Source organism: Bos javanicus, chromosome 22, assembly GCF_032452875.1.
Source record: "Bos javanicus breed banteng chromosome 22, ARS-OSU_banteng_1.0, whole genome shotgun sequence".
NCBI classification, from domain to species: domain Eukaryota; kingdom Metazoa; phylum Chordata; class Mammalia; order Artiodactyla; family Bovidae; genus Bos; species Bos javanicus.
Genome location: NC_083889.1, coordinates 57,246,482 through 57,476,369, shown reverse-complemented (window position 1 = coordinate 57,476,369; position 229,888 = coordinate 57,246,482). Strand labels below are relative to the sequence as shown.

General features: G+C 46.8%; 3 protein-coding genes, 1 long non-coding RNA gene and 1 pseudogene across 20 annotated transcripts; 3 read left to right on the top strand and 2 right to left on the bottom strand.

The window, feature by feature from the left end:
• The first annotated feature begins 10,898 nt into the window (after window positions 1-10,898).
• NR2C2 (nuclear receptor subfamily 2 group C member 2) lies at window positions 10,899-124,521 on the top strand. 10 transcript variants are annotated; one of them, XM_061397217.1, is made up of 15 exons: window positions 10,899-10,986; window positions 26,856-26,939; window positions 84,396-84,506; window positions 99,296-99,496; window positions 105,249-105,351; window positions 107,316-107,495; window positions 108,256-108,403; window positions 109,079-109,172; window positions 111,840-111,973; window positions 112,987-113,164; window positions 114,032-114,153; window positions 114,723-114,862; window positions 115,930-116,067; window positions 117,494-117,599; window positions 118,965-124,521. In XM_061397217.1, the coding sequence occupies exons 2-15, from the start codon at window positions 26,880-26,882 to the stop codon at window positions 119,137-119,139; spliced, it is 1,890 nt and encodes a 629-aa protein (XP_061253201.1). In that variant the 5' UTR covers window positions 10,899-10,986; window positions 26,856-26,879; the 3' UTR covers window positions 119,140-124,521. The 10 variants fall into 10 exon arrangements, 9 of the variants coding, with proteins under 9 accessions (XP_061253201.1, XP_061253208.1, XP_061253205.1 ...); XM_061397221.1 differs by lacking the exon at window positions 26,856-26,939 and adding an exon at window positions 54,596-54,647 and having other exon boundaries at window positions 10,970-10,986; XM_061397218.1 differs by lacking the exon at window positions 10,899-10,986 and adding an exon at window positions 11,753-12,136.
• Window positions 124,522-126,155: 1,634 nt separating this feature from the next.
• On the bottom strand, window positions 126,156-171,359 carry MRPS25 (mitochondrial ribosomal protein S25). Its single transcript, XM_061397226.1, has 4 exons — window positions 171,089-171,359; window positions 138,012-138,118; window positions 126,852-126,939; window positions 126,156-126,419 (listed from the first exon to the last, which is right to left on the bottom strand). The coding sequence occupies exons 1-4, from the start codon at window positions 171,220-171,222 to the stop codon at window positions 126,227-126,229; spliced, it is 522 nt and encodes a 173-aa protein (XP_061253210.1). The 5' UTR covers window positions 171,223-171,359; the 3' UTR covers window positions 126,156-126,226.
• Window positions 132,107-137,956, top strand: LOC133235560 (large ribosomal subunit protein eL32-like; annotated as a pseudogene).
• Window positions 144,966-146,809, top strand: LOC133235554 (uncharacterized). Its single transcript, XR_009732591.1, has 2 exons — window positions 144,966-145,493; window positions 146,575-146,809. It is a non-coding gene; the product is annotated as an uncharacterized LOC133235554 (long non-coding RNA).
• A 5,192-nt stretch (window positions 171,360-176,551) lies between the features above and the next one.
• RBSN (rabenosyn, RAB effector) lies at window positions 176,552-221,240 on the bottom strand. 8 transcript variants are annotated; one of them, XM_061397203.1, is made up of 13 exons: window positions 220,295-221,240; window positions 212,121-212,266; window positions 197,022-197,346; window positions 192,683-192,823; window positions 190,106-190,206; window positions 189,148-189,193; window positions 188,867-189,028; window positions 187,351-187,592; window positions 186,037-186,107; window positions 183,656-183,742; window positions 182,336-182,438; window positions 181,239-181,343; window positions 176,552-180,600 (listed from the first exon to the last, which is right to left on the bottom strand). In XM_061397203.1, exons 3-13 carry the CDS (start codon window positions 197,167-197,169, stop codon window positions 179,455-179,457), a joined length of 2,352 nt encoding a protein of 783 aa, XP_061253187.1. In that variant the 5' UTR covers window positions 197,170-197,346; window positions 212,121-212,266; window positions 220,295-221,240; the 3' UTR covers window positions 176,552-179,454. The 8 variants fall into 8 exon arrangements, with proteins under 8 accessions (XP_061253187.1, XP_061253188.1, XP_061253186.1 ...); XM_061397204.1 differs by lacking the exon at window positions 212,121-212,266; XM_061397202.1 differs by lacking the exons at window positions 212,121-212,266; window positions 220,295-221,240 and adding an exon at window positions 199,106-199,973.
• Window positions 221,241-229,888: the final 8,648 nt, after the last annotated feature.

Here is a 229,888-nt window from a genome sequence, read left to right as displayed (position 1 = left end):
CGTTATCAGTTTCTGAGCTCCAGGGAGAATTATGTGTCCGGAAGTCCCTTGAAGGTTTCTTCCCCCGAGTGACATCCTATTTCTGATCCTCTAAAGGAGCTGTGACAGGACTTTTTATTCTCGGTGAATAGTTGCCCCTGATAGAAGCCCGGGTTGTAGATAGAACACACTGGATGGGTCTTGTAGGAGGGAGCCACAGAGGTCTTCCACAGCTCCTGTGTGACGGGGCCCTGACCCGCCTGGTTACCTGGGCGCCTTGTTTTCTCCTGTGTTCCCCCTAATTCTCAGTGGACTCATCTCATCGGATTTCTACTGGCCCACTTTTTTGTTGTCCCTCGCCCGCCCCTTTCTCTGTCCGACTTGCCTTACGTGTTCATGTCACTGTCTGTCCGCTGGGTGAGCCTGGAGTAACTCAGGGGAAGCCTTCCACTTGGCTGATGGCACTTCTCCCTGGGCCGGGAGGCTGGAGGAACAGCTGCCCACGGCCCCCCAATTCACTGCTTCTCCGCCTGCCTGCCGGGGGTGCCAGGCAGCCCCTCCAACATGTCCCCAGCAGAGTGCATTTCTAGGGAGGACGCTGTGCTGTGGCTCAGGAACCAGTGGCTCGGAGCCCCCAGGCCTTCACCTATCACCCGGAGACCCTCCCGGCCCACCAGAGCGTTCAGCGCACACCAGCTGTCTGTCAAAGCGGACTGCAGTCCCCGGCCCTGGAAGGCAGGTAGCACTCTCTTTAACCGCAGCGGTTTCACAGCTTTCCTGAGACTGGGTGCGTCTCTGCAGCCTGGATGGGGCCTCATCAGCAGGAAGAAGTGATTGTGGTCACCGACACAGCGCGCACGGGCACACGGGAGCGTCCGGGGACAGTGACTGAGGTCCTGGGTCCCTTAATGGAACTTCTGGGTGTCAGAAATCCACTCTGAGCTGTTCTACTCAGGCTGACAGACTGCCCTGGACGCGGCCTGGGCCGGGGAGGCGTGGGGGCTGACGCCCAGGGGGTGTCGGGGCGTGCACCATGCTCCGGGGCTGAGGTGTGCAGCTTGGAGTCCTTTCTGCGTCTAGTCCAACCTCTCGTTTGATTGACAGTGGAGATGGCGTCGCTGAACACTGAGGCTGTAAATCGTGACGAGGCCACCTGGGCTGGGAGTGCTAGGAGCAGATGGAGCCCAGCTTTCTCTCTGCCTTGAGACAAAGTCAACAACATTCTGGAAGATTCTTCCATTCATGGCTTCAGCCTGGGGTGTGCAGCCTCTGTGAGCAGGGAGGCTTCCGTGTTAACTGTCAGTTGAGGGGACAGTTGTGTCCACACTAAGATGTCTGTTTTTCAATAGGAAGGAAAAGGAAGCCAACCTCACACTGCGTTAGACAGCTAGGAGATCAGCTCGCCCAGAGGAGGCGGGAGAGCAGGATGGGTTCAGGGCTGGACAGTGTCTCCCAAGCGCCAGACTTTTTGGGTTTCTCTGACCTACTGTCCATTGTCAGCTTGATTTCAAGGCTGGTTCCCAAGAGGCTGACCGCCGACCACCCCCAGTGGTGGGGGCTATAGCTTTTTCTTAGAAGCACTGAGCGGGCCCTGCACACGGCTGCCGGACCACACTTAGTGAGCTGGTCACTGTGAAGGGCACCAAGGTGACCCACATAGACCTGTCAGCTGGGGGAAAAGGAGTGGGGTGGGCTGGCTGCTGGGGACTCAGCCCCAGTGGCCACTCTCTGGAGCCACATTTTCTGAAAAGAAGACTGTGGTTTGGATTAGTGTAGTGCAAGGGCTGTGCCTTGCTGTGAATTTGGGTATGTTTTATGGGAGAGTAACTTACATAAGCATTTTGGGGGCATCTGTTGCATATATTGCTATTACTTTCAGGGACTTTGGGGAAGCTGGTTTGATGTTACCTGTATTTTAAGCCCCTAATCAAACAGTTACTGAATCAGCAGCCAACAGCACTGGCCTCTCACAAGCTCCTAGGAGACCTTTGTGTGATTCTTAACAACAAATAATAAATAGCGAGCATCTCGGCATGAAGGACTCTAAGCACCTTAACCCCGCTCCTCCATTTAATCGTCCCAAGGACCCGTTGAGGTGCGTTCTTATTATCTCTGTTTTGCAGATGAGGAAACGGGGGAATAGAGACCTTGTGTCACTAGCCTGGGGTCACACACTCACGATCCAGAAACCTATGCTTATAACTGCTGATACTCTGAGTTATTAATATTTTCTGAGACTTGCAACGTGAAGTCCCTCCTAAAATCAACAGAAAACTCTGACTGCCGTGGACTAATCCGTAGGACCTTTTCCCCAAAGTCATAACACACACAATGCATTTCTTTATCCAGCCATGTACGTAATCCAGTGTTATTTCAGTGTCTAATTGCAACGGTGAATACAGTTCTGTTTTTCTGCAATGATATGGCACAAGGTTGGCTTCAACTTAAGATGGGGTATTTAAAATCCAACTTAATATTTAAAATCCAAAGTACACATGCTTTAAAAAGTTTTAACATTTCATGCTTCTAGTGTGATTCAGTTGACATGTTAGGAGGAACACTCACATATAAAGGATTTTTAAGGCAAGTGATCTTGGGGATTCATCACATGTTTCTCACATAATGGAATAGGTTAGAATTTCTAAGATGTATTTATAAATAATAATCTAAAAATTGATCAATTACTTGCTATTCTCGAACCCTTTGTGAATTTATATCTTGTGGTGAAGTCATGCCTGAAGGTTGCAGTTAATATGTGTCCTGTAAGAACGGATAGGTCTTATTTTGGGGTCGAAGCCATCATACCCTTGCCACTCCAGTTCCTAGGGAGAGAGAACACCTCTGTGTCCCGGGGGGTGGTCATGTCCCCAAGGGACAGGGCTGTTTCCAGAAGTGAAACCAAGCAGGGCACAGTCGGGGGCCTGTCGGTCATGTGAAGCCAGACCAGTATTGTCGGGGTGACTACCCATGTACCACATGTTGCAAACAGAGGCTGGACCACTTTACCAAGGCTGCCCTCCTTGGGGCACGGCAGGTAACATTGGAGGGGGAGCCAGCCCAGGGGACAGCTGTGTAGGTTCTGTGGCCTGAGATGACCAGCATGAAGTGGAGTTCATCCCCACCTTGCCTGCGTGGCCTTGGGCTCCTCTGTGGCTCACCCCTCTCTTCTGGGGTTCCCTTCTCTAGGTTTACAAGTGCCCTCGGGACATTGTGGATGTGCAGGCTGGGGATCTGGGCTTGGGAGGGTCTGGGAAGGTTTTCAGAGTCAAAGCTTGGTCTGTGGGCAGTGACCCCAGCTTGTGGCCAGGCTTGGAGTCGTCAGTGGATAATCAGATTCTGAGCCGAAGAGGAGACCCAAGGGCATCTGGAACGATGTGTTAGGAATGAGGGCTGTCACTGGTACCATGACAAGACTTCAAGGCACCTTTTAGAATTCGACACTGTGCCAGACGATCTCAGGAGGAATACATAGCTGAGGCGGTGGACATCGGAGGGGAAACCAGCCTGACTCTGTCAGACCCGGGACTGCAGAGCCGCTGCCTGGCATGGCAACATCCCCTTCCATAGAACTCTCAGGAGAAGCTTAACGCCCTGTGGCCACCCTCACAGTGTCCTGGTGATCATGGAGCAATTTTGCAGACACGCTGTGTATGTGGCCCAGGTCTCTTCTGTGGACAGGTGGTTGATGATGTCTTACAGTAAAGGGCGTTCTGTGTTGGCAGAGCAGAGTGACAGGTCTCTTCTCTATGCTGATCACCTTTCAAGGGTGATGTTGTAACAGTGTGGGGAGCGAAAGAGAAGCTTGGACAAGAGAAAATCTGTATTCAGAAAGCACAAAGCAAAAAAGGGGAAAAAAAGCATCATAAATGAAATTTCTTTTTCCTTGTTTTTCAAACTCTGGAAGTAAGTTACGAAATCAGTGTCATGGATCACAACCAGGACCCCGCCCTGCCTCGCACAACAGAGAGCAAAGTAGAAGGCAGCAGAATACTCCATCATCGCCAGGGACCAGGTTCATGACATTTTTGTTTTAATCATATGTATATACATATATACTATGTATATGTGCAGCCTCTCAGGTGGCGCTAGTGCTACAGAACCCGCCTGTCAATACAAAAGATGTAAGAGACGGGTTCAATCCTTGGGTTGGGAAGATCCCCTGGAGGAGGGCATGGCAGCCCGCTGCAGTATTCTTGCCTGGAGAATCCCATGGACAGAGGAGCCTGGCAGGTTCACAGTCTACAGGGTGCAGAATCAGACATGACTGAAGCGGCTAAGCACACATGCGTGCATACTATATATGATGTGCTGCTTGTTGATATAAAATATACTTAATAGATCATGGTCAAAAAATTTTTTTGAACCACTGGCTTAAAAGTATCAGGTAAGGGGGGAAAATAAAGAGCACAAAGTTTCAATTAGACAAATTAAACCAAAACAGAAGAATTAAAGTCATGTATTCAAAAGTAAAGACACTTAGTTTTCTTTTCCTTTTTTTTTTTTTTTTTGGTTTTATTTTCTAAAAGCTTCAAAATACTACAAAGAGGAAAATGTATGAAATTCATGGCAAATCTACAAAAATTCTTTGTTTTTCTGGAAACTGACTTTGCTGATCGAAACTCTGATCCACTCATAAATCTTGACTTTCCTAGCACAAAGAAATGCTGATTTACCTGTCATTCCCGAAATGTCTTTGAACAAATCAAATTTCATGTTGAAACCTGGAGCCTCAAGAAGCAGCTAGATAACCAGGAAACATGCATTTCTTGGCTCCCTCCCAAACCTACAGAAAGGACAGTAAATGAATAAAAAGATGTAACCTGAAGGACAGAGAAAATCCAAGAGGCATAGGCTGTGGAAACTGTCATTTTTGGAAGATACAACATGCAGGGACAGTGATGGCTACCTTGGCACAGAATTTGAACACTGAAGTGCCCCCAGGGGGAGATGCCAGCCAGACACATTGGCCCCTGCTTCCCAAACAGGCTCAGAAGCCGAAGGCACAGGGTCTGGGAAGGCCACGATGGGGGTAAAGACAGGAGTGCCAGGTGAGTGTCTATAAGGAACCCTGAGACCCTCATCCCCTGACCCCACGCTATACAGACAAGTGACTGCTCTCCTCCTGCCCTGGCAGGAGACATGAAGTTTATTAAAAATACAAGAACTAGAAGAGGAACGGGCCCCCATCTGCAGCATACACACACACACACACACACACACTTTGGATTCAACTTTTAAATGGGGGGCTCGTTTCTGCCTGCCACGTTCCCTTCCTTGAGATGAGTTCTGTATGCTCAATAGAATCACAGTTCTGAGTTCCCCAGTGTTTTTGTGGAGAGATCACCACTGCCATCTGAAGGTGGCAGAAAGGACCCCTGGGAAGGACTTTCGATCACCCTGGCTCAGGAGTTTGGATTTTATCTGCTTACTCAAAGGTCCCAAACTAGTTCTGAGGCCCAGAACCACGGTTAAAAGATGCTGCTTGGCCTGCAGACTTTAGAAACCGGTTGCAAACTGCCAGTACTTTAAAGGTAAGAGATTTCACATTTACACATCTGGACTCCTGGCTTCTCTTGAGAAATCTGAGATGAGGTGTCTCTGGGCCGCATTCCAGGTGCCAATGAGGGGCTGGGTCACTAACACCATTTAACATACGAATGGTGTTTCTGAACCTCCCTTAGACTGCCTGCTAGACTCCTACCCTCGGCTCCTACCCTCACTCAAGGTCCTCCCCTTAGGCATCTGAGTTTTCCCTTCAGCCCTAAGCAATGCAGAACCATTAGAACTTCTTAAACAGAAGAGGGCAAGGAGTGGCTGTTTCAGCAGCAGCAAGGAAGGATGGATGAATGAATGGATACAGAGGGAAGCTACCTGGATTAGTTAGGAAGGCTAGGAAACCACAGCAGTTAGGACAGAGCTAAGACCTAAACGTGGGACCAGAGGAGGAGGGGCCAAATGCAAGGGTAAAACCAAGGGGGTCTGTGTTGTCTAGACCCTCAGTCTTGGCCGTGCACCCAGAGCTCCCTGGAAGCCGGAGGCCTCTAGCAGCGTCCCCTCTCTCCCCGAGGCTGAGGGCAGAATCCAAAGCAAAGCACTTGAGAGAGAGGCTTTCCCAAGGCATCTCTGCTTTGAGGTGCATTTCCTGGGCTATAGTGAACAGGTTGTGGGGTGGAACTCATCTCTTAGGAACCTCAAGGAATGCTGTTTTAGACGGCTGACAGCCCCAAGTGGCTTAGCTCTTGAAGTGGTGCTGGGTTAGTAAAGAACTCCAGGCCTCACGACTCAAAGAGGCCCAATTAGATGACATTTAAAAACACATGGCTCCCAACCATATTCTAAAACAGGGACAAGGGCAGGCAGATTTTTTTTTTAAAGTAGGTTTATTTATTTGCCATGCCTCGTGGGATGCAGGATCTTAGTTTCCCGTCCAGGGATCAAACCTGTGCCCTCTGCCGTGGAAGCGTGGAATCTTAACCACCGGACCACCAGGGAAGTCCCAGCAGGTGCCCTATTCTGAGAAGACAATCTGATTTTCCCTTATGTTTTCAAGATAATGTGAACCAAGTACAACTTACTAAGGCATGGGAGCCAGGGGGCAGAAACCAGAGTTGGCACTTCCCCGACCAGGGATTTAACATCCCTGGTCATGCTGCTCAGCGTGGCCAAAAACCAAACAGAAACAACAAAAACCCCTTAGAGTCATGACTCAGTAAAAGCCATTCCGGAGCGGTCTGGGACCCACTCTTACAGTGTTCCTGTGTTCCAGAACCATCCATCCACTGCAGCACCAGGCTTCCTCTACCTGGGAAGAACATGGGTCACAAATACAGAAGCTGAGACTTCCCCAAGTAAACTTCTACTGTGACAAAGCTCGACTGTGACAGAATCGCAGAGGTGGGTAGAAGAGAAAGGTTTTCTTCTTTTCTAAGTCCTCAAGGACAGAAGAGACTAAGCAGAAGGAATTCCCTGGCGGTCCTAACCATTCCCAGTGGTTAGGCTTTCATTGCCCAGCGCATGGGCTCAATCCTGGTTTGGAAACTAAGATCCCTCAAGCTGGGCAGCATGACCAAAATATATAAATATATATAAAACTTAGCAGAAATCACTATTGATAAATGTCCCAGCATATGCTATCCAGGTGACTTTGCAGATGTTATTCTCCCTCTGTTAAAGGTTTCCTGCCTCTTCAGTTGTGAAAAAAAAGAAAAGATAATACCATCTACTTCACAGGGTTATTGTGAAGATTAAACAGGATAATGCATAAGTATAAGGAATGTGCAATCTGGTATTCAGTGATTACATCTATTCATATTCCAAGTTTTTTTTTTTAAAGGCTAGTAACAATTATATGAGGTTTAAAAGTTTATTTTATAAACATGTCATAATTATATAAATGACAGAAGTGTCACAAATACTATATACAATAACGGGCTATTACAGAAAAATGATACAAAGATGTACATAAGTACTTATGAAGGTAATCATTAAGTCTTCCTAGTCTATGAAAATAAAAAGGAAAAACCATTATTTACGCTATCACAAAAGCCATACCTTTTAGGTAAAAAGAAACTCTACTGATAATAGTAATTTGAAAAATTTAGCACATCTACAACTATTGTTTAATTAAAACTTGATTTTCATTAACATTTATCATTTAAACACAGATAAGCTTGGATGGCAAAAAACATCTACTCAGGTACAAAATGAAAACTGCATGATGATCTTCCTGCTCTCAGTTAATGACTGCAGAACAGACCTGTTTAAGTGTTGTGGGGAAAAAAACCTGTCCAGAGGACCACAGAGGCCGAGGAGGGAATGCCTGGATCCCATTCACAAGCTCTGTGCAGGGAGCTAGGAGGCCCGGGCTCACAGGCCAGTCCAGGAAGTCCAACTAAACCATGTTTTCACTTGAGTTCATCCGTAAAAACAAGCTGACGATACCAACACTGCTCATCATACGCTGCTGCTGGGAAAAGCATGCACTAGGTGCCCACTTCATACCCACTGTGTACTAGGAACTGTGTTACGGGCTGAGATGAGGACAAGGCACGTTTCAGCACAGGCTCAGTGTGGGCAGGTGCTGAGGCAAGGCACGTACAAGCACTGGGCACTGCCGGACAGGTCACTCCCAACGGCTCTGTGAATGAGCACTCTTCAGGCAGTCAAGTTAAAAAAATTTTTTGAACAAGAAGTTTTCTTTTTGCCACGTTTTTGGAGTTCACGCAGTGATTTGAGCCTGTGGCGTGCATCAGAATGACCCGGGATGCCCAGCAGACATGCTCATGCCAGGCCCCACCCAGAGCTTTCAGACCCAGCATGCACCTGGCAGTTCTATAGTACACTCCCCAAGAATCCTTAAAAGGTTGATAAAACAACTTTCAAAGCAACTGTGAATGCAAATGTGGATACTTCCTATTACTAGTCAAAAAAAGTATAGCTAGTTTAACACAATGTGTGTATTTTTGTTATTATAAAATCCATCAAGTGTTACAAAGTCACTTAAGAGTTACCACTAAAAACTTCTGCCCAACACACAGTGGAGCAAAAAACCGGCACTCTGGCAGTGCCCACCTCCGTTTGCAGAGGCCTGTCATACTCTAACAGCAGTCTGCCAGTGCATGTCCATGTACTTGTTTTCTGAGGCAGAAAAGTGCTCAGGATTATGAAGGCTTGCTATTAAAATTTTTTTTAAATCTTTATTGAATTTATTACAATATTGCTTCTGTTTTTTTGCCCACAAGGCATGTGGGATCTTAGCTCCTGGACCAGGCCTCCTCTTCCTTGCATTGGAAAGCCAAGTCTTAACCACTGGACCGCCAGGAAGGTCCTGCTATTACTGGTAGTATCAACATTAACCAAGGTTTTAACCGGCAATTCGTTGACTACTACTACAAACAGAGCAAACCGATATGGCATGGCAAAAGGACTAGATCAGAGATCTGGCTTCACTTTCTGCACCCGGAGCACCAGAAAGGTCACTTATCTGGGCATCAGTTCTTTCACCTCAGTAAAATGAAATAACACTGCCTTGTTCACAGAACTGTGAGTATTAAAAGGAGAAAATCATAAGCCATCAGAGAAACATTGTTTAGTGTTCATTTCAAAATCTAGTACAGTTTTGTTTGCCCCCCCCCCAAAAAAAAACCCCACAAAAAACCTCAATGTATGTATTTTAAAGCTATAGCTAGAAGTGGTATACAACGTTGAAAACGGGGTGCCGGGAAGTACACAATTACAAAGCAGTACATGTTTACAAGGATTTATCATTAAAATACTGTGTTCCCTTAGGCATATCATTTGACCTTTCTGGTTCTCATCTTCCTCTTCCTTGAGAGATGAAAACAAGCAATATGGGTGTGTTAAAGCATTTCCTATCAAATAAAAATATTACAAGATTATGGAGAAAATACTCAAAGTTGAGGTCACACTGATAAAAGCTAAATGGCTACTGGTTAAAAAAAAAAAAAACAAATGGTTAAATCATCCATTTTCGAGTCAGAATTTATTAATAATAAACAAGAAAAGTTCAGGAAAAAAATCAATTAGCAGCGGATCTTAGGCCTATCAGAAGCACGGTCATCAAGCGGTCTGGCCTATGCAATTCAGGGCGTCTCAAATAAAACGGCAGTCCGCACCATGCAAAGCAAGTCAAATCATCACTAAGAGAAATATCTAGTGAATACCTACAACCCAAGATTCATAGGATCCAGAGAATCAACTATTTGTATACGTAAGCAACTCTACAAGGAGTTTCTTTGTATACACTTAAGCATTGTTGCACTTCATTGGTAGGACTGATTGATGCTGAAGCTGAAGCTCCAATCCTTTGGCCACCTGATGAGAACTGACTCACTGGGAAAGACCCCGATGATGGGAAAGACTGAAGGCAGGAGGAGAAGGGGACGTCAGAGGATGAGACGGTTGGATGGCATCACCGACTCGATGGACATGAGTGTGAGCAAGCTCCGGGAGTTGGTGATGTACAGGGAGGCCTGGCGTGCTGCAGTCCATGGGGTCGCCAAGAGTCGGACACTACTGAGCGACTGAACTGAACGGAAGCACTGTTGTTCAGTTTCAAATCGCGAGGAGACTCTGGACTTGGGGCATATATTCCAGAAAAGACAGTGACAGGCTTGGGAGGGCTTCAACACGTTACCTGATACTCCCAGAAGGTGGTGCATCCTCGGATCATCCGGACCGAGGGCACGAACAGGTCAACGCCCACCCGACAAACCACCCACTTCCGCCCTCCGGGCGCTCCGCCGCCATCACTTCTTCAGTCCACAAGCACAGAGGCTTCGGCTGGGCTCGGCGGAGGCCCGGGTGGGGGACGTTACGGCGAGAACACGGTCCCCACCCGGCCTCGAGGAGCTCGCGGGCGAGCCACCCCGAATAACGGGGAGGCCGGCGCTCCCGGCTTTTGACAACGACCAGCCAACCCCTCGCCCCGAGGACCTCGGCGTTTAAGCTCCGTGGTGGCCGTATGGCGGCGCGGCCGAGCCCGGACCGAGACCCCGGCGGAGACCGGAGGCGCCGCCCGGGCCGCGGCCACGGAGGGGCCTGCCGGAGCGGCGCGGACGGCGCGTTCCGGCGCGCGCGCGCGCCTCAGCCAATCGCGTGCTCGCCCGCCCCCCGCGGCCGCGGCGAGGCTGGCGCTGGGAAGAGGAAGAAGAACATTCGCCCTCCTCCTCCCAGCGCGCGGGCGGCGGCGGCGGCGGCGGCGGCACCGGGGTCACGAACTCTGACCTTTCACTGACAAAAACAATAACAAACCCCTCCTTCCCCGCGACCCCGGCGGCGCCTCCGGGCCCGCCCCCGCCGTCCAGCTCCCACCCCGGCGTCCCGTCTCTCGCCAGCTGCCCCGCGAGCCTAAGCGGCCCGGGGGCTCCCGCCAAACGCCGACGTCGGGAAGCCGGCCTCCCCCCCGCGCCCTGCCCTCCGCGCCGGGGGCCGACCCGCCGCAGACACGGGACCTGCTTCGAGGTCGCTTTGGCGCCAAATCCTGAGGTAAAAATTGAAGGGGGAAAAAAAAAAGGGCCGGGGCGGGCTCGGGCCGGCGGCGGAGGGGGCGGGCCTGGCGCGCGGACATGGAGGCGCCGCGGCTGCGGCGGCGGCTGAACCCGACCCTTTTACCTTTGCCACGGGGCGGTGGCGCCGGCCGCTTTGCATAGTGGGCCGGGCCGCTCCCCTCCCCTCCCCGCCCGCGGCCGGCGAGGCGAGCGGGCTCCCCCTGACCGGCCCGGCCGGCGCGAGGGTGGGGGCGGAGGGGGGACACCGCGGCCCCGCCTCACAGTTGGCCCTCCGCCAGCGCCGCCATTTTGTCCTCGGCGGCGACGGCTCCGGCTGGGCCGGGCTCCCCTCCTCCTCCTCCATCGCCTGCTCCTCCCAGAGCCCTCCTTCCCTCGCTCCCCAGCTCCTCTCCCCTCCGCTTCCCGTCCGCCGTTGGCGACCGCCGTGGCCCAACCGCCGTTTCTGTTTTTTTTCCCCCCCTGAAGGGGAGGGTTGGAGGAAAGGGAGGAAGGCGGGTGTGCGAGTGCGACCTTATGAGTGACAGCTGAGGGGGTCAATTGGCGCCCAGATAGGAGGGACGGGGCCTCGCGGCCCCGCCCCCTGGGCCTTTGCTGATTGGGCTCTGCTGGCAGGGGGTGGTCCCCGCGTGGCGCGGGAGCCCTTGGCGGGGTGGGAGCAGAGACCCGGGCGCGGCAAGGGGGCCTGGGGGCGGGGCCTGAGGCCTGGGGGCGGGGCGCGGCCGGGGGCGCGTGGGACGCGCGGGGACGCGGCGAGGGTCGGGGCGCGTCCTCCGCCTGGAGCGCGTCCGGAATGAGTGCTGCTGAACAATAGGAATAAAAGTGATGAAGCATCCTGAACCCAGGGCCGTCGGCTCGTGGGATAGGGCGTTGTGGAAGCGACACCTCTTAGGGCTCCTGCCCGTGTTGTCGGCGCGGCTGCGGGCGAATCCCCTTCCTGAGGCTCAATTTCATCGACCCTAAAATGGGAGGATGGGCGTTCTTACCAGGCCGGACCTCCCTTCTCAGTTCGTGTGAGGTGCTCAACTCAGAAAATGGAGTCCAGGCTACTTTGCAAACCTCGAGTCCTGCAGAAGTGTTGTTATGGTTGAAAATGGAGTGTGGAGCCACCTGGAGTGGAAAGCTTACGGGTATGGAGGGCTTCAGAGAACAGAGGGGAATCCGGAGTATTGTCTTTTCATTCGTTGGTTAAATATGTATTCGATCAGCCCAGGGTCCTGGAATACATTCAGAGAACCAGGTAGACCAGGCCCCTGCTCTTCTAGAATTGGGCGTGGGAGTGAAGTGTTGCAGGCCTGAGAAAACTGCCATTGAGTGGTCAGGGAAGGCCTCTGTGAGAAGGTGATTGAATAGAAGAAACCAAGGAAGGAGTAGCGTGAGAGAGGGAAAAGTGCAGAGCCCCAGGAGGGAGGGCGTTTGGTGTGCAGTGAGGCTGGCCGCTAGTTCATTGCTCCATCGGTTCCCCCCTCTACCTCCGAGCTGCAGTCTGTGAAATATGATAAAGGTAATGGAGAAGAGTCATCAGCGAGAGTCAAGGAAAATAAAGCCATGTAATGCATAGCTGTTGAATACATGACTTGGTGGGAAAGCATCAGAAAATCACTTTACTTCCACATTAAAATCCTTTGTCATCCCTTCAATTCCTCAGATACTTGCTGAGCCCCACTATTACCCAGGTGCTAGATGAGTTAGACATTGGTGGGTGGCAAGTATATGATTGTAATTCCAGACACCTGCGTTCTGTCCTCTCCCTCCTCAGTGTATCTCTACGTACATACTTACCCACAGATGTAGGCAGAAGCTAGGATTGGGGTTAACAGTGCCAGGATTTACGAGCCCTGTGACTTTGGCTAAGTTCTTTAACTGTTTTGAGCCTCAGTGTCTTCATCTGAACAGTGAATGGAACTTTCCTTCTAGAATTCAGGATTAAATGAGTTAAATGTAAATAAGGAGCTTAGAAAAGTGTGTAGTAAGTGCTCACAGTTGGAGTTATTGTCATGAAGAACTAGCTGTCTGGAAAAGACATTAGATGGTTAAGTGAGGCAAACAGTGAAATTTTTAGACAATGTGGTGTAGGGCAAAACACTGGACTAGAACTCTGGGGAACTAATTTTGGCTCTTATGCTTTCAGCTGGTCGCTTGGCATCCAGGCCAAAAGTGTATTTAGAAAGAGAAGTAGTGGGACTCATACTATTAACAAAACTGTGCAGTGCTTTACAATTTATAAAATTCTCTTACAGGCATCATGGTGCTCAAGCCCTACCAGGACATAATGCTAGAGGTCCTTTTCCTCCTCCCTATTTTCAAACATTTCTAAGACTTTTCATCATTTTCTTATGCCTGTATTCCAAGCTCATGCACGAAACACACCGGCCTGCTTTCAGCTTCCTTGAAGGGTTGGCTTACCTTTACCCCAGGCCCTTTCAGATGCTCTTCCCTCTTGCTTAAAACCCACATTTGCTGTTGCTCGCCGTGCCGGCCCCCTCACCCCCGACCCAAGTCCTGCAGATGTCAGCATAAGCCTCACTTCCTTAGGGAGTCCCACTCTGATCCCCCATACCAGTCTAGATCAACTCCTTTTTCTTTACACTGTGTTCTTTTCCTTTATAACATTTCTCTCTGCATAATTACATTCCGTAAATGTGATCGTTTGATGGATACCGTTACCATCAGTAAGATTCCCTTTACCTTATGTGAGCAGGAATAATTTTGCACATCATTGTATTTCCAGCACTTAGCATAGTGGCTCAGTGACTGCTTGTTGAGTGATTGAATTGTTGATACTTTTGATATCTCTGATAAGCTGCTGCTCATTACTGGTGTCTTTTTATGTGGATTTGTTTAGCGGTTAAGAAGCAGTGTCAGCAGTAAAATAAGTATCTGTTACAGTATTTGGGTGAGTTAGGAAGTGGTTTCTCAGAGTGTGGCATTGTCTGCAGACATGGTGTGCATGCATCAGTCGTGTCCAACTTTTTGCGACCCTGTGGACTGTAGCCCACCAAGCTCCTCTGTCTGTGGAATTTTCCAGGCAGGAATACTGGAGTGGGTTGTGGTTTTCTATTCCAGGGGTTCTTCCCTATCCAGGGATTGAACCCATGTCTCTTGTCTCCTGAATTGGCAGGCAGATTCTTTACCCCTGTGCCACCTGGGAAGTCCATAATATGTGTAAGGAACCTGAGGGGAATCCTTTTTTACCCACCTAATGTGTTTGTTTATGGTTTTTTATTTTTTTGAGATAAATAGATAATTGTATCATAAGTAAACTGCATGTAAGTTAGTGCGAATGGAACTCTGCTGCTGCTGCTAAGTCGCTTCAGTCGTGTCCGACTTTGTGCAACTCCATAGACAGCAGCCCACCAGGCTCCCTCGTCCTTGGGATTCTCCAGGCAAGAACACTGGAGTGGGTTGCCATTTCCTCCTCCAATGCATGAAAGTGAAAAGTGAAAGTGAAGTCGCTCAGTCGTGTCCGACTCTAGCGACCCCATGGACTGCAGTCTACCAGGCTCCTCCGTCCATGGGATTTTCCAGGCAAGAGTACTGGAGTGGGGTGCCATTGCCTTCTCCGAATGGAACTCTAGTAAACAGCGTATGTATTCTTGCCATTTACTTTAACTGGAGGATTAGAGCACAGTGTGATTTTTCTTGAAATAAAAAATGCTGGTCTTACTCTTATCACAGAGGATCAAAGGACAAAGAAGAAGACTTAGTGAGCTTGCAGAGAGTTGGCAATTCAGTCTTTGTAGCCATTAATTTAAAATAGTTACCTTTTCAAAGATGAATCATGCAATAGAGTTATTGAAAATCACCTTGTAATTGCTTTACCAACGTCACAAGCGCATTTGTCAGGTATATATCAAGCTTCTGCTTAAGAGTCTGGTAAGTGGAACATTTCTGTTGACTTATTTTATATAATACAGATATTGCAAATGTTACAATATTTTTAGAACAGTCACCCTTTTATTCACTTATTTTTGGATTTTTTTTTTCTGTCCTGTTTAAGAATTTTTTGGTATTATTTTTCAATCCAGCACTTTTGATTCCTTGAACTCCTTAGGGTAACCAAAGAACTCAAAGTTTAGTGGAAAAACTAAATATATCTCTGTGTGTGTGTGTGTATATATATATATGTATTATTAAATTATTTGTTGCTTTTGGCAGTTTTATTTACGGTGACCTTTAAGTTTTGTTGTCATAAACATGCCTTTCAGAAAGAGGAAAAACTTTGTGATAACCCCAGTTTATGAGGGCTTCTGGGAAGTTTTAGTGATTGTCTCCAAGAAGTCAAGTTACTCCTGTCTCTGGAACTTTAAGTGGGGAGATTCCCCGCTTGTAAGATGGGGAGGCGGGGAGCCAGCACTGAGACTGGGGTCGGGACAGGGGCCTCTTGCTCCCTGGGCGGCACAGGGAGCACGGCGGTTGTGCCTGTGGCTCCTGAAGCCGTGGCACTGAGTGCTGGCCCGCATGTCTTGCTCCCTGAATGTCTCTGCATTTCCAGGACTCTCTCGGAATTTTTACCCTTGAGTCCTCTTTCTTTTGTGCCGTGTGCTCCTTTAGTCCCAGAGCATCCGTGGAGCAGATGCTAGTCCCCCTTAAACAGAACTGCATGGGAAAAACCTGGGAAGGATCCGTGCTACAGCTCATCAAGGCTAGCCTCCCACCTGCTGCAGAAGTCCTCTGTCGGAGGTTAGTTTCCTCTTCTCACTTTGTTGCTCGTTATAGGGAACTTACTGTAGACTTTTATTCCTCCGGGTATGATTACCACCTTTAACCGAATCTGTCACGCATTGAGAAGATAGGCTCTTCCTTACCTGTTGGAGTTTCTTTTGCCTCAGCATACTCGGCCTGGGGGCTGAGGTTCTCTGTGTGACCCAACCCTGCCATTCTCTCCCCATAGCCCTTGTCAGGGACAGCTGCTTCCTGCTTTCCATCCTTTCTTCAGGTATCCTGAGTGCTTGAGTGTAAGCAGCAGGGACTCTGTACCCAAAGCCAAGTCTCCCTGGGAACACTCAGCTAGTAAGTCACAGTGATGGTGGGGGAGTGGATAGAGGACTTGAAAGCCCAGATTAGGTCATTGGCTTAGGACACTCTTAGGGGACAGAAAGAGCAGCTTTCTATCCCAGCATCTGGGGTCTGGGAGCAGAGGGGTGGGAGGGAATTAGGATGGGAAAGGAAGAGACTGGTTCAGATACTCAAGTATCTTTCTGATTACCCACGGGCTCCAAGGAGCCTGTAATCATGACAGCCAGCCTGAGGCAAAGTGTGCTTTTTAGGGACAATAAAAATTACCTGCTTCACTGTAATAAGAGGCCTTGAAGTCCATAGTAGGAGGGCTTCCCTCATGGCTGTCAGTGGTAAAAAACTCGTCTGCCAGGCCAAGAAATGTGGGTTCAGTCCCTGAAGGAGGAATTGGCAAGCCACTCCATTTATTCTTGCCTGGGAAATCCCATGGACAGAGAAGCCTGGCAGACTACAGTCCATGGGTTGCAGAAGAGTTGAACGTGACTGAGTGACTAAATGACAACAAAAGTCCATAAAAGGAGGTGAAACCTTTTATCCTAATATTATGGACAAATAATGCTGAAGATTCTAATTCCTTGAAGTGTTAGTGAAGTCAGTAGGGAGGAATTTCATGCCAACGATAGAAGAGGCTATCATTCTCTCCTGCTTGGATTAGCGGAACGTGTGAGACAAGGTGTTGAGGCTTGGAAAACGGAGTGAGTGGTATCCGAAGAGTGGGGAGAGAAGTGAGAGGCTGCTGGGCCGGAGAGCAGATCTGAGGCGGCATGGTTTTCCTGGGCGACACCTGACGTTTTTTGTCATGTTCTCCAGTAACCGCCTGCCTCTGTGTGCCAGGTAGGTCTCCACTGAGAAAGATAGCCGGCTGAGATTGGATGGCTCTTAGGAAGTTAATTCCATGAGGTTTCAGGATGTGTCTCCCCTGGTGGTGGTTATTATATAGTGTATCTGATTGTGTAGTATTTGTCGAACATTTTAGAAATGTCATTTGTAGTGCCCTCATTGCCTCTCATCCCCTGCTCCATCACTTTTGGAATAATGCATACTTCTACTAGGTTGATTAGGTGAATAAGCCTAGAATTATTGAAAAATCACCTTTTACCAAGGTTAAAAGCAGATGTCTCAAAGTGCATGTCAGCCTTTTGCTGAAAAGAATATGTTTATCAGTTCAGTCGCTCAGTCGTGTCTGACTCTTTGTAACCCCATGGACTGCAGCACACCAGGCCTCCCTGTCCATCACCAACTCCCAGAGCCCAGTCAAACTCATTCCATTGAGTCAGTGATGCCATGCAACCATCTCATCCTCTGTCATCCCCTTCTCCTCCCGCCCCCAATCTTTCCCAGCTTCAGGGTCTTTTCCAGTGAGTCAGCTCTTCACATCAGGTGGCTGAAGTATTGGAGTTTCAGCTTCAACATCAGTCCTTCCAGTGAATACTCAAGACTCATCTCCTTTAGGATGGACTGGTTTGATCTCCTTGCTGTCCAAGGGACTCTCAAGAGTCTTCTCCAACACCACAGTTCAAAAGCATCAATTTTCAGCATTCAGCTTTCTTTAGGGTCCAACTCTTATATCCATACACGACTACTGGAAAAACCATAGCTTTGACTAGATGGACCTTGGTCAGCAAAGTAATGTCTCTGCTTTTGAATGTGCTGTCTAGGTTGGTCATAACTTTTCTTCCAAGGAGTAAGCGTCTTTTAATTTCACGGCTGCAGTCACCATCTGCAGTGATTTTGGAGCCCCCCAAAACAGTCTGACACTGTTTCCACTGTTTGCCCATCTATTTGCCGTGAGGTGATGGGACCAGATGCCGTGATCTTCGTTTTCTGAATGTTGAGCTTGAAGCCAACATTTTCACTCTCCTCTTTGACTTTCATCAAGAGGCTCTTTAGTTCCTCTTTGCTTTCTGCTGTAAGGGTGGTGTCATCTGCATATCTGAGGTTATTGATATTTCTCCCGGCAATCTTGATTCCAGCTTGTGCTTCATCCCGCCCAGCGTTTCTCATGATGTGCTCTGCATATAAGTTAAATAAGCAGGGTGACAATATACAGCCTTGACGTACCCCCTTTCCTGACTTGGAACCAGTCTGTTGTTCTGTGTCCAGTTCTAATGGTTGCTTCTTGACCTGCATACAGATGTCTCAGGAGGCAGGTCAGGTGGTCTGGTATTCCCATCTCTTTCAGAATTTTCCACAGTTTGTTGTGATCCACACAGTCAAAGGCTTTACAGTACAGATTTTTTAAAACTTAACTTTTTTAAGAATGTATTATTTTTGGCTGCACTGAGTCTTTGTTCCTGTGCGTGGGCTTTCTCTAATCCCAGCGAGGTGAGGCCACTCTCTGGGTGTGTGGCCTTGTCCTCCCAACGGCTTCTCTGGCTAGGGAGCTCGGGCTCCAGGCGCACAGGCTTCAGCAGTCGCAGCTACCAGGCCCTGGAGTGCCGGCTCAGTAGTTGGGGCACTTGGCTCAGTTGCCGCGCAGCATGTGGGGTCTTCCCGTGCTCAGGATCAAACCCATGTCCGCTGCACTGGCAGACAGATTCTCAACAGTGGCCGTCAGGGAAGTTCTAAATGTATAACATGTCTCTTTTCTGAAGAGATAAAAGATAGTTTTTTAAAGTAGGAAAATTTTCAAGTGAAGAAAAGATAGCATTGCATCAGAAGGCACATATGGATCTTCCTTGATTTATGATGGGGTTATTCATAAGTTGAAAATATACATAAAAGTGCGCTGCTCCTAAGTCGCTTCAGTCGTGTCCGACTCTGTGTGACCCCATAGACGGCAGCCCACCAGGCTCCTCTGTCCATGGGATTTTCCAGGCAAGAACACTGGAGTGGGGTGCCATTAAAAATGCGCGTGATACACCTAACCTACCAAAGACCGAAGCTTACCTTGTTTACCTTAAATATGCTCAGAACACTGACATTAGCCTGCAGTTGGGCAAAATCATGTAATGGAAGTCTATTTTATAATTATTGAATATGTCCAGTAATTCATTGACTACTATATTGAAAGTGAGAAACAGAATAATTTTAGCAGTTTAATTGTTTAACTGTAACAGTAATGATGGTAACAGTAGATCATGTGACTGACTGGGAGGTAGCCAGATGCCACTGCCCGGCATCATGAGAGGATCATAAATGTATACTGCTAGCCTGGGAAGAGTTCAGAATTCACAAACAGAAGTGCAGTTTCTACTGAATGCATATCCCTTTCACACCATAGTAAAGTTGGAAAATCATAAGTTATACCACCTTAAGCTCTGGGCAGGAATGCTCAGAGGAACGCCAGTCATTAGCACTCCAAACTAGAAATAATCTAAATGCTCATCGGCTGTAGAATGGATAAGTAAGTAGTGCCACAGTCATGTGCTGGAACACTGCACAGGAGTGAAAATGCACTCGCTGCTCATGGTTATCACAACTGTGAGCAGAGAAGCCAGAGCCAGGAAAACTATACTAACATACAGCTGAGAAACAAGCAGAAGGAATCCCTGAGCGTGGAAGGCAGGGCAGCAGGGGAGAGGCGGCCCTGAGGGGCGTCGGGGGGCTTCCAGGTGCCGGTGGCGCTCTGAGGGGGTGCGGTTTGTGTGTGTGTGTTCACTGAGTGAAAATGCATGGAGCTGCTTCATTATGATTTGTGTGCAGTTTTGTATCTGCATGTTAGGCTTCAGTAGAAAAATTTTTACGTTAAAGATTGTAAAATTATCCTTGTTATTTTTAATCAGTATGATTATTAAGTTGGTAAAATTTATAAGGCGAAAGTGTGTTCAAGTTCCAAAGGAACTGTCGTGTTCCTGTCTGGGTGGAGCTAGGTCAGAAATTTCTGTAATACTGAAACATCAATCACATGTTTAGGAATCAGTGTTAGCGTTAGTTGCTCAGTCATGCCCGACTCTTTGCGACCCATGGACTGCAGCCCAGCAGGCTCCTCTGTCCATGAGGTTTTCCAGGCAAGGATACTGGAGTGGGTTGCCATTTCCTTCTCCTGGGGATCTTCCCAACCCAGGGATCGAACCTGGGTCTCCTGCACTGCAGGCAGATTCTTTACTGACTGAGCTACAAGGGAAGCCCTGTTTCAGAATTAGTGGTTTTATACGTAAGTTACTAAAGATCCAGCATGCTGATGTAAGCCGTTTGTTCCTTTGGATGACTAGCTGGTCTCCTGTCACTCTTTATAATTCTCTTCTGTTGACTTTGTCTTTCAGGAAACTATTTTGAAGGGCAGTCTGGTGCAGAAGGAAGGCTGTGGTTTTAGAGTCAGAGAAGCCTGAGTTAGAACCCCAGGTACATTTTTTCCAACTAGGTGGCTTGGAACAAGTTGAGTAAACTGAGGCTCCTTTTTTTCCCCCCCTGTCTGCATTGGTGGAGCTAATAATGTTGCACCTACTCAGAAGGAATGGATTTAAGGATTAAATGCTGCCTACTGTGACTTCACTTTCACTTTCATGCATTGGAGAAGGAAGTGGCACCCCACTCCAGCATTCTTGCCTGGAGAATCCCAGGGACGGGGGAGCCTGGTGGGCTGCCGTCTGTGGGGTCACACAGAGTCGGACACGACTGAAGCAACTTAGTAGCAGCAGCAGTGATATCAGGCACGTTGTAGGTGCTCCGAAAAGCTGTCGTGCTTTCCTCCCGTCTCTCGCTGGGCCACACTCATAGAAACAGGGAGCGTGCGTTTCGTCCTTGCCGTTGGGCCCTTGGTAAACTGAGGAGAGCCCCCGCAGTGAGCAGTGGCGTCTCAGGACAGGTCTCCACATGGAGACCCGCAGCGTTGCTCTGGTCGCTGGGACTCCACAGAGATGAGAGCCGCTCCTCTTCCCCGCTAGTCTCTGCTCACCCACCTCCCCAGCTCCCACGCACCTCCACTGTCCTTTCCTGGACCCCAGACTTGTTACAGGGAAGAAGCAAGTTTCCTGTGGGCACAGGAAATCACCTGGCCCCAAAGCTAAGTCATCTTTGAGTCTCTCTCTGACGACAGGCTGTGTACCTCAGCTTGGCCCGATGGTGTTCTCGTAGCATCTTCCGTGCCGATGCGCACTCACCGAATCTGTCACCTGATCTGTTTCTTGCCTTCAGGTCGATCTGTGGTTTCAAGTCTTGAGCTGTGTATTTCTCATTTTTTAAGTTCTCAGGTGTTTTATATTAATATTTTCGTTTTTATTTTCTCAGTACAAAGAGACTTCTGACAGTCATAGCATAATAATACTTACACTGAATACCTTGTTGCCTGTCTAGAAGTCCTGTTGTTGTTGAGTCAGTCAGTCGTGTCCGACTCTTGCGACCCCATGGACTGTAGCCCATCAGGCTCCTCTGCCCCTGGGATTTCCCAGGCAAGAAGTTCTATACGCGGTAGTATTTTGCGAATAGTTGTTGGTGTTGGTTTATTTTCAAATGTTTTTGAGATTTATCCTAATTCAGCCCTTTCATTTCTCAGATGTGCAGTTTAATAGAGTGAATTATAAATATTGTATGAGCACATAATACATATACATATGTAGTTAAATTTCATGTGGCTCTTATGTCAAAATAAGGGGCTTATCCCTGATTATAATATGCGTTTGGATACAGTTTGTCGCTGCTTTCTCTCGGCTTTGGGATTGGTGCTGGCAGTAGCGCCATGCACCGCACGCCTGCTGTGTGCCTGGCACAGTGCCAGGCCCTTTATATATGTGTTAAGACCTCTTCTTCATGATAATCTCATGCGGTCCAGTATCAGAGAGACCAGCTTAGAAGCCTGCCAGGGCCTCTGAACCCAGTATATTTGTTTAGATGAGGAAATATCAAGGCAGTAAATCTTTAATGTTATGTAATTTGGGGCCACATACTGTATAAATAAGGATGATGTGAATCGGTTCTTTGTGAAGGGGAAGGCAGGCTGACCCATTCCTGTGAGTGAAGACAGAGTTTCCTTGTCCCACGACGTGTTTATTGTCATTTGAGACATCGGCCTCTCAGCCTGCTCCTGGGGAGAGCACGGCCGGGCTGTTCTCCAGCTCCCTGGGGTTCGGGTGTTCCCAGGCTGAGCCCCGCTCTCGCTGCAGTGGGCTCTGCAGCCCCCCGCTGAAAGCACAGACACCCTGGTTGCAAAGTTTGGTCAGCTGGATGCTTTCTGTAAATCTGGAAGAGTTGGTTAAAGTCACTGCTGTGTCCTCATTGTTGTTGTTAAGAGTGATACCGATCTACTTGTATTTGAAGGAATTTGTGTTCTAAAACCTCCTGCCACAGAAGGCCAAGCAATGGTAATTTTACTTCTGCCCTTCTGTGGTCTCTATGATGGTCTTATGTGCTGCGCCCTGTTGCCGTTTGTGTGCTGAAAAGACGTGCTAATTCAGGTTAAGACTGTATCCCTAGTCTTTGTTGCCACCACTTTCTAACTGGCCTTCCGTAGACCGTTTTCTGTCACCTCCTCACTGTCCCCCGAAGGATTTTTTTTTTTCTGGAAGAGCCAGATATGACCACTTTGTTTCTCTGCCACACCGCTGGCAGCTCTTGTTGTCTTCAGGGTCTGCCCCTCTCCTTGGCCGCTCCAGCCGTCTCCCCCAGGTTGCCTGCTGGCCCTCGACCCTGCTGTCCTCCTCTGGTCTGCCGGTCTGTCTGAGCTCTGCTTAGAACTCTCTCCCACCCGCCCTGTGTTGGTTTGCTCCATTCCACTTCCCTTCAAGACCAGTCCACAGGCTTCTCTCCTGTGAAACTGTCATCTCTTCTTCCTTTGAACTGTAGCATTTACCTTGCTCAGCTCTTACTGGTTTCCTTCATAAGTTCTTCAAGGACAAGGACTTTCTCCTTTATTTCTTCTTGTTACTCATGCTCAGCAGTCAACTTGTTGCCTAGTTATTTTAAAAGGATGGATGGTAGTTGAACTTGGTTAGTTTAAAACCACCATAGGAAAGTATTCCATAGTAGGTAGGTTTTATTGTTGTTTAACTTAGGGTACGTGGTTTTCTGCTCTTTGGTTAATTAGGAAAGGGGGGGTGCGGTGCTCCAGGGTTAGAAGCCGAGCGGGTGAGCGCCAGCCTTTGAAGCCCTGTGCTTCTGAACCGAGAGCTGCGTTAGTGTCCTGCCCACGGTGCTGGTAAGTGCAGGGCCTGGGCTGCAGTGACCACGCGGCGAGTGTCAGTTACTTCAGCATGGCGCTGCTTCGCTCTGCCAGCAAGGCTGTTGTCAAGGGCTTTGTCTAGTTTGTAGTATCTAAACAGTAGTGTTTTCTATTTTGTTTTTCAGATTTCAAATGCAGAATTATGTTGTACTAGTGATTATGGCTTTTCAAACTACATGTGGACATAACCCACTGTTGCCCAGAGCCGCTGTTTCTTGAAAGACACCCCCTAATTGATAACCATCTCCCAATACCCTTTGCAAGGCTTTGCCCTTCCCTGTGTCCCAGGGGCCACCTGTGGCTGGGGTAGCCAGGAAAACAAGCCCTGAGGGGAGCCTGACCCCCTGACATTGTCTTTTTTTTCTAGGGCATTTAAGTCAGAGGTTCCTCCTCACTTCCTGATGTCACTAGAGGATGCTGCTTTACTTATTTCTCACTACACTGTGATGCCTGCAAGAAGCAGCCTCTGTCTTCTTTGGTTTATACCTGAGAATAAGATGCGGTTTGCAGCTTAACATGTTTTTTCAAATATGATGAAATGGAATATGTTTTTAAAAATTTCTCTCTCTCCTACCTGGTCTCACTGGATTTAAATCAGTGTTGGAAGCACTTTTCATAGTTTTAGTCTCTCTCATATTCTGTTAGTCTCTGCTTGCTTTTCCGGAGGTGCACATTCATCCTTGTTCATTTGTAAGCATTTCCTAAGCTGCCTTTGGTGATGCCTGTAGCTTCTTTGGTGGCAGAAAACTAACAGATCAAGAATTAAAAGACATAGAGTATTGGGGTGGCCAGAAAGTTTATTCCGGTTTTCCCACAGCACCTTATGGGAAAAACTCAAACGAACTTTTTGGTCAATCCAATATATTAAGGAAGGTTGTTGCTCTGGGTATTGAGTGTTTGCTTTTGACCAAGAGGTTGGCATGGAAGGGAGAGCTAGGGGGAGGGGTGCCTGCCCCAACAGAGAGCAAGCCTGAGCTGTAAAGGGTAGTGTCAGATGATGAAATAGACAGAGGAAGGCAGGACAGGTGTGCGGTAGAGCAGAGAACCGCGAATCACATCCTCAGGGAAGCTCGAGCTGTCATTGCAGACAAGTGAGGAAAGCTTAGACTGTTCCATGAATGGGGGTGAAAATTGATCATCCGTATTTGAAGAAAATTCATTGGGCCTTTTGTCTACCTCTGACTCAAGAGTTAATTTGCAGATGGATTGAGAACTTAAATGTGAGAGTCGTAAACATATTAAAAGTAGGCTTCTGATTTTGGGGTAGGACAGAATTTTCATAAATAAAGGTACAAACTGTAAAGAAAAAAAAAAATTCAGCCTTATGAAACTTAAGAACTTCCTTTCGTCGAAAGACACCATGAAGAAAGCAAGCAGATGAGCTGAAGAGTAGAAGATATTTATCATTTATATAATCAACAGAGGATTAATATGCAGAATGATTGGCTTTTCTGAACTTAACAGCTAACTGCTACTTCTCTGAGACCTAATGTCTGTAATCACCAGTCATTAGCAGGATCTTGGGACCCCTAAGCCTAATCTGAGGTTGGTTGAGTCCTGCAGACTTAGTGTTAAAGTGAGTCACTGCAGAAAGGTTTCTGAGTTACTATCAGACAGTCACCTGTAAAATCCTTTTCACTTCATATGTCGGAGGGTCAGGCACCTCTTGTAGGGACACCTGGTAGAAAGGTATGCCTTTCTAATACTTTATTATTTCTCTACTCTAATACTCAATGGTATTTCCCTAACACTGTTTTTTAATACTCAAGTTCATGGACTTCTTGTATCAAAACGCACTTGACAGCAACACAAACACTAGTAACACCTCAGAGCGCTGCAGTCACCGCTGCGTGTTTGGACATTATTTCTTAATGTAGTATGTCTGTTTAGATTTTATTTCTTATTGTAGTGTATCTGTTTGCTATCTTTATCCATCTGATTCCTTAGCTCTTATTTATGGTTTTGAGGAAAAAAGATTAGAGCTCTAGACTTTCCACATATAGTAGTGGGCTTCTTATCAAGTTGATTTCTGGTACGTGTGAAGTCTTTTTTCTTTTTTCCTCTGTCTCTTACTAGTTGGAACCAGACTGTAATAGGGGAAGAGACAAGAGTGTTTCTCAAAGCTTTTTCTTGTAGAAACAAAGAGGAGTAAACAAATGTTAAAATCCTTGGCTAGTTATTAAACGAATAAACAATCAGAAACACTTCCTCCCTCATCTTGGACCTGATCTTGTTCTATGAAGACAATCCACTGAGACTGGTGACCTGGGGTCATTGTCAAGGTCGGTGTAATACCTGCTCTTAGAGGACAGTGATCCTTGAAGTCAGGGGCCATTCTTCTCTTTGTCTGTCATGGTTTCATTCTCCATTTCTCTCTCATTTTGGTAAGAAAATAATCTGAAGGGGAATTAGTGATAATAGAAATGGTGGCTGTCTAATAGTGGATAGAATAATATAGGTTACCAGAGTGAAAAAGTTCTATAGACATCAGTGCTTAAAGTAACACTTTAGGTGAGAACTATGGAAAGTGTTCTGTAAAATTGCATTGCAGAATATTCAGTGCCTGAGGAGTGGCCAGGCACACGGACTGTATGTGCATTTTGTGTACTACACACTCGATTGGACCATATAGATTTTATGTGTGAATGCTGAGAGTAAGTCACACAGGAGCTTTAAATTCCTGTTAACCATGGGTCTGTGCAGTCAGTAATGAAGTCTGCCTTGTCCAGAAAGTGGGTCCAAAGTGGAGTCCCTTTATCCTAGGTTCACTGTGGCAGAGTTATTGGAAAGGGTTTAGGGACTACTCAGGGTTTCCTTGATGGCCCAGAGGGTAATGAATCCACCCGCAGAGCAGGAGGTCCCCTGGAGAAGGGAATGGCTACTTATTCCAGTATTCTGGCCTGGAGAATCCCATGGATAGAGGAGCCTGGCGGGCTACAGTCCGAGGGGTCGCAAAGAGTCGGACACGACTGGGTAGCTGACACGTAGAGACCCCTCGGGAGCGTTGCTGCATGACCGGAAGAGACCAGGGGTCAAGTGTCATCAAGGTGCCTGCACTCCAGTGCTCCTGACCCAGGAGACCAGCACCGTGTCGGCTCTTTAGACGATCTTCCTCAATTTTGAGGCAAATGGTGGCATAATTTTTCTAGTAACACAAAGCTGAATTATTTGTGTTTCTAATTTAATGAGGACTTAAAAGTAATGGGTACCATGTTCTTAGCCCCCTTCAGTAATGTCGTCTCCTTACTGCTTTTGTTACTGTTTGCTTTTTAACTCCTGAGTAAAGTGTGTTAGCACCCGGCAGGGCTTTGCTCCTTGCTTGGTCACTAGTAATGGAAGCGTAGTTGCCGACAGCAGTCTAGTGCTCTGTCTGGAAGTCGACCTTAACAGCTTTCTCAGAGAGCCACCTTCGCATTCAGCACGCTGTGACACAGGCCATCCACAGAGATGGCGGTGCTTCCCACCTGCCTGAGAGGTGAACCAGGCTGTTACAACCCGAGAGACCTGGTAAAGTTCCAAATTGATTTTCGTGTTTACCAGGGGGAAGTCTTGTCCCCAAACTGAAGTGTTTCTACTAATCAGTATTGGTACCTGTGATTGAAGAAGCTGCTTAGCTTGTGGTCTGAGGACAAAATCTGTGCCAGACAGTACCAAAGGAGAATTTTATTACTGATGTTTTTCAAGGAGGCTGGTTTCTGCCCACCTGATGGAAGTCGCTGCCTCTTTCCAAACAGGTTCTCTAATGGTCTTGCTTCACCATGGCTACAAGTGCGGAGGGGCTGGTGCAGCACAGAGTGGGGGCCCGGCAGGTGGCTGAGGTGAGTGACGGCGGCCGGCTCGCCAGTTGGCACTCCTGCTCTTCCAGCAGAGGTACACCAGTGTGCGCCGCCCCATAAAACGGTCCCGATGAAGGCAGCGTGCGGGCCAAATCCAGAGCAGGGTGCTGCCTTTGAAGACAGTTAAAACCACAGAAACGTTGACTCTTCAAGTTCCTTGGCATGAATAGGGTGGCCTAGCTGCATACAATATGGTGACTTTAAAGATTTTGCCTTGAACAAAAGCTCAAAAAGTTTGATGCTTGTCAGGCTTGTGAAAGTATAATTTCAAGTCCCAGGCTCTTAGTTTCTTGCACATTTAATACTCTTAATACCGTGTGTGGTGGGGAGTGGATTCTGTGCAGTCCACAGTCATTGTTGACCTTCTTCCCTGTCCTGGGAGTTTTGCTAAAGTTGCTCAGTGGTAATGAATCCGCCTGCCAGTGCAGGAGACTCCTGAGTCGGGAAGATCCCTGGGGAAGGAAATGACAACCCACTCCAGTATTCTTGCCTGGGAAATGCCATGGACAGAGGAGCCTGGTGAGGTACAGGCCATGGGGTCGCAAAGAGTCGGACACGACTTAGCAACTAAACAAGAAATATGGAGGTGAATAAGCCATTAGTCGTACCTTTAGTGTTCTTGGGGTCTGGTTAAGGAGTAATTACAAAGTGGTGAGACGTAGAACTCCATGCGTGGAGGGTAGTCCTGGAGGCTGTCTTGCACTGCGAGTCATCGTTTGTTAGGCCCCAGGAGGCAGGGCTGGAACCTGGCAGGTGCTGACGGGGCTTCTTAAGTCAGAAACCTGTGCAAAGACAGGGCAGAGACCGAAGTCCCTCGGTCTAGGCAGGCAGCCCGAGGTGTCCAGGAGGGAAGTAAGGCCAGGTCGTCTCCCTCTGTGCTAGCCCTCCACAAGGGCTTCAGTCCTCAGCAACCTTCTGAGCTTGATACGATCACTGAACATGAAGGTGAGGAAACCAAGGCTCAAAGAAGTGATCGGCCAAGGGCACGCTGGCCCTGTTGTGTTTCACTTCTTCCAAAGCTCCTCATCTAAACCGTGCTTCGTGCTGCAAAGAGGAGCCATTAGAAGGAGTCACAGTTGTGTTTTGAGCCACTAATCATATTCCTAGAGTGAAGAAACAGGTTTACCGAAGAGTGGACATTTAAAGGAAGGATTTTTTAAAATAAAAAATAAGTACACACATGCCAGCTTAAATCAGTAAAAATGGTGAGCAGATTTTTCAGATTTTCGATAAACCATTCATTTTAAGGCGACAGTATAATCATCCCTCTCACCCAGCAAATCATCAGTTCAGTGCAGTCGCTCAGTCATGTCCGACTCTTGGTGACCCCGTGGACTGCAGCACACCAGGCTTCCCTGCCCATCACCCACTCTCAGAGCTTGCTCAAACTCATGTCCATCAAGTCCGTGATGTCATCCAACCATCTCATCCTCTGTCACCTGCTTCTCCTCCTGCCTTCAACCTTTCCCAGCATCGGGTTCTTTTCTAATGAGGTGGCTTTTACATCAGGTGGCCAAAGTATTGGAGCTTCAGCAAATCATGATTAAGTCATGTCTTTAACCATCAACAGATCATGGTTAGTGTTAACTGAAGATGAAAGCAGATAAATTTCACAGATTTTTCAATATTACATTTTTTAAAGAGCTACAGAGCTTTGAAAACATCAGGGTTAAAATGCTTGTGTTTATTTGTTGCATTAGTTTGTGATAGGAACAGTTATCTTGAAAATCATTGTTGGCTTTTCAAATATTTAGGGTTATTTTGCATTTAATACAGTTTCCAGCTGACACAGACTTGGAGCCTAGTATATGGATCACTGCCTTAAGAAGTCATCATTACGTCTTATGGGTTTATTTAGTTACATATAGTACTGACCTATAGTAACTTAAAGGATAATATAAGTTTTCTGTATGTATTCAGAAAATTTACTAGCTGAAATTTTCTGTCAGATGCCTTATTTCCATGAGGAAATGGAATTTCATGTATAATAGTGCAACTATTGATTCCCATGGCAAAAAGTACATTTTGTGGAGACTTCCACAACAATAGGCATTGTTAATTTGAAGAACAAAAGCAATCTTCCTATTTAAACTATTCCCTATATTTCCATGATTATTTTGAAATTTTAAGCTTAATGACTTAAACTATTAACATACAGTAACTGTATTACATTAGGTTAGCCAAATGTAAGAGAAGCTGCAGGTCATCATTTTGTTGCTAAACAGTAATTGAGTGGGAATAAATTTTTTCAGTTCGGGGTTAATTGCAGTCAGCTTGGGATAGTTGTTCATTCATTCAGCAGACGGTGAAGGACCCCTTCCCTGCCTGTTTGCCAGAAGCCCACGCCAGTGAGTAACAGGCCTGGGGATCTGCTCCCCAGAGCTCTATTGTAGGGATGCGGCATGAGACAGGCTGCCCTGGAGGGTGGGCTCTCCCGGGATCAGAAAGATGCGGGTTCAAACCCAGGCCCTGCCCCTTGCCGTCTGTGGCTGCGTGTGCCTCGGTTCCTTATCTAGAAAACGGAAGGAGGAGCAGTGCCTGTCATCTTGTGGGCTTGTTGTGAGAGGTCATTGAAATAAAAACATGTAGGAAACTTTAACAGGTCCCTCCCTAGTGGCTCAGATGGTAAAGAAGCAGCCTAAAATGTGGGAGACCTGGGTTCGATCCCTTTGTTGAGAAGATCCCCTGGAGAAGGGAATGGCAACCCACTCTAGTATTGTTGCCTGGAGAATTTCAGTTTCATGGACAGAAGAACCTGGTGGGCTATGGTCTGTGGGATTGCAAAGAATTGGACACAACTGAGCAACTAACAATTTCTTCTTTCTTTTTTGCTTTTGCCATATGAATGAGATATAGCAACATCGTCACTTGTGTAAATGATTTTTTTCCCAAGTACTCAGAGCAATCTTTTTTTGCTATAGACCAGAGAAATCACATTACCAAAATAAACTGGGAAAAATGGATCATACAAAATAACAACTTGATGTACTATAATGTATTCAGATCTTTTCAGTTATTCAGAGAGTTTAATACAGTGGTCAGGAGTATAGACTCTGGAAAAATTGCCTGGTTAAAATCCTGGCCCTGCTGCTTACAAACTGTGTGACCTATTTTTTGGAATTGTTTATAAAGAATTGCTAATTCTTTAAATGTCTGGTAGAATTCGGTATTGAAGCCATGTGGGCTTGGGGGTTTTTTTTTGCAGGTAGTTTTTTAGTTCCTCATTTAGTCTCGTCACTAGGTATAGTTCTATTCGTATTGTCTTTTTTTCTTGAGTCAGTTTCAGGAGTTTGTGTCTTTTTTGAGGAAAAAAAGGTTGGTTAATAGGTATTGGAGAGGGCGTGGAGAGGTTGGAAACCTGTGTTGTTGGTCATAATGTCAAATAGTGCAGCCACTTTGGAAAACAGCTTGGCGGCCCTTCAGAAGGTGAGCATGATGTTACCATATGGCCCAGCAGCTCCACTCCAAGCTGCACACCCAGAAGAGATGGAGCAAAAACTGGCTCACCAGTGTGTACAGTAGTGTTCAAAATAGGCAAAAGGCAGAAGCAGCTACATGTTCAACAACTGATAATGAATAACAAAAAGTGGTATATCTAGACCATAGAGTATTACTGAACTATAAAGAGGAATGAGTTACTGATAACATGCCATAGCATGGATGGACCTTGACAACATTATACTAAGTGAAAGAAACTAGTCACAAAAGAGCATATTCTTCATTCATATGAAATGTTCAGAACAGGGAACTCTGTAGAGATAGAAAGTAGATTATAGCGGTTGCCTCGGTCTGGATAGTGGAACTGATACCTTTTGAGGTGTTGAGATTTTTCTGAAATTTACTGTGGTAAAAGGTTGCACATATCTGTGTATATACTAAAAACCTTTGACTTGTACTCTTAAAATAGAGTGTATGGTAGGTGAATTATATCTCAATAAAAACTGTTTTTAAAAAATAACCCATAACAGCAACTAGATGCCACTACCAAAATCAGGGGGTATTTTCCAAAATAAAAAAAAAAAAAAAAGAAAAAAACCTAAAAACCAAAAGGATTTGTGACTTCTGCTTTTTAATTAGAAGTATATACTTTCCAAAATAGTGAAACTTGATGACATAAGCATTAAAAACAATAGTGTATACAGTTGGATTCCAGTTTTTTAAGGTATTTGTAGTTAACATGTACCTCTCTATATAATATAGTGTGCCTGGTATTATGCTTTAGCTCATCACCTCATTTAATACTTCGGTTAATGCTAAAGGGAAACATTACTTTCCCCACTTTAAATAAGAGAAAACTAAGAGGTGGGAGATCGCTTTGCTGTATCTGAGTAACTTCAGAGCCCAGACTTTTATATGGCACAGTAGGTTCATATTTTATTCTATGAAAAACATCTTTTTCTCAGTTTTATTGAGATATAGTTTACATATAGTACTATATAAGCTGTATATTTAAAAGCAGAAACATTACTTTGCCAACAAAGGTCCATCTAGTCAAAGCAATGGTATTTCCAGTCGTCATATATGGATGGGAGAGCTGAACTATAAAGAAAGCTGAGTGCCGAAGAATTGATGCTTTTGAACTGTGGTGTTGGAGAAGACTCTTGAGAGTCCCTTGGACTGCAAGGAGATCAAACCAGTCAATCTTAAAGGAGATCAGTCCTGAATATTCACTGGAAGGACTGAGGCTGAAGCTGAAACTCCAGTACTTTGGCCACCTGACACGAAGAACTGACTCACTAGAGAAGACCCTGATGCTGGGAAAGATTGAAGGCGGGAGAAGGGGACAACAGAGGATGAGATGGTTGGATGGCGTCACTGACTGAATGGACATGAGTTTGAACAAGCTCCAGGAGTTGGTGATGGACAGGGAGGCCTGGCGTGCTGCAGTCCATGGGGTCATAGAGAGTTGGACACGCCTGAGTGACTAAAGTGACCTGAAGCTGTAAGGTGTGCAGCATAATGATCTGACACATGCATATCATGAAATGATTAGCACAGTAAGTTTAGTGATCATCCATCATCTTACATAGATGCAAACTAAAAGAAAAAGAAAATAGTTTTCCCCATCATGGGAACTCTTAGGTTTTATTTAGTCTTGTTCACAACTGTCATATGTAACATTAAGCAGTGTTAATTATGTTGATCATGTTCTGAGTGACATTCTTAGCATGCATTTATCATATAACCGGAAGTTTGTACCTTGTGACCACCTTCCTCCAGTTCCCTCTCCTCCACCTCTGATAACCACAGATTTGAACTCTGTGTGTGTGTGTATGTGTTTTGAGGTATAGATGACCCACAACACCATGCTCCTAGTGCACAGCATCATGATTCAATATTTCTGTATATACATTGCAAGTGACCCCCACAGTGGCTTCTTTTTTTTAAATACCCTAAATGCTAAAAATGTTTTTAGTTTTCTTGAATTTGGGCAATTTTCTTTATACCTTCATTTTCCAAATTTTAATTGTAACATTTTGTAAAGTCAGTAACTCTTATTTAAAGAAATTAAAATTATTCTTTTGTGGTCACACAGTGTCCGAGGCATGGCTAGATCCAGGCTTCTACTAAATGTGTGTGCTATAGAATTGACTATGACATTTGATAAAGAACATGCGTTAATTTTTTTTAAAGGGGCTAGTTGGTAGTTGAGAGTTTGTAGCTGAAACAGTGGAAGGCTGAATCATATGTAACAGTAGCATTAGTTTTACTTGTCACATCTTTGAAATGATCTTTGAAATGGAAGACCCTGTCACCACTGAGAAAATACCCCAATTCTTATGACCCTATTCCTTGATTTATCATCAGGACTTGCATCACTGTTGCAGAAAACGCCACACTTCTAAGGGAATGTTTAAAAACCTAGGGCACTCCCTGTACTTGGAAAAAACTCATTATTGGCAAGAGTACATCCTGTAGTGGAAGAAAGCAAACTCATTGCTCCAGTTTCAGGTTTTCAGTGTCCTGAAAAGACATAACTCGTTACATTTTATTATTCTGCCCTCTTACAAGCTGGCATTTAAGTTTTCATTTTCTTGTAGTATGTATATATCCATTTTCTTGTAATAAGAATACATTGATTTAAATGTTGGCCAATATTATGTTTGGCTTGAGACAGAACAGGAAGCTTCTGAACCACCCCCACCCTTTCCTTAACCTCGTCTCTAAATTTGGTTTCTTCTGGTATTTAACTCCTTATTCTAAAAGTATCTTTACCTTGCCTTTTTTTTTTTTTTTTTTTTTAAATCAGTGTTAGACATTGCCCTTTTTTGGGAGAGAGGATTTTTTTTTTAATTGTGGTAAAATATAAAATTTAAAATTAGAACCGTTTTAAGGGTACCGTTCTGTGACATTGACTACATTATTTTATAACCATTACCACTGCCTATCTTCAGAACTTTTCATCTCTCCAAACTGAAACTCTCCACCCCCCCCCTTTTTTAAATTCTGTATCCTTTAAACACTTAGTAACTATTGACTCCTCCCCTCTACCCTGGCAGTATTTTATTCTTTTTGATGCTGTTTTAAATGGAATTACATACTTAATTTTTTTTTTTGAGCATCATTGTTAATTGTGTAGAAGTGCAGCTGATGTTTTGTGTTGATTCTATATCCCATAACTTAGCTGAATTTGTTTATTTTACCAGATGTGTGTGAATGCGAGAGAGAGATTGAGGTTTCTCTGTATGGAAGATCATGTCATCTGTGTGCTTATTCCCTCAGTCATGTCCAACTCTTTGCGACCGCATGGACCGTAGCCTGCAAGGCTCCCCTGTCCATGGGGATTCTCCAGGCAAGAATACTGGAGTGGGTTGCTATTCCCTCCTCCAGGGGATCTTCCCGACCCAAGTCTCCTGCATCGCAGGCAGATTCTTTACCAGCTGAGCTGCCAGGGAAGCCCCGTGTCATCTGTGAATAAAGAAAGTTTTACTTCTCCTTTTCCATCTGGACGCCTTGTGTTTATTTTTCTTGCCTAATCATTCCGGCTGGAACTTCAGCATGTGGCCTGAAAGAGGTGAGAGCAGTCGTCCTTGGCTTTCTGGCCTCAGAGAAAGGTTTTTCAAGTTTTCATCACAAAATGTGATGTTAGCTGTCACATGACATTTATTATGTTGAGATAGTTTCCTGCTATTAGTGGTTTGTTGGCTGTTGTTGTTATAAACAGGTGTTGAGTTTTGTCAGGAATGAACCCCCTTGGGCTTCCTAGATGGTGCTAGTGGTAAAGAGTCTGCCTGCAAATGCAGGAGACACATTGGAGGTGAGGGTTCAGTCCTGGGGTTGGGAAGATCCCCTGGAGGAAGAAATTGCACCCGACTCCAGTATTCTTGCCTGGAAAATTCCATAGGCAGTGCAGCCTGGCAGCCACAGTCCATGGGGCTGCAAAGAGCTGGACATGGCAGAGCACACAAACCGCAGTTAGTCATGGCGTGTAATCTTTTTAACATGCTGCTGTTAGCACTTGGCTGGAATATTGTTGAGGCATTTTACATTGGTATTCATAAGGGATATTGATCTATAGTATTCTTTTCTTCAGTCTTTGCCTAACTGGTATCAGGGCAGTGTTGGCTTCATAGAATCAGTTTGGGAGTGTTCCCTCCTCTTCAGTTTTTTATAAGAGTTTGAGAGGAACGGTGTTAATTCTTCTTCAGATGTTCAGTAGAATTCAGTAGGACAGGGCCAGGGTTTTTTGAGGAGTGAGGAGGCTTGATTACTGATTCAATCTTACTAGTTATAGGTCTACTCAGATTTTCTGTTTCTTCATGATTCAATCTTGGTATGTTAAATGTTTCTAAGGATTTGTCCATTTCATCTAGGTTATCCAGTGTGTTGGTATACAGTTGCGCACAGTACTTGCTTATAATCCTCTTTATTTCTGCAAAATCAGTAATAAGTTTTTAACAACTTCTCTACCATGTTGGAGATACTAGGGATTATGACATTATCACAGATACTTCCTAGTATCTCCAATAGAGTTGTAGAACTCTCTGAAAACTATTTTTCATACAAATACATCAGAGGAATTTTCAGTTTCCTTTATTTTCCTGTGAAAACATTCCTCTCAAGTCCTCTGACCTCCTGCTCCAGTGCTTACTGATGGCTTTTTAAGCCAGCTGCACAGCTGTCATCCTTTATTTCTCTCTTGTTTGGGATTCTTTCCTTGAGTTCATGTCTTTTTCCTTTTTAAAAAAATAAAATAACATGCTCAAATAACTTCCTAAGAAACAGTGCATCAGAAGTGAATTGTTTTTAGATCTTAAATATCTAGATATGTCTTTATTTATATCCACATGCTTGAGTAATAGTTTGATGGAGATAGAAATCTAAGTTGAAAATATTTTACTTCAGAATTTCGCAGCATCATTTTATTGTCTTCCAGCTTTGGGAAGCCATTTACGTTCTCAATCTTTGTGCGAGTCTCTCTCCCTCTTTCCTTCTTGCCTTTTCTGTTCCCTGCCTCCATTGTTAAGATCCTTTCTTCGTCCCTGTTGTTCTGAAATTTCACGGTAATGTCTCTTAGTGTAGTTATTTTTTCATACATTGTTCTGGGCACTCAGAGGGTCCTTTCAGTCTAGAAACTCATGACCCCCCTGTTGAAATTGTTTGACACTAGTTCTCTGATCATTTCTTTCCTCAGTACTTTTCCAATCTCTTTCCAGAACTCCTCATTAAGTAGATACTGGAGCTCTCGAACTAATCCGCTCATTTCCTCATCTTTTATCTCCTATTTCCAGCTTCCTAATGCTTCTACTTTTGGAGAGATTTCCTGACTTAGATCTGTCTTCAGCTCTCACCAGTTGCTTGAACATACTAGTTAACTTTGCTGTTCCAACTATCAAATGGGGTTAATGATGGTACTTACTGTGGAGGGTTATCGTTCAGAGTTGGTGTGTCTAGAGCATGACATACAGTAACACTACATTGCAGCAGTCAGTGCCCAGCTCCTATTGCTGCTACAATTTTGTTTTCTTCTTTGCTGTCTTATTTTTCATTTTAAGAATTTTTTTTCTGGTTTTCTTTTATAGCAACCTTTTTCTTTTATTTTCCTTTCTTGATTGAAATTTTGTTGGTTGTTTTTGAGGATCAGTACACAAATATTTCAGTTTGTTCACAATTTGTAACATGTGTACCAAGCATCTGAAAAACCATGTAGTTGGGAGTTATATTTAGAGGATGTCAAATGCCAATATCTTCAAATGTTGATAAACTGTTAAATTGTAAGTCCCACTGATTCACAATTTAGCATCATGTACTTATTCAGATTTTCAGTCTTTCACAGCATATTAGCAGTTACTAGGAGAATGGACTGCCACGACCAGAGGAGTTACAGAGAGCAGGCAGTTCTGACAGGCAGAGCCAAGATCAAGAAGTTGTTTTCTTGAGGAAACGATTTTACTGAAAACAAAATGAGAACAGAAATAATTTTAAATGTTAAAGGCATATTAAGTGCACACCTGGGGCTCCCAAGTTGTCATTTAGTATGCTGTATATAATAGGAAATGAAAAGGACCCCCCTCCGTGGCACGTTGAGCTGGCACCCAAGACAGTCAATGTGTCCGGCACTCAATATTCTGCTATTTCAGGTTGTATCGAAAAATAAGCAACAGCAGATGATTCACCACTCAAAAAAAAAAAAAAAATTGACCCTTGAAGGATTGTATATCGTGGGATTCCCGCCTTAAAAATGTTTCTAGAACTGCTTTTTTTTTTTTAACCCTGTGTTTACAAAATAGCTGGTAACTATTCCTCCGCATTTCTCACGAAGTGAGACAGGGACCTCTAAGACTTGGTGTGTAACGCCCCGCAGCGGTGGCCTCCTTCTCTCCCGCTTCATCAGAGGCTGGACTCTCCTCTCTCAGTTCTCCATTTTCTGCAGGTAAACCTTTAGTTTCTTGCTTCTGATGAGCCACTGTGGCCTGTTTTCCTTTGCTCCCCTGTTCTTTTTTCTTTTTTTTTTTTTGTCTGAAGAGTTACCTTTTCCTGTTTTGTCTTTTGTTTCCACTTTCGCAGGAGCAGGTTTAGCTGAACAGGATGGAGCTGCACGGCAAATTTTACTTGTCTCATGGATGTGGTAGTTTGTCCTTTTTTAGTGAGGGTGATAAGTCCAGTTTCTTGCTCTTTAGTTTTCTTTTGCTACTTCCATAGATGCTGTTTTATCCAAATTCCTTTTTGCCTCTTTTAGTTCCTTTATTCCATAAGGAGTATTTTTCTCAAATGGCTAATGATCCTTATTGTTGGCTCACATTTTTAAAATGAAGCACTTAAAACTGAAAGCAAAAACGAACATGTTTTGTACAGGAGTAAGTCTTGTCAGCGTCCAGTTTGATCTTGCTTTGGGGTGATTAGATGGGCACCTACATACTTTGTTTGGAGAGTGCCCCAGATGGCAGTATTCACAGGTTTCTTTTCTGGGACCGTTCAGGGTTTCTAAGCAAGAATTCTTCAGTGTAGTGGTGGGGGTACTTCATGCCTTGTCTGCAGTATTTTCAAAGCTGTGGTACAAGGTGAGGGTTGGGGTTCAATACTTCATGTCCCTCATTGCACTCTGAAGAATGGGGGCTCCCTCCTCACTGTGAAGCTGTTCTGTGTCTGGTCTGGGGCTTGGTGGCCACCCTTTCCCCACAGGGGCATAACGTGGTGGTGGTCCTGGGTGAGTCACATGGCCTCATGACAGGTGCTCAGCCAGCCCCTGGCTTTCGCGTGTTTCTCAGCCCGGCCTCCGCAGGACTGCGGGATCTAGCACTGAGCCCTTCCAGGCTCCGGGGTGGCAGCGAGCGTATTTCTCAGTAGTGTCCCCTCCACAGTCATTCGGAGCTTGGCTTTGTTCTTTATGTTGAGTCAGTTTCCTCTCCACCATCTGCTTTCCATCTTCCTAGAGTTTGTTAGGATTTGGGATCCGCTGTCATCTCCTTGACTACTATTTTTCCCTTGTGGATTTGTACTTTTTTTTTAATCCTTTACTCACACTTAAATGTGATTTGTTGAAGAAATAGAGATAATAAATGCCTGTACTTGCTGTATTTAACTGGAAGTCAGGTACAGTATTACTAGTAAATCAAATTACAGTTGTTCACTGATAGATTGAAGATACTTCGTAAATATCCATTCATCCATATAACAAGTATTTAATGAGTGCCTACTGTGTGCTAGGCCTCATTCTGGTTTTTAAGATACTTTCCTTGCATGAAAACTCTATTCTGTTGGGAAATAACCAACATCTAAACAAACAAAAATTGTCAAGAGAGCGGTAAGTGCCCTAAAGAGAAGTGAAGAGACAGGAAGTGGTAAAGAGTAGTCCTGTCTAAGCACCTTAGGGAAGCCTTCTCTTAGAAGGCGACACTTAAATGGAGACCTGAGTGGCGTGAGAGAGCGATTCATCTGTGAGTGCCGGGGCGTGGGCCAAGCGGCCCAGGTGCGGGAGAGGGAGCGTGCTTAGCACAGTGGAGGAGCCATGCAGAGGCCTGTGCGGCAGGACCGCGTGGTGGGGACAGAAGTGGTGGGAGATGAGATGAGTTCCGTGGGCCGTGCTGGAGAACTTGGATTTTCTTCTCTCTGTAATGGGGAGTCATTGGAGAGTCTGAGCAGGAGGTTGGCCTGTCTTTGAAGGTTGTAGCGGGAGCATGCTGATGATGCAAACCGGCACTCAGACCCTGATCTGACAGACCAGTCTCCTCCTTGAGGGTGGGCGCTTTGAAGTGCTCCCACTTTGAAACCGTTGCTGCCCACAGTCCCTGCTCTTCACGTACCTGTGTGGCCACGTCCATAACACATTACCCTGGTCTTGATTCAGCCAACCTGTATCCCTGGTGGACTGATTAAGCTGATAAATTTCCTACTCTTAAGAATTAGAAAAAAAAAAAAAAAAGAATTAGCAAGCATTTTTGTTTTTACATGAAATATGCATCTCTGAAAAACCTTGTGTTCTCCACAGTAAAAGTAACAGAACTTATAGGAAAAAAAGCATTCACAATGGCCCAGAGCACTAAAAAAAATAATAATCCTAGTAAAAATGCTAATATAATTAAGCCATTGCTAAGTCACTTCAGTCGTGTCCAACTCTGTATGACCCCATAGACGGCAGCCCACCAGGCTCCCCCATCCCTGGGATTCTCCAGGCAAGAACACTGGAGTGGGTTGCCATTTCCTTCTCCAACGCATGAAAGTGAAAAGTGAAAGTGAAATCCCTCGGTCGTGTTGATTCTTAGCAACCCCATGGACTGCAGCCTTCCAGGCTCCTACATCCATGGGATTTTCCAGGCAAGAGTACTGGAGTGGGGTGCCATTGCCTTCTCCAATAATTAAGCCATTAAATTCCTAATAATCAAACATTAGAGTAAGCATAGGATTTTGTCTTAAAAACAAGGTGAAAGTAACTTTATGGTAGAAGATACAAGGGAGGGTTCAGTTCAGTTCAGTCGCTCAGTGGAGTCCAACTCTTTGCAACCCCATGAACCGCAGCACGCCAGGCCTCCCTGTCCATCACCAACTCCCAGAGTTTACCCAAACTCATGTCCATCGAGTCGATAATGCCATCCAGCCATCTCATCCTCTGTCGTCCCCTTGTCGTCCTGCCCCCAGTCCCTCCCAGCATCAGGATCTTTTCCAATGAGTCAACTCTTCGCATGAGGTGGCCGAAGTATTGGTGTTTCAGCTTCAGCATCAGTCCTTCCAATGAACACCCAGGATTGATCTTTAGGATGGACTGGTTGGATCTCCTTGCAGTCCAAGGGACTCTCAAGAGTCTTCTCCAACACCACAGTTCAAAAGCATCAATTCTTCGGTGCTCAGCTTTCTTCACAGTCCAACTCTCACATCCATACGTGACCACTGGAAAAACCATAGCCTTGACTAGACAGACCTTTGTTGGCAAAGTAATGTCTCTGCTTTTGAATATGCTATCTAGGTTGGTCATAACTTTCCTTCCAAGGAGTAAGCGTCTTTTAATTTCATGGCTGCAATCACCATCTGCAGTGATTTTGGAGCCTCAAAAATAAAGTCTGACACTGTTTCCACTGTTTCCCCATCTATTTGCCGTGAAGTGATGGGACCAGATGCCATGATCTTTGTTTTCTGAATGTTGAACTTTAAGCCAAGTTTTTCACTCTCCTCTTTCACTTTCATCAAGGGGCTTTTTAGTTCCTCTTCACTTTCTGCCATAAGGGTGGTGTCATTTGCATATCTGAGGTTATTGATATTTCTCCCAGCAATCTTGATTCCAGCTTGTGCTTCTTCCAGCCCAGCGTTTCTCATGATGCACTCTGCATATAAGTTAAATAAGTAGGGTGACAATATACAGCCTTGATGTACTCCTTTTCCTATTTGGAACCAATCTGTTCCATGTCCAGTTCTAACTGTTGCTTCCTGACCTGCATAAGGGGGGCGGGGGTTAGAGATGGTGAATTACTGCACGAATGCATAGGGAGAACCATGCGACGGGCTTTTCCAAGACACAGAGCATATGGCCAGAATGAAACTACCAAAGAACTTGGTGTGACTAGGTCTCGTGCACAAGGCTGAATTTCTGGTGGTTTCGATGCCAGTGTGCTTTGCATTCTGTGGTGTTTACACTGTGCTACAGAATAGAGTGCATTAAGGAGTTGGAAGCGGTCACTTTTGAGTCATTGTGATTTCAACTCTTGTATCCCCACCATTTCTCTGTTTCCAGTTTTGTAGAATCAAAATCACATTACGGAAATAACTTTGCAACAGAACATACTTTGCTAACAGTGGTACTGTTGAATCCTTACTGTGTGCCAGGTATTGTTAAACTCTGTGTGTGTTATCATTTTACTTAATCTTAATGTCTGTGAAATGGTGCTCTCAATTTTCATAGTTAAGACCCAGTAGAGAGTTAAATACATGTTTACTGGTACATGATCAGTAAAAGGTTACATTAGACTCTGGAGTTAGAAGATCATACAGCGTCAGGTCTTGAGTTGATGCTACATGCAAGGCCAGGTTGTTGGGGAATGTAGAAGCAGAGAAAGCTAGTCCTCCAAGAGAAGCTAGAGAGTGATCAGACTCTCAGAAAAATGCCAAGGAAAGTGGGCAGGTAGCCTCAGAAAGATGGAGAGAGAAGCTGCCTCATGGCTCTCCACTTTGCAAATAGCGTGGTCATGCATCCTGAGAGACTGGGCTCTGTGAGTGTCTTCCCAGCAAGTATTCACCCGAGCAGGTTAGTGTGTCATTTGTAACCAGTCACAGATAGAAGTACCCAGAACCTGCCAGTACTACTTGACATGTGTCTGGCATGTCACATTTCAGAGGTATACACTGCAGTTTTCTGTAAGTAGATTAATGTGACTCATTTTCCCCATGAAATCGAATAAGTTATCTGTTGGGGTTCAAGCCCATGGCTCTCAGATACACACGCGGATTGGTTTTGGGTGGGGAAGGCGCTGTGGAGAGAGTGGGAACGCCAGGAACGGAGGAGCAGGGCTCCGGTTCCTTCATTTCCTCTCGGTGAAGCTATGCATTTACGTATTTATTCTGCTGCTGGTAGTCACTTGGGTTGTTTAAAGTGAAAAGTGAAGTCGCTCGGTCGTGTCTAACTCTTCGCGACCCCACGGACTGTAGCCTACCACGCTCCTCCGTCTGTGGGATTTTCCAGGCAGGAATACTGGAGTGGGGTGCCATTTCCTTCTCCAGGGGATCTTCCTGACCCGGCGATCAAACCTGGGGTGTAGGCAGACCCTTTACTGTCTGAGCCACCAGGATTGTTACCGCTCCCTTTTGGGAGTGACAGGATGGGGGTGACATTGGTGATGCGTGTGCCTCTAGTGCACGTGGGCACGAGCTTCTCTAGGCTCGCGGTGATACTGTAGGCTTGCTTGGTTGTGCGGAGGCTCCTGGTCAGCTCCAGGCTGTACCACACGGTGCAGCCCCGTCAGCGCTGGTTGGATGAGAGCAGCTGACGCTCCATATTCTTGCTGCTGTGTGGTAGGATCTCACTGGTCAGGTAGGTACGAAATTCTTGCCCAGTGTGGCTTTATGTTGCCGCATTTATTAATGACATTGAACACGATTTTATGTTTTTATGGATGCCTCATTTTTTGAAATTGTGTTCGTAAATGTATTTGTGTTTTCACCTGTCTTTTCTCACTAGTAGGAATTCTTTATAGATTGATGATGTCAATCTTTTTTGCTTATATGTTTTGTGAGCATACTCTCAGTTCATGGCTTACCTTTCTATTCTCTTCATGATATTGTATATTCATCAGTCTTTTCCTTTGTAGTTTTCACTCCTTGTATCTTGTTTATGAAATTCATCCTTACCCCACGGTTCAGTGGTTAACTTGTCTATTGAAGATTTAGTTTTGCCTTTTAGAGTTTAGGCCTTTGGGCCTCCTGGAATTGGCATTTAAGTGTCATATGAAGTTTTATAATAAGGATCAGATTTCCTTCACTTTGTTCCTGGCCTTTCAGATGGTTGTGAATATCTGTGGTCCTTTTCACCTTCAACATATATTTTAAAGTTAATTTGTTAGGTTATACATATAAGAAACAAAAAGCCTGTTGGCTGTTTAAAATTGGAATTGCATTTGCTTCATGAATGAATTTAGAGAGAATTTATATCTTTTTAAAAAGTGATTTTCTTTGTTTTGGCTATGCCGGGTCTTTATTGCTGTGCAGGCTTTTTCTCCGGCTGTGGCAGGTGTGGCCTCTCTCGTTGCGAAGCACGGGCCTTAGTAGTCGCAGCTCCTGGCTCTAGAGCACAGGCTCAGCAGTCGTGGCACGCAGGCTTAGCACGTGGGGTTTTCTTGGACTGTGGATTGAACCCACATCTCCTGCATTGACAGGTGAATTCTTTATGAGCCACCAGGGAAGTTGAAGAATTATATTTTGATGGTACAGAGTCTTATAATCCATACATGTAGCAAATTTTTCCATTTATTTAGGTTTTTAATTTGTTCTGCTGAGATGCAGCATAATTTTCATGTGATTTGTTTCCCAGTACTTAACGTTCTTTGATGCTATTTGAAAAGAGCATACTAAAGTTTTGTTTTCCAACTCTGCTGGTATATAGAGATCTTGTCTATAGATATGGTTTAAATCCAGCAATCTCTTATTTTTTATAGGGATTGCATTTTTCAAAATTTATTTTATATTGGAGTGTAGTTAATAATGTGTTAGTTTTAGATGTACAGCAGAGTGATTCAGTTATGCCTATACATGTATCTCTTCTTTTTCAAATTCTTTTCCCATTTAGGTTATTACAGAATATTGAGCCAAGTTCCCTGTTCTATATAGTAGATACTTGTTGACTATCTATTTTAAATATAGTGGTATGTACCTGTCCGTCCCAGGCTCCCAATGTATTCCCCGCCCCACCTTTTCCCTGGGTAAACCATAAGTTTGCTGTCTGAGGCCGTGAGTCTGTTTCTGTTCTGTAAACTAGCTCATTTGGACCCTTTTTCTTAAACTTTGGCCGTTATATTATGGCCATCTTCTCTGACCTCACTTAGTGTGGGAATCTCTAGGTCCATCCACCTTGCTGCAAATGGCATCAGTTCAGTTCAGCCGCTCAGTCGTGTCTCACTCTTTGTGACCCCATGGACTGCAGCATGCCAGGCTTCCCTGTCCATCACCAACTCCCGGAGCTCAAAATTGTGTCCATCAAGGCGGTGATGCCATCCAGCCATCTCAGCCTCTGTCGTCTCCTCCTCCGGGGCTCAATCTTTCCCAGCATCAGGTTCTTTTCCAAAGAGTCAGTTCTTTGCATCAGAGAGCCAGAGTATTGAAGTTTCAGCTTCAGCATCAGTCCTTCCAATGAATATTCAGAACTGATCTCCTTTAGGATGGACTGGTTGGATCTGCTTGTAGTCTAAGGGACTCTCAAGAGTTTTCTCCAACACCACAGTTCAAAAGCATCAATTCTTTGGCACTCAGCTTTCTTTATAGTCCAACTCTCATGTCCATACATGACTACTGGAAAAACCATACCTTTGACTAGATGGACTTCTGTTGGCGAAGTAATGTCTCTGCTGTCTATTTATTGCTGTCTAGGTTGGTCATCGGAGAAGGCAATCGCACCCCACTCCAGTACTCTTGCCTGGAAAGTCCCATGGACGGAGGAGCCTGGTGGGCTGCAGTCCAAGGGGTCGCTAAGAGTAGGAGACGACTGAGCGACTTCACTTTCACTTTTCACTTTCATGCATTGGAGGAGGAAATGGCAACCCACTCCAGTGTTCTTGCCTGGAGAATCCCAGGGACGGGGGAGCCTGGTGGGCTGCCGTCTCTGGGGTCGCACAGAGTCGGACACGACTGAAGCGACTTAGCAGCAGCAGCAGCAGGTTGGTCGTAGCTTTTCTTCCAAATGGCATTATTTCATTCTATTTAATGGGTGAGTAATGCTCCATTGGATGTATGTGCCACACCTTCTTTATCCATTCCTCTGTTGATGGACATTTAGGTGGTCTCCATGTCTTGACTATTGTAAACAGCACTGCACTGAGCATTGGGGTGCATGGATCCTTTCAAACCATAGTTTTCTGCAGATATATGTGCAGGAGTGGAGTTGCTGAATCATATGTTAGCTCTATTTTTTTTTTAGGAACTTCCATACAGTTCTCCCCAATGGTTATATTAATTTATATTCCCACCAACAGTGCAGGAGGGTTCCCTTTTCTCCACACTTGCTCCAACATTTACTGTTTATAGACTTTTAATCATGGCCATTTTGACTGATGTGAGGTGATACCTCATTGTAGTTCTTTTTGAAATTTTTTAAATTAAAAATATTTATTTTTAATTGAAGGATAATTGCTTTACAATACTGTGTTGGCTTTTGCCATATATCAACATGACTCAGTCATCGGTGTACATGTGTCCCCTCCCTCTTGGACCTTGCTCCCGCCTCCCACCCCGACCGCATCTTACCCCTCCAGGTTGTCGCAGAGCACTGATTTGAGCTCCCTGCGTCATACAGCAAATCCCTGGCTGGCTGTGTTACACACGGCAGTGTGTATGTTTCCATGCCACTCTCCTTTCGTCCCATCCTCTCCTTCCCCGCGCCGTCCCCCACACGTCCAGCAGTCTGTTTATCAGCACCATCTTGCCAGATTCCTGTGTATGCATTCATATATGACACTTGCTTTTCTCTGTGACTTACTTCACTCTGTATAAACAGGCTCCAGGTTCACCCACCTCCCTAGAACTGACTCCAGCGCCTTTTGCTGGCTTAGTAATACTCCACCCTGTACATGTGGCGCGTGCTCTTGATCTGCCCACCTGCCGATGGACACCCAGGTTGCCCCCGTGTCCTGCTGTAGTGAGTGGCACTGCTTCGAGCATAGGGCTGCGCGTGTCTTTCCCGCTGTGGTTTTATCATGGTGCATGCCCAGTAGTGGGACTGTGGGGTCACAGGCTGGGTTTATTCCCAGTTTTTTAAGCAGTCTCCATACTGTTCTCCATAGTGGCTGTATCTATTTACAGTCCTACCAGCAGTGCGGGAGGGTTCCCTTTTCTCCACACCCTCTGCCTTCTGACCTGTGTGCGGTGGTACCTCGTTATAGTTTTCATTTCCATTTCTCTAATAATTAATGGTACTGAACATCTTTTCACGTGCACCTTAGCCATTGGTATGTCTTTGGAGAAATGTCTGTTTAGGTCTTCTGGCAGCTTTTTCATTGTGTTTGTTTTTTTTTTATATTGAGCCTCATAGCTGTTTGTAAATTTTGGAGATTAATGTCTTATGGGTCACATGGTTTGCAGATGTTTTTTCCTGTTCTGTGGGTTGTTTTTGTTTATGATTTTGCTATGCAAAGGCTTTTAGGTTTAATAAGATCTCATTTTAAAATTTTCTGTTTTTATTTTCATAACTCTGGGAGAGTTCTATCTCTGTTAATTCTAATGGTTTCACTATATGTTCATTTTAATTTTTTTTTCAGTCCTTATGTTTTTGTCTTGCCTTTCTGTCCTGGCCAGAATCTCTAGCACAGAGTGTAACAGAAGCGCTGGGAGCAGCAGTGCTGTCTTGTCCCTTGTCTTACAGGGATGCTTTCAGCAAGGCCTTCTCTTCCATGCCTGGTTAGAAAAAACTCAGATTCAGCAGATGTTGGGTTTTTAATCACTTTTTAAAAAATATACTAAAATGTGATATCTCTCTTTTAATCAGTTAAGCTCATCTTGATTCTGGGGTTTTTGTTATTCAGTTGCTAAGTTGTGTCCATTTCTTGAGACTGGACTATAGCACGCCATGCTGCATGCTACAGATTATGGGGTTAATCCCAATCTAATCATGATTCACACATACATTTTAAGTTCAGTTTGCTAATTATTTGTGTAGGAATTTTCCATCTGTGTTCATGAGAAGACTGACTTTAAATGTTCTTAAGTTTTGTAATCAGGGTTATGCTAGCTTCATAAAATGAGTTGGAAGGAGAGCCCCTCCATTTCTACTTTCTGTAATAATTGATGTAAAATTTAAATTATTTGGTCCTTGAATGCTTATAGAACTCATCAGTAAAACTGCCAGGGCTTAGAAAGGTTTTAAACTACTGATTTAATTTCTTTAATAGTTAAAAGGCTATTCAGATTTTTTTTTTTTGGTAATTGACTTTCAGTTTTAGTAAGTTATGTTTTCCTAAGAATTTGACTTCAAGTTTTCACATTTATTGGCATATAGCTACTCAGAATAACTGTGTTTTATATTTTTAATGTTTGAAGCATCTCTAGTTATAGCTTATTTTCATTCCTAAGATTATATTATTTGTGTCATCTCCCCTTTTTTCTTGATTGATTTTACCGGAGAGTTGTTTTTACAACTTTACATGTGCTTATGTCATTCATATTACATCTTTGATGAAGTACCCGTTCAAATCTTTTGACTTTTTTCTTTGCTGTTGAGTTGTTCGCTTTCTTACTCTTGAGTTTGACAGTTCTTTATATATTCTACATATATGTTCTCTATTAGATAAGTGGTTTCCAAATATTTTCTCCCAATCTGTGACTTTTCATTCTTTTAGCAGTGTCTCTTGAAGAGCAGAATCTTTTTTTTATTTTGATGAAGTCTAATTTATCTCTTTTTAATATTGTAAGTCATGCTTTTGATGTTGTATCTAAAAATCTTTACCTAACCCAGGGTCATAAAGATTTTCTCCTGCATTTTCTCTAGAAATTTTATAGCTGCTAGGCTTCACATTTATAATTTTCTTTTTGTTGTTGTTGTTATTTTAACTTAATCACAATATAATAAAATCTGGTCTGTATGATAACCAATTTTGGGTTGTTGTTTTGTTTTTTTCCTGAGCTTTGGTGAAAACAAAAGCAATATCTGGGCCATTTGTGTTTGTTTGTTTGTTTGTTTGTTTTTTTCAAAAAATTCCAAGATAATTCTGATATACATTTGGATTTTAAAAAGTGGTTACAGGTTTTCTGTTAAATGATAGTTTTCAGTTCAGTCGCTCAGTCTTGTCCGACTCTTTGCAACCCCATGAATTGCACCACACCAGGCCTCCCTGTCCATCACCAACTCCCAGAGTTCATTCAAACTCATGCCCATCGAGTCGGTGATGCCATCCAGCCATCTCATCCTCTGTTGTCCCCTTCTCCTCCTGCCCCCAATCCCTCCCAGCATCAGAGTCTTTTCCAATGAGTCAACTCTTCGCATGAGAATGGGAAAGACTAGAGATCTCTTCAAGAAAATTAGAGATACCAAGGGAACATTTTATGCAAAGATGGGCTCAATAAAGGACAGAAATGGTATGGACCTAACAGAAGCAGAAGATATTAAGAAGAGGTGGCAAGAATACACAGAAGAACTGTACAAAAAGATTTTCAAGACCCAGATAATCACGATGGTGTGATCACTGACCTAGAGCCAGACATCCTGGAATGTGAAGTCAAGTGGGCCTTAGAAAGCATCACTACGAACAAAGCTAGTGGAGGTAATGGAATTCCAGTGGAGCTATTTCAAATCCTGAAAGATGATGCTGTGAAAGTGTTGCACTCAATATGCCAGCAAATTTGGAAAACTCAGCAGTGGCCACAGGACTGGAGAAGGTCAGTTTTCATTCCAGTCCCAAAGAAAGGCAATGCCAAAGAATGATCAAACTGCTGCACAATTGCACCCATCTCACACACTAGCAAAGTAATGCTCAAAATTCTCCAAGCCAGGCTTCAGCAATACATGAACTGTGTTCAAGCTAGTTTTAGAAAAGGCAGAGGAACCAGAGATGAAATTGCCAACATCCACTGGATCATCAAAAAAGCAAGAGAGTTCCAGAAAAAATGATAGTTTTAGTGATAAAGAATTCTTTTATTTTCTGTTGACCAGTCATGATACAATTATCGTATTAAGCAAAAATCACAATAGTGGAAGATGTTAATCAGTTTTCACAGTCAGTAGCCAAATAAAACATAAAAGGTCACTACACTTGCAAGCCATGAATAACCTAACAAAATAAATACATAGAATTTGGGGTGTTAAGTAGAGTGGTGTGATAAGGGAAAGTGCAGACATGAACGTGTTTTTATCTCCCCAGCCAGTCTTTGTCTTCTGGTTCATGCATTTACTCCAGTTATATTTAAAGTAATTAGTGATATGTATGTCCCTTTTACCATTTTCCTAATAGTTTTGGGTTTATTTTGTGTAGGTCTTTCCCTTGTGTTTCCTGCTTAGAGAAGTTCCTTTAGTATTTGTCGTAGAGCTGGTTTGGTGGTGCTGAATTCTCTCTTAACTTTTGCTTCTCTGGAAAGCTTTTGATTTCTCCATCAAATCTGAGTGAGAATCTTGCTGGGTAGAGTATTCTTAGTTGTAGGTTCTTCTCTTTCATCCCTTTATACATAGATACAGATATACTTCATATATCTTGCCATTCCCTTCTGGCTTGTAGAGTTTCTGTTGGGAAATCAGCTGATAACATTATGGGAGTTCCCTTGTATGTCATTTGTTGTTTTTCCCTTGTTGCTTTTGGTATTTTATCTTTGTCTTTAATTTTTGTCAGTTTGATTCCTGTGTGTCTCAGTGTGTTCCTCCTTGAGCTTATTCTGCCTGGGACTCTCTTACTTCCTGGACTTGGTTGACTGTTGCTTTTTCCATGTTAGGGAAGTTTTCAGCTATTACCTCTTTAACTATTTTCTCGGGGCCTTTCTCTCCCTCTTCCTTCTGGGATCCCTGTAATGCGAATATTGGTGCCTTTAATGTTGTCCCAGAGCTCTCTTCAGCTGTCTTTTTTTCCCCCTTTCGTTCGTTCTTCTGCATTCTGTTCTGCTGCAGTGATCTCCACCACTCTGTCCTCCAGGCCATATATCCACTCTTCTGCCTTGGTTATCCTGCTGTTGATTTCTTCTAGTATTTTATTCATCTGTTTGTTCGTTAGTTCTTGTAGGTTTTTGGTAAATATTTCTTGCATCTTCTCTATTGTTTTCCTGAGATCCTGGATCATCTTCACTATTATTATTCTGAATTCTTTTTCTGGAAAATTGCCTATCTCCACTTTATTTGGTTGTTTTTCTGGGGTTTTATCTTGCCCCTTCATCAGGGACATAACTTTTTGCTTTTTCATCCTGATTAACTTTCTGTAATGTGATTTTTGCTCTAGCCATTGTAGGATTGCAGTTCTTCTTGCTTCTTCTGTCTGCCCTCTGATGGAGGGGTTTGTGTAAAGTTCCAGATGGGAGGAACTGGGGAACACTGTGTCTGCTCTGGTGACAGGGCTGTGCCAGTGAAGCTTTAATCCTGTGTCAGCCGACGGATGGAGTCATCCCCCTCCCTGTTGGTAGCTTCAGTCAGTTCAGTCGCTCAGTTGTGTCCGACTCTCTGCGATCCCACACTCCGCAGCACACCAGGCGTCCCTGTCCATCACCAACTCCCGGAGCTTGCTCACACTCATATCCATCCAGTTGGTGGTGCCGTCCAACCATCTCATTCTCTGTCATCCCCTTCTCCTGCTCTCAATCTTTCCCAGCATCAGGGTCTTTTCCAGTGAGTCAGTTCTTCGTGTCAGGTGGCCATAGTATTGGTGTTTCAGCTTCAGCATCAGTCCTTCCAATGAATATTCAGGACTGATCTCCTTTAGGATGGACTAGTTGGATCTCCTTGTAACCCAAGGGTCTCTCAAGAGTCTTCTCCAACACCACAGTTCAAAAGCATCAATTCTTCAGTGCTCAGCTTTCTTTATAGTCCCAACTCTCACATCCATACATGACTACTGGAAAAACCATAGCCTTGACTAGACGGACCTTTGGCAGCAAAGTAATGTCTCTGCTTTTGAATATGTTGTCTAGGTTGGTCATAGATTTCCTTCCAAGGAGCAAGCGTCTTAATTTCATGGCTGCAGTCACCATCTGCAGTGATTTTGGAGTCCAAGAAAATAAAGGCTGTCTCTGTTTCCATTGTTTCCCCGTCTGTTTGCCATGAAGTGATGGGACCGGATGCCGTGATCTTAGTTTTTTGAATGTTGAGTTTTAAGCCAGCCGTTTCCAGCTCTCCTCTTTCCCTTTCATTAAGAGCCCCTTTAGTTCTTCGCTTTCTGCCATAAGGGTGGTGGTAGTTGTTTAGCCTGAAGCAGCCCAGCCCTGGGTCTGTGGGCTCCATGGTATGGTTAGTGGCAACCTCCAAGAGGGCTTCACACCAAGGGGCCCCTTCCCCGCCTGCTGCTGCCAGTGCTCCCTCCCCCATGGCGAGCCCCTGTGACCCGCGCCTGCACAGGAGACCCTCCAACACTAGCAGGTAGGTCTGGTTCAGTCTCCTGTGGGGTCACTGCTCCTTTCCCCTGGGTCTTGTTTCCCCCAGTCCTGTGTAAGTCCTGTAATCAAATCCCAGTAGCCTTCAAAGTCAGATTCCCTGGGGATTCCCAGTCCCTTTTTTGGAGCCCCAGGCTGCGAAGCCTGACGTGGGGCTCAGAACCTCTACAACAGTGGGAGGAGTTCCTTGGTATCATCACTCTCCAGTCTGTGGGCCGGCCACCCGGCGGGTACGGGATTTGATTTGTAACATGCTCGCACCCTCCCTGCTTCTTTGCTGCGGCTTCTTCTTTGTCTTTGGATGTGGGGCACCTTTTTTGGTGGGTTCCAGTGCCCCCCGTCAGGGGCTGCTCAACAGCTAGCTGGGCTTGTGGTGCTCTCGCAGGAGGCAAGCGCACATCCTCCCACTCTGCCATCTTGAACCCGAAGCCCTGGGTGTTTGAAATTTGTTTATTTTCAGTTTGGTCTGGTACTTTCCAGACGTTTCCCCAGGTATTTATGTTCGTGTATACGTAACTAGAAATATATAGATTTTTTAAATTTAATGTAAATGGAATCACACTAGATAGATTTCTTTTTCTACAGATTGCTTTAACTGTTAACAGTGATATATGTAATTCTTCTACTATCATATTGTATTACATAAGTTACAGCTGTATTTTTTTTTAGCCCCTCTTCTTAGAAGCACATTTAAGTTGCTTCCACAGTTTCTCAAACATAAATAGTGCTGCAGCAGACATCTTTGTCTTTGTTGCCTTCTGGACTCACTTGTGGGTGTATTTCTCTAGGCTGGAAGCAGAATTGCTGAATTAAAAGCTATCTAAGTGGCAGACAGAACTTTAATGTGAAAAGATACATACACCTCACTGTTCATAGTACCCTGTTTACGGTAGCCAGGCCATGGAAGTGAGCTCCGTGCCCACTGAAGATGAATGGATAAAGATGTGGTGCCTGTATACTGTGAAATGTGAGCCATAAAAGAGAGTGAAATACACCGCCTGTAGCAAGCTGGATGGCCCTAGAGATGACCACAGTAAGCGACATAAGTCAGAAACACAGGGTGCCATTACTTTATGTGAAATCTAACATAGGACAGACACGAGCTTGTCTACAAAACTGAAACGGACTCAGACATGGAGAACAGACCTGCGGTTGCCGGGGGAGGGGAGGGGAGGGAAGGGTAGGGAGTTTGGGACTAGAAGGTGCAGTGTTATATGTCGGATGCATAAATAACATGGTTCTGTGGTATAGCACAGGGAAATACACCAGTATCCTATGATAAATCGTGGTGAAAAGAATATGAAAAAGAGCATATATGTGTAGCCGAATCACTGCTGTGTTGCAGAAATTAACACTGTAAATCAACTGTACTTCAGCAAATTTTTTTAAAAAGCTACCTGGTTGGAATTTTATCTTCCAAGTTGTTTCTTTTCCTTTTTAAAGTTTTTTTTCTTAATCATGCATTCTTATATGCAAAAAGTAGCTGGGTCAGTGATCAGCTCAGTTGTTAATTCAGCAAGCATTCATTGAGGACATACTGTGGGACTCTTCCTTCTTGGGGTTTTCATTTCTTTCCAACTCAGCCCCCTCTATTTATTGCAGTATTTTAAAGTCAACCTTTTATTACACCAGAATGATGTTAAGAGGAAATACAACAATTCATATACAAATAACTTTTAAAAAAAACATTAATATAGTACAGTAACTATATTCAACAGAAATAAAAGGAAGGCGGTTTATCATGAAGGCAGTATATTATGTAAGTGCTTAGGCGCAGCTGTCGCAGAAGATAGAACAGAGAATTCAGATGGTTGTATGTACTTAAATAACCTGTGACTTAAGAGTAGTAAGAAGATGAAGCGTTTTGGGATTTGGAATAAGATTAGTGTTAGAATAAGTGGTGCAAGAGGAAAAGAGGTGATCAGAAGGTGAGGACGTGTGTTGTCTTTGTAGAAGAGCTGCAGTGTGGAGAAGCGTCTTGTCAAAATAATTCCCTCTGCTGTCTCAGAAGAGAACGGTGATGATCTATACCAGAAAATGTCTCCTTTCTTAAAACCTCACTGCATTTGAGATGTATACGTTTAGTATCTGAAACTTTCAAAAGACTTTGGAGACCATATTTGTTCATTGGTCGCAGGACTGAAGGGTTTGAAACCTTTTTGTCTGCCAAAACATAAAATACAGAAAATCCTAAACATCTTACATAGGGAAAAATAGCATTTTACTGAGGATTGTAGTTTTAACACTGCACTTGATTTCCTCAAGAAACTTGTAATAGAAATGCTGGGGTTTTTTTTTATTATACTACATTGCATTTATATTTATTGCCTCATTTAATCCTCCCAGTATCTGTGAGGAAAGTGATATTAACCTCAAATAAGTAGACAGAGTCTTAGAACAAGTACAGGACTTGCCCAAAGGCACCCAAACAGGAGCCGGCAGAGTGAGATGTTTCCAGGGTCCTGGCTGCCCACTGAGATAATTCCATTTAGATCATAGTTACAGAAACACAGAGCCTCGTTAAACTTCAGTAGCAGTTCTTTAATAGGTAAGGAGATTGAGGAGTATTTTTTTACAGCAGTTTTTAAAACTTTTTATTGGAGTATAGTTGACGTACAATGCTGTGTTAGTTCTGCTTCACAGCAAAGTGAATCAGCTATATATATACATATAGATTTTTTCCCCATATTGGTCGTTACAGAGTATCGAGTAGGACCTGTACAGCAGCTCCTTACTGTTACCTATTTTGTATCTCTTTTATGTGTAAATAATGTGTATGTGTCGGTCCCAATCTCCAGGTTTATCCCTCTCTCCACTTTCCCCCTTAATAACCGAAAGTCTGTTTTCAATAACTAAGTCTGTTTCTGTTTTGTAGGTAAGTTCATTTGTATCATTTTTTTTTAAAAATTTGATTCTGCATAGGCATTGGAGAAGGAAATGGCAACCCACTCCAGTGTCCTTGCCTGGAGAATCCCAGGAACGGGGGAGCCTGGTGGGCTGCCGTCTGTGGGGTCGCACAGAGCCGGACACGACTGAAGCGACTTAGCAGCAGCGTGAGTGATACATTTGACTGACTTCAGTTCAGTCCAGTTCATTGTGGGCTTTCCTGTTGGCTCAATGGTAAAGAATCTGCCTGCCAGTGCAGGAGATGCAGGTTTGATCCCTGGGTCAGGAAGATTCCTTCCCACTCCAGTATTCTTGTCTGGGAAATCCCATGAACAGCGGAACCTGGTGGTCTGCAATCCATGCGGCTGCAAAAGTGTCAGACAAGACTTAGTGACTGAACGGCAGCAGTGTGTCCCGCACCTTCTTTATCCTTTCTGCTGTGGATGCACATTTATGTTGCTTCCATGTCCTGTCTGTTGTAAATATCGCTGAGGTGAACATTGAGGTGCATGTACCTTTTGAAATTCTGTGTTATTCTGGATATATACCTAGGAGTGGGATTGTTGAGTCATACGGTAACTATTGTCAGTTTTCTAAGGAACCTCCATTTTGTTCTCCATAGTGGCCGCACAGATTTGCCTTCTTGCCAACAGTGTAGGAGGGTTCCCTTTTCTCCACGTCCTCTCCGGCATCTGTTCTTTGTAGGTTTTTTGATGGTGGCTGTTCTGACTGGTATCAGGTGACACCTCATTGTAGTTTTGATTTACATTTCTCTAATAATTAGTGATATTAAACATCTTTTCAGGAGCTTTTTGGCCATCTGTGTGTCTTCTTTGAAGAAATGTCCATTTCTTGTGTCCATTTTTTTTGATGGAGTTGTTTTTGATATTGAGCTGCTTGAGTTGTTTTTATATGTTGAAGAATAATCCCTTGTTGGGTCACTTTGTTTGCACATGTTTTGTCCCCTTCTGTGGGTTGTCTTTTCTTCTTGTCTGTGGTTTCCTTTGCTGGGCAGTAACTTTTACGTTTAATCAGGTCCCATCTTGTTTTTATTTTCGTTCCTCTAGGAGGAGCATCCAAAAGGTCCTGCCGCGACTCGTGTGAGAGTTTTCTGCACAGGTAGATTCTGAGTTCTACAGTGTCTGGTCTTACATTTAGGTCTGTAATCCATTTTGAGTTTATTTTTTTGTAAGGTGTTAGAGAATGTTCTAATTTCATCTTCTATATGCAGCTGACCAGTTTTCTCAGCATCACTTATTGGCAAGGTACAGTATTTTCTGCATTGTTTCTTTTTGCCTCCTCTGTCGTAGATTAGGTGACCATGGATGCCAGAGAGTGGGTTTATCCCTGAACTTTGTTTCCTGTGCCATTGATCTGTATTTCTGTTTTTGTGCCAGTACCATACTATATTTGATTACTGTAGCTTTGTAATACAGTCTGAAGTCAGGAAGCTTGATTCCTCCATCTCTGTTTTTCTTTCTCAAGATTACTTTAGCAACCTGGAGTCTTTTCTGTTTAATAACAAACTGTAAAATTTTTTTATCTAATTATGTGAAAAATGCTACTGGTGATTTGATAGGGATTGCATTGAACCTGTAGATTACTTTGGGTAGTATAGTCATTTTGACAATATTGATCGCTTCCAATCCAAGAACATGGTCTATCTCTCCGTGTTGGTGTCATCTTTGATTTCTTTCATAAGTTATCTTATAGTACAGTATGTTTTTATATTTCATCTTACCAAAAAAGATGGAAAAGCTTTCCTTGTTCTTTCTTGAATGGGTAGAAGCTTTTCTTTTAAAAATGAAGAAAAGAAGAACACAGTTATTGCAGACTTTGGATGGAAAATAAGATTCATTGTACTAAATTCTAGCAATATTTGGTGGTTGTAGAAGGTAACTTTGTTTTGGAAACAGTTTTTTGTCCTTCTGTTGTTTTGGCCACACTGCTTACCTTACGGGGTTTAGTTCCCCAAGCAGGCGCTGAACCTGGACTCTTGGCAGTGAGAATGCCACTGGACTGCCAGGAAGTTCCCTGCAAACAGTTTGTTCCTTTTTTTCGTTTTACTATAAAAGTGATACAACATTCTGAAAGTTTTGAAAAAGAAGAAAACTGTATGTCTTTCATTTTGACACATTTGACACACACATTTGCTGACAGACGTCCGTCTATTCAAAGCTATGGTTTTTCCAGTAGTCACATATGGATGTGAGAGTTGGACCATAAAGAAAAGTCACTAACTTTTTATTACTTTATCAATAACCTCCCTATAAAAAAATAGAATGGCCACTTCTACTTCTATCTCTGTCATTGTCTATCCTCAATTTTATTTTCCTCCGTAATGCTTAACACCATCTGACAAATGTATACTTGTTTACCTGTCACATGAAATGTAACTTCCAGAAAAAGGCAGGAACTTTGTCTCATTTGCTGTTGTTCTCCACCCCCTAATACCCCCTGTCTAAAACTGGAACGTAGTAAGCACTCAGTGTTAAGATTTCTTTTTAAAATGAACAGACATGTAGTTTTTGATCTTTTTTGAGTGTCGTCCAGTTGTAATCATCCTGTGCATACAACTTTGTATCTTTTGATCACTTTCATGTTAATTTCACAGACTAAAGGTCATCATTCTTTTTGTAGATTGCTACATGGAATGTATGACCATCATTTTTCGTAGCTACATAATTATGTATCAGGGGAGCATAGCATAATTCACTAACCCATCTCCTAGTTTGGGACATTCATTTCTGACTTTTCTGTAATATAAATTAACACTGATAAAAAAAATATATCCATGCTATATCAGTCAGTGGCTACAGCTGTGAAATTCAAAGACGCTTGCTCCTTGGAAGAAAAGCTATAACAAACCTCAACAGTATTAAAAAGCAGAGAAGTTACTTTGCCGACAAAGGTCCGTCTAGTCAAAGCTATAGTTTTTCCAGTAGTCATGTATGGACGTGAGAGTTGGACCATAAAGAAACACCAAAGAATTGATGCGTTGGAACTGTGGTGTTGGAAAAGACTCTTGAGGGTCCCTTGGACTGCAAGGAGATCCAACCAGTCCATCCTAAAGGAGATCAGTCCTGGGTGTTCATTGGAAGGAATGATGCTAAAGCTGAAATTCCCAATACTTGGGTCATCTGATGCGAAGAACTGACTCCTTGGAAAAGACTCTGATGCTGGGCAAGATTGAAGGCGGGAGGAGAAGGGGACCACAGAGGATGAGGTGGTTGGATGGCATCACTGACTGAATGGACATGAGTTTGAGCAAGCTCCGGGAGTTGGTGATGGACAGGGAGGCCTGGTGTGCTGCAGTCCATGGGTACAGTCAGACAGTACATACAGTCAAGAAATCTAACAGCAAATACATTAGAAACCAGCTGTCGGTGATTATTTATTTATTTTCTGGACATTTTTATTTTTAACTTTTTAAACACAAAAAACATTTTGTATTGGGGGATAGCTGATTAACCATGTTGTGACAGTTTCCGGTGGACAGTGAAGGGACTCAGCCATACATACACACGTGTTCATCTTCCCCAAACTCGCCTCCCGGTGAGGCTGTCGCATGACACTGAGCAGAGCTCCATGTGCTATACAGAAGGTTTTTGTTGTTGGTGGTCATTTTAAATACAGCAGTGTAAACATGACCTTCCCGAAGTCCTTAACTATCCCTTCCCTCCGGCAACCATGAGTTCATTTTCTAAGTCTGTGTGTCTCTTTCTGATTTTGTAAGTACGTTCGTTTATATCATTTCTTTTTAGATTTCACATATAAGGAATATCATATGATATTTCTCCTCCTCTGTCAGACTGACTTCCCTCAGTGTGACACTCTCTAGGTCCCTCCATATTGCCGCAAATGGCCTTATTTCATTCTGTTTTAATGGCTGAGTACTGTTCCGTCGGATGTATGTGCCACACCTTCTTTATCCATTCCTCTGTTGATGGACATTTAGGTGGTCTCCATGTCTTGGCTGCTGTAAACAGCACAGCAGTGAGCACTGGGGTGCATGTATCCTTTCAAACCATAGTTTTCTCCAGATATATGTGCAGGAGTGGAGTTGTCGAATCATACGTTACGTTTATTTTTAATTTAGATAGAAGTAAGGTTCTCAAAAAGCATTGAGTTAAAATATATGTGAGGATGGATGGACAACTTATTTGAGAGAGTTACCAAGAGGGCTGGAGAAATAGCTCTGCAGCTAGACACGACACGCAGATCTCACAGAAGAGTTGGTCTGATGCTGTGACTGCACACCACACCACCGAGGCCAGGCATGGGGCTCCTGCTGCTGCTGCGGTGTTGTCTGAGCCTGATTGACACCTTGCCCTCCTCCAAGGGAACCCAGACCTGCAGTATCTGCTTTATCTGCAAGTATCTGCCTTATCTGAACCCCTGAGAGAGGAATTTCCTATATTCCCTAGAAAAATAATACAGGATTACACACTGTCAGAGTTATTTCTGTATTTAGGATGGTTTATGTAGGGTGGATTCCTGGAAGTAGAATCACCAGTCCACGGGACATGAACAAAATTTTTGATGAGAAGATCAGACCTGTTGACCTCAGCAGTTGAGTCTGTAGCTTTTTACTTCCTTGGAGTAATCTTTCCTTGAATGTGTCGTTTATTGGCTATACTTAGTGAACTGAGTTTTTTAGAACTTTAGTTCTTGATATGGAAGGACTTTTAATTTGATCTCTCCTTTAAAAGAGAATCATCTTTCCTCTTGATTGGGTGCCTAGATTTGTGCTAGAATCTGAAAAATGGATGGCATATTCTTTCAAATTAGATTGTTTTAAGTTAGTACACATACAAACTTGGGGTATGGAAATTCTTTATTCATGGCAGTGTGAACTTAGTTTTTCCAAAGTTCCTTCTTTCAATCCCATGCCCCCATCCTACATAAAAGTAAACATCCATATGCTTCTTCCTGCCCTTGCCCTAGGCTTTCTTGTATTTGGTTTGGTTTTGGTGATGGACCAGCATTCACTCTGCTTAAAACAGGAGGCAAGTGCTCTTAGCTCCCCACCCCAGGAGCTCCCTTTCCTCTGTGGCCTTGGGGAGAATGGAGAGGCTTAGATTCGAAGCCATTCCACAGTCACTCACCTGCTCTGACTACACCTTCTTCCTCACCAGAATCGGAGGCGCTTCCTGTGCCTATTACGTATTGGGTGGATGTAGGAAGCCTAGCCCAGTGCTCGTTATTCCTGTGGGTGTTTTCATATGTAATGCAGACGGTTATGTTGCTGCCTTTTGCTTTCAGGGAAGGAGGAACTTGTAAAGACCCTGTATCTTTACTTAATCTACTGCGATGTTGAAAATGCCGTGTGCAGACCTTGGTATTTCCGAGTTCTTCAAGGATTCCCTTTACCCCTTACAGTTTTAAAACTGAGTTGGTTGCACCCCATGGTAACATTCTCCTGAGCCCCCTGTTCAGGAAAGGTGGGCTGGGGTGTGGGTTGGAGGGGTGGCATGTAGCAAAGGCAGCAATCTAGGTGAAGGGAGAACTTTGAAAAGCAAAATGCATCTTCCCTAAAAACAATTAATCATATTATTAGACAAACGGCTTCAGCAGCTGGTGAAACAGCAGGAACATGTCAATTTTGCTTCCTTAGTTACCCAGAGTGATCCTGCACTTGACCTTCAGCAGAGCAGGGTCATAGAGAGGGCATCTTTAAACAGCTCTGTCTGGTTTTGGCAAATGGAATCTGCACTGGCAGTTTGAAGCACATGCCCATGAGTTCCCCCATGAACCCCTGGCTCTTTTGGTTGGACTGTCTGGCTGGGGAAGTTGCTGAGAAAAAATGTAAATAAAGCTGCAGAGAGCCGTTGGCATGGTAAGTGCAGTGTCCTGCAGAAAAACAAGAGTCATTTTTGCAGCCTTTTCTTTTCGTCTGTTTCTGGAGGGAGCCTTCTTGTGATGCGGTGTGTTTCACAGGCACTTGTTTTTCGAGCAGTTGGTGAAATAGCCGTGGAGTTAGATGCCTGCTGTGTATTTGAAGGAAGCTGATTTAGTGTCTGTTCTGTGCTTAGCGCCTAGCAAGTTACTTCTTCATGGGAACTTGGATCTGGACGTGCTGGGTAGATTCAAGTGGGGCAAGAGCTGTTTGTTTCTTATTTTTCAGCAGGTTAATCTGCTTCTGAGCAGAGAGTGAACCCCGCCGCTCTTACACACCTCCTTGTTTTTTATGATCGGGGGCAGTCCTCACTGATTTTGGATCTTTGTATTTGTGCTAAATTTAGGGCTATAGTCTTTTATCTTTTTAAATATACTATCAACTTGAAAATTTTAAAATGGTCGATCAGTTCTGACGTAAATGAGGCTGATTTATAATACCGAGAGGCTTTAGTATACAGAAGAGCTGGCTTTGCCACTCCTCAGGAGATGTCGTTCTTTAGAAACATGGACACTGGAAGCTTCTAGCCCTTTGTAGGAGGTGACGGCGTGCACTTTGAAGACCAACAGGCTCCTCCGGCTTCTTCCCTCTGGTGTAAGCTGCCGCACAAAGGTTAATTCTTTGCCCATTGACCCTTCACCGTACTTATTATTTCATGGTCCTTTGAAATAAAAAATAAAAGCAGGATGTGGTACATTTCAGTCAGGCTGGTGGTGTCTCCTGCCTGAAACCCTTTACCCGCTTAGGCGGTTGTTTACTTGTTCATCATTTCCTAGGAATGTTAAGGAGAAGCTGGAAGCCCCTGATTGAGATTGGTTGCATGTTGGGTCTACATGATCTGTCGTCGTCCCCCCCCCCGCCCCGCCCCCCGACGGTGTGAAGTGGCCATTCTATTTTTTTATAGGGAGGTGATTGATAAAGTAATAAAAAGTTAGTGACTTTTCTTTATGGTCCAACTACCCATAACCCATAGGAATGTTGTAGCCAAAAATTGAAATGAGGAATCATTGTAGATTTAGAAATTTAGTTTTTTCTTAATTAGCTGACTGCTGTGGGCATTCTCTTCAACCTAGATATTCATAGCAAATGCCTAATATAGAACTTTTTCCTAAGAATTTCCCCCCCTCACCCCCCAAAAAAATGCTCGCAAGGCAATGTCATGTTATGGTAAAATAGAGATGGTTCTCACTCGAGAGCAAAAATACATGTGCTTTTCCCATCAGCCTCATACGTTCACGTGTGTTGGTGGAACCAGTACGCTTTGGTTTATTTATATAAGAAACTGCCAGGGCAGACACTGTGGGGTACCTGCAGAATGTTTAGTTAGCAGATAGATACAAGAGTGGAATAAAACAAAAAAAAGCCTAGGCAGAGTCCCAGGATCAAGGACTGTAAAAATGACTTGTTGTTTATTCCTGAAGTTAAAAACTGTTCCTCTCTAACCAGTCATTGTGGGCCTAGTGTGTGCCTGGCCTGAGGCGTCAGAGGCTGTCCCTTCGGGCCTCTGAGCAGCTGCTGGGCGGGCCCTGGGCTGAGGGCTTGGATGCAGCTGCTCTGGGAGCCCCGAGCTGGACTTGGGCACCAGCCCCCGGGTCCAGGGAGGGAGCTGTCCAGAGGAGCAAGGCTTTCATGAACTCTTTAGGCAGGAAACAAGCATTCGTGTGTTGCGTAAGCATGGTTCACTTTAGAAAGGATGTGAAACGGAACCACCTATTTACTCTGTAAGCACAAGTCGGAGACCGTACTCTGAAGAACTGTATCCGAACGTGCTTTCACACCCTCCTTGCTCATGGTTTAGTTGAGTCCTTTGGACTGGCAGTTTTCTGGCAAAGTGCAAGTGCTCTGGCCAGGTATAACACACCTGGGTGTTGCCAGGCGTTTACAGTCACTGTGAGCTGATGGGCTGGAGCAGATGCAAGAGGGGAGAAGTAGGCTAAGGGGGAGGGCCACGACGTACTTCGGGCACTAAAAAGGGAGGCTGGAAAGGAGATGCTTACACTGGTCAGAAATGTATCTAATGTTCTTATGGCCTGTTACGAAATTGACTGTTGTTTTTCTTTTAATTGTTATTTATTTACTTTTGCCTGTGCTGGGTCTTTGTGGCTGTGCACAAGCGCGCGTGGTGGCGAGTGGGGGCTACCCTCCAGTTGCGCTGCTGCTCGTTTGGCGGCTTGTTGTGGAGCGTGAGCGTGGGCTTCAGCAGTTGTGGCGTGCGGGCTCAGCGGTCGCGGCTCCTGGGCTCTAGAGTAGTTGTGGCACGTGGGCTTAGTTGCTCTGCGGCATGAGGGATCTTCCTTGATTAGGGACCCTAACCATGTCCCTGAGTTGATGGGTGGACTTTCAACCACTGTCCCACCAGGAGAGTCCCCAAATGGACTTTTTATCATTGTGCGAAATGATTTTCAACAGAATGCTTGGGGGAAAAAAATAGATGGCCTGCTTTGATGTCTGATCATAGTATTAGGCTTTTAAATTCACACAGCTGCAAGAATTTCTGAGGGATCCCATCATGACATCACTTTACCTTCAAGCTGAATCATATCTAAAAACTACCCCTGGTACCACTGGAACACACTTCCTCTCTAAAGGTCTTAGGGGTAAGGGATCTGAAGTGTTTTTCCCTTTCATCTGTCAGTTCTAAAGTTAGGCATCCTTCTCTGAATCCCAGGGATATTTAAGACTGTTCACCCAATCTTACTTTATTTCTGAGCTACAGGGAGCCCATCACCAGCATGATGCTTGCCCCCATCAGCAAATTTGTGGAGGTCTTTGCGCTTCTCATGTGAAAGGAATTAGAAACTTCAGAAGCATCTCCCTTTATGTGAAGGAACTAGAATCGAGGGAGTTTACACTATAGCTCAGGCAGGGCCGGAAAGCTGCAGGTAGTCTTGGTGCCCAGCCCACACTCCTCCCCTACTGCCATCCATCCCCAGCCCAAGTGCAGGAGAGGCAGGGCCCTTTCTGGTTGCCATGCATCCCCGGCACACAGCCACAGAGGGGCAAGGTCAGCGCTACTGACTTAGAATGCTTCTCTGAGTCCCTGTGAAATACTTTTTGAATGCTGTTATTTTTTTAAATAAAGTCTTTATTGTAGTATAACATACCTGTGTTCACAGTTCATAAATGTGTAACACAATGAATGAATAGGAATTACGCTGCTGTGAATATTCATGTACAAATTTTTACGTGGGCATATATTTTCTTTGCTCTGGTATATATATCTGGAAGTGGAATTGCTGAATCATATGGCAACTCTGTGTTTAACCATTTGAAGAACTGACAGTTTCCCAAAGTGTACCATTTTATATTCCAACAGTAGTGTATGAGAGTTCCAGTTTCTCCACGTCCTTGCCAGCACTTACCTTCTTTTTCATTATAACCATCCTAATGGGTATGAAATGATATTTTAATGTGGTTTTGATTTGCATTTCCCTAATGACTGATGATGTTGAACAATGTTTATGGGCTTGTTGGCCATCTGTGTATCTTTGGAGAAATGTTTGTTCAGCTCCTTTGCCCATTTTTTCTTTTTTTAAAATGTATTTATGTTTTAATTGAAGGATAATTGCTTTATAGAATTGTTTTCTGTCAGATATTAACATGAATCAGCCACAGGTATACATATATCCCCTCCCTCTTGAACCTCCCCCCACCCCCGTCTCCCTCCCCATCCCACCCCTCTAGGTTGATACAGAGCCCCCCTTTGAGTTCCCTGAGACATACAGCAAATTCCCATTGGCTACCTATTTCACATATGGTGATGGAAGTTTCCATGTTTCTCTCTCCATACGTCTCACCCACTCTTCCCCTGTTCCTGTGTCCATAAGTCTGTTCTGTATGTCTGTTTCTCCATTGCTGCCTTGCAAATAAATTTATTGGTACCTTCTTTCTAGAGTCCATATATATACATTAGTATACAATATTTATCTTTCTGACTGACTTCACTCTGTATAATAGGCTCTAGGTTCATCCACCTCATTAGAACTGACTCAAATGTGTTCCTTTTTATGGCTGAGTAATATTCCCTTGTGTATATGTACCACAACTTCTATATCCATTCATCTGTCGATGGACATCTAGGTTGCTTCCATGTTCTAGCTGTTGTAAATAGTGTTGCAGTGAGCAATCGGATACATGTGTCTCTTTCAGTTTTGGTTTCCTCAGGGTATATGCCTAGGAGTGGGATTGCTGGGTCATCTGGTGGTGTTACTCCTAGTTTTTTAAGGAATATCTATACCATCTTCCATAGTGGCTGTATCAGTTTATATTCCCACCAGCAGCACAAGAGGGTTCCCTTTTCTCCACACCCTCTCCAGCATTTACTGTTTGTAGACTTTTTGACGATGGCCATTCTGACCAGTGTGAGGTGATACCTCATTCTAGTTTTGATTTGCCTTTCTCTAATAATGAGTGATGTGGAACATCTTTTCATGTGTGTGTTAGCCCTCTGTATGTGGTCTTTGGAGAAATGTCTGTTTAGTAGGTCTTTTTCCCACTTTTTGATTGGGTTGTTTTTCTGTATTGAGTTGTATGAGCAGCTTGTGTATTTTGGAAATTAATCCTTTGTCAGTTGTTTCATTTTGCTATTGTTTTCTCCCATTCTGAGGGTTGATTTTCACCTTGTTTGTAGTTTCCTTTGCTGTTCATTTGCTCATTTTTAAATTTTTTTTGATATCTAATTGTAAGGGTTGATTAACCATATATTATAAAAATACAAGTCCTTATCAGATATGATTTACAAATATTTTCTCTCATTCTGTGGGTTACTTTTTACTTTATAGTTGTCCTTTGAAGCACAAAAGTTTTAAACTTTGACAGAGTTTATCTTTTCTCTCTTTTGCTTTAAGTATAATAGCTAAGAAATCATTGCCTGTAATCAAGGTCATGAAGATCTACACCTTTGTTTTCTAATCTGTGTGTATAATGTGAGGTAGAATTTAATATATTTTTTATAAAAAGAAAAGAAATTTCTGTTCAAGGAAAGTCTCAGCAGTACAATTAATCATGTGTAACAAAGATATTTATACACTGTTTATAACTCAGGCTTTAGAAAAACATTTTCAGGAAGTTTGTGATATTACTAATAGCAACTATGTACTAAATAAATAGCATTAATACTTAGCATATTATTTATTAACCCTCTCATCAATCCCATAAAGTAGTAACAATATGTCCACGTTTAATTTGAGGAAACTGAAGTTTAGAGGGTTAAGGGACTTTATCAGGGTGACCGTACGTGTTTCAGAGCCTAGGTTTATCTAATTCCTTGCGTATGGGTACTCAAATAGTGCTGATTGCTTTAAAACTTCTGAAGAGTAAAGTGAGTCAGAAAGGCAGCATATTATTCTATCGGTTAAGAATTCAAAGGATCTGAAATGGGTAGAATTAACTTACAGAGTAGTAATAGACTCAGCCAGAATTCTAAATGTTCATTATTAAAGACGGATTTAATTCCTGTGCGCTGACAAAGTGACTGGCCAGCCTTTTTTTAATCAGAAATAAACAGAGCTAACAGATGGTGTAGGTGGATGCTGGGCGATACATTCTGTAAGGTTTAAGCCTCATCACACTCTCTCCTGTCTTAACCAAGAGAAAACTAATTGATATGAAGCATTTTGTCAACTAAAAATCACTATGAGAATATTGCATTCTGGGTTTGGGGTGTTTTTTTTTGGTCTTTTTAAAATAATGTATTTGGGGCTGTGCTAAGTCTTCGTTGCTGAAGGCAAGCTTTCTCCGGTTGCAGCAAGTGGGGCTACTCTTGGTAGCTGTGTATGGGCTTCTACTGGCTTCTTGCGTTGCCAGGCACAGGCTGTAGGCACACAGGCTCAGTGAGCGGCTCAGGAGCCCAGAGCACGCGGGCCTCAGGAGTTGGCTCGTGTGGGCTTGGTTCTTGTGGCTCCCAGGCTCCAGAGCAGGGGCGCAGTAGGTGTGACGCACAGGCCTGGTTTCTCCACAGCGTGCGGAGCCTTCCCGGGGCAGGGACTGAGCCTGGGTCCCTGCAGTGCCAGGAGGAGTCCTGTCCACTTGCGCCACCGGGCGGTCCCATTCTGTTGTCTTTCTGTGGTGAACTTTTTGTTGGTGAAATTAATGCTTATGAAAGAAAAAGTTTTTCCTAACCACCCCAATAATTCATCATGCTATGCTTTATAAAATTTATAAATTTTATAGTTTATAAAAGAGATATAATTCACTTCCCATAAATTTCACCCCTTTCAAGTGTACAGTTTAGTAAGTTTCACAAGGTTGTACAGCCATTACCACTATCTAATTCTAAAACATTTTCATCATTTTAAAAAGAAATTCCATTGAATTCCCTGGCTGTCCTATGGTTAGGTCTCCGCACTTTCACTGCCAGGGGCCTGGTTCAGTCTCACTGGGGATCTGAGATGCACCAAGCTGCTGTTTTTGTTAGGGGGCTATCTATTAGACGTTATTGCCCCTTCCCCGTCCTTTCAGTGCCTGAGAACCACTGATGTACCTTCTGTCCCTCTGCGTTGCCTACTCTGGACTGTTGTGTAAATGAAATTATACAATACATGGACTTCTGTGGCATGCTGCACATGTTCATCCGTGGTGTAGCATGTACCAGTCTGAAGTCCTTTTTATTGCCAAAGAGTACTCGATTGCATGCATACACCGTGTTTTCTTTATTCATTCATCAATTAGCAGATACTCGATTGTTTTTACTTTTGAGCGATTATGAATGATGCTGATATGAACATTTCTGTACAGGATGGTTGTAGATATATATTTGCCTTTCTCTGGAGTATAAACCTAGGAGTGCAGTTGTAGGTTCACATGGCCACCTTTGAGAACTGGCCAGACTGTTTGCAAAGAAGGTCTGCCACTCTGTATTCCCTCTAGCAGTGTACTAGAGTTCCAGTTTTTCTGCATCCTTGTCAGCACTTGCCATTGTCCATCTTTTGGATTGTAGTCATCCAAATGGGTGTGAAGTGATGTCTTGTTGTGGGTTTAAATTTAATTTCCTTAGTAACTAATGATGTTGAGCCTTTCATATGCTACTGGTCATTTGTGTATCTTCTTGGAAGACATTTCCATTCACCTCCTTTGCCTCTTTTTTAAAAAAGTGTTAAGTTGTTATAAATAGTTCTTTATAGTCTATATGTACATGTCCATGTATTAGGTACACTATCTGCAAATGTTTCTCCTGTTTTATAGACTGTCTTTCCACTTTCTAAATCATATCCCTTGAAGCACAAAACTTTAATTTTGATGGTGGCCACTTCATCTATTTTTGTTGTTGTTGTTGTTGATTATGCTTTGGTGTCATATTGAGGGAACTGTCACCTAATCCCAGTTCACAAAGAGTTACACCTATATTTTCTTCTAAGAATTTATAGTTTTAGCTCTTACATTTAATACTTTGATTCATTTTGAGTTAATTTTTCCTGTTTTTAAAATATGAAATATAAAATTTACTACTTTATGTATACAGGTCAATAGTATTAAATACACTCATAATGTTGTGCAGCATCCACCACCATCCATCTCCATAACTTCTCTTCATCTTGTAAAACAAACTTTGTATCCATTAAACACTAATGCCCATGGCCATCTCCTCTTTGAACCACCACTCTACTCTCTAATCTCTAAGAATCTGACTACTCAGTGTTTCACTAAGTGAGTATGTGCTAACTCACTTCAGTGGTATCTGACTCTGTGATCTTATGGACTGTAGCCCACCAGGCTGCTCTGTCCATGGGATTCTCCAGGCAAGAATACTGGAGTGGGTTGCCATATTCTTCACCTGGGGATCTTCCCTATCCAGAAATAGAACCCATGTCTCTTCAGTCTCCCACCCTGGCAGGTGGATTACCACTAGTACCACCAGGGAAGGCCAAGGGTCACCACTCTTCCTTTCTGTCTCGAAGAATTTGACTACTCTCAATATTTCACCTACGTGAAATTATACAATAGTTGGTTGTCTTTTTGTGAGTGGCTTATTTCACTTAACATAATGTCCTCTAAGTTAATCTGTGTTGGAGCATGTGCCAGAATCTCCTTACTTTAAAAAGCAGAATAATATTCCATTGTATGAACATGTCACATTTTGTTTATCTGTACACGGACACTTCGGTTGCTTCCACCTCTTGACTTTCATGAATCCTGCCGCTGCAAATGTGTGTACAAATACCTCTTGGAGGCACTGCTTTCAATTCTTTATTTTGATAGTAGCCGTTACACTGAGTATGAGATAGCATCTTGCAGGTTTGATTTTTTTTTTTATTTCCCCAATGAATTGTGATGTTGATCAACCTTTCATGTGCTTATTGGTTATTTGTATATTTTCTTTGGAGAAATGTCTATTCCTATGTTTTGCCTATTGTTAATCAAGTTGAGTTTTTTTTATGTTGCTAAGTTTTAGAAGTTCTTGATGTAATCAGAGGTTTATACCTTGTCAGATACATGATTTGCAAATGTTTTTTCTCATTCTGTAGTTTGCGTTTCCACTCTGTTCATACTGTCTTTCGACGAACAAATATTATAATTTCTTTGTGTGATTTCTTTTTTCCCCTTTAGCTGCCTGTGCCTTTTGTATCGCATCATGAAATCGCTGCCGAATCTAGTGGTGTGGTGACTTTTCTCCTAGGTTTTCTCCTGAGAGTTTTGTAGTTTCAGGTCTGACGTTTAGGTCTTTGATTGAATTAATTTAGGTCTCTGATTGAATTGATTCTTGTGTATGGCATGAGGTAAGAGCCCAGCTTCATTCTTTTGCATATGGATATTGTTTTTCTAGCACTTTTGTTGAAAAGAATGTTTTTCCTCCCATTGAATGGTCTCAGCTCCCTTGTCAAAAAATTGTTTAACCAGATATGCAACAATTTACTTCTGGAATGTCTTTTCCTTTGGTCTATATGTTTGTCTTTATGCTAATACCATGATTTTGTGCCTAAAGCTTTGTAGCAGGTTTTGAAATCATGAAACCCAAGTCCCCCAACTTTGTTCTTTATCAAGGTAGTTTTGTCTATTTGGGATCCCTTGAAATTCCATACGAAGCTCAGGATGGGTTTTTCCATTTCTGCCAAAAAAAAAAGACGAAGATTGGGACTTTGATAGGAACTGTATTGAACCTGTAAATCACTTTGGGAAGTATTGACATACTAGCAGTGTTAAGTCCTTCAACCCATGAACATGGAAAATGTTTCCATTTATTCCTCTCAGCAGTGTTTTGCAGTTTTTAATGTACAAATCTCTTACCTTTTAGGAGCTTCCCTCAAAGCTCAGTCAGTAAAGAGTCTGCCTGCAGTGCAAGAGACCCAGGTTCAATTCCTGGGTGGAGCAGATCCCCTGGAGAAGAAAATGGAAACCCACTCCAGTATTCTTACCTGGAGAACCCCATGGACAGAAGAGCCTGGCAGGGGTTGCAAGAGTCGGACACAACTGAGCGACTAAGCACACACTTACCTTTTACTTCTTCTTTTCTCACTTGGATGCCTTTTCTTTCTTCTGCTTGCTTCATTGCTCTTGCTGGAACTTCCAGTACAGTGTTGAGTAGAGAAGGTGAAAGCAGGCATGCTTGTTACACAGGAAAAGTTTCCAGTCTTTGACGACTGAGTGTGGTATTGACTCTGGGTTTCTCCTATACGGCTTTTATTAAGTTTAGATAATTTGTTTCTATTTCTAGTTCATTGAGTGTTTTTATCGTAAAAGGATGATAAATTTTGTCAAATGCTTTTACTCCTTCTATTGAGATGATACTGTGGGATTTTTCCTTCATTGTGTTAATGCCATGTGTTATGATGATAGATTTGTGTATGTTGATCCAGTATCTTTGCCTGGCTGATAGCAGGACAGTGCTGGCCTCAATAGAAGGAGTTAGGAAGTGTTCCGTACTCTTCAGTATTGTGGATGAGTCTGAGAATGCTGCCTTAAGTATTTGGTAGAAATGACCAGTGAAGCTGTTGGGTCCAGGGTTTTCTTAATGAGATCTTTTGGATTGATTCATTCTCCTTAGTAGTTAATGGTCTATTCATGTTTTCTGTTAATTCATGCTTTAGTCATGGTTGCTAAGTCACTTCAGTCGTGTCCGACTCTGTGCGACCCCATAGACGGCACCCACCAGGCTGCCCCGTCCCTGGGATTCTCCAGGCAAGAACAGTGGAGTGGGCTGCCATTTCCTTCTCCAATGAAAGAAAGTGAAAAGGGAAAGTGAAGATGCTCAGTCGTGTCCGACTCTTAGCGACCCCGTGGACTGCAGCCCACCAGGCTCCTCCATCCATGGGATTCTCCAAGCGAGAGTGCTGGAGTGGGGTGCCATTGCCTTCTCCCTTTAGTCATGGCAGGTTTGTTAATTTCATCTAGGTTATCCAATTTGTTGGCATACAACTGATCATAGTATTCTTTTATAAACTTTTATATTTCTATAGAATTGATAATAATCTCACTTTTGTCTCTGATTTCAGAAATTTAAAATCTCTTTCTTTCCCCTTAGTCCATCTAGCTAGGTTCAGTTCAATTCAGTCGCATCTGGCTCTTTGCAACCCCATGGACTGAAGCACGCCAGGCTTCCCTGTCCTCACCAACTCTCAGAGCTTGCTCAAACTCATGTCCATTGAGTTGGTAATGCCATCCAACGATCTTATCTTCTGTCATCCCCTTCTCCTCCTGCCTTCAATCTTTCCCAGCATCGGGGTCTTTTCTAATGAGTTAGTTCTTCGCATCAGGTGGCCGTAGTATTGGAGAGGGGGGGAATCTCCTTGCAGTCCAAGGGACTCTCAAGAGTCTTCTCCAACACCACAGTTCAAAAGCATCAATTCTTTGGTGCTCACCTTTATTTATGGCCCAACTCTCGCATTCATGCATAAAACTACTGGAAAAACCATAGCTTTGACGAGATGGACCTTTGTCAGCAAAGTAATGTCTTTTCTTTTTAATACACTGTCTATGTTGGTCATACCTTTTCTTTCAAGGAGCAAGCGTCTGTTAATTTCTTGGCTGCAGTCACCATCTGCAGCAATTTTGGAGCCCAAGAAAATAAAGTCTGACACTTTACATCGTTTCCCCATCTATTTGCCATGAAGTGATGGGACCAGATGGCATGATCTTCGTTTTTTGAATGTTGAGTTTTAAGCCAACTTTTTCACTCTCCTTTTTCACTTTCATCAAGAGGCTCTTTAGTTCTTCTTCACTTTCTGCCCTAAGGGTGGTGTCTGTCATCTGCGTATCTGAGGTTATTGATATTTCTCCTGGCAATCTTGATTCCAGCTTGTGCTTCATCCAGCCCTACATTTTGCATGATGTACTCTGCATGTAAATTAAATAAGCAGGGTGACAATATACAGCCTTGATGTACTCCTTTCATGAGTTGGAACCAGTCTGTTGTTCCATGTCAACTACTGCTTCTTGACTTGCATACAGATTTCTCAGGAGGCAGGTAAGGTGGTCTGGTATTTCCATCTCTTGAAGAATTTTCCACAGTTTGTTGTGATCCACACAGTTAAAGGCTTTGGCATAGTCAATAAAGCAGAAGTAGATGTTTTTCTGGAACTCTCTTGCTTTTTCGATGATCCATTAGATGTTGGCAATTTGATCTCTGGTTCCTCTGCCTTTTCTAAATCCAGCTTGAACATCTGGAAGTTCACAGTTCATGTACTGTTGAAGCCTGGCTTGGAGAATTTTGAGCATTACTTTACTAGCGTGTGGGATGGGTGCAGTTGTGCAATAGTTTGAACATTCTTCTTCAGTTTTGTCCATTTTGTTGATCTTTTCAAAGAATCAGCTTTGATTTGTTGATTTTTTATATAGTTTTCTTATTATAAATAATAATCTTTATTATATCCTTTCTCTTGCTAACTTTGAATTCGGTTTGTTCTTTTCTTTTTTACTCTAGTTGTAAAAGTTAGGTTATTTGTTTGAGATTTTTCTTCTTTTTTTAAAAAATCATTTGTAGCTCATAAGTTTCCCACTTAACACCACTTATGCAAATTCCCTAAGTTTTGGTATGTTATGTTTTTGTTTCCATTCATTTCCAAGTTTTTTATAATTACCTTTATGGTTTCCTTTTTGATTCATTGGTCATTGAAGACTGTGTTGTTTAATTTCCACAAATTTGTGATTTTTTCCAGTTTCCTCTTATTGGCAGTCTCTAACTTCATTCTGTTATGGTCAGAGAACACTTTGTCTGATTCAGTTCAGTTCAGTTGCTCAGTCATGTCCGATTCTTTGCGACCCCATGAATTGCAGCACGCCAGGCCTCCCTGTCCATCACAAACTCCCAGAGTTCACTCAGACCCACGTCCATTGAGTCAGTGATGCCATCCAGCCATCTCATCCTCTGTCGTCCCCTTCTCCTCCTGCCCCTAATCCCTCCCAGCATCAGAGTCTTTTCCAATGAGTCAACCTTTCGCATGAGGTGGCCAAAGTACTGGAGTTTCAGCTTTAGCATCATTCCTTCCAAAGAAATCCCAGGGCTAATCTCCTTCAGAATGGACTGGTTGGATCTCCTTGCAGTCCAAGGGACTCTCGAGAGTCTTCTCCAACACCACAGTTCAAAAGCATCAATTCTTCCGCACTCAGCTTTCTTCACAGTCCAACTCTCACATCCATACATGACTACTGGAAAAAACATAACCTTGACTAGACAGACCTTTGTTGGCAAAGTAATGTCTCTGCTTTCGAATATGCTGTCTAGGTTGGTCATAACTTTCCTTCCAAGGAGTAAGCGTCTTTTAATTTCATGGCTGTAGTCACCATCTGTAGTGATTTTGGAGCCCAAAAAATAAAGTCTGACACTGTTTCCACTGTTTCCCCATCTATTTCCCATGAAGTGATGGGACCGGATGCCATGATCTTAGTTTTCTGAATGTTGAGCTTTAAGCCAACTTTTTCACTCTCCTCTTTCACTTTCATCAAGAGGCTTTTGAGTTCCTCTTCACTTTCTGCCATAAGGGTGGTGTCATCTGCATATCTGAGGTTATTGGTATTTCTCCCGGCAATCTTGCTTCCAGCTTGTGTTTCTTCCAGTCCAGCGTTTCTCATGATGTACTCTGCATAGAAGTTAAATAAGCAGGGTGACAATATACAGCCTTGATGTACTCCTTTTCCTATTTGGAACCAGTCTGTTGTTCCATGTCCAGTTCTAACTTGCTTCCTGACCTGCATATAGGTTTCTCAAGAGGCAGGTCAGGTGGTCTGGGATTCCCATCTCTTTCAGAATTTTCCACAGTTTATTGTGATCCACACAGTCAAAGGCTTTGGCATAGTCAATAAAGCAGAAATAGATGTTTTTCTGGAACTCTCTTGCTTTTTAGATGATCCAGTGGATATTGGCAATTTGATCTCTGGTTCCTCTGCCTTTTCTAAAACCAGCTTGAACATTTGGAAGTTCATGGTTCACGTATTGCTGAAGCCTGGCTTGGAGAATTTTGAGCATTACTTTACTAGCGTGTGAGATGAGTGCAATGCACTGCCTTTCTTTGGGATTGGAATGCAAACTGACCTTTTCCAGTCCTGTGGCCACTGCTGAGTTTTCCAGATTTGCTGGCGTATTGAGTGCAGCACTTTCACAGCATCATCCAAAGGATTTGAAAAAGCTCAACTGGAATTCCATCACTTCCACTAGCTTTGTTGGCAGTGATGCTTCCTGAGGCCCACTTGACTTCCTGTCTTTTAAAATTTGCTGAGACATAAGTTTTGGCTGCATTTATGGCCCATGCTGGAGAATGTCCCTTGTGTACTTGAGGAGAATGTGTATTTGTTGTTTCATGGTAGAGTGTCCTGTTATAGTGTGTCCAGTCTCGTTAGTTTCTCTTGTGTTAAGTCTTCTCTTTCCTTATACATCTTCTGTCTGATGGTTCTGTTCCTTCTTGAGATTGCAATATTGAAGCCTCCAATTATTATTGCAGAACTGTCTATTTCTTCCTTAAGTTCTATCAGTTTGGACTTCATGTACTTTTCTGGTTATTAAGTGTGTAACTTTGTGATTATTATATCTTCTTGCTGTGTTGAATCTCTTATTAGTATCCTTCTTTGGCTTCCCTGGTGGCTCAGAGGATAAAAGAGTCTGCCTGCAGTGCAGGAGACCTGGGTTCGATCCCTGGGTTGGGAAGATCCCCTGGAGAAAGAAATGGCAACCCACTCCAGTATTCTGGTCTGGAGAATCCCATGGTTGGAGGAGCCTGGCAGGCTACAGTCCATGGGGTCACAAGAGTTGGACACGACTGAGCAACTTCACTTTCTTCTTTCTTTCTTCTTTGTCTCTTAAACCCTTTTAAAGTTTAAAGTCTACTTTGTTTGATTTTAGAACAGCTACCTCTGCTCTCTTTTGGTTTTTGTTTGCATAAATTGTCTTTTCCCTTCCTTTCCTTTTCAGTCTGTTTGTGTCTTGGGTTCTAAAGTGAGTCTCCCAGGCAGCATGCAGTTGAAACAGAATGTCTCAACGGTGTTCCGCCATTCTCTCTCTTGATTAGAGAGTTTTATTGATTTGCATTTAAAATATTTATGCATGCGGAACTTCTGTCATTTTGCTCTTTGTTGTATATATGCCTTCAGCTTTTCTGTCCTTCATTTCCTGCATTCCTATCTTCTTTTATATTTAGTTGATTTTTTAGTAGTGAAATGTTTAAATCACTTCTCATTTTCTTTTGTACCTATTCCATGGCTGTTTTCTTTATGGTTACCATGAAGGTTACATATAACATCCTAAAGTTGCAAATTCACACTAGTATGAACTTACACCAGCTTAATTTCACTCACTGTCAAACTTTTTCATTTACAGCTCCGTCCCTACCTCTTTCAGTAGTTGATGTCACTGATTACATTTTTATGCCCCAAAACATAAGCTAATAATTCTTTTTAAATACATTAGTCTCCTTAATTATGTAGAAAAAAAGATTCTGAGTTTCATACCAAAGATAGAGCAATAGTATTTACAATAATTGAGGGTTTTTTAAGTGTATTTTTAGGAAGCAAAAGGCCCAGTGGTGAACCGTTGCCACAGTGACACTGGCGTTTTATGATCGCCACGTGTTTACATGTGTTGGCGTTCTTGTTTCCCAGGGTCCTACCGTCTTTCCTTTCTCCTCGCAGGTCTCTCTTGAACGTTTCTTGCAGGGCAAGGCTAGTGATCACAAATCCCCTTAGCTTTTGTTTATCTGCAATGTCTTGGTTTGTCTCTCACTTTTAAAAATATTTATTTACCTGTTTATTTCAATTGAAGTATGTATGTGTGCGAGTGCTCAGTCACTCAGCTGTGTTTCATTCTTTGTGACCCCTTGGACAGTAGCCCACCAGGCTTCTCTGTCCGTGGAACTTTCCAGGTAGGAATACTGGAGTGGGTTGCGCTTTCCTTCTCCAGATCCTCCAGACCCAGCAATTGGACCTGGGTCTCTGTGTCGCCTGTACTGGCAGGTGGGTCCTTTAACACTAGCGCCACCTAGCTGATCTGCAGTGTTGCGTTCATTTCTGCTGTACAGCAGTGTGACTCAGTTATACATGTGGTTTATTATGGGATATTGAATATAGTTCCCTGTGCTACACAGTAGGACCCTGCTTATTTTTTGTGTATTGTGTGTGTGTGTGTGTAATGAAAGATTTTTACATATTAGATACAGGGAAGTCATTCTGTTTTATGCATGAGTTAACTTGAATTTTATACTCAGTAGAATAGCCTGTTCGTGGCCTATCAAACATGCATTGTATATCTGCCTTAATTATTAAAAAGAAAAGGTCACATTGACCAGAAGAATGTCCATGTTAAAAATAAAGATTAAATTCCTGTCTTCTTGGATTGCCATTGCTGGTTCTCCTTTGATGATAAGACTCTCTTCCAAGGTGCCAAGGCCTTGCCGACTTGCTGATCTCTGATCCACGTGGGGTTTTGTTTGTTTTTGTTCTTAAACCTTGAAGAAATATAATGTTCTTTGTTTTGACAAGATGCAGAACTCTGCTTGGCAGCCATGCTTCTCCAGAGGAGCTGGTCAGAGTAATCTGGGAAGCTGGCCTCTGGGCTAGTCTTCAGTTTGGCTCACAGAAAACATTTCTTATTATAGAGCATTTATTGGTTATTTTTATTGACATTTGTATTTGCTAATCCCAGAGTCCTAACTTGTGCCCTTCCCCTTTGGTGACTGTAGTCTGTTTTCTGTGTCTCTGATTTTGTTTCTGTTTGGTAAATAAGTCCATTGGTATAGTTTTAAAAGACAACATATAGGTGATATCGTGTGCTATTTGTCTTTCTCTCTCTCTCTCGGCTTAATATGATAACCTCTGGGTCCATCCATGTTGCTGCAGACGGCATCATTTCATTCTTTTCCCCCATTCTTTTTTATGGCTGAACTGCATGCCACTATATACACACCACATCTTTGTCCACCCATCTGTCGGACATTTAGGCTGTTGCCATGTCTTGGCTATTGTAAGTGGTGCTGCCATGAACATTGGGGTGCATGTTATCTTTTCCAGTTAGAATTTTCGCCAGATTTATGCCCAGGAGTGGAACTGCTAGATCATATGGCAGCTCTGTTTGTTTTTGTTTTTGTTTTTTCTTAAGGAACCCCACACTGTTCTCTGGGCTTCCCAGGAGGCGCTAGTGGTAAAGACCCACCTGCCAGTGCAAGAGATGTAAGAGGCGTAGGCTCGATCCCTGGGTCGGGAAGACCCCCTGAGGAGGGCGTGGTAGTCCACCCCAGTGTTCTTGCCTGGAGAACCCCATGGACAGAGGAGCCTGGCGGGTACAGTCCATAGGGTCACACAGAGTCAGACACGACTGAAGCGACTCAGCACACACGCGTGTACTGTTCTCCATAGTGGCTGTGCCGGTTTACACTCCCACCACAGTGTAGGAGGGGTTCCTTTTCTGCAAACCCTCTCCAGCATTTGTTATTTGTAGACTTTTTGACCATGGCCATTCTGACTGGTGTGAGGTAATACCTCATTGTTGTTTTGATTTGCATTTCTCTGATAATTAGTGATGTTGAGCACCTTTTCATGTGTCTTATTTGCCAACTTGTGTGTCGTCTTTGGAGAAATATCTAGGTCTTATTTTTTTATTGGGTTGTTTGCTTTTTTTGTTACTGAGTTGTATGAGCTGTTTGTATATTTTCGAAATTAAGCCCTTGCTGGTTACGTTATTTGCAGGCATTTTCTCCCAGTCCACAGGTTGTCTTTTCATTTTGTATATGGTATACTTTGCTGTGCAAAAGCTTGTAAGTTTTATTTTTATTTCTGTTGTCTTGGGAGACTGAACTAAGAAAACTATGCTATGATTTACGTTACAGAATGTTTGGCCCGTGTTCTCTTCTACGAGTTTTATTGTGTCATGTCTTATATATGTCTCAGCCATTTTGAGTTTATTTTTGTGTAGGGTGTGAGGGAGTGTTCCAGCTGCTTGCTGAAGAGGCTGGCTTGTCTTCGTTGTGTATTCTTGACTCCTTGGTCTGAAATTAATTGACAATAGATGTGTGGGATTATTTTTGGGTTCTCTGATTTTGATTACTGTAGCTTTGTAGTATTATCTGACGTCTGGGAGGGTTATGCTTCCAGCTTTGTTCTTTTCTCTCAGGATTGCTTTGGCAATTCTGGATCTGTTATGATTCCATAAAAATTTTGGAATTTTGTAGTTCCATGTAAAATGTCATGGGTAATTTAATGGAGAATCCCTTTAAATCTGTAGAGTGCTTTGGGTAGTATGGTCATTTTAACAATATTCTAATCCAAGAATATGGTGTCTTTCCATTTTTTTGTATGCATATTCCTTTGTCAGTGTTCTAAAGTTGTCAGCATATAAGTCTTTCACCTCCTTGATTGAGTTTATTCCTATTCATTTTATTTTTTAATGTGGTATTTAAAGGAATCTTTAAAAAGATTTTTTCCCTTTCTGCTATTTCATTGTTAGTGTAAAGAAATGCAACTGATTTATGTGTGTTAATCTTGTATCCTGCTACCTTGCTGAATTCGTTTATCGCTTCTGGTAGTTTTATGTGGAGTCCTTTTATACCTGGTATCAGATCGGGTGGCACCTAGTCTAAGACTCATGGCTCCTTATAAGGCCCTGATACCTTTATACCCAATAGTCCCTAATCCTTATAGACTTCTGAAAAAAAGACCCCCAGACAGCAGCTGGTTCTCACTCTCAGATTTAAAAGATGCCTTCTCTTTCATCCCATTGGCACCAGAATCACAATACTTGTTGCATTGAAGTAGAACTCCTCATCAGTACCCCCTCAGTAGCTGACCTACCCCAAGGCTTTATTAGCCCTCATCTTTTGGAGCAGGCTCTAGCCCAGGATCTACAAGACCTAACTCTTGAGGGAGGAACATTTATTCACTATATTGATGATCTTTTGATTTGCTCCCCCACTCAGTCCCACACCATTATATACACCACTCAAGGTCCTTAATTTCCTGGCTTATTGGGGTTACAAAGTGTCCAAATCTAAGGCCCAGTTGGTACAACAAGTGTCCTATTTGGGGATTATTTTTACCCCTGGTAGATGCAGCCTTCTGGCAGATTATACACAGGCGATACCCATCTACAGATTCCCACTACCCATAAACAACTACAAGCATTTCTGGGCCTAACCAGGTACTGCAGAGTCTGGGTACCTAACTGTGGTCTCATGGCACAGCCCCTTATATCAAGCATTAAAAGGTAAGGAAGATCAGATACCCCTCAAACGAGAACCAGCCCAGCAGGAGCCGTGGACACTTTAAAAAGCCTCCTCCACAGCACTCCCACTTTGGGTCTACCTAACCTTTCCTAACTGTTCTGACTCTGCACCCAGAAAACAAGGAGTGCGGCCTTAGGAATCCTAACCCAAAGACTGGGAGAAACCACACAGCCAAAGCCTATCTCTCCAAACAGCTGGAGTCCACTGTGAAGGCTGGCCTCCCTGTCTTAGGGTGCTAGGAGCACTGTCCCTTGTAGCTGAGGGAGCACGGAAATTTACTCTGGGAGCCCCATTCAGGTTCTGATTGCTCACCAGGTACCAGACCTACTAAATGATCACGAATTTTCAGATAGCAAATTCTTTTATTTGAAAGCCCACAGATATGTTTGAGTATTTGCAAAACTTTAACCCCAGCAACTTTACTGCCCATACCAGGAAAAGATGACCCTACTCAGACTTGCTCCGAGATCCGGATAGTTTCTCCCAGTGTCCACCCAGACCTCTGAGACCAACCCTTAGCCAATACTGATTAAATCTGATTTACTGGTGGAAGCAGTTATATTACGGAGAAGACAGTGGCACCCCACTCCAGTACTCCCGCCTGGAAAATCCCATGGGCGGAGGAGCCTGGTGGGCTGCAATCCGTGGGGTTGCGAAGAGTCGGACACGACTGAGTGACTTCACTTTCACTTTTCACTTTCATGCATTGGAGAAGGAAATGGCAACCCACTCCAGTGTTCTTGCCTGGAGAATCCCAGGGACGGGGGAGCCTGGTGGGCTGCCGTCTATGGGGTCGCACAGAGTCGGACATGACTGAAGTGACTTAGCAGCAGCAGCAGTTATACTACAGAAGGAAAACACAAGGCTGGATACACTGTTGTGTCCCTTTATGGGAATATTGAAGCCCGAATTCTAGCCCAGGTGACGTAGGGCTTCCCAGGTGGCTCTAGTGGTAAAGAACCTGCTTGCCTGTGCAGGAGCCATCGAGACTCGGGCTTGATCCCTGGGTGGGGAGACAACCTGGGGGAGGGCGTGGCAGCCCACTGCAGTGCTCTCGCCTGGAGAATCCCTCAGATGGAGGGGCCCGCGGGCCGCCACCCATAGGGTCGCAGAGAGTGTGACACGGCCAAGTGACTGAGCATGCGTGCGGGCATGTTGGGTACGTATGTTAATGAGTATAATATACCTTCTTGTATTGATCCTTTTTTTTAATCATTATGCAGTTTCCTTCTTTATGTTTGTTTTCGGCTTTTGTTTTAAAACCTGTTTTGTCTGATATGAGTATTGTTACTCCTGCTTTCTTCTTCTTTCTGTTTGCATGAAATTAGATTTTCCATCCCCTTACTTTCAACCTATATATGTTCTTTGCTTTAAAGTGGATCATTTGTAGGCAGTATATTGTAGCCTCTTGTTTTACTATCTGATCTGGCACTTTATGTCTTTTGATTGGAACATTCAGTCCATTGACATATAATGTCATTGTTGATAGATATGTATGTACTGCCATTGTAAACCTTGTTCTCCAGTTGATGTTACATTTCTTCTTTTCCTGTTGTGGTTTGATGGTTTTCTTTTATATTATGCTTGTGTTTTCTTCTTTGTGGTTTTTGTGAATATACTGTATGTTTTTGATTTGTGTGTGTGAGTCTCTCAGTTGTGTCTGACTCTTAGTGACCCCATGGACTGTAGCCCACCAGGCTCCTCTGTCCATGGGATTTTCCAGGCAAGAATACTGGAGTGGGTTGCCATTTCCTTCTCCAAGGGATCTTCCAACCCAGGGATCGAACCCGGATCTCCTGAATTGAAGGCAGATTCTTTACCATCTGAGCTACCAGGGAAGCCCCCATTTACTTTAGACTGGTATTCATATATATTCCAAACATATTCTAAAAAACAAACAAAACCTGTTTTCTTACCTCCCACACATTTTATGGTTTTGATGTCTTTTATGTCTTCATGTTTATCCTTTTCTTGTTTGTTGCAGCTATTTTCACTTTCACACAATTGTTTTAAAATGTTTTAATCGGTCTACTGGTCTGTTTACACTATCTACTTTCTAGTTGCATTTTTCTCTTTCCTGTAGGTTCTTCCTTCTTTCCAAGTTATTTAACGTTTTTAAATAGTTTATTTTAGCTGCGCTGGATCTTCATTTTCATGTGCAGGCTTCCTCTGCTTGTGGTGAACTGGGGCTGCTCTGCGTTATAACGTGCAGGCTTCTCTTGTGCTGGCTTCTCTAGGTGTGGAGCACAGGCTCTCGGCCTGTAGACTCAGGAGTCAGAGCACAGAGACTCAGAGTTGCCGCGAGCAGGCTCTAGCGCGCCAGCCCAGTAGTTCCGGTGCACGGGTTTCGTTGCTTCGTGGCATGTGGAGTCTTCCCGTATTGGGGATTGAACCTGTGTTCCTCCTTTGACAGGCAGGTTCTTACCTACTGTACCACCAGGGACGGCCCCTTCTTTACTATTTAGAGAAGACCTTGTGGTATTTTTTTAAGAGTAAAAGTTTAGTCTTCCTGTATTATTTTAGTTTATGCTTGTCTGAGAAATTCTTTATCTCTCCTTCTCTTCTAACCTTGCTGGGTAGAATGTCATAGGTTGCAGGTTTTTCCCTTTCAGGATTTTGAATTTATCTTTGTCACTTCCTTCAGGCCTGCAGTATTTAGTAGAGAAATCAGAGGATAGCCTTATGGGACTTCCCTTTTAACCGCTCCCCCCCCTGCCTTTTTTTTTGCAGCCTTTAGAATCCTCTTTATGTTTTGCCATTTTAATGATAACCTCCCTCGCCTTTGAAGGACTGTTTTGCTGGGTATAGGATTTTGGATTGACGTATTTCTTTTCTTTGAGCACTTTGAATGTATTAGCCAACTGTCTTCTGGCCTTCAAAGTCTCTAAAGAGAAATTGGCAAATAACCTAATTGTGGATTTTTTGTATGTGACAATTTGCTTCTCTTTTAAATGCTTTCAAGATTTTCTCTTCTTGTCTTTTGAAACTTTGCTTATAATGTATCTTGATTTGGGTCTCTGTGAGTTCCTCATATGGTGAGCTTGGATGTTTATGTTCATGTCTGATCAAATTTGGGCAGCTTTTCAGCCACTGTTTCTTCGCGTGCTCTGCCCACACCCCTCTCTCTCTGATTCCCACAGTGCTGCTGGTCTCACTGCTGGTATCCTGCAGGCCTCTTTGGCACTGGTCACTTCTCTCCCATCTTTTTTCTTTCTGTTCCTCAGATTCACTAAATCCCATCAAGGTTACTGATTCTTTTGCTTACTCGAATATTCCTTTGAATCCCTTTAGTGAATTTTTCATTTCAATTTCTGAACTTTTTAGCTCCAAAATTTTTTTGCTTTCTTTCTAGATTTTCTGTCGCTTATTGGTATTTTGATTTTGTTCATATATCATTCTCTGACTTTTCCACATCTTCCTTAGTTCAGTCCTTATTTAGTGCATTTGATGTGAGATCTTTTTCAGATGTAATTTTTGTTAATTTTTTTTTTTTCCTTTGACTGGGCCATACTTTTATTTCTTTGTATGCCTTGTGATTTTGTTGTTGAAAACTGGACATACGAATCTAATAATGTGGTAACTCTAGAAATCAGATTCTCTCTCTTGCCAGGTATTTGCTGGTTTTTGTTAATTTGTTTTTATTGTAAGCACTTTCTGTAAGCAACATCCTGACATGTAAATTTAAGGTCTTTTCTAAACATGTGTCTTTCCCTAAGCATGTGTAGTTACTTTCTAATTTTTCCTGTAATGCAGTTAGTTTGAAAGTCTTTGTCTGTAATGTCTAATTCCCAAAAGAAGAACAAAGAGAAAAGGGGGTGGTGGGAGAACAAACCAGTCTTTTAAGTCCCCTGGAAATCACTGTAGTAGAGATGGGCATTGGCAGCAGTAGGAGGAAGTGCAAAGACCGTGGGTGCCACCTCCTTGTCTGCACCTCTGGGATCAGAAGCAGTCAGCGATTGGCGCACGGGTCCCCAGTTTTGGAAGACAAGGACCCTTTCTGCCACCCTGGCTCCCAAGGCTGTGTGCAGGCTGCTTCCGGAGTGTGTGCACAGTTCCCTGCTCTGGGGTAGGGGCGGGGACAGGTAGCTGCACTGTTGTGCTAGGAGCTGGAGTTGACCAAAATTAACCGCACTGTATCGTCCAAGTCTTCCCCCGGAAATTGCAAGCCTCCATTGGACTCTGGAGTTCCACAATAGTCCCATCAGACAGTTTCTGAAGTCTGTCTGTGATCTAGATAGAGAGACAGATTCCTGGTGCTTCCTACTCCACCATTTCCCTAGAATTCTCTCTCTTGAATTAATTGTTTTTTATATAATAGGAGTGAGGTGTCCAGTTTCATTCTTCTATTTTTCCATCACCATTCGTTGAAAATGCTCTTCTTTCCCCATGGAGTTATCATGGCACTTTTGTCAAAAATCATCTGACCATTGATGGAAAGGTTAGTTTCTACGCTCTTTGTTCTGTTTTATTGCTCTATTAGTCTATTTTTATGCCATTGCCACACTGTTCCAATTACCATTGCTTTCTAATAGGGGCTTCCCAGGTGGCAGAGAACCGGCCTGCCAATGCAGGAGACACAAGAGACAAGTAAGTTTTGAAACCAGGAAGTTCAGTCCTCCAACTTCGTTCTCTTTCAAGATTGTTTTGGCTATTCTGGTTCCCTTGCATTTTCATGAATTTTAGGATGAATTTATCAATTTATGCAATACATGCAGCTAGAATTCGAATAGCAACTATATTGAATCTATTGATCAATTTGGGTAGTATTGACATTTTACCAGTATTAAGTCTTCTGATCATGAACACAGATGTCTTTATGTTTATTTACATCTTAATTTCTTTCAACAGTGTTTTGTAGTTTTCAGTATACAAATGCTGTATTTTGTTTGTTAAACTTATTTCTAGGTATTTTCTTGTGTTTGATGTTATGGTTAGTGGGATTGTTTCTTTAATTTTCTGAGTGCTCTTTGCTAACGTATAGAAAAATAACTGATTTTCATATGTTGATTTTGTATTCTGCGACCTTGAAACTCATTTATTAGACCTAGTAGTTTTTCTGTGGAGTCTTCTGGATTTTCTGTATAAAGGATCGTATTATCTGCTAATAGGGATCGTTTTCCCTCTTTCCAGATCTTGCTGCTTTTATTTCTTTTTCTTTTCTAACTGCCTTGTCTAGAAGTTGCAGTATGATGTCAAGTGGACATGGGAAAGTAGACTTCCTTGTCTTGTTCCTGATCATTGGGAGAAGGGTTTTAGTCTTATATCATTAAGCATTATGTTAGCTATATTTTATAAAGACTTGTTAACAGGTTGACATATCAGTACTTCTTAGTTTGTTGAATGGGGTGTTTTTTTTTTTTTTTTGTAATCATGAAAGAGTATTGAATTTTGTCAAATGCTTTTTCTGTCCATTGAGATGATCATTTGACTTTTGTCCCCTTCTAAGGTATATTTTATTGTTTGATTCATATGTTGAAGCAACCTTGCATTCCTGGGATAAATCCCACTTAGTCATAGTGTATGGTTCTTTATATGGTTCTGGATTCATTTTGTTTGGATTTTGTTTCAGATGATTGCATCTTTATTCATAAGGAATATTGGTCTGGGTCTGTAGTTCTCTTGTGATCATCTGTCTGGTTTTGGTATTAGGTATTATTGGCCTCATAGAATGAATCGAGAAGTATTTTCTTCTTCCTCCTCCTCCTCCTATTCTTCTTTTTTTTTAAGTTTGAAAAATATTGGTTCATAACATACTTTTATTCAAAGAAAAATAATACCTGATCACTTCAGGTGTCCAAGTGACTGTTCTGAACCTTGAACCTTTACTTTGATGGGTACTGACCTTGTGTTACTGATGAACTTTTTCAAGTTTCACCCCGTGGGGTGGGAGGTTGCCAGGCTCTTTGACAAGTACTAATAATGGTAGTTTACAGTGTAATTCTGGTTCTGTTTGCCATCCTCAGCAGTACTGTGAGAGCGTTTCTTCTGAAAACTGTCATCTCACAGGAGTGCTTTATAGCTGGCTTTGTAGACAGTGGGGGGAAAAAGTTCAAAGATGATTTCTAAAAAGTTATTTTGGTAGCTTTATATTTAATTGATGCTGCACAGAGCAGACCTGAAAATTCCTTTCATTTTTTCTTGCATTTTCAACATTAGAAACAGCTGTTTGAGCTGGTTTTCAGGATCCTTCTGGAGAAGCGTCTCGTTGATGCTTTGTCATCCTGAACTACACATTTTGTCACTCGGAGCCACAGTGAAACCAAGGGGCTTGGTCCTCAGACGCCCACTGGGACCTTTCTGAGCCCCCTTGTGATCCAGCCCGCTTCTCGCCCACAGGTACCACGTACACAGACTTCTCGGCCGGAATCTCCAGGGATGACCAGCCCCTCCCCGCGCATCCAGATAATCTCCACTGATTCTGCGGTAGCCTCACCTCAGCGCATTCAGGTACCTCCCCAGTCCCCTGGGGTCCAGCCACCCACCCTCCCTGAATCCGTTCCAAAAACAGAGCTGCCTGAGGGTCTCAGGAAGGAGCTGTGCTTCTTAGGCATCCAGTATAGTGCAGTCTCATTTATGTTTTAAAATGTAAAAGAAGAAAGAGTTTACATTTGCTAAACTAACTTACTTGTAATCTAAAAGTCTGAAGTGTCACTTCAAACTATTGGAATGAAGTACCGTTTTATAACTTTTGAACTTCAGAACTGAGAGGCAGCATGTCCTAGTAAACTAGCAGTTAAGAGCGTGGACCCCGCTTGAAGTCAGATCCCAGTGCTCCACTTTATCGCTTTCCTAACATCTCAGTTTTTTCATTTAGAAAATGTGCATAATAGTAGTGCTTACCTCATAAGGTTATTAGGAAAAATCAGTGGATATTGCTTGTAAGAAGCTTAAAGCGGCGCTTGGCACATGATAATGTTCAGTGTGTCCTCGTTATCTATAATAAGTATTTGGCACCCCACTCCAGCAGTCTTGCCTGGAAAATCCCGTGGACGGAGGAGCCTGGAAGGCTGCAGTCCATGCGGTCTCGAAGAGTCGGACACGACTGAGCGACTTCACTTTCACTTTTCACTTTCCACTTTCATGCATTGCAGAAGGAAATGGCAACCCACTCCAGTGTTCTTGCCTGGAGAATCCCAGGGATGGGGGAGCCTGGTGGGCTGCCGTCTATGGGGTCGCACAGAGTCGGACACGACTGAAGCGACTTAGCAGTAGTAGTATCGTTCCTGTTAACTATTTCATATTCACTTATGGGAAGGTTAGCCTTCCCCAGGGCTCTGAGCCTGCCTCTGGCTCACTGAAGAAAGAGAAGATATGTGTATTGAAATCATGACCAGCAAGCAGGAAGAAGGGGAATGCTGATGACTCAAATTAGATTCATAGTTACCTCAGAAGGCTGAATCAGAAGACCAAACCAAAGCACGTGAGCAGAAATGAATGGCAGAAAAAGCACTAAATATGTAACAGAAGTCTGAGAAAATACCAGGCAGCCAGGTGTTCAAGTGAATTAGTTAAGGATCGCTTTCATTTTCAGTTTGCTTACTTTAAGCTAAGTAAAAGTGAGCAGTAAGCTGTAATAAGAAGATGGTTTCTGTAGTGTTTCCCCATTCTTAAAAGTGATTTTATGGATTGTTAAAAACTAAGCATAACAGAGTTGTATTAAGGAAAGTGAAATGAGAGTTGTTAAAAATTATATTTCCATCATGCCTATTTTACATAAGTTAATCATAAAATGGAAGTTCATATACTTGTAATTTTTTTCACTTCACACCAAGTAGGACACACATATCTGAGTGTTTGGAAATTGAGAAGTTATTGGTCCAATGAGGTTTTACTGTTCTTCAGAATTAGAAACTTTATGTAGCTAAGTTATTTTTTCTTTCACTTTGTTCTTATTTGCTGATTGTGACTTGAAAATGAGTCCTTTATAGTTTAATGTAGTAGGTATTAGGATCCTGCCTACATAACTCTCCCAGGTTTGGAAAAGGGACTAACTTTGTATGTTTAACTATGGCTGTTACATTGTGGTTTCACAGCCATCCAAGGGCAGGTGAGAGCATAGAACACTCCCCCAGAAGACTCCAGCTAGTCTTGGAGCTAGTGTATATTTCCAGAGAGAGTGTACAGCCCCCTGTATTGGTGTAAGAAGAATCCTTGTTTTCTTAGGGGCTGTGTGGGCATCCCAGTTCATCCAGAGGGGTATTCCCATGCCCTGGCGCTTGGTCCGTGGTTCCACCACTGTCCTGGCTAGAATGCAGGTTCTTGAGCCACAAGTCTTGTAGAATGGATCTGTGGTGTTGTGCTTTCAGTTTCTCTAGGGAAAATAACCCCTTAACATGAGTTTTATGTGTAGTAAGTATAGCTGAAAATCTTTTCATTGTGAACTGTCAATAAAATTGAATATACTTTGCTTGAACTGAAGTGTGTTTGAAAGTTTGGTATTTTAAAGAAGAGTTATGGTCATAACCAACGTAAGTTGGTTTCTAGTTCTTGATGTTGGCGCCGATGTCTTCTATGAAGTTTTCCTTTCTAGCCCTGACTTAAGCGTTGGATCTCCAACCCATTGTGGGAAAAGAGTTCATTTCCTGATGTTTTAGTGAGTAATCAGTGCTCTGACCTAGATAGTAGCTCTGTGATAGGTTTGTGAGGGAAGATTATTCAGTAAGGATGGCAAGCTGTGCAACATTTAGAAACTTTTGGCTCTGAACGGCACGGACTTTAGGAGTAAATCCTGTGTCTCCTCAGTTGTGTGACCCGGGGAAGCTTCTCTAACATCCGTAACTGTCAAGTGGCGATCGTGACAGTGCCTGTTTGATGGCGCTGTAAACAGGCGAAGAGGTAGTGCCCGTAGCCTATAGGGAGTAGACGGCAATAGGGTTAGCATCTGTGTTACGGGTTTTTAATGTTGTATTTCCATACAAGTTCAGACGTAAGGAAAATAATACATAGGAATCTTGTATTCCCTTTATACAGATTCACCAGTTTTTGCTGTAACATTCTGAATGTATGTATGATGTATGTTTTTCTGAATCATTTGAGAATAAAAATAGAGACATCACGCTGCTTTGCCCTGGATACTTCTGTTGCATTTGCTATGGAGAATGACATTCTCCTATGTATTTACACTACAGTGATCAAAATCAGGCAATTTAATATTGAAACAAGCCATTATCTAATCCATAGTCCAAATTCTAAAATTCATCAGTTTTCTCAACTAAGTCCTCTATAGTTGTTTTTTTCCCCATCCTAGGATTTCTTTTTACTGTTTTTAATAATGACAGCAAAAATCAAGGTGCCAGTCAGCACACGACCAGCAGCACATCCAGTCGTGCAGACCAGCAGAGGGCTGCCCCGCCAGTGGGTCTGTGTCACTGCTACATGTCAGCCCACTGGTTGCAGAAGGGCTTTGCGACCACGTGGGGAAGAGCGACGCTCCCGGTGTGGGGAGAGGCGGACTTGTGACTGGGTGGAGAGCTGTGGTGTTTTGGGGATGCAGAAGTCCCGTGCAGAAAGTGTGGGAGGAAGAGGATGGCGGCAAGAGGGAAACACCGGCTTGTCTGAGGAGGAGGCCTCACTGGAGCAGTCCAGTCACAAAACCTAGCTTCTCGGGAAATTTCATGAGTTTCCATCATATGCAGTCTTTCTAGGCCAGTGGTTTTCAAGCTCTGTTCTTTATTACTTCCAAGATTATGCGCATATTACGTTCAAATGTCATTTTTTAATCCAGCTTTTAAAGTGATCTGTTGTTGTTCAGTCACGTCTGACTCTGCACACCAGGCTTCCCTGCCCTTCCCTATCTTCTAGAGATTGTTCAGTTTCCTGTGCATCGAGTCAGTGATGCTGGAGATTAAAAGAGAAACACTTGGCACAGTACGCACCAAAGTTGACGTGCTGGGGGTCACTGCGCTCACTGGACGCCGCCTTCCTTCTCTCTGGGGCGGATCTTGGCTTAAAGCTTCTTTTCCACCTGTGGATTTTAAGGTGTCCCTGAGCTATTCCTCCACACTCTCCATTTCACATTTATGTTTTCAGTAGAGCATAATTGTACTTATTGTTTGACTGAAGGAAATGTTTAAATTTAAGCTTATGAAATACATTTATATGATATGGTGCTTTTTTATCTCCTCTATTTTTTGGATGTTTCACCTGTTACTAGAAAAGACTTCTCTTGTTTTTTAGAAGTTTGGAATCTGCATTACATTCCCCAGGGGAGTGCATCCCGGGCTCCTGCAGCTTCCTTCCCTCGGTCTCTTCCATCAGCTCTGTATTCCTGCGTGTCGTTCTTGAGCTGCCGGTGCCTGCTGTCTGTCCTTTCTCCATCCGCAGCCTCTGGTGCTTCCTCTCTTGCTCTGCTGACTCTGGTGGCTCCTCTCAGGTTCTCATAGGAGTTGTTTGTATGTGTTGAATGGGTAATAGATACACACCGTAACTGAGTCATACCAGAGAAAGTAGAAGACGAGTCTCCCTCTCCACGTCTCTCCCAAGAATGGCCACTGTTGCCATATTGCTTAGTTTTTCAGAGTTGGCCTGCACCGACACCCGTGAGTGCACATGTGAGCAGCACAGCATAGTTCACACGCCTGCCACGCTCTGCCCGCACTGCTCTGCGCTTTACTCTTGGAGTAAAGTGGTACAAATAGAGCCTCCTCTTTTTATTAAGTAGGGTTTTGAGATTTCATTTTATGAATGTTGTGATAAATAACCTTTCACCTGAGAGTATTCCTGTAGGATCAATTATTCAAAACCGGGTCGCTGGTAGTGAGAGTGTGTCGTGTAATTTTGACAGTCGTTGCCAAACTGCCTTCCAAAGAGGTTCTGCCAGTTTACTCCAGCCAGCCTGGTGTGAGAGCGCCTGTTTCCTTACATACTCAGTGAAATATTTTGAGAGGGAGTGTGTGTGTGTGCGTGTGTGTGTCGTGTGGTGTGGTGTGTGTGTGTGTGTTTTATGGCCCAGAATGTGGTGTGTGTGTGTGTGTGTGTTATGGCCCAGAAGTGGTCTGTCTGAGTGAATGTTCCATGCAGGCGTCAGAAGAAGGTATGTTCTGCTGTTGCTAGCTGGAGGACTTTATGAATGTCAGTTACATCAGGGTGATTGATAGTGCTGCTCAGGTCAGCTGTATCCTGATTGATCTCCTGCCTGCATATCTGACAGAGAAGCGACACCTTCAGATGGCCGGTTGACCGCTTCGTCTCTTTCTGGCAGTTGTACCCGTTTTGCCTCGTGTGCTCTGCTGCTCTGTTGCTAGGCGCGTGCACATTAAGAGGATTGTTACGTCTTTGCGGGAGATTGAGCCATTTTATCATATGAAGCCCCTCTCTATGCCTAAAATTTTCCTTGTTCTGAAGTCTGCTTTGTCTTCACATTGAAGTAGTTACTCTAGCTGTCTTTTGACTTTTCACTTTTCACCTGTCTGCGTTTAGGGTTTTCTGTAACAATGTATAGTCGAGTCTTTTTTTTTTTATCCAGATGACAGTCTCTTTTGGATGGTGTATACAGAACACCCACATTTAAAACAGATTGTCAATATATTTGAACTAATATTACCGTGTATGTAACTGTTTCTGGTATGATGCCAGGCTTCTTTTTCTGCCTTTTCTAGTTTTGATTGAGCAACTTATCTGATCCACTTTTATCTCTTTTCTTAGTGTATCACATGTACCTCTTCACAAGTGTTTTTAGTTGTTGCCCTAAAGTTTACAATTCACATTTTAAACTAATCTAAATTTATCGTCAACTGACAGCACCCTGTTTCACCTATAATGGGAACCTTTTCACAGTATTGCCAACCCCTGCCTCCCATCTTTTGTAATATTGCTGTAATTCATTTCACTTACCCACATGCTGTAGTCACCCAGTACATTGTTACTTAATTTTAACAGTTTTTTTTTTTTTTTTAAGATCAATTAAGAATAAGAAAAAGAAGATTTAGTTTTGCCTTCATTAATTCCTTCTTTGGTGTTCTCCCATTCTTTATGTAAATGCAAGTTCCTGATCTGTTCCATTTACCTTCTGCCTGAAAAAAACCTTGGGACATTACTTACAAGGCATATCTGCTGGTGATGAATTTGTAGTTTTTGTCTGAGAAAAGCGGCTTCCCTGGTGGCTCAGAGGTTAAAGCGTCTGCCTGCAATGCGGGAGACCTGGGTTCGATCCCTAGGTTGGGAAGATCCCCTGGAGAAGGAAATGGCCACCCACTCCAGTATTCTTGCCTGAAGAATCCCATGGACAGAGGAGCCTGGTGGGCTACAGTTCACGGGGTCGAAAAGAGTCGGCTACGACTGAGCGACTTCACTTTTTTGGTCTGAGAAAGTCTTTATTTCACTTTGACTTTCTTGATGTTGGGTTGTCTTTTTTTTTTATGATTTTCTGTGAAATACATGACATAAAATTAAGCATTTTAAAGTAACGAGTTCAGTGGCATTGAACATATTCATAATATGGTGCAGCCACCTCCTCTGACAAGTTTCAAAACATTTCTTTCACTCCTTCACTCCCCTTACCCACTGTGCAGCTTTCCCTGTGCCTCGTCCACCTGGTCCCTAGTGGTTATCTGAACTCCATCTCTGTGGATTTATCAGTTCTGGATATTTACTATAAATGGAGTCACGCAGTATGTGACCTTTTTTGTGTCTGGCTTCTTTTGTGTCTTACATAATGTTTACCCACACTTATGGCGTGTATGTTATTCTTTCTTAGGGCTACATAACTCTCCACCGTGTGCCATAATTGATTTATCCGTTCATTGATGGAGCCGCCTTCACTGTTGAAGGATATGTTTGTCAAATGTAGAATTCTGGTTTGGTGGTTCATTTCAACAGCATTTGAACTATTTTGCTCTATCATCTTCTGTCTTGCATGGTTTCTAAAGACAAATCTGCTCTAAAATTTTTTTTTTCTTTATTGGTGAGGTGGACTTTTCTCCCAAAGGGAGAGTGGGAGAGAAATCTTTTCCCATGTTTTTGACAGGGAGAGTTAACTTTTTATCTTTTTTGGTCTTATAAATAGGATATACTTAAATGTAGTTTTTGAGTTCTTACTGTGCTTGATGTTCTCTGAGCTTCATGGATCTGTGGTTTGGTGTTTTGTCATTAACTACGGGAAGTTCTCACCTATTATTACTTTGAATACTTCTTCTTCTGGTATTCTAGTTACGTATCTGTTCTCTCCTGCAGCTGTCCCGTGGTTCTTGGGTCCTGTGCTCTGGGTTTTGTGTGTCGCGTGTGTATTCTGCGTTGGTTTCTTCGTGCTTTCCCCTTCACGTTTCAGTGGAGGGCTCCTTCAGGCCTGTCTTCAAGCTCACCGGTGGTTTCCTTGGTTGTGCCCAGGCATACTTCATTTCTGCTGCAGTGTGTTTGATTTCTAGCATGCTATGTTTTCTGAGAATTTTCATATCTCTGTAGATTTATCATTTGTTCTTACATGTTGTCTATTTTTTTTTTCCTTCAGAGATCCTTAGATACTGATCATGAGTTATTTTAAATTCCTTATCTGAAAGTTCTAACATTTGTGTCACATCTGAGTCTGGGTCTGATGCTTGTTTTGTCTTTCCAGATTGTATTTTTCTTATGTTTTGAAATTCTGTGTATTTTTTTTTTTTTTTGCTAAATGTCAGACAATGTTGGCTGTGTTAGACAGCAGGAACGGAAGTGCATCAGCCTCTGTATGAGGGGTTGTTGTTCTGGCTGGGGGTTGCGCTCTGTGTAATGTTTGCTGTGGCTGTAAGTGGCTGAAACTTCAGATTCCTCTAGATGCCTTTGTTTCTGTCCTCTTGACTTTGAGCTGCCCTAGATATTCCTCCTCAGAGAGTTTGTATCTTGAAGCTCAGCTGTAATCCGCTGTTACCATTCTGTAGCCTAGTTGGTAAGGTGTAAGGGAAGGGTGGTTGCTGTTCAGTCGCTCATTCGTGTCCAACTCTCTGCGACTCCATGGACTGCAGCACGCCAGGCCTCCCTGTCCATCACCAATTCCTGGAGCTTGCTCAAACTCATGTCCATTGAGTCAGTGATGCTATCCAACCATCTCATCCTCTGTCATCTCCTTCTCCTCCCGCCTTCGGTCTTTCCCAGCATCAGGGTCTTTTCTAATGAATTGGCTCTTCGAATCTGGTGGCCAAAGTATCGGAGCTTCAGCTTCAGCATCAGTCCTTCCAATGAATTATTCAGAGTTGATTTCCTTTAGGATGGACTGGTTGGGTCTCCTTGCAGTCCAAGGGACTCTGAAGAGTCTCCTCCAATGCCATAATTCAAAAGCATCAGTTTAGCTTGGTCAGTAAAGAACCTGCCTGCAAGGCAGGAGTCTTGGTTTCTATTCCTGGGTTGAGTAGATCCCCTGGAGAAGGAAATGGCAGCCCACTCCAGTATTCTTCCCTGGAGAATCCCGTGGACAGAGGCACTTGGCAGGCTGCAGTCCATGGGGTCACAAGAGTCGGACGTGACTTAGCGACTGAACCGCCTTCCTTACGGTCCAGCTCTCACATCCATACCCGACCACTGGAAAAACCATAGATTTGACTAGACGGACCTTTGTTGGCAAAGTAATGTCTCTGCTTTTTAATACACTGCCCAGGTCTGTAATCTTATGACGAAATCTCAGTATCTTCGTGGTCCTCTGTCCTTGGGCTATGACCTTCGCAAGTATTTATTTATTTCCCCTGCCCCCACTTAGATGAGAAAGGCAGGGTAGAGGGACCTGGAGTTGAAGAAATGGCCTTTCCGCAGTGGGATAAGACAAGTCTCTGGTAAAGTCTTCTCTCCTGGGGAACAGACCTTGGTTACATTGAGTTTTTTGTTTTGTTTTGTTGTTACCAAGAATACTCTTCCCTCTTCCCCTGCCAGAGTCACCAGAGGATCATTCTCATTTCTTTACCAGGAGACCCAGGTGGGTTCCTGGAGCTGGAACTCGTGAGCATGCGGGACCCTCTGTGACTTTACCCCCCGGAGTCTCTCAGCCCCGTCCTAGTGTACAGGAGGTCTCCAGCCTCACTGTGATCACCACTTGGGTTTCCCGCCCGCTTGGCTTCTGACCCACGTAAGCAGACCTTAGACTTGACGCATCCACTTCTCTCCAGATCTCAGTGTGCCTCACGGTCAGCTCTCTGATGGGCCCTCAAGGAAAGTCCTTGGTTTTCAGTTTTTTTTAAGGACGGAATGATGACTTCCCAGCCCTTCATGTGTGGAAGTTGCAACTGGAAGTGTACTTTGAGCGTGACTCACCTGTCTGTAGTTGGTTGGACATCCTCACCTGGGCATCTCACACTTGGCAGGCCAGAAGCAGACTCTCAGTGCCTGCGGCCTCTCGCCCGTCCACCGCCTGCTCAGGCTGGAGACCGGAGGGCCGCTTCTGGCGCCGCCTCCACGCTGGCGCCCCCCCGCCTGCACCCGCCTCCGCGCTCAGCTCTCCCCAGGGCCGCCCCAACTGCCCCCCAGCTGCCAGTTTCCAGCCAACATCTAAGAAGGTCTTTGTTTCCCATCATTCCCTCACTTAAAACTTTGAGTGTATTTAGAAAACACATTTTATCTTATTTAAGAAAGAAAACTTTGTCAGGTATTTTACCCACCTGAACTTGTAGGAATTGAGGCGTTGGTGGGGCCAAATGGAGAATGGGCCAATGTTTTATCATTGTCGCCTGTGAGCAACACTAATTATTCATGTGAGTTATTTATTTAAAAAATCATTTACTTTTTTGTGTAGTTCAAAAAACGTTTAAACATTTTTTACTGTTTTCATTTTAAGTTTCGTTATCTTTGCTGCTGTTCTTTGTTATGCTCTAACATGTGCTGGCCTGTAGTGATGACAGAGTTTGCATGTATTACATAAAGACCTGTGTGTCTGTCTGGGATGCGTGTGTGGATGTCTGTGTATATAGAAGAGTATAGGGCAGGTCTCCAATAGCACAAGGAACCGGAAGACCTGCTTCTGGGGAACAGCCCCTGAGTGGCTCTCACTGGCTTAGAGGCCCACACTCCCCACAGGGCCAGCCCCCTCCCCTCTAGATCCTTGGGCCTGACATCAGTTCCCAGAGCCCCTTCCTCTCAGGACGTCCCTCATCGGAACATGTCCTGTTGCTTAGATCACACTTTCCCCTAGACCTGTACCTGCCACCATTCTCCTTATCCTTGAATCTTCTTTAAAACGTCACCTCATCACAGAGGCATTTCCTCATCTCTCTTTCTAAAGTGCCTGCATTTTTCTCTTACCCCAGCCTGATCTTTCCCCTCAAAGCATGTATCATACACTTAAATTATTTCCTGGTTGGTCTGTTTACTTGTTTTTTTGCCAGTCTTTCTCATTAAACTAAAAGCTTGGTGAAAGCAGGCACCATCTCCGTAATGCCTGTCTCTAGCCTAGTGCCAGCAAAGGTCCGTCTAGTCAAGGCTGTGGTTTTTCCAGGAGTCATGTATGGATGTGAGAGTTGGACCATAAAGAAAGCTGAGTGCTGAAGAATTGATGCTTTTGAATTGTGCTGTTGGAGAAGACTCTTGAGAGAGTCCCTTGGACAGCAATGAGATCCAACCAGTCCATTCTAAAGGAAATCAGCTCTAAATATTCATTGGAAGACTGATGCTGATGCTGAAATTCCAATACTTCGGCCACCTGATGCGAAGAACTGACTCATTGGAAAAGACCCTGATGCTGGGAAAGATTGAAGGTGGGAGGAGAAGGGGGCGACAGAGGATGAGATGGTTGGATGGCTCGATGGACGTGGGTTTGAGCAAGCTCCGGGAGATGGTGGTGGACAGGGAGGCCTGGCGTGCTACAGTCCATGGGGTCACAAAGAGACACACCCGAGCGACTGAACTGAAGTGAGCCTAGGGCCTGACACGCGTGAGTGAGCCGCAAAAGAAAGTCCTGATTTACTCAGTGGGGGAGAATTGATGAAATGGCTGAGACAAGGCTTCCCAAGTGAGGGGGAGAAGTGAGAGAGCTGAGAGAAGGGAAGTACTTTCATCTCGGTCCTGTTATGTTCCAGGCTGTGTGCCAAGCACTTTGACGTGTGTTGTTTCACTTCCCTGGAGATCCTTTTTATAGAGCTGTAAGCAGGCTCAGAAAGCGCGAGGGCTGCTCCACGCTGACGCGGCTGGAAGGCAGTGGGCAGGCATTCCAGTCGTGGCTGCAGCTCCAAGCGCCATCTCAGAATCACAGACTCAGGTGTTCCCAGGCCCAAGCAGCAGTGGAGGAGGAGGCGGGGCAGGGGTTGGGGAAACCAGCTAAAGGGGCAGCCACACCCACCCTGCTGGCACCGGGGGGAACGTGGGCCCAGGATGGCCAGAGCTGCTCGTTTGTTAAAAAGAACTCTGTGTGTGTGCGTGCGCATGGGTGGTCATTTGTGTCTGACTCTTTGTGACCCCGTGGACTGTATAGCCCGCCAGGCTCCTCTGTCCACAGGATTCTCCAGGCAAGAATACTGGAGTGGGTTGCCATTTCCTCCTGCAGGGGGTCTTCCCAATCCAGGGGTTGAGCCCCCAGCTCCTGCATTGCAGGTGGATTCTTTACCCCGAGCCATCAGGGAAGCCTGAAGAGCAGTAAACAGGACTTCTTTGGGAAATACCCCACTTTTAAATGTTGTCAATTGGAGTTTAGGTTTTTTTTTTTAAATGTAAAAGTTGGAGAATTGAAACAGAAGTTAGGTCATGACTGGCTTTTTGCCTTCAAGCCGTCCCTTTGCAAGCTCTTTTTTCCAGTAGAAATGATGGGCCCAGCCTGGCTGGAACAGAGAGGGTGAATAGATGAGAATGGCAGCATGTGAGGCCATCGCTGAGGGCCTTTTGGATTAGAACCGGGGGCCTTGGGCTGGTAGAGCGCAGTCGGCACTGCTCGACAGGGCTGCACATCTCCAGCAGTGCCCACCCTGTGCAGAGTGAGCGGCGAAAGCCACACAGGGCTAGCGGGGAGAGATGGCGTTATGGCTCGATGCTCAGGAGCTGTTGCTGACACTAAAAACGGGCGTGGGTTCAGTGTAAACTGCCATGCTACGTGTGTCCACAGGAGTGCACGCAACCCAGTGCACGCGGCCTTCACTTGAAGGAGACTGGGGCTCGCTTGTAGAGGGTGCAGGGACCACGTCCCGGGGGCCCCTGTGCCGGCTTCTCCCACACCACTCGCTTCACCGGAGGCCTTCTTTGTGTTCACCTGGTGTTTCTTACTGAAAAGAGTGTTACAGACACGCTCACGATTCACATTAGACACACATTCTTCTCTCGTGTATCAGTGCATGGACTGTACAGCCCTTGGAATTCTCCAGGCCAGAACACTGGACTGGGTGGCCTTTCCCTTCTCCAGGGGATCTTCCCAACCAGGGGTAAGAACCCAGGTCTCCACACTGCAGGCGATTCTCCACCAGCTGAGCCAGCAGGGAAGCAGTGTATCAGTCACGTCGGAACAAAAGTGCTTTTCAGAACCAGCATTAAAGCCGCACTGATAGGAAGCAGGCTGCGGAAGGCCTTAGCCTTAAGAGTCAGAACAGTGTCCCTTCTTCAGTGCTCCCCCACCGCTCCCTGCCTCGCCCGCAGTTTGTTAGCGTTTGCAGGTTGGGAGTCTGCACATTTGTTCCAAGTAAAGAAATTAAAGCTTGCGTCTTGTGTGTGTTTCCTGGGGCTGCCGCAACAGATTACCACAAACTGAGCTGCTTAAAACAACAGAAGTGTGTTCCTCTTCTGGGGGCCAGAAACCCGGAATCCTGGTGTCGGCAGGGCCGGGCTCTGTCTTACGGTTCCAGGGGAGCATCTCTGCTTGCAGCCGAGTCACTGCCGCCTCTGCCTTTGTTGTCACGTGGGCGCCTTTTAAAGGGCAGCACAGTGCGCTGCCACTCAAGTCAACGACATCCGCAGGGGCTGCCCCAAGTTAGGTCAGCTGTGTGAGTCCTGGGGGCCAGGGCTGAGACTTCGTTCTGAGGGGACATGATTCTCCCTGGCACACCTTTCTCCTCTGAGGAGACTTAATCTTTGGATACGTCCCCTCAGTTTGTTGTCTCCTCAGTCTCATTACGGAGTCTGCCTGCCCATGTGTGTTAGCAAGGTCTCCCCACCTCATGGTCACTGTGAGATTCCAGAACACTTCAGGAAGAAAGTGAGAGCTGACAGGTGTGAAGAGGAGGTCAGACCTCTGACTCCCAGATCTCCAGGCTAGGGGAGGGCCTTTCGAAGGCCATTTAGCTCCCCTCCTCACGAAGTAGGCAGGAGGCCCTCCCTTGGTCGCCGGGACATGTTTTCTCACCCAGTCCAGTTCTCTGTCTCCAGTTGGACTGCTCCAGGGGCCCGGCACACCGCAGCTGGTAACGGTGAAAGGTCCTTCCTGTCCTTCCCGCTGAGGGCCCTGCTTCTAGCGTGGTGGGCCTTTGGCCCCTCGGCGGGAGTGACAGTGTGCGGGGCCTCTGGCCCGCGCTGTAGCAGCTCTGCATGGCCCCCTCTCTTGCCTCAGCGTCACTCCCTCAGAGCAGTCTCTCCTCCTCAGGCTGCCCCACGCCCTGCCCGTGTCGGGCTCTCTTCGTTCCCCTGCTGTTTGGCATCCTCCGTGGCGCTGGCGCTGACTGTGCGATGGCTGCACGGCCGGTCTGTCCTCTGGCAGGTGGGCTCCCCACCGGGTTCACGTCTGCATCCTCAGTACCGGGAGCAGCGCTCATCAGCGAGCAGCTGCCCAGTGAGCACGTGTTAAGCAACTGACTTCCTTGCTTGTGTCATTTTCTTGGGCACCTACCAGCGTTGTCTTGTCTCCTGTACTGGACATTGGCAGAGCCGTTGGGTAGGACTCTGTGCGTTTGCTGGGGATGCCGTGTCCCGAGGCATTTCTGTCAGGAGGGGGCACAGGTCCGTCTGTAGATGTGCCCCAGGGCGCTGGGGTCCCCCAGAGACACCACACATCTGCCCAGCCCAGGGCCCAGCGCGAGCACCCCAGGAGTCCTGTCTGCCAGGAAGGCCTGCTGGGTCCTCGGGGAGAGAGCGGGCAGTGCTCCGGGCCGGTGCCTGGCCTGGAAGAGAGGCAGGAATGGGCTGGAACAACTTCCGTGAACATCACGAGCGGGAGGCAGAGAAGTTGCTCTTCCCACAGCAGCTGATTAGTCGTGACTGGTGCACTGGGGCAGGGACGCAGGGAAGAGACCCCCTCTTGCAGGGGCCTCCTGAGCGGTGGGTGTCCCCGGAGAGCCAGGCTCAGGGCTTGTCGGAGTCGGCGCTCACTACCTCCAGGGCTGCCGTGGTCTCGTTCACGGCCTCTCTCCGGTGCCGACCCTGCGGGTGCAGCCCAAGCCAGGTGTCATGTCTGTGCTTGAGGACCTCAGAGTCAGGACGGGGGGAGGCTGGGCTGTCAGCAAGGAGCCCCCTGTGCGTCACTCCGAGGCGGGCATTTACAGGGCCTGCCCTTCAGAGGCCACCGTTCTTTAAAGCAGCCTTTGTCAGCTTGGGTTCAGAAACTCAGGAGAGGTCATTCCCTGCTCATCCAGTGGTTTGGGTTCCATGCTTCCAGTGCAGGGTGCCTGGGTTCCATCCCTGGTCAGGGAACTAAGTTCCAGGCAACGTGGCCAAAAAATAAAAGTTAGAGTTGTTCACATTTCTCAGTTTGCCTGGAACAAGGAGGTACACACATCCATATGTACATGGAGCCACGCACGGATGGATGGATGGACCTCCTTAAGCACACTCTCTCTCTATATGTAAGTTAAGATACCGTCTACTGTTTGTTATTGTCTCCATTTCATTCATAACAGAAGGGGCCTTTCTCGGTCCAGTTTAATTGAAACTTAGTTGATATGCAGCACTGTTCTGAGTGTAAACCACAGTAACTTAGATTGTACCATCACATTGTAAAGTGATTGCCACAGTACGTTTAGTTAACATTCACCAACTCATGCAGATACAGAGAAAAGGAAAAGGAAACATGAATGTTTATTCTCCTTGTGGTGAGAACCGTGGGGGTCTAGGCCCGGAACTGCTCTCACCCACGTGTGCGGCGGAGCAGTCACGAGCCGCGGGCCCCGCCCCCAGGACGGGCCTCGCCCCTGGAGTCTGCGCCTTTGCGGCGCCTTGGTGCAGTTTCCCGTCCCCTCCTTCTGCAGAGCATTGTGACTGTAAGAGTAGTAGGGATGGTATCACCCTGCAGTGACACAGCTCTGTGAGAAGTGGACTCTGAAAGGCTCCTTGTTGCCCCCTCTCTGGCCCTGGTGAGGCCGTCCTGGCCCAGCCACCCCCAGGCCGGCGCTGGCAGTTGCACGCTCTCTGTGAGAGCCCCTCCGCGTTGTGTCTTGTAGATCGTGACCGACCAGCAGACGGGGCAGAAGATCCAGATCGTCACCGCGGTGGACGCCTCCGGATCCCCCAAGCAGCAGTTCATCCTGACCAGCCCCGATGGAGCTGGAACTGGGAAGGTGATCCTGGCTTCCCCGGAGACCTCCAGTGCCAAGCAGCTCATATTCACCACCTCGGACAACCTCGTCCCCGGCAGGATCCAAGTAAGACCCGCTGACAGGTGTTTATCTCCGCATTTCTGCTGCCACGCTTGTTCTGGACTCTCACCTCTGCTCTGGAGGCCACATCCGTCCCTGAAGGTCCTTTGAGGACCTGCAGCCGTGGCAGGTTGCTGCCTTGGTTCAAGTGAAAAGCAGCAAGTGAGGGGCAAGGCCCAGACGGCAGCTACTGCAGTGCTCAGGGAGGGTGGAGATAGGAGGCCGACTGAGCAGGTGGTGTGGCCCCCTGGACGACTGTCTCACCACAGCTGACCACAGCCAGGTGAGGGCCGGCTGGGTCTGATCTGACCCGGCCTGGCCAGCCCTCTGTTCTGTCCTTGCTCCTGTGGGCTGCAGCCTGTGGCCCCTCAGCTCTGGCCTCTGTTCCTGCCCTGCTTCTCCCTCTGATGGGCGAGGTGGGGTCCGTGCAGGTGCAGGGAAGGGAAGAGCAGGAGCTGGCAGAAGAGCAGGCTTACTGGGATGCGCTGAATGTCCAGGCCTGGAGGAGTAGGGCTCAGGCTGGTGTCCCGCATTGGCCAAGCACAGAGCGAGGCAGTCCACCGTCGTGTTTAGCTCTGCTTTCTAATTAAAAAGAAGCTTGTGGTGACGTGGACTTCACCGCCTCAGTCAGTTTCAAGTGTCCATTCAGTGTATTGGCGTTGTTTTGCAACCCTCCCCCACTCTGGTCCATCCACAGAACGCCCCATCCTCCCCGACCAAAGCTCTATGGCCATTAAACACCTGTCCCCACCTCTCCCCAGCCCCTGGCCACCACTCCGCTCCTTTCTGTGGGTCTGATGACTCTAGGGACCTCACATGAGGAGACTCCTGTAATACTTGTCCTTCTGTGACTGGCTAATTTCACTGAGCCCGGTATCCTCAAGGTTCATCTGTGTGGTCACATGTCTCAGGATTCCCTCCTTTTAAAGCTGAATGATATTCTGCTCTGTGGATGGACCACGCGTGGGTTATCATTCATCTGTTGATGGGTACTGGGATCGCTTCAGCCTTTTGAGCACTGTGAGCAAAGCCGCTAAGCATCCATGTGTTTTGCAGGGGCATTCCGCTGTGGAGAGATTTCAGGAAGGAAAGGGTTTCTTTCCTTCTGCTCAGCTGTGTTCAGAACACCAGTGTGCAGAGCTTTCAGAGCTGTGCTTCTGAGACACTGCATGATGGACTTACTCATCCTTCCCTTCCCAGCTTCCACTCTGATCACCTGAAATCCGAATTCCTCCCTGCTTGCTCAGACTCCTCGCTCGTGAGAGGATGGCTGTGATCTTTCGCATCTCTTACCTCTTGGTCATTCCACGTAATGGTTTCTGTATATAGTCACTGCACTTAAATGACTGTAAGGCTTAGTGGTGGTGGTGTCCCACTCTGCGACCCCATGGACTGCAGCATGCCAGGCTTCCCTGCCCTTCGCCGTCTCCTGAAATTCGCTTAAGTTCATGCCCATTGAGTCCGTGATGCTATCCAGCCATCTCATTGTCTGCTGCCCGCTGCTGCTCTTGCCTTCAGTCATTCCCAGCATCAGGGCCTTTTCCAGTGAGTCAGCTTCACATCAGGCAGCCTAAGTGTTGGACCTTCAGCAACTGTCCTTCCAGTGAATATTCAGAGTTGATTGATTTCCTTTAGGGTGGATTAGTTTGATCTCCTTCCTGTCAAAGGGACTCTCAAGAGTCTTCTCCAACACCACAATTTGAAAGCATCGCTTGTTTGGCACTCAGCCTTCTTTATGGTCCAACTCTAATACCTGTACGTTACCACTGGAAAAACCATAGCTTTGACTGTGGAGACCTTTGTCTGCAAAGTGAGGTCTTTGCTTTTTAGCACACTGTCTAGGTTCGTCATGCCTCTCCTTCCAAGGAGAAAGCGTGCTTTAGTTTAGTGGTTGCAGTCACTGTCTGCAGTGATTTTTGTAGCCCAAGAAAATAAAATCTACCTCTGTTTCCACTTTTCCCCTTTCTATTTGCCATGAAATGATGGGACCTGATGTCATGATACTAGTTTTTTGAATATTGAGTTTTAAGCCAGCTTTTTCACTCTGTTCTTTCACCTTCATCAAGGGGCTCTTAAGTTCCTCTTCACTTTCTGCCATTAGGGTGGTGTCACCTGCATATCTGAGGTTGTTGTTTCTCCTGGCAATCTTGATTCCAGCTTGTGATTTATCCAGCCCAGCCTTTCACATGATGTACTCTGCATATAAGTTAAATAAGCAGGGTGATAATATACAGGCTTGCTGTACTTCTTTCCCAATTTTGAACCGGTCAGTCATTACTTCCACTGTATAATCATAAGGGATTTGATTTAAGTCATATCTGAATGGCCTAGTGGTTTCCCCTACTTTCTTCAATTAAAGCCTGAATTTTGCAATAAGGAGTTCGTGATCTGAGCAACAGTCAGCTCCAGGTCTTGTTTTTGCTGACTGTGTAGAGCTTCTCCATCTTTGGCTGCAAAGAATTTCAGTCAGATTCTGGTATTGACCACTTGGTGAGGTCTGTGTGTAGTTATCTCTTATGTGCTGTTGGAAGAGGGTGTTTGTTGTGACCAGTGTCTTCTCTTGGAAAAACTCTGTTAGCCTTTGCCCTGCTTCATTCTATACTCCAAGGCCAACCTTGCCTGTTACTCCAGGTATCTCTTGACTTCCTTCTTTTGCATTCCAGTCCCCTATGATGAAAAGGACATCTCTTTTTGGTGTTTGTTCTAGAAGGTCTTTATGGAACAGGTCAACTTCAGCTTCTTCGGCATCAGTGGTTGGGGCATAGACTTGGATTGCTGTGATGTTGAATGGTTTGCCTTGGAAACGAACTGAGATCTTTCTGTTATTTTTGAGATTGCATCCAAGTACTGCATTTCAGACTCTTGTTGACTATGATGGCTACTCCATTTCTTCTAACAGAGTCTTGCCAACAGTAGTAGATACAATGGTAATCTGATTTAAATTCACCCATTCCCGTCCATTTTAGTTGACTGATTCCTAAGATGTCGATGTTTCCTCTTGCCATCTCCTGCTTGGCCACATCCAGTTTACCTTGATTCATAGACCTAACGTTCCAGGTTCCTCTACCATATTGTTCTTTTATAGCATCAGACTTGACTTTTACCACCAGACACATGCACGGTTGGGCATTGTTTCCACTGTGGCCCAGCCACTTCGTTCTTTCTGGAGCTGTTAGGACTTGCCCTCCACTCTTACCCAGTAGCATGCTGGACACTTTCTGACCTGGGGCTGATCTTCCAGTGTCGTATCTTTTTGCCTTTTCACACTGTTCATGTTCGTGGAGCTCGCGCAGCAAAAATCCTGGGGTGGTTTGCCGTTCCCTCCTCCGGTGGACCACGTTTTGTCTCCACTGTGACCCGTCTATCTTGGGTGAACCTGCGTGGCATGGCTCATAGCTTCATTGAGTTACACAAGCCCCTTGGCCTCGGCTAGGCTGTGACCCACATTATTTCATAGCAGCTGTTGTTCACTTTTTCACGCGCCTTTTTCAGTCACATCACTATTGTAAATGGAGAGCACGGGGGTCGTGTAGAAAGTCTCCTACAAAGGCAGGAGAAATAGGTCTCAGAGGCCCCCGTCCCAGTCCCTCCACTTCCAGAGCCTCACGAGAGAGCTAGTTGTTTAATCAGTAAGGCTTAATTGTTTTTCTGCTAAATGTACTAGTCTGAACTTCCAAGCTGTTTCACGAGTGTAGAGAAGCAGCCAGAGACTTTGAGTATCCTCATGGTTGGAGCATCTGCACGGGACTCCCCCACGGCCCCGGGTCTCGGTGGTGGTAGCAGATCGGAGGGTGGGTCACTGAGAAGTAACATCGGGCCCTGGGCAGGCCCACCCCGACCCCCACCACTGCCGAAGGGTGTGGCCCAGAGGCGTGGCCCCCACTCCCGCTGGCAGAGGAGGCTGTCAGGTGGGGTTTCCCCAGTTCTGCCCAGAGTTGTTCTTAGAAACCCAAGATTAGGAATTCAGTTGATCCTGACTTGGCTTCTTGTTCTGGTTTTTCATCATCTTCAGTTCAGTTTAGTCGCTCAGTCGTGTCCAACTCTGCGACACCATGGACTGCAGCACGCCAGGCCTCCCTGTTCATCACCAACTCCCAGAGCTTACTCAGATTCATGTCCATTGAGTCAGTGCTGCCATCCAACCATCTCATCCTCTGTCGCCCCCTTCTCCTCCTGCCTTCAATCCTTCCCAACATCAGGGTCTTTTCCAGTGAGTTAGTTCTTCACATCAGGTGGTCAGAGTATTGGAGTTTCAGCTTCAGCATCAGTCCTTCCAGTGAATATTCAGGACTGATTTTCTTTAGGATTGACTGGTTGGATCTCCTTGCAGTCCAAGGGACTCTCAAGTCTTCTCCAACATCACAGTTCAAAAGCATCTCAGTTCTTTGGTACTCAGCTTTCTTTATAGTCCAACTCTCACATCCATACATGACTACTGGAAAAACCATAGCTTTGACTAGGTAGACCTTTGTCAGCAATGTGATGTCTCTACTTTTTAATACGCTGTCTGCTGCTGCTGCTAAATCACTTCAGTCGTGTCCGACTCTCTGCAACCCCATGGACTGCCGCCTACCAGGCTCCTCCGTCCGTGGGATTTTCCAGGCAAGAGTACTGGAGTGGGGTGCCATTGCCTTCTCCGAATATGCCGTCTAGGCTGGTCATAACTTTCCTTCCAAGGAGTAAGCGTCTTTTAATTTCATGGCTGCAGTCACCATCTGCAGTGATCTTGGAGCTCAAGAAAAGAAAGTCTATCAACTTTTTCCACTGTTTCCCCATCTATTTGCCATAAAGTGATGGGACCAGATGCCATGATCTTAGTTTTCTGAATGTTGAGCTTTAAGCCAGCTTTTTCACTCTCCTCTTTCACCTTCATCAAGAGGTTCTTTAGTTCCTCTTCACTTTCTGCCATAAGGGTAGTGTCATGTGCATATCTGAGGTTATTGATATTTCTTCTAGAAGTCTTGATTCCAGCTTGTGCTTCACCCAGCCCAGCATTTCTCATGATGTACTCTGTAAGCAGGATGACAATATACAGCCTTGACATACTCCTTTCCCGAGTTGGAACCAGTCTGTTGTTACATGTCCAGTTTAAATTGTTGCTTCTTGACCTACATACAGATTTCTCAGGAGGCAGGTCCGGTGGTCTGGTATTCGCATTTCTTTAAGAATTTTCCATAGTTTGTTGTGATCCACACAGTCAAAGGCTTTGGCATAGTCAATACAGCATAAGTAGATGTTTTTCCAGAACTCGCTTGCTTTTTTAGTGATCCAACGGATGTTGGCAACTTGATCTCTGGTTTCTCTGCCTTTTCTAAAACCAGCTTGAACATCTGGAAGTTCATGGTTCACATGTTACTGAAGCCTGGCTTGGAGAATTTTGAGCATTACTTTACTAGCGTGTGAGATGAGTGCAATTGTGCGGTAGTTTGAGCATTCTTTGGCATTGCCTTTCTTTGGGATTGGAATGCAAACTGACCTTTTCCAGTCCTGTGGCCACTGCCGAGTTTTCCAAATTTGCTGGCATATTGAGTGCAGCACTTTCACAGCATCATCTAAAGGATTTGAAATAGCTCAACTGGAATTCCATCACCTCCACTAGCTTTGTTCGTAGTGATGCTTCCTAAGGCCCACTTGACTTCGCATTCCAGATGTCTGGCTCTAGGTGAGTGATCACACCATGGTGGTTATCTGGGTCATGAAAATCTTTTCTGTACAGCTCTTCTGTGTCTTCATCATCTTATTTCCTGTTTTTTCTTAGATCGTCACGGACTCTGCTTCTGTGGAGCGTTTGCTGGGGAAGACCGACGTCCAGCGGCCCCAGGTGGTGGAGTACTGTGTGGTGTGCGGCGACAAAGCCTCAGGTAAGCAGCGGTGGTCACGCGGGTGCACCTCAGGGGCCGGCATCACAGACCAGGTCCGGGCATCGGGGTGGGGGGTAAGAATGTGACTGTACTTTTCTTTATTGGGATGATGATGTCCATAAGCAGATCAGGTTGTCAGATTATAGGAATCAAAAGGAAAAGTCAGGAAACTGTCTGTGATTTGTAAATCATGGTTGACTGTGATTATTTTTGTACTAGTAAGAAGGTAATCAAGACTTCCCTCATGGTCCAGTGATTAAAAACATGCTTCCACTGGGTTTGATCTCTGGTAGAGAACTAAGATCCCACATACCCTTATGGCCAAAAAAAAAACGTAATCAGTCGTGAGCGTAGTCAGCATTTGCGCAGCGCTTTGCTCTTCCACAGGACGTCTGCTGCCCGTCCCGCCCCGGTCCACACTGCAGCTCGTCTCTCACGCCCTCACTATAACCCAGGGTGATAAACAGGAGGGAACGTGCCCTTGTGGCTGGAGTCCCAGTCGGGACCTCAGTGGTTGAGCGTGTGCTGTCGGATAAAGAGAAGGCTGCTCCAGCTGGCGGCCCAGCCCGGGGAGCGTAACACGCACAGCCCCTGTGTCTCTGGGGACACACTCCTGGGCCTCCACAGTCGGGAGGGGACGAGGGACCTCAGAAGAGGCCTGGCCCCAGCAGGAGCCGTTGACAGTAATGATGCCGGGGACACTGACCTGTGCTCTGTGGTCACTGCATTCATAGCAGCTTTGGGTACTTGGTGGTCCCGGTTTGAAAAAAAAAAACAGGTGAGCCAGGCCTCTGAAGAGGAGGACGAGCCCTGGTCAGGAAGGAAGCCCCAGCCCTGCCCGCTCCTGCCACAGCGCTCTCCCTTCTCTGCGCCTCCCCTGCGCAGCCTTTATCCTCGTTGCCCTTGTGTTCAGGCCTCTGGGCACTGGATGTGCTCTTTTCTAGTTGCTTCGTGACAGGCCTGTCTGACCCCTGTGTCTCTGAATCCCCATCTTCTTGCTCAACAAGGAGAGACCTGTAAAGATTTGAGCAGATGAATGAAGCTTGAGTGTACCAGAGGCCACAGAATCTGCTCAGCTTCCCCTTTCTGGGCTTAAAGCTCAACACAGGCTTGCAGTGCCTTTGTCTAGACATGAGAGGTCCCTCTACGGCCTCGAGAGCCCGAGGAAATCCACTGCAGGGAAAGAAGAAAGATGTGTGCAGAGTCACTTCAGCACCACTGTGCTCAGAGCCCCACAGTTGGGGCCCCCAGGTGCACAGCTGGAGAAGGGCCCCACACGTCGGGGCTCAGGGCAGTGGGCTGCGCTGCAGCTGCTTCCATGGTGACCCCGTGAACTCTGACCCTGCAGTGCAGTTGTGACCCTGGGTTACAGGAGAGCATGCTCGAGTCAGTCCCCACCGGGATTGTGACGAAAGGTAAACCGATGGGACTCTTTAGAGTTCAGAGACCCCAGAGTTAATAAGCCTAGGATAAAGATTTGTGCTTGGGACGTGTACCTCGAGGATGGAACCACCGTGAGCTGCAGGCGTGGTGGCCTTCCTGGGCCATGCGGTCACAGCCCCCACACCGCGTCCTCTGGTCACACCCCCGCCCGCCCCTGCCCCCAGGTTCATCTGCAGCCAGGACGGGACTCACAGAGGGAGTGAATGTGGACCGAGACCCCGGGGGCTGAGGAAGCGCAGGCTGCTGTCAGCTCCGCGCTGCTCCCAGCAGGACAGCGGAGCTGAGGGTTCCCAGCCAGGCTGCCCACCCAGCCCTCTCCACGGCCTCTGACGGGAGCCGAGCTTGGGCACGCCATCTGCCAGTGCCGGGTACCATGTCCGAGCTTGCGGCCTCCGTCGTGGCCTCGTAGGCTCCTCTGAAGGTGGGAGGAGGACGTGTAGGCCTGGGGGCCCGCAGTTGGCCTGTGGCTGCCAGCATGGGAGCCCACACAGCAGGCCCACAGATGTCCCTTCCTCTCTCAGGCCGCCACTATGGGGCTGTCAGCTGCGAAGGCTGCAAAGGTTTCTTCAAAAGGAGCGTGAGGAAAAACCTGACCTACAGCTGCCGGAGCAGCCAGGACTGCATCATCAACAAACACCACCGGAACCGCTGCCAGTTCTGCCGGCTGAAGAAGTGCCTGGAGATGGGCATGAAAATGGAGTGTGAGTAGCAGGGCTCACACCCACACGCGTTAACAAGAGGGGAGAATGAGGTCTCGGTGCGTGGCCTTCGAGTACGCCAAGACGACCGTGCCCCCTGGGGCTTCATTCCAGTTCACCCTTTGGGTCAGCTCGGTGGTGCGGCGACGCCGCTGCTGGGCAGGGTCAGTTTCCACAGTGAAATCTTTCCCGACATGCGGGAGCCAGCGTGCGTGTGTGGGGAGCAGACACAGGCTTTGGGGTGAAGCCGAGAGAAGGCAGCCCCGGCCCTGCCCCGGGAGCTGGGGGGCCTGGGCACGGCACATGCCCTCTGAGCCTCAGATCCCTGCCTGTGAAGTAGCGCCCTTGTCTTGCTGCGTCTGCCTCCCCTTTTCTTTCCCCGTGAAGGTCTGTTCTCTTCCGTTGTTTCTGGCACGTGTGCATGTACTCGTGCCAGACGCCGAAGGGAGAGGCTGCTGGTGTGACCCCCGCTGGCAGGTGGCGGAAGCTGTCCTGGCTGGAGCCGGGCATTAGGGTGCATCCTCCGCCCCAGGGGCGTGGGCAGCTCTGTTGGGCCCACTTGAGGGGCTGTTTCTCCCCCGGGAGAGAGTCCTGTGAGCAGCGAGAGTCTCCAGTGGAAGCTGAGCCAGGCATGTCTGCCATGGAGCTTATCATCCCCACAGCAGCGGGCTCAGCCCAGGGGAACCCCACCTCCCGCAGAGGGAGTGGCTTTTGTTGGTGTGGTGCTTTCTTCTCAACACAGGTGTTTCTGTTGTCACTTAAGCTGTGCAGAGTGAACGGAAACCCTTTGACGTGCAGCGGGAGAAACCAAGCAATTGTGCTGCGTCCACTGAGAAGATCTACATCCGGAAGGACCTGCGGAGTCCTCTGATAGCCACGCCGACGTTCGTGGCCGAGAAGGATGGGGCGAGGTCAGTGCCTGTGAACAGCCTGGGGGGCCCTGGAGCTGACGTGGGTGGTGCAGGTGATCCTTGTGGGGGGCTGATGGCCCCACCTTCGGGCCTCGGCCACCTAGTTGGAGCCGCTGCAGTCACAGCCCTGGATGGGCCCTCGGGGGGTGGGCTCAGGAGGGGTCCAGGATGGGGTCAGAGCTTCCTGTCTCAGGGGCTCGGATTACGTGCTGTAGTTCAGGCATCGTTCATGCAGGAAAACGGCTGTTCCGTGAGTCAGGATCGGGGCTCTTGCAGTAGAGATAAAAGGCGTGAGACCCAGGTGTGGTCTGGGCAGCACCACGGGTCAGTGACACGTTGTTTTTAGTGCGATCTCTCAAACCTAACTTTAAAGGAGCAGAGGGAAACGAGAAGCCCTGTTTTGTACTGTGGCGTGCCCCAGGGTTGGGAATGCCCTGCTGGTGCTCCGAGATCAGGTGGCAGCGCTGGGAGAGCCGAGAGGCGTGTCCACGTCCTGTCTTGGGCAGGCCCGGCTCCAGGCGCGTCTCCTTGCAGAGCAGGGCTGGCGGCTCGCTGGCGCCGAGTGAGCGAGCGAGCGCGTCCTCCGGCCTGGCCCGCAGATGCACAGGGTCAGTGCAGTGTGAACTCTGCACTAAACACTGGAAGCTACTCTGGGTTTCTTTATGTCTTAACTAGACAAACAGGTCTTCTTGATCCAGGGATGCTTGTGAACATCCAGCAGCCTTTGATCCGTGAGGACGGAACGGTTCTCCTGGCCACGGACTGCAAGGTGATGTCCCGCTCGCGCCCTTCCTGCTTCTGTCTCCACGCGGGCGCTCTGACGCGCACGCTGCTCACAGCTTCAGGGTGGAGGGTGTGCACTCCGCACCTCCGTGTCCTGGGTACAGCCGTGCTGTGGGCTGCTCATGGTCACAGCACGTCAGGAGCTAGCGTTCTCCTTGGCGAATGTTCTGTGGTCTCTTTTCTTCTGAGGTCTCTCCCCCGGTAATGCACTTGGGCAGACTGCCGGCCGGCTGGGGAAGCGCTGCCTCTCCTAAGACGGCCTCTGGCAGCAGCCCCCAGTTCCTCTGTAGTAGGCGACCACAGGAAGAAGTCCCGCCAGGGCTGACAGGGACAGAGCGGGGCAACTGCGGGGTACCCAGTGTGCAGACCCAGACGGTTGTCACCCTGAGACATAGACACTGGCTGCCTCCTGGGGAGGAGACTGAGGAGAGGGCTTTATCCTGGCAAGGGAGCCCACTGTGTCTATGGCCTGTGGTCCCTGACACAGCCCAAGTGACGGGGCGGCAGCTGCACTGAGCCCGAGGCCCTGCTCTGGAAGGAGCCCCTCGGGGACAGTGCCGGCCTCGCTCTGCCCCTCAGAGCCACAGCCGGGCCCCGTCTGCTCAGGCACACGCAGTGCGTCCCAGGGCGTCCTCTTGGGGCTAGGGGAAGGGGACGAGGACTGAGGGCCACTGAGGCCCGCTGCCTGCTCTGACCGTCTCCCGCAGGGCGGTCGGCCTCGTGGCCTCGGGCGCCGCTGAGCCGTCTCCCCAGGCGCGTGGCCTTCGCCTGGCAGACGGGTGGGGCATGACTGACCGCCTGGGCAGAGGGGCGGGCACACCAGGAGCAGGAAGTAGGGCCCGAGCGCCCCGAACTCCCGATGGCCGAGGACAGCACCCCGTCCCATGTGCCACCCACACAGAGGCCGGTGCAGAGCAGGTGCCCACCAGGCAGGGGCGACGGGAACCTTGAGGAGGTCAGGTCCATGAAGCGTGCAGCGCCCACTCTAACCGCTAACGGCTCGGAGTCAGCTGGGCAGCAGGAGTGAAGCACCGTGAGGACAGGCGGCCCAGTGCGCCCGCCCCGCAGGGCCCGCCCCAGGGGCACCGCAGAGCCCCTGAGGGCAGGTGTTCTCAGGAGCTGACTGGGAAGCTCTTTCCTATCAAATAATTATACATTCAAAATCATTTACTCTGAATAAAAGTAACGGTATCTCAAATACCACCGAGACCCATGCTCCCTTCGCCTCCTCTCCACGGGGCTGCGTCCTGCAGAGCAGTAAGTAGCTCAGGACCGTGGGCAGCTCACGGTACGGGCCCAGGCGTGGGGTCTCTTTCACTCTGCAGCGTACCTGTCACATGCTGTGTTCACATGAGAGAGATCAGATCCGTGTTCTGTTACGTGGTGGTTCTGTGATTCATTGATCGCTTTTCTGTTTATGATCTTTTCCACTGATTCTGCTCTTTCACGTGTGTAATCATGATACAGCAGACGTTTTTATTTATGTACCTTGATTTATGTTTTTTTTTTTTTTTTTTGGCTTTCTTTTTTAAAAAATTGAGATATTAATTCACACACCAGAAAAATTTACCCTTTGAGCGTGTAATTCGTGGTTTTCAGTATATTAACAAAATTGTTACAGCTGTTCCTACTAATTCTAGAGCATTCCGTCACCCCAGACAGAAAGCCTGAACCCACTAGCAGTCACTGCCCCTTCTCCCACTCTCAGCCCTGCAGCCGCTCGTGTGCTTCTGCCTGTGGTCTTGTCCGTACTGGGCCTTGCGTATAGAGGGAGCCGTGGGGCACGTGCCTCTGGGCCTGGCTGCGCTTGTGGCGTAATGTTCTCAGGGTTCACCGTGTCGCGGCCTCCGCAGTGCCGTTAAAGAGCGTGTCGTGTGGGTTACCCATTCGCAGCTGGTGAACGTCGCGTTTCTGCTTTTTGCCTCTTAGGAGTAATGCTGCTGTGAACGTTGTGTACAAGTGTTTGTGCACGTGTATTTTACCTTTTCTTACATACGTGCCTAGGAGCGGAATCGCTGTGGTCGGGTGACAGCTGTACGTTTACATTTTTGAGGAACTGCCAGGCTGTTCTCCAGCAGCTGTGCACTTTGTTCCTCCCGCTGCCCCCGCGTCCTTGCCAGCACTCGACATTAGATGTCTTTTGACTGTGACCATCCTAGTGGGTGTGATGTGACATTTCACTGTGGTTTTTATTTGCATTTTTTTTTTTTTGCATTTTTAACTAGCTTATTTGTCTTCCTGTTATTGAGCTGTTAGAGTTCTTTAGCTATTCTGGCTACTAGACCATCATCAGATGTATAATTTGCAAAAAGTTCCTCCCGTTTTGTGGGTTGTCTTTTGTGTGTGGGAGGAGAGTTGTCTTTTTACTTTACCGATAACCTTTTGAAGCACAAAGGTTTAAGCTTTGGCGACACCAGCTTGTCTGAGTGTCACCTTGTCTGTCCCTTGTCTGTCAGTTTACCTGGGTGTGGGTTTGTGTAACTGCCGTCACAGTCCAGATGCAGAAGTGGTTGATTACCAAGAGCGCTTCCTCTCACTGCCCACTGGAGTCACACCTTCGTAGAAGCTGCTTTTAGAACAAAATGATCCCTTCACTTTCCTGAGAGGCACGTGTGCATGTTCATCTTTAACATCACTGTTTTCTGGTTAACAGGCTGAAACAAGCCAGGGAGCCCTGGGCACACTGGCAAATGTAGTCACTTCCCTCGCCAACCTCAGTGGACCCCTTAACAACGGTGACACTGCAGAAACGCAGCCGGAGGACCAGTCTGCAAGTGAGATCACTCGGTACGGAGCCAGAGCGGAGGCCTCCCAACACACAGTCACGCTTTGCGAGGGCGGGGCAGCACTGGGTGCCTACCCCGTATTTAATGGCGGATTGCAGAACTGTCACAGGCCCCTGCGTGTCTGATTCTTCGTTTTAACTATGGGGACGTGGACCTGTTCAGGTTACGTGATACAAAACAGTCTGAAAACTTCATTCCAGATGATAAAGGAGACTGAGTAATTCAGGGGAAGCTCACGAGTCCAAGCGTGCCCGCCACTGTTTACTGGGCCTAAACGTCAGTAGCACAGTGCCTTTCTCACTTGTGCTTTAGCCTGATTTTCTCAAGCGGTGAGTCCAGAGCTGAGACAGAGCCCTCAGGGTGGACAGATACTGCGGTGAGATGGCACCAGGCGGCTGGACGCCCGTGCCCCCTGCCAGGGTGCACTCCCCACAGCCGGCAGTGAGATGGCACCTGTGCCCCCTGCCCGGGCACACTCCCCACAGCCGGCGGTGAGATGGCGCCAGGCGGCTGGACGCCCGTGCCCCCTGCCCGGGCACACTCCCCACAGCCGGCAGGTGCGTTTGCGCCTTTTCTGCGGGACCTGCCACTCCTGCCCGTCAGGCCAGGCCATGCGGGGGCCACTCGGGCAGCGGTCCTCAGGTTCCCTTGTGGTCTGGTAGAAGATGCCAGTCTGGATCCGGTGGAAAGAGGGCGGAATGTGAGCTAGGCCAAATTCCAGTTCTACCACTTAACTCCTGGTAGTCTTGGCAAAGTTAGCTTTCACATCTCTGAGATGGAGGGAATTATACCTTGGAGAGTAGTTCTGAAAAACAAAAATTATGTGTGAGAACAAATAACATCTAGCTTAGTGTCTGAGACCCTGGGGAGACACGCATGGCGGCCGCTGCTGCTCCTCTCAGGCAGAGGTAACTATCTCTTCCTGCTGGGCTGTTTTCCTAAAGGATGTCTCAGCTAGAGCGCTGCTCCTGGAAGTGGACTTACAGCACGTGCTTGCTCCCTTTCTGCTCGCAGGGCATTTGATACCTTAGCAAAGGCACTTAACACCACAGACAGCGCCTCGCCTCCGAGCCTGGCGGACGGGATCGACGGCAGCGGCGGCGGGGGCATCCATGTCATCAGCAGAGACCAGTCCACGCCCATCATTGAGGTCGAGGGCCCCCTCCTCTCAGACACTCACGTCACATTTAAGGTGAGGGCTTCCGCCTGCCTGCCGCGGTTAAAAACCAGACCTGGAAGTGAGCCCGTCCAGGTGGTGGCAGCCTTCTCGCCCGTCTTTGCTCGCCTGGCCATCTGGCTCTGCCGCTGACCCTGAGGCTGGTGTGGCCTCCTGTCGCTGCCAGGACAGGCCAAGGCAGGCTGCCCTGCCGTCCACCCTCCCAGGACAGCCTGGCTCCAGCATCAGCTTAGGCAGGCCCTTGGCTCCCACAGGCATTGTTCCCAGCTCTTGGGCCTGCCCTCCTGCCCGCTGGGGCCACCGAAAGTAGCTCTCACATACGCTTGGAGGCTGGTCAGGTCCCCAGGGCCCCCCTCTGCACTCACCTCCCGAGCCTCACGTCTCTCTTGAGGATACTCCCAGGCTCCCTGAGCCCCTAGTCTCGAGGTCTGCAGAGTGAGTCTTCAGTTCTCCAGTATTCTTCGCTAGAATGAACTCGTGAGTCCTTGCCCGCCGTTGCCCAGGGATCGAAGGGCAAGGGTCCCTGGGGGGACTCCAGCTGCAGAGGCATTCAAGCCCTTCTGGGACAGAGGGGCTCCTGGGGCCCAGCCCGGCCCCCTGGGTTGTGCTCTGCTCTGCCTCGCTGTTCCCTGACACCGCCTGCCAGTCCCTGCCCGCCCGCTCCCTCTGGACTTAGACTTGAACCTGCAGCTCAGAGTGGAACTGCTGAGAACCAGTGCCGGGAGGCAGTGTCAGGGAGCGTGTCCTTGTGGATGAGCTGGGCCCTGTCCCCCCGCTCTCCAGGCCCGTCAGACCCCAGCTCACTGGGTGGGCCCGCCTCCCGAGAGGGTCTGTACAGGGCTGGGTGCTGACAGGCCCCGGGCCGTGTGCCCTCTCCTGCAGCTCACGATGCCCAGCCCGATGCCCGAGTACCTCAACGTGCACTACATCTGCGAGTCGGCCTCACGCCTGCTCTTCCTCTCCATGCACTGGGCCAGGTCCATCCCCGCCTTCCAGGCCCTCGGGTGAGTGGCTCTTCCTCTCTGTGTCCCTGGCAGGACCTCCCCGGCTCCAGAAACGGCCCGGAAGGGGTCTGAGGGCCCTTCCAGTGTGTTCCTCTGTGAATGAACACAGTCAGCAGACTGGTGGCGAGAGACCGCCTTGGCTGCCAGGGCCGTGTCATCCCCCAGCCTTTCCTGCGCCTCCTCCACGCACCTCGGGCGTGCTGCCGGAGCAGGGACGGGTGGACGGAAGGCAGTTGTCCCCGAGTCTTGAGGCAGGGTCTCAGGGGGCCTTACTCGCGCTGTCCTGAGTGGAGACCCACCCCTCCCTGGGCAGTGACACGTCTCGAGCCTTGGGAGCTCCCCTTGGTCGCTGCAGCCTCTGGGGCCAGCCCCACCCAGGGCTGCTGAGAGAGTCGTCTGTCCTCAGAGGGACTTCAGGCGAGGCATCGTGTGGACGTGGCGTTCATGGAGAGCAGGCCTGAGCCCTCCAGAGGCCTCTGGCACACGCACGCCGACGGGACTTGGGTGGGGTGTGCAGGGCTTGGGGCAGGGGCAGTGGCCCCACACCCAGCCCGCCTCTGTGTCCCCAGGCAGGACTGCAACACCAGCCTGGTGCGGGCCTGTTGGAACGAGCTCTTCACCCTCGGCCTGGCCCAGTGCGCCCAGGTCATGAGCCTCTCCACCATCCTGGCTGCCATCGTCAACCACCTGCAGAACAGCATCCAGGAAGGTAGGGCCAGCCTATCCCAGCGCCGCCCGGGGCTGAGGGGCGTTCACGTCGCCACCGGTTTTAGTGTTTAAATTCCTACCCGGCTGCTGCTTTTCCTGTAACAAAGATGAAAGGGAAAAGGTGCTGAGTTCTGATGCAGACATTCTGTGCTGTTTTCAGAGTAGTCACCATCTCTGTCTTGATGTTCATGGACAGGTTACCCTTTGATGCAGCTCACAAACCCTCAGGACCCTGTGGATTAGAAACTGTTCCTCGGGGCTGCATGTGGGAGACCAGGTCCCAGGGAGGGCTGGGCCCTGGGGCACAGGCCCGGGCCCACGGCACGGGGCGCACCGTGAGGTCGGGGCCGCGTCAGGGCTCGGAGGCAGCCTGTGTGGCCCCTGCGTGCTGTGTGCCCGCGGCACCCTGAAGACTGTCGGGTGCCCGCGCTGCCCAGGGTCTAGGCTGACCCTGCGCGTCACACCTGCCGCCGAGCTGGAGCCGGCCACCCTCCTCGCTGGGCGTCCTGGTGCTGGAGGCGCCTAGTCACACCTTCGTGTTCCTAGTTACTTCTTCAGAAGTTACATAGAGGTAACTTTTATAACCTGTTGCATTTTACAGAGTTTTAGATTTGTTCACAAATGAGCTTTAGTTTTATTTCTAACTGAACATAACACTACCTTCAGCAAGACACTGTCATGAAGACTAAACCAGACAGTAAACGAAACTGTTGTAGCAACTAAAAAATGCCAAGGTGTTCAGGTCGGCACATGTTTATTCAGTGCCTGCTGAGACTTAGAAAGAACTGATCTCGATGGGATCTGGCATGTGGGCCTCAGCACGTGCGGGCCACAGGGCTGCCCAGGGAGAGTCACTGTCCGGGGGCGGGGTGGTGGGGACACAGCGGAGCAGAGTATGGGTGCCTACAGCCACCTCCCCTACAGCTGGAAAACGGGGCTCTTGAGATAACTGATTTTTCATTTAAAAGTGAAATTCTCTCCTTTATTCCAATCTGTGTCCCTCCAAGAACCTAGCTCCTTTACTGTTCTCACCAGCCTTTCTCAGAGGATGTCTGTGTTGATTTCTAGATAAACTTTCTGGAGACCGGATAAAGCAAGTCATGGAGCACATCTGGAAGCTCCAGGAGTTCTGTAACAGTATGGCGAGACTGGATATAGACGGCTATGAGTATGCATACCTTAAAGCTATAGTTCTCTTTAGCCCCGGTAAGATATGCGGTGGTCACTCGCGGCGGGTTCCCACCTGAGCTACTGATAGTTCGCACACGGGCGTGTTGCCAGGCTGCCAGCAGCGTAGAGCCCCACGTGCCCGACTGTTCCCACAGCACGTGTGCTTTGCTGACTGCTAACGTCAACAGGACATTTGTTACAATTGTTTTTATAGTCCCAATGTTGTAGTAAGTTCCTATGTTCAATAGACGTCATTTGAATCCTAACAGATAGGATCATTTGTATCTCGTTGGCCAAATGAGACCACAGCTTACAAAACTGAGTAACATTTAGCCTTTTGTACCCACGGGTTCCACACTGGTGGATTCAGCCAACCACAAATCAGAAATACTCAAGGGCCGCCCCTGGCCATCCAGTGGTTGAGACTCCGAGATTCCAGCGCAGGGCGCCCCGTTTCAGTCTCTGGTTGGGGAACTAAGTTTCTACATTCTTTGTGGCCAAAAAAACAAAAGGAAAAAAATGTTCCAGGAGTTCGAAAGTAATATGCTGCTGCTGCTAAGTCGCTTCAGTCGTGTCCAACTCTGTGCGACCCCATAGACGGCAGCCCACCAGGCTCCCCCGTCCCTGGGATTCTCCAGGCAAGAACACTGGGGTGGGCTGCTATTTCCTTCTCCAACAAAAGTAATATAGAGGGGATTTAAAAGTATACGGACAGATGTGTAGGTTACATGCACGTTCGACGTAAAGGACAGCAGGGGATCTGGGGGCGGGTCCCAGAACCAATCCCCTGTAGCTACCACGGGACAGCGAGCCCCCAGCCACTGCCCTCTGCCGGCCGTGCTCTCGCCAAGGTTTAGCTGTGTTGGCACATACTCCAGCACAGACGCACCCTGCCCACGTTTACCTGCAGTCTCTGCAGGGCAGCAGCTGCAGGGCACGCCGAAAGGCTGGTCACAGCAGAGAGGCAGCGGAGCTGCGGGTGACAGTAAGTGGCTGCGGCCAGCCTTGCTCACTGCCCCGTGGCCATTCGAGCCTCCTGAGAGGCCCCAGCTTACCCTCTCCACCCCACACCTGCCAGCCTCCTACTCGGGAACGAGGAAATAGCTGACTGAACGGGAGACACTACATGTTGGCGTGTCTAGAAAGCAGATGGTGACTCCCGATTCTGTATGTGTTTCCTAGAGTAGGTAGGAAGTCACGGGTCTAGAGCCAACCCCAGTGGGACCGCGGAGGCTGGTGTGACTACTTGGGGCTGGGCACCCGGGGAACCTGCAGGTCTCGGCAGAGCAGAGGAGGGACCAGCGTTCTAGCAGCAGTCTCTGACCTAGACCAGCCCCCAGAGCTCAGTCTGTTGCACTTGAGGAGTCTGTCAGAAGTGTGATTAAAAAGAAGTACTAAGAAGTCTGCACGTGAGGCTTTCCAAATACACAGAGGGCAATCTGCCGTCCTTTTCTTCCTTCAGATCATCCAGGTTTGACCAGCACAAGCCAGATTGAAAAATTCCAAGAAAAGGCGCAGATGGAGCTGCAGGACTACGTTCAGAAAACCTACTCGGAAGACACCTACCGGTGAGGCACACGGGCAAGACGGGGGCGAGGCTGGACCTAGCTGCAGATATCAGTTACGTTGGCCTTCCACTTCTGGCAGCCCGGTAGAGCCTCCGTTCGATCACACTTTAATTCTTGCGTTTTCTCGGTGACAGTAGAGTGCGGAGGATCAGGAAGCCCAGGCCGTCCCAGTGTTGCTGGGTGACTGTGGGCGAGACCTGGGGTTGGGAGTCGTCCTCTTGTTTGGGGCTAACAGTGCCTGTGAGACATGAGTTCTCACAGGGACCGCCCCCGAGTCCAGAAGAGTCATCAGCTCTGCCCCTGGCTCCCCACGCACTGAGGAGACGGTGCTAGCTAGAGCGCTTGACACAGGAGTCCATTGACAGAAACCAAATCTGACCCCAACAGCACGCAACTGGGTTGTACAAAATAATCATCCACTCCCTGCGTAAATTAGTATTTTAAAAATTCCTTTATTCAAGTGCAAGCTTATCATGTTTGGGCCCCAGGGACCTCTGCCCAGCCTGGCTGGCAGAGAGCCTGCTCCTGCTTTAGGCACGCTGCCATGGCCAGACACAGCTTTTGCCAAAGCAAGATCCATTTTGTACTAGCATCTTTTTCACTTAATATTCAGCAAGTATGTATATATTCTTTAAGTCGTTTTCCGTGGCTGAGGAGATGCCACAGCTTCTCCACCATTTCCCTCCTGATGAAAGTGCCCTGCAGCACAGCGTCCCAGCGCCCGCCCCTCTGGGCGCTGCCGGTGGATTGGCCCGTCCAGGGAGCTGCAGGACAGGGCCGTGGTGTGCCTTCCTGGGGCTCCTTCAGAATAAACATCTTACTGCTTTCCTTTTAATCACAATGCTAAATGAACACTGGAAATTAGAGCAACACAGAAAAGGTTTTAATTGATAAAAATCACTTAAAATCCCAATACCCAGAGGTCAACAGTTAGCATTTTGGTGACTGTCCTTCTGAGTCCTTTACTCACACACACGTCCAAACATGATTCCTGCTGGTGCACATCCCACTGTTAAGCGTCTATTCAGCTGTGTGTCATGCAGTTCTTATCAGTGAATATAGACTTCGATTCTCCTCCTCAACGTGTGTAGTGATTCGAAAGGTTAGTTTAACCTACCTTCATTAACAGGTTGCCAGGGTTTTTTTTGGTGGGGTTGGGGAGAGTTGTTATAAACAAAGAAGGGAACATATTTGTACATCACCATTGCACTCACGATAAAGTCCTGCAAGAGCGACTGTTGAAATCAGGAAAGCACGAGCAGACACTGGCGGTTTGGTTCGGTCCCGAGGGCTGCAGACAGGCCCTGTCTGGGTGAAGCCTGGAGTGCCGCAACCCCGCCCCCTCTAACGACCCCCCTTTTACAGGTTGGCCCGCATTCTCGTCCGCCTGCCGGCACTCAGGCTGATGAGTTCCAGCATAACGGAAGAGCTGTTTTTTACTGGCCTCATTGGCAACGTTTCGATAGACAGCATCATCCCCTACATCCTCAAGATGGAGACAGCGGAGTATAACGGCCAGATCACCGGAGCCAGCCTATAGCGCACAGCCCGCCCTGCCGAGGAGCGCCGGGGCCGCTGAGACACAGACCGTAGAGTAGTGGTGTTGTGGTATGTGCAAATACTCCATATGTTAGCTTTTCCCACCTGGCTTCTCCGCATCTGTTAGTCCCAGACAGTAGCCACTAAAAGACTCGTAGGATCCGCTCCTGCCGTAAGAGATGTTTTAATGCCTTTTGATGAAGCAACAGATTTTTAAACAATCTTTTAACTCAATTTGTATCCAGAAATTCTCAAAGGGCAAAAAACAAAAGCAAAGTTTTATAATGTCAGAGACTAGTATTAAAACTAAAAGAACCGAAGAGAACGGTATGTGTGTATATATTACAGTGTCCTTGGGATAGCTACTATGACCAGGGTAATAATACTAGCACTTTGTAAGCACTTCCTATCAATGTATAATGTTAGCAACACCTTGCCAATGTGCAGGGCAGATGGAAAACTGTGTCTGTCTTTTGCCGAAATGCTAATGGTTTCTGTGAAAATGCAGTAGGGTACGGGAGACAATCACTTGCTCAAGGGAGTCCTTCCTGACCGCGCACGCTGCTACTGGCAGCCGAGCCCCAGGCGTGGAGGAGGTGGCAGTGCGGGGGCACACGTGTGCTGCTCTGAACCCGAAGCTTCCTCGGCCCAAGCGCATCCTGACGGGTTCCCTGGTCTGTGATGGGCCTCCGCGGGCTCCTCTGTGACTGGTTCTCAGAACTGGATTCAACCACCAATTCCTGCGGCAACCAAAAACATCGCTGCATCACTTCCGCTGCTCACGGCAGATGGAGTGGTCTGCCCAGCAAGTGCAAGGTGGGCCTTCTGAACACTTGTTGGGCCTCCCACTGCAGACTTCGGGGGAGGGCCGGGAGGGCTGTCATCTCCGCGGTGCACGCCCCGCGCCTGGCCAGGCCGCAGCTGACCGGTGGGGCCATGCAGCGCGGCTCTCAGCATCTCCAGGCCCACACTGCCTCGGGCGGCAGGCTTCTCGACGCTCCTGGTGCGGCACGCTGGGGTCCTCCAGGGCTGTGTCCACAGATGACCCCTGGCGTGTTTTAGATAATGGATGAAAAGGCAGGCTGCCTGCTCCTTAAAAACAGCCTTTAACCCCAAAGTCATCTTAGTGACCATTGTTTTATTAAAACAGAATGCAGTTATTGGGAAGTTTACCTAGAGAAAAGTGCTCACAGATGCCCCTGGTTGTAAGCAAGCGGCAGGTTTCTCCTGGGAAGCAGAGCCAGGCTGCATGAGGTGCCCGCGCTGTGTGTGGCCCAGTCAAGGGAGGACAGTGAGGCCAGGTTTGCAGCTCTTAAACCTTTGGATCAGATGGTCCCTCCTAGGCCCAGGGCAGACGAGCAGCAGGGTGGCGTGACGCCGGGGAGGGAAGGTGGTTGCCAGGCCACCACATGGGCTCGAGGCAGAACCAGATGGCGCCCCGTTGCCGTCGGGAGCACTTAGAGAGTCATTGGTGGGAATTAAGTGGGAACACTGTCTCCAACTTACAGATATTCCTGTTTGTATCTCATTATCGTTTACTGTTCATGCTTTGAAGCAAGTCTTAGAGAAAAGTGTAGTACCCATTGTAAAATGATGGAAAGGATTTAATATTGCCAGCTTACAATTTTGGTTTTCTAATTTCAGAGTGACTTAAGTTTCAAAAGTAAGATGGGACGCTGGCCGAAAGGGTGGCCAGGGTGGGTCTCCATCTCTGCCTGGGAGGGCTTGCGCAGAGGCACTCTTACATAGTGAGGTGCACGCCTGTCTGTCCTGATTTCTGATGGGAGCATGTCTGAGGGTCCTGGAGCAGCTCCCTGGGAACACGTGTTGTCCTGTGTCACATCTTTTAGGTCTGAGCTCTCAGTGATGGTTAGGTCAACACTGGCCTGCTCTCTGGGGCATCATCCTGTCTCTGTGAGGCCTTTACACTCAGGTGGCCTTAGGTATTAGGGCAGCTTAGCCAAGACCTGAGCCGAGGTGCTGTTGAGACAGGCTGGGAGTAGAAGGTGGGAGCGGCGGGGAGACAGTGAACACTGGGATAGGCACGTGCCCCGCGCCCGCAGGATGCCCTGGGACAGTCGCCGATTCTAACCGGGTCCTGCGCCCGAGTCCCCACGCTGCTGATGGCTGACTCCAGTGGACCATTCTGGGCTCTGAACACTCTTTAGTGTCCCAGATCGCCTTGGCCTTACTTTGAAGTGGTCTTTTCCTTAAAAGTCGGTTCCACACAACCTGAATTCTCACCGCCCCTAATCATTTCAAACCTTTTGACAGCAGGCCCATCCCTTTCCTGTCAAATTGGTTAAGAAGAGCCCAAAATCAAAAATTATTTAGAGAGACTGGAAGCCAATACCTAGCCTCAACTTTCACAGGGCTCTTCACCTGTTAGTAGTTTGTGAGACTCTGATTCGGGGAAGAGAGCGCGCCCTCTGCATCTGAGTGACCATTCACACCTGCCTTCTGGTGGCCCCACCGCAGAGCAGAGGGGACGAGGGCACCTGAGGGAGGCGAGGATGGACGCGCGGTGTTGCTTCCTGAGGACGCGGGCTCTGCTCCAGGGGCGTCTCAAATAGCGGGGACAGTTACATGTTCAAAGTGTGGAGTTCTTTACATGTAACATAACAAGATGACATAGAGAAAGACCAAATTACTCAAGCAGGTATTTTCCAAGGTATTCCTGGAAAGTATTTTTAAGGAAGTGTGTGGGGTTTTTTGGGGGGAGGGGGGTCTACATTGTTTATTTTCTAACCTCTGCCAGGAGCTGTGGTCAGGGTCCTTTCTGTCCGGGTTTTTGGATCTGGTCTCACGTAGTCACCCTTGGATGTTGTGTGATCGCCCTGGAGAGGCACTGGTCTCTAGCCCGTCAGTATTAAACGTGGCCTCTGGCGAGGGTTGTGTGGCAGAGCCAGGTGCCCGTGGGGCTCTCGCGGTGTCCAGTGCTCCTGTCCTGGCCTTTGGGGGAACGCCTAGCAGAGCACTCTTGCTTCCACCCTACCCTCGGCCTCACAGGCAGCCCTTGGCTGAGGACCCAAATTCCAGGGCCTGAGGACAGATGAGAGCCTAGGAGCATGCTGCCCGTTTGCCAGGGGGAGTGGCCTTATGTGCGCTGGGGCTACAGGTGACATCTTCTGATGTGCACGTCTTTACTCTGGAGGCTGCTGCCCTCCCAACCTGGGAAGGCCCGACAAGGCAGGGCAGCCACCCACATCCTCCAGGGTCCCACTTCCCTTCCCCACTGACTGTGCGACTCTGAAAATGTCTTAACTTTGATGTCAGTTTGCAGCGTCAGCCTCTCCTCACAACAGAGCGGCCTGAGTCTTTTGTACACAGGGTCCCGGGCTTCCTCACCCGTGCCTCCTCCTAGCGGGCACTTCTGTGTGTCCAGCCCTGGGGTCCCTGCACTGGCGTTGTGTGTGCAGATTTATAGGCTTGTATGACTGACTGAATGTACATGTGTTTATACCTTCTCTGTATGTACAGTGTATATAGCATATGTGTACATAGATGTATATTCTGTATACAGACACGTAGCCACATAGCCAGACCGCTTACGTTTTACAGAGAATCTATGATCGAGTTGCTACAGTCATTGACGTGGGTGTTCTTGGTCCCTCAGCAGGATGGATTTGCTGACATTTTCCTTGGGGTGAGCCTGGCTGGGAAAGGCCCTGCCCTCCACCAGGGCCAGGAAGCTGGAAGACATTAGTTTATCCCAGTGTCCAAAACGAGGTGGGGATCGGTAACCTAGTTGTTACACATCTATTTACAGCCTAACTGGGAGGACCTTGGCAGGAGTGGTGTTGGCCTCTCACGCACTCAGCCCAAGACAGAGAACACCTGTGTGGTGGGCCCTGACTCCCAGTGTGGTGGAAGCCGCCCACACGTGCTCTGGGACTCTCTCTACCACAGCTACAAAACAAGTATTCTTGAAAAATAAGCATGAATGTTGAGCTAACTCCTATGGCATATAAATTACAGATCTTTTATTTCTCTAACTGTAGCATGTGAATAAAATTCACTGCCCTTATTCCTAAATTATGATTCTAAAATTTTAAAATTTCAGATAAAACTTGCATTCTAGTGCAGATATGTACCTTAACACTACAGATGCCGAATCGTCCTTGTCCGGGTCTGTTCCGATGAACTCTCCCCATTAATCGAGCTTTAAGCCGAGACACCGCACTCGGGAGCCAGGGCCCAGCAGGAGTTGCTCACACACCTGTAAGCAGGAGACCTGAATGGTGGGAAGGCCGAAAGCCAGCCTGCTGGAAGGATCACTGGATAAGTACGAAAACTCAGACACCACAGGCTACTTAAAAAAAAAACACGAAGCTTATTGAAACGTTTGAAAATAGTGCGTTGAGACCACAGTCCTCGGTGCCTTTGTGAGACGGCGGGTGTGCAGCCTTCAGCTTCCCGAGGCTTTGATGTGACAAAGCTCCTGCTAACTTCAGTGGCCTCATCCCATTCCCACGTCCTTACCTGTCGTGACAATCACTCTATAGAAGGGGGCTCTCCAGTCAAAATACAAGTGGAAGCTTAGCAGTCTCTAAAGGAATCTGCAGAAGTTCTCCTTGGGGCTATGTACCTTAACTAGTCTAGTAATAAACTCTCAGTTTTAAGAGTATTTTAGGGGTGAGGAATGTCTGAGATATGCTAGGAAAAAAGGCTCAGCAATATTTATCAATTGACAGACTGTGATAAAGCTTAACACTTGGATGACATTTGGAAATATATAAAAAATGGCTTTTCTTTAGAAAAGTGTCATCAATTATTTTAACAACCAGAGCACTCACAGACTCAAATGCTGCTGCCACACACAGCTCAAGAGCTCGAGTATTTTTCTACAGTCTCTGTTCTCCCAGTTATCTTGTGAACCAGTGTTCAACTAGTTTTATACCTGAAAGCTGCAGTTTTCATAGTACAAACCATCGTTTTTACCTGTAGTTCAGAGCTCTCTGTTAAAATGTACCTGCATTACCAACCCCTTTAAAAGAAGTGTGTTAAAGGAAAACTTGGGTGTGACTTTCTTGGGACCGTTTCTGTAACCTCTGCCCTTCACAATACAGAATATACTGTTTATGCCATCACGTTTTAATTCCAGGTTTAAAATCTGTTGAAAGCTGTAGCTTGAAATCAGCTTTGTTTATGTGATGGCATTTAAAAAATAGCATGTTCTTTTTAAACTGAATTTTATATCTGATCAATGTCTTCAGTCTTGAAGAAGAATTTGCATTGTTGTGTTTGTATATAGAGTATTGCAGTGCATGAATTAGCTTTATGCATTTTATTAAATGCTGTTTCAATGTGGCATTATCGTTGTGGCTTAATACTACTACCTAAATGAGGTTTATACTATTAAAAGTGAATTAAAAACTCATAACGTACATCCTGCTCTTCATTTCTCCTCATAACGGTAATAACATCAGTAACCCTGAACCCCAAGTAGGTGGCAGGGAGGCACCTCGGTGCCAGAGCTGCGCAGCTCACACCACACTGTGTTCAGTGGTCACTGGGCTGTAAGTACCTTCAAGGGAAGCACTGGCCAGACCGTCTCCTCTGCGTCTTCCAGAAGCCACGCAGACCTTTCTGGAGAACACAGCCTGTGCCACCAGATGCAGACACAGACTCGCAGAGCCTGGCTTCCTGGAAGGGTCTCTGCTATCCAGGGGGTAAAAAAACACCCCTCATTGTGTCACCTGATGGCTCGTTTTACAGGTGAGGGTGCTGAGGTCCAGTCAGACTTGTGGCAGAAACCACTGGCAGCTTTAAATGGCTTTGCCAAGTAGAAGTCAAAATGAAACTGAAATGGGTTACTTCAATAGAACAAGGCCAAAAACCGTCTAGTGAACACTGCTTATGCAAATTAAAGTATATCCATTATAAGATCCTCATAGCAAGCTTCTCTATCATTGCTTCCGATTTCTGCAAATTTTAAACCCATCTTTGTCCCTATTAAAGTAGGAAACGAGGAGAGCACAGCGCCCCGGCAGTGCCAATGCAGCCTGTTAGCTGCTGCGACAAGACGGTCCAGAACAGCAGCGCCATACCGCGAGCGGCTGGACATCCCTCTCTAGAGAGGGGTCCGCACCTACCTTGGTTCTGGGTGATGCTCCTCCTCAGCAACCTTATTAGGGCGCCCCTGTGGCCATGGAGGGAAAGGCTGTTTCCATGAGGCTGTCTCGCTGCGCTCTGGAGACAGTCTGGAAGGGCACCCATTTATCGGACAAGCCCAGCCGGCCAGAGGGAAGGCCCTCAGCGGGTGCGGCATCAGAAACAGGGCGGGACTGAGACCCCCACGCGGGGAGGCGGTGGAACCGGGGACAGGCTCTTCCCTCCAGTACCGCGGTGGGGGAGGGCGCTGAGTTTCAGTGAACCACCCCCGTCAGAAGCCTGTGGCCATTCAGGAGCTGCCCATTCCTCCTCAGACCCGCACGCCCACCTCCCTCCCAGCCCGCGCATTCAGACCACCACCCTGAATGCGGCTTTGGTACAAAATCACAGTAAATCATCACCCGAGCATCAAATGGGAAGAGCGCCAAACTTGTATTACAGTGAGATAAGCCCGCAGCGTTTATACACATCTCCCGGTGCGCGCTCGGGGTCAGCCCAGCCCTGTCTCCTGAGGCCTGAAAGCAACGCGACCCGGCCGGCGCGCTGTGAGCAAAGAGGTCCCGGCCAGAGCCCGTGGCGCCGCACCCCGTGCCGGAGCGCGCCGAGCCGGCCGCGCAGGAGGCTCTGCTCCGCTGGGGCCCCGCGGTCAGGGGCGTCAGTGCAGCGGGCTCGCCCCCGGCAGCCCTCCACACCGCGGCGGCCGCGGGACCCAGGCGCGTGTCTCCAGGCTGCGGCCTGGCCCCTTCCCGGCCCTGAAGCCCCGTCCCCGCCGAAGGCCCAGCGGACGGGGTCACACGGCGCTGCTCAGTGGCGCGGACTTCACGGGCGTGATGGCGCGGGGTGTTCACTGAGCAGCTTGGCTGCAGCCCAACCCCCCCCTCGCAATGTGCTTTCACACACGTGTGTAAAGGGGGCCATTTTATTGCAAAGCAGTCGTCAGTCTCCCGGGGCACAGCAGCGGGGCTCTCGGGGCCTCAGTCCTGGGCGCCGGCTCTCAGGGCGGCCTGGAACTTGCCGGTCAGCTCCCTGGGCAGCGGCACCACGGCCGGGCAGGGCACCTGGCCCTCCACCTCGCAGATGCACTCCCGCAGGCAGTACTTCCGGGGCCCGAAGTGCGCCGGGTGGGAGAGCTGCTCCCGCTCCTGCCGCTCCCTCCGGAGGGTCTCCCTGCGGAGAGCAGAGTGCAGGAGGCGTGGGCGGCGCGTTGCGGGGAGCCCTGCCCTGCGCCCCACGTCCCGGGCCGCGGAGGAGGGTGCGCAGGAACGAGGGCAGCGGGCGGGACAAAGGGGCCTCGGTGCCCCGTGCGCCGCCTCAGGACAGCTCTTGCCCCCATCCCTCGCTCCACTCTCGGAACAAATGGGACTCGGCACAGCAGGCCTGGGGCTGCTCCCCACTAGGGCCCACCTGAGAGGCCCCAGGAGGGACACGGTCGCAGCCACCAGGGCAGGGGTCTCAGAGGCTTCTCAGCCCCCTGTGCACCCAGGAGGAAGGGCCTCCGGCCGCCGCCTCGACAGCCCTCCCGACCGCCTGTCTCCTCCGTCCACCCGACCTCTGGGCTAGGGATGCCTGCGCCCCTCCAAGGCCAGCCCAGCGACTCACTCGTTCTTCCCCAGGATCTTCTTGACGTGCTCCACGATCTCCTTGTTGCTCTTGGTCTCCACGTCCACGAGCACTTGCTCCCCAGAATCTGGAGCAGGAAGGGAAGGAAAGGGGGGCGAGGGCTGAGAGGGCGGCAGGACCCCGCTCAGTCTCCACTGGTGCGGCACGGGCGCGTTCAGTGGAGATTTCTAGCGGGAAAGCAGGCGTTTACATAATCCACAATGCGGCCTTTTTCCGTTTCTGTGGTTGTGAACACAGATAAACCAGGTATGTACACAAGTATTCATTCTGTTTTAAAGGAAACAACCTCCACGTTCATGGATAGAAAGATTTGATATTGTTAAGATGGCGGTCCTAGCCAAATCGGTCTATGGATTCACTCAATCCCTCTCCAAATCCTAGCAGATGTTTTTGTAGAAACTGAAAAACTTAGCTTTAAATTCACACAAAGGACCCAAAATAGCCAAAACAACTTTGACTAACCTGAAAATAGGAAAACATTTCACTTTCCAGTTCCCGTTGAACTGCAGGCTACAGTGTGGGCTTGCCAGGTGGCGCAGTGCTGAAGAATTCTGCTGCCAACGCAGGAGACACAAGAGATGGGGGCTCGATTCCTAGGTCAGGAAGATCCCCTTGAACAGGAAATGGCAACCTGCTCCAGTATTCTTGCCTGGAAAATTCCATGGGCCGAGGAGCTCGGCGGGCTACACAGTCCCTAGGGTCCCAAAGAGCCGGACATGACTGAGTGCACACACCCCCACCATAGGTACACAATCATAACACACACATAATTAAGTCAGTGTGGAATGAGCAAAAGAACAGACTACAGAAATGGAACCACACTGAGTCCACAAATAAACATTAAATTTACGGTCAACTTCTTTTCAGCAAAGATGGCAAGACAACTCCATGAGAAAGAAGAACATCTGATAAAAGACCTGTTTTCTGACAAAAGAACTCTTACAAACAATCCAAAGGGAAAATGGGCTAAATACCTGAATAAACATTTAACAACAAAAACGGATAATCAGCACGTGAAAAGATACTCAGTATCATCAGTCATTAGAAGAATACAAAATAAAATCAGTGAGATATTAAAGTGGCTAATTTTTTTAAAAAACACAATACCAAGTGTTACGATGCAGAGTAACACTCAAACCTTTCGTGAATTACTGGTAAAAATGCAAAAAAATATTACAGCCATGTCAGACAGGGAATTGGGACACACAAAAAAGATTGGAAAGAAGTAAAACTCTCTTTGTAGAAGGAATGATTGTGTATGTAGAAAATCTTAAGGAATTTAGCAAATAAAAACTACTAGAAATGTGAATTATCAGGGTTACAAGACACTAGACCCACGTATCAAATCAGCAGTACTTCTATAAGGCTGTTTGATGCTTAACCAAAGAACAGGAAAATGAACCTTTAAAAACTACTGTAATATTTACAGAAAACATACTCAATACTATTAAAATGTCCATTGTCCTCAGTGATCTATAATGTAATTCTGATCAAAATCCCAACAAGCTTTTTTTCCCCTAGAAACTGGTAAGCAAGCTTTACAGTTAATACAGAAATGCAGAGAACCTACAAGGGCCAGCTTTAATCTTGGGCGGAAAGAAAGGGCGGGAGGAGATGCACACTACCTGCTCTTAACACGTATTTTCAATCGACAGAAACCAATACAGTTTGCTGTTAGCAAGAAGACAGACACAGATCAGTTAGAGAGGATGACGAGTTCAGAAACTCAAATAGCCAAAACAGTCTTAAAACCAGCTCGAGGAATCATGGTCTCTGACTTGAGACTACATCAGAAAGCTGCAGTACTCCAAACTGCAAGATACTGGCACAAAAACAGACACAGATCAATGGAACACAAAAGGGACACCAGACGTAGAGCTGCACAGATCCACCACAAAGGAGGCGAGAGTATACGACGGAGAGAAGACACTCCCTTCAGTAAGCGGGTTTAAGAAAACTGGAGCGCGACAGGTACAAGAATCAGATTAGAGCGCTTTCTAACACTATCTGTGCAGATAAACCCAATATGCATCAGAGACCTAAGACCAGCTGCCACAAAATTCCTAAAAGAAGAAAAATATGAAATCTCAGCAATTTTTTTATTATCTGTCTCCTAAAAGAAAGCAAAACTAAACAAATGGGGACCCTCCTTGGTGGTCCAGGGGTTTGCAAGTCAGGCCCTGGGTTTGATCCCTGGCTGAGGAACTACAATCCCTCCCACACGCCGCGGAACTAAGCCCGTGTACCACAACTGCAGAGCCTGTGTCTGCAGCTGGAGTCCGCGTGCTGCAGCTGGGACCTGATGTAGCCAAATAGAGAGGTGAAAGTGAAGTCGCTCAGTCGTGTCCGACTCTTTGCGACCCCATGGACTGTAGCCTATCAGGCTCCTCCATCCATGGGCTTTTCCAGGCAAGAGTGCTGGAGTGGATTGCCATTTCCTTCTCCAGGGGATCTTCCCGACCCAGGAATCGAACCCAGGTCTCCTGCATTGCAGGCAGACACTTTACCTTCTGAGCCACCAGGGAAGCCAAATTCATAAATACTTGTTTAAAAACTAAAAACACTTGAGTCTGAGCAAGATCCGGGAGTTGGTGATGGACAGGGAAGCCTGGCGTGTAGCAGTCCATGGGGTTGCAAAGAGTCGGACACTCCTGAGCAACTGAACTGAACAAATGGGACCCAGTTAAACGTAAAAGCTTCGGACACAGCAAACCAGAAAACAAAAAGACAACCTATGAAGTGGGGGGAAATAACGGTAAATGATACAATAAGGGGTTAACATTCAAAATATATAAACAGCTCACACAACTCGGTATCAAAAATAAAAGCTGACAAAAAATGGGCAGAAGAACTGACATCTTTCCCAAAGGAAATGCAAATGACCCACAGGCACAGAGAAAGATTCTAAGATAATCTCCAGAGAAACGCAAATCAGAATCACGATTAAGCTATCACCTCCCATTTGTCAGAATGGCTATCAACAGAGACCCCACACACAAGGGTCGGCAAGGATGGGAGAAATGGGACCACTGTACCAAGCTGTTGTTCCATCGCTAAATTGTGTCTGACTCTTTGAGACCCCATGGACTCCCGCCCACCAGGCTCCTCTGTCCACATGCTGATGGGAATGTAAACTGGTGCAGCTACTGTGGAAGACGGTAGAGAAGGTTCTCAAGAAACTAAACACAGAACCACCACATGACCCAGCAATTCCACTCTTGGGTATACATCTGAGAAAACAAAACAAAACGTGTTTTAGAAAGATACAAAGTGAAGTCGCTCAGTTGTCTCCAAGTCTTTGCGGCCCCATGGACTGTAGCCCACTAGGCTCCTCTGTCCATGGGATTCTCCAGGCAAGAATACTGGAGTGGGTTGCCATTTCCTCCTCCAGGGGATCTTCCTGACCCAGGGATCAAACCCGGGTCTCCTGCATTGCAGGCAAATGCTTTACCCTCTAAGCTCTTCTAGAAAGATACATGCACCCCAATATTTGGAGCAGCATTATTTAATACAATTGTCAAGATATGGAAGCATAAATCAACAGATGAATGGGTTCAGATGTGCTGCACGCGTGCACACACACACTGGGATATCAGCCATAAAAATTTTTTTTTGCCATTTGCAGCAACATGGATGAAGAGACAACTCTACATCTGGTGATGTATGGACATGACCAGATGGTCAAATACAGAAATCAGACTGATTATATTCTTTGCAGCCAAAGATGGAGAAGCTCTATACAGTCAGCAAAAACAAGACCGGGAGCTGACTGTGGCTCAGATCATGAACTCCTTATTGCAAAATTCAGACTTAAATTGAAGAAAGTAGGGAAAACCACTAGACCATCTGGGTATAAACTAAGCCCTTATGATTCCCCTAATGATCACAGACTGCAGGTGACGAACAGATTCAAGGGGTGAGATCTGGTAGAACTATGGATGGAGGCTCGTAACACTGTACAAGGGGGTACTGATCAAACACATCCCCGAGAAAAAGACATGCGGAAGGTGAAGTGGTGTCTGAGGAGGCCTTACGAACAGCTGAAGAGAGAAGCCAAAGGAGAAAGGCAACAACTGAATGCAGAGTTCCAAAAAATACCAAGGGGAGATAAGAAAGCCTTTTTAAGCGAAAATGCGAAGAAATAGACAAAAACAACAGAAAGGAAAAGACTAGAGATCTCAAAGAAAATTGAAGATAGCAAGGCAACGTTTCGTGCAAAGATGGGCACGATAAAGGAGAGAAACTGTAAGGACCTAACAGAAGCAGAAGAGATTAAGAAGAGGTGGCAAAAATACACAGAAGAACTGTACAAACAAGGTCTTAATGACCCAGTTAACCACAACGGTGTGATCACTCACCTAGAGTCAGACGTCCCGGACTGTGAAGTCACGCGGGCCTTAGGAGGCATCGAGCAAAGCTGGTGGAGGTGAAGGAATTCTAACTGAGCTGTTTACAATGACAAGGCGGTTAAAGTGCTGCATCTAACACGCCAGCAAATCTGTGAAACTCAACAGTGGCCACAAGACTGGAAAATATCAGTTTTCATTCCAATACCGAAAAAGGACAAAGCTAAAGAACGTTCAGACTACCGTACAATCGCGCTCATTTCACACGCTAGCAAGGTAACGCTCAAAATCATTCAAGCTAGGGTTCAACAGTACGTGAACCAAGAACTTCAAGCTGTGAACCAAGATGTACAAGCTAGATTTAGAAAAGGAAGAGGAAGCAGAGACTAAATGGCCAACATAGGTTGGATCATAGAGAAAGCAAGAGAATTTAAAAAAAAAAAAAAATCATCTACTTCTGTTACATTGACTAGGCTAAAGCCTTTGACTGTGTGGATCACAAACTGGAAAATTCTGAAAGAGATGGGAATACCAGACCACTTTACCTGCCTCCTGAGAAAGCTGTATGCAGGATAAGCAGCAGCAGTTAGAACTGGACATGGAACGGACCGGTTCAGAATTGGGAAAGGAGTACGTCTAGGCTGTATATTGTCACCCTTTCTTATTTAACTTATATGAAGAGTATATCATGTGAAATCCTGGGCTGGATGAATCACAAGCTGGAATTAAGATTTATTAATTAATTCAGGAGAAATAACAATGTCAGATATGCAGATGACACCACTCTAATGGCAGAAAGCAAAGAGGAACTAAAGAGCCTCTTGATAAAGGTAAAAGAGGAGAGTGAAAAAGCTGGCTTAAAACTCAACATTCAGGCAGCCATCTCTGACTGATGACAGCATCATGGCCGCCCTCAGACCCCTCGTGAAGCCTAAGATCGTCAAAAAGAGGACCAAGAAGTTCATCCAGCATCAGTCAGACCAATGTGTCAAAATCAAGCGGAAGTGACGGAAGCCCAGAGGCATTGACAACAGGGTGCGCAGAAGATTCAAGGGCCAGATCTTGATGCCCAACATCGGTTATGGGAGCAACAAGAAAACCAAGCACATGCTGCCCAGCGGCTTCCGGAAGTTCCTGGTCCACAACGTCAAGGAGCTTGAGGTGCTGCTGATGTGCAACAGGTAATACAACGGCCCACACTTCTACAACTCACTCTCCACCTGACAGTGGGCCTGGGCCACCTTCCACGGCGGCCCACAGACCTCACCGCAGCAGTGTCAGGACCCGTGACGGGAGGCGCCCAGTGCACTGAGCCAGCTCCCCGTGAGCAGGCATTTGGTGGCTGCCAGCGTGCTGTGGAGAACCACCTCTCGTCTAAAACTCTTGGAACGTATGTTTAGGAGTCAAGTCCACGGAGTCAGTTCACAGAGTGAATTCCACACTTTGAAATGTGCCTAGGGCTTCCCTGGTGGCTCGGTGGCAAAGAATCCACCTGCATATGCAGGAGACACGGGCTCATTCCCTGGTGTGGGAAGAGTCCCCATGCTGCAGAGCAAGGAAGCCCGGGAGCCACACCACCGAGCCTGCATTCTGGAGCCCCGGAGCTGGGAGCACCCTACACTCTGTGCTCCACAATACGGAAGCCACACGCCGCAACCAGAAAGTAGCCTCCACACGCTGCAACTAGAGAAAAGCTCGTGCAGCAACGAAGACCCAGGACAGCCACAAATAAATCAAGAAATAAAAGCATGAAACGTCAAAAAAAAAAAAAAACAACATTCAGAAAACTAGGATCATGGCATCCAGTCTCATCACTTCATGGCAAACAGATGGGGAAAAAATATAAAGTGACAAATTTTATTTTCTTGGGTTCCAAAATCACTGTGGATGATGACTGCAGCCCTGAAATTAAAAGACGCTTACTCCTTGGAAGGAAAGCTATGACACACCTAGATAGCATATTAAAAAGCAGAGACATTACTTTGCCAAAAAAGGTCCATCTAGTCAAAGCTATGGTTTTTCCAGTGGTCATGTATGGACATGAGAGTTGGACCATAAAGAAGACTGAGCACCGAAGAACGGATGACTTCAAACTGTAGTGGTGGAGAAGACTCTTGAGAGTCCCTTGGGCTGCAAGGAGATCAAACCAGTCAATCCTAAAGGAAATCAGTCCTGAATATTCACTGGAAGGACTGATGCTGAAGTTAAAGCTCCAGTACTTTGGCCACCTGATGCGAAGAGCTGACTCACAGGAAAAGACCCTGATGCTGGGAAAGATTGAGGGCAGGAGGAGAAGGGGACGACAGAGGATGAGATGGTTGGATGGCATCACTGACTCAACAGACATAAGTCTGAGCAAACTGTGGGAGACGGTGAAGGACAGGGAAGTCTGGCATGCTGCAGTCCATGGGGTCACAAAAAAATGGACACGACTTAGCGAATGAACAACAATGTAAGTGAAATAAGTCAGAGAAAGACAAATACTGCGCATTATCACTTATTTGTGGCATCTAAAAAGTACAATGGACTAGTAAGCATAACAAAAAAGAAGACTCACAGATACAGAGAACAAACCAGCGCTTAGCAGCAGGGACCAGGACGGACAGAGGGGCGGTAAGGGGCAGGGCGCGTGGGGTACAAAGCGTTAGACGAGAATAACGTACAGAGATGCGCTCCGTGGGGAACACAGGCAGCACTGTGTCACAAACTGCACGTAACCTGTACAACTGTGATCCACTATTTTGTACACCTGTGACTTATATTACTGTACACCAACTATACTTCAGTTTTATTTGGTTTTGGCCTTGTGCCTTGCAAGATCTTAGTTCCCCAGACAGCGACTGAACCCACGCCTTTGGCAGGGACAGCGTGGAGCCCTAACGGCTGGACAGTCAGGGAAAGCCCCCATGTAGCCATCTTAAAGTGTGATCTGGCGGGTGTTACCATCTTAAAGTGTGATCTGGCGGGTGTCGGCACTCTCGCTATGTTGTGCAACATCACGGCTACTGAGGCTCCAGCACATTCCTGTGACCCCAAACAGACCCCCGTACCCGTGAAGCTGGGCCTTCCTCCTCCCCACAGCGCCCCAGCCCCAGACAAGCACTTCCTGTCCTGTGGCTCTGCTCGTGTGCCGCACACACACCTTCCACGTCTGCCTTCTTTCTGCTGGCGTGTTTACAAGGTTCACCCATGCTGAAGCCGTGCCGGTACTTCTGTCCTTTTCGTGACCAAATGATATCCCACTAAATGAATATATGCATTTTGTTTATCCAGCCACAGTCAATTTTTTTTTTTTTTTGACAGAGACGTCCAAGAAATTTCATAAGAGAAGTGACTATCTTTCAACAAATGGTGCTACAACAGCTGAATATCCCAAATCTAAAAAACCAAAAACAAACCTCAATCCTTCTCTCACTTAACACACAAATAACTAGATCACAGACCTGAATGTCTAGTACAGAAAGTACTAGACAAAAGAAAACAGCTGAGAAGCTGAAATTCATCAAAATGAAAGCTTCTGCTCTTCAAAAGACACCATTAAGAAAATGAAAAGCCCGCCACAGACAGGAAATAGTCACAATACATCTATCTGACAAAGGAACTGCATGCAGAATATAGGAGCACCTCAACAAGAAAAGATCCAAGTAGACTCTTCAGAAAAGAAAGAAATGAATGGCCAATACACGCATGGAAAGACACTCACAGGGAAATGCAAACCAAGATGCCAAGGAGACACTCCCCCGCTGGAATGGCTAACACTGGAAACACTCGCGTGGCAGGAGGAGGGGCTCCCACAGACGGCCCCTCTTCGTCCGCCAGAACCTGTGAATGACGCCTGATGTGGCCAAGGCGCCTCTGCAGATGCGATCAAACTCAAGGACCCAGAAATGGGGAGAGTCTCCCAGGCAACCTGGCGCCTCCACTTTCCACGGTCCTTAGAGCTGGAGAGCTTCCCAGGCGGTGGTCAAAGGCACGCAGGACGGGGAGGCAGCCGGCCGCCAAGGCGGTGCCCGAGGACGGAGGGAGGCCCGGAGCCAGGCCCAGAGCCAAGCCTGGAGCCAAGGGCGGCGTGGCCTCAACAAGCTGGCTGCGGCCGGGGAACGCTTCAGCCCAGGGCCTCCAGGAGCGGAGGCTCTGCTGACAGCCTGAGTTTACGCCCTGCTGGACTTGAGACCTACAAAACTCTCAGGTAAGGACTCTGTGTGGCTTTAAGGCCCCAAGCTCAGGGTGACAGGAAATGCAGACGAGTAACGGGAGCGGCTGGGCTGAGGCCGGGGGGCCAGCAGGACCCTCACCCTGCGTGCTGCAGGCTGAACGGCAGGGTCACCTTGGAAGCCTGTCTGGTGGCTTCTAAGGACGCTGTGTGTCTACTCTGCGGACAAGCCCAGCCCGAGCCTGTGCCCAGGAGCACTGAGCACCTAGGCCCACAGCCCCCCCGAGCGAGGACACCCCCAGCCCGGCAGCACCACCAAGCCCGGCGCCCCCAGCCTCTGTCCAGGACCTGCTGCTCCTGCAGAGCCGCCTGCGGGCCGGCCCCCCGGTTCCCAGCGCCGCACCTCCGTCTGGGGCAACTCCTGTCCAGGCCTCCTTCCGGGGATGTCAGCCCTGCCGCCCTGCCCTCCATAAATCTCACACCTGTAACTCTGTCTGGACACCTGTCAAAAACCCAAATGTTCATCACACTGCTCAGCAGTAAAAATGAGTGAGCTACGGATACGCACAACGTGAGTGACTCTCAACACCACGAGCGAAAACCAGACACAGAAGAATATATACTGTGAGACTCGAGATGAAGTCCTGAAACAAACAAAATGAGGCAGTCTTGGACGTCCCTGGCGGTGCAGAGGAGAATCCGCCTGCCAGTGCCGGGGACACGGTTCAGTCCTGGTCTGGGAAGAGCCCACAGCTTATTCAGAGCAACCAAGCCCGGGCGCCACAACTGCCGAGCCCGCGCCCCTGGAGCCCGGGCCCCGCAACGAGAAGCCCCGCTCACCTCAACTCGAGAAAAGCCAGTGCAAAGCAGTGAAGCCTCAGCGCGGCCAAAAATAAACAAGCAAATAATTAGCCTACGGTGAAAGAACTGCCGGCAGCCGGAATTCCCTGGCGGTTGGTGCTTAGGATGCAGTGCTGTCCCTGCTGAGGGCCAGGGTTCGACCCCTGGTCGGGGAACGAATCCCACAGGCCACGCAGTTCAGCCACATACACACACGAAAGGAAGAACCGCTTGCAGTGATCGCCTCTGCTGGGAGTGGGAGCTGACGGGAAAGCAGTCCTGGGGGACTCCCTGGAGTAGGAGAGATGTTGTCTTCACTGGGGAAGGGTGACACGGGCCCCGCAGATCTACCGGAGCTCATCCCTCTGTGCACAAAAGACCTGCGCATTATGGGTAAATTATCCCACAATAAAGTCAGGTTTTAAAAACAACAGCACAAACACGGAACTGGCAAAGCCCCGCCACGCTCCTCGGCTCCACCTTGCTCTGCTTTTCTTTTTTCCCACTGCGCTCGTCTTCTAACAACCCACATCACTGAGTCCCCGTTCATTCTGTCTCCTCCTGCTGGAGTATCATCTCTACACGACTAGGCTGGGTGACCTTGTGGCTCCCTGATACCCCAAGCACCCAGAAGAGTCCATGGGTCCTAGCAGGAGCCTGACACATATTTGTTGAATGAATGAAGAACATCATCGATTTGTTTCCTGATGCATTTCCCAATCTACACTGCATTTGACTCTCGTAACCGTGTAAGGCAGATATTTTGCCCTCCCCTAGAAATACGGAACTAGGAACAATACTTGATCAGAATGACTGAGGAGAGCGCCAGGCTAAAACGTTGGCTCTGACTTCCAGGGACTGAGCCCAAATGAAGGGAATCTTCACAATTTGTGCCTCAAGAGGACAGGAGCGCATGGTGAAAGTCTATGATTCAGAAGGGGACACACACACACGCAGTTCAAGAGAACGTGGCCAGTGCTGAGGGACGCACCCTGGGAGACCCATCTAAGGGGCAGGTAGGCTTCCTGGGGGAGCTGGTACCCAAGCTGACTCTCAAAGGATTTATTTTTTAATTTAGCCAAGAAAAGTAGAAAGGGGATTTCCAGCAGAGGGCCTGACATGAGCAAAGGCATTAAAGCACAGTGCAGCAAGGCAATGTGCAGAGACTGGCCCGCACGATGTGAGCCTGTAGGAGATGTGGGGCGACGGGAGTGAGTCTGGCGGGGGTGGGGGTGCGGGCAGAGAGATCTTGGTGGCCGCTGGGCACCAGGTGCAGAAGCCAAGGCAACAGGACCAACAGGTTCACAGCGCTCCCCTCTCAGGCCCCAGTGACGGCCGCACAGGAGGAGCACGGGGGACGGCAGGCCTGGGCCACAGCCGAGGGCCGTGTGCTCACTGCGGAGCCCTAACCCGTGGCCACAGAGGTGGAGCCCAGAACCAAGATCATGTCCGGAACTGACTGAGCCCCACTGTAACCGTTCCCCAAAGCGCCCCGGGTCAGCAGCAAGCAGGCTTCTCGACCCTAAGTTAGGCGAAAATGCCGGCTCCAGTCTCACCCTTGAAGGCCCTAACCAGTCACCTAGCGCTGCCCTTCCAGCAGGAACTTTGTCTTCAGATGATAGAAACTGGCTGCTGACCCCCGAAAGCGGGGGCTCCCCCTGGTCTGCCAGGTGCTGGCCCGCTGGGTTTGCAGTGTCTTCATTATCTCTGCTCTTTGCTCTTAATAAACTCACTCCCTTCTGAAATGCTCTGTGTCTGGAAATTCTTTTCCAACCCGCGCCAGACAGCTGGGACACTCACCCAGATAGAACCGCAGGAAAGGGGTCGGCGTCATGTTCTTAAACAGCATGATCTGCACCCAGGGGTTCTTGTACTGGATCTGAGGTATGTTGAAAAACACGAATTTCCTGCAACACAAGAAATTAAACCCATGAGAGTTTCTAACCTAAACTTTATGCACCTGTGTATTCTTCTAAAGAGAAATTCAGAACTCTCATCAGATTCTGAGAGGACTCAGCCCCCCAAAAAGGTGGAGTGAGGAAAAGCAGGTCACAGGAGTCTATTAACATGCTGTCTGAATGCTGGGATCCCTGATTTGTCATTTAAGGAAAAGAAATCTATATCCTTACCTCACATGGCACATTACCCTAAAACTCACCAAAACAGAAGTATAAATACAAAAATGAAATGTCCTTGGTCTTGCTTGGTGAGACAGTCACACAGTGTGCTCATCTGAGAAACTGTGCATCTCCAGGTGAGCACGTGATGTTTTTATCACCGTCATGAAAGTTGCTCAGTCGTGTTAGACTCTTTGCGAACCCATGGACTATGCAGCCCATGAAATTCTCCAGGCCAGAATACTGGAGGGGGTAGCCTTTCCCTTCTCCAGCGGATCTGCCCGACCCAGGAATTGAACCAGGGTCTCCTGCATTGCAGGTGGATTCTTTACCAACTGAGCTATCAAGGAAGTCCTTATGTTTTTACACCAATATTTAAAAATAAAAGGAACCATAAGAACAATCATGGGGAATACTCTTACAATCTGCTGCTGCTGCTAACTACTTTAGTCGTGTTCAACTCTGTGCGACCCCATAGACGGCAGCCCACCAGGCTCCCCTGTCCCTGGGATTCTCCAGGCAAGAACACTGCAGTGGGTTGCCATTTCCTTCTCTAATGCATGAAAGTGAAAAGTGAAACTGAGGTCGCTCACTCGTGTCTGACTCCTAGAGACCCCATGGACTGCAGCCTACTAGGCTCCTCCGTCCATGGGATTTTCCAGGCAAGAGTACTGGAGTGGGGTGCCATTACCTTCTCCAATCTAGGAGTGGATAAATCACTGAACTCAGAAAGTTTAAAACACAGACCAATTTGATTAATTAAAACCTTTGCAGGATTTCCCTGGTGGTCTGCCATCACAGCCTTTTTGTGGTGAAGGAGCTTGTGTAACTCAAGCTACGCCATTCAGGGCCACCCAAGACAGACGGGTCACAGTGAAGAGTTCTGACAAAACATGATCCACTGGAGGAAGGAATGGTAAACCACTCCAGTGTTCTTGTCGCAAGAAGCCTATGAATAGTGTGAAAAGGCAAATAACACCAGAAGATGAGCCCCCCAGATCGGAAGGTGTCCATCATGCTACTGGTGAAGAGTGGAGGACAGTTACTAATAGCTCCAGAAGGAAGGAAGCCTCTGGCCAAAGTGGAAACGATGCTCAGTTGTGGATGTGTCTGGTGATGAAAGTAAAGTCTGATGCTGTAAAGAACAATACTGCATAGGAATCAGGAGAGTTAGGTCCCCGAATCAAGGTAATTTGGAAGTGGTCAGATAGGAGGTGTTAAGAGTGAACATTGACATCTTAGGAATCAGTGAACTAACACGGACAGGAATGGGTGAATTTAATTTAGATGACCGTTATATCTACTACCGTGGGAAAGGATCCCTTAGAAGAAATGGAGTAGCTCTCACAGTCAACAAGAGTCTGAAATGCAGTACTTGGGTGCAATCTCAAAAAGGATAGAATGATCTCAGTTTGGTTTCAAGGCAAACCATTCAACATCACAGCAATCCAAGTCTATGCCCCAACCACTGATGCCAAAGAAGCCAAAGTTGACCTGTTCTATAAAAACCTACAAGACCTTCTAGAACTAACACCAAAAAGAGATGCCCTTTTCATCAGAGGGGATTGGAATGTAGAACTAGGAAGTCCAGAGACACCTGGAGTAACAGGCAAGTCTGGCCTTGGAGGACAGAATGAAGCAGGGTAAAGACCAAAAGTTCTGTCAAGAGAACTCACTGGTCATAGTAAACATTCTTTTCCAATAACACAAGAAATGACTCTACACGTGGACCTCACCAAATGGTCACAGAAATCAGACTGATTATATTCTTTGCAGCCAAAGATGAAGAAGCTTATACAGTTAGCAAAAACAAGACCAGGAGCTGACTGTGCCTCAGATCACGAACTCCTCATTGCCAAATTCAGGCTTAAACTGAAGAAAGTAGGAGAAACCACTAGACCATTCAGGTATGACCTAAATCAAATCCCCTATGATTATACGGTGACGGTGATGAATAGATTCAAGGAATCAGATCTGGTGGACAGAGCGCCTGAAGAACTACGGATGGAGGTTTGTAACACTGTACAGGAGGCAGGGACCAAAACCACCCCAAAGAAAAAGAAATGCAAGAAAGCAAAGTGGTTGTCAAGGAGGCTTTACAAAGAGATGAGGAAAGAAGAGAGGAGAAAGGGAAAGATACACCCAACTGAATGCAGAGCTCCAGAGAATAGCAAGGAGAGATAAGAAGGCCTCCTTCAAAGAACAGAAAATAACAACAGAATGGGAAAGACTAGAGATCTCTTCAAGAATACTGGAGATATTAAGGGAACACTTCATGCAAGGATGGGCACAATAGAGGACAGAAATGGTAAAGACTAACAGAGGCAGAAGAGATTAAGAAGAGGTAGCAAGAATACACAGAACTACACACAGAAAAGTATTAATGACCCAGATAACCACTATAGTATGATCACCCACCTAGAACCAGACATCCTGGAATTCGAAGTAAAGTGGGCCTTAGGAAGCATTACCACAAACAAAGCTAGTGGAGCCGGCTGAGCTATTACAAACCCTGAAAGATGACATTGTTAAAGTGCTGCACTCAATATGTCAGCAAATTTGGAAAACTCAGAAGTAGCCATAGGATGGGAAAAGGTCAGTTTTCATTCCAATCCCAAAGGAGGACAATGCAAGCACCACACAATCACACTCATTTCACACACTAGCAAGGCAATGGCTCAACATCCTTCAAGCAAGGCTTCAGCAGCACACGAACAGAATTCCAGATGCATAAGCTGGGTTGAGAAAAGGCAGAGGAACCAAAGATTAAATTGCCAACATCTGTCGGATCACAGGAAAAGGAAGGGAATTTCAGAAAACCATCTACTTCACTGATTACATTACAGCCTTTAACTGCGTGTACCACAACAAACTGTGGGAAACTCTTAAAAGAGATGGGAATACCAGACCTACTTATCTGTCTGAGAAACCTGTATGCGGATCAAGAAGCAGCAGTTAGAATCGGATATTGAACAACTGACTGGTTTCAAATTGGGAAAGGAGTATGACGAGGCTGTATATTCTCATCCTGCTTATTTAACTTATACACAGAGCATATCATGCGAAATGCCAGGCTGGATGAATCACAAGCTGGAATCAAGACTGCGGGGAGAAACACCAACAACCAGGAAGAATTAAAGAGCCTCTTGATGAGGGTGAAAAGAGAGTTAAAAAGCTGGCTTAAAACTCAACATTCAAAAAACTAAGATTGTGGCATCTGGTCACATCACTCCATGACAAATAGAAGGGGGAAAAAGTGGAAGCAATTAAAGGTTTTATTTTCGGGCTCCAAAACCACTGCAGATGGTGACTGCTGCCATGAAATTAAAAGACACCTTGGAAGGAAAGCTATGACAAACCTAGACAGTGTATTGAAAAGCAGAGGTTTCACTTCACTAACAAAAGTTTATATAGTCAAAACTATGGTTTTTCCAGTAATCCTGTACAAATGTGAGAGCTGGACCATAAAGAAGGCTGAGTGCCAAGAAACTGATGGTTTTGAATTGTGGTGCTGGAGGAGACTCTTGAGAGTCCCTTGGACAGCAAGGAGATTAAACCAGTCAATCCTAAAAGAAATCAACCCTGAATATTCACTGGAGAGACTGATGCTGAAGCTCCAATTCTTTGGCCACCTGATACAAAGAGCTGACTCAGTGGAAAAGACCGTGATGCTGGGTAAGATTGAGGGCATGAGGAGAAGGGGAGGGCAGAGGCTGAGACAGTTCGACAGCATCACTGACTCAGTGGACAGGAAGAGGAGCAAACTCCAGGAAATAGAGGAGGACAGGGAAGCCTGGAGTGCTGCAGTTCACAGGCTCACAGAGTCAGACACGACTTAGCAACTGAACAACTGGTGGCGGGGGTTGAGAGTCCACTTGCCAGTGCAGGGGATACGGGTTCAATGCCTGGTTGAGGAACTAAGAACCCACAGGCCACGGGGCATTTAAGCCCACGTGCCCCAGTTATTTAGCCTGGGAGCTGCAACCACTGAAGCCTTCACGCTCTAGAGCCCATGTTCTGCAATGAGAGAAGGCCCTGCTTGCTGCAACCAGAGGAAGCTGGCTTGTAGCAATGAAGAGCGGCGTGCCACGATGAGGACTCAGGGCAGCCATAGGTAAACAGATAAATAAATACAACCCTTTGCAAGGCAAAACTTACCAAAAGCAAAATCAACATCTGCCAAGCACAAAACACAAAACAAAAGGTTAATTCCCTTACGCAGAATTCTGCACACCTGTAACAAATCTATAACCCAGTACTAGAGGCAAAGGCCACCAAGAGGCAGAAACCCACATGGTCTATCAGAGGAAGGATCCCCAGTGTCTTCCCAACAATTAAGCAGTTTCATCTCTTAGATTGCTTAAAAGGTGAAAGTGTTAATCACTCAGTCATGGCCGACTCTTTGCAACCCCATGGATTACAGCACTCCAGGCTCCTCTGTCCATGGAATTCTCCAGGCAAGAATACTGGAATGGGTAGCCGTTCCCTTCTCGTTATAAGCAATTAATTTATAAAAGTGAGGGGGGCTTCCCTGGCGGCTCAGACAGTAAAGAATCTGCCTGCAATGCAGGAGACCGGGGTTTGATTCCTGGGTTGGAAAGATCCCTTGAAGAAAGGAATGGCGACCCACTCGAGTATTCTTGCCTGGAGAATTCCATGAACAGAGGAGCCTGGTGGGCTACAGTCCATGAGGTCGCAAAGAGTCGGCCATGACTGAGCAACTAACATTTTCACACTTACAGAAGTGAGGAAACCTTTCCTATGTATATTCATTGGTTCCACTTCCTTGGGGGTCATTTTGGAACTAGCACAGATCTTAACTCAATGACTTCACCTCTGCCTTTAGGTATTTTCACACTTGAATGCAAAGACACCCGTGAACTTTACTGCAGTATCATTTTTTTACAGCAAAGGAACAGAAACAGCTTAAATGCCAGACTGACTATATAAATTATGACACCACTGTACACCTGGATCCCTCTCTACCTGCTCTCCATCCTGAGTGGCTAACAGATACGTGCTAGGAAGTCGGCTTTCTTCCCCTATGGCTTCGTGTTGGATTTAGCCCACAGCGAGCACTGTCATGATCTTCATTTTCTGAATGTTGAGCCTTAAGCCAACTTTTCACTCTCCTCTTTCATCAAGAGGCTCTTTAGTTCTTCTTCACTTTCTGCCATAAGGGTGGTGTCATCTGCATATCTGAGGTTATTGATATTTCTCCTGGCAATCTTGATTCCAGCTTGTGCTTCTTCCAGCCCAGTGTTTCTCATGATGTACTCTGCATAGAAGTTAAATAAGCAGGGTGACAATATACAGCTTTGACGTACTCCTTTTCCTATTTGGAACCAGTCTGTTGTTCCATGTCCAGTTCTAACTGTTGCTTCCTGACCTGCATATAGGTTTCTAAAGAGGCAGGTCAGGTGGTCCCATTTCTTTCAGAATTTTCCACATTTTATTGTGATCCACACAGTCAAAGGCTTTGGCATAGTCAATAAAGCAGAAATAGATGTTTTTCTGGAACTCTCTTGCTTTATCATGATCCAGAGGATGTTGGCAATTTGATCTCTGGTTCCTCTGCCTTTTCTAAAACCAGCTTGAACATCTGGAAGTTCACGGTTCACGTATTGCTGAAGCCTGGCTCGGAGAATTTTGAGCATTACTTTACTAGCGTGTGAGATGAGTGCAATTGCACGGTAGTTTGAATGTTCTTTGGGATTGCCTTTCTTTGAGATTGGAATAAAAACTGACCTTTTCCAGCTCAACATTCAGAAAACGAAGATCACGGCATTTGGTCCCATCACTTCATGGGAAATAGATGGGGAAACAGTGGAAACAGTGTCAGACTTTATTTTTTGGGGCTCCAAAATCACTGCAGATGGTGACTACAGCCAGGAAATTAAAAGATGCTTACTCCTTGGAAGGAAAGTTATGACCAACCTAGATAGCATATTCAAAAGCAGAGACATTACTTTGCCAACAAAGGTCTGTCTAGTCAAGGCTATGGTTTTTCCAGTGGTCACGTATGGATGTGAGAGTTGGACTGTGAAGAAAGCTGAGTACTGAAGAATTGATGCTTTTGAACTGTGGTGCTGGAGAAGACTCTTGAGAGTCCCTTGGACTGCAAGGAGATCCAACCAGTCCATCCTAAAGGAGATCAGCCCTGGGTGTTCACTGGAAGGACTGATACTGAAGTTGAAACTCCAATACTTTGGCCACCTCATGTGAAGAGTTGACTCATTGGAAAAGACCCTGATGCTGGGAGGGATTGGGGGCAGGAGGAGAAGGGGACAACAGAGGATGAGATGGCTGGATGGCATCACCGACTCGACGGACATGAGTTTGGGTGAACTCTGGGAGTTGGTGATGGACAGGGAGGCCTGGCGTGCTGCGATTCATGGGGCCGCAGAGAGTCAGACGCGACTGAGCGACTGAACTGAGCGTTGTCAAAACAGAAAGACAGGGAGAGTCAAGGTAGTTATTTCTCTGGCCGACCCCAGGCTCAGTCACAGCTCCACAGGCTCCTGTCAGGCAGCCCTCTTCATCCCCAGGGCCCAACAATCATTCTCCTCCTCACTTCTGCAGCCTCGACCTGGGGACTTGCACTGTTCCCGAGACCTGTGGCCCTTTGCTGCAGTCCTGCAAAGCCTGCACCTGGACCTACCTCTTGGGGAGCAACAAAATACAAAGAAACTATCTGGGACTAAAAATAACTCCGTGTGCATGCCCAGGTGGGGCACGTTCTGGACCAAAAGATACAAAATATACAAACCCCAACTGCCACTTCTGAAGAGCCGGGAGCAAAAACAGGGCACTGCGCATGCCCCGCTGCACTCACCACCACAAAGAGGTGGGCAAAACACCTAAGCCCCACCTCTAGCCCGACCCCTGGACACACCCCTAGCCTCACAGCATATAAGGAACCAGCTCCAGGGCCTGCTCCCTCCTGTAGCCAGCGCAAGAACTCCAGTAAAGCGTCTCCTGAGTTTCGGGTCTGTCCGTTTCTATTGATCGGGGAAGGCCAAGAACCCGGCCAGCTGATGGCACCCAACCTGGGGCAGTCCCCTTCCAGGGCGAGGACCCGGGCACATCCGAGACTACAGAGTGCAACTTTAGCGTGGCTGACCAGTGCCTACCTGAACCTCATTTTTCACCATCAGGGCATGTGGTAAGTCTGCCTTCCTGGCTCCTGGGGGCCTCGGGACCCTGGTTGGGGCAATGCTTTCCCTCCCCTGAAATCTCTGTCCTCTCCTTCCGAGAGAGCTCTGTGACTGTAGAGATCACAGTGGCTGGACCCTGCTGTCTTGCTCTCTTGTTTTCAGTCTTTTCTCTCCCTCCTCCCTACACCTCCCCTTCACTGGGGTCTTTCTTTTAAGTACTTTTGTCTGTCTGGTTGCTCCTGCAGGTCTGCCAAAACTGGGCAGGGTGGAGCATTTAAATTTTGAAATACAAATGCAGCCCACATTGCCTGAGACTCCAGCTTTGGGTTACTTGCTGCTGCTGCTGCTGCTGAGTCGCTTCAGTAGTGTCTGACTCTGTGCGACCCCAGAGACAGCAGCCCACCAGGCTCCCCCGTCCCTGGGATTCTCCAGGCAAGAACACTGGAGTGGGTTGCCATTTCTTCTGCAATGCATGGAAGTGAAAAGTGAAAGTGAAGTCGCTCGGTCGTCTTCAACTCTTAGCGACCCCATGGACTGCAGCCTACCAGGCTCCTCCATCCATGGGATTTGCCAGGCAAGAGGACTGGAGTGGGGTACTTGGAGGAATTTTAAAGGACAAAAAGCCTAGAGGGGATTGCACTTACCTCCTCAGCTTTCGCAATGTCACTATTCTGCCTGGGCTCTGAGCCTGCAGCTGTCCTCTGCTTTTGCAAAGTAACTGTTTTGCCTGAAGTCAGGATCAGCCCGCTTGTCTGTAGTGCCCCAAGAGGAAGGAGGCAGTTTTAAATTCAAGCCGCAAAACTAGGAAATCTCTGGTTCTATAGAAACTGGTTAGTCTGACTTAAGCTTGTGGGTTTACCTCATACAGATCTGTCTTTAGAGCCATCAACAATAAATATAATACTTGCACTGCACCTAAGGTTACTGAAGGTCAGTTAAGTACACGCTGTGTTTTTGTTATGAAATTTGCCAACAGGTGTAATAATCTGATATGATTAAATTTTTAAGTAAATGGGATGAACCCTTGTTGGTTAACTCTAGGGGAATGACTGTGTTTTAGAAACATCCATCTAAACAGTCTCTTTACAGGACCTCCATGCTGCACTATGGGTTAAGAAACCGTCCACGCAGGACCAGAGTTCGACTCCTGGTGAAGGAGCGAAGACTCGCCGCGCCGCGCCAAGACTAAGCTTGGGCTGCAACCACTGAGCCGAGGACAACTAGCGAGTCCACAACAAAGGGCCCCACGCCTGCCGTGAAGACCCCTGTGCTGCCAGGAAACTGCCGCAGCCAAAGACATAAATAAATATTTTAAAAAGCAAAAGTCTCTGTACACCTTGGTACTCAAAACTAAATTTACGTTAAATATAGGGATTCACTGAATATCCAGGCCATTTCAAATACAATAGGTAAAATGTTGGAAATATTCATTGCTAAATAAGCCTAAATTGGCCTACCTTTGTGCAAGAGAAACTTAAGCTTGTCTGGTGCTGCTTTGAGACGTTCTCTACCAACTGATAGAATGCCAATGTAAAAGTCTGTGAGATGTACATTTTTAAAAAAGGAGGTATGAGAAATGGACATACACTTTGTTAAAGGAAAAAGGGTGGTTTTTCTGCTAAGGCTGATTATTTCTAAACTGAAGAATAAGGGACAAAGTATTGCTACAGAAAAGGACAGGTTTGTAGAAGTAGAATATTGGGAAGAATTTTGTATGGGGTTGGGATTTTCTAAAGTGGAATTAAATCTTATTAGGTGAGTGGATTTTACTAAGACAGGCTATAGAAGCTCTAGCTTTGGTTTTTCGTGAGAGAAGGACATTTTCCTGGGACGCTGCTTCTGATAACAGACTATGAGTTCCTGTGCCTTTAAGTGATCTACACTTAGTTTACTTTTGAAATTTATTTTTTTCACCTTCGCTTAAGGAATAATTGCTTCACGGTGACCTATGATTTGATCTGACTGGGTTTTTTACATTTTTGACAGACTTCCCAAACATCAAATTCTAATTAAAGTTCTTCTGGCCTCCGGCTAACCTTGTGGTGTTTTAAAGGGCCCCTGGAGTATCCCAAACAGATCCTGATTTGACTCGTATGTTAAATTATATGGGAAATGCTGTCCAAACCCACTGCTCCCTGTGTCAGGTACAGGTTGTCTTCAATTTTATCACAGCCACCAAACATATGGGGGAAAGGGGCTCAGGCTTTTCTGCCGTCTAGTCTCTCACCTTACTCTGTCCAACAAATCCCCTGTGGGAGCACGCCCACCTCCAGCTCCAGTTCCTTACCCCGGGGCCTTCTCCACTGTGAACAGCTCCAGCTCCTGACCCCGGGGCCTTCTCCACCGTGCCCAGCTCCAGTTCCTGACCCCGGGGCGTTCACCGTGCCCAGCTCCAGTTCCTGACCCCGGGGCCTCCTCCACTGTGCCCAGCTCCAGTTCCTGACCCCGGGGCCTCCTCCACCGTGCCCAGCTCCAGTTCCTGACCCCGGGGCCTCCTCCACCGTGCCCAGCTCCAGTTCCTGACCCCGGGGCCTTCTCCACCATGCCCAGCTCCAGCTCCTAACCCTGGGGCCTTCCCTATCGTGCCCAGCTCCAGTTCCTTACCCCAGGGCCTTCTCCACTGTGAACAGCTCCAGCTCCTGACCACGGGGCCTTCTCCACCATGCCCAGCTCCAGTTCCTGTTCCTGACCCCGGGGCATTCACCGTGCCCAGCTCCAGCTCCTGACCCCAGGGCCTTCTCCACCGTGCCCAGCTCCAGTTCCTGACCCCGGGGCCTCCTCCACCGTGCCCAGCTCCAGTTCCTGACCCAGGGGCCTCCTCCACCGTGCCCAGCTCCAGTTCCTGACCCCGGGGCCTTCTCCACCATGCCCAGCTCCAGCTCCTAACCCTGGGGCCTTCCCTATCGTGCCTAGCTCCAGTCCCTGACCCCAGAGCCCTCTCCACCGTGCCCAGCTCCAGTTCCTGACCCCGGGGCCTTCTCCACCATGCCCAGCTCCAGCTCCTAACCCTGGGGCCTTCCCTATCATGCCCAGCTCCAGTTCCTGACCCCAGGGCCCTCTCCACCGTGCCCAGCTCCAGTTCCTGACCCCGGGGCCTTCTCCACCTTGCCCAGCTCCAGTTCCTCCAGGAGTTCCTTTCTCCATCTCTAATCTCCCCTTTCCTCCAGGCTTCAGCAGCCCGTACCTCATTACAGACTATTCAGCTGTCCACTTCCAAGCAGTCCACATTCTGGGATTTATAGATGCCCACTCTTGAGGAATACACCACAACATCCAACATAGAGAAAACTGCTGTAGGACCACAAGCTTATAGACAACAGATGCCCCCCTCAGGGAGAGTCTAGCAACGCACTGGCACTGGTTCAAATGTTCCCCATTGGAACCCCTGGTGCAAGGGATGGAGGTGGCCAGAGTAGGAGACGCTCAAAACCCCACTAGGTGAGGACAGCACTCCAACCCCACTCTGACAAAAGCCTCCTGGGAAAATGTCTCTGGGATGCTGGGTTTCATTTCTAGGAGTGCTCTTGGTTGCAGATGACTCAACATGGGAGGATCCTGTTCTAAACCAGAAGAGACACCTCAGGAATGTATCCTTAAAAATTAGAAGTGTTAAAAATAGATAGGCTTAAAAGGGAAAAAAAAAAAAACTTTTACTATAACACTGCTTGGCCTTTATATAGGTTGGGAGATGGAGAAAAATGTCCTGAAAATCCGTCTCTAAATTACAATATCATCTTGCAACCAGAAATCTTTACTGTCACAAGATAGGAAAATGGACTGAGGCTCTGTACGTCCAAGTCTTCGTGGTCCTTTACCACAACTCCACTCACTCTAAGCGGTTTCTGGGCATTCAAAGGCACACCTGGCATTTCAGGTCATCTCCTAACACCCCCCAACTCTCAGGGGGAGACCAAGCTTCCCCTGCTTCTCTAGACCCACCTGCTTCCCCCGAGGCACCTACTTCCCCAGATGCCTCTGACCAATCCCACACCCCAGCAACTCGCAGTGGAACTTCCTACCATCCAAGATCGGGCAAAGTGTGCCCTCTGAGGCAAGTGGCAGATGGCAAAGAGACAATCAAAGGACATGTGCTCTTCTCTTTAATCGATGTAGTTAGCCCAAGGCAGACTGAGCCAGTTTTCTCAAGACCCTAGTAAGTTTGTCGAAGGGTTTCAGGCCCTAACACTGGCCTTTGATTCTACTTGGAAGGATGTCCAAATAGTCTTCTTTACTTGTTGTATCTGCGAGGAAAAACAGAACTGGGGCAGCAGCCCAGCGACACGGTGACCAGCCTGCGAACATTATACTATGTGCGGAGACGCAGTTCCAAATCAGGGGCCCAGCAGGAGCTACAGTTACTGGGAGGGAACAGAAGCCAGGAAGCGCGTGATGTGGTGTGCCTTGGGAGGGTGAGAAAGTGTGTCCACAGGTCAGTTAACGACGAAAAGGTCAAAGAAGTGACCCAAAAGAAAGAAAAAAAAAAAATCCAGCTTTCTTTCACGGACGGCAGATGGAGGCTTTTAGAAAATCTACTGACACTGATCCACCCACTCCTGACGGTCAGACCCTGCTGGAACATTCTGTCAGCCCTAACATTAGGTGGAAACTCCAGAAGTTACAATTCGGCCCACAGACCCCAGTGCCACAACTCCTAGAGGTGGCCCTTGGGGTGTTCAGTAATCCAGACCAAACCGAGGATGGAGAACCTGATGTAAAAACAAGTCAGGGCTCAAGCTAAACTGAGGCTCACAGCTGTCAGCCATGCCTGGCAACCTCAGGACAACCCAAGGCGGGAAAGGAAGTTTAAGCATCTACCTGGAGATAAAACCAGCAAGGGGGATGGTTCAAATGTAAGTCAACCAGCCAGTGGGCTCCAAAGTGCCAGAAAGAACCCCCTGGTCCGTGCCTAGTCTGCAGACAAACAGATCATTGGAAGTGGGACTGGGGGCAGGGGGAAGGGAAGGGCGGCTCCCACTCCGGAGACGACCACACTGGACATCTGAGGTGGCCCGGGATGCTGGTGGCCCTCCTTCAACAAGACGTCTATCTCCCTCAAGGAGCCTCGGGTGGCCCTTGGCACGGCAGGTGAGAAAATCAACTTTTAACTGATACCAGAGTCACTCACTCTGTCCTGATTTCTCAGGCTGGGCCTCTTCCCTCCAAAAGCTGTGCTGTGACAGTGTCAAGGGAAAGCCTCACACTCGCGTCTTCGCTGGGCCTCTCACTTGTCTATTTGAACAGCGTTTGATCTCACACGCCGTTTTAGTTGTGCCTCAGTGTCCCAAACCCCACTTCTGGGCTCTTTTGGAGTCTTATTACAGTTAGCAGGCCCTGAGAGGCCCCCTTTCTTGACTCTTACAACAAATTAGCTGGAAGAACAAGGGTTGGTTGCCAGCCATATTCCACACGGAGCCAACCCTGCAGTTTGAGACAAGGGAATCCCTCAGTCAGTTCAGTTGCTCAGTCGAGTCCAAGTCTTTGCGACCCTGTGGACTGGGAATCCCTGGGACAGCTATAAATGCTCAACCTTTAAAAATAAGCCTTAAGCCAGAGTCACTTATCCTAACAAAAGACAGTATAACCCATAAAGTTGGAAGCAAAAAAAGGTTTGCAGCCCTTCATTGAGAAATTCTTAAATTAAGGCCTCTTAGCGCCCTGTCAGTCTCCATGCAATGCCCCTATTCTGCCAGTTATTCAGCTAAATGGGGAATATCGAACAGCTGAAGACCTTAGGGCAGTAAGCGAGGCAGGGGTCTCTCCACACCCGCTGCGGCCAACCCGTAACAGCGCGCAGGCCCAGAGTCCCGGACACGCCAGGTGGCTACTGTGCCCGCGTGGCCTCAGGGACAGCTGCGTTCGTGTCCTCTCCTCTGTCTGCCTTCGAGTGGACTAACCCCCAGCCAGGCCAAATGTAACAATACACCTGGACAGTCCTGCCTCAGGAGTTTCAGATCGCCCGTGTTGTCCGCTCAGACCCTAGGGAAAGAACTAAGGGAAACAGACTTAAGAGATGGGGCCGTTTGGGAATTCCTCGGTGGTCCAGTGGTTGAGAATCCCCCTGCCAACGCAGGGGACACGGATTCCATCCTTGGTCTGGGAAGATTCCGCAAGCTGTGTGGCAACCAAGCCCACGGTCCCCAAGTAGAGCAGCCATCGGAATGCAACTGGAGGGCAGCCCCGCTCATGCAACTGGAGTCGAGTCCACACCCAGCAGCGGAGACCCAACGCAGCCAGTCACAGACAGAAAGAAGGGGCCTTTCCACAGAATGCAGATGACACGCTAATACACAGTCCTACCATGGAGGCCTCAGATCAGAATATCACCTAAGTCCTTAACTGTCTTGGGGTCCATGGCTACAGGATCTCCCAGAAAAAAAAAAAAAAAAAGGAGGGTGGGGGAGAAAAGCACAAATCTCAAAGCAACAAGTTAAATATCTGGGATATATTACAAACGCTGGGAGGAGACAGTTCTCTCCAGAGAGAAAACAAGCTATATTAGGCCTAAGTGTCCCAAAGACAAAAAAAAAAAAAGTACCTTTGTACTTTCTTAGGCATGACAGGATTTTGCAGAATCTGGATTCCAGAATTCGGACTAATGGCCAGACCTGCATATGAAGCCACCAAAGGCCCAGATGCAGAGCCATTACTTCGGATTGGGGAACAAGGGTATTTCAACAATACCACAGAGGCCCTCACCAGAGCTCCTGCTCCTCACCAACTGGAAGAAAAAAAAAAACAAAACACATTTATCTTAAGTGTAGGTGAGAGCAGGGAGCCCCTCTGGGGGTCCTAGTACAAAAGCTAGGACAAGTTCCTCAGCCTACAGGCTATTTTCCTAAGCTAGATTTCATGGCCTGGCTGCCTCCGGGTGGTACCTGGCACTGCTTTTTTAGTGGAAGAAGCTAACAAGCGTACCTCTGGACAGTCACCGGAAGTAAGGGACTCACCACTGGCTAACTGGAGGCCACCTTCCTAAGGACCAGGCTTGACTGCTTGATCCTCAGAGCTAACCCTCAAAACTTGCCGGTGCAAATGCTCGCTAGCAACACTGGCGTGAGCGCACAGACACAAGCCCCCGCCGGCCTGTGTGTGGACGGGAGCGTGTCACAGCTGTGTAACGTGAGGCTACGTTCCCACGTGCACTGCACCTCCATGCAGTGTGCACTGTACACTCTGACTCGGGTAATTTTTTGAAGGTTATAAATGATGCTGGTTTGTTTAAATACTCAATCACCTATCTGCTTTCAAGAAAATTGTTTTGTCTTTATTCTTCTCAGTGTGCGCTCCCATTTCCTCAGTGCTCTTCAGCAATTAGAGGTTTGTAACATTTATATACCTTCCAATTTTCACTATTATCATAAAATAAAAATTAGAAAATAAGGTAGAAAAATGTGTGTTCTCCTTTAAAAGAAAACAAACAGAAATCAGTGTTTTATCCCAACGCTCTATCTACTTCAATCTGCACATTCCACCTTCCCCATTCTTGGAGATAAAACATGGGCTTAGACACTTTAAAACATGACAGACTACACAGAGCCGAGTGGCTGGGGCCACCCCTGCCTGGGGCCACAGCTTTTGGAAGCTGAGCCCACGGTTTCAGGACAATGACGAGTTGAAAGAGTCAATCCAATCTGTGTTTCTAGCTGATGAGGACGTCCTCTGAGGAAATGCCAAATGCTCTTTAGGCTCACTGACTGCTGTTGGGTTTTGTGTTTGTTTTTTTTTTTTTTTCTTTTAAGCAGCAGCAGCAGCAAAACCTTTGCCACCTAACACTTCAGCCCAGAAGGCTGAGCTAACAGCCCTAACTAAGGCCTTACGTTGGGGAAAGGAAAAATTAGAAATACATATACAGACTCAAAATATGCCTACCTTGTTTTACATGCCCATGCAACTCTCCAGAAAGAAATAGGGCTTTTGAATGCAAAACATTCCCCTGTAAAAGATGGGACTGAGACCTTATCTCTCATAAAAGCAGGTCAAAAACCAAACTAGTGGTAGCCATCTACTGCCATAGACACCGAAAGGAAATTTTTCAAATTACCCCGTGGGAACAACAGGGCAGATCAGGAGGCAAACAAAGCAGGTCTGATGTCCAAGCCAGGTAAAACCACCCTGAGAAAACCTCCCTGCTGGCACCGTGGGGAGGAATCCCTCTGCCAAGGCAGGGGACACGGGTCCGACCCATGCCCCAGAGCAAATGAGCCCTCGCGCCTAACGCCTGAGCTCCAGCACAAGAAAGCTGCCACAGGGAGAGGCCTGAGCACCTCAGCAGAGTCGCCCCGCCCACCTCAAGCAGAGAAAGCCCACGCGCAGCAATGAAGACCCTGCACAGCCAAAGACAAATAAATGAATTAAAAGAATAAAAAGAAACCAACATTGAGAAAAACTGACAAGCCACTTGGCTTCAGCAGAAAATTAACCACCAAACCTCGCTATTCACTATGGGCAGGGACACCGAAAAATGGTTTCTCCTGGATTCCACGAGGTGTAAAAAACTTTGGAGGTTTTTATTTCCTTGTTAACTCTCTTCTCTTCAGTCACACTTATTTAGGCCATATTTCCTCGGATGCTCTGTTGTCTCCCCTACTGTTGTAAACCTGAGACTAAGATTCTTCAGTCCAAGGAAACCTGGGACCAAGGGGTCCAGACGTCACACTCTACAAAACAGAGAAACAGGCACGTCTCTGGTGGTCCAGTGGACAGGACTCAGACTCCACACTCCAAGGCCGGGGCCCAAGGTTCACTCCCTGGCCGGGGAACTGGATCCCACACGGTGGAACTAAGGGTTTCCATGCTCCAACTATAAGATTTCAAATGTCACAACTAAAGATCTCAAATGCTACAAGTAGGACACTGCACAGTTAGGATTTTTTTTTTTAAAGAAGAAAATAGTATATTAATTTAAAAATTAAAGTAAAATAAAAAATTTTGACCAAACTTGTAAAATAGTGAATATAAAAACCAAATAAACAAATGGGACCTAAATAAACACAAAGCTTTCTGCACAGCATAAGAAACCATAAACAAAACAAAAAGACAACGCTCAGAATGGGAGAATATAATTGTAAGTGAAGCAACTGACAAATGATTAAATCTCCAAAATATAAAAGCAGCTTGTGCAGCTCAGTATCAGAAAAACAAACCCAATCAAAAAACAGGCAGAAGACCTAAACAGCCGTTTCTCCAAAGAAGATATACAGGTGGCCAAGAAGCACATGAAAAAAAGCTCAACATCGCTCATTATTAGAGAAACGCAAATCAAAACTACATTGAGATGTCACCTCGAACCATTCAGGGTGGCCACCATCAAAAAACCCACAAATAATAAATGCTGGTGAGGGCTTGGAGAAGAGGGAGCCCTCCTGCACAGCTGGCAGGAAGGTAAACTGACGCAGTCAAAGGGAGAACAGCATGGAGAGGTCTTAAACAGCTAGGAGTCAAATTCCCATGTAACCCAGCACCACTGGGCATATGCCCTGAGAAAACCACAACTCAACAACACATATACATCCAAATGTTCACTGCAGGACTATTCACAGTCGTCAGGACATGGAAGATGCCTAGATGAGGAAGTTCTGGTACATATTTAAAATGGAATATTACTCAGCCATAAAAAGGAATGGATTTCAGTCAGTAGAACTCAGGTGGATGAACCTAGAGGCTTTTATACAGAGTGAAGTAAGTCAGAAAGAAAAAACAAACATCGTATACAGGTGTATATAAATGGAGTCTAGAAAAATGGTGCTGATGAGCCTATTTTCAGGACAGGAATAGAGACGCAGACGTAGACGACAGACTCGAGACACGGCGGGGGAAGGAGAGGTTGGGGTGAACTGAGAGAGCAGCCCCGAAACACACACACATCACGCGGGGAACAGCCAGCGGGCAGCTGCTGTGTGACACGTGGAGATTGATGCAGTGCGCAGGGAAACCCAGAGCGGCAGGATGAGGGGTGGTGAAAGGGGGGTTCCAGAGGGAGCGGGCGTATTTATAGCTGATTCACGTTGCTCTATGGCCGAAACACTGGAGTCGGGTGCCGTTGCCTTCTCCGACTACTGGGCATATACCCTGGGAAAACCGTAACTCAGGAAGACACATGGAGGGATTTCCCCAATGGTACAGTGCATAAGAATCCATCTGCCAATGCAAGGAAACAGGTTCAATCCCTGGTCTGAGAAGCGCCCACGCGCTGCAGGGCAAGCACAGCTGGTGCCACAGCCCACCCTGAGCCCAGAGCCTGCGCCACAGGGGCCGCTGCAGGGGGGCCCGGGCGCTGCAGCAGGAGCCAGCACGGGCGGAGACACAAACCAACTACGCTAGACACAAAAAGACGCGTGTGCCCCAACGTTCACTGCAGCACTACTCATAATAGCTGGGCCGGGGAAGCAACCTAGATGTCTACCGACAGATGAACGAATGGGTAAAGAAGATATGACACGTATATATAAAGGCATATCACTCAGCCATAAAGAGGAACGAATTTGAGTCAGCTGAACTGAGGTGGATGAACCTAGAGCTTGTTTTACAGACTGAAGTAAGTCAGAAGGAAAAACACAAGTATCATATATTAACACACATATAGAGGCTTTAGAAAAATGGTACGGTGCACCTCCTTGCAGGGCATGAAGAGACACACAGAGAAAGGGCTTGTGGACACAGGCGTGGAAAGAAGGGGTGTGAACTGAGAGATTAGAACCAACATCTACACTGTACCACGTGGACAACGGACAGCCAGCGGAAGCTGCTGCACAGCACAGGTGAGGGCTCTGTGAGGACCTGCTGCTGCTGCTGCTAAGTCGCGTCAGTCGTGTCCGACTCTGTGCGACCCCAGAGACGGCAGCCCAGCAGGCTCCCCCGTCCCTGGGATTCTCCAGGCAAGAACACTGGAGTGGGTTGCCATTTCCTTCTCTAATGCGTGAAAGTGAAAAGTGAAAGTGAAGTCGCTCAGTGTGTGCGACTCTTAGCAACCCCATGGACTGCAGCCCACCGGGCTCCTCCGTCCATGGGATTTTCCAGGCAAGAGTACTGGAGTGGGGTGCCATTGCCATCTCCACTGTGAGGACCTAGACAGGTGATATCTGGGGGGGCGGGAAGGCTCCAGAGGAAGAGGATATATGAACACACGTAAAGGATTCACGATGCTGCACAGCAGAAACTAACAACTCGGTAAAGCAATTCTATTCCAATAAAAATAAAATAGAAAAACAGGTTAGACTTTAACCCTAAGATTAACAAAAATACATATCCAAGCACAATGGCTCCTTGGGAGCGGGGAGGGGCCCCACCACCTGCTGTCCGGCCAACAGTAAAACCAAAGTCAACCTGGTTCCGTCCCATCCTCAGCTCCTTAGTAGCTAGAGTTGTAGTTCTCCTTTTAGGCCTTTTTTTTAACCTTTTGGTAAAATGTGTGCCTTTTTGGATATAACAGTTCAAAGTTAAGCATATGATGGCTATTCCAGATTGGACAAGGGCGGGGAGAGAGATTCAAGAGGGAGATGACACATGTATATTTACAGCTGAGTCAAGCTGCTACATGGAAGACACCGACACAACATGTCAACATAATTATACTCCAATTAAAAAGCATTTGTAAATACTGATTAAAAAGTTAAAAATACAATAAAAATTGTGGATCCACCTTTGTGAACACAGATGGCCAACAAATACATAAAAGAGGCTCAATATCGCTCAAGGTCAGAGAAATGTCGATGAAAACAGCAATGAGGAGTCATATACGGGTCAGAAAGGTCATTATCAAAAAAATTCTACAAACAAAACATTCAGAAGAGGATGAGAAGAGAGGACCCTCTCACACCGCTGGTGAAAATGTAAGTTGATATGGCCACAACAGAGAACAGTATGGAGACTTAAAAAAACAAGAAAAAAAAAAAAACTACCATACACCCCACCAACCCCACTACTGAGCATACACCTGAGAAACCAGTAATTCAAAAAAACTCAAACTCCAGGGTTCATTGCACTATTTCAGTGCAATGGATAGTCACTATCCTGGCTATCGACTCTGCTTCTTATGATAGGATATGCAATCGACCTAGATATCTGTCAACAGATGAGTGGATAAAAAAGTTATGGTACATATATTGAATGGAATATTACTCAGCCATAAAAAGGAACAAATTTGAGTCAGTTCTAGATAGGTGTATGAACCTAGAGCCTCTAATACAGAGTAAAGTAGGTCAGAAAAACAAGTATCATATATTAACGCATATGTACGAAATCCAGAAAAATGGTACCGATGAACCAATCTGCAGGGTGGGAATAGAGACCCTGAGGTAAAGAATGGACTTGTAGACACAGTACCAGAAGCACAGGGTGGGAGGAGTTGAGAGAGTAGCACTGAGATATGTGTATTACCAGTGGTAAGATGGATAGCTAGTGAGTAGATGCCACATAGCACAGGGAGGTCAGTCTAGCGCTCTGTGATGACCTAGAGGGATGGCATGTGGGCGGTGGTGGATGGGGCAGCTTGGGGGGACATTCAAGAGGGAAGGGATGTACGTATAATTATGTCTGATTCACTGTTTTATGGCAGAAACCAACGCAACACCGTAAAACAGTTAACAAAAACTGTCAGAAAAAACATTTTGATTTTAAAAACTAAAGAAAAATTATTTAAAAAATAAAAAAGCTTGATCCACCTTTGAAAATAATGAATATAAAAACAAAAATAAACAATTAGGACATATTTAAACTTAAAAGCTTTGGCACAGCAAAGAAACCACAAACAAAACGAAAAGACAATCCACAGAATGGGAGACAATGTTTGCAAAAACAGCGACTGATGAACGATTAAGCTCCAAATTATACAAAAAGCTCATGGAGCTTAACTTCAAAAACAACAATCTGATCAAAAAATACCTGGAAGACCTAAATAGACATCTCTCCAAAGAATATATACTCTTGGCCAGCAAACACATGAAAATATGATCAACATCACTCATTGAGAGAGAAATACAAACGAGAAGCTCAATGAGGCACTACCTCACACAGGTCAGAATGGCTAGTATCAAAACTTCCATCAATAAGTACTGGAGAAGGTGTGGGGAAATGCGCGCCTCCTGGACTGTTACCGGGCATGCACACTGATACAACTATGGACAGCAGTATGGAGGTCTGTTAAACCGGGCATCCTATGACCGTACTCTACTGTGAGTCGCTCAGTCAAGTCCAGCTCTTTGCGACCCCATGGACTGTAGATGGCCTGACTCCTCCGTCCACCGGGCTCTCCAGGCACAAACACCAGAGCGGGTTGCCAAATATGACCGTATGAGTTGGTAATCCCACTACTGGCCATATACCCTGAAAAAATCATAATTAAAAAGCAGACATGTACCCCAAAGCGCACTGCTGCACTGTTTATGATAGCTGGGACATGGAAGCAAGACAGATGCCCATCCACAGATGAATGGAGATGGAAGTTGTCGTACACATATGCAATGGAATAGTATTCAGCCATAAAAAGGAAGGAATCTGAGGAAGTTCTGAGGGTGGTGGATGAACCTAGAGTCTCTTATACAGAACGAATTCAGAAAAACAAATATCATATATTAATATACATGGGAATCTAGACAAATGGTATTGAACCCATGAGCAGGGCAGGAATAGACACCCAGAGGGACAACAGACTTTGGTCAAGGTGGGGGAAGGACAAGGTGGGACGGATTGAGAGAGCAGCACTGAAACATAAACAGTACCATGTGAAAATGCATACTTAATGGGAAGCGGCCGTATAACACAGGGAACTCAGCCTGGGGAGCTGTGATGACCTAGACGGGTGAGGGTGGATGCGGTTCAAGAAGGACGGGACATACGTGTGTTTATGGCGGACTCGGTTGTTGTATGATGAAACCAACACAACATTCAGTTGAAAGAAAGTTTTAATTATGAAAAAAATTAAAAATCTTGACCCACATTCAAAAATGATGAATATAAAAGCAAAAATAAATAAATGGAACATTCTTAAAAACTTCTGCACAACGAAGGAAACTGCAGACAACATGAAAAGACAACACTCAGAATGGGGGACAATATCTGAAACAAGGAAACTGAGAATAGATTAACTTCCAAAATATACAAACAGCTCACTGAGTTCAGTTTCAAGAAAAATTGTGTTATTCAGACGCTCCGTCATGTAGGACTCTTTGCAACCCTGGACTGGAGTACACCAGGCTTCGCTGTCCTTCACTATCTCCTGGAGTTTGCTCAACTCATGTCCATTGAGTCGGTGATGCCATCCAATCATCTCATCCTCTGTCACCCCTTCTCCTCTTGCCCTCAATGTTTCCCAGCATCAGGGTCATTTCCAATGAGCTGGCTCTTCACATCAGGGGGCGAAAGTATTGGAGCTTCAGCATGTATCCTTCTAATGCATATTCAGGGTTGATTTCCTTTAGGATTGACTGATTTGATCTCCTTGGAGTCCAAGGGACTCCCAGGAGTCTTCTCCAACACCACAGTTCAAAAGCATCAATTACTTGGCACTTAGCCTTCTTTATGGTCCAACTCTCACATCCATACATGACTACTGGAAAAACCATAGCTTTGACTAGACGGACTTCGGTCAACAAACTGATGTCTCTGCTTTTTAACATGCTGTCTTGGTTGGTCTTAGCTTTTCTCCTAAGGAGCGTCTTTTAATTTCATGGCTGCAGTCACCATTCACAGTAATTCTGGAGCCCAAGAAAATAAAGTCTGTCACTGTTTCCATGTCCCTGTCTGCCATGAGGTGATGTGACTGGATACAATGATCTTAAGTTTTTTGAATGTTGAAACTTTAGCCAGCTTTTTTTTTTACTCTCTTCTTTTCACCGTCATCAAGAGGCTCTTTAGTTCTTCTTTGCTTTCTGCCATTAGGGTGGTGTCACCTGCATATCTGTGGTTACTGATACTTCTTCCAGATATCTTGATTCCAACCTAAGCTTTACCCAGCTTGTCATTTCACATGATGTACTTTGCATATGAGTTAAATAAGCAGGGTGACAATATACAGCCTTGACATACTCCTTTCCCAATTTGGAACCAGTCACTTGTTCCATGTAAGGTTCTGTTGCTTCTTGACCTGTATACAGGTTTCTCAGGAGATAGGTACGGTGGTCTGGTATTTCCATCTTTTTCAGAATTATCCACAGTTTGTTGTGATCCACACAGTCAAAGCCTTTAGCCAATGAAACAGAAGTAGATGTTTTTCTGGAATTCCCTTGCTTTTTCTATGATCCAGTAGATGTTGGAAATTTGATCTTTGGTTCCCCTGCCTTTCCCAAACCCAGCTTGTACATCTGCAAGTTCTCGGTTCAGGTACTGTTGAAGCCTACCTCGAAGGATTTAGAGCATTGCTTTGCTAGCATATAAAATGTGCATAATTGTGCAATAGTTTGAACATTCTTTGGCACTGCCCTTCTTTGAGACTGGAATGAAAACGGACCTTTTCCAGTCCTGTGGCCAGTGCTGAGTTTCCAAATTCACTGTCATACTGAGTGCAGCACTTTAACAGCATCATCTTTTAGGAATTGAAATAGCTCAGCTGGAATTCCATCACCTCCACTAGCTTGGTTTGTAGTAGTGCTTCCTAAGGCCCACTTGACTTCACACTCCAGGATGTCTGGCTCTAGGTGAGTGATCACACCATTGTGGTTATCCAGGCCATTAAGACCTTTTTTGTACAGTTCTTCTGTATACTTTCTGTGTATTCTTGCCACCTCTTCTTACTATCTTCTGCTTCTGTTCGGTCCATACTGTCCATACATATCGTGCCCACCCCTGCATGGAATGTCCCCTTCAGTTCAGTTGCTCAGTTGTGTCCAACTCTTTGCAACCCCTTGGACCGCAGCACGCCAGGCCTCCCTGTCCATCACCAACTCCTGGAGTTCACTCAAACTCACGTCGATCGAGTCAGTGATGCCATCCAACCATCTCATCCTCTGTTGTCCCCTTCTCCGGCCTTCAATCTTTCCCAGCATTGGGGTCTTTTCAAATGAGTCAGTTCTTCGCATCAGGTGGCCCAAAGTATTGGAGTTTCAGCTTCAGCATCAGTCCTTCCAATGAACACCCAGGACTGATCTCCTTTAGGATGGACTGGTTGGACTGCAATGTCCCTTGTTCCCTTGGTATCTCTAATTTTCTTCGAGATCTCTAGTCTTTCCCATTCTATTGTTTTCCTCTATTTCTTTGCACTCTTCTCTTGAGAAGGCTTTCTTATCTCTCCTTGCTATTCTTTGTAACTCTGTATTCAGATGGGTATCTTTCCTTTTCTCTTTTGCTTCTCTTCTATTCTCAGCTATTTGTAAGGCCTCCTCAGACAAATATTTTGCTTTTTTGCATTTTTGATCACTGCCTCCTGTACAATGTTAAGAACCTCTACCTACAGTCCTTCAGGCACTCTGTTTATCAGATCCAATCCCTTGAATCCATTACTTCCACTGTATAATCATAAGGGATTCGATTTAGGTCATACCTGAATGGCCTAGTGGTTTTCCCTAGCTTCTTCAATTTAAGTCTGAATTCTGCAGTAAGGAGTTCATGATCTGAACCACAGTCAGCTCAAGAAAAAAGGCAATCTAATACAAAAAAATGGGGGAAGACTAAATGGACATCTCTCCAAAGAAGAGATACAGATAACCAACAAACACATGAAAATATGATCAACATCGCTCACTATTAGAGAAATGTAAATGAAAAAACCTCAATAAGGTATCACTTCACAGGGTCAGAAAGGCCACAATCAAAAATTCGACAAAGAATAAATGCTGGAGAGGGTGCACAGAAAAGGAACACCCTTGCACTGTGGGTGGGAATGTAAACTGCTACAGCCATCATGAACAATGGTATGGACACCCCTTAAAACAGGTAGGGATAAAACTACCATAGGACCAAGTAATCCCACTACTGGGCATATACCCTGAGAAAACAATAATTCAGAAAGACACCTGTATCCCAATTATCTATGTCCATTTCCAATAGACAGGACATGGAAGCAACCTAGATGTGTGTCAACACGTGAACAGATAAAGAAGTTGTGCTACAGATATACCATGGGACACTGAAAGTGGAAGTCACTCGGTCGTGTCCGACTCTTTGTGACCCCATGAACTATACAGTCCATGGAATTCTCCAGGCCAGAATACTGGAGTGGGTAGCCTTTCCCTTCTCCAGGGGATCGTCCCAACCCAGGGATCGAACGCTGGTCTCCCGCACTGCAGACGGATTCTTCACCAGCTGAGCCACAAAGGAAGCCCACCAAGGGATATTACTCAGCCATAAGGAACGGATTTGATTCAGTTCCAGGGACGTGGTTGAACCTAGAGCCTCTCAGACAGAGTGAAGAAGTCAGAAAAACAAATATTGTATTTGGTGCATCTATATGGTATCTTCACTTTCACTTTTCACTTTCATGCATTGGAGAAGGAAATGGCAACCCACTCCAGTGTTCTTGCCTGGAGAATCCCAGGGACAGGGAGCCTGGCGGGCTGCCGTTTATGGGGTCGCACAGAGTTGGACACGACTGAAGTGACTTAGCATATGGTATCTAGGAAAATGGTATCGATGAACCTATTTTCAGGGCAGGAATAAGACCCAGAAGTAGAGAAGGGACTTGTGGACTCAGCAGAGGAAGGACTGGGTGGGACAAATTGAGAGTTCAGTTCAGTCGCTCAATCATGTCCAGCTCTTTGCGACCCCATGAACTGCAGCACGCCAGGCCTCCCTGTCCATCACCAACTCCCGGAATTCACCCAAACTCACGCCCATCAAATCAGTGATGCCATCCAACCATCTCATCCTCTGTCGTCCCTTCTCCTCCTGCCCCCAATCCCTCCCAGCATCAGGGTCTTTTCCAATGAGTCAACTCTTCACATGAGGTGGCCAAAGTCCTGGAGTTTCAGCTTTAGCATCATTCCTTCCAATGAACACCCAGGACTGATCTCCTTCAGAATGGACTGGTTGGATCTCCTTGCAGTCCAAGGGACTCTAAGGAGTCTTCGTGGCATGGAAATACACACATGACCATGTGTAAAATGCACAGTGATGCATAGTTACTGTGTAACAGGGGCTTATCCTGGTGAGCCGTGATGACCCAGAGGGGTGGGGGTTGGTGGGACAGAGGTTCAGGATGGAGGGGGTATATACACATATATGGTTGACTGACACTTTGTATGGCAAAAACCAACACAAAATTGTAAAGCAAACATACTCCAGTTAAAGAATGAAATAATTATGAAAAATAAAAAAATAAGTTTCTGACACATTTTCTAAAATAATGAAAATAAAACCAAAAATAAAACTTGAACCTAATTAAAAGGTTTGCCCAACAAAGGAAGCTACACACAAAATGGTAAAGACAACACACTCAGAATCAGAGACAATATTTTAAAGGAAGCAGCCGACATCTGATTACCTTCTAAAATATATAGTTTCTGGAGCTCAATGTCAACAAACAAGAATAAAAATCCATTCAAAACACATGCAGAATACCTAAATGGACATCTCTCCAAAGACATACAGATGGGCAACCAACACATGAAATGTCGTTCAACATCACTCATTATTAGAGAAATGCAAATGAAAACTTCAATGAGATATCATCTCAGAGAGTCAGAACTGCCATCATCAAAAATTCTACAAAGAATAAATGCTGGAGAGGCTGTGGAGAAAAGGGACCCCTCTTGCACTGTTGGTGGGAATGCAAACTGCTACAGCCACTATGGACAACAGTGTGGATATTCCTTTAAAAGTAGGGACAGACTACCACGTTATGCGCCACCCATTACAGGGCACAGACCCCAAGAAAACCGCGATTCAAAGAGACACGTGTATCCCCAAAGTTCACCGCAGCAGGATTTTCGATAGCCAGGACACAGAAGCAACCTAGATGCTCATCCACAGATGAATGGATAAGGACGTGTGGTACACATATCAGTGTGGTGCTCAGTCGTGTCCGACTCTTTGTGACCCCATGAACTGCAGCACACAGGCCTCCCTGTCCAGCACCAACTCCCAGAGCTTGCTCACACTCATGTCCGTCGAGCTGGTGGTACATATATACCGTGGAATGGTACTCAGCCATACAAAGGAAGGAATAAGAGTCAGATCTAGTGAGGAAGATGATCCTAAAGCCTGTTAAACACAGTGATGTCAGAAAACAAATATATTGATGCACATGCATGGATTTCAAAAACGGTAGTTATGAACCCATTAGCAGGTCAGTAATACAGAGGCAGACATAGTGCACATTCTTCTGGATACAGTGGGAAAAGGAGAGGTTGGGATGAACTGAAAGTAGTACTGAAATACATAAGTAAAATGGATAGCCATGGGAATTTGCTTTATGAGCCGTGGAGACCAGCCTGGTATTTTCTGACAACCTAGAGGGGTAGGATGGCATGGGAGGTGCCAAGGAGGTTCAAGAGGGAGGGCACATATGCATACCTATGGCTGATTCATGTTGATGTATGGCAGAAACCAACACAGTATGGTAAAGCAGTTATCCTCCAATTAAAAAAAAAAAAAAAATACCATCACCCAGCAGTCTCACTACTGGGCATCTACCTTGAGAAAACCGTAATTTAAAAAGCACATGTACCTCAACGTTCACCACAGCACTATTTGTGGCAGCCAGGACACGTAAGCAACTTAGATGTCTGTGGACAGACGAATGGATAAAGAAGTCGTGGTACATATATACAATGGAATATTACTCAGCGATAAAAAGGATGGAAGTTGAGTCAGTTTTAGGGAGGTGGATGAACCTAGAGCCTCTTATACAGAGTGAAGTAAGTCAGAAAGAGAAAAACAAATATCATATCAGTTCAGTTCAGTCACTCAGTCGTGTCCGACTCTTTGCGACCCCATGAATCGCAGCACACCAGGCCTCCCTGTCCATCACCAACTCCCAGAGTTCACTCAAACTCATGTGCATCGAGTCAGTGATGCCATCCAGCCATCTCATCCTCTGTTGTCCCCTTCTCCTCCTGCCCCAATCCCTCCCAGCATCAGGGTCTTTTCCAATGAGTCACATCAAGTGGCCAAAGTATTGGAGTTTCAGCTTCAGCATCAGTCCTTCCAACGAACACCCAGGATTGATCTCCTTCATAATGGACAGGTTGGATCTCCTTGCAGTCCAAGGGACTCTCAAGAGTCTTCTCCAACACCACAGTTCAAAAGCATCAACTCTTCGGCACTCAGCTTTCTTTATAGTCCAACGCTCACATCCATCCATGACTACTGGAAAAACCATAGCTTTGACTAGACGGACTTTTGTTGGCAAAGTAATGTCTCTGCTTTTTAATATGCTGTCTAGGCTGGTGACAGTTTTTCTTCCAAGGAGCAAGCGCCTTTAAATTCCTGGCTGCAGTCACCATCTGCAGTGATTTCATCAGTGTCTAAGGACATCATCAGTGTCTAAGGAGATGTCTTAAACAATAGAAATAAGACTACCATGTCTCAGCAATCCCACTCCTTGGCACATACCCTGCCAAAAACGTAATTCAAAAAGACACACATAGGCCTTTCTGGTGGTACAGGGGATAAGAAACCTCCTGCCAATGCAGGCGACACAGATTTGATCCCTGGCTGGGGAAGAGTCCACATGATTCGCAGCGATGAGGCCCCTGAGCCACCACCACCGAGCCCTTGCTCTGGAGCTGGTGAGCCGCGACTGCTGAACCTGTGTTCCTGGAGCCTCTGCTCCACAACGAGAAGCCGCCGAAATGACAAGTCCACGCAGCGCAACAAAGACTAGCCCCACCCACTGCAAACTGCATGAAGCCCGCACACCACAACAAAGACTCCGTGTGGCCAAAAATATAAAATAAATTCTAAAAAAAGACACATGCAACCCCATGTTCATTGAGGCACTACTTACAATGGCTAGGACATGGAAGCAACCTGGATGTCCACAGAGGGATGAATGGATAAAGACAAGTGGTACATTTATACAATGTAACAGTCCTCAGCCATAAAAAGTAGCAAGTTTGAGTCAGCTGAAATAATGTTTAACCCAGAGCCTGTTCCACCCAGTGAAGTTAGAAACAGCATATATTAATGTATACATTTGGAATCTAGAAAAATGGGACTGATGAACCTACTGCAGGGCCGGAACCCAGGCTCAGACGCGGAGAGCGGACTGTGGACACATGGGGGGCAAGCTGACCGACTAGCGCCGACATTACAGACTACCCTGAGTGAAACACGACGAGCAGGAAGCGGCTGCGTAACTCAGGGGGCTCAGCCCTGAGCGCTGGGTGACCCAGAGGGCCGGGATGCGGGGTGGGCGCGAGGCTTAGGAGGGAGGGGCTACATGAGCACACACGACTGACGGATTCAGGATGCTGTACCGCAGAAACGGACACAACGCTGTGAGGCAACTACACTCCAGTAAAATACAGTAAAAATAAACACACGAAAACACGTTAGAGACTTCATCCCTGGGACTGACACGAATACGTATCCGAGCATAATGGCTCCTTGGCAGGGGCAACATGACCCCTGCTCGAGTCAACAGTTAAGCCAGAGGCAGCCTGGCTCCTTCCCCCATCTAGTCCCTACACAGTTGCTGTTGTAGTTCTCCCTGGACACACCACCACCGTCACCTCACAGAGGGAAACAGCTCAAGGGAGCCTGTTACTTGATTTTGCTCCATCCTGCAGCCGGAACAAAAGCCCCAGTAAGGCCTTGCCTGAATCTCCTGTCAGGCCTCTAGCCAACCTCTACTGCTTGGGGAAAGCCAAGCACCCTGGTCCGTATTACCCCTTACGGTTTCTATTCCCACTCTTGCCACACCTTTGCAAATCATCCCTTGATTAAAGGCGCCCCAAATGACCCGAATTTCAACGCACCCTCTGCTTCCTGCTGCCGCCCTGCCCCCACACCAGAACATGAACAGGTGTAAGCGGCACTCAGGAGAGGAGCCTGCCTGGCTTTACCACGTCCCAGCAAGTCACTGCTCTGCACCTCAGCATTTATGTCAGCACGGTGGAGGCAGGACAAGCAGTCCACACAGGAGCTTGCAGTCTATTCTCAAGAAAAGGACAGGAGCAACAGAGAGCCTGACTGTTTGACATCTGCTTGGGCAGATGTCCAAAACTGGCGCAGAATCCAAAGTTAAAACAAAAGCAATGACAATTAATAAAGCTAGGGAAACAAAAAACTGCAAAAAGAAAAATAAAAAATAATCACCGTACTCTGACTCAACTGTGTATAGTGTTTACAGTCATAGTGACTTAACAGTGAATTCAGGCAAGAGATTCAGGCAAGGCCTTACTGGGGCTTTTGTTCCGGCTGCAGGATGGAGCAAAATCAAGTAACAGTGAATTTATTCGAAATTCTTAAATGACTGTTGGGAGGAGGTGGGGCTGTCGAGCAGCATGCACTGTGGAGTCCCATAGCAAGGCCACAGACGCAACCCTGGTCACCTCCAGAACTGACTGAGCCCATAGTGACCGTTGCCATAAGCACCCAACCCATCTAAACCAGCCAGCTCCCTGATCCCACACTAGGTACAAATATCCACCCTAACCAATCACCTAATGTCACCCTTCTGGCAGGAATTTTCTGTCTTGAGACTATAAAAATCGGCTACTAAGCCTGCATTGGCTCTCCCTGGTTGGTCAGGGGTCGGCCCTCTGTGCCTGCAGTGCCCTCATTATCTCTGCTCTTTGTTCTTAATAAACTCCTTTCTGAAACACTGTCTGGAAATTCTTTTCCAACTCACACTCAACATGCATGTGTTGGGGTGGGGAATGGCAGTGCTGCTGGGAGAGCTAAATCCTTGCCTTCTAAAGTAGCAGGTCAATCGATAAAGCCTAAAGCTAAGAAAATAAAAGGAGCTAACTATGGTATTTATATGGCGGTAAAACACTTCGCTAATCAAATGGTTAGAGTTGAAAAGTAGTTGCCTCTGGGAGGAAGCGGAAGCAGAGTACTAACTACCATAATAAGCTTTGGAGACCATCACAGCTCACAGGACTGGACTTTCCCGGACTCAGGACCCCTCTCCTCAATTCCCACCCCACAGCAGAAGATGGCCACGTAGCAAAACTGTTTACAAACAAATCAGGGCACATCTGTGTCAGAGCTTCTCGCACCCGGAACTACTAGGACAACATTCAGCAGGCCTATGTAACAGTTCCTGCTGGAGCATGGCGTGGAGGGTAATAACAAAAGGTACCTTCAGTTCGCACCTGGGCACTTCCACTCGAATGCTGGCAGCAACCCCAGAGGGTGGGGTTTTTACATCAAGAAAACATGTCAGGGATCCAACCCAGGCACCCTGCACTGGAAGCACCGAGTCTTAGCCACTGGACCACCAGGAAGTTCACGTGCCCCAACTAAAGATCCTGCAGGCCGAAACAAAGATCGAAGATCCTGCAGGCTGCCACTAAGACCCAGTGCAGCCTAATGAACAAATGTTTAAAAAAAAAAAAAGTCCAAAAAGTAAAAGGTCCTTGGTCACATGACCAGTAAGCCACAGACTCAGGGCCGTGAGCATTGGGCTCCAGTCATTATCAAATTCACCTGGACCCCACAGCACAGGGCTGAACACAGAACCTGATAAATGCCAGCAGCTGTTACTACTCCCGTTGCATCGTGAGGGCAAGAACACCTGGCAGAAGTGAGGTGGAACAGCTCAGACACCAAATAAGGCGGCTCCCCACACACCCAGCGCACAGCCTGAGACTCACTAGCCAAGGCTGTGCTGACCACTGGCACCTGAAACGGAGGGACAGCTGAAGTGCCCAGGGCAAAGGCCAGTGGGCCTACAAAGAGCAAGTCTGCCAGGCTAAAACCTCAATACCAGTGAAACAACGCAAGCCTTTATCACTAGGAACACAGGCTGTTTGGCTACTGTTTACCTAAAGAATATTAAAATATTTGAGCATGCAAGTATGAGCAGGTCTATTCTGACTGACTGGTCTTTTTAAAAAATATACGTATTTATTTGGCTGCCCTGGGTCTTAGCTGCAGCAAGTGGGATCTACTTCCCTGACCAAGGATTGAACGCTGGGCCCCCTTCATTGGGAGTACTGAGTTTTAGCCACTGGACTACTAAGGAAGTCCTAGAATTCCCCAGCTGACCATTTAAAACACCAGAGACTTACACAAAAAGCTGAAATTCAGGCTTCTTGACAAGTCAGAGATTCTCCATGGGGCCCACCTAGCTAACATGTGGCCAAGCAGTGAATGACCCCCTGAGACAGGGCAGTATTTCACTTTACTGCAGGTCCATCCACACTGTGTCCCTCCTTTGCTGTACCTGTCTGGCCTCTGCCCTGGGACTCCTGGTGTGGATAGAAGGATTCAAAGTCAGTTATGCAGGCGATCTGGAGCCCATTCAGCCCTATGACCGAGTCTTCCAGGAAGCCCTCATAACCAGCTGACCCCACACAAGTAGGTCCAAGTTCCTAGGTTCACCTGTGGAAGCAAACACAGCTAGGGGGTAGCTTCTGGCTCTCCTGAACAGCCCTGCACTGAAGAACCCCGCCCCCAGAGTGGGGGGGACCACCCTCCACAGGGAGCTGCTCTCCAGTCAGAGTCTGATCCATCCCACATACCCAGGCCCAAAGTTTCTGAAAAACAGGAATTGCACTCCCAGCACACATCGCGGGGCGGCATGAGCAGGCACTCGGTAAATTTATATCTAACACCTGAGAAGCCCAGAGCACTGTCGGCTGCCTCAAGGTCCAGTTCAAACCTTTCATTTGCAAGCTTCCCTTCCAATGAACCCCGACTCTGCTGCGGGCTGAAGAGCATCAAGGAGTCGGGGGTGCAGGGGCGAAGTGGGTAAAGGGAGGCTGCAGAGCTGGCACGGGCAGTCCCTTCATTTATAAGGGTGATGAGTCCGGACGTTCCTAGTGGTCCGGTGGTGGAGCAAGGGGCGCGGGCGCCATCCCTGGTCGGGAAGAAAGATCCCACACGCTGCAGCGCATCTAAGCCCGGGCGCGCACAGCCGGTGGTCCACAACCAGAGAAGCCGGCGCAATGAGTAGCCCCTGCTCGGGTAACAAAAGAAAGCTCCCCCGCTCCCCCCGCGGCAACTGAAGACCAGCACAGCCCAAAATTAAAAAACAACAACAACGGTGAGGAGACCTTGGAGAAGAAGCACTTTCAGAGCTGCCCCTCACCAGCCTGCAGGAGGGTGTGCCTGGCCGAGCCGGTGCCTCACCGTCTCGCGCTCCCTCATCCCTGGGCCGAGAGGAACACTGCGGTGAACAGCAAACGGGCTTAGACAGCACGCGGAGCATTCAGACACCGCGCTGCACGCCTGAGGGCTCCGGCTCTACCAAGGCCAGCGGCGGCAACCTCTCCCAGCGCACCCCCACCTCAGCCCTGGGACACAGGTGTCCCCCCAGTCGGGACACTGAGGAAACACAACTCGCCCGGAGCCCGCGAGTGCAAGGAGAGCCGGGACGCCAGCGGCTCGGTGGCCCCGGGCTGGGCTCCATCCACCCCGCCCCTCACCCAGCCCGGCCCAGGGTCCCCTTCTGCTGTGGGACCTGGAGCAGCTGCCCGTCTGCGCAGTGGGGCAGGCACAGTGGCGCCAGGTCTCCAGCGGGCTCGCAGGCGATTGGCGGGAGCAGGCAGCTCGGACTGACCTGGCGCCTTCGCCCAGCTCCCCGTGCGTGTTGTAGTTCACCGTCATAACCTTCACCGAGTCCTTGAACACCACGTCCCCCTGACTGAGGTACTGCAGGGTGCGGCGGATCGGAAAGCGGCCCTTCATGGGCATGGCGGCGGCGGAGTCGGGGCCGGATTGCCGGCCACGAGTCCAGAAGCGCGGAGAAGCGAGCACGGCCGACAGCTCCCCTGCTCCCAGCCGGCCGCCTCGCCTCAGCGCCGGCTTCCACTTCCCGCGCAGACTCACGGGAGAGGGAGGGTCGCTCCCGGCGGGCAGCACGCGCGCCGCGGAGCACCTTGGGACTTGTAGTCTTGGCTGGCGGGGCTCTCCTCAGGTGGCGGCGGCGTGGGCGGGGAGACGGCGCCTCTGCCTTACAGCCTTGGAACTCGTGGAACTTTAGGTTTTGATGCTCTGTGACTCGGTCCTTCTCCCTTCCGCCAAGGGAAAACATTTTATGTAGACTCAAACTCGGTCATTCGGACAACAAACTTAACAGGAGGAAGTAGTTCGGGAGAGCTGAGTTTGAATACCAAGGCGCCCAATAACTTTCTCTTCAACCTCAAGTCTGTCAGTTTTCCTCATTCAACTTCTCCAGCTTTACGGTGAAGGGCTAGGACTGCGCAATGTCTAACACTGACTTAAAAAACAAACAAAAAACAAAAACTGACTTGCGAAAGGCGGGGGGGGGAAAGGAATTGAGTATCTATCCACTTTCTAGTTCCATCACTTGAGAGCTCTGGATCTCTATTTCTTGAAAAGCAAAAGGTGGCTGAGAAGTACTCTTTCTGAGGTACTCTTATTGATCCGAATATGTCAGTTGTTCTTTACTTTTGAAGGACAGTTTTACCAGATACAGAAATACAGGTTGGGAATGGGGGGCAACTTTCAACACTTTAAATGTTTCACTCCACTCTCTTGCATGGTTTCTGAGTAGGAGGCAGCCGTCCTTTTTTTCCACTATGGGTAAGATAGTTTTTTCTTCTGGTTTCTTTCAAGATTTTCTTTATGTCTTTCGTTTATAGAGTTTGAATAAGGTATACCTAGGTGTATAGGTTATGACAATTATCACCTTTGTCATCACCCACACAAGTAGAATTCAAATTTAGGTATATGGGTGTGTGTGTGTGTGTGTGTGTGTGTGTAGACACATATATATTATATAACCTGCACACAGTATGTATTTCTAGCAAAATTAAATATCTAAGGTACTTGTCAATCCAGTGAAGTGCACCAGAATAAAATTTCTAGGCAAAAAGAAAAAAGAAAAAGAGAGAGAGAGATACCTAGTGTATGTTTTTGGTATTTATCCTGCTTGATGTTCTCGGAGCTTTCCTGGACTTGTAGTTTGGTGACTTCCATTCATTTTGGAAAATTCTTGGCCATTATTACTTAAAATATTTTTATTCTCTTTTTTTCCTCCTGGTATTCTGATTATGTATGTTTTACCTCTTCTGAAATTGTCCCATCGTTCTTAGATGTTCTGTGGGTTTGTTGTTGTTGTTTTCCATCCTTTTACCCATTTGCATTTCAGTAGGGAAATCTGCCAGTAAATTTGGAAAACGCAGCAGTGGCCACAGGACTGAAAAAGGTCAGTTTTCATTCCAATCCCAAAGAAAGGCAATGCCAAAGAATGCTCAAACTACCATACAAGTGTGCTCATTTCACATACTAGCAAGGTAATGCTCAAAATCCTCCAAGCTAGACTTCAATAGTATGTGAACTGTGAAGTTCCAGATGTACAAGCTAGATTTAGAAAGGGCCAAGGAACCAAACGTCAAATTGCCAGCATCCCCTGGATCATAGAAAAAGCAAGGAAATTCCAAAAAAAATCTACTTCTGCTTCATTTTCTATGTTAAAGCCTTTGACTGTGTGGATCATAAGAAACCTGTATGCAGGATAAAAAATGGCAGTTAGAACCAGACATGGAAAAACAACGAACTGGTTCAAAACTGGGAAAGGAGTATGTCAAGGCTGTATATAGTCAACTTGCTTGTTTAACTTATATGCAGAGTACATCATGTGAAAAATGCCAGGCTGGATGAATCACAAGTTGGAGTCAAGATTGACAGGAGAAATATCAACAATCTCAGATATGCAGATGATACCACTTTAATGGTAGAAAGTGAAAGTGAAGTCGCTCAGTCGTGTCTGACTCTTTGCAACCCCATGGACTGTAGCCCATCAAGGTCCTCCGTCCATGGAATTCTCCAGGCAAGAATACTGGAGTGGGTTGCCACTTCCTTCTCCAGGGGATCTTCCCGACCCAGGGATCGAACCCAGGTCTCCCGTATTGCAGGCAGACGCTTTATCCTCTGAGCCACTGAAGAGGAACTAAAAAGCCTCTTGATGAGGGTGAAAGAGGAGAGTGAAAAAGCTGGCTTAAAACTCAACATTCAAAAACTAAGATCATGGCATTTGGTCCCATCATTTCATGGCAAATAGGTGGGAAAAAAGTGGCAACAGTGACAGATTTTATTTTCCTGTGCTCCAAAATCACTGAGGATGGTGACTGCAGTCATGAAATATAAAGACACTTGCTCCTTGGAAGAAAAGCTATGAAAAACCTATACAGTGTTTTAAAAAGCAGAGACATCACTTTGCTGACAAAGGTCCATATAGTCAAAGCTATGGTTTTTCCAGTAGTCATGTACAGATCTGAGAGTTGTACCATAAGAAAGCTGAGCACCAAAGAATTGATGTTTTTGAATTGTGGTGCTAGAGAAGACTCTTGAGAGTCCCTTGGACTGCAAGGAGATCAAACCAGTCAGTCCTAAAGGAAAAGTGAAAGAGGAAGTCATTCAGTCATGTCTGACTCTTTGCAACCCCATAGACTATACAGTCCATGGAATTCTCCAGGCCAGACTACTGGAGTGGGTAGCCTTTCCCTTCTGCCGATCTTCCCAACCAGAGATCGAACCCAGGACGCCTGCATTGCAGGAGGATTCTTTACCAGCTGAGCCACAAGGGAAGCCCAAAATACTGGAGTGGGTAAGCCTATCCTTTCTCCAGTAGAAATCAACCCTGAATATTCATTGGAAGGACTGATGCTAAAGCTAAAGCTCCAATACTTTGGCCACATGATGCAGAGAGCTGACTCACTGGGAAAGACCCTGATGCTGGGAGAGACTGAGAACAGAAGAAGGGGGTGACAGAGGATGAGACGGTTGGATGGCATCACTGTCTCAATGGACATGAGTTGGAGCAAGCTCCGGGAGATAGGGAAGGACAGGGAAGTGTGGCATGCTGCAGTCCATGGGGTCACAGAGTCAGACACGACATAGCAACTGAACAACAAAGGAAGTCTCTGTGACCAACCTCCAGACTCACTGATTCTTTCCTTGGCTGTGTCCAGTCAACTGATTCTTTCCTTGGCTGTGTCCAATTAACTGATGTGCCCATCAGAAGCATTGTTAGTGTTTTTTATTTCTAGCATTTCCTTTCAATCTGTTTCCTTATCTCTGTTTCCATTACTCATCTCGTCTTGCATATTATTTACTTTTACCACTAGACTCTTTACCATATTAATCACTTAACTTTGCTATCTGGTAACTGCAACATCTGTCTAGTATCTGAATCTGGTTGTGATATATACTTGTCTTATCAGAGTGGGGTTTTTTCCCCTTACCTTTTTTTAGCACACTTAAAATTTTTTGTTGAAAGTCAGACATTATTGGCTGTATTAGGTAATAGGAACTGAGGTAAATAAGCCTCTATTATGAAGGGTTATGTTATTCTGGCTGGGACTTGAGCTGTTTAATGTTTGCTATAGCTGTAGGTGGCCAGAGGCTTCAACTCTTCTAGTGTCTTAGCTTTTGTCTCTTGTGACTTTGGGCTTCCCTAGAGAGAGTGTGCTTTGCACCTCATTCAGTTGTAGTCTACACTTATACTGGAGTTCTTTTGGTGTGGTGGTAAGGTGTAGGGGAAGGGAAGCATTCTATAATTTTATGGTGAAATCTCAGTATTTTAATGGATCAGTGTCCTTGGGCTGTGACCTTTGTAAGTGTTTCTTAATCCACCTCTGTGATAAAAAAAGAAATATATTTGGTCTTTGTTCCCAGCTCCTGGCCAGAGCTCCTATACAGGGAAGGCCAGAGAAGTGTGGCACGCTGCAGTCCATGGGGTCGAAGAGTCAGACACGACATAGCAACAGAACAACAAAGGAAAGTCTCTATGACCGACCTCCAGACTCACTGATTCTTTCCTTGAAAGTACCCTACAACTCAAAGTACCCTTCCTTGTAGGGTACTCTCCTGGTGGTCCAGTGCCTAGGACCCCACAGTCCCAATGCAGGGGTCTGGGTTCAATCCCTAGTTGGGAACTAGATCCCACATGCTTCAACTAAAGATCTGACATGCTACAAAGAAGCTCGAGGATCCCACGTGCTGCAACTAAGACCCAGCACAGCTAAATAAATAGAAAATTTAAAAACAAAACAAACAGGTAATACTCAGTGCCTGCTGTAGGTCAGACAGAATGTCAAGTATAGGGTATGGGTACCTCATTTAAACCTCCAAACAACTCCAGTTTACAGATCAAAGAGAGTGTGGTGAGGTTAAGCATGCTAAGGGTTACACCCCTGGGATTCCAGCCTAGGTCTGCCTGATTCCAAAACCCAAGCTTGCCCTGGCCTGCTTCGTGTACAGACACTCAGGTTTCTAACATTAGGGAGGACATTTCATCCACAGGAAGCACCTCTTCTGAACTTTAAGGTCAAAAGCTCTTCTGCCTTAAACTCTTCAGTAGCCTAGCAGGGTTTTCAAAAAGACTTCAGGACTTCCAGCTTCAGCTCAGAAACATTAAGTTTGATAGTTGTCACTCCTGTCCTTACATGAGAAAGCTGGGCAAACTGAAAGTCAGTGACTCTTCGGACCCCAGAGATCTGAGTTGGCAGGGCCGACTACCACCTAGAAACTTGGAGAGGTGAATGCAGAGGACAGCCAAGATCTGCTTACCTGCAGCAGAAGCCACTGGAGCCTCAGCTGGAACACGAGCTGAACAGCTGGAGGCTGAGTGTGGACTAGCATGCGAGTGGCAGCCTGAGGGACACCCTACACTCTCCTAAACATCACCTCCTCCAGGGTTAGTCCTGGGAGGTCTCAAAGGTCCAAGTGATGGCAACATCGAAGACCCACTCAGCAGCTTCCTCTCTCTTCCCGTTGCCCAATTCTGCTACCTTTGGGTAAGACACCTGTGTAAGACAGTTCATCAACACTGCAGGAATCACTGAACATAAGGGCAGAACTGGAACCCGTATTTATCCCTTGGGAAGACTCCTGGTTTTGTCTGGAGGCCATAACCACACGGGGATCACAGGAGCTGGGGCTGTTTTCTTGTACTCAGAATTCATTAACGAGAGGACTGGTATTATTAAGGAGATGACCAGATGTTATCTGGTAATTCTTGGTGTGCACAAACACACACACATACACACACACCCTCAACCGTGAATATCTTGTTATTTTATTTTTTTAAAAAGGTTCCAATACAAGGCCCCAGAGTAGTACATGCAAATCAATGACCCTCCAACTGTCGATGTCAGGTGACCAGCACAATCTACTACCACAGCCTGTGACCTATTAGAGACCAGCCTCTCACCTTGAGTCCCATCACCCATCTATGCCAACGTCCAGCCTCCCACATGGCTCTTGGTGACTCAGGTACATTTTAGTATCTGAACAAAAGAGACACATTGAGCAGCGAGTATAATGAGTAAGTGTCCTTAGTGTATTAGACAAGGGAAAATATAATCAAGGCATAAAAGGGAAAAGCTTCATTTGATGCCCGAATCCCCAGAGTCTCTTCCACACATGATCTGTGTCTAGGGACATCTGGCAACGATGGATCAAGGACTTGCTCATTTTCTGAAGCGATGGATGGAGCTGTCTGCACTGAAGGGATGTAGGACGAGTGAAGCACTGACATGAGGGAAGAACTTGAAGTTGTGGTTGTGGTTGTGGTTGCAATTCATAGGCCACTTTTTCCATGGTGCTCCCCCATCCCTGTAAATCCAACATTGTGCCCATCTTTGGGTCTATGAATTCTGGGAAATGGTACAACAGAGGGATAGAGAATTCTGACTCCAGTCATGTCTGTGATTACAGGAGAATGTAGCCATGGAGGAATTCAATCACATCAGAGGGTTTTAGTTTGGTTTAGTATATTCAGTGATTCTTTTTTAAATTTAAAAACATGTTTCTTATAGGTCTGGTTCTCAGTGCTCTTAAGTTACTAACAGATTGCTACCTGCAGCTGATTTCAGGGAAAGGGTATGTTTGCTAAACTAGTCTTAACTGAAACCACCAGCTAACTAAAAGAGATATATTCTCATTAGAAAAATAACTATGAGGGCAAGCAGCACTTGGCTCCGGAACTACCTGCTTTTTGGTGCAGAGAGCTTCCTTCTTCTCGGTCAGAGAGAAAGGACAGACCGAGCAGCGAGGAGCGTGCAGTCACCCTAAGTCCCTCAAGAGTAACAGCATGAAGAGCACTGACCTTGAGGGGTAAGGACATCTGTACCAGGCAGCATCTGAGATGCCTGACTGCCAGCTTCCCAAAACCATGACAATCAGCAAGGCTGGTAACTGGCTGACCTTAGTAACCCACTCACACTGCTTTACGAACAGGACCCAAACTCAAGAGGTCCTCCACACACGCTCCACCCACCCACTCCCCACTGCCAGGCTTCTTCATTCGGGAAGGTTCTGTACAGGACCTCTTCATTCAGCCCAAAGAGCCAGCAGGGGCTAAAGAAATGTGAATAGTGTCAACACAAATTCAGATTACTGTTACACCACAGTATCTTTTCAGACATTCCCAAGATCAACAGGGGTCTTCCCAGAATGAGACAAAATAAATTTCAGCCCTTACACCAGTAACCAGGGACCATAAGAGCCAGAGTTAGTTATGGGTATAAAGTGACTAGTGGTGAGTTATTGTTCATTATTTAACCAGCGTAACTGCAGCAACTCTACCCAGAGCTGAGCACACTTGGGTATCTGATGTCAGATGTCAGTTAAGGGTCATGTTCCTGTAAACCTAAGCACCAAAGCGAAATTCACAATTTCCCTTTTTGCCCTTAACTGGTGAAGAGTTCAAGTACTGCGGTTCTACCAGAATGATCCTGGGTTGTGCCTCCTGCAAACATTTTACTTTTATTTATTTTTTTTGGCCACACCACACCCCTTGCAGGATCTTAGTTCCCTGACCAGGGATTAAACCCATGCCCTCAGCAATGAAAGCTCGGAGTCTTAACCACTGGACTGCCAGGGAATTCCCCATTTAATTTCTTACTACTACTAAACGTAGGTGAGAGAGTATCTCACCAGTGCCCACGGTCAGCACAAGATGACCTGCAAGACAAAAAGGCTCATTGACGACCCTTGGAAGTTATTGTCATTGACCTTCTGACTCAGGGGACTTCAGCTCTTCTGACAAGGTTTCATGAGGGCTTCCTGACCACCATCTCCTAAGCTATAGCCTGGGCCCTTTGAAAAAGCCCAGATCAGAGTAACTGTGCCAAAGCTCTAGAGGACGCTTTCTCCGGGTACAGAAAATTGTCCCAGTGGTCATTCAATTCCACAGAGCAACACTTGGACAGAGACTCTGCTCCCAAAGTATACTACTTCTATCAGCCAAAAAGTTAAAAACTGCTGTTCTCTAAAAAGCTCATGAACAGACTCACAGTGATAACCCTGCACTGGGAGATTAACTTCCTGAAAGAGAGAAATAAGAACTGAAAGGAAGAGGGCAAGAGACCGTGAGGAAACCTCACCCCCATCACCCCTCTAAAGAGGGGCTTTCCTGGGTCTACACTGTTGCCTCCACAGCGAGACCGTCCCCGGCCATCACACAGGACATGCCCAGGAGGGCAGTGGAAGTCCCAGGCAAAAGAACATAGTCTAATGGGACAGACTTCCGCCAAAACCGAGTAAGATGTAAAGAGCTCTATGCTGTGTGTCTTGGCTAAAGGAAGAGCCCTATAAAAGGCTGCCCTCTAACACTGCAAACTGACCGACACCGGGCAGGAGCGAATGCGGGCACAAGGTGTACACGGAAGCCATTTCTGCCCACGGCCCAACAGACCCGCACTTGTGACACCTCGGCAGTGAAGATTTCACGTCCCTTCTACAGGGAAAACCCAATTATTAAAAAAAATTCAGGAAGAGCAGCAAATGCATGCTGGTTCTCCCTGTTGTCGTTCCCATTTTATTATTCAGCTGTCACAGGAAAAGCTCCCAAGTGTACAGCACCAAATAGCCAATTCCTCCACCCTAACCTTGCAGGCACCTTAAACTCCACCTTCCCCCTCCATGCTCCGCCCCCAGCCCGCCCGCCCGGCCAGGTCAGTCGGTGCCCCCCTTCTGTCTGGCCAGGGTGCGCCTCAGCTCCCTCAAGTTCTCGGTCAGCACCTCCACCTCGTCCAGGCGGCCGCACTGCTTGGCGTCGAAGATGTACGCCTTGATGTTGTCGATCTGCTGGAGCAGCAGCTCCTCCTCGATGGGCTCGGCGCCCTCCTGCCCACCGTCGCTCTCCTCCTCAAAGGGGTTGGTGCAGGGGGCCTCCTCGAAGGGGTTGCCAGGGACAGGGGGGGATGCGGGTGTCCTCGGCGGGTGCTCATCTTCCTCCTCGAAGGGGTTGGGGGCGGGGCCGTCTGGCTTAGTGAAGGGATTCCCCGCCACAGCATCCTCTTCATCCTCTTCCTCAAAAGGGTTGTACTCTCTGAGCACACAGGCTGGCGGGCCAAGGGAAGGCTCTGGAGCAGGAGGGTTGGCCGTGTCCTCAGCTGAGGGGCTGGCGAGGTCTTCTTCCTCATCGAAGGGATTCAGGGAGGGCGCCTCACTGCGAGGCGACGCGGTGCTTTGGGGCAGGAACTCCTGGCCCAGGGCTGGGGGCCCAGACCACCCTCGGAAGGGCTCGGGAGCTGAGCTGGGTGGAGAGGTCTTGGTGGCAGTGCCGCTCTGAGCTGGGGAAGAGCCCAGATCCAAAGCATGAGCGAGGTGCGTGCGTGGCTCCCTGCTCGGCTCCAGCTGAAAAGGCCTGATCTCCCGGAAGTCCAGGGACCGAGTCCGCGTGTGCAGAGAGGCCGCCTGGCCCTGCTCGCGCTCCCGCTCCCGCTCCCGCAGCACCTGCAGCTGCTCCCGCTGCAGGTCCTCCTCCTCGGCCTGCCTGCGGGACAGCGCGATGGCCTTCTCGGTCTGCTGCTGGTCGTACTCGTCCTGCAGCTGGCGCAGGTTCTCCTGCAGCGTGCGCACTTCATCCGTCCGGCCCGCGGCCTTGGCCTGCCGGATAAAGGACGTGATGTTGTGGATCTGCTGCAGGAGGGGGTCCGGGTCCTCGCTCTGCCTCTGGCCTTCCGACAGCGGGAGCCAGCCCTCAGCCTTTCTCAGCGGGGCAGGACCCCTGCGAGGGGGCGCCACCTCCCCGTTGGTCGCGCGGGACGCCAGGTCACTCCGCCTCTCCTCAAGCCTCCGCTGGGATTCCAGGGCAGCCTGGGAAGACACCAAAGCCAAAAAGAAACACGGTCACCAGGCCAACAGCCACACTGCCGGCCACCACTGTGGCCACGCCATGCCCATTCCAGTGAGACCCCAATTCCCCACCTCAGGACTATGATATCCAGCTGCTAAAATCAAGCCATGATTTTTCAAAATTAAAATAACAACAGTAAGTTAAGAGGTAAGCGTTCCTCCATCTCACATTCACTGGCTAAACACTTACCTTAAACCTCTGAGGTCTATTACCACTCATCTACACTGGACTCTCACACAATCTTAAACACACATATTATTCTCTGCTTAATACTGCATGTTCCAAAGTGTTCTAAGAACTCCCTGGTGTCTGGGTCATCTGCAGCCCGTACCGTGGGGAGGACTGCCAGTCTCCATGGTATTCTAGACAAGAGAAAATCAGCAGAACCTCTGAAAGAAAAATAGGATCTGGGGGAGAAAAAGTTACTTTGATTTCTAAAATGCAAGAGGCCAGAACAGAAGGAAAACACAAACCAGAGCGAGTGAGAGGTTCTGACTTAACGACAACCTCATGGGACCTCCTGGGAGCCTGTGGAGGCCTCTGTGCTCATGGAGCCGCGCGGAAGAAGCCGGGTGCCAGCGTCCCCTGCCTCGCTCACCTGCCTCTCCAGGATCCTCTTCCGCTCCATCTCCTGCTTCCTTTTCTGTTTCAGTTCCTCAAACTGCTCTTTGGTTGGCAGTGACATCAGACCAAGCAACTTTTCCTGTAGGGGGTCACGGACAATTTTACACTTAAACCCTTTTCAGGGGGGAAAAAAATGAATCTGAAGTTCCCTAGTGAGAGCCCGCTGAAGCTACGTCACATCGGTCTCAGACAGTCACCCTAACAAGCAGAGCAGGGAAGGACCTAACCCTGAAATCAGGTCCATGCCAGCTTCCTTATGGAGGGCCAGCCTTTTCATTAGATGATCAACACCAGACATCCCGGTTACTTGCTGTCTCAGTGAGGCCTTTTCCTGCCCTCCCTGTCTATTAGCACATCTGTAAGCTACCGTCTGAGCCCCACCCCCATGCCCTCCTTCCATTTCTCCCCAGCACTTTCCACCCTCTTAAACCATATATTCGGTTCTTTCTCATCCATCCCCTCTCTATAATATAAGCTCTATGAGAACGGGAAGGTCTATCAGGACATCCAGCACCTAAAACTGCCTGGGCCGCAGCAGGCACCCACCGACGACTATGGAATACAGTCATCCATCAGAAGCAGGAGGGGCCTCGCTCTGCAGGATGGTGTCAGGTAACTAACCCAACAGCACATGTACATCTCCGTCAGGAGCCGCACAGGCGACTGTGACTCTCACAAGGGCTTTCTGAGGTCGAGACGACTCAGATGCAGCCTCCCAGGTGGAGTGAGCCCTTGAACAATCACCTGTCTCCTCCAGACCAAGAGCCCAGGGAGAGCCCCCAGGAGCTTATCCCAAGGAGAAAATGCTCTGTGCAAGCAGGTCCACCAGGCACTCCTCACAGCAGCGGAGAAATGGGAGCCCATCAGATGCCCAGGGACAGGGGAACAGTTACATAAAGGGTAGTGAGCACACCCAGAGCAGGGTCTATGTCACTTTCTTTTGACATGCAGATTTTTCTCTAGATGTGGCTGACACACGTGTAACCCTAAAGAGCAGTAAGTGTACGAACAGAGAACAAGCAAGCCATGGGCCCCGTCCACCCTCTGAGTGGTGGAGAGTGGCGGCTTTACCTGCACAAACAGTGTGGCCGAGTATCTGATCATCCTCTGCAGCCGCAGCGTGTTCGGATGTGGCGGCGGGTCCTGCTTCATGTCTAAGGTTAAGATCTTCTTACTGCATGAGAACAAACACGTCGCTGTAAGAGGCATGGCCAGCCTCAGAAACACGGGTGAAGAGTCCCCAGTCGCCAGGCTTGCATGCCGGCAAGGTATGACGAGAAATGGGCTCCAGGCTCCCCTGAAACGTCCTTGCAAGTGAAGCCCGTTTCTTACCTGCTGGCTGTACCTGAGGCCTCAAACAAGCACAGGGCGAACGACAAACACCCAGCCACCGAGGGCCATGACCGGTGCAGCAGGGGAGCCCTGTGCTTAGTTTAGCATTCTGCTGTCACTGCCTCACAAGCCTCCTTTTTGTATTTATTTCTGTATTTGGCTGCATCAGGTCCTGGTTGCTGCTGCAGGCTCTCGGGTGCGACACACAGACTTCTCTTCAGTTGTGGGGCGAGGGCTCAGTAGTTGCAGTACCCGGGCTTGGCTGCCCCGTGGTATGTGGAATCTCAGTTCCTCGATCAGGGATTGAACCCACATCGGAAGGTGGATTCCTAACCACGGGACCACCAGGGAAGTCCCTTACAATTCTGAACTTGGATCAAGGACCTGCATTTTCACTTTGCATCTGATCCTGCAACCTCTGTCTTGCATGTCCAGATGGACAAGGGTTCCGCATCTCTGTTTTCTGAATCACAGTACTTCCTATACCGCAAAGGGCTGAGCTAACCCCAAAAGCCAATCCACAGTTAAAAACAGTAGCTGGGAAGTCCCTGGTGGTTCAGTAAGACTTGGCCACTTTCACTGCCGCACGCCTGGTTCTGGTCCCTGGTTGGGGAAATAAAATCCCACAAGCCACACAGTGCAGCCAAAAAAAAAAGCAGTGGTCAAACTGAAGAAAGAGTCTGGACTCCATCCTGGTTCCAGCACTTTCGCTAGCTGGGGTGCACTCTTGCACCTATGAAATGGGGGTGTTAATCTCTACGTCACAGGGTAACTGTGGCAGAACACAAGAGCCACCCTGTGTGGAAGCAGCCCGTGACCGACACACAGCTGACGCCAACCGGCTCCTATTCCTTTAACAATCTTGAACGGTAAACTCCTCAAGCAAGTTACCGAGACGCACTGAGGGCCTGAGCTGGCAGCCCCCTCAGCCTCCTCCTCACACACACCCCCGATCACCAGGACCAGGTAAGCTAGGTCTGCTGGCCGCCCACCACCCGGTAAACCCAGCACATCCTCCACTTAAGCCAACAGGTAGGAACAGCACCTAACAGACCTTACCTTAACGCGTCTATTAGCTCATACACTTTCTGCACTTCCACTCGAAGGTCACCGGCATGTTCCAGACTGTAGGTTGTCTCTCCAGCACTAGGGAGAAATAATGCAGATGTTTGATCTAGGTTTCACGGCACTGAATGGAGAGTGTGGCGTAAAAGGACTCTACAGGTTTAAGGCCTCACAGAGAGAGGGATAGTTAATTCTCTTCAAGTCATTTTAGACTCCCCCGCCATGTGGCTCTGCTGGTAAAGAATCCACCTGCAATGCGGAAGACCTGGGTTCAATCCCTGGGTTGGGAAGATCCCCTGGCAAAGGGAAAGGCTACCCACTCCAGTATTCTGGCCTGGCGCATTCCATGGACAGTATAGTCCGTGGGTCGCAAAGAATCAGACACGACTGAGCGACTTTCACTGTCACTTTCATATAATGCAATGCTCGTTCCTTTTCAAAATGTGAGTGTTAATTAACCAGAAGTCGCTTTTAATTTGCTGATGCCGTGGGAAAACCAGTGCCGAGGCCTATGACGGCCAGCTCCTAAGCTCGTTGTCAAAATAAGCAGGACTGACCCTGCTTCAGCCTAACACTTTCCCGGAACGACTTCTGTGCATCTAGGAAGAGGGATGAGTTGCTTACCCCACACCAGAGGAGAAGGCACTTTTCTTTCCTCAAAGACCACCCAGAGAGCAGAGGAGGGGACATCAGAAAAGGCCAGTGGGGGCTTATCAGTCTCAGAGGAACAACGTGGTTATCATGTGGTCTCAGAATTTCATTTACGAGGCTGCCACTCCCACCAGGCAGCTTCCCTGGTGGCTCAGTGGTAAAGAATCTGCCTGCCAAGGAGGAGACCTAGATTCGATCCCTGGAGCAAGAGGATCCCCTGGAGAAGGAAATGGCAACCCACTCCAGTATTCTTGCCTGGGAAATCACAGTCCATGGGGTGGAAAAGAGTCAGACATCACTTAGCAACTAAGCGCGCACACACACTCCCACCAGAGTGCTGAATTCCAAGTGCAGTGATGATGGTTTTTCATTTTTATACCCCCATTAACTAACACATGGGACGAGCTTAAGGTTTCCTGAGAACAGAAGCATTTCACGTGATCTCCCAGCTATTAATCCAGCCTCAGCTATGGCCACTCAGCTCCCTTCCTGAGGCAGCAGCAAGTTAAGTTAAATAAAAGCCCTGCCAGGCTAACCTGGTTTCCCTCTATCGGGCAATCCTGGCTGGAAAAACCCTGGTGTGTTCTGTAATCTACAGACTCAGCAAAGTTGTTTCATCATCTCTAACAGCACAGTTTGCAAAAAGAACATCAGACCAGAACCAAGAGGACTTGTACTTTGTCTCGATATCACCAAGTCATGTGGAAGATAACAGGGCTGGCCTAAATCTGGAATCGCTGCCCTGGTCTCAATCACATCAACCCACTGTGTTATCCTCGGGGCAGCCGTCAGGCCCGGCTTCGTTATCTCGTGTGTTACTTGTTCGCTTGTCATGGTCTGCACTCCCGTGATAATGGTGCTGTCTTCGCTGTGCACTGCTACAGCCCCAGTGCTCAGAAGAGTGCTTGGCACCCAAGGCGTGCTTGATAAACACCCACTGAATGACTGAGTGACAGACTGAGATGCACGTACTGAAGCCCTGCAGAACTGGTCTTGGGAGGAAGAGTTAACACACCTGGAGACGTTCTCAGCAACGGTAGCTCCCCTCTGGCTAGAGGAGAGCCCACGGACCCACAGTGGTGTCGAAGGCACAAAGCAAAAACCCCACAGGACTCTGGGAGAGGAGGCCCTCGGGTGACAACGTCCTGAGGAAAGGGCTGGACGCCAGCGCACTGCCCGGAACACCAGCTGACGCTGCTGGCATCCAGGTACAAGGTAAGCCCGCTCTAATTTTAAACCCGTGGGCAGGGGTGGGAGGAGGGCGCGTTGAGTCCAGTGAGTTCCAGGGAGGAATGGAGCAGGCAGCAGACGCTCCCAGTCAAGGACTCTCCATTCCAGGGAGGTTTATGCTTCTTTGCAGCTGCTCACAGGAGGGCAGTGTGATCCACTGAGTGAAGGGACTGCCGAGTGAACTGCAGGCAGAGAAGGGACTGTGTCCTTTCCCTGCTCTCCTTCAGAGCCAGTGGTCTCGGGCAAGAAGTGGAGAGAGGGGGACCGGGACCCAGGAGGCGCAGATACACGGGGGTAGTCGGGACAGTGGGGCTGAAACGGCTCAAGAAACAGGGCTCCCCGCGCTTCCACCGTCTGCTGGCAGGGCTGCGGCGTCTAGCTGTGAGGACTGAGGGGAAAGGGGGCAGGCCCTACATATTCAGCTACTGAAGAACTGACCAAAATGCCAGAAAACAGTCACCACTGAGTCAGTAAAACAGAGAGGAAGAGCTTACTTTAACGATGCTGCCATCTTGATGTATTCTGGAGCTTTTTGGTCAACTTTCTCCATGCAAAGCCGTAATTTCTAAGAACAAAAGAGAAGAAGTAGGTTGTGTCTCAAGATACAGAAAAGGCAACACGAAGGTTGTGTGGAATCAGTGGAGATGTATATAAAACGTGCAGTTTTCCAAATTAAAAAAAAAATGCAGAGAGTGGCTTTTAGTTTTGTTCTGTTCATTGTTACCATTTTCCTGATTTACAGACCTACTCTACAAGGAAATCTTGTAGGAAGGAAAGAAGGGTGAACTTTGGCCAGATGTTTTTAAGAGGAGCAAGGCCCTCCAGGACACATGTCACGTGAGCTCGCCAAGGTAGCAAAAGAGATCAGTTGCTATGGCCTTTACCTGCCAGGTGATGCCGGACACCATGCAAGGCATTGCCAGGGCTCACTTCAAAAAAGAAGGAAACCAAAAGCTCGGCGGCTGCTTATAGAAATTATCAGATCGTGAGCTCCATGTAACAATGGACAACGGCTACGTCTGCAGGTCAGCAAGGCTTCGCTGACACCATTCCTAGCAGTCTGACTATTCTCATGGTGGTTCCAGAAACACAGCCTCTGGGACCTGCAGAACTGCTAACAGTGACCATTCAGTGACGACCAGACAAAAACTCCCTCCTCCCCATCCGGCTTTGCACCAACTGCTTCCTTCCGCGCCTCCCCGTTTCCTATCACCTCCTTGCCCAGCACCCTCCTGGCTCATCCTTCTCAGCCTACGGGCCTCATCCGGGTTAGGAGGCAGAGTCAAGCTCACCCCCAGTCTGACTCTAAACCGCAGGCTCTGGCCACACTCTGCTCCTGTAACGTAGCAGCTACTCAAGGCACTGCAGGGTCGCCGGTGGTAACCAGAGCTGAGGCATCTGAAGGGACTCAAAAGAGGAAGCTCTGTGCTTCGGGGAAGTTTCTCAAACTCCCAAGTGAGTGTCCAGGACCCTTCTGGTCCACAATTCACCACCAGCTCCTGCTCCCACTCTGGCCCACAGGACCTGTCCACACCACCACATGGCAACCAGCCTTCCTCCTCGTGCCCCTGGGCCACCGAAAGCACCAACCTCCAACTCTCAGGTGGGCAGGGAAGGGCAAGGAAGCAAGTTTGTTGCAACACACCCAGTGACTCTGCGACTCACTCAGGGCCCTAGCTAGTGCCCACTGGCAGAACTAAAAATAACTGAAAGGAACGATTTCCCAAAGCATTCTTCAAAATCTTCCGGCGTGCACATGACGAACAGCCCGGCCTCTCGAATGGGACTCAAGCCGGTCCAGGAGTCACCTCGTAGAGCCTCACGATGTCGGGCGTGCGCTCCTTCTCGTCGATCTGCTGCTCCCTCTTGAGCAGCGTGTCCTTGCAGTGTGTGCAGCAGCGGATCCGGTCGTCATCCTTCTCGTCCATGACAGAGCTCACGCTGCTCACGCTGCTGATGCTGCCCCGGCGGGAGCCGTGGACGCTGTTGGGTGACTGGCTGGGGCTGGTGTGAGCACTCAGGGAGTCCTTGCTGGCACTGGTGAGCTTGTCTGTAAAGAACACAGATGGGCAGTAGTGAACTCCACAGGTGGGGAGCTGATGCTGCCCCGGGCAAGAGGCACCCACACCTCTGCCTGTCGGGACTCAGGCTCTGTGGTAGGCTGGATGCCCAGTGCCTCCAGGAGAGAGCCAGGAGCCAAGGACAATCTGTCCTTGAAGCTCTGAGGCTCATCCCAATCTGGCCTTACCGCCTCCTGCCCTGCTCCAGCTGCCCGGACACACCCAGGCTCTCCCTGGGACCGTCCCCCGCAGCCTTTCCCCACGCCCAAAGCCCAACTGTTACCCCTGCCAAAGCTCAGCTCAAATGGCACATCCTCCAGGAAGCCTTCCCCAATTCCTTGAGGCAAAAACCATTTGCCCACCTATCAGTTCCCACCACGTCGCTCCTCCTGGGGCACTTCCCACTTGTTCCATGTGATGACAGCTCTATGCACAGCCCAGAGCTGCCCAAGCAGTTGTGATTCCGAGGGCACAAACTGTCTCATTCATCGCTGCATCCCTATGGGTTTGTTCCAATAGGGCTACCACACAGCAGCTGCCCAGTAAATATCAATCAGCCCAAGAGAAGGAAGGTGAAGAGTGTCCCCAAACCATAGCTCAGCTGAGAAAGGGAGTGGTCTCAGGGAGAGAGGGAACTTACCAAGGTGACACATGCCCACCAGACACCAGAGCCCCACCCAGGAAACATCTGCCCCATCCCACGTTACCCAGACGCCCTGCACCCAACAGCATGTGCAGAGTCAGCGCAACTCTGCAGGGTTGCAAAACCCCCCACATCCCAGAGTCAGCCAGAATGCCTTGAGAGCATCCCCAGCAACTTTTCACCAGCTGAGAGTCAAAGTCCTGGGCCACTGGGTTCCTCCTGCCCTGGAGGAATGGACGATGCTGACAGACCACACGTGGGCAAACAACCACCAGTGAGCCAAGTCCGCTGGTTTTGTATGTGGCCCTCAAGCTACCTATGGTTTGCACACTTCAAAAAGGCTGTGTAATAAAGAGGAAATGTCACAGAGACAGGATGTGAGCCACAAAGCCACAAAGTGCTCACTATCTGGTCTCTCATGGGAAACGCTGGTCACCTCTAGCACAGACCATTGCCCCCGTGGGCCTGGCGCAGGGCTGAGGCTGCAGTGGGCCTAAGGGATCAATAGTAAAAGAATGAAGGTCCCATGGGCCATACACTGAAACACAAAGCCCCCCCAGCCCCCCAGTGGGGGCTGGTCTCGATGGAGGTCAGGGTCCAGGCCGCCTCCACGTCACCTACTTGCCAAGGGAAGGCTGATAAGCTCCATGCACTTCTTGCACATGATAGACCCGCAGAGGCGGCAGTGGTGGCGGCGGTTACGGATGCTGAACTTATTCCCACAGTCCGGACAGAAAGGGACATCCTGGTCGTTGACCCAAGGCACCACGGACTTTTCTATTGCTGTGGGAAGAACAAGACAAAAACCAATCACACACAAAGGGAGGCCGTCTTAAAAAAAGAGATCGGGTCAGGATGAACGATAAAGAACAGAAGGAATGTGAGCAAAGTTCTAGAGTTACCTCGGATCTTCGCAGACTCGGTATTTGTTCTGTCAAACGCAGTCAGCTGACAAGGAGAAAAAAGGGTCAAAAGGAATGAATCTGGTGGTGGATACACTGTCTACAGGCAGAGGCATCGAGTGGGAAGGAGCACACGGGCAGTACTCAAGTCTTATGTCATCTCCAACCCCACGATGTCACAAACAACTTCACGGGGACAGACTATTAGCTTTGCATCCAGAAGGCACTCGCCTTCCCATGACCCATTCCAGTCTGAATGCCGGCTGCCCACAGAAGCAATAGCCAGGGGCAGGCAAGGACACAGTGGGGTGGCTACCGCGAGCAAGGGGGACCCCCGATTCTCCACAGCCCTCTTGGACAATGAAAGCGGACACAAGATTCCTGCCCCACGACGTGCACGCAGAGAGCTGAACCCGTAGTGCTGCCGCGCCGGCCTATCTCACAGCCCAGCGGATATGCATCAAGCGTTTCCAGGGCTGATGTAAAAGAGAGCAGTCATGGTACTCAAGACTCGCTCTTAAACCAACCACAGGACAAGAGGTTCCCACCCCATACGCTGGTCCTGGTGGGCACTCCTCCCACGTCTGGCTCCCGGCCTGCTGCCATCACAAGGTATCACCCACTCTACCCCTTCGCGTGACGGTGCCTGGGACCCCCCAGATGAGGACAGGATCTGAAGGTAGAAGGGCTGCCAGGCAGTCAAGTGGGCTTCACAGGAAGGAAAAGGGAAGCTAGGTATGTGGCCAGTCATCGACTCGGGCTGCTACCCTCAGTAAAACCAGCCCAGGCTAGAACCGTGCACCACATCCTCAGCACCACTGTACGTGGGGTGTTTTCCTGCCAGCGTCAGACACACACGATAGATTTAAGGTGACACACACGCTGCAGAAATGTAAATTTCCCTTCAAAGAATTTATACTTGCAGGAAAAAAACGTGTTTTAAAACAAAAAAATTTACCTTCTCTAACCTGATTATTAATTTATTGACTTCAACGACATAGTGGTCAATTCTGGCAGCTCGGTGTTTTTTGAAGTCAGAAAGATGGCTTCGCATAGCACCTAGAAGGAAGGGAGGAGTCAACATAAATGAATTGTCATTTCCCTGAGGGAGCCTCCCTACCCTGAATTTCAAAAGCAAGCCAAAAATCTAGGATTTTAGAGTCTTAATAAAAATTTAAAAACTAGAAAAGCAAACGGAAGGAAGTTTGCTAAAATGATAACTATGGTCACCTTGGGGCCGCAAAGTACATTAAGAAAGACCTCAAGGACAGAGCCTGGACTCTGGAACCAGCCTGTGCTCAATTCTGCCACACACTTGACCTTGGACAAGTTCCTTAACATCTCTGTAACATGGAGTACTCAGCTATAAAATGGGGAAAACAGGAATAGCTACCGCACAGTGCTGTTATCCAGATTAAAGAAGTTAAATTTATAAAACCCTTAGAACACTGCCCGGCATGTGAACTTTTGTTAAAGAAGAAGGAAATAACATTATGGGCCTTTTTTTTAATCTTAAACTTTTCTACACTTTTCACAGTTGGTACAACATGGCTTTTTCATCAGAATGAACACAACCCTTCTCTAAATAGCCCCCAACATACAAATGCTAGGAGACGCCTTTGTGGGGCTCGTTCAACCGACAGCATCCTCAGTCCAGCAGCCAAGACCTAGGACAATCCTCAAACAGATGGAACCAAGTAGCCTTTTGTCTCAGAGCATCTGGAAGAGCTCCTGCTCAATCTCTCACCGCTTCTGAAAGCCGGCCCTGACCCCAACCCCTCCCAGCACTCAATTCATTTCTTCCTCCCAAAGACGGCTTGTTCATGTAGGTACTTTACTGTACCTAGATCTTTATACTAGATTCTTAACCATCTATTATTCTCTTCTTCCTAGCCATAATGTTAACATCTAATTAAAATTTAGTTTCAAATTTTTAGGAGTGTTAATAAGCATTAACTCTGAAAATCTGCCATTCTCTTGACCTTTTGCAATTTGTGCCTTCCTTCAGTTGTTAAATCAGGGAAGTTAACTGGAACATCACCTTGAAAAATTTAACACTGGCAATCATGAAATAAGTTATCAAAAAACTCATAAGAGGTCATACACTTAAAATGTCTCCTTCATGTTTTTAATTGTGTTTCATATGTAACAAATAAGTATATGCATATAGTCTTATTTCTATTTTCTCCTGCCATGATGAAAGTAAAACGTTGCCACTCTGTAATATGTTAGCCACTGGCCACACATGGAGACTGAGCTCTTAAAATTTGACTGGTGTGTGGTCGTGGAACTGACTTTGACTTTTAAATCTTATTTAACTTTAAATGGAATGGGCATCACTATCCTTTCCACCTCACATGGCTTTTATGAAAGGTGAACAAGATAATGAGTATCAAAGTATAGTAAAGTAGTACCTGACTCCCCTAGCAATTGGTGGTTAAGACACCACATCCAATGCAGGGGTTGTGGCTTCAATCCCTGGTCAGGGAATTAAGATCCCACATGGCACGTGGCTCAGCCAAAAAGCAAACAAAGTATAACAAAGTACTACCAAAAAAAAATCATTATTTATCCATCACATGGATAGACAGTATTATATTAATGATCACTAACGTTCAACAGTTAAAGGACATGGAAGATTAGTTCAGCTCCATGTGGCATGATCTTTTTGGTAAAAGCTTCACTGAGTTATCATTCAAATACATACAATTCACCATTTACAGCATACAAAATCAGTGGGTTTTAGTTTACTGACAGGCTTGTGCAACCATCACCAAAACAATTTTAGATTACTTCCATTACCCTCAAAAGATGATAACTCGGAAAGCAAGTAGATGATACCATAATTACACACTTCAGAAAATTAAGCTGAACCGGTGGTTTTCAGTAGGCAGGTAGCATCTATATGAGAAGAGACAGTGGACTGTGTCTGGACTCATGTCCAGAGACTCGGACTCCTATTTCAGTTCTGCAGCGCCCCAGCTGTCTGACCCTGGGCAGGTCCCCATGGAGTTCAGCAACAATTAAATGAGAGTCCACATGTAAAGATTTAACTCGGTGCCTAACGCCGCAATGCTTTGTGTTTGAATGCCCAGCTCATCCTTGTTGGTTATCTCACCCCTGCTGCTGCTGCTACTGCTGCTGAGTCGCTTCAGTCGTGTCCGACTCTGTGCGACCCCAGAGACGGCAGCCCACCGGGCTCCGCCGTCCCTGGGATTCTCCAGGCAAGAACACTGGAGTGGGTTGCCATTTCCTTCTCCAATGCATGAAAGTGAAAAGTGAAAGTGAAGTCGCTCAGTCGTGTCTGACCCTCAGCGACCCCATGGACTGCAGCCTTCCAGGCTCCTCCATCCATGGGATTTTCCAGGCAAGAGTACTGGAGTGGGGTGCCATTACCTTCTCTGTATCTCCCCCCACTAGGACACAAAGGTCATGGGACGCTTACAACCATGCAGGTTTACTGGTGTCTCTTCAGCCAACTCTGAAAACATACAGACGCTCAATAATGAATGAATGAATGAAAAGCATTTCTTACCAAGCTCCTGGGGTTCCCACATGTAAGGATCGACCCCTCCATAGCTGAAAGACTCGTATCCTTGGGTGCCTGATTCAGCTCGATCATCTCCTTCCCGTTTCAACAGCCTGTTCTTTGCTTTCCTAGCCTTCTGGACAAGACCTTAAAAAATGGAACAAACGCCATATGAATCCATGAAGAATACCAGTGGAGTGTTGAGGTGCTACAGGAACAGCACTCAGATTTCCCCCATCAACAGGCTCCCAGTGCATTTCATGAATTCTCCTGTACCAGGGTTCTTTCATTCTTCAAGGACAGAAGCAGTAGGAGGGAAGGAGGCAAACTTCTAGGACCACTGTCCCAATCCCATCCTCCAGCCCGTATCATTATAGGGATCTTCTCGTTTAAAAAAAATAATTGATTTAAATCAATTATGAAGTTAAGGGGAGACTCAATGGCAGGCTGAGGAACATAAGCAAACCCTACCAGAAAATTGGTTCTGAGGTAAAGACTCTTGGATTCAAAGACCTGGACAAATACTATGAAAGATCTGTACATGCTGGACGTGTAGTACAGAAAGGAACCCCTGGGTCTCGGGTCCCATAAGAAAGCTGCAGATGGTGATTTCAGCAGTACTGTTATGATTAAGTCTAGTCTACAATCTTAGGGCTGCAAAACAGACTTCAGATAAAATTCAAGAACTTCAAGGACAGTTAATAGTTGGAGGCCAAGGAAGGACATACAAGGAACCATGTGCTCCTATGAGGACAAAAACGCCCAGTCCAGAGTTTGAAAGGTGGAGGGAGGGCTAGCCAGCAGGGGCATGAGGACACTACAGAGAGCACCGTCTCCCCCCCAAGTCACTCCCTAGCCTTGGGTCTTGCCTCCCAGATTCCAGCAAGACAAATGGAATCAGAATCTGTATGAACACCAGAGTGGCTCCCAGATTTTAAGTTTCCCAAATAAGAGGCTGATTAAGAGGAACAGAGAGAATCAGGAAAGATAATTCAACTGACAGCCCTTGTGTCCTGAAAAGGCTCTGGTAAAAAAAAAACAAAATGCATTTCAGACAAGGCACATGTCCTCAATTCAAGATGGACCAGGCAATGAACCCTTCCTGAAAGGTTTTGTATGGCTTTGGGGCAGAAGGCAGCTACAAAGGAAGCCTAGAACCCACTGTGTAGTACAGAGAACTCTACTCAATGCTCTGTGGTGACCTAACCAGGAAGAAAATTCAAAAAGAGGGGGATGTTTGCCTACGTATAGCTGATTCACTTTGCTGTATAGCAGAAACTAACACAACATTGTAAAGCAACTGTACTGCAATAAAAATTAAAAACAAGAAGGAAAGAAAACAGTCCCCCCAAAAGATCAAAAATAAATAAATAAAATAATTTAAAAAATAAATAAAGTAAGCTTAGTGAAGGCACCAGGAGGACCATGGGCTGTAGACACAGTGTCCCTCTGATGCCAGCTATTGGGAGTTAGGAAAGAAAACAGCCCATAACCTGCCCTTGAAGGGATGGTGAGGCTACTTTTAAGAGGCTATGTTGGAGTTAGAACCAAAGCTTAAGTCAACCAAAGAAGGTTCCTCTTGTAGCCTTCCATTGTGACCAATGCTAAACGGAAAATGAGGAACGCCCTCCCTAATAAAAGCAGGCTTTCGTGCTCGCAGCCTGGCCCCTTAGCTGGAATCATCTTTGAGAGTTCTTTCCAGTCCCAGGTTTTCCAAGCACCCACAAGTCAAGTAAAGGAAGCAGGAGGAAGGAGCAAGGAACTCCACGTGGAGACGTAGTTTCCAGTTTCTGATCAGCCCACAGCATTTCAGCTCAGTACCACGTTTCTCCTTTCCATTAGTTGAGAAGAAAGCCGGAGTCTTGACTTCTTGCAAATGTTTTGTGATTATGAGCCAGATGAAAGGAGAGGGGCCTAAAATCTAGGTGTCTGATTCATTTTGCCCATCTTCCCTTCACAGCCAAAGCTGACAAGAAATCCACTGTCTCTCAAAGGAGGCAGAAACACAAAAGCAGAGAGAAACACTGACAGAAAAGAGGAACTAAATTTGATAACTTCCAGTCTCTTTCTAGCCAGGATTCACGATTAACCCTCACTTCCTTTCAGACGGAAACAAAAGGTCCTCTATCTATTATTTCAATAATCTTACACATTTTCCCTAATAGAAGCGCAGTCGTCCCAGCAATGTGAAGACACCACTCTCTAACCTCTCTAGCCACTAGCACCAAAGCCTTAGCAGAATCCCAGTATACGACCCAGTCCAGCTGACACCATGACTGGGTGTTCACGGAAAACCACGGAGCCCCTCAGTTGTCCCAAGGCCACTTAGACAAGCAGTTCATTTGTTTGCTAGTTTTCCAGCTGCAGTGTTCGCTGTGATCAGAATACAGGGCCTCACCTCCGCTGTGATGCCACGGGCAGAGCATGGAAGACACGGGGCCAAGGCCTAGTTCTGTCAATCCCTGAGTGACCTTGGAGAAGTCACTGTACATCTCAGAGTCTTGCTGTTTCTCTGTAAAATGAGATCAACCACCTTCCTGCAGGGTTGTTGGGAGAGTATGTGAAAGAACACACATTTCTCTCTTGTTCTTTCTTCTCTTTCGTCTCCTAAGAGCCTCCTAAGAGGCTGCTCCAGACTCTGCAGCCAGAAGCCACCTCGTCCACTGTAGCCCTCAGTATTCTGAAATGTTCAGCTGTCATATTTTTTGTCAGAGGTTATAAGTAGTAATGCTTTCAACAACTTTTTTTCTGAACTGAAAAGTGAGACAGGGAGTGAGATTATTTTGATTACAGGCGGCGTGTGACTCACATGTGCGGAGGCCAAAGTCCACTTAGGAATACATGGATCACTCCTTTCTCTCCCACCCGACAAAGTTGTGAATACGGCATCAGACCTTTTTAATTTCATTGCCTTCAGAAGTGTGGCCAGCACTTAACTGAATCACTAGGAAAGAGCGTTCCAGAGCACCAGCATCGTACTTAGGAGTTAGAGTCTGAAGTCTAGGAAATGAATACTCTGAACAGCAAAAATTACCTTCAAAAATTCTTTTTACAACCCTTTAGGACCTGAGGGTCCTTGGAAGCTCACCAAGTTTGGAAACTTGGAAGACACCAAGTTTCACCTCTGTGGGTTTTCCTCCTTACATTTCAACCATACCTTCCTTTTCCTGCGCTGCAGAGGGCAAGGTGCAGTGAAGGAATTAAGGATGGCAGGAAAGCCTGAATCTGTGACAGGTAAACGGGTGTACAAAGTGCCTCCGCTTACATAGCAAAGGAAAGGAATTCCACCCCAAAACCCTCTGGCACTGGCAGTTGGATAATTCAAACAGGCTAGAAGAGACAGCAGAGAACAGTAATTACACTTACTGGGTTCAGAGCCAGGCTCCACCTCACTGTGCAGCTTCACATTATATGTGAAGCCTCACTGTGTAGGCATTATCTCGGCGTTTCATGTGTGTGTCTGGAATCCTCATCAGAAAGATGGGGCTCATTGACAATACAGTTATGGTGAGAATTCAATGAAATTGATGCAGGGGAGTGTTTTTAATACTGCCTGCTAAAAACCTGGAAATGGCACCCCACTCCAGTACCCTTGCCTGGAAAATCCCATGGATGGGGGAGCCTGGTAGGCCTACAGTTCATGGGGTCACAAAGAGTCGGACACGACTGAGCGACTGAACCGAACTGAACATGGAAAACACTAGAAACATGTTCTCTATTGTTATTATTAACTTACTCTTAGTTATCGTGTGATGGTGGTGTCAACTACAAACTGGCACTTACCAAGAGCACTGCCAACAACTGAACAACAAAGCGTGTGCCACCTGCCTCTGGAAACTGAACCCCACGCTGCTCTAGCTGCTGACCTTCAGCAACCCCTGAGGGAGTTCAGGGTGGAGGGAGGTGCTCTGCGCTCCAGGGAATCTGGTGGGACAGCTCTTTAGATAGTTGGGTGTTTTTAGGAACAGATTTTATGATCTCAATCCTTGGATCTCCTCATATCTAGAGAAGCACTAAATCCCTTCATGGTGACATCAGACCCTCATGACTAACAAAAAACCTGTTGTAAATTGAGTGCTTCATGGTATTGAACTCCCCCTTCACCAAAACCTTATATATTGACTCTCCCCCACTTCTGCTTTGGAGCAGTCTCTCAGAGCTATCTGAGATGCTGCCTCCAGAGCTGCAGTCCTCATTTTGCCCCAAATAAAACTTAACTCACAACTCTCAACTTGTACATCTTTTTTTAGTCCACAGTGGCATCCATGGGAGCTGATAAAAACCATTCCATGAGTTAAAGCTCCAAATGACAGAACAGGATAAGCAGGAAATCCTAGCCTCTTACTTTTAATTTGCCCTTTGACATCACGGTCTTCCCCGGAGTGCTCTTCCTCATAATGTGACTGCAGCTGATAGAAAGACTGCAGGTCCTTCAGGCACAAAGGGCAAAGGAAGCCCTCTCTCACTTCTCCTGGGTCATCCAGAGACGCCATGGGGTGTCTCTCTCAACCCCCAAAACGCAGGGGCCTCATGCCAAGAGTCAGCTGGATTCCTCCACAAGAGACAAGGGATCCCACAGCATTAGCTTAGACAAGGAATCAAGCAGCACCCAGATGATGGGGAAGTGGCATCATGGTCCCAGATGAGGTGTCCTCTCTGGAGCAGAAGTCCTGCGAAAGGAAAAAAGAAAAGGGAGGGGGGAACAAATTCAGGCAAATTAGCAGCAACTGAGAACTTTCCTTGTTCTTTTCACAATTCAAGATGGGTACTTAATGTTTTCCAGTGCAAGTCTGAGAATACAAACTGCTTTCCCAAATCCTTAGACGGAAACCTAAAGCTTTGTAAGCTGAGACCATCACTGGACAACAACTCAATGAAGGGGGAAGCACAGACTCCTGAAGATAAGAAAGGAAAATACAACATCAAAAGGGTCAATTCTCTAACATTTATTCCAACTTCATAATGTGCATGCCATGTCTGAAGTAGTTCTCAACAAGCAGAAGTTTTTACTTGACTCTCTTTCCCTTGACCATTTATTCAACTACATATATGGAGTTTTTGCATCTGTATCAGAAATGCACTGATGTTAAAGGGATAGCATCTATCCTAGAAACCAAACAAAAATGTCAACGTCAGTCTAAGGAGCAGCATTAGAAACTTGAGTGATCAGAAAGAAAAATCTACTTTGATCGCCTCAAACTGAAAATAACACAAATATTTATCAAAAAAAAGAAAAATATATTTTGTGTCTTATTTTGTACGGTACTTGTTCATAAACTTACTAGACTTCATAAACCAGCAAACCTAACATTCTCCCTGCCTCAAAAATAAAAGAACCCAGTGCTTAAACAATTCAGAGTTTAATAAGTTACATTTTCAGTTTTATCCAGCCTGGACACAGTCACTTTCAATGTCAACTTGAAAAGACTCCCAGCCACAGGGAAAAACGTAGGCAAAACCATTCCACCAAAGCCAGAAAAACTTCTCAAGAATCTGAGGCCACAAACGAGGGTGGAGAGTGAGCAGGAACGTGTGAACCTCAGCTTTGAGCTGCCGATGGACCCGCTTACAGGCCACTGAGGAGGGACTGCCCAGTCATCAAAGCCAAGCGGGGTCGGTGTCCCAGGAAATAAACAAATGAAACACGAGGTTCCTGTTTTCTTCCTCCAGTGAAAAAGCCCGATGATTACATACAATCACAGCTCAGCCCCTTCCACAGACAGCCGCTGAAAGAACAAGCAGTTCCTAGCCAGAGGATCACCCGAGCCTCCTCTCTTCCCACTCACCCAACCAGCCGCAAATCCAACACACACTCCCGAAATCTCAAGGCACCCTCACGTCCTCGAAAAAGCACTGCTCAGGGTGTTCTGTCCCTGGCACCTCTCCTCACAGCACTAACCTCAATTTGTAATCACAGGTACACAAAGCGACGAAAACCCACAGCCTGTGAGCTGTGTGAGGGCAGAGGCCACGTCCATGTTCCTACCACCACACCCGCAGGTCAGTGCCCGGCACCAACCTCCGATGATCCCAATAACGCCCCGGGAGGGAATGAATGAATGAACGAACTCTTAAGATCACGTAACCAAACACCCACTACAAACCACCTAGCTGGGCCCCACGTCCACAACACAAGCGAGACCCTCATACCCGAAATCCTGTCCGAAATCCAAATAAGGCCCACGGTTCCTGCAACTCCTCGTCCAGCGCGAGCGCCGCCGGCCGCTCGCCGCAGCCTGGGACCACGCAGCCCCCCGCCGCAGAACCCAACAGCGCTAACGCGTCCCCGCGCAGCCACGGCCGGAGTAAAAGCACCGCGGACACTCGGGTGGGACGCGCGGCAGGAGAGGCCCGGCGCCCACCACGCAAGTCACACCCACCACAACACAGGGCCACCCGGCCACCGCCACCAACCGCCCGTCTGCTTGCCGAAGCGGGGTGGCGCCCCAACCCGGAGAGTCGCCTGGCCTTCTCTGTACCCTGATCGGGCCTCCCCCGGGCGCTCAGGCCTGTCCAGTCGTCAGACGCGGGCTCCGGGCCTCCACAAGCCTTCACTCGGGCGCGGCCGCCATCTCCATCAACACCTCGGCGCTCGGCAGGCACGCCTGCGGCGGCACCGAAACCAAAAGACCGGGGAAGAAAACACGTAGGAGCGCCGAGTCATCGAGAGGCCGGAAAAAAATTCCCCAGGAACGGCGCAGCGGCGGCTTCTGCGCAGGCGCCGGAACGAGTGGTCGGGTTTGTTTTGTTTTTTCCCTTCAGTCGTGTCCGACTCTGTGCGACCCTATAGACGGCAGCCCACCAGGCTCCGCCGTCCCTGGGATTGTTCAGGCAAGAACACTGGAGTGGGTTGCCATTGCCTTCTCCGAGTGGCCGGGTGACGCTCCTTGATTATACGTTTTTCCCAACCCCGGAACTTGGGGTTGTTCAACTGCTAGGTCGTGTCTGACGCCTTGTGACCCCATGGACTGCAGCACGCCAGGCTACCCTGTCCTCTTTCTCTCTCTCTGTCTCGGAGTTTGCTCAAACTCCTGTCCATCGAGTGGCGATGCCATCCAACCCGCTCATCTTCTGTCATCCCCTTCTCCTCCCCGCTTCAATCTTTCCCAGCCCCAGGGTCTTTTCCAGTGAGTCAGCTCTTCGCATCAGGTGGCCAGAGTATTGAAAGTTCAACTTCAGCATCAGTCCTTCCAGTGAATATTCAGGGTTGATTTCGATTAGGATTGACTGGTTAGATCTCCTTGCAGTCCAAGGGACTCTGAAGAGTCTCCTCCAAGATCACAATTGGAAAAGGCCTTCTTTATGGACCAACTCTCACATCCTTACATAACTACTGGAAGTTCAGGGGCTGAGAGTCGGGGCGCGGTGGCGGGTGGGGAAGTGGGGAGAGGTGAAGTTAAACCCCATCCCTCGCTTTCCACTCCATTGCACAGATTGGAAAACCGAACCTTGTAGCCCTTTAGACCTTGGCCAAGGTGCGTAGTATATGAGGCATCCAGGGGTCTTTAATGCGTCCTCCAGACCAACAACTGCAGTTCTATTAATAAATTAATTAGAAACAATAAAAGTTCTGGGGCTTCCCAGGTGATTCAGTGGTAAAGAATCCGCCAGGCAATGCAGGAGATGTGGGTTCGATCCCTGGGTTGCGAAGATCCCCCGGAGGAAGAAATGGCAACCCACTCCAGTATTCTTGCCTGGGAAATCATACGGACAGAGGAACCTGGTGGGCTAGAGTCCGTGGGGTCCCAAAGAGTCACACGCAACTGAGCACACATACCTAGTACATAAAGGTCCTGAGAGCTAGAGAGAAAAGGCTATTTGAGAAACTTGCAGTATGTGGAACCATCTAGAATATTACTGCATGGGCTTAAGCCTGAAATAAGACAGAGGATCCAACCCAAGCATGTACAGGGTGCTCAGGAAAATCTGTGAATCTTCAAATGCAAAACAAGATGGCGATGAGACATCACCTGGTAGCTGAGTGGCTGTATCACCAAGAAACGTGCTGGTGAAGATGGGAACTGCGACTGTAAAGTGATGCAGCCATTGTGGAAAATAGCATCAGTTCACTTCAGTTCAGTCACTCAGTCGTGTCCGACTCTTTGCGACCCCATGGATCGCAGCACGCCAGGCCTCCCTGTCCATTACCAACTCCCGGAGTTCACTCAAACTCATGTCCATCGAGTCAGTGACGCCATCCAGCCATCTCATCCTCTGTTGTCCCCTTCTCCTCCTGCCCTCAATCCCTCCCAGCATCAGAGTCTTTTCCAATGAGTCAACTCTTCACATGAGGTGGCCAAAGTACTGGAGTTTCAGCTTCAGCATCAGTCTTTCCAAAGAACACACAGGACTGATCTCCTTTAGAATGGACTGGTTGGATCTCCTTGCAGTCCAAGGGACTCCCAAGAGTCTTCTCCAACACCACAGTTCAAAAGCATCAATTCTTCGGTGCTCAGATTTCTTCACAGTCCAACTCTCACATCCACACATGACCACTGGAAAAACCATAGCCTTGACTAGACGGACCTTTGTTGACAAAGTAATGTCTCTGCTTTTCAATATGCTATCTAGGTTGGTCATAACTTTCCTTCCAAGGAGTAAGTGTCTTTTAATTTCCTGGCTGCAGTCACCATCTGCAATGATTTTGGAGCCCAAACAAATAAAGTCTGACACTGTTTCCACTGTTTCCCCATCTATTTCCCATGAAGTGATGGGGCCAGATGCATGATCTTCGTTTTCTGAATGTTGAGCTTTAAGCCAACTTTTTCACTCTCCACTTTCACTTTCATCAAGAGGCTTTTTAGTTCCTCTTCACTTTCTGCCATAAGGGTGGTGTCATCTGCATATCGGAGTTTATTGATATTTCTCCCGGCAATCTTGATTCCAGCTTGTGCTTCCTCCAGCCCAGCGTTTCTCATGACGTACTCTGCATATAAGTTAAATAAGCAGGGTGACAATATACAGCCTTGAAGTACTCCTTTTCCTATTTGGAACCAGTCTGTTGTTCCATGTCCAGTTCTAACTGTTGCTTCCTGACCTGCATACAGTATGGAGTGCCTCAAAAAATTAAAAATAGAGCTGCAATGGGGTTCACTAATTCTGCTTCTAGGTTTTATCTGAAGAAAAGACTAACTGAAAAAGGCATCTGCATCCACTTACCTGCTGCAGCATCTCTTACAAGAGGCAAGATATGGAAGCAACCTAGAGTATCCAGGAATGGATGAATGGATTAAAAAAAAACAGTGACCCAAAAAAGCGGGGGTGCTCATTATATTCACCACGGGCCTTGGTGACCCTGACTGCTTTGACATCCCTAAATCTGAGGAGACTTGAATCCCAAGGCTGTACTGCAGTGGGGCCGAGGGAGGTAAGACAGGATAGTCTGGCAAATGAGCCCCGTTTGGGCCTCTAATACCTCGTCCATGCTGATGGAGACCAAACTCTCCTGACCTAGGCAGGCGCTGCAGCAGCACAACCAGACCTACTGCACCCAAGTGACGGTGGACATGGAAGATGCAAGAGCTTCGAAAAGTCAACTGGTCTCCAATATCCTAGTGGTAGGGTAGCCTTAGTGGCTGGACTGCAAGGAGATCCAACCAGTCCATCCTAAAGGAGATCAGTCCTGAGTGTTCATTGGAAGGACTGATGTTGAAGCTGAAACTCCAATACTTCGGCCACCTGATGTGAAGAGCTGACTCATTTGAAAAGACCTTGATGCTGGGAAAGATTGAGGGCAGGAGGAGAAGGGGACGACAGAGGGTGAGATGGTTGGATGGTATCACCGACTCAATGGACATGGATTTGGGTGAACTCTGGGAGTTGGTGATGGACAGAGTCAGACACGACTGAGTGACTTCACTTTCTCTTTTCACTTTCATGCATTGGAGAAGGAAATGGCAACCCACTCCAGTGTTCTTGCCTTGAGAACAAGAACAGCCTGGTGGGCTGCCGTCTATAGGGTCGCACAGAGTCGGACACAACTGAAGCAACTTAGCAGCAGCAGCAAGGCTGTATATTGTCACCTTGCTTATCTAACTTATATGCAGAGCACATCATGAGAAATGCTGGGCTGGAAGAAGCACAAGCTGGAATCAAGATTGCTGGGAGAAATATCAATAACCTCAGATATGCAGATGACACCACCCTTATCGCAGAAAGTGAAGAGGAACTAAAAAGCCTCTTGATGAAAGTGAAAGAGAAGAGTGAAAAAGATGTCACAATGGTAATAAATGTTGGGGGGCAAGGAAAAAATGAACTCTCCTTCACTCTTTTTGGGAATATGAATGGATAAGACTTAGAATGGTAGGAACATTCCCCTTCAAAAAAAAAAAAAAAAATTTCAATGAGGGACACTTCCTGAGAGTCCAAAGCTAAGACTCCATGCTCCCAGTGCAGGAGGTCCAGGTTCAATTGATCCCTGGTCAGGGAAATAGATGCCACACGCCACAACTAAGCAACTAAGAGTCTGCATTCTGCAAATAAAAATCCTGGGTACTGGAACTAAGACCAAGGGCAGCCAAACAAGTAAATAAATAAATATGTATTTTTACAAAATACCACAAAAAGTTGAGCCGGTGATCAAACTCCTGGACATAAATGCAAAAAAAAAAAAAAAAAAGAAAACCTGACATTCGAAAGGAAACATACAAACAACATTCACTGCATCATAATTTATGATATGAGAGCCAAGAAGTGGGATCAACAGGAGTGTCCAGAGAGAGACGGATGTGTCAAGATGTAGTACGTATATATAATGAACTATGACTCAGACAAGAAAAAAAAAACAATGAATGAAAAACTGCCTTTTGCAACAGCATGGATGGACCTAGAGTTGATCATACTGGTGAAGGGCGTCAGGCAGAGAGCAAAAGTAGCCTATGATTTCATGAGATGGCATCAACAAACTAATACAAACACAGCCATTTACAAAGTGGAAACCTATTCCAGGAATCAGACAATAAACTGATGCTTAACGAAGCAAAAAGCTAAGTGGAGAGATATATTAGGAATACAGGAGTAATATATCAATTCTAATACATATAAATACTCAAGGAGGACCTAATCAACAAGGGAACACTACTCAAAATAATCTAAAAACCAACAGTTTAAAAAAAATAACAAAGAATACTTCTATATAAATGTGTAATAGAAACAGGATGCTAAACACTCAAAGAAACACAACATACAATATCAACTTTATTCCAACATAAACAAAAGACCTGAAATTGAAAGAAGAAAAAAAAAAAGATAATGCCAAGGCTCTGTACCTGAAGTCTCGGTCACTGGGGCTTGTGTCACGTCCCCGGAGCCTGAGCAGCCTGGGGCCCCCGAGGCTGGACTCTGGGCCAGCTGAGAGAGCTGGGGAGGACGTGTCTCTCCCTTGAGACCTGGAGTGTCTGGTCCCACGTGGACCGGACCATGATCTCACGATCCAGGTGCACCCTCTGCATCCAAGGATCGGTGCGTGCTCTGGACTGGAAGAGCTTGCAAAAGTCACCTGGTGCGCAACTCTCACGCCGGTGGGATTCCCCGCTGGAGCCTCCTCGCACGGAGCTGTCTCCCCACCTAGGAACCACAGCGTCCTCAGCGGAGCGGTCTGTCAGGGCTTGGCATCCGTCGGGAGTGGGAAACGTCCCGGGAAACAGCAAGGAGCACAAGCCCTCGGCTGTTTCTTCTCCCCCTGTCCACCCTCCTCTCCCACCCAGGAAAGCCACTTTCTTTTAAAGCTCTGCTTGCCGCCCACCCAGACCCCAAAATGGAAACGTGCTGCCGCCTTGTGGATACGTCCTGTAACAACACCTTGAAAACCAAAGCTTCTGGGGACTGGATACTCACAAGCGCTGGGGCCCTGGAAATGACACCCCACCTCCAGAAACGTCCTAGGGTTGGTCATCAGAAACAGTTCAAAAAAGAAGCCCCATTCAAGATGCAAATTTCAAGAGGTGAGTGGTAGGCAGGCAGAATGAGTTCCTGCGGTGGTGATTTTGCTTAAGCACAAGAGCAGCAAGCATTAGGGAGAGACAGATAGAAATCTCAACCAGATACCACTTCACAGCCATCAGAGAGGAGATCAGGAAAAATGCAATAGAGAATCAAAGCGGGATAGGGCCCAGGGGAAAGGGACCCATCCGACGGTCGTTTGGGGAAGGGAAAAGCACAGGAATCACGATGGCAAAGGTTTGAAGGTCGCACCCTCAGAGAAGATAAATACAAATACAGATGGATCTCTACCAATGGGTCCCGCAATCACACTCCTGAAACTATATGCAAAGAAAAACTCTGATTCCCAAAAAAAGGGTGGAAACAACGGGCGAAACCAATGTTCACTACAGAATAATCTGCAATCCCAAGATCAGCAGGCAACAAACATGTCCATGGACAGATGGATGCGTCAGCAAGACGTGGCACCCAGATGCAAGGGACTCTCACTCAGCCATAAATAGAAATGAATGAAATGCTGCCTTTTGCAACCACACAGATGAACCGAGCTGATCATACTTAGTGAAGGACCTCAGTCACAGAACGACAAATAGCCTGTGATGTCACTTGGACAGGCAGTGGAAAATGGACAGAAACGGACCTGTTGACCTAAGAGAAAGCAATGCCCAGACCCAGGAAAAAAAAAAACAAACTGATGGTTACCAATGGAAAAAGGTGGGGGGAGGAGGGAGGGATGAATTAGGAGTCTGGGATTGACGAATCCCCACTAGCATACAGAAAGTCGTCACGAGGACCAACTGTCCAGCATCAGGGACTCTGCTCAACCCTCTCTAACAACCTATATGGAAAAAAAAGCCTGAAATGAAATGCCTGGATAACAGTTAGGGTACCTAACACCCAAAGAAGCACAACATTGAAAATGAACTCAATTCCAATTGAAAAAAAAAATGAAAACTCTAAAGGAAGAGGGCACACACACACACACACACATTAACACACAAAATGCCACGACTCTTCCCTGAGCCCTCGGTGACCTGGGCTTGTGTCATAGCCCTGGAGCCTGACCAGCCTTGAGCCCCGAGGCCTGGGAGACGGTAGAAGTTCCCGGAGACCTAGAAAATGACCAGGGAGGTAAGTAAAAACAATTCAAAACACAAGCACCTTTCAGAGAGCAAATGTCAAGAGGGCTTTTTACACCCACTGTGTGTTTTATTTTAATTTTTTGCACAAAAACCATGGCTCTCCCTTATCAATTATTATGAGAGGGCAATCAAATCACCACCAGGTATCACCTCACACCAGTTAGAAAGCAGATCAATCAAGGCTGACAATACATTCCAGGGAGGGCATGGAGGAGAGGGAGGCCTCCTTCGCCATTTTTGGGAAGGTCAATTGCTAAGAGCCATGATGGAGAACAGAAGGAAGGGCCCTTTCAAAAATAAAAATTCACCTACCATTTAAGCCTGCGATCACACTCCTGGGTGCTATGTGAAAAAAATAAAAATTAAAAACAAACAAGTAAAACCAACCTTCATTCGCAAAGACATACTCACCCAACCTGCATGCAGCGTCATTCACAAGCGGAGACCTGGAAACAACAAAAAATCTCCGTCGGTGATGGATGCCTCAAGAAGATCTGGTTCATTCATACCCTGGGATATTACTCTGCCAAAATAAGGACTGAAATACTGCCGTTTGCAGAAAAAACAGAAAAATGGATGGACCTGGAGTAGACCACACTAAGTGAAGGGCTGCCGGCATAGAACCACAAACACCTTCTAATGTCATTTAGAGACGGAATCCAAAGACTGAAACAAATGGACTCATTTAGGAAAGAAAAACCGATTCTCGGGTCCAGAAACCAAACAGATGGCTACCAAAGCAGAAAGAGCAGGGAGAGGCATATATGATGTGTTTGAGAGTAATAGATATGCACTAATATATAGATAAATTATCAAAAAGGTCCCATTCGCACAGGCTGCTGTGCTCCACACACTCTAGAAATCTGTATGGAGAAAGAAATCAACACAGAACATGTTTAGCGTAACAGAATCAGGTGGCTGGAAACCCTCCCCCCCGCCCCCAAAAAAACCCACAACGTTGTAAATGAACTCTATTCCAACCTAACATAACCCCTTCAACCTAGAGAGAAGTGGGGTGGGGAAAAAAAAAACAGAAACGTGAACACTATCTCCCTGAAGGCCCTTTCAGCAGGCTTGTGTCACCTTTCTGGGGCCTGAGCAGCCTGGGGCCCTGCAGCCTGGACTCGGCCAGATGAGAGAGCTGGGGAGGATGGGTCAGCAAACGAGCTCCCCTGAGTCCTGGAGTGTCTGGTCTCTTGCAGTGGGGACCACAATCTCCCGATCCAGGCGCACCCCCCTGAAGGCTCCATGAAACCTCCCGCATCCAAACAGCGGTGTGCGCTCTGGGCTGGAAGAGCTTGCAAAAGTCACCTGGTGCGCAACTCTCACGCTGGTGGGATTCCCCGCTGCAGCCTCCTCGCACGGAGCCGTCCCCCTACCTAGGAACCACAGCGTCCTCAGCGGAGCGGTCTGTCAGGGCTTGGTATCTGTCGAGGGTGGGAAACAGCAAGGAGCACAAGCCCTCGGCTGTTTCTTCTCGGCCTGTCCACCCTCCTCTCCCACCCAGGAAAGCCACTTTCTTTTAAAGCTCTGCTTGCCGCCCACCCAGACCTGGAAATGGAGACGTGCTGCCGCCTTGTGGACACGTCCTGTAACAACACCTTGAAAACCACCGCTTCTGGGCACTGGGTACTCACAAGCGCTGGGGCCCTGGAAATGACACCCCATCTCCAGAAACGTCCTAGAGCTGGTCATCAGGAACAGTTCAAAAAAGAACCGCCGTTCACGAAGCAGATTTAAAGAGGTGAACAGTAAGCAGAATGTGCTGCTGCGGTGGCAATTTTGCTTAAGCACAAGAAAAGCAATCATTAGGGAGAGGCAGATGGACATCTCAACGAAATACCACTGAGAGAGAGAAGAAGAAGATGAAACCAGCAAGGAAGAACCCTGTACTATAGGTGATAATGAAATAAAGCTCCAGGGGAAGAGCTGTGCAGCGTGTCTAGAAAGCAACCAGCCCCGAAAGGAACGGGGGACACAGGACTTCAGGAAGAAGGTCCCCACGAAAAGCAAGAAACAGAGAAAACACCTGATGTGTTTGTCTACAAAGGAGGATGTTTTACAGATTTGTAAGAGAGTTTGAGGGTGAATTATTTACAAGTATATAGAAAATACAAGACCTTCCAGAACTAACACCAAAACAAGATGTCCTTTTCATCACAGGGGAATGGAATGCAAAAGTAGGAAGGCAGGAGATAGCTGGAGTAACAGGCAAGTTTGGCTTGGAATGCAAAATGAAGCAGGGCAAAGGCTAACAGAGTTTTGCCAAGAGAATGCACTGGTCATAGCAAACACCCTCTTCCCACAACACAAGAGACAACTCTACACATGGATGTCACCAGATGGTCAATACCAAAATCAGGGCTTCCCTGATAGCTCATTTGGTTAAGAATCCACCTGCAATGCAGGAGACCCTGGTTCAATTCCTGGGTCGGAAAGATCCGCTGGAGAAGGGATAGGCTACCCACTCCAGTATTCTGGCCCGGAGTCCATGGGGTTGCAAGGAGTTGGACACGACTGAGTGACTTTCACTTTTATATTCTTTGTAGCCGAAGATGGAAAAGCTCTATATGGTCAGCAAAAACAAGACCTGGAGCTGACTAAGGCTCAGATCATCAGTTCCTTATTGCAAAATTCAGACTTAAATTGAAGAAAGTAGGCCATCCAGGTATGACCTAAATCAAATCCCTTATGATTATATAGTGGAAATGACAAATAGATTCAAGGGATTAGATCTGACAGACTGCCTGAAGAACTATTGACAGAGGTTCGTAAGACTGTGTAAGAGGCAGTGACCAAAACCATCCCCAAGAAAAAGAAATGCAAGAAGGCAAAATGGTTGTCTGAGGAGGGCTTACAAATAGCTGAGAAAAGAAGAGAAGTGAAAGGCAAAGGAGAAAGGGAAAGATATACCCATCTGAATGCAGAGTTGCAGAGAAAAGCAAGAAGACAAAAGAAAGCCTTCTTAAGTGAACAACACAAAGAAATAGAGGGGAAAATGTCCTTTCAAAATAGAAAGGGAAAGACTAGAGATCTCTTCAAGAAAATTAGATACAAAGGGAACATTTCATGCAAAGATGGGCATGATAAAGGGCAAAAATGGTAACAACTTAGATGAAGCAGAAGAGATTAAGAGGAGGTGGCAAGAATACCCAGAAGAACTATACAAGAAAGGTCTTAATGACCTGGATAACCACCATGGTGTGGTCACTCACCTAGAGCCAGACATCCTGGAGTGTGAAGTCAAATGGGCCTTAGGAAGCATTACTATGAACAACGGCAATAGAAGTGATAAAATTCCAGCTAAGCCATTTCAAATCCTAAAAGATGATGCTGGTAGAGTGCTGTACTCAATTAGCCGGCAAATTTGGAAAACTCAGCAGTGGCCACAAGACTGGAAAAGGTCAGTTTTCATTCCAATACCAAAGAAGGACAATGCCAAAGAATGTGCAAATCACCACACAATTGTACTCATTTCGTAGCAAGGTAATGCTCAAAATCTTTCAAGCTAGGCTTCAACAGTATGTGTACTGAGAACTTTCAGATGTACAATGTGGATTTAGAAAAGGCAGAGAAACCAGAGATCAAATTGTCAACATCCACTGGGTCACAGAAAAAGCAAGAGAATTAAAAAAAAAAAATCTACTTCTGCTTCTTGACCATGCTAAGACCTTTGACTGTGTGGATCACAGCAAACTGTGGAAAATTCTTGAAAGAGATAGGAATACCAGACCACCTTACCTGCATTCTGAGAAACCTGTATGCAGGTCAAGAAGCAACAGTTAGAACTGGACATAGAACAACAAACTGGTTCAAAATTGGGAAAGGAGTATGTCAAGGCTGTATTTTGTCACCCTACTTATTTAACTTACATGCAGAGTACATCATGAGAAACGCTGGGCTGGATGAATGAAGCACAAGCTGGAATCAAGACTGTCAGGAGAAATATCAACAACCTCAGATATGCAGATGACACCACCCTAATGGCAGTGAAGAGGAACTGAAGAGCCTCTTGATGAAGCTGAAAGAGGAGAGTGAAAAAGTTGGCTTAAAACTCAACATTCAAAACACTAAGATCATGGCATCTGGTCCTATCACTTCATGGTAAATAGATGGGGGAAAAAATGGAAACACTGACAGACTTTACTTTCTTCAGCTCCAAAAAAGAAAGGCTATGACCAGCCTAGACAGTGTATTAAAATGCAGAGACGTCACTTTGCCGACAAAGGTCTGTATGGTCAAGGCTATGGTTTTTCCAGTAGTCGTGTACAGATGTGAGAGTTGGACCATAAAGAAGCCTGAGCACTGAAAAATTGATGCTTTCAAACTGTGGTGCTGGAGAAGACTCTTGAAAGTCCCCTGGACTGCAAGGAGATCAAACCAGTCAATCCTAAAGGAAATCAACCTTGACGATTCATTCGAAGGACTGATGCTGAAGCTGAAGCTCTAATACTTTCGCCATGTGATGTGAAGAGCTGACTCATTGGAAAAGACCCTGATTCTGGGAAAGACTGAGGGCAGGAGGAGGAGGCAGCAGAGGATGAGATGGTTGGATGGCATCATTGACTCAATGGATGTGAGTTTGAGCAAACTCTGGGAGATGGTGAAGGACAGGGGAGCCTGGCATGCTGCAGTCCATGGGTCGCAAAGAGTTGGACATGACTTAGCGACTGAACCACAACAATGTAGACACTAAGCAAGAAGGAACAAATGGGCAGATTAACTCCAAGAAAAACAAAGTTGTGCAGGAAAGTAAACTTCACAGTAGTATATGGCAGCAATGAAGAAACCCAGTTGTCTTAATAAAGTAAATTTTGACTATTAACCTAAAATTACGTAATAATTATGCATACATGCATGCTCAGTCACTTCAGTTGTGTCCCGACTCTGCGACCCCATGGATTGTAGCCTGCTAGGCTCCTCTGTGCGTGGGATTCTCCAGGCAAGAATACTGGAGTGAGTTGCCATGCCCTCCTCCAGGGGATCCTCCTAATCCAGGGATTGAACCCACATCTGCACTGCAGGTGGATGGATCTTAACCATCTGGGTAGATCACTGAACCATGTGGAAAGCCCATGTAATAACTATATGTGGAGCATAAGTGAGTGGTGGTGAAGAGAGAGGCGGAAAGACTGCGTGAGAGAGAGAGAGTGTGTGTGTGTGAATGGAGTGCATGAGAGTAAAAAATTCTCATTTTCCATAAAAGGGTGACAAAAAATGTACAAAACTGAAAACAAATCAAGAAATAACAGTCAAACCACATTACTTATAAATATGGAGATAAACACCAGAAGCCTCAGTGAAGGAGATGAAAGCAGCTTCTCTGGGAAAGTAGGAGCTGTGCAGCAGGGAAATGCTGCTTTTTGTAAAAACCTTGGGGTGTCACCTGATTTTTAAAGTGTGCAGGCATCACTTTGAGAAGAGTAAAAATTAAAAACACAAAACCTCGATCTAAAGCAAACACGGCAAAATCTGTTAACCTGAGTGGTGGGTATTCTGGGCATTCATGTTATTCTCTAACACTACATTTAAAATAATTCCTGTTTTTTAAAGTTTCCTTTCAGTTCTAGAAATACCATTAATTTGTTATTCAACATGAATTGCCCCTATTATGTGGAAGAGGAGGAGCTTTAAAAAAGTTAATGGTGTTATCGTAAAGATTAAAAAACCACGAATCCTATAGTTTAAAAAATCTTATATCCAAATTACATTTTTCAAAGGTTCTTTGACTTTTATTTTCAAAAAACTTAGTATTTTTTTGATAAATGCCTTGAAAGAAAGCCTTGTCCGCTATGTCAAAAGAAAAGTCCCAAGACACAATACATATAACGAGTGGGGGAGAGACAAGCTTCAGAATAACATATATGAATACATTTATGTAAAAAAAAAAATGAAAAAGACCAAGCCACTTCCTACATGTCTATACACGTATAAATACACACAGAAGCACACGCAATGAGATCTGGAAGCGAACACACCAACCTGTGAATAAGACTACCTCTGGGAGGCAGATGGGTTTGGAGGCGAAGAGAAGGTAATTTCAGAGTTTGCTTCTACTTGTTTCTGATTAATAATTAATATATGTAGCAAGAAGTTCAAATGGCAAAAAGGTACACACGGTGAAGACCGGCCCCCACCCGGCTCATGTCAGCCCCTGGCCCTTCTCCAGAGGCAGCCTCCTGTCTGTCACTAGTTTCTTATGTGACCTTTTAGCCTTATTTCAAACACACAGAGAACACGTTTACACGCAAAACGCACTTTCTGTGAATAGTTACCACACTGGTCATACTGCGCACTCAACTTTTCCCCTTAAACGGGCTCCTGCCTCAGGACGGACCCGTGATGTCCCACCGACCGCTCACCTCCAGGCTGCCCTGCTGGGCCTTATACACCACCTGGGGGCTCTCCTGCAGAATGCTGCCGTACAGCTCCCGGAAGTGGGCCATGTTGGGCTTCACGATATTCAACACTTTTGCCTTATCCTCTCCAACCACTGTCCAAAAGTCACCTGGTTAAAACAAGCACAAAACCAGTTTTGCACTGCGACTTCAGAGTCTGCCCTGTGGACTGCAGGCCCCCAAATGACCTGTGAACCAAAGCCCCCCAGCTGACACTGCACCAGGTCAGCCTGGCAGGATCTCTCACTCGAAACACTGGCTTTTTCTCCTTCAAGACGTGAACACAGCAGCCCAGGAATGCAGGCATTTGTCTGGGGGGAAATAGAGACTCTCAAACCACAAAGCCCTTTCAGTTCAGTTCAGTTCAGTCACTCAGTCGTGTCTGACTCTTTGCGACCTCCCTGTCCATCACCAACTCCCGAAGTTCACTCAAACTCATCTGCATCGAGTCGGTGATGCCATCCAGCCATCTCATCCTCTGTCGTCCCCTTCTCCTCCTGCCCCCAATCCCTCCCAGCATCAGAGTCTTTTCCAATGAGTCAACTCTTCGCATGAGGTGGCCAAAGTACTGGAGTTTCAGCTTCAGCATCAGTCCTTCCAATGAGCACCCAGGACTGATTTCCTTTAGGATGGACTGGTTGGATCTCCTTGCAGTCCAAGGGCCTCTCAAGAGTCTTCTCCAACACCACAGTTCAAAAGCATCAATTCTTTGGCGCTCAGCTTTCTTCACAGTCCAACTCTCACACCCATACATGACCACTGGAAAAACCATAGCCTTGACTAGACAGACCTCTGTTGGCAAAACAATATCTCTGCTTTTTAATATGCTATCTAGGTTGGTCATAACTTTCCTTCCAAGGAGCAAGTGTCTTTTAATTTCATGGCTGCAATCACCATCTGCAGTGATTTTGGAGCCCCCAAAAATAAAGTCTGACACTGTTTCCACTGTTTCCCCATCTATTTCCCAGGAAGTGATGGGGCCAGATGCCATGATCTTAGTTTTCTGAATGTTGAGCTTTAAGCCAACTTTTTCACTCTCCTCTTTCACTTTCATCAAGAGGCTTTTTAGTTCCTCTTTACTTTCTGCCATAAGGGTGGGGTCATCTGCATATCTGAGGTTATTGCTGTTTCTCCTGGCAATCTTGATTCCAGCTTGTGCTTCTTCCAGCCCAGCATTTCTCATGATGTACTCTGCATATAAGTTAAATAAACAGGGTGACAATATACAGCCTTGACGTACTCCTTTTCCTATTTGGAACCAGTCTGTTGTTCCATGTCCAGTTCTAACTGTTGCTTCCTGACCTGCATACAGGTTTCTCAAGAGGCAGGTCAGGTGGTCTGGTATTCCCATCTCTTTCAGAATTTTCCACAGTTTATTGTGATCCACACAGTCAAAGGCTTTGGCATAGTCGATAAAACAGAAATAGTTTTCCTGGAACTCTCTTGCTTTTTCCATGATCCAGAGGATGTTGGCAATTTGATCTCTGGTTCCTCTGCCTTTTCAAAAACCAGCTTGAACATCTGGAAGTTCACGGTTCATGTATTGCTGAAGCCTGGCTTGGAGAATTTTGAGCATTATTTAACTAGCGTGTGAGATGAGTGCAATTGTGTGGTAGTTTAAGCATTTTTTGGCATTGCCTTTCTTTGGGATTGGAATGAAAACTGACCTTTTCCAGTCCTGTGGCCACTGCTGAGTTTTCCAAATTTGCTGGCACATTGAGTGTGTTGGGGATTTTCTCCCCGGGACTTGGAAGCGACGAACCTGAAAGAAGGACACTTGGACAGTCTCTTGCAAGGACTGACAAGTTTATTTCTGCAGTCAAGCTTTTTTATAGAAGCAGGAACAAAGAGCTTAAAGTATACGGTCAGCAGAGCGCATATGGAGTTAACACATAATCAGTGAAAATATTTCAAGGCCAGCGCGCTCTAAATGACTCATGGGCTTATCCCACAACCCGCTTTCACAAGTAACATCCCTATTAACTCTTGGTGCTGAGCATAACCAAAGGCAGGAGATGTTTTTCTGTCCACAGTGCAAAGCCGGGTATTTCTGGCCCTTCGCCATTTTCCCAAGGACTTTCTCCTTTTACGGCTATTTTGCACTACGCTTCCCAACGTATTCTCCTTTTGTTTTTAAATTAAGCATGGCGGCTGCTAGTTGGACTCCATTGTGGGAAGCATGGAGTCTTGAGTAGAGACTTCTGTATCCCATAATCAAGGACAAAAAGAGCAGGGTGATTAATACATATATAAAAATATTGCTTCCTGAAAGCTAAGCTCTAGGGTCTAGAGACCATAGGGTTTTGGTTAAAGTATCACAGAATTGAGTGCTATACAATTCCCTAGGTACCCTAACTTGAAAATTAGCAACTTGTTGTTTCAACAAATTGATGTCTAAACTTGAGTTATTTGTGAGATCCTGCAAATGCACTTTAACTTTATCCCAAGGATATTCAGTGCTATTATAGGGCATGTTAGTCAGACAAAAAGAAGTAAAATTCCAGTGACAATGTACACGTATTTGGAACGTCAGTTGCTGCACTTGATCTCCTGAGTGGATAACTCATTTGTATCCTAAGTGGATAACCACAGTTTGTAACTCATTCATTCGTGTTTGTAATTGCTGATCTATTTGAGCTTGTCGAGTCCAATTTTCAAGAACACAGAAAGAAATACAGAATCAGTCCAAGGCTCAGTTAAGTTTATGGGAAGCCATAACTCAGATCTTTGTTTAACTAGCGCAATGCTAGCATTGTGATAGGAAATGGTGTGATTAAGGCAGGTATACAATGCACATGCAGTACAATTGACAATCTTGGTCGATAAGTCAATATCAAAATGCCCTACAATAAACAAGTACAGAAGGTGAACATATGATTGAATATAGCCAGTACTATTGTATAGGAAGGTATAATTAGAAGGACAAAACACACCCATAGTCCCATAAACATTAGCGAAGTGCTCTAAAGCTGCTGGAATTTTCCAAATGTGCCATTGCTCTGGCCCCACAATGGGGACGACAATCCTGGGTCGTGGGGGTGATAAGCCCCTGTTATACCAATTCAGCAATATGTCCTTATCAGTCCAGAAACTTGTTTTAGATTTATGAAAGCCTCCAATGCTTGATCTATTAAACCAGGAGCGATTATGATGTTCCTCTTGCTCTTCAGTGTCTGCTCAGCCTGACAAGTCATGTTTTTCACTTGAGCCCATGTCGGGTAAGGATTCAGACGATGGCGTTTCCTCATTGGCTCCTCCAGGGTCATTGACGAGACCCTTTGCGTCAACTTCGTCACTTCCCGAGGGAGTCCGGTCTTGGGGTCCCTCTCAGTAATGGACATAGCGAAGGGGAACCTAGACTTCCTCTCCATCTGCAATGACAAGACCATAACCCTTGCCTAGGAGTCGTAAGATTCCTGGCAGCCACTGATTAAATTGCTTATACCATATTGGTGTATTGATTTCTAATTTGCTGTTTTTGTCTTCTGTAAAATGTCTATCTGCATGAGTGTCAGAATTATTTTTTGTTAAGTTTAAAAAATTCAGGGAATAAAGAGTTAAAGATAATTGTAATTGAGGGTTAATAGGATAAGAAGTCTATCTCCTCTTCCATATTTCCCCTTTCTGTTTTAGTAAACGAGTTTTTAGGGTGTGGTGGGCTCTTTCAATAATAATTTGACCCTGAGGATTATAGGGTATTCTTGTAATGTGTGTTATGTTCCATTCTGATGAAAATGAACGAAATGAATGTGAGGTGAATGCAGGTCTATTGTTTGTTTTCAAGACAGAAGGAATCCCCATAATGGGGAAGGTGAGTAGAGTGTGGAAATGGTGTGTTCGTTAGATTCTGAAGAGACAGGTACTGCCCAGATAAAGCCCGAAAATGTATCAATTGAGACAAAAAGCAAAGAAAACTTTCTTAAGGAGCAGTGAGTGAAATCAGATTGCTAAAGGGAATTAGGTTGTTGCCCCCGGGGATTAATTCCTGAAATTGTAGTTCGTAAGTGTAGAGGGGCGCAAACATCATAGGTTTTAATAATATGTCGGGTTGCAGTGAGAGGAATATGGTATTTAGATTGCAATCTGTTAGCACTGGTATGAAGATTAGCATGTTTGTCATTGGCAGATGTAAAAATGGGAGCTATGAGCCTGTCAACAGCATCATTTCCTGCGACCAGAGGGCCAGGTAAACCTGAACGAGCACATATATGTGCAATAAGGAAAGGTTCCGTACGTGAGCGAATTAAAGCTCAAGTCTGTGAAAAGAGAGCATATAATTCTTCATCTAGGTTGTATGAAAAGGCGGTAACAAAATCAGGAAAAAGGGGAGCAAGGTATTTGGAATTAGTATATACATTGAAGGATAATGGTTGAAGTGACATAAGAGCATATAAAGCATATAATTCAGCTCTTTGTACTGAAGAATAGGTAGTGGGTAATTTCTCTTTGATATCAGGGCCGACAATCCCTGCTATGCCTTTCTTGTTGCCATCAATGAAATAGGTGGGTGCATTGATAATAGGCTGGGATGCAATGACATTAGTTACAATGAATTTAGTACATTGTAGAAAGTCCCATAATTTTCCTTTCGGCAAATGAAATGAGATAACATTTTGAAAATCATTTAATGCCATTTGCATGGTCAAGTTGTACTGTAAGGTAATTTGCAATTCCTTTTTTTGTCAAGGGAACATGTATTGCATATGGATCAAATCCAGTCAAAGTTTGTACATGGCTTCTTCCTGACATAATTAAGTGCCCTATTTTCTCAATATATGACATAATTTTTTTAGACTGTTTAGTGTGTAAATATACCCATTCTATTGGGCTATGTTGAGCTATAATTGCAATGGGCGAATGTTCAGTGGGGAATATATATAAAGAAACTCGTTGATCATAATCTAGCCGAGTTGAAAAAGATTGTTGAATGCGTTTCTCCATTAAGGCCAGTTCTTCTTTGGCCTCTTTTGTTAGCTGCCTAGGGCTATTAGGGTCAGGGGATCCCTCTAAAATTTTAAATAGATTTTGTAAGGCATAGGTGGGGATGCCAACAGATGGCTGCAGCCAATTAATATCTCCTAGCAATTTTTGAAAATCATTCAGCATGTGTAGAGACTGCACAGAAATTTGAGTTTTTTTGAGGTTTGATTTTAGATTCTTCTATAACATGTCATAAATAATTAAAGGGTGCTTTCCATTGAATTTTATCTGGCGCAACAAGCAGGCCATGATTTTGAAGAGTAGTAGTAACTTCATTGTATAACTGTTGCAAACAGAGTTCAGATTCCACAGAGAGAAGTACATTATCCATATAATGAATTATAAACGCAGTAGGATACTTGTCTCTAATGGGTTGTAATAAAACAGATATGAGATATTGGCAAATGGTAGGGGAGTTCATCATTCCCTGAGGTAGCACCTTCCATTGGAATCTTTTAATAGGAGCCATGTGATTTATAGAAGGAACTGAAAAGGCAAAACGTTTTCTATCTTTAGGGTGCAAAGGTATAGTAAAAAAGCAGTCTTTTAAGTCAATAATACCTACAGACCATCCTTTTGGTACCATAGAAGGGGAGGGCAATCTGGGTTGTAAGGGCCCCATAGGTGACATGGTATTATTAACATTTCTTAAATCTATCAACATTCGCCATTTTCCTGACTTCTTTTTTATTACAAAAACAGGGGAATTCCATGGGGAAAATGAAGGTTCTATATGAGCTTTTTGTAATTGTTCATTTACTAATTGTGTAAGAGTTGCCAATTTTTCTTTAGTTAGGGGCCACTGAGGTGTCCATCCTGGGGTATTAGATTCCCAATCGAGGGGCAGCGGTGTTAACTCAATGGCCCCCATTAAAAAGGTTCATTTAAAGAAATTGTGGCTTTCGTTTGTTCAAGAAAATCCCGTCCCCATAAATTGATAGGGATATTAGTAATATATGGTTTAAGATAAGCTACAATTTGATCAGGGCCATACACTTGTAAATAGGATGCACTGACAAAAGTTTGTGCGGCATCAGTTTCATCCATTCCTAATAGTCTAGAAGAAGCCATAACCTTACCCAAATCGAGGGACCACTCTGCAGCTCTAATGATTGAAATGTTAGCTCCGGTATCTAACATGCCTGTGAAATTCTTTCCCCGTATGCGTAAAGTAAGCATGGGTTTCTGATGTTCCTTTAATAAGGTGGATAGTGCAGCAGTAAGGTTGGTACTGCCAAAGCTTCCTTGCCGAACTTTATCAGATGCCTTCATTGGTTTAACATATGGCAAAAGTAATAATTGTGTGAAACGTTCCCCTTTTTGTAAGTATGCATTTCCCGTTTTCATAATATTTACCATAACATGTATTTCCCCTTCATAATCTTTGTCCATAACACCGGTCAATACCACTAAACCTCTCATTGTGCAGCTACTATGTCCCAAAATTAGTCCCATTGTCCTGGGTGGAATCAGGCCGTAATATCCAGTGGGAATTTTGTGGGGGTTGCATAATTCTATTAGTTCCATATCATAAGGACTAGATACATCAATGCAAGCACTCTTAGATGTAGCTGCTTGTAGCATCATAACACTAGGTCCTCCTTTTGTAGTGGGGCTAGAGGACGGCCCCTTTATCAGTTTCCCTGTTGTTTTTGTTGTGCACCGGGGTTCAAGGTGTTTCCATCCTTATCAAATTTAGAATGACATTCATTCAGCCAATGGAACCCCCTTTTACATCTTGGACATATTCTTGGGGGTCTCTTCTTATTAGAAGCAGTATTATTTTTTTCGGCCTGTGTTGGTAGGCAACATTGTTTTTTCATATGGTTGGGCTTCCCACAGTTAAAACATTTGGTATTAGCAGCCTTTTGTACATTAAAGGTTTCTAATGTTGCCAATTTTGCTCTATGGGACATAGATCTGATGTCCCTATATGCTTTCAAATATTCCATAAGAGAGCTAGTCTCTTGAATTGGTCTAAGCATGGATTGACATTCCTCATTAGCATTTTCAAAAGCAAGCTGTTTTAAAATAATATTTTGTAAAGTCACATCCTTAATAGATTCCTCAATTTCATCCTTTAATTTTCCTATAAATTGAGAATATTCCTCTTTATGTCCTTGAATAATCTTAATAAATGAACCATCAGAGTTAGTGCTATCAACCTTTGCTTATGCCCTGCAGGCAGTTTCTTTAATGAAATGTAATATCTCAAGGGTAATATTAGCTAATTGTGCAATCATATCAGCCATGGCTCTTGTTCCAGTGAGTATATCATAGGTTAAATTGGCAGAGTTACCATGAGATTGCTGGTCAATCAGCATTTGTTGGGCCTTATCATTAACCCATATTTGCCACTGAAGTAATTGTTGAGGATTTTGAATTATCTTTGCTATTTGAAAAAAATCATATGGCATCCAATGGCCAGCCCATCCTCCGAGAAATTCTATACAATAAGGAGAAGTAGGTCCATACAGAGTGCATGCTTTCTTAAAGCTAGACAACATGCTAACATCTAGATTAGCCCAAGTATTTTGGTCTTGGGCAGGTTGATTAAATTGCATTGGGAAAGCGAAAGTGCAAGCAGGCATCTCCCAAGGAGGAGTGAAATGATTAGTACGAGCAAAGTTAGCAATTGCTGTTACAGGCGGAGCAGAAGGAAAAACCTCAGATTTGGGCTGTCCGTTGAATGAAATGACCTCCGTTCTAAGTGGCTTCAGTTTTGACAAATACTGTCAAATACATATATCCTGTATATTTATGTCTCTAAGTTGTTTTTCTAAGGATTGTGTCTGATTGAGCATAACATTCTTATATTTCAAAGCACCTTGCGTATCTTGTTCCTTAAGCTCATATTCATGTAAAGATCGAATAGTTTTTACTTCCAAATCAACGTTATGCCCTTCAATTTGTTCTATGATAGCCCGTATGAGTGACCATGTAATCCTTGCCGATATGCTCACAAAATATTATTTTTAACCCTTTTCTATATGTCTAGATTGAGTGTCCCCTCTTCTGGGAACCATGAATTGTTCCAGTAAAATATGATAGCAATCGTTCAACTGATCTCTTGAAACATTAATACCATTTTGTTTAAAAAAATGATGCATTATAGAAATGAAAGGAATTTTACTGCTATGTTCTCCCATCCTGCTTACCTCTTTCTGCAGGGGCTCGTCGCTTTGTTCAGCCTTCCTCTCAAGTCCCTGTTCGTGGCGCCACTTGTTGGGGATTTTCTCCCCGGGACTTGGAAGCGACGAACCTGAAAGAAGGACACTTGGACCGTCTCTTGCAAGGACTGACAAGTTTATTTCTGCAGTCAAGCTTTTTTATAGAAGCAGGAACAAAGAGCTTAAAGTATACGGTCAGCAGAGCGCATATGGAGTTAACACATAATCAGTGAAAACATTTCAAGGCCAGTGTGCTCTAAATGACTCATGGGCTTATCCCACAACCCGCTTTCACAAGTAACATTCCTATTAACTCTTGGTGCCGAGCATAACCAAAGGCAGGAGATGTTTTTCTGTCCGCAGTGCAAAGCCGGGTATTTCTGGCCCTTCGCCATTTTCCCAAGGACTTTCTCCTTTTACGGCTATTTTGCACTACGCTTCCCAACAGAGTGCAGTACTTTCACAGCATCATCTAAAGGATTTGAAATAGCTCAACTGGAATTCCATCACCTCCACTAGCTTTGTTCACAGTGATGCTTTCTAAGGCCCACTTGACTTCACATTCCAGGATGTCTGGCTCTAGGTGAGTGATCACACCATCATGACAAAGCCCTTTAGCCAGTTAAAATATACCTCAGTAAAGAAGGAAGTCACCCTGAGAGTTAATATGCACTTGTTTTTCCAATGCACAAGCTTCTCTATTTATAGACTTTCATCTTGTTAACAAAACTCCGCCTGTGACCAATCAAGACGGGGGTGGTGAGTTATCTCATCCTTGGTGCTGCTCACTCAGCTTGGCCCTGCCTGCTGTGTTTGTATGAGGGCTTTTTAGGTGCTCTGCACATATGAATAACCTTATTATATTTGATAAGGGCAAAGTTTACATTTAGGATAAAGCTGATATAACCTGCGGTGGATTCATTTTGATATTTGGCAAAACTAATACAATTATGTAAAGTTTAAAAATAAAATAAAATTAAAAAAAAAAAAAGTTGCAAGTGGTGAACTGCTGATCTGGAGAAGCAAGAGGCAACGAGGCCTCCTCCTGGGGACAGAGATACTGATGGCCGCCCTCCCGAGAAGCTCATTCCGCCCACAACTACTCCACTGCTGGCCAGGGCCATCTTGGCATCCTCTGTCCAGCCCGTCAGCACCAGCCTGCTACCCAGTGGGCTGGAACCACCGCAGGCCCTACAGCCAGTCACCCTTGGACAAGCTCCGACCACCACCGGCACGTCAGCAGCCACCGCACAGGCAGGGCCAGCAGCTCCTGGGCCAGGGAGCAGCCCCGCCTATGCGCATGCCCAGAAGCCAGCCCCGCCCCAACAGAAGGGCCCCTGAGACCCATACAGGGGGCACCGCAGAGCAGGGAGTCCTGGTGAGCAAAAGGGCATGCTGCTGGGCCCACAGGGAAGCTTCGACATGCCACTCCTCCAAGGCTGGGAAAACAGCCAGCAACACCCTGATGCCACACCAAACAATCAGGCAGCTGATCTGATAAGACATCTGCATGCCTATGTTCACTGCAGCATTATTTCCATTTGCCAAGATAAGTAAACAACCTAAGTGCCCACTGATAGATGAATGGATAAAGATGGGAATATATACACATATATGGAAAGGAATATCAGCCATAAAAGAAGAAGGAAATGTTGCTATTTGCAACAATATAACTGGACCTAGAGGATGGTGTGATCACTCACCTAGAGCCAGACTGGAAGGCCATGTCAAGTGGGCCTTAGGAAGCATCACTGCGAACAAAGCTAGTGGAGGTGATGGAATTCCAGTCGAGCTATTTCAAATCCTGAAAGATGATGCTGTGAAAGTGCTGCACTCAATATGCCAGCAAATTTGGAAAACTCAGCAGTGGCCACAGGACTGGAAAAGGTCAGTTTGCATTCCAATCCCAAAGAAAGACAATGTCAAAGAATGCTCAAACTACCGCACAATGGCACTCATCTCACACGCTAGTAAAGTAATCCTCAAAATTCTCCAAGCCAGGCTTCAACAGTACGTGAACCGTGAACTTCCAGATGTTCAAGCTGCATTTAGAAAAGGCAGAGGAACCAGAGATCAAATTGTCAACATCTGTTGGATCATCAAAAAAGCAAGAGAGTTCCAGAAAGACATCTTCTTCTGCTTTATTGACTACACCAAAGCCTAGTCAAAGCTACGGTTTTTCCAGTAGTCATGTATGGATGTGAGAGTTGGACTATAAAGAAAGCTGAGCGCCGAAGAATTGATGCTTTTGAACTGTGATGTTGGAGAAGATTCTTTAAAGTCCCTTGGGCAGCAAGGAGATCCAACCAGTCCATCCTAAAGGAAATCACTCCTGAATATTCTTTGGAAGGACTGATGCTGAAGCTGAAACTCCAATACTTTGGCCACCTGATGTGAAGAACTGACTCATTTGAAAAGACCCTGATGCTGGGAAAGATTGAAGGTGGGAGGAGAAGGGGGCGACAAAGGATGAGATGGTTGGATGACATCACCAACTCGATGGACGTGATTTTGAGTAAGCTCTGGGAGTTGGTGATGAACAGGGAGGCATGGCGTGCTGCAGTCCATGGGGTCACAAAGAGCTGGACGTGACTGAGCGCCTGAACTGAACTGAGAGGATGTTATACTAAGCACAATAAACAGTACCAAGGACACAGCTGTGTGATACATGGAAGAGGCTGGGCACGTATGAGGACCTCCAGGGAAAGCCTAGAGAAAGCCACATGGCTGAAGCCGTTGCTGGGCAGAGAGAAAGTCGTCCAGGGCAGGAGGGAGGTGGGAAGAACAGACACATACCTCTGCAGCTGAGGAAGCCCTGGGGCGAGGATGATAATATAACTTATCATCCAAAAGAGGCCACTTTTGACAGTGAGGGGGGTGCTATGAGTCATCACATTATGATGAGTATAAAGTGGGCAAACCAGGGTGTGTGGTTGCCCTTGCCGATTTTTTTCCGCAGAGCAGAAAGGGAATCATCGAAATTATGACCCACCATGGCAAATTTTCTAGAGCAAACTGTGGGTTTGTTTGGAAAAATTAACAGATACTCAACAGTAAGCATGTACCTCAGTGAGGAATAAAATACACTGGATTTTTAAGTTTCAAAGAACCAACATGTACTGCAATTTGGTAGAAAGCGTGTGGGGACTACAGGCTTTGGAAAAGATTCATGGACAGCCTCTGGAACCTGACCTCTGTGAGATGAGGTGGGAACTGGTTAGGGCAGTGAGCTCGAGTGAGTCCTGCCCTAACGAGCCGCTCAAACACAGAGACAGTGTTTTCTGTTTGTTTACACAATTACACTCGAGGATGACTGCTAGTGAGAGGTTGGAGAAACTGGTTCTCTCACGTAACTCTCTTGACCCGTATGCTGCTACAGTCCTTCTGGAAGCTGTGACTGACGAAGCCTCATCTCTGGAGAGCGAGCCCCAAGCCCCAAACCCAAACAGAGGCCAGGAGATGAAGCCCACTGAGGATCTGGGTCATCGTTCTACCTCGTCTGCCCACACAGCTGTCCCCTCAGCTGGGCACTGCCGCCTCCCCACATGGCAGGAAGGGGACAGGCACACGGAGATGATGCAACTGGACTGAGGTCTCCCAGGAAGCCAGTGAACACCCTCCACACACACGACTCTTCACTGAAGCATGATTTACAACAATGAAATCCTGGCAGCAACCAAATGTCCCTCAACAGGGGAACAGTGCACCCACACCGACCACAGACCGGGGCGTGCCCACTAAGAGTTACAGGAACCACACAGTGAGATGGAAAATGACCATGGAATAATGTGCAGCTGAGAAGCCAGGACACAAAAGTACCAGAAGGAAACAGCTTTGGGAAAAAAAAAAGACAAAGGACTACTTTTAAATGGTTCAGTTCAGTTCAGTTCAGTCACTCAGTTGTGTCCGACTCTTCACGACCCCATGAATCGCAGCACCCCAGGCCTCCCTGTCCATCACCAACTCCTGGAGTTCACTTAGACTCACGTCCATCGAGTCAGTGATGCCATCCAGCCATCTCATCCTCTGTCGTCCCCTTTTCCTCCTGCCCCCAATCCCTCCCAGCATCAGAGTCTTTTCCAATGAGTCAACTCTTCGCATGAGGTGGCCGTTTGCTCTAATAAGAGACACATTTACTGTGGGCTCTTTAAAGGCATGTGCTCCGCATCTGCTGTCTCATTTAAGGCTGCCAAGCCTCACAAGGAAGGTGCTGATTATCCTCAATCTCATGGACGAGGACAAGGAGCAACAACCTGCCCAAGGCCCGGCCACGTCCCAGGATCAGGGCAGTGACATTTCAGGTGCTAACTTCACTTCACTCTGTAATTCTCCCCTGTAATTTCCCCCCTTTCCCTCACTTCTGTAATGCTGGCTCACTACCTCTAGCGTTCTGAAGTAAGTTCACGGATGCACAGACATGCTGTCCCAGCAAATGTGAATGGAGAGGCAGCTGGGTTGACTTTGAATTGTGTATATACCCTCATGCTTTCATTCAGAGCCTATAAATGTTTTCTACTTCTCCCTGAAGGGATGAAATGTCATCTAACTCTGAGTCTCACACAGCTGGCTCAGAATTGAAGCATCAGTGCACCACTGTCGAGATCTAAATATTTATGCCACCTCCTTACCTCCTGTACATTTAACAAACAAAAGCTCTTACATTTTAGACAGTAATTTTCTGAGAGAGGGAGTATATTTCACCAAAATGTAAAGGCAAATGATCCAAACCTTCCCCAAACAACAAATGCCGGTCACGATGAAAGGAGCTGGGAAACATTAAGGACTTTCTTCGAACAGGGACCAAAGCGTATTCGTCCCTGTGACCCCGGCTCCTCACCTGCTGCCTGGCACATGAAGGCAGATCCATAAATGTCTGCTGAATTGGATTTCTCTAACTGCTGTGCAGCAGAACCAGCTCAGCCACGGAGAACAGCAAGCAAATGGGCTTATTACCTGCTGCTTCAAAAAAAATGAATAAAATTTTGGGCACTGCATGAACCAGCATTTAATCCTAAGAATCAATTTTTCTTACCTCTGGAGATAGGCTCACAACAAAACACAGAGATTGAGGAAAAACTGACTGCTGACTTGTATTTTACGGGAGTTTAACTCTTAACTACCCAAGCCAGAGAACAGCCTGTCTAATGCGATGGCTAGACAAAAGGGTAATCTCTCCTTGACCTGAAGTAAGACAAATTCAGAGGCTTGTAGTGCATTTGGAGCTGGCCTGCTCCATGATTCCAGCACGTCCCCAGCAGTCAGGAACCTTATTAGGAACATAAGGGTGTGAGCGGAAAGGCCCGGCTCTCAGGTCTGGCCATATCCCTGGGAGACTGGGGGTGAGTTACTTAACCTTTCTCAATCAGCTTCCTTCTCTGCAACAGTCACACGAACCTCACAAGACTGCCTTTAGGTTTCAGTGATTAAGGTATCAGAGGATGCTCTGTCCACAGTGAGCAGACAGTACTGCTGTCATGATGTGTATATGGGAGGGGCAGGGCAGAGGGTGCAGGAAGCCCTGGGTTTCTACGACACTGGCAGGCTAACTTTCCCTCTTAAACGAACTGCCACACTCCTGTCATCTCGGTTCGGTAAATATCTGGGTGGCTTCTAAGTGCCGGGAGCTGGTTGGACTCAGGGCATACAAAGATACAGACTCTGCCTCAAGCAGCAAGTGACATGGAAACAGCATTTCAGAGCAGGTTAGTGCCCGGGACTCCTGATGTGGAAGTGGTCAGGAACAGGAGCTCAAACTGGAAGCTGATATGTGCAACATAATATTCATTTTAGACTGTTTTTTTTAATATAATTCACATACCATATAATTCTTATGTAATGCACATAACTGTTTTTTTAGCATATTTACAGGGTTAAGCAACCATCTAACTTAAGACCATTTCAGCCTCCCTAAAAGAAACCCTCTACGTCAGCAGTCACTCACCCTCCCTGCTTCCGCCCTCAGCCCGGCACAGAGACTAATCCACTTTCTTCCTCTACAGATTTTCCTGTTCTGGACACTTTGTATGAGTGAAAAGTGAAGTCGCTCAGTCGTGTTCGACTCTGCGATCCCGTGGACTGTAGCCTACCAGGCTCCTCCGACCATGGGATTCTCCAGGCAAGAATACTGGAGTGGGTTGCCATTTCATTCTCCAGGGAATCTTCTCAACCCAGGGATCGAACCCGGGTCTCCCGCTTTGGAGGCAGATGCTTTAACTTCTGAGCCACCAGTGGAACTGCACAATATAGGGTATCTTATGATCAGAATGTTTTCAAGTTCATCATGTTGGAGCACCTATCAGTACTTATTCCTGTCTGTGGCTAAGTAATATTCCACTGGGTGGATGTACCACATTTATATATCCATCTCTCAGCAGGCATTTGGGTTGTTTTTACTTTTGGGCCTTTTTTTTAAATCAATAACACTGCTATGAACAGTTGTGTATGAGTTTTTGGTGGATATATATTTTCATTTCTCTTGGGTAGATACCCAGGAGTAGAATTGTTGGGTCAAATAGTCGCTTTAATATTTTGAGGAACTGCCGAACTGATTTTTCCAAAGTGGCTGTATTATTCACATTCCTTCAGCAATGTATGCAGGTCCGTTTCTCCACAGCTTCAACACCTGTTCTCATCTGCATTTTGATTATAGGCTTTGAGAGGGAATTGGGGTCTAATGACAAATGGTGCTGATACCTTTTCATGTGCTTATTTGCTATTTGTACACTTTCTTTGAAAAAAAAGTCTATGCAAATCCTTTGCCCATTTCTATATTGGGCTATTTGTCTTTTTACAGTGTTCTAAGAATTCTTTATATATTCCAGATACTAGTTACTTATCAGATATATGATTTGCAAGTATTTCTTTCCATTTCATTGTCTGCCTTTTCACTTTCTTGACAATGATTTTTTGCAGCACGGAAGTTTAATTTTTATATTGATCTATTTCTTCTTTTGTTGCTTTTGGTATATATTTAAGAAAACACTGCATAACTCAAACTGACTCTTCTAAAAGTCTTATGGTTTTAGCTCTTATGTCCATGATCTGTGTGTGTGTGCTTAGTCGCTCAGTCATGTCTGACTCTTTGCGACCCCATGGACTGTAGCCTGCATCAGCCTCCTCTGCCCATGGAATTTTCCAGGCAAGAGTACTGGAGTGTGGTGCCATCTCCTGCTCCAGGGGGCCTTCCCAACCCAGGATAGAACCTGTGTCTCTTGGATCTCCTGCACTGGAAGGTGTATTCTTTACCACATCCATGATCTATTTTGACTAAATTTTGTATAGGGTGTGTAAGGGGTCCAATTTCATTCTTTTGCATGTGGAAAAAATAATTATTTCAACAAAGATGACTAAGGCAGTATTTCTAGGTGGCAGCCGAACACATCATTCAAAATACATCCTCCAAAATATTTCCATCACTGCACTAACTCACACATGGAGGAGAATGAGGTAAGAACAAATAGTTGATGCATTGGTGCTATACATTTGAATCATATATAAATTTTTCTCTTGCACACTTTAGAGAACACAAATAGGTGCAGGAAGCATCAGGTTTACGATACTGATTCAGGAAGGAACCAGTACCACAGCCATCCACCCACCCACCCGTCCCCTAAGTATTTACCGAGCACCTAGTATCTGTCAGGTGCCACTATGATCACTGAAGGAGAGTGAACAATGCAAGAACATACGTCTGCCTTCCGCATCCTAGCGGTGGAACAAAGACCAGAGACAAGAAACCCAACAAATAAACAGTACCTCAGAAGGTGGAAAGTGCAAAGAAGGAAACACAAGCAGAGGAAGATGGCCAGGAACGGGGAGGAGCCCCAAGCGGCCACACAGTCTCTACCATAGTCCCCGGTGTGAGCCAGGAAGGGCACGTGCCACACAGGCGCTCTGCAGGACATGGAAGGGGAGGATCGAGGATCCTGGACCAGAGCGCCTGTGTTCACCCGCACGCTGGACTAGAAGCTGCAGGGCCCAGCACGAGCTCCCTCCTGCTCTGGCTTCGGGATCTCCAGACACAGTACAATACGGAGCAGCAGTACAGCAGGTTCATGAATTTCCAGGATTAAATGAGTTAGTACATGTAAAGCACTTAGAACACCACCAGACACACAGTAAGTAACCCGGAGACGTTAGACACGGCTGGTGACTGACACCCTTTCAGGAACGCGGCATGCTCAGAAACCAGCTAGTGACCGAGTAAAGAAGCGTTCCGAGCGAGGCTTCAGCAAGCGCTCAGGCTTGCCAAGCCTGCGGAAATCTGTTTCCAAATGACTGCGAGAGTCACTCCCAACATCCACGTCACCCAGGGACACTGCTGGCGAGGGCAGAGGTGTGAATGTCATGGAAGAAATCGCAGGAGCTCTCGCCCTAGAGGAAATGTCTCTCTACTGGCTTCTACCAGGATCCAGAAATGGGGATGTTCACTCACACTGTAGAGGGCTGGCACTCATTCCTAATTTTTTTTCTCTAAGAAACACTCAGCTGGCACTTCCTCACTGCTTTGTCTTGTTCCTAGAAGTAGCTGAGCCTGCATTCAGACAATCTGCCATCAAAAAGAAACCCATTCTCTCTCTCGAACATGTCAGCAGTTGAAGGGGTTTTTCGTTCCTCAAGGACTGTGAAGGGCCAAGTGACTCTACCTGACTTAAGTCCTCTGCTAACTCTGACACGCATCATTTGCCAACATGTACCAGTTTAGTGGTTAGTATATCAGACGACATAATCCCAGTTTGGTGAACGTGTCCAAGGAAGCTACCGTCCCCCTTTGCTCTCTTCCCTACCAAACAGATTTGGCCGAAGTGAACCATAGTCATGTCATTAGTAAAACAATGGTAGATGAAGGCAGCCTGAGTGTCCACCAGTCACTGAAGCACTGGGCGGATCAGGGTGTCTCAACCTGAGGAAAGTCTCTGCAGTCAGCGATGATACACAGTAACAGTGATAAATAATGACAGGAGTCATTTTCTGAGCGCCAACCATCAGTGAGCTGTGATGCTGGGGTTTTATACATATTATCTCATGGAAAATCTTCTTATGAAATAGTTATTTCTCCTTTACAAAGGAGAAAACGGGCTCGGAAAGGTTCCAGCACCTCCACGAGGCTGGTGTTCAAGCTCAGGTCTGACTGCAGTCTTGCCTTTCTATCTACAGCAAGTGGCTGTGTGGTGTGTGTGTTAGTTGCTCAGTCGTGTCTGACCCTTTGTGACCCCAAGGACTATAGCCTGACAGGCTCCGCTGTCCATGGAGTTCTCCAGGCAAGGATACTGAATAGATTGCCATTTCCTTCTCCAGGAGATCTTCCCAACCCAGGGATGGAACTCGGGTCTCCCACATTGCAGGAAGATTCTTTACCGTCTGAGCCACCAGGGAAGCCCTATGTTAATACAAGCAAACATGGATCTAGAACAATGCAGGATAACATTTACTGAGCATTTACGATGTGCCAGGCACATACAATTTAATTTACATGTATGGTTTAGCTTCATCCGTATAAAAAACTCCTTTAGAGAGAAAGAAACTGAGTCACAAGGAGATAAGAAACTTGCCCAAAGACAGAAAGTTAGTTAAGGTTAAAGC

Coding starts and splice junctions, on each gene's coding strand:
- NR2C2 (XM_061397217.1), top strand. CDS start 26,880: ATGGCTACAAGTGCGGAGGGGCTGGTGCAGCACAGAGTGGGGGCCCGG. Junction 114,154..114,722: donor CCCGCCTTCCAGGCCCTCGG/GTGAGTGGCTCT, acceptor CTGTGTCCCCAG/GCAGGACTGCAACACCAGCC. Junction 117,600..118,964: donor TACTCGGAAGACACCTACCG/GTGAGGCACACG, acceptor CCCCTTTTACAG/GTTGGCCCGCATTCTCGTCC.
- MRPS25 (XM_061397226.1), bottom strand. CDS start 171,222: ATGCCCATGAAGGGCCGCTTTCCGATCCGCCGCACCCTGCAGTACCTC. Junction 126,940..138,011: donor TTTCCTGCGGTTCTATCTGG/GTGAGTGTCCCA, acceptor TTCCTGCTCCAG/ATTCTGGGGAGCAAGTGCTC. Junction 126,420..126,851: donor AAGATCCTGGGGAAGAACGA/GTGAGTCGCTGG, acceptor TGCTCTCCGCAG/GGAGACCCTCCGGAGGGAGC.
- RBSN (XM_061397203.1), bottom strand. CDS start 197,169: ATGGCGTCTCTGGATGACCCAGGAGAAGTGAGAGAGGGCTTCCTTTGC. Junction 183,743..186,036: donor AAGATGGCAGCATCGTTAAA/GTAAGCTCTTCC, acceptor ATTTCTCCCTAG/TGCTGGAGAGACAACCTACA. Junction 181,344..182,335: donor CGGCCACACTGTTTGTGCAG/GTAAAGCCGCCA, acceptor GACCCCCTACAG/GAAAAGTTGCTTGGTCTGAT.